At 39.1% G+C, this 288358-nt stretch overlaps 3 protein-coding genes and 1 non-coding gene across 9 annotated transcripts; 2 read left to right on the top strand and 2 right to left on the bottom strand.

Annotated features, from left to right (window-relative positions):
• Positions 1 to 316: 316 nt before the first annotated feature.
• On the top strand, positions 317 to 146930 carry TBC1D9 (TBC1 domain family member 9). Of its 4 annotated transcripts, XM_077139967.1 has the most exons (21): positions 317 to 540; positions 58349 to 58459; positions 81553 to 81671; positions 91113 to 91341; positions 91745 to 92006; positions 93832 to 94039; positions 99688 to 99894; positions 100815 to 100985; positions 101813 to 101963; positions 105948 to 106162; positions 110760 to 110877; positions 112045 to 112330; positions 112669 to 112798; positions 130381 to 130479; positions 130646 to 130714; positions 134915 to 135155; positions 139440 to 139505; positions 140586 to 140672; positions 143234 to 143308; positions 143401 to 143504; positions 144844 to 146930. In XM_077139967.1, exons 1-21 carry the CDS (start codon positions 411 to 413, stop codon positions 145558 to 145560), a joined length of 3795 nt encoding a protein of 1264 aa, XP_076996082.1. In that variant the 5' UTR covers positions 317 to 410; the 3' UTR covers positions 145561 to 146930. The 4 variants fall into 4 exon arrangements, with proteins under 4 accessions (XP_076996082.1, XP_076996084.1, XP_076996085.1 ...); XM_077139969.1 differs by lacking the exons at positions 317 to 540; positions 58349 to 58459; positions 81553 to 81671 and adding an exon at positions 88112 to 88665; XM_077139970.1 differs by lacking the exons at positions 317 to 540; positions 58349 to 58459; positions 81553 to 81671 and adding an exon at positions 88113 to 88498.
• Positions 146931 to 200774: 53844 nt separating this feature from the next.
• On the top strand, positions 200775 to 203779 carry UCP1 (uncoupling protein 1). The gene is given in 7 exon segments (XM_077139599.1): positions 200775 to 200979; positions 201076 to 201174; positions 201875 to 201925; positions 201928 to 201951; positions 201954 to 201989; positions 203621 to 203672; positions 203674 to 203779. Coding segments are annotated over 7 exon segments (573 nt in total).
• A 1677-nt stretch (positions 203780 to 205456) lies between these two features.
• On the bottom strand, positions 205457 to 279814 carry ELMOD2 (ELMO domain containing 2). 3 transcript variants are annotated; one of them, XM_077139973.1, is made up of 9 exons: positions 279678 to 279814; positions 278383 to 278530; positions 276734 to 276762; positions 232852 to 232949; positions 230452 to 230581; positions 227759 to 227892; positions 224471 to 224539; positions 223569 to 223702; positions 205457 to 208897 (listed from the first exon to the last, which is right to left on the bottom strand). In XM_077139973.1, exons 2-9 carry the CDS (start codon positions 278522 to 278524, stop codon positions 208752 to 208754), a joined length of 882 nt encoding a protein of 293 aa, XP_076996088.1. In that variant the 5' UTR covers positions 278525 to 278530; positions 279678 to 279814; the 3' UTR covers positions 205457 to 208751. The 3 variants fall into 3 exon arrangements, with proteins under 3 accessions (XP_076996088.1, XP_076996087.1, XP_076996089.1); XM_077139972.1 differs by having other exon boundaries at positions 279296 to 279814; XM_077139974.1 differs by lacking the exon at positions 205457 to 208897 and adding an exon at positions 212462 to 217066 and having other exon boundaries at positions 279296 to 279814.
• Positions 279815 to 282267: 2453 nt separating this feature from the next.
• On the bottom strand, positions 282268 to 282374 carry LOC143666398 (U6 spliceosomal RNA). Its single transcript, XR_013167599.1, has one exon. It is a non-coding gene; the product is annotated as a U6 spliceosomal RNA (small nuclear RNA).
• Between the last annotated feature and the right edge of the window lie 5984 nt (positions 282375 to 288358).

The following is a 288358-nucleotide window of genomic DNA, read 5'->3' on the forward strand; positions in this document are numbered from 1 at the left end:
GCCCAGCCGGCCTCCGACTCGGATCCCGGGGCTAAGCCGTGCCACTTCCTCCTCCTCCCGCTTCCCTTCTTCTTCCTCCTGCTCCTCCCGCCGGCGCGGGGCCGGCTGAAGGGCGGCGGGCGGCGGGCGGCGGCCTGGGCAGCGGCTGCCGCGGACTCGCGGGGGGCGGCGGCGCCCGGGGGAGGATGCTGCTCGCCGGGCCGGCGTCCTCGCCGTCCTCCCCGGCTGCCCGCGGGGGCTTTGTCGCGGCCCGGGCGTCGCGGGCCTCGGGCTGGTAGAGTCGCTTGCCGCGGCCGCACCTAGCGGGCGGGCGGGCGCGCGTGTGCCCGGGAGTGCGCGCCTGTGCGTGCCTGGGTGTGCAGGAGCCGACCCGCGGCCCCATTGTGCGTGCGCCCGCGGCGGCCGGGAACATGTGGGTGAACCCCGAGGAGGTGCTGCTGGCCAACGCGCTCTGGATCACCGAGAGGGCCAACCCGTACTTCATCCTGCAGCGGAGGAAGGGCCATGCGGGCGACGGCGGCGGCGGCGGCGGACTGGCGGGTAAGGGCCGTGGGCCGGACCCTGCGGGAGGGCGACCCCGGAGCTCCGGGGCGCCGCCCGGGGACCCCCGGCTACCGCCTGGCACGGGAGACGCCGCCCGTTTCCCCGGGGCGGGACCAGCCGCCCCGCCTCGGCGCGTGTGGGGTCATCGCGGGCCGTGATTTTCAGATCCGGAGATGGTTCTTTTCTGCCCCTGTCAAGGGATGATGGGGCCTTTCACCTCCTGGCCGCTGCACGAGTGGGCGATGTGGGTGAGAACGGAGATGCGTGGGGGGAGGGGGAAGTAGTTGCGCTGAGGAATTGAATGAGATACTTCCCTCACCCCCACCCCAAATATCGCTTTATGTGGGAGGTAAAGGGGGGACGGTTAATTTTTAACTTCACTCTCTTTACTGGCAATAGCAGGATCAAGTATAAAATGTCCTTTTGTTTCCAAGGAAGCAATCTATTAAGGAGCTGGTGCGGTCATTTCCTATATTAGTTATGACCGAAGGGAAATGAGTAAGGAAAAAGGAAGTCTTTTGTTGCACCTAAGCATAAAAGAAAGCAAGGTATCTGGTTCTGGTTATTAAAAGAATTGGAGGTATAAGTGGATTTTAACTTCATTACTTCCCCTCCCACCCCCTACAAGATATTACTAATGGTGAAACTGTTACTGAAGCCATATTATGATATTCAGAATTATAAACTCAGACGGACCCAGATCCTAAGGGGTGCCATATCAGAAAAGTCTACCTTTATTACCTAACTAGTTCGCAGGTGGGAAGTTGCAGATAATCTTGAACTCATATAGTAGTAGAGAAATTGGACTTTCTCCCCTACCTGTCAGTTAGAATGTACAGAACTGGAATACTTTTTACAGTGAAAAAGTTAGCAAAAGTAGTAGTTGTTTAATCAGGAAAGGGATTGCAGAAAGCAGGTGAACTTTGACCTCTGCAGAGTGCAGAATGTAGCAACCTTCAAGAGTTTATATGCTAGGGAAATTGTTGTTTTCAAATGCTTTCTTATCAAAGAAAAATTCTTTGTAGAGTATATATTCTGTTGTGTGATTGTAACTTCAATTTCTTAAGATTGAAATTCGAGTCACCTGGCATAGCATACATGAATTTGGAGATCTTGCTAATGTATCGATGGTTTGGCAGGTTATCTCGTCATTCTGCATCTTTTCTACCAAAAAAGAGAACGGAATCTCCAGAGCACTAGATCCCATTCTGGAATTTCTGATTTGTGGCCTGGAATTAGAACTTTCTAGCTCATTTTGTAGATGCTGTCTAATTGTTGACATTAATAAGTAACTTGCGTATCTAAATTTGGAATCAGCACAAATTTTCCTTTAAGCCTAGGATGATAATGTAGAGTCTATTGTAGTAACAAAGAAAGAACATTACCTGCCCAGAGTTACCCCCCCCACACACATCATGAAACTACTAAGTATTTATTTTTCTAGGTCATTTGCAATAGGCTGTGAGAAATTCAGGGATGCAGAGCCTTCGTTTCTACTTAAGATTTTTATTGTGTTCCTACTGATTGAGCTGTAAAGGACTACAGTCCACTTGGAATTTCATCATTGATGACTTATTTCACATAGATACATTTATATATTTTTAATCGGGAAATCGTAGCTTTTGCACTTATTGCTGGAATAACTGAAATTATTGCCATGAGTAAAACTATTTCTGCAAACAGGTCTATTTTCTATCAAAGAGCAAGAATGTTCCCTCTAACAGATTGGTGCCCAGACAAATGTAGCAGGAACATTTTAGAAATCCATGCTCTAAGCATATTATATTCTCTTCTAATGTTCATTCATTTATTCATTCATTAACTTGTTCAATCATGTAACAAATCTTTGTTGATATCCTTCTGAGATCCAGTATCTTGAGGCTCTTAGCATAGTGGAAGAAGACAGATGTTGGTAAAATAATCACATAAATTAATGAAAAATTGCCACTCTGTGGGATTGCAGCAGAAACAGAATCCAGTCTAGTTCAAATGAAAAGTTTAATGAGATGACTACTTAGACTGAGTAGCACAACCATCTTTCTGGTAATCATCGGAAGGCCATGACTAGAGCCCATGAGAGCTGGAGCCAAGGAGGAGGGGCTCTGGCCTGGGGAGAAGCAGCTGCTCCTAGAAATGCAGACCACTGCAAAGACAGATTGGGCAATACACGTAGGGATTGCTGCATTGAATATTAGTATTAGGTGTTTAATCAGGAAATCTTGCATTGAAGTCTTCTATCATAGATGCATTTGATTTATTTATTTAACATATTTTAGCTGATACTTCATATGCATACAGGAAAGGCACAAAACAAAGATGCAAAGTGCAGGGATCTAGCACAGAGTAAATGTCCAGCAACCAAGAAGCAGGTTAAAAAAACGAAAGAAAGAAAGAAATTGCAAGTATCCTCTTGTGACTCCCTCCCAATCATTTTTCTCACCTTCTCCAAAAGGTAAACATTATCCTGATTTCTTTTCTTTTGGCAAACCGTATCTTGCTTTTCTTTGTAGCTTTCCAACAAAGAAAGTATCCATAAACCTAATATTTTGGTTTTGCCTCTGTTTTGTGCATAGAATGAAATGGAATAATAAAATATGTATTCTTTTGCATCTGGGTTCTTCTGCTTAGCATTGTGATATTTGTGAATGTTGTTGCTTGTGGCTGTAGTTTTTCCCTTTTTTGCATGCTATATAGAAAACTGTGGTATGAGTGTATCACAATTTATTTATCCTGTATATTGGTGATGGGCTATGAATATCTTGTACGTGTTTCTTTATGCCTGTGGGCATACATTTCTATTGTTTCTATACACAGGAAAGAAATTGCTGGCCCACAGGCAATGTGTATTATCTTTACACATTAACTTTAATATATAATCCCAAACTGTTTTCCAAAGTAGTTGTACCAGATGCCCCTACTGACAACATATGGGAGCGTCCCTGGCTCAATATCCATGCCCATATTGTTAGTCTTTGTAATTTTAGCCATTATGGTGGTTTTGTAGTAATGCAACATTGTGGGGTTAATTTCCTTTTATCCTGACTTTGGACGTTGAGCATCTTTTCATATGTTTGACTATTTAAGATATTCTGTGACCTGGTTGTTCAAGTCTCTTGCCCATTTTTTTAACTGGGTTGTTTGCCTTTTTCTCACTTAACTGCAGGAACTCATTACATTCCAGATTTGAGTCCTTTGTTGGTTATATGTTCGACAAAATCTTCATTCTGTAGTTTGCCTTCTCTCTTAAGGATGACTTTATGTAAAGTTCAAGACTTTAATGTAGTTCAGAGCCTTTATAGATTCCATTCCCTTTATGGTTAATGTTTTATTGTATGCAGTTCAGTAAGTCTTTTCTGACTCAGAAGTCATAAAGATATTTTCCTATACTATCTTCTATAAACTTTGCAGTCTCTCCCTCCTCCCCCCCCATATTTGTATGTATGATTCATTGGGAATTAATTTTTACATGTGATGTGAGGTAGGATCAAGATTTTTTTTTTAATTTGTGGATATCCAGTTGCCCCAGCATGATTTTTAGAAAGACTATTTTGTCTCCACTGCTCTGCAATGTTCCCTTTATCATAAATCAAGTGTCCAAACATGTGAGTCTGTTTTGGGCTCTCTAGTCTGTTTTCTCCATTCGTATATACTTGCACTGATAGCATTGTAGTTTTATAGTAAGTGTTTATTTGCAGTAGATCAGGCCCCCTTATCTTGTTCTTTTTCTGTAGGAGTTCCTTGGTTATTCTTTGACTTGTTCATTTACACCAACATTTTTAAATCAGCTTTTTACGTTTCATCAAAACAAACTGCAGCAACAAAAGTGCAAAACTTGGGATTTTGATTGAGATTGCATTTAAGCCTATAAATGAATTTAGGGGAAATGGATGACTTTATAATACTGAGTCTTCCGGTTCATGAACATGGTATATTCTTCTATTTATTTAGCTCTCTGAACATTTTTCTCTATAATGTGGCATAGTTTTGCGTGTGGAGGTCTTGCACATCTTTTATGAGATTTTTTTTTCTGGGTATTTCATTTTATTTTATATCTTTTTTAAAATTTCATTTTCTGATTCTTTTCTGCAAGTACAGTAGATTTTTTTTATTCATGGTGGTTAAGTTTTATGAAATCACTGTGAATAGTGAAGTAGCAAATTCAGGACCATTGCTCCTCGGGCAAGTATAGGGTTGGGTGCCTGTGAGCCTCTGATCACATTTTCATCAGCTATTCAATACATAAGTGTGTTTTATCTGTATTTCTGTTTAAAGACATTTTAATAGATATTGTCAACTCATTAATCTTTTATTTTTTTTATTTTTTGACTCATTAATATTTACCTGAGGGCCCACAGCACTGTAACTCATTCCTAGACGAAGTTTATCTAAACACATATTTTTTTCTCTAAGGCACATTTCTTCTTCCTCTTCCAAACACTGATTAGTCATTTTAAGCAGTGAAATCACCAACAGAAAATATAAAAATTTAAAAAGCATGGTACTAGGTATACTGTAAAAAAGACCCTTGTTTATAGTAGGAAAGTTGAAACAAGCAGGCAGAGCATTACCTTCTTCGCTCTCACCTGGAACTGTGCGTGTCGGCAGCGCAAAGGGTTAGCTGCTCTGCGCATGTCCGTGAATGACTGCAGAAAGTGCCGTGAATTGCACTTGTGGGGTTACAAATAAATTTTGGTGAATAGGCACATTTGCAAATATGGAACCTGTGAATAATGAGGATCAACATTATATAGAAGCGCAGGGTTTGGCTTTATTTAAATATTGAACTTGTATCTGGAACCTAGCTAATTTACAAATTCTAGTAACTTACCTGTAGATTTTTAAATTTTCTATATGTACAATAATATTATCTGAAAATATAGAAAATTTTGTTCTTTTCTAATCTTTATGCTGTTTTTCTTTTCCTTTTTGTACGGACTAGGACTGCATGTATAATGTTGAATAGATGTGGTAATGGTGCATATCCTATCCCTTTCCAGATCTCAAAAGAAAAACTTCCAACATTCATCATGTATGATGAGTTTTGTTGATAATTTTTTTAGAGGAACTTCTTATTTCTAGTTTGCCAAGAAGCTTTAATTATGTATAGATGCTGATCTTTTTCAAGTGCTTTTCTATGTCTGTTGGGTGACTGTATAATTTTTCTCTTTTATTCTGATAGTGTGGTGATTTATAGTAACTGATTTTCAATCATACTTGCATATCCCACTTGCCTTTTCTATGTCATTCTTTTTTAATTTTTTATTAATTTAACAAAAATAACAAGAAAGAAACACAAACATTCTGAATATATGCTCATTCCGTTCTACATATATCATCAGTAATTCACAATATTATCACATTGTTGCATATTCATTATCATGATCATTTCTTAGAACATTTGCACCAATTCAGAAAAAGAAATAAAAAGACAACAGAAAAATAAAACGAAAACAGAAAAAAAAATTTTTTTTACATACCATACCCCTTACCCCTCCCTTTCGTTATCACTAGCATTTCAAACTAAATTTATTTTAACATTTGTTCCCTCTATTATTTATTTTTATTCCATATGTTCTACTCATCTGTTGACAAGGTAGGTAAAAGGAGCATCAAACACAAGGTTTTCACAATCACACAGTCACATTGTGAAAGCTGTATCATTACACAATCATCATCAAGAAACATGGCTACTGGAACACAGCTCTACATTTTCAGGCAGTTCCCTCCAGCCTCTCCATTACCTCTTGGATAACAAGGCGATATCTACTTAATGCATAAGGATAACCTCCAGGATAACTTCTCGACCTGCCCCCACCACACACATACACCATGTCCAGGCAACTGTATCCCATCGACACTTTATTTCTTCTCATTTCACTCTTCCCCGTTATGGTCGAGAAGGTTTTCTCAGTCCCTTCATGCTGGGTCTCAGCTCATTCTAGAGTTTTTCTCAATCCCTTGATGCCGAGTCTCAGCTCATTCTGGGATTTCTGTCCCACGTTGCCAGGAAGGTTCACACCCTGGGAGTCATGCCCCATGTAGTATGCCATTCTTTTTATATGTTTATTAATGTCACATCCTGATCTTTTATTTAGGAGTTTTGCAACTTTATTCATTGGTAGGACAAGCCTAAATTGTTCTTTAACCAAGAGATTTTGATTTTGCCAAATTTTGGTATTAAGGCCTTAAAAAAATTAAGGTGGGGAATATCCGCTCTTTGTTCTATTTTCTGGAAGAGTTGGTGGTGACCTTAGTATTATTTCATCTTTACCTGTTTGATAGAATTCGTTGGTGAGGCTGCCTGGCCCTGAAGTTTTCTTTGTGAAAATATTTAAAACTATGGATTCAGTTTCTTGAACAGTATAGCATTAATGAGTTTTCTTTTTTTTTAATTTTCTTTTCCTGTCAGTTATAGTAAGCTGCATGTTTCTAGGATTTATCCTTTTCATCTAGATTTTCAAATATATTGGCATAAATATGTTAGTGATATCCTCATGTTTTTAATGTCTGTGGGATGTACAGTGATGTTCCCTCTTTTTTTCCTGGCATTGATTACTTGTACCTTCTGTTTCTTAACTGGCCTTTCCAGGAGTTTATTACTTTAATTAGTCTTTTTTAAAAGAATTAACTTCTGGACCTGTTGACCTTTCCTGTTGTGTATTTGTTTTCTGCCTCATTAATTTCTGTTCTTATCTTTGTTGTGCCTTTCTTTTTTTTTTTCTGGTATAAAATTGCTTTTATTTTTCTAGTTTCTTGAAACTGATGCTTAGTTTATTGATTTTCATCCTTATTTTCAAATATATGCATTCAGGACTATAAATTTCCCTATAAACAAGGCTTTAGTTGCATTCTACCACTAAGTCTTGGCATATAATAACTTGATGATTATTTCATTTGAAATATTTGCTATTTTCCATTATGATCCTTGTCTTTAACCTAGCAGTATTTAAGTGTATAGTTCTTAATTTTCAGACATTTTGCTATTTTTTTTTTTTATCCCTTCTCTTTTTTTTTTTTTTTTTAATTAACGGAAAAAAAGAAATTAACCCAACATTTAGAGATCATACCATTCTACACATGCAATCATTAATTCTTAACATCATCACATAGATGCATGATCATCATTTCTTAGTACATTTGCATTGGTTTAGAAGAACTAGCAACATAACCGAAAAAGATATAGAATGTTAATATAGAGAAAAAAATAAAAGTAATAATAGTAAAATCAAAACAAAACAAAACAAAACAAAACAAAAACCTATAGCTCAGATGCAGCTTCATTCAGTGTTTTAACATGATTACTTTACAATTAGGTATTATTGTGCTGTCCATTTTTGAGTTTTTGTATCTAGTCCTGTTGCACAGTCTGTATCCCTTCAGCTTCAATTACCCATTGTCTTACCCTGTTTCTAACTCCTGCTGAACTCTGTTACCAATGACATATTTCAAGTTTATTCTCGAATGTCCGTTCACATCAGTGGGACCATACAGTATTTGTCCTTTAGTTTTTGGCTGGATTCACTCAGCATAATATTCTCTAGGTCCATCCATGTTATTACATGGTTCATAAGTTTATCTTGTCTTAAAGCTGCATAATATTCCATCGTATGTATATACCACAGTTTGTTTAGCCACTCTTCTGTTGATGGAGATTTTGGCTGTTTCCATCTCTTTGCAATTGTAAATAATGCTGCTATAAACATTGGTGTGCAAATGTCCGTTTGTGTCTTTGCCCTTAAGTCCTTTGAGTAGATACCTAGCAATGGTATTGCTGGGTCGTATGGCAATTCTATATTCAGCTTTTTGAGGAACCGCCAAACTGCCTTCCACAGTGGTTGCACCCTTTGACATTCCCACCAACAGTGGATAAGTGTGCCTCTTTCTCCGCATCCTCTCCAGCACTTGTCATTTTCTGTTTTGTTGATAATGACCATTCTGGTGGGTGTGAGATGATATCTCATTGTGGTTTTGATTTGCATTTCTCTAATGGCCAGGGACATTGAGCATCTCTTCATGTGCCTCTTGGCCATCCGTATTTCCTCTTCTGAGAGGTGTCTGTTCAAGTCTTTTTCCCATTTTGTAATTGGGTTGGCTGTCTTTTTGTTGTTGAGATGAACAATCTCTTTATAAATTCTGGATACTAGACCTTTATCTGATATATCATTTCCAAATATTCTCTCCCATTGTGTAGGCTGTCTTTCTACTTTCTTGATGAAGTTCTTTGATGCACAAAAGTGTTTAATTTTGAGGAATTCCCATTTATTTATTTCCTTCTTCAGTGCTCTTGCTTTAGGTTTAAGGTCCATAAAACCGCCTCCAGTTGTAAGATCCATAAGATATCTCCCAACATTTTCCTCTAACTGTTTTATGGTCTTAGACCTAATGTTTAGATCTTTGATCCATTTTGAGTTAACTTTTGTATAGGGTGTGAGAGATGGGTCTTCTTTCATTCTTTTGCATATGGATATCCAGTTCTCTAGGCACCATTTATTGAAGAGACTGCTCTGTCCCAGGTGAGTTGGCTTGACTGCCTTATCAAAGATCAAATGTCCATAGATGAGAGGGTCTATATCTGAGCACTCTATTCGATTCCATTGGTCGATATATCTATCTTTATGCCAATACCATGCTGTTTTGACCACTGTGGCTTCATAATATGCCTTAAAGTCAGGCAGCGCGAGACCTCCAGCTTCGTTTTTTTTCCTCAAGATGTTTTTAGCAATTCGGGGCACCCTGCCCTTCCAGATAAATTTGCTTATTGGTTTTTCTATTTCTGAAAAATAAGTTGTTGGGATTTTGATTGGTATTGCATTGAATCTGTAAATCAATTTAGGTAGGATTGACATCTTAACTATATTTAGTCTTCCAATCCATGAACACGGTATGCCCTTCCATCTATTTAGGTCTTCTGTGATTTCTTTTAGCAGTTTTTTGTAGTTTTCTTTATATAGGTTTTTTGTCTCTTTAGTTAAATTTATTCCTAGGTATTTTATTCTTTTACTTGCAATTGTAAATGGGATTTGTTTCTTGATTTCCCCCTCAGCTTGTTCATTACTAGTGTATAGAAATGCTACAGATTTTTGAATGTTGATCTTGTAACCTGCTACTTTGCTGTACTCATTTATTAGCTCTAGTAGTTTTGTTGTGGATTTTTCCGGGTTTTCGACGTATAGTATCATATCGTCTGCAAACAGTGATAGTTTTACTTCTTCCTTTCCAATTTTGATGCCTTGTATTTCTTTTTCTTGTCTAATTGCTCTGGCTAGAACCTCCAACACAATGTTGAATAATAGTGGTGATAGTGGACATCCTTGTCTTGTTCCTGATCTTAGGGGGAAAGTTTTCAATTTTTCCCCATTGAGGATGATATTAGCTGTGGGTTTTTCATATATTCCCTCTATCATTTTAAGGAAGTTCCCTTGTATTCCTATCTTTTGAAGTGTTTTCAACAGGAAAGGATGTTGAATCTTGTCGAATGCCTTCTCTGCATCAATTGAGATGATCATGTGGTTTTTCTGCTTTGATTTGTTGATATGGTGTATTACATTAATTGATTTTCTTATGTTGAACCATCCTTGCATACCTGGGATGAATCCTACTTGGTCATGATGTATAATTCTTTTAATGTGTTGTTGGATACGATTTGCTAGAATTTTATTGAGGATTTTTGCATCTGTATTCATTAGAGAGATTGGTCTGTAGTTTTCTTTTTTTGTAATATCTTTGCCTGGTTTTGGTATGAGGGTGATGTTGGCTTCATAGAATGAATTAGGTAGTTTTCCCTCCACTTCGATTTTTTTGAAGAGTTTGAGGAGAGTTGGTACTAATTCTTTCTGGAACGTTTGGTAGAATTCACATGTGAAGCCATCTGGTCCTGGACTTTTCTTTTTAGGAAGCTTTTGAATGACTAATTCAATTTCTTTACTTGTGATTGGTTTGTTGAGGTCATCTATGTCTTCTTGAGTCAAAGTTGGTTGTTCATGTCTTTCCAGGAACCCGTCCATTTCCTCTAAATTGTTGTATTTATTAGCGTAAAGTTGTTCATAGTATCCTGTTATTACCTCCTTTATTTCTGTGAGGTCAGTAGTTATGTCTCCTCTTCCATTTCTGATCTTATTTATTTGCATCCTCTCTCTTCTTCTTTTTGTCAATCTTGCTAAGGGCCCATCAATCTTATTGATTTTCTCATAGAACCAACTTCTGGCCTTATTGATTTCCTCTATTGTTTTCATGTTTTCAATTTCATTTATTTCTGCTCTAATCTTTGTTATTTCTTTCCTTTTGCTTGCTTTGGGGTTAGCTTGCTGTTCTTTCTCCAGTTCTTCCAAATGGATAGTTAATTCCTGAATTTTTGCCTTTTCTTCTTTTCTGATATAGGCATTTAGAGCAATAAATTTCCCTCTTAGCACTGCCTTTGCTGCGTCCCATAAGTTTTGATATGTTGTGTTTTCATTTTCATTCGCCTCGAGGTATTTGCTAATTTCTCTTGCAATTTCTTCTTTGACCCAGTCGTTGTTTAGGAGTGTGTTGTTGAGCCTCCACGTATTTGTGAATTTTCTGGCACTCTGCCTATTATTGATTTCCAACAACATTCCTTTATGGTCCGAGAAAGTGTTGTGTAAGATTTCAATCTTTTTAAATTTGTTGAGACTTGCTTTGTGACCCAGCATATGGTCTATCTTTGAGAATGATCCATGAGCACTTGAGAAAAAGGTGTATCCTGCTGTTGTGGGATGTAATGTCCTATAAATGTCTATTAAGTCTAGTTCATTTATAGTAATATTCAGATTCTCTATTTCTTTGTTGATCCTCTGTCTAGATGTTCTGTCCCTTGATGAGAGTGGTGAGTTGAAGTCTCCAACTATTATGGTATATGAGTCTATTTCCCTTTTCAGTGTTTGCAGTATATTCCTCACGTATTTTGGGGCATTCTGATTCGGTGCGTAAATATTTATGATTGTTATGTCTTCTTGTTTAATTGTTCCTTTTATTAGTATATAGTGTCCTTCTTTGTCTCTTTTAACTGTTTTACATTTGAAGTCTAATTTGTTGGATATTAGTATAGCCACTCCTGCTCTTTTCTGGTTGTTATTTGCATGAAATATCTTTTCCCAACCTTTCACTTTCAACCTATGTTTATCTTTGGGTCTAAGATGTGTTTCCTGTAGACAGCATATAGAAGGATCCTGTTTTTTAATCCATTCTGCCAATCTATGTCTTTTGATTGGGGAATTCAGTCCATTGACATTTAGTGTTATTACTGTTTGGATAATATTTTCCTCTAACATTTTGCCTTTTGTATTATATATATCATATCTGATTTTCCTTCTTTCTACACTCTTTTCCATATCTCTCTCTTCTGTCTTTTTGTATCTGACTCTAGTGCTCCCTTTAGTATTTCTTGCAGAGCTGGTCTCTTGGTCACAAATTCTTTCAGTGACTTTTTGTCTGAGAATGTTTTAATTTCTCCCTCATTTTTGAAGGATAATTTTGCTGGATATAGGAGTCTTGGTTGGCAGTTTTTCTCTTTTAGTATTTTAAATATATCATCCCACTGTCTTCTAGCTTCCATGGTTTCTGCTGAGAAATCTACACAAAGTCTTATTGGGTTTCCCTTGTATGTAATGGATTGTTTTTCTCTTGCTGCTTTCAAGATCTTCTCTTTCTCTTTGACCTCTGACATTCTAACTAGTAAGTGTCTTGGAGAACGCCTATTTGGGTCTAATCTCTTTGGGGTGCGCTGCACTTCTTGGATCTGTAATTTTAGGTCTTTCATAAGAGTTGGGAAATTTTCAGTGATAATTTCTTCCATTAGTTTTTCTCCTCCTTTTTCCTGTTGTGGGATGTAATGTCCTATAAATGTCTATTAAGTCTAGTTCATTTATAGTAATATTCAGATTCTCTATTTCTTTGTTGATCCTCTGTCTAGATGTTCTGTCCCTTGATGAGAGTGGTGAGTTGAAGTCTCCAACTATTCTCTTCTCCTTCTGGGACACCCACAACACGTATATTTGTGCGGTTCATATTGTCCTTGAGTTCCCTGATACCCTGTTCAAATTTTTCCATTCTTTTCCCTATAGTTTCTGTTTCTTTTTGGAATTCAGATGTTCCATCCTCCAAATCACTAATTCTATCTTCTGTCTCTTTAAATCTATCATTGTAGCTATCCATTATTTTTTCTATGTTTGCTACTTTATCCTTCACTTCCATAAGTTCTGCGATTTGTTTTTTCAGTTTTTCTATTTCTTCTTTATGTTCAGCCCATGTCCTCTTCATGTCCTCCCTCAATTTATCGATTTCATTTTTGAAGAGGTTTTCCATTTCTGTTCGTATATTCAGCATTAGTTGTCTCAGCTCTTGTGTCTCATTTGAGCTATTGGTTTGTTCCTTTGACTGAGCCATATTCTCAATCTTTTGAGCATGGACAGTTATCTTCTGCTGCTGGCGTCTGGGCATTTATTCAGATTTCTCTTGGTGTTGGACCCAGCAAGGTTGTAATATTTTTCTGTGAAATCTCTGGGTTCTGTTTTTCTTATCCTGCCCAGTAGGTGGCGCTCGTGGCACACGTTTGTCTGCGGGTCCCACCAGTAAAAGGTGCTGTGGGACCTTAAACTTTGGAAAACTCTCGCCGTCCTGGGGGTTCGCTAGCCGAAGCGGCTTGAGCCGGCCCGGGGTCCGAACGCAGGGAGGGTTGCTGGTCGCCGCAGCCAGGGAAAGAGCCCGTCCGAATTTCCTAGTCGGCCCTGGGCAACACGCGTGGCGGGAGGGCGCCAGCGGTAGCGGCCCGCCCGAGAGAGTGCACGTTCCCCGGGAGTCACGGGGTCACCGTTCTCCGCGGCCTGGGGGTTTCCGATCCAATTCTCTCAGATGGTCCGGGGGCTGCGCGTGGTGTGGGCGCCAGTCGCCTTGGTTTCAGGGGACCACCTCTCCAATTCTCCCAGCCGGCCCGGGAAGGGGGAAGGGAGTAACTCCGGCAGCTTGCCACCCCGCCCGGTAAGGCCCGCGCGCCTCGGCGATCTCACCCGAGCTGCTTCTCTCAGCCAGCCAGCCGTTCCAGGATGGGGTACGCTGTCTTTTTTATCTCTGTTGTGGCTTTGGGCGCTTTCTGTATCGTTTCTACTCCCCTAGTAGGTGTCCTGGAGAAGAAACTAAGATCCGCGCGTCTTACTAAGCCGCCATCTTCCAGGAAGTTGCTATTTTTTTTTTTTTTTTTTACTACAGCCAGAAGCCATATGTTGTATGATTTCAGTGCTTTGAAATTTAAGGCTTGCTTTATTTTGTGCTGATGGTTAGTTTTTTAAAATGTTACATGTTGTGCCCAAGAAAAATACGTATTTTGCAGTCGCTTGATAAATGATTTATTTATATTCACGTGGTCAGGTTTGCTACTTGCGCTGTTCAAATCTTCCATATTTTAAGTGGGTTTAAAAAAATCTTCTAATTCTGTCAATTACTAAGAGAAGTGTGTTCAGTTCTTCCCCTATAATTGTTTTGACTGTTTCTCCTAGCATTTCTTTCAATTTTTGTTTAATATGCTTTGAGGCTATATTATTAGGTGCATATACATTTATTATTATAATATATTCCTGGTGAATTGAATACTTTTTCTTTATGAAATATTCCTCTATATCTTCAGAATTGCTTTTTGCCTTAGAGCCTATTTTACCTCATAGTAATGTAGTTACGACAAATTTATTTTATTAGTATTTGTATGGTATGTCATTTATAAATGGCTGATAATTAGCTGATTTTTTTTCTTAAAGTAGCCTGAAAATCTTTACTATTTGGATTATTTAATCAATATATATGTGATTTAACTTTGAATCTGCTCTATTATTAAGTTGTATTTTTTTAAACCTGTTCAGTGTTCTTTTATTTGCCTTTTCTTTTGGTGGATGTGTTTTGTTGTTGGTAGTGATGTTGTCGTTTAAATGATTACATTTTTCATTCTCTGTTTGCTAGACATTTTACACTCATTTTACTGTTCTTTTAGTGGTTACCCTGGAGATTACAAAAGCGTTCTTGAATTAAAATTTATTGTTAATTGGTAACTTTTACTTTACTTTTTATTTTATTTTTTTTTTGGTACTTTAAAATTTTTCCCAGATAATGCAAGGACCTTGGAAAACTTTTAACTCCAGTTGCCTCCGCTCCCAACTTGTATACCATTGTTGTAAAATACTTTAATCCTGTATATATTTTAAAGCAAAGAACATATAATTAATACTGTATTAGTAGTAGTAGTAGTAGCAGTAGTATTTTGCATGGGCAGGCTCTGGGAATCAAACAATATTGTCTTTTAAGGACCATATTCTGTTAAATTTCCATACATCTTTACCATTGTTGTCACTTTCCTTCCTTCTTCCATCTCTGCATTTTAGCTGAAATAATTTTTCTACCACCTGAAAAAATCCTTTTCTCTTTCCTCTAGCCTGAGCCTGCTGGGAACACATTTTCTCAGTCTTTTTACGTTTCAAAAGCATCTTCATTTTGCTTTCATTCTTGAAAGATATTTTTGTTTTCAATGGTTGTAAGTTAATTTTTTCAAGTATGATTAAAATATCTTTCGATTGTCTTCTGATGTATATTTTCTTCTTTTTTGAATTCAACTGTCACTCTTAATTATTGCTCCTTTGTAGGTAATATGGCTCTTTTTCCAGCTGTTTATAAGGTTTTCTGTTTGACTTTGGTGTTGTGCAATTTTATTAGGATTCACCTATTGTAGTAGGCCTACTTTAGTCTATCTTTCATTGGTTTTATAAACTTCCCAGCCAGTGTCACTTCTTACATTGCTTTCCCTCTATTCTCTCCATCTTTCTAATCATATGCAAGACCTTCTCATTGTGTCTCTAGTTCTGTTACCCTCTTTTGATATTTACTTGTTTTCATTCTGGTTTTTGTTTTGTTTTGTTTTCTGATCTATGCTGCAGTTTACTGATAATCTCTTCAGCTGTAGTCAACATGTTTATAAACCCATTCATTCTTAAATATTTTTAAGTTCTAAAATTCATCTCAAATTTATAGTTCACATCCAGTTATCTATCATTTCACTTCCAGTTATCTATCAGTTTTCAGTCTTTTTTAAAACTGTTTTTTGAGCTTAGCAGTCATAGCTCCTTCAAAGTCTCTGTTAATTTCAATACCTTGGCTCATATGAGACTCTTTCTGTTATTTTTTATTTCCGTTGGTTTTTGTTCATGTTGGTCTGTCATCCTTTGTATCTGGTTACTTTCGATTATGTACTTGACAATTGTATTTCTACTTTATAGAAATAATCTGAAATGGAAATGATGTTATTTTCTATCAGTGATATTTACTTTTCTGCCAATTACAAACTCAAGTCACTATGATTTCAGGTATTGATATATATTTGAAAACTGAGCTCTAACCTGGGTAGTTTTGTCTCCATGAGTGTCACACTTACATAAGATTCCAACCCAAACAGAAGAGGGAGCATCATCAACTCCCCTATCTGTTTGGTGGCATTGACCCCCTATCCTTGTCAGTATAGCCCATGATTCTGTTAAAAGCACATCCAGAATCAGCTGCTGAGAAAACCTCTCTGAAAGAGACAGAAACCCTCCAAATAAAAATTGACCCAAATGTAGGCTAGCCTCTACAAGCCACTGTCTTCCCAGATGAAATCATTTGTGTCTCTAATTCTCTAATGTCTTAGACTGTATTTTGTTCAGGGCGTGTAGTTGACTGGTTGGGGGTGTTGGTGAGAATTACCTTGTTTGCCAATATAAGATAGATGCTATTAGGCGGCCATGGTGGCTCAGCATGCAGAGTTCTCGCCTGCCATGCTGGAGACCCAGGTTCCATTCCTGGTGCCTACACATGCAAAAAAAAAAAAAAAAAATAGATGCTATTGCTATTCTCATTTTGTAAAAATGGAAACTAAGGTTTTAGAGAATTTGAGTGACTTGCCCTGGTGGGGGCCTTTTTGATTTTTTATTTATTTATTATTTTTTTCAGGGATCATTCTAATGAAGTGCCTTCACTTTATTTTCCTCTTACAACTCTCTTTGAGAATTTAATAGAAGGTATGGACTCTACCTCCAGAAAAATGAAAGCACACAGAAATTTTACATTCAATTTTAGGAGTTTCATGTTTCCCCAGTGAATGAAAACAAAGGGGCTTCTAGCTAAAGGATGTTACCAAGAGATCAAGACAGTTTCTCATTGCACAAAATCAAGTGTGATTTCCTCAGTAAGCATTTCTGCCAGAAATGTGTTTGATTACCGTTTGTGTTTACAGTGCTGACATTTACAAAGATGTAAAAGAAAGAAAAGACAAGTTTCTGTTGTTGAGCCATTACTAACTTAGTGATCAAACCTGGATAAATAAATCTGGGAGAGTTAAGAACATAAACACAAGGATGATATGAATACAGACTAATTAAGATTGTATCAAATTATCCCATTGGAGAGGTCACTAGACTGTCCAGGAGTTTGACTGTTGTACCACATGGAGCTCTCCATCTGATAACCAAATAATCAGAGTTCCCAATAATGAGAGGGAAATGACAAAGCAACACTCTTGAAACCTTGCCTGGTTAGTAAGTGCCTGTTTTTAGGGTAAAGTGAGCAAATAGTTTCATCTTGCTAATTTGTAAGTTTTTGCAAAGTTTCTGCTAGTTGCACTTGGCAGTTAATGTTTTTCCTTATGGATTTATTTATATATAAGAGCAATAAAAATTTGTGTTGCTTTGTAGTTGAGCTTAGTGTTATAACTGGTGACTTCTGTAAGTGCTGGGTTGGGCAGTAGTCTGCGGCTGTGTATGGGGTTGACTTGGAACATTTACATGTAAACAAATGCTGCTAGTAAGAAGAGCACCTGTATACAAAAGCAGATTTTGCTTGCTTGCTCCATGAATTCCTCCTGGTCTGCTTGTTATTACTAACCTCAGCAGGATTTTGTCCAAAGAATTATTTACTTAGCCATGCCAATTTGTCTTGAGACTTTACTTATATACTTTCTGAGCTTCATTTCCTTACTCATCCTTTCTGAGCTTCACTTCCTTATCCAAAATGGCTTGATAGCACTTAAGTTAGTGCCCACTGTGAGGATTCTCTTAGTAAGTGATGTAAAATGCAGGAAAGTAACATAAAGAACCATTCATAGATGATGGCCCCATCATTGTTCTCTTCTTGCAAGATGATCTTGCTTATGTGTTAAGAGACAACTGGCTCTAACTAATTCACACCAACGTGTCAGTAATTAAATGATTGTAGTTTACAAGGGCGTTGCATTTTCAAAAGCAAGCCACTAAAGCAAATGGACATCTGACTGATATTTAGCCATTTATCCAAGTTAAGTCAAATACTCAAGCTTTTTGAAGAAGGTAAGTTTTGTTCACCCACCTTGAATAGTTCATCCATGGCCTTCTCCCCTTCCTTTCTTCCTGGGTATGCATGTTTTGAAAACTGCCTGAACACAGACACACACACATCCCTCTCTTCTCGCTCCCTGGCTCTCTGACTCTCCTCTCTCCCTGCACAATGGCTCTCTGGAAGTGTGGCAAACTAGGAGAAGGACTGGGGAAAGAGGCAGGGGAGAGGCTCCCTCCTCTCTTTGAATTCAAGGTTAATTTTTCAATCAAGAATTTGTAATTTGGAAACATCCACTAGTTGTTGAGCCTGGAAACTATGTAGAATTAGCCCACTTTCTCCTTTTCTTTGTTTCCCTTTCCTGGATGTGTGTTCTACGGAGCTCAGAGAATAGGCCAGTCACTTTTTAAAGTGCTCTGTAATTGCCACTGGCTTCTAGTTTGCCTCAAATGGAATTTTACAGTTTTGCTGTTAGGTGATTTATATTTGTTTTGGGGAGCATCTGGTTGCTCAATTTCCTAGCTGTGGGATGCATTCAATAAAGTTCTAACTCTCCTGGATATCTGGATTGGAAACTTCTATTTGGATAAATGAACTCTTCTACTTCATCTTTGAGTCCATGGAATACAAAGCTAGGTGAAGAGCTGTCTGGTCATGAGATGACGTCTGTGCGATTCACACCGATAACTGCGCATCCACTCCTACCTTTCAAGTTCCATTATTCTAAGGTTTGTCTGTTAGAGGGAAGGTCAAGTAGACCATTAAGGCTTCCATCTCTGTTTACACTTTAAACAAAAAGGGAAACTATTTATCTACTTCAGCATTTTTTTTTTTTTTTTTTTTGCATGGTCAAGGACTGGGAACCAAATCCAGGTCTCCAGCATAGCAGGCAAGAACTCTGCCTGCTGAGCCACCGTGGCCCTCTACTTCAGCTTTTACCTAAAACATTGATTGCCTTTAATGCTCCTTTATCAGGAAAACTCTTTATATTTTAGTAGTTCAGTGAATTTTTAAAATCTTTGTGTTAATTTATAACCAAGGTAGCTTCTAGTAAAAATAAGCTGGGCTAGACAGATCACGATTGCTCTTTTGCTCCATTGGCATTTTATAACATCTACATTTCTGTTACTAAAAGTCATACATATATACTTATCTATTACAGGTGTTTTCACATCTGTGTGTTCCACAGCTAAATTTCAAAATGTCATTGTGGTTATATACTGTTAATAATATTAATGCATGATCATATACTTTTATTAATTTTACAGTTAGCATAAAGAGAGTATAAAGGCAGGTGAACTATCATTTGTTGAAATCTTTTGTGGCCCAGGCATTCTGCGGAAAACTTCTCATACCTTTGTTTATTTAATTTCCATAACAACCTGGTAGGTTAAATATACCAACCGTTATAGATGAGGAAACTGAGTGCTTGGAAAACTTTAATTGTCTTACTTCAGGGGGCCCTGCTAGTAACAGGCAGAGCTGGAATTTGTCCTCAGGGCTGACTGATTAAAAAAGAAGAAGGAAAGAAGATGAGCTTGTAATGTGTTCTTTGGAAAGTTAAAACAAAGTAAGGCAAAGGGAGTCCCAGTTGTAGAACTGCATTTTTGCATTCAGTTTTTTTTTCTAGATTACTTGCCCGAAATGCTCCTTTGTCTGGAAAACTCTTTTACATTTTAGTAGTAGAAAATGAATTTTAAAAATTTTGACATAGGAACCAAGATCAGCCTCTAATAAAAATATACTAAACTGATTTACATTTGGCGTCTTTAAGAAAAGCATTACTTAATTAAAAGGAAAAATTAAAGCATTAATTTTCAGAAATATATTGTTACACTTGCAGCAGGATTATTATAAATTCTGATTTCTTACACCATTTCCAGGTAAATCTGTTAGGGTCCCAATCAGCTAAATGAGTTCAGTTTATGTACATCTTTCAAATATTATCAGCTGTCTGAATGCAGCGATGAGAATATTACTGGTCCCTTCTCACTTTTAACCTGTTATACAGATAAGGTCCCTTCAGTTGCCATTCCCAGTTTGTTATTTTGGAGAATTCCCTAGGGGTGTGTGTGTGTGTGTGTGTGTGTGTGTGTGTGTTTCTGTGTGTGTATGAGAGAGAGAGAGAGTGAGAGCAAGAGCGAGAGAGAGACAGAGAGGGAGGGAGGAAAAAGAAGGAGGAGGAGGAAAAAGAGGAGGAGAAAGGGAGAGAGGGGAGGTGGGTGGGGGGCAAGGCATGAAGTGCTTACCCGAGGATCCTGCCCATCCTAAGGACCCATGTGGCCTGGTTGGTCCTTCCCCTGCTGATGGCCTCCCAGGAGCTCCTCGCCAGGATGCCCTGTAATATAGCGCAGGGAGCACCGACAGGTCACGCCCCTCTTAATTTTTTCTCTCAGGTGAATGGGAATTTTTTTTAAAATATGCAAAATTTTATTTTTAAAAATGCTTACATTAAAAAGTTAAAATCTGTGGAAACTCATTTCCCCCCCCACACAAAGCATTCATAAACAGGAGCACCGGAGCTATTTCTTCATTTACAAAGAACATTTTCCAGGTACGGAGGAGTGAGTTGGCCCTCCTTTTTGGCACATTGAGATCCCATTATCAGCCTAATCACGGTGCAGTTCTGACTGGAGGAGACCTGTCAGGATGTAATCCTCAGGGTGAGAACTGTAAACTCACGTTCTTCCTATTTCTGATTTTGTAACCAAACCACCTCTGGTTTCTCAAACATGGTGCTGCCTGAATGTAACCTCTGCTTCTTAAGAAGAGAATGGCATATACTAGTTTTTAACCCTAGTTTTCTGCTCTCGTCTGTTTAGCTGATCCCACTGTCCCCTTCCCCTTTTTCTCCCTGTTAAAACCCATTTTTTTCCATCTTCTGACAATCCCCCCTACATCATGGTAAATCCATGGAAACATCACAAAAATTCCATGTGGTTTTTGCTTTTATAATGATTCATAAATTTTGTAGTCTTGATCCCACTGTCCCCTTCCCCTTTTTCTCCCTGGTAAAACCCATTATTTTCCATCTTCAGGACAATCCCCCCTACATCATGGTAAATCCATGGAAACGTCACAAAAATTACATGTAGTTTTTGTTTTTGTAAATGATTCATATATTTTGCAGTCATTCTTTTCAGAAACCATGCAGATCTTGTCAATATCATTCCAATTTCAGAGTCCGGCTTTGCCCCAGCCAAGCACCCGTGAGTTTTTCACCTCTTTAAAACTAAAGTTGTATCCTTGATAGAAATAGCCACAATGAGTTGTGATCCCTCTCACTGTCTTAGAGCAGTGACCATCCTTCTTTCTTCTTCTTTCTTTCCGCTGATGAAGACTTCAGTTGGGTAGCAGTGGACACCCCTTGCTCTCTCACGTTTGTGGTCATTTCAGTTTGTCACCAAGACTCTGCACAATTAGCTGTGTAGCTGTACAAGAACTTTAGCACATGTGCTTCTAATGGCAACTTGCAGATTTCTTTTCCCATTGTGCATTTGGCCTGTTTTAAGTTTAGAGGGACACAGGATTTTAGAATATTCTTCTGTGAAACCTTTTATTTTTCCTGACTCTTACCCACCATCTAGAGCCTTGTCCTATAATACTTATGCAGAATGGGAGAGAGCGTTTTCAGAAAGCTTAGTGAATTTAGGCAGTCTTTTCGGGGATAATCGTTTTTCAAAGGATCTGGGAACATCCTTCCAACATAATATGAATGTCAAAAAGGGTGTCTATTCCAATTTGAGGTCAGTTATGTCAGATAAAGTTTGATTTAAAGAAATTCTGTATCCTTCACTGTAAATATGATTTATAGTGAAAGAGCGTAAACTTTTTTGGTGGTTGCTGTCTTAAGGGACTCTCTGGAATGGAAGGAGGCTCGGTAATGCTGTGGTTAACTCCTGAGTGAGTAACCAGGACTAACTTCTTAGAGGCTGTCCCTCATCTGAAACCGGGGATGGCCCCTCCCCCCCACTCCACATGTCAGCTGAGACGGTCAAATTAGATTCCAGAAGTGCTTTGAAGGCTAAAAGTTTGTCAGATTGAATATGGGGCTGTGAATCTGTGCTCCCAAATGTACTCTTCTCTTATCAAAGTACCCTTCACCTACGCAACGAAATTATGAACAATGGCAGAAGCAATATCAAAAATATAGTTCCATATAGTACCCTGGCAGTACTTCACCATATAGTACCATGGCAGACTATACCGTATAGTACCGTATACTACCATGACAGTACTTCACCATATAGTACCATAGAGTACCATGGCAGTATTACACCATATAGTTCCACAACAGTACTACATCAAGTAAGAATAAGATGTACCATGGCAGCACTACACCATATAGTACCATGGCAATACTTCACCATATAGTACCATATAGTACCATGGCAGTACCATATAGTACCATATAGTACCATGGCAGTACCATATAGTACCATGGCAGTGCTTCACCAAATAGTACCATAGCAGACTATACCATATAGTACCATAGAGTACCATGACAATACTTCACCATATAGTACCACATAGTACCATGGCAGTATTACACCATGTAGTTCCACGGCAGTACTACATCAAGTAAGAGTAGGTTGTACTATGGCAGCACTACACCATATAGTACCATGGCAGTACTTCACCATATAGTACCATGGCAGTACCATATAGTACTATGGCAGTACTACACCATACAGTGGTATATACAAAAGGCACGGGGGAAAGGAGGGAGGGAAGGAGGAGGAAAACAAAAAGAAAGAAAAGCATTTGGCTTTAGGAACTGTCTGTGGTGGTAAATTTTTAGGCCATTTGTGGTAAATTTTTAGGCCATTTGTCTTTTCATACAAACTGACTGTTCCTTACTTCTTTGGAACCAGAGCGTAAGGTATTATTTTTACATCACATGAATTTAAACAGAAAATGTAGGCAGTCCCACAGACCTTTAGAGCGTACTGTGTTAAGATTCTATTCCAGGATAATAGGAAACGGAGAGAAGGCCTGCGTCACGGTTCCTGGGAAGCCATGTGCCCATACGGCCCAGGCCCAGGCTGGAAAACTCTGGCTGAATGAGTTTGTAAACACAGAATAAGAATTTAACGTTGCTTTGCTTATGATAATGGGATTGTTTGCTGGAATTAGCAGGGAAAATGCAGGTACAAGCATCAAGCAGTATTAAACTTATAGTCCCAAAAGACCTTTGGAGGATCTAGAAAACATATCTCAAAAACATATTTGTAGGGGGTGCGCGGGCAGTTCGGTGGTAGAATTCTCGCCTGCCATGCTGGAGGCCTGGCTTCCATTCCCAGCCCATGCACTTCCTCCACACACACTCACAAAAAGAAAAATCAACAAATGTTGCTGCAATAAGGGGATAGTCGCATGGAAAAAAAATGAAATGTGACCCAGAACATAAAAAAAAAAAAAGATATTTTCTGTAAAGGGTCCCCCCCTCCCCCAGGCGAGTCTGGTCCTGACATCAGCTAAATAAAGTAGGGCTTTAGTACCTGGATTTTTAATAACTCTTGGCATTTATAAATCAAATAACTACTTTGGAAGTGAGATGAGGAGGGAGGGAATGGAGGAAAGAGAGGGTATTGCCTTGATTGTAAAGGTCAATTTTTTTAAATGTTGAAACCTTAAGAATATTCTTTATTGCACAAAGAAATATCTTTTTCCAATATTTTGAAACATATTGGAGTGTCTTCCCAGTCTGTCTTTTGTTTTTCCTCTTTTGATAGAGATTTAGTTTATGGTAATAGAGATATATTTAGCTGCTATGAGCAATGTTTGCAGTTTTTTTCTTTAAGAGTTCAAGGTGATAAATGGAAAGTGACACTCATCTCCACCGTCAGGGAGACAATAGGGAGTGAGGAATGGGGGAGGTTGGGGAGCACGTTCCCTACCGAAATAGTCTCAGGCTGTTATTTAGCCTGGTAATTGTCTTGTCTGATGTCGCCTTGGTTCATATTATTATGAAATACAAACGTATGCTGTCAGTTAGAGTGTATCGATAGAGTATCCATTCATTGATATTTATTTAGCAGCTTTGCAAATAGCTGCAGGGTGTTACTGATTCACATAATCACACTTTCCACAGAAAACCTGGTCTCCTGAAACTGGTGAAGGAATTCTGGGGTTTGATGGAGTGTTTAGCACTTTGCTATAAATCAGCTTGGGAGAACCTGAGTTCTATTTTGAGACTGGTTTTAACCTAGAAAGGTGTAGCTGATGTTACCTAACCAAGTCCGGATTTCACTTCAGTTCATTAAATAAGCACTTAATGAGATGAGATGAGAAATGAGTTAGTGTTTTATTCAGGACTTGGAGACCGTGGATGAATAAACAGTAACAATATCTTAATTGGGAAAGGTGTTCTGATTTCCCAGAAGTCTTCCCATAGTTGTTTTTGAGACATCTTCCACTAGTATCTAGCCATTAAGGCAAAATGTATTTACAACTTAAGTACATTTGCAGCCAGGCAAAAATACCTGGTAGCGTTTGGTTGTATTTCCAAACAAGACCTATGACCAATCTCTGACAAGGATGAGAAGTTGTCCATGGAGACTTGCTGTCCTGGAGTTGGCTGGGCCCTTAAATCCCATTCTCCTTTAATAGTCTGGAACTCATTACGTATTATACATTATTCATAAATGTGTCAATACTCTTTTGAGTTTATATTTTCAACCAGTGCCACCTGTAGGACAGCAGTCCAGTATTTAAGAGCATAGGCTTCTGGTTAAGAGCATGGTTTGGAACCAGCTACCTGAACAGGTCCCACCCAGGGCATTGTGCATTTAGAGAAAAGTTTCCCTCTGAGCTGTATCACTGGGGAGGCTCAGCACCCCCACCCCCACCCCGAGGAAGAGAGCCAGGACTAGATTTCAGTACCACCCATCCCTCTCATCCAGGTACCTTTAGCACTTGCTGCTCAGATATAGAATAAATCTTTACCAGAGTTGAAGCCCATCTCTTACTTCGAGTTGGGTGACGTGGTGCAAGTTGAGTCTCCATGCCTTAATCTCTGCATCGGTAACGAAGAAGATAAAAGTAGTGTTTGGATATTGAGGTTGTTTACATTTATACATGTAAAGTGTTTAGAACTTGGAACCTACTAAAAACTGGACAACTCATGGCTGTTATTATAAGGAATTATAGAATAAGAAGGGAGAAAGGGGAGGCTCAAGTGGGGAATTCAGCCGATGGTGCTCGGCTCCGTTTGTATTTGATGATCATTTCCTTTCTTTGAAGGAAGTAAGGAGCTTGAAGTAGCAATGCTTCTTATTGATTCACCCTTAAGGTCCGAGGCAGCAGTCAAGGAACTTTTCTACTTCATGGTGTAGGGGAAAGAAGCAGATTTGGAGAAAGAAGGCTGCCTTTAAACTCCAACTCGCCCAGCTTCACATAGGCATAAGGTGAGATCTCCATGAAGATCAAACAAGTAATGACTCAATACACTGAAGTTGTCTGGAGATGTTTGCTTACTGTTTGTACTGTGGGGGCACGTAGGCTTTTAAAGCCAAATGTTCATTCCACAAAACAGGCACCAGCTTGCAAAATATTTTCTCCTTTTGTGAATTAGTCATTTCAGTGGTTTTGCCTTAATTTTTTTTATTTTGGGTAGTTGAGGAAAATATCTGCATTTTGGCGGTGAGACTCCCAAGAGAAATCAGTGACTTCTAATAACACCATTTGAATGCTAACTGAGAGTCCAGTTACTGTGCTGGATGCCTACACATTTCTTCTCTTTCTACCCATCACTACAACCCCAGTAAGTTGCACCTACCGTTAGTCCTGTTTTGCCAGGAAGGAACTGAGCCTCAGGCCCCTGGGCTGGTAAGTGCCCAAGCTGGTGGTTTGTGAACTCCAGCAGCCTCTCATGTCCACGTGCTTACACACACGGCAGCCTACCGCCCTTTTCCCCTTTCTGCTTCTGGAACTTTGAAAGCAAATTCAGAAGGCCCCGTGGTCTGAGTAAGAATGAGGCTGACAATCTTTGGGTAAAGGACAAGTATTGTTTAACTTGTTTCATTTAACTTGAGTCCTTTGAGGACAAACAAGTATTGTCTGATCGTTTGCTTCGAACAACAGAACAGAGCATTTTCCGGGTGTGTGGTGGCTGTTCCAGAAGTAAGGTTTGGTTGCAGTGTTTCCAGTCGAATGGAGCGGACCTGTTATTCATGTTCTCTGCCTGTGGTGCTCAGTTCCATGTTGCATATTCATGACTGTGGTGTGTAACAGACGCATGCCCTGTTTTTTGTTGATGTCTCAAATAGACAGTGGCGTCAACCCCATTATTTGTCAGGGCGTCTTTGAAAGCTTTTAAAGAGCATCTGATTTCCCCTGGCTCCAGCAGTCTAAAGTGGAGGGCCTTTTCCTGACCAGGGGCCCCTGGCCTCAGGGTGTCCAACTTACACACCCCAGGGTATAGGAGGGGTATTAATTGTCAGATGAGGAAGAGGTACTTAGGATGGACCCATGCAGTCTTCCTAATCACGTTAAGTACTGAACTCTCAGAAAAAAGCTTTTTAGTACCTTGAGTCAAACTGAGACTCAGGGGTCGAAGCTTTTTGAGGTTATGAAAAGAGATGAAGTGGGTAAAGAGTTTGACTTCTGCCTACTGTGGGGGAAGATGATAATCGCTGCCTATTACTAGCACTTAAAGAAGATTTTTGGTCTCCTGGGCAAACTACCCATAGACAAGTCCCAGGGCAGCTGAGTAGGTGCTCAGATCCAAATGAAATAATTGCTCAAGAAGGGATTTTTACAAAGGATCTTGGTAAAGGGGTGGGGGTGGGGGAATCCTGTTGCATTGTTATTTAATATTTATTTTTTAAGTTTGCTTGGAAACCAGAGGAAGAAGAGTCCAGTCTAAGCTACCTGGAACTGAGGTTTTCATCTCACCAGTGACTCCACTGAGCTCTTTGCTGTTGAGATGGACAAGTTGAACTTTGGAAATGCGGTTGAATGCAGTCTCTTCCATATGATCAGAATCTTTTAACCTTAGTTAAATCTCATTAAAACTGCAGGGATTTCCAGAGTGATTTGATCAGTGATTTACTTTTTTGTAAAAGTATTTGCAAAATCCCCTTCCGGGAATGGTGAGAATGGGGGAAAATTCAACTTCCCCAAGTTGAATTCTTGAGATTCTAACAAGCAGTGTGGATAGCCAAAACTATAGGCTGAGCCCCCCCCCCCCCCCATCTTGGGGCTTATTCATATGAAACTTAACCCCACAAAGAATAGGTCAAGCCTACTTAAGATTGGGCCTAAGAGTTACCCCCAAGAGAGCCTCTTTTGTTGCTCAGATGTTGCTTCTCTCTCTCCAGCCAACACAACAAGCAAACTCACCACCCTCCCCCTGTCTACATGGGACATGACTCCCAGGGGTGTGGACCTTCCTGGCAGTGTGGGACAGAAATCCTGGAATGAGCTGAGACTCAGCATCAAGGGATTGAGAAATCCTTCTCAACCAAAAGGGGGAAGAGTGAAATGAGACAAAGTGTCAGTGGCTGAGAGATTCCAAACAGAGTCAAGAGGTTATCCTGGAGGTTATTCTTACGCATTAAGTAGATATCACCTTGTTATTCAAGATGTGGTGGAGAGGCTGGAGGGAACTGCCTGAAAGAACAGAGCTGTGTTCCAGTTTCTTGACGATGATTGAATGATGATGTGGCTTTTGCAATGTGACTGTGTGATTGTGGAAACCTTGTATTTGATGTTTCTTTTATCTACCTTGTCAACAGACGAGTAGAACATATGGAATAAAAATGGATAATAGGGGGAACAAATGTTAAAATAAATTTAGTTTGAAATGCTAGTGATCAATGAAGGGGAGGGGTAAGGGGTATGGTATGTATAAATTTTTTTTTCTGTTTTCATTTTCTTTTTCTGAATAGATGCAAATGTTCCAAGAAATGATCATGATGATGAATATGCAACTATGTGATGATATTGTGAATTACTGATTATATATGTAGACCGGAATGAGCAAAATAGGAATGGTTGCGTTTGTTATGTGTTTTTTGGTATTTAAAAAAATGAAATAAATGAAAAAAAAAAAAAACTGCAGGGATTTGTTCAAACCACACATATCTCTAACATTTTATCAAAAAAAAAAAGCTAGCTAACATATACCATCACCAACATTACATTTATTGGAACTTCACCTTCAGAAATAACAGTGAGGTGGCTTCCCTGTGTTGTTACTTGAAGCCTGAAATCTCATCCAAGAGAGGGAGGAGAACCAGTTAACACAACTTTGTAGGTATAATGACATAGAGAAAATCCAGAAAGGGTAAAGAATAAGGGTGAGGAGAGAAAGGGGAACAAAGCAATGCACGGAAGGTCTAGCCTAGACCTCAGAAGGGCACTCATGCTCCTGTTTACTGACATTTCATGTACCGAACTTTCATCAAGGGAGCTCGATTGTCGTATTTCCTGAAGTGGCTGCCTTCATCTATGTGAAGCTTTGGCAGAACTGAAACTTTTTCTATCATTGAAGGTAAAAAAATAAATAAAATTCCTCTTGTAACTCAGGAACTGATTTAATTTTTTTTAAATTTTTTATTAATTAAAAAAAATTACAAGAAAGAAACACAAACATTCCCAACACATACACTCAGCAATTCACAATATCATCACATAGTTGCATATTCATCATCGTGATCATTTCCCAGAACATTTGCATTGATTCAGAAAAAGAAATAAAAAGACAACAGAAAAATAAAACAAAAACAGAAAAAAAAATTTTTCATACCATACCCCTTACCTCTCCCTTTCATTGATCACTAGAATTTCAAACTAAATTTATTTTAACATTTGTTCCACCTATTATTTATTTTTATTCCATATGTTCTACTCATCTGTTGACAAGGTAGGTAAAAGCAGCATCAGACACAAGGTTTTCACAATCACACAGTCATGTTGTGAAAGCTATATCATTATAATCATCATCAAGAAACATGGCTACTGGAACACAGCTCTACATTTTCAGACAAGGAACTGCTTGAATTTGAGAAAGAATTCTGTTTCTTTTCACCTTATATTGGATTGTGGCCAACATTCCTGACTGATGTTGAACATGGTATTAAAATAATGTGCCTGATGTAGCCAGTTGCCTTTATAATCACTGTACACACTGCTTTTGGAAGAAAAGTGTTTACTATGATACATTCTTGGTTAACTGTAGAAGCCAGTGGAATCCACTTGTTTTAGCTCTAGTAACAAGCCAAATATCAGAATGACTGCAATATGCTTTAATTTTTATTATTTAATTTTTATTTTTTTGCATGGGCGGGCACTGGGAATCGAACCCAGGTCTCTGGCATGGCAGGTGAGAATTCTGCCACTGAGCCACTGACTCAATCCCTGAAGTATGCTTAAAAAAAAAAAAGCACAAGGAAACTCTACCACAGTTTTCTAGTAGTTTATGGTTTTTAAAGACTATTATATGTGAAGTTTTTTTTGTTTTTTGTTTTTTTGGGTTTTTTTTTTTTTTTGCATGAGTAGGCACTGGAAATCGAACCTGGGTGTCTAGCATGGTAGGCGCGAACTCTGCCTGCTGAGCCACCGCGGCCCACCCTGTATGTGGAGATTTTAATTATAAAAGGGCAATATTGTTTCTGAGCAATCAAAGAGAGATAATAGAGATATGAAAGAGAGGCCACCTGTCTTTCAGATGGACTCTGTGTGCTCCCTTGTTTACTCTTGGGCCAATACATCACTCATTCATGCATTTATTCATTTGCTCACTCATTCACCCATCAAACAGATATTAGGTGTCTACCATGTTAGGCACTGAGGATGCAAAGATGAATGACATCATCCCTACGCTTTAGAAATTCGATCCAGCAAGAGTTTGCACAGATGTGCATAATGCTCAGATTAGTTTCCTGGTTTTGTTAAGATTAGTTTAATGCTCAGATGAGAGAAGCTTTGCCGTGCACGTTGAAATGTATGTGCCCTTGGGAGAATTGTTATTGGTGTTAACTGGGGATAATATTATCGCAGATTATCCACTCTCCCTTCCTAGATCATAGATGGTTTGGGATTCTGCCCCAGCCTGGGGTTTGAGAGGCTGGAAGTGAGCCCAGGAATGGGCAGGGGTCTCTCCAGAGCTGTAGGTGAAGGTAGGCGCAAGGACCAAAGAGGACGATAGGTTGGTCAGAGGCTTGAAAATTAGATCCAAGGCACAGTCTTCAACTGGGGCAGCGAATAAGAGGCACTGTCTCTCAAAAGTAGATTAATTACAGCTGTGCTTTTCATAATATGGCCTGTGAACTGCTGGGGGTCTGGGTACACTGTTCAAAGACTGTGAGTTCTCTATGTAATTTTAAGATTTGATCCTTTCATTTTTATCATGATATTATTAACTAATAATACTAATATAGGGTCTTACTACAAGCTTAATTTGGGTTATGGGAATGATCATCCTATGACTGACAAATGACACCTGATTTTCGCGCTTAGGGCGGTACTTAGATTTATGATTTTATGGCTTCATATCAGTTGATAAGAGTCACTGAGAAAATAACAGAGGCAGCTTGGCCAAAAGAAGGTCAGACGACTTCAGGATACTGAACAAAGGTTTCCTGAATCTGAACAGAGAAAAATAAAATGGTGATGGTCACTGCATTGCATGAGGAAAGATAATGTAGCCTGCTGAATTTGAGAGGAGCTAGGCCCTAGAACCCAGTTCAGTATTCCTGACCCCAGTGATAATTTGGATTCAACAAAACGAGCTTGTCTTTCCCAATAAGTTAATGTAGCTATTTCTCACTTTTATTGATTTTGTAAATTTGCTGTATTTAATTTGTACTTGGTTTTGTAATTGTAAATGAGCCTTGAGCTTAAGAAGTTTAAACTTGGTTTTATGTTTGCATGTAATGTAAAATGTAACACCATTTTTTTAAAAAGTTCGTATTGGGGGATTTTGTGAGAATTTTTTTTTCACCTTCAAATTCCATAATTCACATTTGGGGAGCTACACAGGAGAGCAAAAGACAGCAAAATGATGGCCCTGTAACTGCTTTACTGCAACCACTCCCCACCCCATGATTCTCGAGGTTAATTTTTAAAGCAAAATCCCTTTAACACAGTCATGAAGGAGTTTTTTAAAACGTGTTTTGAGTAAGTAGTACATTTTATAGAGTTCAAAAATCTAAAAGTATTAAAAAGTGTGTAGTGGAAAATCTCTCAACCTGTTACCTATCTGCCTAGTTATCACTCAGTTAGGTGGCCCCTGTATTCATTTTTTGTATATATCCTCCCCAACTCTTTTTGCATATATAAACAAGCACCGATATATAGTTTTATCCCACTCCTCCCCCAACCTTTTTTTACAGAAAGGTTCGTTTGCACCTTTTGTTCAGCAGATAGTGTATCTTCCTATATCAGGACTCAGGATGTCCTAATTCTTTTTATTTTCTTTATGTCTGCCTATGATTCCATTATAAGGCAACATCATCATTTATTTATCCACTCCCTTGTTGATGGGCATTTAAGTTGTTTTCAGTCTTTCACTCTAACAACTAATGCTGCAATAAATAACTTTTCTATACATGTCATTTAGCCAGATGAAATGTATCTGTAGAAAAAATTTCAAGAAGTGAAATTGCAGGCCCATAGATATTGCGAAATTGCATAAGTAATGAACATTTTTCATCTGTTTAAGAGCCACTTTTATGTCCTTTCCTGTAAACTGTTCGTGTTCTCTTCCCATACCCATTTTTTATTGGGTGGTTGATCTTTTTCTTATCATTGTTTGGGAACGTTTTATGTATTAAGGCAATAAGTCTGGGATGTGAATTAGTTGCACATCTTTTTTTGGTCCTGGTTTGTCATGTGTATTTTGACTTATTTGGAATTTACTTGCAGAAGAACACAGCTGTTTTCAAATGGCTTCTGTATTGTGATTCATAGAAAACTTTTCCCCACTTCAAAATTCAAATGGAATTTTAGCAAAACCTTTAAAAAACTTTCACTCACCAATGCAGATAGGTTGCTTATCTGGGCTGGATTATGGCCTCGTGGCATACGAGTTTACTGTGGTTCATTCTACATCTTTCTTGCCTATAGTGTAATTTCTGGGAACTGAGCCAGCTGGAGGAGGATATTTCCAACTGCCTATTGAACTAGTAGCCGGCCATTTCTGTCCTTAGCTTGTACCTGCTTATTTGTTTGTTCTTTCTTTTTTAGGGGGGGTGCACTTTTTGAGGAGGAGGTAGAATGAAGGGCCAGAGCAGAAATGGCCAGTTCATCCAGGAAATTGCTCAGTGACTTTCCATTAACCAAGCCTGTTTGGTGTCATTTTGCAAATGTACCATCACTAGTTATTTTTGTGATTCTTATTACCTTAAATTTATTCAGAAATTAATGCTAACTCAAAAGTTTATAAGTAACACTTTGATCTTATACTTGACATTTTCTGTGGCGCCTATACATTGAAAAATGTCTCATTTCAGTAATTCTGAGAGCCTGTCCAGATCGGAAGGAGGCTATCTATGCCAAAGACAGGGAAGTAATGATGCAAATCAGTTTGGTTGAGGTCAAGTCTGTTGGTGATGCCTTCTCATATTAAACCCTTCAAGGACTCTGGCAGGTTGGTAATCCAGTTTGAAGCCATGGTGATTATAAATTGTGGCATATGTTCACCCTTACTGTTTATGTAACCAAATACGGGCCTGAGAAAACAGGCCGGGAATGCACAGCACGTAAAGCATAATTACCAAGAGTTATTAGAGTTAGTATTTCAGGGTGCCAATATCCCTCAGGCAGAGTAAGGCCTTTCTCATTTGAAAGGATTCTAATGAGTAAGTATTCTGATTTCCATCACACAGTGTAATTTGATAGCCTAACAAAAAATGAAAAGTTTACTCCTTCCCAAAGGAGGTTGAAAGAAATACAGAAGAGGGAGGAGGGAGAAATAAAAAAAGGAGAGGCAATGAGAGGTAGTGAGAGAGGACCACAGAGTGGTGAGCTGCACAATTCAATGAATAGGAGGGGAATCATGGGCCAATTCCAGTGTCCTGTGAAGGAGACACGGGAGACTCACAGGCACTCCCAGGAGGACATGCGAGGGAAATTTCAGATAAAGTAGCCATGGGAGCAGTTTCGAACTAAAGTGAAAAAAACTGAGAAGAAAGTAAGTAAATAAAATCAGCATGGGGCAGAAAACAATGTTTTAATAGTTTTAATAGTAATTGAAGAGTGGAAAGAAAATCTAAAATGCTGTCATTTTTGAGAATTATTTGGCCAGCATCATAGCCTAACATATAACGTATCTGCCATATGTTGTCTATCAGACTACTTACTCCCCACTAAACCCAAGGTTTCTTGAGATCCATGTGACATTGCTGTAACCCAGCTCGATACCAGACACGTGGTTACTCCCTTGGTAAATGTTTACTGAAGGAACAGATGGTTGAATGATAAGTGAATTACCTGTTTGGGCATATTTAGACCTCTATTCAAGGTCGCACTCAACAAAAATAGTTTGGTCTTGGCTGTGCCGTGGGAATGATTTGCCTCTGATGGCGGAAGCAGGATGTCAGCCGCCACCCTGGGTGCACTTTACACGGCTGCTGCTCCTTCTGTGTGCTTAGGCTTTCATTCTTTTTCCATTGATGAGGAATGAATGAGTGGAGTTGAAAAGTGATCAGTGATCTCTGGGATTTCTAGATTAACCAAACACCGTTCCTGAGTTATGGTACCTGCTTGATCATTTTGATAGAACACTAATTGGCTTTTTTGTCTGTGAGACATAAGTGCCTTCCTTTCCTTGCTTCCATGCTACTTGGAGCTATGCTTATTGTTGAAGCTTGGCGTGAGTAAACCTTTTTCCATCCCCCAAAGTCTCCTGCTTTCATGGAGTGGCCATCAGTTATTACTTCCATCGAGTGAAAAAAACCAGACTCCAAGCCTCGTGGGAATCCCAGGGACAGGCCAGATCTGAGAGAATGTAAGGCAGCCAGGCTCTGAGACCCACGCAGGTGAGGCGTGCTGTTTGATAAGGTCTCAGCAGAAGGTAGTCGATTAACATCTCGGCACAAGTGGGCAGGCTAAGTTCCCAAGTAGGAGGGCTGGACACTCAAGGGAACTGGGGTGTTGGGCAAGATACCAAGACAGAGATTCAGCCGCTGGAGAATAATTCCAAATGCCAGGTTAAAGTGATCTTGTTATTAATAGGACCCACAGGAAAATGGGGTTCCTCAAATGCTCTCTGACTTGAAACTGGGCCCGTAGACAGAGGCCAGTATGTCATGTCCCCTCCACTCTGGGGTTGAGGAAGATGAAGAAGAGGAGATGGAAGAGCTCAGATGTTGGATCATTGCAGGCTCATGGGCTGAGAGTCTCCTTCAGGGTCAGAGAAAGGCTAACCAGAACAGGCTCTCCCAGCTGTCCAACAGTTTTCAGGATAATACCGATTGTGTGTGTTTTGTCTTAACTGTGAAGCACCTTTATTTGTTAAATTTTCTAACAGTTACACAAGTGAGGGTGAGGAGAATAGCGCAGGTTTCGCAGATTGTCAATAACAAATGGAATGGGAAGGATGCTTTGGGATCTAAAGTCGATAAGGACTGAAATAAAGTTGAATTTTCTGCAAGCTGGAGAAACTCTTGCTATAAATCCATTTTATTCGGGCTTCCATCCTCACCACATCCTCAGCTCCATTAACAAAATTATTCTAGAAGCTTCCGCAGTGAAATTTCCATAGGTTTGGATCTACCGTCCTCCGCCCAAAGCCTTCTGCCACTTAAGCAGCAGCAATTTCCCACTGGGTAACTTCTCACCTCCTAGCTGCAGTGTCTTTCCTTCTCTATAAAAGAGGGCAGTTATGCTGTGGGGATTAGATTAGAACATGCATATAAAGTGATTGGGACGGCACCTAGGATGTGTCACTACTCTTAGGCATTATTGATGATTTTTGTTTGTGGTTTTATTGATTCATTGAAATAATATATGTATGCTTGGGGCATATATTGCATTTATTTTTCACTTCTCCCCCTTTGTAACTAAGCCAAGTGAATAAATCAGGCTTCAAGTAGCAATGCAGGCTGTGTTCCCCAGCCCACCCCCAAACTGTCAGAAAGGGACTCTCAAGAATGCTTTCGCCTCTTGAGTGTCCCTCACCCTTTGGGTCTTGTTTTCTGTGCCAGCTTAATGCCTGGGCAAGTCTGGAAACTTCCTTCGGAGGCTGGCTGGGCTGTAGCAAGGGTACCTCGGTAAGAGCAGCGCTTTCTAGGAACCAGGAAAGGAGCTGTGTTTGCCGGTAATGGGTTCCCTTCTTGGTGGACACACAAGGAGTCAGCCTCCGGTCCCAGACACGGGAGCCACATCATTCCCTTCAGGCAGACAAACAAAACACGCTCAACCTGCTGAGGCAGGAATTTGTCACTTAGATTAGAAACCTGTGGGTCACCTTGGAAACTAGCTTCTCAAAGGCTAGTCCTAAAAGGGATGGATTAAGAAGCCTTTCCCCTAGCAGGAATACTAATAGCTGAGAATTTACCACCTTCCCTGAGGTGGATAGTATTACAGCCCAAATAATGCAGCGGGGTTCGGGTTCCCTTGCTCCATCTGACACGCCTCGTCCTGGTCAGTGTCTGTGTATGAAGCTGCACAGTCGACAGCTAAAAAGATGCAGGCTGATCTGAGTAATCTGTATAGATGACAAAGAGTCTGTGTTTTATCAGACCAACATACTTATTGATATGCATGTTGACCGTCTCCTTCTTTATTGTTTTAGACAATGCCTCCTCACTTGAAAAAATGTGTCTTTTTTAAGATCATGTTAACCCCTGTTTACTTTCAAACTTTTATGTCACCTTGATTAAATTAAGAACCAAAAAAAAAAATCACTGACTTCCAGATTTTCAAATTTTATGGTGCAAGCTTGACATAATATTCTCTTAAAATAAAATAAACCTGTTCTTTATATGTAATTATATTCTTTCACATCTCTAATGGCATCATTTTGTTTTCTCCTGTCTTCTTAAGGTTTGCTATGAGACCATGCAATTTACTGGTCTCTTGAATAATCAAGTTTTCTTCGAAGTGTATATTAAGATCTCCTGTTAAAATTGTATTTTTACCAAAAAAAAAAAAAAAAAAAGATGCAGGCTGGAGTCGCAGCTCTACATCTCCTTTTCCTCACCTATGAAATGGGGATAAACTGGCTGGATGTTTGTGAGGACTAAAGAGAAAATTTTGTATAAGGAAAGTTCCTAGCATAAAGCAAGGAGCTCAATTAATATTCCTCTGCCTCATAAAAAGCTGACCAATTGGTTTTCCTGCTTCTGTCTCCCTTTCCTACCAGCTACCAAACACCGCAACTAGAATGATTTTTTATGCAACAATGCACATGATGCTCTAGCCCAGAAACTTTCATTGGTATCATAAATTCCAAGCAGTCTAGCACTGCCACCACCATCTGACCTCACACCACACCTTGCAAACCTCCCCTGCTTGGATCCTCCATAGCATTTCACTGATGTACTTAGCATACTCTTCCCCTCTTATGCCATGGGCCTTCCCGCCTTGGTGGGCTACTTCAGCAATTGTAGTAGGTACTTTTTATTGAGCACTTGCCAAGCACCAAGATATGCATTATCTCTAATCCTTACCAGTGCACTGTCAAGAAAATGCTATTATCTTCAATGCGTGGGTGAAGAAATTGTCACTTATACAAATCATGTGGTTTGCCCTAAGGTCATGTTACTAGGAAGCATTGGAACTGGGATCCCCCCTGGTTTCTCCTTGCAGAGCCCATGCTTTTTTTTTTTTTTTTTTTTAAGATGGACATGCACTGGGAATTGAACCCAGGTCCTCTGGCATCACAGGCAAGCATTCCTGCCTACTGAGCCACCGTGGCCCGCCCAGAGCCCATGCTTTTTAACCCTGTCTTCAAGCAAGTCCAGCTGCAGAGCCTGGTTCCAAAGCTGCCTCCTGGGAGGTCACCCATCCCTTGGCAATCAACACCGAAGCAGCAGTCTGTGTATACTGTGTGTCCTTGAACTGACGTGCGCAAATGATGCATTTTAACGGTTGCTATTTGTAGAAGTTTATTCTGTCTTCTCAACCAGATCTTCTTAAAAGACAGGACAGACTTAATGTATTTCCATTGTCAACAAAGCATCCCATCTACAGGGGCTTAACATCAGTGTTCCATGATGATAAGGATGAAAATATGCACCTCCAGGACTGACACTTTACTTAAACCTTTGCCTTTCCTAGATAGTAATAACCACGGCGACCATTTACTAAGTTTCAGAACATAACCTTGGCAAACACTTTTTCATATAGCGCTCAGACTCCCTTTTCTGTAAGACAAAGAGATGGAAGTGTGTGGTGGAAAGCTCATCTTGCTCTAAAATTCTTTTTAAAAAAAAAATCCTAAATACCCTCTTACATGTGTAAGATACCTTATAGTTTACAAAGTGCTCCCTGAAGCAGTCTGTCATCTGATTTTCCCGAAACTCTGGGAGACAGGCAGGGAAGCTAACTTTATCGCTGACTCAGTGACAGGAAGCTATGGCTCAGAGAGGCTAAGTGTATTGTCTGAGGTCACACAGCTAGCAAGTGCTGGAGTGGGAACATGAATCTGCATCACCTGGTTTCGTTGCACAACAAAGTGGATCCTGTCTTGTTAGAAATGTTTCTATTTCCAACATAGATAGAGGGCAGTACAATAATCTAAATGTTTTACTTGGATTCCTGGGTACTCTCCAGATTCACCTGAAAAGAGCTTATTTTTCTGGGGATTTCCTTCTTGATCATTTTGGAAAATATTTGAAAATAGTCCTGTTGGGAATTTCCTAATCATTTGGCTTGCTCATTGTGAAAGTGTTTAAATTTTGTTGTGCTGTTTTTTCACTGAACTTCTTAGGGGAGGGCCAGGGTGTCTGAAGCATGTAGCATAGATCATATAGGGCGGCCCTGACTCACTTTCCCTTGGGGCCCACTCACAGCAGTGAGAAGTGAGGATCAGAGATCCTAAACTTTTACAAAGAGAGGTTTGTTCAGTCCTAATCCAGATTTCCCAGTAACTAGCACAATGAGAACCAAAAGTGAGAACAATGTCATACAAACTCACCTCTCTATGTGCACACCTGGATGTGTTTTTTTCTTTAAAAAATGTGTATTGCATTTAAATAAATTATAGCATATAACTTTATAGGAGACCTTTGGGAAAACATTCCACACATCAATTCAGTTGAATAATGTCAGAATGGATCAAAAGCAAATGTAGGGCGGACCACAGTGGCTCAGCAGGCAGACTTCTCGCCTGCCATGCCAGAGACCCAAGTTCATTTCCCGGTGCCTGCCCATGCAAAAAAAAAAAAAAAAGCAAATGTGTGGAAATATTGTCGTGCAATGTGCTATTATCTGAAAGGGTTTTTAAATACTTTATTTAGTTTTATACAGAGTTTTCCACCTATTTTCATATCATAGCACACAGAACATGGCACCTTTGCACTGGCCCCACCCAGTTGCCACACTCCCCACCCATCTCCTGGTGCAAACTGGAAGGTCTAATGGACATAGGGAAATAAAGTGGTGGGCACCAGGGAACCCATAAGTGCAGGAAGCACCCCTTTCTCCTACTTGCATAATCTTCTCGCTGTGATGAAGCAGTGGGAGGATCTGTTTTCCTGATCTGTGTCCCAGATTTGACAGAGACCCTGGCACTGGGCCAGCAAAGGTAGAGACCAGAAGCCAGGAGATGCCAAGAAGCCGAAGGCTGCCCTTGCCCATTTTCAGATGAAGGTGTTTGCCTTAGTTTATTGCACCCAATATTTTCCTTGCTATTCATAGTTATCACTCACATGCTGTAGAGAAATTAATTTAATAGCCTTAAAGAAAATATTGTCACAATGGGAGAAAGGAGGAGTCATAGCTAAAAGAATAAGAGGCAGTGAATTACCATCAAAATTGAGTCTTTGGGAAGGTAAAATGGTGCAGCCAGTGTGAAAAGCAATCTGAGGGGTCCTCAAAATGTTAAGTATAGAATTACCATTTGACTTGGCAATCCCACACCTAGGTATGTACCCAGAGAGAGTCATGAAAACAATCCCAAACCATTACTTGTACACTAATGTTTATAGCAACGTTCTTTATAATAGCCGAAAGCTGGAAACAGCCCATGTGTCCACAACAAACGAATGGCTGAACAAAACGTGGTACATACACACGACAAAATTTATTTGGCCATAAGGAAAAATGAAGTTGTGAGACACGCTGCAACATGAAAGAACTTTGAAAGCATTCTGCACAGTGAAAAAAGCAAGCTACGTTAAGGACGAAAAATGAAATGATGTCACTTACAAGAGATGACTAGAAATAGCAAATTAGCACAGATAGAAAGCAGATTCTAGGTTACAGAGAGAGGAGGTGTGTCGGGGGATGGGAAAGGGAGAGTGTGTGCGTGGAAGGAGAAAAAAGAAGGCTGTTTGTGAGAAAGAAAGGGAATCATTAAGAATCTTGAAATCATTTGTCTAGCAGCTGTCAAACCGGAAGGCCTGTGCAATTTAGAGAACATACTAAATGTTGTTATTTTATAATGGGAAAAATTTTTTTAAATACTCTTGGGCCTTTTTTCTCTCCCTCCCTCTTTTTCTCTCTATTTTTCTCTATCCTTCTATTTTCTTTCTCTTTCTCTCTAAGTGTAAATAACAGAAAGAAGAACTGGGCAAAATCTTGTGTCTACATCTTCTAGATTTCGTGAAGCTTCATCAATTCTCTGTACAACCATGACCTTTAGGGTGGCATAACAGAATCTGAGGGAAAGCGTAAGATTTTTAGGTTTATTCAAAGAGCATATTGGTTAAGAGACATTAGCATAAAAGGAACTTTTGCATGTGATTGGTCTTTTTAAAAAATTTAAACATTTTTATGCAGTTCTATTTTTTCCTTGCCTTGTTGCATTTTTTAACTCCATACATAGATAGAGATAAAAAATCAAGGTACTTTTTATAGTCCCTCTATTCTAAACCCCAGTTTAAATGAACATGTTTCAATGAGTATAGTGTTAAATAGTATATATGTCTATGTATACATTTATAGTCTTCCTAAATTTGTATATAGATGTATGTGTATATATATATATATATATGTCTATATGCCATTTTTGCCTAGAAATTAAGAAACTACACAAAGAAGATATAACTTGGGATGAAACAAGAGTCCTTCATCACTCTAATTTCCCCACTCATTAATAATAATATAACAAGATAATTTTCCCCACATTTCATTTTTGTGTCACAAATCTATAAGTGAAAATATATATGGAGTCAGTGACATTTTTGGTGATTCAGCCCTAGTGCTGTGTGTATTATGACAAGTTTATGGCATGAAAAAAGAACATTTCCTTGGAAATGACTTTGAAACCACTTTGCTGTGAAATGCCCCCTCCTCCTCTCCAGCATAAGACTTTTGTTAATACCAGTGATCCTTTTTTCCATCCATCACAGGTTTTTTGAAATAGTTTACAGGCCATTTCTAAGCCTTACCTAATTTCTTGGGAAATCTGAATTGATTCTAATATATTCCATAAGGGCATCGTCTACATTTACAGATCATTTACATTTGTTAAAAAAAATACATAGTGTTACATTTGACCAAACAAGAGAGTTACTGGTTTACCACACAGCTAGCTTTCCAAGGTGAAACAATTTCTGGCAGGTGTCCTGATTTCATCTCCTGTTTCTTGGTCCATAATATCCTCTTTATTTTCACATCCTCCTGGCTAGACTTTCTCTTGGAGCCATTAACTGAATCTCAGGTGAGGCGTGTCTTGACTTGATTCATTACAGACGGAAATTTCTGTGTGAAATATCTGTCACTCTTACCCAGGTGACTTAAAATTAGCTAGAGCTGCAGTCCTTCCGAAGAAGGAGTGAAAGTGGAGTTGCCTGCCCTTGAAGTGATAAGGTTGGACAAAACTCTCAGTAATCAAACCAAATTGCTACTGTATCTCTCCCGTGTAAATAGCATGGTTGTTTTAATTCTGGTTCTATAGCCACCATTTTTATCTGTTATGGGATAGCTAAGATTTAAGGCTGGAAACGTATTATTAAATTGCTGTTAATTCCTGGGTGCCATTTTATATAGCTTGTCGTGCTATAGAATATTTACTCAAAGAGCCCATCCTAGGTGGAGCCAAGGGTCTTAGTGACAGTTTTGTTGGGCACTTGTGGGTGCAAGGAACCTACAGACTCATTTACCTAAATTACCTGGGTTTCGTTGCCAGGATACAGGGGAACTGGACCAGGCCTGGCAAGCAGGAAGCAGGATGGCAGCAGGGAAGTGGCTGCCCTCCTCCCCCTGTCTGTCTCTCTGGGATCACGTGGTCGGCTTGTTGACAGCTTTGTTTCTGCCCTCTTCTGTTTTGCTGATGACTGACTTTCTCAACTCTACTATGTTATGTCTTTTTTTTTTTGCATGGGCAGGCACCGGGAATCGAACCCAGGTCTGCGGCATGGCAGGTGAGAACTCTGCCTCCTGAGCCACCGTGGCCCGCCCTGTATCTTTTCTTTACCTCAGTCTTTCTGCTTCCTTACAATCTGATTTGCTTGCCCCTTTTCCTTTCTTCTGCAATCTTTTCAGCTTCAGCTTTTATAGCTACTTGGATTTTCTCTTAGTATTTTTGAGTTCAAGTTCTCTTGAGAGGAAATATGACCTGCCCCGTCTTGTCACTCTGGCCACATTTTAGCCCTGTGTCTTTGCCTCAGCCACAGTCCCTAATGAGAAGGAAGCTTTACCTAAGGCAGCCATCTCTTGTACAGTGTTGCGCTCCACCTCTCCGAAGATCCCCCAACCCCCGCCCACTTTGTGCTAAAGATTGCAGATTCTAGGATAGCCAGTGACATTTACAGAGAGTAGCAAGAGCTGATTGCGTTGTAGTTTCACCTTTCATAAAATTCTGTAGGAGGATAATCATTAATTATAACGTTTTGTTATTCCTTTGCTAGTCTTTTGATTGTTGTTTTATCATAATATATACGCATTTCAGATAGTTCTAAATGCAAGGTTTATAAAGGATACCTCAACAGTATAAAAATTACTTTTAAAAAAATGCAGTTCTAGCTGTCATAAAAGTCCCTGATTTCTTCCATGTGGGGCATCTCCTCCATGTTGTTGTCAAGTCCACGACGTAACCATTCTTAGCAGTTCAAGGTGCATCCTTCCTGACATTTCCAGTGTAGAGAGCAGCAAGCATAAAACCTTTCTTTGCCTTGCTTTTCTGTGGGCAAGGACAATAATATCATGGATACTTCCAGATTTAAGGAATACTCAGCGAAGAAGATAGTGAAATTGATTCCATTGATTTAATTTTTGTAGTTTTTATTTTGAGACTATAAATTCCCTGCTTAAGATAACTTAATTAAGATCATTTTAACTGGGTTAAGTTAACCCAGTTAAGATAACCCAGTGCCTGCAACTGGGTTAAGCTATATGGTGCTATGTATATGAATATATACCAGATTTTGTCCTGTTGGTGATTTTTCATATGCCAGAGGGAAAAAAATGAACTTAAAAAAAAAATGTTTCTATAATGCAAAGACCAGGGCCCTCTCCACTGGGACACTCATTTAAATATTGACCCCTGGCTGGCATGTTGTATCTTAGCAACAAGATTATTAACCATGGTTATCTGCAACAACCACAGTTCCCATCTATTTCACAGAAGGGTAAAAAAAGGAAAGTAAAATTACCTTACCAGTATGTTATCTGCATTTATTTTCGAATCTTTAAGAAAGAGTGCAAACATTGTAATTTGTGACGTAGATGGCATACTTTTTTGTTTGGTAAAGTGATTTCATATTAAACAAAAATTACAATTTTGTGCTGTCTTTTTCCCGCATAACATCCTAGGAGCATTTCATGCTATCATTAAATAATTATTTGAGAACATGATTTCACATGACATTATAAAGATGTATTCTAATTTATTTAGACATTCTGGGTCATTTTGTAAATGTAATTTAAATTTGGAATTGTTTCTATTTCACCATAGAGTTGAAATGAGGAAGAGGTTACATGAATTAGAAGAGGGGTTAGCTGTCATCTTGGAACAAGAGATGCTCCTGCAAATGCAGCCCACTTGAGAGAAGAGGTTCTGAGGGGCATCACGCCCGGGGTTCCCTGAGGTGGAGGATGGGGTTTGTATCTTAGAGACGGGGCTGGGCTTCGTGGGATGGACGCCCCCCCCCCCCCCCGCAATGTATTAGTCAGGGTTCCCTAGAGAAACAGAGCCAACTAGAGAGATCTATAAATATGAGATTTATAAAGGTGTCTCATGCAACCATGGGGACGCAGGAGTCCAAAATCCTTAGGGCAGACTGCAAGCTGGCAACTCCCATGAATTTCCTTGACAAACTGTACAGAAAGAAGAGGTGAAAATTCTCTCTTCTCCCTTAAAAGTCTTCAAGTGATTGGATCAAATCCGGCTAATTTGATTTTCTGGTTTGTGGAAGACACACCGTTAGTTGATGGCAGATGTCATCAGCCACAGCTGCAATCAGCTGACTCATAATTATAATACACCAGCCTTCTGATTTATCAACCAGCCATGAAATATCCTTGCACTAATGGTTAGGCCAGTTCTTTCCTGACCAGACAGCTGGACACCATCCCCTTGGCCAAGTTGATACCGGAACCCAACCATCACACACACCAAAGGAGTCCATCCGTCCTTTCTCTCCAGGCTGACCTTGGCTGGCCCTGATCCATCAGTTTTTCAGCCCCGCCTCTACAGACAAGATGAGAATCAATGCACCTTCCTGTTGGATAAATGAAAGCAGCTGTAAATGCATAAAAAAAAAAAAGAGTCTACTTTCCTCTTAATGGGTTGAGGGTTTGTTTGAGGAATTGGATTACACGGGTGCCTGGAGCGCATTTTGAATAAATCCACTCCCATTGTCCTTGCTATAGATCAGAGCAGATTTGATCCCTGAGAACAAGCCTGTCTGTGGGGATGGCCTCACCATTAAGCTGCCAGAGCACGGGCCGGTTTCAGGGGATGCCTGCCACCTAGGCAGGGACCCATGCTTAAAAGGGCTGCGCTTGGTTCAATTGTCCCTGCCTTGAAATGAGTAAGAATTTCTGAACAAAGGAAACTGTATTTTCATTTTGCACCGAATCCTGCATGTTATGTAGCTGGTCCTAAATGAGGTGTAAAGTAAGGTATCAACAAGAAAATCATTTAATGATTCTTTCTCAGATAGAGCCGGTTACCTTCAAAGAGCAGGGGGAAAAATATCGATTCCACAGCCTCCCCTCTGTGCAGGAGGCGGCTGTGTGCCTTTAAGAGACTGGCCTGCGGGGTGAAATGGAGCAGCTACTAAAAGCCTTCAAGAATGCTTGGGAGACTTGGGCAGCCCACACTCATTGGCTGCACGACAAACCTCTGCAGACAAAATGCTTCTCAGATTTCAATATTCTACTCTGCTGAGTGTAAACCAGGCTATGCTTTATCTTTTGAGGTGGAAAATATGAAAGTCATGGCTTCTTTCTTCCTAAGCTCTAACTTTTAGGTTACTTATATGAGCATCAGTTTCAAAGATCCTGTGAGCCAGAATTCCCATTTGAAATATCCCAGAGCAGGGTGCTTCTTGCTTCTTAGCTTCCCCATTCCACCCCCTCTAGCCTGCCCCCCTTTCTGTAAGAAATGGGTTAAGGATCTCTCAGGGATCCCTTATAACACTAGTTCAGATTCTCAACGCTTCAAAACCAGTGCCCCTTCGAATGAATATCCTGTAAAAATCTCATGCCTTCCTCTATTTACATTTTTGCCTTCAATTGAGTAATGATGTTGTTGAGTTTTTCTCTGGTTTGCATTGTGAACACAAGTTTTTGCTTTTTTCCAAATAAGTTATTTTAGAGAACTGAGTTGCTCTTTAAAAGTATACATATGACTTTGGTGAACACATTTGGGGGAAAATTGCTGCCCCGGATAATTTAGTGCTATTTCAAGTGCCAGCTGCAGGATCTGTTAGCACTGTGCTGCAAGCTAAGAACAGAAATTGAGATTAAGTATTTAGAGACTGATAACAATTTGCCTGTGGAATTTAATAATTTAAAAATTGGAGGCTTATATTTTATGTCTTTTTTCGTATTATATTCCTTTCTTTTTCTTTTTAGTATTTCATTCATGCTGCATTTTACAAAAGTATCAGTCTGCAACAGAATGGAAATTGAAAACCAAACAGAAACGGGTTAAAGTCCAAGAAACTGGACTTTAACCACAAATAGTGTGCAAAGCACCATCGTGCTTGATTTAGTCAGCAGCTGTTCCCTATCCTGCTGGAGTTATCATTGATTCACCTTTCCACCAGCGGTGATGGACCTTGTGGGGGGGGGTGCTGGGGCCCCTCCACTCATGAAGGCGGCCATAATGTGGAGCTGGAATGGCGTCATGAGGGGCAGCTGTTGAAGTTGAGAGGAAAGACCTATGGACGGCATATTCCACGACAGCACTGGTTTTTTTTTCTTTCTTTTTTTGCATGGCCAGGCACCAGAAATCAAACCCGGGTCTCTGGCATGGCAGACGAGAGAACTCTGCTGAGCCACCATGGCCCGCCCTACCAACAGCACTTCTTAGTATCCATTTTCAGGGAGAGTTTTTACCTAAAGATGCTGGAGGCGGGGGCAGGAGGTGGGAGAATATGTGATGATTAGGACAATAAAAATGCCCCCTGGCTGTTCTGCAGTGAAGGTGGAGTCCCAGTAATGGGATTGGTTACGTTCCCAAAGCTCCCCTTTTATCCTCTTTTTCCCTCTGGCAGTAGCACTCATGCTTTAGAATGGCTGGTGTACTCTTCCATGTTGTGAGACAGAAAAACACATTGGCTGCAATTCCCGTCTCACCCGCGCCCCCCCACAAACCTCCATGTCCCCCCTCCTTTCCCAGGGAACTGCCATTGCCCCTTCTCTTCTCTCACACAGGTCGCAGCTGCCCGATGTCAGCCCATGGGTGCCTTCGCGGTGCTCACCTCGCGACACTGTGTGTGTTGCACGTTGTCCATCTCATGTGTCCCTGCACATTGTTCACCTCGTGTGTCCCTGCATGTTGTTCACCTCACTCGTACCTTCACATTGTTTCCCTCTTGCTCCTGCGCATTGCCCATGGTGTCACCACAAACTCAGGTTCACTTAAGCATGGAGGTGACCATCGCCTGGTGATCCCAGCGTCGTCTTTCACAGCTACACACAGACGTTTTTATCTAATCACTCACCGGGTCCCTTGGCCAGTAGGGCATGCAAACACAGTCTTTACCAAGCTATGTGGGGAGCACAAGGGTTCAAATTGGTTAAACTTTGGGCTTTCTTGTTTTTGGGCAACAACTGCTCATCTCTGGACCAGTTTCCAAAAGTAGGAGTCTTGAAAGACTTGTTCTTTCCCTAATATCTCTGCTTTTGCTCCATCTAATTCTAGATAAATTTCAATATTGATTGAAGAGTGGAAAATTACTTCTGAAATTAGAGAAATAGGTTTCTCTATTTAAAACGTTTCCAACATGGGCTTGTTTTGCTTTACACTGTTTGAGAAGGGATTTTCTCACCTTCTTCTCAAGACTTGGTCTTCTTTGATTGTAATATACTCAGACAATTTTATCATTTAAGATTTGCTTTTTGTTAGACCTTATATTGGGTTCTGTGGTACAAATATGAAGAATCTCTGAAAATAATTTTGGTTTCTCCTGGTGCCCATGAAATTGAGCACGGTGACACATATTGCAAATATTCAGCATAATATGCTAGGCATTAGTCTAGGCTTTGGGAAATTCCAAGAGAAATAAGATAGTATGCCTGCTCTCAAGGATCTCACCAACCTGGTAGAGGAAACTTATTTATTTATTTTTTTAAATAGAAAACAACGTGATGGTTGCCTTAGTAACATCAAGTTCAAGGCGGTTGGCGGAGCGCAGGAGAGGGAATAATTGATGGCTACGACATTTGCGGGATTGGGTGTTGAGGGGTGGATAGGGACAATGCTGAGACAAAACAGAACAAATGAATTAGGTGACCTGGATATTAAGGGAAAGAGAAATTTGCTAGGAAGAGAAAAAGAAAGGTCTTTCCAAATCATGTAAATCAACTTGTGCAAAGCTTCGAAGGATTGAAAGCAAAACAAAATAGGAAAATAAACCTGCTCTTGAATGCTATTGTTTAATTACTGTCTGCCCAATGCCAGGGAGCCCACATCAGTTAAGATTTTCAGGGAATGTACCAGTAGCATCTAGGCAACAAGGCAGAAGAATAGGTAGAAGCAGGTGACCTGCAGAAACCAACCACTTGCAGATAGGGAGCCAGGCATGGGGCGGTGCACAGTGACTGACAAATACTGAACCCAAATTCTTACATTTATATGAAATATATAAAGAAGTAAATCCAAGTTACTGCCTCTCTGGCTTTAGGGATATCCGCTAATATTTGCTGAAATAAGTCGAAATCATTTTTTTACCCAGTGTTTGTGTGATTTACCCAGATTTTATTAGTGGAGGCCTCTAAGTGATTAACCTGGAAAGTCTGACCTGGACCTTCCAGAAATGTCAATAGTGGAAAAGGCAAATAACTCACAGAAGAGGAAACTGGAGTGTCCAGTAAACATGAAAAGATACTCAAGTACATTAATAACCAGGGAAATACAAATTTAGACAATAAGTCAATACCATTTTTCACTCTTGAGATTGGCTAAAAAATACAATTATACTAAGTAATGGATAAATTATGGACAGATAAGTATTCTCACGCTTTCCTGGTAAGAGTATAAGTTGGCACAACTACTTTGGGTAGCAATTTTGTAGTTTTTAGTAAGGTTTTAAAATGCACTTACCCTGTGACCTGAAAATTCCATTCTAAGGAAATGTGCTCACATGCTTAAGATGTCATGTGTAGGGGTGCACCGATAATTCAGTGATGGAATTGTCACCCACCATGTGGAAGACCAGGGTTCAATTCCTGGTCCGTATACTCCAAAAAAAAAAAAAAATTAACAAATGGTGTGTGATATCAGGATATTCACATGGAAAAGAATGAAATATGACCCCCACTGTGCAACATACAAAAAAAGAAAGAGAAGTCATATACATTGAATCGAATTAAAGTCTATTATAGTAAAACGTTGGAAATAAATCCAAATGTCTTTCATTAGGAAAGTAGATTTGTTATAGTGTATTTATACAGTGGGATATTACCCAGCTTTTAAAATGAATGAATGAGATTTACAAGTATAATCTGGGTAAATCCCACAAACATTGGGTGAAAAAAATAAGTTGCAGAACATTGCCTACTGTTCATTATTAACATAAATTTAAAATGCACATCAATGTTAAATCTATTTACATGTACATACATATAAGGAAATAAAAGTAAAGGACCTGGATGAGAAAAATACAAAAACTTGAGAATGGTGAAAGGAAAGAGTGAAAAGATTAAGGTGATACAGGGGACATTTACTGTGTCTGCTGTTTTCTTTCTTTGGAAAAACAGATCTGAGGCAGATAAGGCAAAATGTTAACATCAGAATGGTAGTACCTGTGGTTTGAAATATCTCATTAAAAAATAGTGCTTAGCTATATACAATAACAGTGAAAATAACAGAAAAAGAGATCAGGCCTCAATTAGAGATCAAAACAAAACCAGTCTGGCTGGGACTAATATAAATCAGAATACAGGGTAAAAGATGAGAGTTTATGTACTCCAGAGCTTCCCTTACTGTATGAGATCAAAGGCAGAAAGGTTTTCTTATATCTAGAACCCAAATTTTCTGTAACACAGAGTCTAAGTCAACCTGTCTGGATAGCTCATTTAAGCAACCCATACTCCTGGACTCCAAATGGAGAATGAGGCTTGTCATTCTGTAGAGCTTAATGTAATACCCAGATACATCCTAGATTATTGTGGGATGATAATTTAAAAGTACTGGTAGAGTCCCTTGAGGGTCTCTTCCCAAAGGAAGAAAAAAATAAATATATGAAACTATTATACTTTCCCATCTGGGAAACACCAGTTACCCTCTCAACCATTGGGGACTCCCAAGAAAATGGGCCAAACCCTTGATTTTGAGGCTTGCTGTTATGAAACTTATTTCTTTGGTGGAGAAGCTAAGGCTACCTATAATGAGGTCTAAGAGTTACTTCCAGGAAACCTCTTTTATTGCTCAGATGTAGCCTCTCTCTCTCTCTCTCTCTCTCTCTCTGTAAGCCCATCTCTGCAAGGAAATCATTACCCTCTCCCCTCCGTGGGACATGACATTCATAGCAACCTCGACCGTGACTCTTAGGATGCGCCTGGCTTTGGCACCGTGGCATCAACAGCACCTTCCTGACTAAAAGGGAGAAAAGAAATGTAATAAAATAAGGCAGCAGTGGCTAAGAGAGATCAAATAATGTCAAGAGGGCTATTCTCAAGGCTACTTTTATACAAGCTTCAGTTAGATAGTGCTAATTGCCATGGTTTGGCTAAACCCCAACCGATATCACTCCTGTTAACTATCAAGAACACTTAGGGCTCAAACGGAGACTCTATAAAGGTTTCATGCACTAAGTTTACTTTCCTGGAACCTATAATTTCCAGAAGATTCTTAGGCCAGATAACCCTTGGAAGCCAGAAGGACCAGTGTCTCCAAGATTATCGACTAATTACATCCTTTATTGTCGACACCCTTCTCAACATGAAAAAGTCAGAATGGGCATTGTCTAATGGTCCCTGTAGACTGGAAGAAGGATCAAAGGAGAAGGAGGAGTTATAATAGAGAGAATAGGATTTAACAAATGAGTATGACTGCTGAATCATCAGATTGACATTTCTTCTAGCGTCCAGTGTCTTGGAGCAGCTAGAAGGAAAAATCTGAAATAATGGACTAGTAATCCATATGGAACCCTGAAATCTGTTCTATAGCTACTTGTTGAAGTGTACTTTGAAAATTACTGCTTTTTATTTTCTTCATATATATGTGTATTTCACAATTAAAAAATGTTTAAAAAATAGTGCTTAGAACATATCAACCATTCTCTGAGATAGGTAGTATTATTGCTTTTATATCAGGAAATGGTTAAGGCCCTGACAGTGTGTGAGTTGAGGCCGAGCCCACTGTCCTGACCACCTCTCTGCTGCAGACGTCATAGATCTCTGCTTCATCTCACTGGCTTCCTGGGTGCCTGCTGGAAAAAAAAAGGAAGCCAAATGACCTTTAGGATGCTGCCCAGTTTTTTCATTTTGTTTTATTACTTTAAAAAAATTTTTAATACCAAAAAACACCAAACAAATGCAAACATTCATAATTTTTGATCACTCTGTTCTACATATATAATCAGTAATTCACAGTATCATCACATGGTTGCATATTCATCATCAGGATCATTTCTTGTAAAATTTGCATCTATTCAGAGAAAGAAATAAAAAGAAAACAGAAAAAAATTCATACATACCATACCCCCACCCCTCCCCCTCATCGATCACCAGCATTTCACTCTAAATTTATTTTAACCTTTGTTCCCCCTATTATTCATCTTTATTCCATATGTTTTACTTGTCTGTTGATAAGGTAGATAAAAAGAGCATCAGACACAAGGTTTTCACAATCACACAGTCACATTGCAAAAGCTATATCATTATACAATCATCTTTAAGAAACTTGGCTACTGGAACACAGCTCCACATTTTCAGGCAGTTCCTTCCAGCCTCTCTGCTACATCTTGACTAACAAAGTGATATCTATTTAATGCGTAAGAATAACCTCCAGGATAACTTCTCGACTTTGGTTGGAATCTCTCAGCCATTGACATTTTATTTTGTCTCATTTCTCTCTCCCCCCTTTTGGTCGAGAAGGTTTTCTCAATCCCCTGAGGCTGAGTCTCAGCTCAATCTAGGGGTTTTCTCAGTCCCTTGATGCTGAGTCTCAGCTCATTCCAGGATTTCTGTCCCATGTTGCCAGGAAGGTCCACACCCCTGGGAGTCATGTGCTGCCCAGTTTTAATGTTAAGTTATTCCAAGGTCATCAGCAGATGGATTGATCGATCACTCTCATGAGCACATCCCTATGTGCCCAGAACTCTCCCGACACATCGTTGCCTCCAGAGAGGCTTCTCTGCACTGCTGCACACCTGCCGGCTACACCTGCTCCCAGCCAAGGTGCCAGGTGTGCAGTGGGGACTCCATGTGCTTCATATGCTCTCTGGTGTGTACAACTGAGTGGGAAGCTAAAATGCACTAATTTTGCGTAGTATTTTCTGAATATCCTTGAAAACCACACTTTTATGTTGCGAGATGCTCCCGAACTATAATGTAATGGGAAGATGCAGAGAAGAGTTATTTTGAGGGACGTAATTTGATTTCGTTTTCTCAGGCAATCAAAGATTGTTTAACACCAGAAATAGCTGACTAGAACAGCTGCTAAAACAGGGCTTTGTGTGGGTAACGATGAAAAGGTTCAGTATTTTGACAACCGTTTCAGAGGTAGGAGTAATAATACTTCTAAGAAAATCCTACTTGCTTTTTTTTTAATTTTGATTCTCTAGACCAGATTCCCATACCATAGTATTCTATAGAGAGAGACTATAAGAGGAGTACATTTCATTCCAGGAGTCTTGACTCCTTCTATCAATAACAATTTAGAAAGCACTATGAAAGCACACTCTTTAGATTTTTCAAAAAATATCAAATTTCTCCATGCATCAAATACGTGTTCAGCATTTACTATGCTCAAAGCTAAGGTCAGGGCCTAAAGATCCAAAGGAATAAATTATTCTCTGCCTTTAAGGAGTTCGCAGTCTGTAGAAAGCAGAAGGGATAGAACAAATAAAAATGCATAATAGATGTTGTAGAAGCAGAACTGGGAGGGAAAGCAGAGTTAGAAAGATTTGTTAAGGAGATAGCATTAAATAATTAGAATTTTGTCACTCATTGTGTGGTTGGAGGCAAGAGTAGATGGTGAAGCAGAGCATTCCAGACAGGGAAATGTCCTCTAGCACTTTTAGATTGTTATGAAAATTAATTTAGTGATTTGCCTCACAAACTGCATACCTGAATTCACAATATTACTTACGTTTGTATATCCAACACCTGAAGCTTTCAGAGATCTCTCACATTTTTTTCTGTTATATGCACCCAATATGAATATATAAATACTGTGCCATCTGTATTTAAAATATTTTAGCATGTGCCCTTGGATAGATATGCATATGTCTATAAGTTTTCATGCGTAAGTTGGTGGTGCCAGTTGTGAATGCACAATCAGGATTGGTGAGCTGGCATTTAACCAGAAGCCCCACTCCTAAAGAAAAGAGGGGCCTACTTTAAATAATTCAGTTTCCTTTATCTCAGTGACTCCAAAGATTTTATTAATTGGAATAATGGATGTTGGCAATGGATTTTAACTGGGAACATTTGTGGTGTTCAGGATAATGGGGATTTGCCTGGGCTTTTTTCAGAGGTCTTGCCTCCTTTGCATGAGCTGAGTCTAGTAAGCCATTAAGGATGGAGAAGCTGAGGCTCAGCGAGGTTAGATCATGGAGTTGAAATGGTAGATACTGAAGAATTCAGTAACTGGGACTGCTTCTGTCTGCTTCTCTGCCCAGTGAGCTGTGCTTCCCTTTAGAAGAATCTCTATGTAAGATGATGATATTTTAGTGGTTTATTAAACCACATAATGAATCCCTGATTGTTAGCAACTCCCTTACTCCAGAATGAAGTTTCTGTGCCTGAGAATTAATATATATGACATTTTTTGGCATTTTTTTCTTTTGATTCAAGAAAAGAGGAGTGTATTACAAGCTTTCAGTTCTCATAAGTGATGCATTTGTATTTCTAGTTAACATGTGTATAATAGAAAGCATATCTAGTTTTTCTCAAATAGCACTGCTTTTGCTCTTGCTATTAATATACTCTTCCATCAGTGTGTATAATTGGAAAGTAATTAGAGGTCTTTGCAGTAAATCTGTCACAGTAAGGAACAAAAAAATGCACATTTGTGGAGCATGATGTGGAAATATACCTCCTGAAAAACTCTGCAGGCTCCAAGAATTTTTTTATTCTGATGTATTTCATACAGGCCAGAGCAAAGAAATGAATATGTTTCTACTTTAGCAAAAGTGTGGGGTTTTTTTTCCTCTGGTTTGTTTAAGTCAGCTAATGGCCACTGTGGTTTGCAGTGAATCCAAATGGATCTCTTGTCCTTAGATAGAGACCAAGGGCAACTGAAGTACTTCCTCATGGTCTACTGTACTTAGGCTTTTTGATTAATAACCCTAGTTCAGGGAGGCAGGTGCTATCATCACAACTTTACAACTGACAAAATTAAAGCTCTGAGAAGTTTCATGGCCTATCCCAGGTCATAGAACTGATTATGACATGCTCAGAACAAGGCTAAGCTCTTTTGACCACTAGTTGACTAGTCCACAGATCTTCCCATGACACCAGGTGGCCAAACCCTCAACATGTAGAGTGGAGGGGAAGTGAATTTCAATGATATTGTGTATAACAAGGTGTTATTCAGTATGGTCAAGACATTACAGAAGACCACATCAAGGGATACTGCTGGTCTTAACTGAACACCATAAGTACATGGACCCTTGAGTAGGGCATGAGATTTTGTAGGTTTGTCCAGAGTGATGCCTCAGTAAATCCCAGAAGAATTTGAACAGTGAATAAAAAAGTATTTGCAAAGTCCCTTTAGGGGATTGGTGAGAAAAGAGGAAAATTCAACTTCCCGAAGTGAGACTTCTTGATATTCTCACAAGCAGTGGGGACAACCAAAGCAATAGGCTGAGCCCCCAATCTTGGGGTTTGTTGATATGAACTTAACCCTGCAAAGGATAGAGTAAGACTACTTAAAATTGGGCCTAAGAGTCACCCCCAAGAGAATCTCTTTTGTTGCTCAGATGTGACCTCTCTCTCTCAGCCAACACAACAAGCAAACTTACTGCCCTCCCCCTCTCTGTGTGGTGCATGACTCCCAGGGGTGTGGACCTTCCTGGCAACAGAAAATGGGACAGAAATCCTAGAATGAGCTGGGACTCAGCACCAAGGGATTGAGAAAACCTTCTCGACCGAAAGAAGGAAGAGAGAAATGAGAGAAAATAAAGTGTCAATGGCTGAGAGATTCCAGAGTCGAGAAGTTATCCTGAAGGTTATTCTCATGCATTAAATAGATGTCTTTTTAGTTAAGGCATAACAGAGGCTGGAGGGAATTGCCTGAAAATGTAGAGCTGTGTTCCAGTAGCTATGTCTCTTGAAAATGATTGTATAATGATACAGCTTTCGCAATGTGACTGTGTGATTATGAAAACCTTGTGTCTGATACTTCCTTTATCTACCTTATGGACAGATGAGTAAAATATATGGATTAAAAATAAATAATAGTTCAGCAAATGTTAAAATAAATTTAGTAGATTGAAATGCTAGTGATCAGTGAATGGGAGGGGTAAGGGTTATGGTATGTATGAATTTTTTTCTGTTTTCTTTTTATTTCTTTTCCTGAATTGATGCAGATGTTCTAAGAAGTGATCATGATGATGAATATACAACTGTGATAAAAGAAAAAAATGTTCAAATTATATGTTGATTGGTTTTATTAATAAAAATTTTTTACAAATACACAACCCCCGCCCCCCCCCCCCAAAAAAAGAAATACCTGCTGGTGACATAAGAAGACTTTGTGGTTCAGAGTCCATAGAAGTTCATGAAAGGGCTTCTGTGAACCAGACACTGAGCTTTTGGTGCTTTCTGGTGCGCTATTTCATTTCCACAGGGGCAGCAGAGCAAGGGAGGGTGGGGGGCCTGGAGCCTCCCCCTCCCAACATCATTCACCATTAGTTCCTTCTCAAAGTCATCCTTTATAAATATGCAATCCAAGGGGAAAAAAAATTAAATGGTGTCTCTGCAGGTCCTAGAAAAGGCTAACCTCTGGATCCAACCAGCTTGTTGCACCTAAGTCCTATTATATTCATTATTCAAAAACAGCCTTGTGATATTGATAATATCTCCATTTTGCACTGGAGAAAACCAAGTTTTGGGAAAATAAAGGGTCTTGCCCTAAGATTATTCAACTAGCCAAGGCTCCTCATTGGGCCTTTGATTCTAAAGGAATACTGGGTTCCTTCTGGCTCTAGAGTAATTGTGAGCATTTAATTTGCATGCATCTTTTGCATTCATGCTGCCAAGTAAAGGATCTAGTCTTTTTTGACCTTGTAGAATTTGTGTCTGTGTCTGTGTGTGTGTGTGTGTGCATGCATGCACACACACGCCCAGGTTACTATAGATTAGTGTAGAATGTTTGGTATCTAATCCCGGCTATGTGTGGTTAGAGGAGGCACACTTTCTGGATGGGAGAACATTGGATGAGAGGTGTTAAAAGACATATTTGTACTACTAGAGGCTCTCAGTTTGAAACTGTCAGAGTCCTTTTGCTGTCGCCACAAGACCTGAAAGCTCAGCTGAGAATGTTGAAAACTGATTGCTCGGTGAGAAACCAGGTCATGCCTCCCCTCAACAGCAGGGGTGACATTCCATGCATCTGACAAGCTCACCTGGTCAGCCTGTGCACGGTTCTCCTTGGAGGCACCTTCCGGCTTTGATCATTAAGCTGCCTTCTGCTCTTAATTTCCTCTTTCTTCTCAACTTCCTTCTTGGAAAGAAAAGACATGAACTCTTCTTCAGTGAGCTGTGGTCTTGTGGGCATTTGTATTTCTCAGCATAAATTGCTAAATTCATTTGCTAAACAAAGTTAAGCTAGTCTGGACTTTAGACAGTGTGACTGAGTTCCTCACATGCTTGCTCAGCCCTGGATAAGCAGATCACTGAGGTTCCCAACCCAAAGAACTCAATTTTGTGCTACCTAAATGCCTTTCCTGATCTTTCTTCTTATTACTGCATCATTTCAAAGTATAGACCAGATTCCAGTTATTCCTGATTGGAAAAACTCCTCTGTTTCGCAGCCCCTAGTTCAAACACAGCCTTAAAACTGTTTTGTCTTTCTCTGTAATGATTGTAAATGCCTTGGGGGCCCTCTCTTACTCAGTGTTGTGCCCACAGGGTGTGCCGTGCATATAATAGGTCTTCAATTAATATCTGCTGAGCTGAACTGTATAACATTTTCACTACAAAAGCAAAATGAAGCAAATTTAAAAATCATAGGTGGGGCAGCAGGGCAGGCAGTGAATCAGATACACATGACTGGTTCCATTGTTCGGGATTTGCAACAGGGAGAGGTGGCCGAGGATTGGAAGGGACAATTGTGGCGTATACATGCAACGGACTACTGAGCTGCTGAAAGAAGGCATGAAGTTGTGAGGCATGCAACTAGGGGAATGAACCTTGAAGACAGTATGCTGAGTGAAATGTCAGAAATGGAAAGACAAATATTACCATGTCTCACCCATATGGACTAACTATATCACAAACGAACTCAGAGAATTGAAGTTGAGAGCATGGTTACCAGGTTAAGGTTTATTGTAAAGGGTCCTAGATTGTAAGCTCTTACAGCAGTCACATCTATTCCGGAGTTGTAACTGTATTTTCTAAATTCTGAGATGCTGAGCTATTTGTGTATAACCTGGTCATTCCCTGGAGTTTGGGGTATCTGTGTGACACCTGAGACTCAGCATTAGAACCCTGAAGCTATGAAAGTCAGCAGTACCCCATACAGAAACTGTTTAAAAAGTTGAAGAAGTGATCAGACTTCAACTAGAGATATGAATGAAGCTGATCTGGTTAGGATTAAGGTAAATCAGAATGCAGGGTAAAGGATGATATGGCTTATATTTTAAAACTTCAACTTCTGTGTGAAACCAAAGGAAGAGATGTTTAGTTGGTGAAAATTTTATATTTTTGGTAGCATGCTATCTAATTTAACTTGTATGTCAGTTTATTTGAACACCATAATTACATGGAATCTGGAATACGCAGTGAAATCTTGTTAGTTTGTTCAGATCAGTGTGATGCCCCAAAACATCCCAGAATAATCTGACCAGAAGATAAAAAAATATTTGCAAACCCCCTGGAGGGACTGGGGAGAAAGGAGCAAATACTAAATTTCTGCCCCTGAGGAATTCCTGATATTCTCGCAAGCACTGGGGACAACCAATGTAATAGGACAAACCCTCAATCTCGGGGATTGCACCTATGAAACTTATTCCTGCAAAGGAGAAGCTAAGCCTACTTATAATTACCCTAGAGAACCTCTTTTATGGCTCTGATGTGGCCTCTCTCTAAGCCAACTTAGTAGGTAAACTCACTGTCCTCCCTGCTATGTGGGACATGACTCCCAGAGGTGTAAAGCTCCCTGGCAATGTGGGGCATGACTTCTGGGGATGAGCCCGGACCCAACATCATGGAATTGAGAAAGCTTTCTTGACCAAAAAGGGGGAAGAGAGAGATGAGACAAAATAAAGTTTCAGTAGCTGAGAGATTTCAAACAGAAGCAAGAGATTATCCTGGAAGCTATTCTCATGCATTACATAGATATCCTTTTTTAGTTTATGATGTATTGGCATGGCTGGAGGGAAGTACCTGAAAGTATTAAAATGTATTCCAGTGGCCTTGATTCTTGAAGACAATTGTGTAACTATATAGCTTTTATGGTGTGACCATGTGATTGTGAAAACCTTGTGGCTAATGGTTCTTTTATCCAGAGTATGGAAAAGTGAGTAAAAAAAAGGACAAAAAATTAAATAAATAATGGGGGTGGGAGGGTAAGGGGTAAAAAAAAATTGGGTAGATTGCAATACTAGTGGTCAGTGAGGGAGAGGGGTAAAGGGTATGAGATGTAGGAATTTTCCTTTTACTTTTTTATTTCTTTTTCTGGAGTGATGCAAAGGTTCTAAACATGATCGTGGTGATGAATACACACCTATGTGATGATATGGCGAGCCAATGATTGTATACTGTGGATGGACTGTATGTGTGTGAATATATCCCAATTAAAATATTTAAAAAAAATAATAGTATGTGAGGCAGCAGATCGCAGTGAATCACATCTATGTAACTGGTCCCTGTAGCCTTGTCAAGTTACTCAGTTTAAGGATTACTTACTGCACCAACTAAAATTGTCAAAGGGAAAAATGATACCCATCAGGCATAATGTATGGTTAAGTCCAGACCTGAGCATATGAAGGCTTAAGAAATAACTTGTTTTTATTTTAAACAGCCATTTAGAAACAGCACCAAGTATCAGAGACTGTGCTAGGAGCTTTGCTAGCCTTCCATTGTTTTTGAAACCAGCACCAAGATGGACTGGTTTTCAACTTGCACAGTTAATTTCTCTTGGAGGTTGTTCAAACAAGTAACACAGAGCCAGCCAGCTCTATATCATCCTGTCTGTCCTGTTAACGATGAAAGTTTTGTTGAGGAGAGTGCAGTGGGAGATGGAATTCTCAATTCTTGGGGTGTCTAACAGATGGGGCACGTTCAACTGACTCTAGGAATTTCGGCAAGCACTGAGGAGACCCTTACCCATTTCCCCCTTTCTCCGCAGGCCTCCTGGTGGGCACCCTAGATGTTGTCTTGGACTCCAGTGCCAGGGTTGCTCCTTACCGAATCCTGTACCAGACTCCAGACTCTCTGGTGTATTGGACCATCGCCTGTGGTAAGTAGCGGTATTCTAAAAGTGCAGGTTTACAGAGAATGGTTGTGATGAACAACTTTCCGACAGATGGGAAGGTTACATTTACCTGCAGAATGCAGTCTTTGGGGTATGTTAGGGTAATTCACTTGATCGGTATCAACAGATGAACCTGAAATTGCAATGGCTTAACACAGTAGAGCTTGCTTTCTCATTTGTAAAGTCTCATTCGGACCATGCAGCCTCCTCCGTCAGTGGTATACCACCTGGAACACTGAACCTTCAAGGTCAACTTACAAGGCAGAGTGGGAGGGTGGAGACGCATCTCAGTCAACTTCCTTGGCCCAGAGGTGTCACATAACACTTCCACTCACAGGCCTTCGGCTAGAGCTTGTCACTCGGCCCCAACCTAACTTCAAGGGAAGCTGAATTAAGAAGAGGACCCCACAGAATAGTTGATGCACTAACACTTGGTGTTTCCTAGCACAGTGCTTCATACCGAGTACGGATGGTTTATTTCTTCTGATAATAATCTGCACACTGTGCTGCACTTAAAATGGTGGTGAGCAATTCTACTATCATTATATTTCTCGTAAGAGTCCCCAGTCCAAAGGTTTTTTAACTTATTTGTTTGCATTTGGCTTTTAAAATAACCATTGGGGAAGCAAGGGCATTGCACACTTCCTTTTTTTTTTTTTTGGAGGGGGAAGGTGGAAACTCCACTTGATTGTAATTTTATTAAGGACTATTTTTTAGAACAGCTTTAGATTTATAGGAAAATTGAGCAGATAGTACAGTGAGTTCCTATGTACTGTCACTTTCTGCATATGGTTTCCCCATTATTAACAAATCTTGCATCAATATGATACATTTGATATTGAATCAATATTAATAATGTTATTATTAAATAAAACCTGTAGTGTACTCAGATTTCCATAGTTTTTACTTTTTTTTTAGGTCCTTTTGCTGTTGCAGAATCCCATCTAGGAAACCACATCATGTTCAGTTGTCTTGTCTCCTTAGGCTCCTCTTGCCTACGACAGTTGCTCAGACCTTCCTTGTTTTTGGTGATCTTGATGGTTTTGAGAAGCACTGGTCAGGTGTATTGTAGAATGCTCCTCTTTCAGAATTTGTGTGAAGTTTTTCTCATGATTAGACTGAGGTATTGGATTTCAGGGAGATCACAGAGATAAAGGATTGTTTTCATCTCATTTTATCAGATGATTTACAACTGTTGTGGTTCCCTTGATCACTTGACTGAAGCTGTGCATGTCGGGTTTCATAGTATGAAGTTTCTTCCCCATGCCGCCCCCCCCTTTCCATACTGTATCTTTGGAAGGAATTCACTAGGCAGCCCACACTTAAGGCATAGAGAGTTAACGCTCCCTTCCTTTAGGGTGGAGTACCTACATAATTTATTTGGAATTCTGCACAGGAGATTTATCTCTTCTCCATTCTTTAATTTATTCACCTATTTATTTATTTCAGTCTGGTTTCATGGACATTTATTTTATACTTTGAGTTATAATCCAATACTACTTTTTTTTTTTGCATAGGCGGGCACCAGGAAACTACTTTATTTTGTTGCTCACATTGTTTCAGCTTTGCCATTAGGACCCCTTTTAATTGACTTTATTAATTTTTAAAATTGATCTCCTTGGTAGAAAGTGCTGTGCTAGGATCTGAAGATAACAAGACAATTAGATTCAGGCTTTGCTCTATAGAAAGTCATAGTCTAATGAGGACACAAGTAAATAGCTATAATCCAGTGTGAATAATGCAGTTCCATTTGGTTGCTGGAAACCCAGTCGGTCTAGTTTGCTATGCCAGAATGCAATATACCAGAAATGGAATGGCTTTTTAAAAAGTGGAATTTAGTAAGTTATAAGTTTACAGTTCTAAGTCCATGAAAATATCTCAATTAAAGCAAGTCTCTAGAAATATACAATCTAAGGCATCCAAGAAAAGATACCCTGATTCAAGAAGGCCAGTGAAATTCAGGGTTTCTCTCTCAAGTGGAAAAGGCATATGGCGGACATGGTCAGGGTTTCTCTCTCATCTGGAAAGGCTCATGGTGAACATGGCATCGTTGTCTCCTAGCTTCCTCTCTAGGCCTCTTGAACCTCCCTCAGGGGCATTCTCCTTCATCTCCAAAGGTCTTTGGCTGGTGGACTTTGGTTCTGTCAGCCTCGTGGCTCTGCTGTGGCTTTCTCATCATTCTCAAAAGGCATTCTCTCCAAAAAATGTCTCCTCTTTACTAGGATCCCAGTAAACTAATCAAGACTCACATAGACTGGGTGGAGATACGTCTCCATATAATCAAGTTTAATACCCACAATTGGTCGAGTCATATCTCTATGGAGATAACCTAATCAAATTTCCAACCTATAGTAGTGAATAATAAGGATTAGAAGAAACCATTGCTCCCACAGATTGATTAGGATTAAAGCATGGCTTTTCTAAGGAGCATAAATCCTTTCAAACTGGCTCACCAACTAAATGCAGGAACCTGGGATGGCCTTCTACATGGGTACGAAGATTATTGTAGGATACTTTGAGGCTGCTGGAAGGCCCCAGTAGTGCTCACTCAAAAAATTACTGGAACCTCAAATTCTAATATAGTACCTGTGTCCCTTTAAATTTATTCTGGTTAAGATGTGAAGAACCCCATGAGAGACACCTGAATATATTCAGTCATTTGTAATAAATAAATGGCATCAGGGATTATGGTATGGAGTAAAAACTGGGGATGGGGAGGAGAAGAGGGGAGAAAAAATAAAGGAAGAAGAAAGTCAGAACCCTGAAGAAGAGAGCCTTACCAGTGTAACCCAGGTTACTGGTGTGCGAGAGCATTCTAGCCATCCGTGGGTCCTTCAGTTGAGAGGGAATCACCCAATACTGTACCAGGTGAAGTGCTGGGTGGGTTGTGATAGTTGGTTGAGAGGAAAGTACCTAATTTAGTTGACAGACAATCTAGAATAAAATAGACATTGTTGCCAGCAAGTGAAGAAATGAAAAGAAAGAAAATTAAAAATCAGGCAGATGCTCCTCAAAAAGTTAACAGTAGAAGTAACATATAACCCAGTAATTCTCCTCCTAGGCATTTACATAAAATAATTGAAAGCAAGGACTCAAACATTTATTTGCTCATTGATATTCAAAGCTGCATTATTCCTAGTAGTCAAAAGGTAGAAGCAACAACAGATGACTGGATAAGCAAAATGTGGTATATTCATACAGTGGAATATTGTTCAGCTGTAGAAAGGAATAAAGTTCCATTACAGGTTGCAAGGTGGATGAACCTTGAAGACATGTTGAGTGAAATAAGCCAGATGCAAAAGGGTAAATATCGTGTCATAATGACAGATAGTATATTAGAGGTTATTGGGGGCATGGAGTGGTAGTGGAAATAGAAAGTTGTTGCTTAATGAGTACAGAGTTTCTGCTTTGGATGATGAAAAACTTTTGGTAATGTATAGTGTTGACCAAGGGATAACATTGTAAAAATAATTAACACCACTAAATTATATACTTAAAAAGGGTTCAAATGCCAAATTTTATATTATAATCCTTTACCACAAGAAAAAAATCAAGCAGAGCCACTGAACGAATCAACTTAATGTGGATGTGGAAAGGACCTTTTCAATTGATTCGCACTCGCCTTCCTTGGAAGCAGTTGCACAATTGTGCCCCAGAGGCCTCTGAGGTCCTTTGCAGGCAGGAGCTCCTCAGACCCCTCAGATCTCTCCTGACGTCACTCTGTGCTCCTGCCGTCAGCTAAAGGAGGAGTTGGGAGCTGATTTGTGCGTTCATGACTTTTCTTTTTCTGGTCCCATCGCCCTAACCGTTGTTGTTTTTTACTTCCCTGACATCCCTACCCCCCAGTCTGTTTCTGGGGTTTTGCCATTCCATGAAGCAGATGATCTTATGCATAACTCATGTGGGATAGAGACCAGGAGTTACAAAGATGAAGCATTTCTAAATTATTTGTTGAGTAAAAGCTAAGGAAAACTAGGCCATAAATGTGGATGGCATCATTTATACCACAAAGAGATGTACTTTCATTTTCCCAGGAAGCAATGCCTGTCACAACTGTATGATCTCATTATAATAAACCCAGAATGGTTTTAGCTTTTGTGTGCATTGATTACCCATAGAGACAGCACCAGAATTTCTTTATGGAAGACTCCATGGAAGTGACAACTGTTGAGAAGTTCCTTTTCACCAATTAGTTGTTCTTTTTAATGAATTTCCATTTGAAATCCAAATTGCTTGCTCCTTTTTATGAGAAGATGATAGGAGTCGAAGCTACTGCCTTAAAATGGTTTCTCCAGGATGCTTACTTCCTATTTGTAATTTTAATGTGTTTTTTTTTCATAAAATTCGAAGTTGGTATTTGGTGGAACAATATGTTGAATCTTTTTAATTTGCTTGAATTTCATGATTCATTGCTGTAGGAGAACTCTTAGTGGAATATTGCATGAGTCTGATTCACTGTCCTGTAGAATCCAAAAGAATATTAAGTCTTGTTCTCTGTCATGTGCCTTATGAGTCTTCAGTAATATTCATTGAATTAAAGGAAACATCTACCATTGATGTCTTGCCGTATGCTACTAGATAAAATAGCAGTAGTTTTAGTGGTAAATCCTAGTCGAATAGTTTGCCTTAGAGTCAACCACATGAAACCAGGCTGAAGGGAATCTTTCTGGCCCAGTTTAACTTACTGCCAATATAATAACCACCTGGCTGCTGGCAGCTTGAATCATGAAGAGGGAGAGAGAAAAAACAAGGTTTGGTGAGACATTATTTTCATACGCTTCATTTTATTATCTCTTAGTCTGTGTCCAGAATGGTTTACAGAAATTGATTTTTTTTAACATTTCTTTCACATTGAGAACTTTGATGTTCAGATTCAAGGAATCAAAACCTTCCTAAGTGATGACTCTTTTCACTCATACCCAGAATGCTGTCACAGTTCTCTTTGGTTGCTGCAACAACATGCCAGCAATTCTAGCCTACAGAAGAGCATTTTGCTTGATGGTTTGTATAGAAAATTGTACTACTTGTTATCTCCAAGAACATTAAGAAATTTGTCCAGCCAGTTTGCTGGGCTGGTTGTACCATCTGTCGTATTTCTGCCTCTCTTCCCTACCCATCAACTGGCTATTTTGCAGGTAGGGACCCAGACTAGTTCAGATCTGCTCCCCACTGCTGGTCTTTTGGGGTTGGTGCCTCAGAAGCAAGAGTGAGCTCAGTCCTCTGTCCTCCATGGCCTTGGGTGGCAGAGGTAGAAAACAACGCATTTGGGTCTTTCCCCATTGTAGAGGGTTCTGACAGCAAGAAGGATATACAGCCTCAGAGGGAATAAAAATACATAGAAATGCAGGTAATTTCAAAGTCTTGTCTAAAGAGAGGAACTCTTGGGGACAGCTCAGGAGAAGAATTAGAAACCGAAAGAAAGAGCTATTAGCATTTCCCTCTGGTTACAGCTGACCTCCTGACAGGACTTATAAAGGAAATGAAGTAAAGGGCAGTGTGTTTGATGGACACCTCATGGGTAACAGCCCTGAAGAGGGCACTTAATTTTGGCTGCCTGTTGATTTAGTTTCTCTTTCTTACCATTCCAGAATCTCAGCCAGGTCTCTGTAGTCATTTGGTTTCAGAACTAGAAGATACATCAGCTGTCATCTTAACCAGCCCTCTTACTTGCCTCTGGGCATAGAGGCAAAGTCAATAACACAAGTTCACATCACCGGTTACAGCTGGTTGTTAGTGAAGGAGCTGGGACAGAATCCATAGGTCTTTCTGTCCCAGCCCAATACTTTTTTTTTTTTGCATGGACAGGCACCGGGACTTGAAACCGGATCACTGGCATGGCAGGCGAGAACTCTGCCTGGTGAGCCACCGTGGCCCGCCCCTAATACTTTTTAAACAGCTCTATGCTGGCTTTTTTTTTTTTTTTGATGACTAAACATTCTTTTAGGCAGCAGCTGGTAAGACCAGAGTTTAATTAAACATTTCTAACTGGTGATGTTCCTACTATTTCCCTACCATAGATGGAGAAAATGTTGGATAATTTAGTTGCCTTTTGCATGAGATATAATGTGGAAGTTGGGAGGTATTTTTGTAATCCTTTCTTGGCCTGTGTATCTCAAGAACTATTCTTGTATCCTTGGAAACACAGCACATACAAAAATAAACTGGCCTTTTTTATTTAAACAATACATGTTCATTGCAGAAAATTAAAAAATATAGATAAGCAAAAAGAATAAAAAAGAAAAAAGTCATAATTCCACATCACAAATCCTCATTATTTCTTTCTCTCTGGATATATTGACTTCCAGGATTTTCTCAAGTTATATATGTACATGTGTATACATATGTGTGTTTGTGTGTGGTGTGTATGTATGTATATATACTTTATGTATAAATATATATATGTGCATATGTGCATATATATATACTTTGTATACATGTATACATCCGTGTGTACATGTAGACACACACATGTGTATTTAAAAGCAAATAAAATGAAGATTTCGATTAATCTATTGAAGATACTTTCCAATGTCAAAAAAATTTTTATAATGTTGATTTTAATAAGTTGATAGTATTTTACTGTGTGTATAACATAATTTATGTCATATATAACTAATATGCTGTTGTTGGGAATCTGGAGTTTTCTCCCCTAATGTTACTAAATTTTGAATAACCATCAGATGAATATCTTCCTAAGAAAATCTTTCCATATTCCATTACTGATCACGTAATGTTTCTAGCATTAGATATATGCTGAGTCAAAGAATGTGCACATATTCAAGGATTTTAGTATCTCTAACCCATTTGTCCTCCAGAGAGAGAGCCATTTACACTTTCACCAGCAGTGTAGGAGAGTGGCGTGGCACTTTAAAAATAAAGTAAGGTCATCAACCTTTGACTGTTACTGCCATGGCTAGAAGATTTACCTGAGCCTCTCTTTTCTGAACGTGATCATAACGCTATGAGCATATTGTTATGTTCCATAAGAGATTATAAGCAAGTTATGTAAGAAGCTTATAATGGTTATGTAGGAGTTGTTGTAAGCATATCTTACTTCAATAATACATGCACTATGTAATCCGAACATAATGGCGCCAGGGCCAGGGAGACATCTGCTGAATGTGTGTTCATCAGGCAGTGGTTCGCAGCTCTTTTCTTAGTATCCAGAACTTCAGAAATTAGAAATATCTTCTGCACCACATTTCAAGATGAGGCCTTTGTGTTCTGTTGCTTATGATGGTGATAGTAAGAACAACTGTTTATTTAGTGCTTTCCGTGTTCTAGGCCTGTGTTAAGGACTTAGATATGTTATCTTAATTACCAGCACAAACCAATGTAGTAGGTGGTATAACTTACATAATATTACAGATATGTAATATTAAAGAATGAAGCACGAAGGTTAGGTTATTTGTCCAGGGTCACACAGCTAGTACAAGGCATTGTGGAGATTTGAAATCAGGTGTGTGGTTTTTTTGTTTTTTGTTTTAAACATCAAAGACTAGTCTGAACCATATAATACTATCTCCCTTTGTTTATTCTCACCTCTCTTTTTACTAACTCCCATTTATAAAATATGATAGGACGTGGTAAAGTGTAGCAATTAAGAGTGTAGACTTTAGAGCCAGACAAATCTGGATTTGATAAGAAATGTGGCCTCCCTAAGCCTCAGTTTTCTTCTCTATAAACAGGTTTATAACCAGGCTTTATCAGGATTCCTGTGAAGTCACACGGGACAATGTGTCTAGAGTTAAAGCATGGTGCCAGGGCACTTGGTAAGCACAAACAAATAATAGATAACATTATCATCATGCTATTTAACCCATTTATGATTATAGCTTTAATTAGATGTGGATTTTTTTTTTCTATACTGTATGGCGGGGATCACATTTCATTCTTTTTCCATGTGAGTATCCCGTTACAGCAGCACCATTTGTTGAATTTTTGTTTGTTTGGTTTTTCGTTTGTTTGTTTGGGAAGTGCATGGACCAGGAATCGAACCCGTGTCTCCCACATGGCAGGCAAGAATTCTACCACTGAACCACCCTCGCATCCCGTAGGTGTGGATTTTTTTAAAGTGTGTTTCCTTTTTGGTTTCTCAGAATCTTTCAGACTCCCACATTACTTCCAAGTTTTGTCTTTTGCCATCTCCAGATACCTCTTCTGGGTATGGAGATTACGAAGGTGACCTCGTAAACCAGGGGCAGCTAGGTGCTCTTCCAGCGTATCGACTATTCCTCCTGTCTTCGTTGGTATTGCAACTTCAAAATGTCCATCTTTGTGGGCCACATCGTGTTTGGATAAGGCTGCAAAATAGACAGTGCCTTCATATGGTTTCCTTTATTGGAGGAGCTTCAAGTGTTACTCATTTGAGGACTGGAACAGCTGGGGGATTCAGACAGCCTGTACTGGCCTGAAAGTACAAGGTTGAGACTTTTGAAACCGTAGGAGGTATAGGGAGTTCATTTTGTGTGTGCTGTGCCCGGTGATTTTATTTTTGTATGCACATCCAAATGTTTACCTACACATGTGCATATACACTCCTCACCCATCCCCACCCCCCGCCCCACCCCGTGATCAGTGACAACTGGCCCCCTTGGTTACTCTGGAATTTGGATTTTTAAGTCTGTGTTGTAGTCTCAGAACCAAAATATAATGATAATCAGTTATCACAAAAGAAATATCCAGTGAATTTCTCCCAGTGGGTTCTGAAGCCTATTTTTGAATCCTCAGAAGCTAGATATGATAGAATCATTTTGTGGTTCATCTTAATGCTGCTTCTTTTTTTTTCAAAGAGACTTTAAGTTGCATTTCAAAAACTGGATGAGAAATTGGACTAGGACAATTTCGTATTTCCTTCATCATTAGATGGCATTTAAAAGTTGCCCGAATGTATGCACAGGGGCCTGTGGCTAATATTCTAACAAATTGCTCTGAGTGATAAAAAATTTTCTTTTTTCCAAAATTAATTTCTAAGTAATCTTAAGCCCATCAAATATTAATCTAGTTTGCACCATTGCAGAATGTTTTAGTTTGCATTTCCTGGAGGATTTTCATATCTGACACTACCGGCTTTCTTTATTGTTCCATCTGATTCCAAAGTCAGGTCAGATTGTTTTTCCTGCCGTATTTCACTATATTGGGCCCTTTTTAGAAAATTGACCACAAGCCCTTCCTTTCTTGTCTTCTGAGCATCTAACACCCTTTGCTCAAACTTCTGAGTAAATAGAGCAGTCCCGCTTCAGAGTCCTGGCAAAGGTGCTTCATGCTCTCTCACTTTAAACAACATTATCAAAATAATTCCAAGCACTTTTACTTATTTACTTGAGAAAAAAAGAGCCATTTGTAAGAAACATTTAGGATTCAAATATCCCTCTTTTAGAATATCACTGGTTCTTAAACTGTGGCCCAGAAAAAGTGGCAGTTGCTCTGTAACTGTAAACAGAGCATTTACTCTGTAACCTCTGAGAGTTAACTTGGGCCATTAATGGACAGAAGCAGCTACCTGCTTCCAGAAATACTTTTTAAGGGATTGGTATCTTCAGAATTCATATTGTCTGTTGGGGAGAGAATCAGTCCTGCCTTATGGGTATCCTCAGACTTCTAGTCTACAGAACCTGAAGCCTGTTCAGAAAATCTGGTACATTTGTGCGGTAAAGGTTTTATTTGGGAGTACTTTTACATTATTCTCCCTGGAATATATATATATATATATATATATATGTATATATATATATATATACATGTTTTTTTTTTTTTTTTTTGCATGGGTGGGTACCAGGAATCAAATCTGGGTCTCTCGCATGGCAGGTGAGAACTCTGCCACTGAGCCACCATGGTCTGACCCATTGTTCAATTCTTGAGCTACTATTGGTTGAAGGCATTTGTATCTTTTTCTTTCCCCAAATAGTATATTGTGATAAGGGTTCCATATAATGGTAAACAAAGTCCTTACTTATTTGGAATCCAGTGTTCTGGAAATCTTGAAATGATAGGTCTGGTTGTAGAGAGAAAAACCTACAAAATTTCCTGGTAGTACAGAAGCAGATGTGAAGCACCAGGTAAGCTGAAGGAGTTGAGGAGCTCAAGATGACAAGGATTTACAGTCCGAGCACCTCTCCTAAGGATAGCAGCAAAGAGCCTCATGGTAACTTAAAAGACCAGCCTTGTCGTATGACGTTGAGAAGTGTGGGAGAAACAACGAGTCGTGGAGGACAGAAGAGAAACAGCACAAGCATTAGCAATCTGAATGGGGCCAGTGGTGGTAACAGGAGAAAGAGGTGTGGGTATTTGGGTCCCTGGGAGAAAAGAAGAGAGAAAAGAGCCGGTGGTGAAAATAGTATTGGGTGATAGAAAGTAGATATTATAGAAATGATGGACAGTGAGGCAGGATGGAGAGCAGGAGGTACTAGGGCAGCAGAGAAGGTAATAGGTGGGGAAACAGTGGTCACAGTAAACTTGTACTTTTCAATCCTATAGCCTGAGAATACACAGCTGGCTATTTGAAATCAGAGGGAGAGGGAGCACATCAGCAAATTGACCTTCATATAATGCCAGTGAATATAATTGACAGGAATAGATGTTTGATGAATGAGCATGTGCGTGCATACACTGTTTCTGCTGTGGGGAAGTGTATGTGGGTGGGAGGATACACCTGCATGAATATGTGAATAAATATAGCTTTGAAAACAGTGTGTGCCATACTGAAGGCAACCTTTTCTGCCTTCAGCCTTATAGTTAATGGAGTTTTCTATCACTGACAACCCAGCAATAGCAAGGCTGAACTGATTACAATGACAGGGTGAAACAACTCCAAAGTCGAGTAACTGGTGTGATGACCTAATAAAGAGCAGACATGGTGAGATACTGGTTAACAACTAGAATGCTCTGGCTGAGCCAAGGGCATGTGAAAACCAGCATCTGGAGTGCACATCTGAGATCAATATAGGCAGGGGCAGATGAGAGGCAAATGCATAGACTGGAAATTGTGCCAAATGGACCTGCAGAAGCTCGGTAGTCCCATGGGTCCCCAGGAGTGTCTCTGTCTTAAGATGCAGTACCTCTGACAGTGCCCAGATGGGGCGGCTGGGTGGAAGTTGCATGCATGGCTGTCATTTACTCTGTGCAGGACTCCATCTGTATCTACAGTACATCACAGCTAATGATGGCAGTGATGTATTTATAGGTAGGGGAAGGTTTAGTTTGTCCAGAAATTATTCCATTCAATACTCAAAATTATTACTTTTTTATTAAAGCAGTTGTAGGTTTAGAGAAAATTTATGTGAAAAGTAAGGAGTTCCTGTATACTCTCACCCCAACACACACACACACACAGTTTTCCCTGTTATTAATATTTCACATTAACATGATACCTTTAGAATAGTTGATGAGAAAGCATCATTATAATTATATTATTAACTGTAAAGTATTGACTCTAGCCCACAGTTCACATTAGGGTTCAGTCTGTGTTGTAGAGTCTGTGGGTTTTTAAAAATGTTTATTCAGGTTATACAGCCTAAAATGTCCCATTTTAACCATTTTCAAAATAGAATTCAGTGGTGTTAACTACATTCCCAATATTTTGCTACCATCAACACCATCAGTTTCCAAAACATTTCCATCACCTCAAACAGAAACTTGATACGAATTGAGCATTAAGTTCTGATTCCCCATCCCTACCCCTGCCCCTGATAACCTGTATTCTAATTGCCGCTCTGTGATTTTGATATTCTGATTATTTTATATGTGATCGTATAATATTTGACCTGTGTCTGGCTTATTCCACTATGTTTTCCTTTAGTTCTTTGAATATATTTAAGATGACTTTTTTAAAAGTCTTCCCTTGGCATGTCCAAAGCCTTCTTTGTTGATGGTTTCTGATGTTTTATCTTGTTCCTTTGGATGGGCCGTTTTTTTTCCTCTTTGCTTGTCTTGTTATCTTTTGTTGCACACTGCACCTTTAATATTTTAATGTGTTAACTCAGGAATTTAGTCCCCAGAATGTCTCTTCCTTAAGCTTGTATACAGCTAGTAATAGGACAGAGATTTCCTTGAGCACCAGAAGCTAATGAAAACCAACCAACCTAAAACATACCTTTCAGAGTCTTTGCAAATGGGCTCTGTGTTGGTTGGTGTTCTCCTTCAGAGTTTAGCCCTCTTACCAAAAAGATCAGGCTGAGGCAAAAGTCAAGGTCCTCTTTGTCTTTCCTGAACTGCATCTTGTCTTGGGCATGTGCCTCTGGCCTTAGGAATTCCCAGTTAACAGGTATCTGCATGACCCCTCTTCTCCCTATGAAATACACTTTTCCTCTTTCCTGGTGCTTTATTGTAGATCTTAAAGCTTAAAGGTAATCCTTTGCCACAGGCCAATGGAATTTGATTGTTTCTTACATGGATTTATCTATCTGCAACTGCTTCTGTCTGCAGGGCAAGTTCTGGGAGGGCAAACCAAAGACTCAGGCTGATACCAGACAGTAACTGATATGCAGGCACCAAGTATGTTCATAGGGGTTACTCTGCTCCCTCTAGAATGGGGCCAGGGACCCACACTGATAGCACAGGCTAGTGCCGCACCTTGCTGGGTAGCGGGTGGAGGAAGGGCCAGCATGGGGGAAGGGCCAGCATGGGTGCCTGAAGTATTTCCTATTTTTTTTTAACTTTTTTTTATTTTGAAATATAACATATAAACAAAGAAAAGGAAAAGCAATAATTTTACAAGTACACTCCAACAAGCAGCAACAGAACAGCTTTCATAGTCTGGTATACGTTACCATTCCACAATTTCAGTGTATTCACAGTTTCAGTGTTTGGTTGCTCCAAAACACTGGAAGCTCAAAGAAATACCAGTATAGTGATTCAGCAGTCATACTCATTTGTTATATCCTATCTTCTCTGTTATAATTCCTCCTTCTCCTTTGATCCTTCTCCCACTCTTTAAGGATCTTTGGGCTATGTCCTTTCTAACTTTTTCATATTGAAAAGGGGTGTCAATAATTTAGGATGGGAGATAGAATTCATTGATATTCTTGGAGAGACTGGTCCCTCTGGGTTTCAGGGTTTATCTAATCTAAGAACCTTCTGGAGGTAATGGGTTTTAGGAAAGTAAACTTAGTGCATGAAACTTTTATAGAGTATCAGTTAGAGCCTTAGGTGTTTTTTAGAGTTAGTAGGCATGATTTTGGTTGGGGTTTGGCAAAGCATGGCAATCAGCAATATCAAGCAATAGCTTGCATAAGAGCAATACCCTCTCAACTCTATTTGATCTCTCTTAGCCACTGATACCTTATTTTATTATACTTCTTTCTCATTCTTGGTCAGAAAGGCATTGTTGATCCCACAATGCCAGGGCCAGCCCATCCCAGGGAGTCCTGTCCCAGGTTCTCAGGGAGACGTTCACCCATGAATATCATGTCCCCTGTAGGGAGGAGGGTAATGATTTTCCTTGCAGAGGTGGGCTGAGGAGGAGGGGGAGGGGAGAGAGAGAGAGAGAGAGGCCACACTTGGTCAACTAAAGTGTTTCCTGGAAGCAACTCTTAGGCATGATTATAGGTAGTCTTAGCTTACCACTATAGAAATAAGTTTCATAAGGGCAAGTCTCAAAATCAAGAGCTTGAGGGTAGTGTGACGGTGGCTCAGTGGCAGAATTGTCTCCTACCTTGCCTGAGACCCAGGTTCGATTCCTGGTGCCTGCCCATGCAAAAAAAAAAAAAAAAAAAAAAAAAAATCAAGGTCTTGACCTATTTTCTTGGGAGTCCCTAAAGTTTAAGAATGCTCAAACTCAGTGGTTTTCCAGACAGGAAAATTTAATAGTTCCATATTATTTCTTCACTTCCAAAGGGACTGTACTGATACTTTTTAATTATCAGCCCACCATAATCTAGGATTTCTCTGGGTATTACATTAAAATATACAGGATTACAAGGCCTTGTTCCTGTTCTGGTCTCTACATGTTTGGGTTGTTTAGTAAGCTATCCAGACAGGCTGATTTAGATTGTGTGTTGCAGAAAATTCAGGGTCTAGACATCATAAACCTCTCTGCCTTTAGCTTCATACAGTAGGTGAACATACACAATTATCTTTCGTCCTGTATTCTGATTTTTCTTAGTCCCAGTCAGATCAGGTTCATGTTTATCTCTAATTGAAGTCCGATATCTTTTTTGTTTACTTTAACTATTGTACGTAACAGTGTTGACTTTCAGAGCTGGAGAACCCCAGCTCTGAATCTTAGGTGTCACAGAGGTACTCAAAGTTCCAGCAAAATACCAGTTTATACACATGTAGTTCTGTGTCTCAGAATTTAGAAATACACTTTTGGACCAAGTATGGCTGCTGAAATAGCTTGCAATCTAGGCTCCAATTTTCTTATAAGTATTTTCTGGCTTATTTTGCACAACACATTGTCCCCAGGGTTCATTCAGTTCATTTTATGCCTCATGACAACATTCCTTTTTGTAGCCACACACTATTCCATCTATATGTAGATACCTTTATATATTTCATCTAGTCTTTCAGCTTCTCAGTCATTGTATAGCTAATGAAGATAAACATCTCTTTATGTGCCATTTAGCCATTTGTATTTGCTTTCCCCCATCTCTAGCGTGTGTATCTCTAGGTCCCCATATTTTACAGTGTAAACCTTTGAGATTACCTTTACCAAAAACACAATTGCAAAATCATACAGTATCTATACTTTTGTGTCTGACTTACTTCACTCAACATTATGTCCTCTAGGTTCATCCGTGTTGTCATATGTTTTAGGACTTCATTTCATCTTATTGTTTCATAATATTCCAGCATATGTATATACCCCATTTTATTTATCTACTTGCCTGTTGATGGGCACTTGAATTGTTTCCATCTTTCGGCAATTGTGAAAAGTGTCACTGTGAACATCGGTGTACAAATGTCCACTGGTGTCACTGTTTTCAGCTCTTCTGTGTATATACTGAATATTGGTATTCCTGAGTCATAGGGCAACTCGATATTTAGTTTTCCACAGTGGCTGCACCATTGTACATTCCTGCCAGCAGTGAATAAGTGTCCCAATTTCTCCACACCCTCTCCAACATTTGTAGTTTCCTGTTTTTTAATTGCAGCCATTCTTTTAGGGGTGAGGTGATATCTCATTGTTGTCTTGATTTGCATTTGCCTTATAGCTAATGAAGGTAAACATCTCTTTTTATGCCTTTTAGCCATTTGTATTTGCTCTTTGAAAACAAGTCTTTTCATATGCTTTGCCCATTTTATAATTCAGTTGCTTGTTCTTTTATTGTTGAATTGTATGATTTCTTTATGTACACAGGTTATCAAACCTTTATCCATCATGTGGTTTCCAAATATTTTTTCTCTTTAAGTTGGCTGCCTCTTAACCTTTTTGACAAAGTCCTCTGAGGCACAGAAGCTTTTGATTTTAAGGAGTTCCCATTTATCAATTTTTTCTTTTGTTGCTTGTGCTTTGGGTGTAAAGTTTAAGAAGCTACTTCGTATTTCCAGGACTCGAAGATGTTTCCCTGTATTTTCTTCCAGGAGTTTTATGGTACTGCCTTTGCATTTTTGTCTTTAATCCATTTTGAATTAATTTTTGTATGAGGCATAAGGTAAGGGTCCTCTTTCATTCTTTTGGCTATTGATATCCAGTTCTCCCATGTCCATTTATTGAAGAGACTATTCTGTCCCAGTTCAGACCTGGGTACCTTTCTGAAAATCAGTTGACCATAGATTTGGTGGTCTATCTCAATACTCTCAGTTTGATTCCATTGATCAATCTTTCAGTCTTTATGCCAGTACCATGCTCTTTTGACCACTGTGCCTTTACAATAAGCTTTAAAGTGAAGAACTGTTAGTCTACCACTTTGCTCTTCTTTTTTAGTAGATCTTTAACTATTCAGGGTCTCTTTCCTTTCCAAACAAATTTGATAACTAGTTTTTCCAAGTATTCAAAGTAGGTTGTTGGAATTTTGATTGGTATTGCTTTGAATCTGTAGGTCAATTTGGGTAGAATTGGCATCTTAACATTACTCAAACTTCCTATTCATGAGCATGGGATGTCTTCTCAGTCATTTAGGTCTTCTTTGATTTCTTTATCAATGTTTTGTAATTTGTATTCTGTGTACAATTCCTTGGATATCCCTGGTCAAGTTTATTCCTAGATACTTGATTTTTTGGTTGCTATTTTGAAGGAATTTTTCCTTAATTGTCTCCTCAGTTAGGTCATACACAGGTATAGAAATTATTTCTGTACATTAATCTTGTAACCTGCCACTTTGCTCAATTTGTTTATTAGTTCAAGTAGCTTTGTCATAGATTTCTCAGGGTTTTCCAAGTATAGGATCATGTCATCTGCAAATAATGAAAGTTTTACTTCTTCATTTACAAGTTGGATGCTTTTTGTCCTGCCTGATTGCTCTAGCTGGAACTTCTAGTACAATGTTGAATAATATTGGTGACAATGGGCATCCTTGTCTTATTCCTGATCTTAGGGGAAATGCTTTTAATCTCTCATCATTAAGTATGATGCTGGCTATGGGCTTTTCATATATGCCCTTTATATGATATTGAGGAAGTTTTGTTCTGTTCCTACCATTTGAACTATTTTTATCAGAAAAGGATGCTGAATTTTGTTGAATGCTTTTCAACATCAGTTGATATACTGGTGATTTTTCTCTTTCAGTTTCTTAATGTGCTGTATTACATTGATTTATTTTCTTATGTTGAACCACTCTTGCATTCTTGATGTAAACTCCACTTGGTCATGATATATAATTCTTTTCATTTGTCATTGGATTCGATTTGCTAGTATTTTGTTGATAATTTTTGCATCTGTGTTCATTAAGGAGATTGGTCTGTAGTTTTCCTTTCTTGTAGAATCTTTATCCAGTTTTGGTATTAGAGTGATGCTAGCTTCATAAAATGAGTTAGGTAGGATTCCTTTTTCCTCAGTTTTTTGGAAGAGTTTGTGCAGGATTTTGTGTTAGTTCTTTTAGAACATTTGGTAATATTTCCCTGTGAAGCTGTCTGGTTCTGAGCATTTCTTTGCAGGAAGATTTTTGATGAATGATTGAATCTCTTTATTGTAATTGTTTTGTTGAGATCTTCTATTTCTACTTGAGTCAGTATTGATAGTTTGTGTGTTTCTAGGAATTGTCCATCTTATATAAGTTGTCTAGTTTGTTGGCGTATAGATGTTTATAGTATTCTCTTATGATTTTTTAAAATATCTTCAGAATTCATCATAATGACCCCCCATATCTGATTTTGTTTTTTGCATCCTCTCTCTTTTTTAATTTTTCATCAATTTTATTGATTTTTCTCAAAGAACCAAATTTCAGTTCTGTTGCTTCTTTCTATTTTTTTTTTTTTTTGTTGTTCTCCAATTTGCTTATTTCTGCTTTAATCTTTGTTATTTCTCTCTGTCTATTTGCTTTGGGGGTAGTTTGCTGTTCTTTCTCTACTTTCTCCAGGTGAGCAGTTAAGCCCTTAATTTTTGCTCATTCTTGTTTTTCACTATAAGCATTTAAGACAATAGATCTCCCTCTCAGCACTGCCTTTGTCACATTCCATAAGTTTTGATATTTTGTATTTTCATTTGTCTCCAGATTAACCTATTTCTCTAGCAATTTTTTTTGATCCGCTGATTATTTAAGAATGTTTTGTTTAATCTCCATATACATGTGAAAGTTATGTTTTTTTAGTGATTATTAATTTCCAGCTTTATTCCACTGTGGTCAGAGAAAATGCTTTAGATAATTTCAGTCTTAAATTTATAAAGCCCTGTGTTCTAGTTTGTTAGCTGCCAGAATGCAATATACCAGAAACAGAACAGCTTTTAAGAAGGGGAGTTTAATAAATTGCAAGTTAACAGTTTTTAGCCATGGAAATTTCCCAATTAAAGCAAGTCTATAGAAATGTCCAATCTAAGGCATCCAGGAAAAGATACCTTGATTCAAGAAGGCTAATGAAATTCAGGATTTCTCTCTCAAGTGCAAAAGCACCCAGCAAACACAGTCAGGGTTTCTCTCTCATCTGAAAGGGCACATGGCGAACACAGCATCACCTGCTAGCTTTCTCTCCTGGCTTCCCATTTCATGAAGCTCCCTGAAAGGCATTTTCCTTCTTCATCTCCAAAGGTTGCTGACTGGTGAACTCTCTGCTTCTCATGACTATGTCATTCTCTGTTCTCTCTGAATCTCCTGGCTTTCTCTCTTGTTGTTCTTTTTTATAGGATTCCAGTAAACTAATCAAGACCCACCTAGAGTGGGTGGAGATACATTTCCATCTAATCCATCATAACAGCCACTCTTGATTGAGTCGTATCTCCAGGGAGATGATCTAATTACAGTTTCAAACATACATTACTGAATAAGGATTAGGAGAAACAGCTGCCTTTACAAAATGGAATTAGGATTAAAACATGGCTTTGCTTGGGTACATACATCCTTTCAAACTGGCACACCCTGTTTTTTGTGCCAGTATATGATCCACACCAGAGAACATTCCATAAGCACTAGAGAAGAATGTATATCCTGATGTTTTGGGGTGTAATGATCTATGTATGTCTACTAGGTCTAATTCATTTATTGCATTGCTTAAGTTCTCTATTTCCTTACTTATCCTCTGTCTGGTTTTATCTATAGTAGAGAGTGGTTATTGAGACCTCCACTATTCTTGTTGAAATGCCTATAGCTCCCCTCAGTTTTGCCAATGTTTGGACCTCCTTCATTGGGATCATAAGCATTAATGATTGTTATTTCCTCTTGGTGCATTGACCTTTTTATTAATATGTAGTTTTCTTCTTTGTCTCTTATGACATCTTTACATTTATACTCTATTTTGTCTGATATTAGTATAGCCATTCCTGCTTTCTTTTGGTTACAGCTTGCATAGAACATCTTTTTCCATCCTTTCATTTTAAACTGATTTGTATCTTTGGGTCTAAAATGTTATCTCTTGTAAAAGATATTTAGATGGACTCTATTTTTTAATCCATTCTGCCAATCTGTGTCTTTTAATTAGTCTATTTAGTCCATTAACATTCAAAGTCATTCTTGTAAAAGTATTTCTTGAATCTAGCAATTTAACCTTTAGTTTTTATTTGTCAGAACTATATATTCTCTCTCTCTCTCTCTCTATCCTTTGAATTATTCTTACTGGTACTCTTCAATTCTGTGCCGTCCTCCAGACCTCCTTCTCCTGTCTTTTTTCTTCAGCTAACCGAACAGTATAGCTTATAGGGCAGGTCTCTTATTGACTAATTCTCTCAGTCTTTGTTTGTCTTTGAAGATTTTAATCTCTCCCCCAATTTTGAAAGACAACTTAGCTGAACACTGAATTCTTGGCTGGAAGCCTTTCTCATTCAGGATCTTAAACATATCATACCCACTGCCTTCTTACTTCTGTGGTGCCTGTGGAGCAGTCTGAACTCAGTTTTATGTGGTTTCCCTTATATGCAGTAGATCATTTTTCTCATGCTGCTTTCAGAACTCTTTGTTTCTCTTCAACATTTGACAATCTGATTAGTATGTGTCTTGGTGTAGGCTATTTGGATTTATTCTATTTGGAGTTCATTGGGCCTCTTTGATTTGCATATTTACATCTTGTATAAGGACTGGGAAGTTTTCTCCAATTATGTCTTCAACTAGCCTTCCAAGCCCTTTTTTCTTCTCTTCTCCCTCTGGGACTTCAATGACTATTATATTTGTGCACCTTTTGTTGTCTATAATTTCCCTGAGATCCAGTTCCATTTTTTTCCATCTTTCTTGCCATTTGTTCTCTTATGCTATCTAGTTCATTGTTCTGTCTTCTTGCTCACTTATTCTTCCTTCCATTTCTTTGAATCTGCTATTATGTCTCTAGTATATTTCCAATTTGTTCTACTGTATCTTTCATCTCTGTGAGATCTGCTGTTTTTCTATGTAACCTTTCAAATTCTTCTTTATGCTCTTCTAGTGTCTTTTTGATATCCTTTATTACTTTAAAAATATCTTTGAGTAAATTGTTCCATATTCTGTGTGCCCTCTGGTGTTTTGATTTCTTCCTGGATTTCCACATGCTTTGTGACTTTCTGTTGTGTTTGGGGCATTTGATTATCTTAATAAGGTTATTTTGCGAATTGGTTTCCTTCACTCATCTAAAGTTTTGCCTTGAAGTTCCTTTTGCACTTGGTTTGTCAGTAATTTCCCACTAAACCAAGGCCTGGATCTCAGGTAGGGGTGCAGTTCTACTTGATGGTCCATTAAAAGCCTGGCAGAGATGCACAGGTAGTTCAGTGACAGAACACTGCCTGCCTTATGGGAGATCCAGACTCAACTCCTATTCCATGCACAAAAAAGCAAAACCAACCAACAAACAAAACTCAGCAATAATAGGTCCTGACGCCAGAAGGAGATACTCCAAGATATACTGGGAAAAAATTCAGACTGGTGGCCACAGATAAGAAAGAGAAAAAATAAAATAAAATAAAATAATAAAACTGCAGACAAGGAATTTGCCAGACTGCGCTTTCCACTTCTTCCCAGCATATGGTGCTCCTGAGACACCTCCTCCCCTCAGGGCTGCCTCTCTTAGACCATAACAACTAGCTGGGCAAGATGATGTGCACAGCAGAGGGCTGCTCCTGGTGCACAGAAGTGGGATGTCTGTCCCAGGGTACAAGATAGGATAACTGATCACAACACCTGGTGGGGCAGCTGATCACAGTGTCCAGCAGGTCAGCTGGTCACAGTGCCTGGTGGATCCACTGCCTACAGTCCCAATGGAACAGCTATTCATGGTGCCCAGTGGAGTGACCTATCCCAGCACCCATGGGCTCAGCTTTTTGTTGTGGGTGGTAGGCACCCCTCTGGGCTCCCCACAGGTGCTGCCAGATGCAGGGCTGCATGAAGCGGCCCCCCAGCCAGCAGCTGGGGCAGGCTGGAGTGGAGGGGTGGTCCAGTCCTTTGGATCTGCCCTTCTTCACACGCTGCCACCCTGCTCTCCCCATCCTGATCCTCCCATCGCTCTCTACCAGGATCTCCCTATGGAACACCAAAGACCCTCTTCGATCACTCATGCCCTGGTACTGCAATCCCAGTCATTTTTTCTGCCCCGTCTCTTGTTGACCCATGGAGCAAGGGTGAAATCAGCCTTTTCCATCATCTTCCCAGAATGTCCTACTGTTTTTCAGTTGCATTTTCTTGAATTGGTACTCACCCAGTTACTGCAACCTTTAACCATTTTCCAGAGCTCTGGGAAAGATGGCTCTGACTGTTTTTGCTAGTTGTTCAGAAATTCCACTGGGGAACAGAACACTGGGGTATCTCATGCTACCATCTTTGTTGACCAGAAACCAAAACTCAAAATTTAAAAGTTTAAAAATGTTTTAAAGTTCTCTGGTAAACTCCAAGATGACTCATTCCCTAAATATCCCAAATAAGCATTGTCTTTTGCATTTGTGAAGGGTTTATTTTCAAAGTGTTTCTGCAGTCATTATCTCTGATGATTTTCACAGAATTGCTCTGAGATGGATAAGGGCTTTTTTTTTTTTCATTAATCTTCATTTTACATGTAAAGAATTTGAGACAGAGAGAGATTAAGCAAACTGTCTAAAGTTACCCATCTGGCTGGTGACAAAATGTGATGGGGATGCCAATTTCTGAATTCCATCTCTTGCCATGACATCATTAATATAGAGTCATTCTGTTGTTTCTATATGCAGTAGTCCTAAATGAGTGAGCTGTGAAAAATGCCCATGAAGAGATGAAAACAATCTTTTTTTGTGTGTTTCCACCAGACTGCCTCTCCAGTAAGAAATATGTCATCCTCTGCATAAGCATTTCAGTGTAGGCAAAACTTTGGTGTTTAGTTTTAAACTTAAATTTTGTTTTGTTTGTTTTATTTTGCCTCTCTTCAAAGAGTGGATCTGAACCCCCACCAAACACAGCCTCTCATTTTCTGAGTTCTTAGTTCTGCTTCTGCAGTTCTCAGAATCTTTGTAGATACATTTGAAACCTTCTTCCTTTCTTTGTCAGGCATCAGTGTGAGATTCCGAAATGTCTTGAATGGGAGATTCTGAAATGTCTTGAATTCCTGGTGACCATAGAAAGAAGACAGAAATCTGTGCTCTGATTTTAAGAAATCAGTTAAAAGATAATTTGGAAATCCAAGGAGATGCTTACAGTTTTTATTAGTGGAATTGCAAAATCGTTCTTTAATAGTGGAGTGAGTAGTGCATACGATTTATATATGTAATATGTGGGTGATTTGTAACAAACTGTTTTTCTGTAGGAACATTAACAACCTCAGAGCAAGATAAAAGGTGGAGGGAAATTACTCCAGTATCTCTGCAGCCACATCCTGCTGTTATCTTAGTTATGCCCTGCAGTTGTAAGCAGAAACAGGGTGAGGGTTATGTTTGCTACAAGGCTAGGATTGTTTAAATTTGGAGGTTGCCCAGTGAGGTGATTTATGCTCCTTATTTTACTGACCAAAATGTAGTGATTTAGTCAGAGGCTGCAAGGATGACTTCATCCCATTACATTTTCGAGGCAGCTGTGCTAGTGAGAGCCAGGCTTCTATTCCCTAGAGATAGTCCATTTTCACAACTCATTCATAATTGAAGTGAGTGAGGATAATTTTTTGCCCATTATAGGAAGCGGTTACATCAGCTCTCCAGTGGCATACCAAAGCTCTCATATTCTTGCAACTTAACAACTGTAACCTAGCATCGTACCAAGAGCTCTGCTAGCCTGTAAAATGCAGGTTCTAGGAGGGAGAAAAGAAAAGGGTAATGCTAAACTCTCAACCCAGAAAAGTGAATCTGAGAAAATGTTGCTGCCTTCTCATCTCAAATACTGTCCCAAGCACTTCTGGATCACCTGATCAGACATGAACGTAACATAGTATTTCCTCTTGGGATGACACATCTTTAAGTGTCTTCTGTGTGCAACAGTAACCTCCCCTCTGCAGGGAAACAGCATTTAGAGGTAGAGCTGTTGCAATGATCATCTCCAGCTGTTAGCATTGAACATTGATGAAGTGACCCTGGAATTTTAATTTCTTTGTTATGACCTCTGACACTTTTTATTATCATTTTTATATGTGTACAGGTGGTTCCAAGAAAGAAATCACCGAGCACTGGGAGTGGCTTGAGCAGAATCTACTGCAGACTCTCTCCATCTTTGAAAATGAGAATGATATCACCACATTCGTGAGAGGGAAAATACAGGTAGTGGAGTTTACAAAAAAAGAAAACAAACAAACTTTTAACTGGAAATAATTTCACACTTACAGAAAAGTTGTAAAAAGAAGAATATATAACACAAACCTGTGTCCCCTTTACCCAGATTCACCTGTTGTTAGCATGTGACCCCATTTACCTTTTCATTTGTGTGCTCACCACTCTCTATTTGAGAGAAATTTCCCCCTAAATCCTTCATTGTGTACTAATAAGGATAGTCCCTAAAATAATAGTACAGTTATCAAGTTCAGTATCTTTGACACTGATTATTGCTGTATTACTTTAATATTTGGTATATATTTCAATTTTGTTAATTGGCCTATAACATCCTTTATAGCGTTTTTTCCCACTCCAGTGTAGAATCCAGTCTAAGATGGTATTGCATTTAGTCTTTATGTCTCTTTATAGGCTCCTTCAATCTGAAACTTTTCTGCAGCCTTTCTTTGTCTCTTATGACATTGATGTTTTTTAAGTAGACAGTTTTGCTTTTTCAATAGAACATTCTTCCTTTTGTTTGTCAAATGATTCCTCATGATTAGATTCAGTTTATGCATTCCTGGATTGAGAATTCCGTGAGTGATTTTGTGTCCTCCTCAGAGTATCATTTCTACAAGTACATGATACACCTAAGTCCCTCATTGCTACTACACAATTTGGTCACTCAGTCACAATGTTATATAATTTCTCCACTGCATGATTACTAATTCTGCCTTTGCAAATAATAAACAATTTGTAATTTTCCATAGGAAAACACTTGAAGGCTATGCAAGTACCCTACTCCTTAATAAACATCTATTGACTTTTTTTTTTTTTTTTTTTTTTTTTTGCCTGTGATGGCTTGCAATCTTTGCTGTGATGGTTGCAAAATGATGACTTTCCTATTCTAGCAGTCTCTCCACATTTACCATTTGGCACCCAGTGTTCTGTAAGCAATACCACCCCCCTCCCCATTTATTTTCCTCTTTATTATTGATGTTGGCTCATAGATTCCTGTGTGTTTCAATGGCTTTTATTTCATTACTGGACTTGATTATTTTGGGTACTTACATTGTCCCAGACTTAGCTATGAAGGAGCCCCTACAAATTGTCTCCTGTGACACTATTATTATTTAAAAAAATTTTATTGCTCTAATATGATTTTCCATTTAACCACTTTCAAGTATACAATTCAGTGGTGTAATTATATTCACAATGTGCTGCCATCATCACCAACCTCCCATTATTTTTTTGAGCACTTCCTTTCTTCTTATATAACAAGATGTTCCAGGCTCATCTTATACCTTCCTTGCCCCAGCCCTAAGCATGTGAGCTGAATAAACATTTTAATTTGTTTTCAGCTTTAGGTTCCTTGCCTTCCCATCATTGTTAATTTGATTTTTTTGAAAATGTGAAATACTGGCATACTTTCAAAAGTCAAAAACTCCTTAAAAACTTCCACTCCCTTCTGCTTCCCCTCCACCTTTTCCAATATTTTATAACTATAAATAATGTTACATACATATTTTCATACATTTGTATTTTCTTATTGTTGGGAACGTATCATTAAGGTGAACTCCTAGAAGTGAGATTGCCAGGTCAAACGGTAAATGCACGTGTAGTTTGGCTATATAATACTGTATCTCCCCCCACCCCAAATACCTGGGACTCTATCATTTTGCATTCTTGATGCCCATTTTTCCACGGCCCCAAAGACAAAGTGTATTTTCAACGTTTTGAATTTTTGCCAATGTGATGGGTGAAAGATGATATTTTGGTATTGTCTTTTCTTTATATTATTATGAAAGAAACCGAACATATGTTTAAGGGCCTTTAAAAAAATGTTTTATTTTGAAATATTTTCAAATTTGCAAGGTAGTCGCAAAATAATATAAAACCCAAACACAGAGCACCAACATATCCCCATCCAGATACCCAGATCTACCAACATTTAACATTTTGCCATGTTTGCCATATTGTTCTATCTGTCTATCCATTTTGCCTATGATCCATCTGTCTATCTTTCTATCTATTTTGTAAACATTTGAGAGTAGGTTGTATACATTATTCTCCTTAGACACTTAATGCAACTAAGAACAAAGCTATTCATTTACGTAAGTGCCTTAAGTACAGTTATCAAGTTCAAGAAATGTAACACTGTTATAAAGCATATGGTCTACATTCCAGTTTTCTCATATGTCCCCAAAAGTCTTTTTGGTCATTTTTATCTCCCATTATTAGATCCAGTCCAGACTAGATCTGATAATGTGTTGCATTTAATTCTCACTGTCTCTTTTAATCTCCCTTTTTTTAAATTATGGAAATGTATATACCACCTAAAATTTCCCATCTCAACCACGGCCAAGCATGCAATTCACTGGGATTAGTCACATTCATAATGTTGAACTACACTCACCACTGCCCACTACCAGAGCTTTCCCATCACTGCTGATAGAAATCATATATCCATTATGCAATAATTCCCCCCTCCCTCACCCAAAGCCCCCACCCTTAGTAACCTCTACTCCACTTTCTGTCCCCATGAATTTGCATATCCTAGCTATCTCATATAAGTAGAATCATACAATTTCTGTCTGTCCTTTTTTGTGACTTATTTCACTCAACTTGGTGTCTTCCTGGTTCATCCGTGTTGTCACATGTATCAGAACTTCATTCTCTTTGTGTGTGTGTGTGTGTGTGTGTGGGTGGGTGGGTGCTGTAAGGTGGGGGCACATTTCATTATTTTTCCATGGGAGTATCTAGTTATTGCAGCACCATTTGTTGAATTTTTTGTTTCTTTGTTTTTGGTTTCTTTGTTTGTTTGGGAAGTTTATGGGCTGGGAATCGAACCCAGGTCTTCTGCATGGCAGGCAAGAATTCTACTACTGAACTACCCTCATACTCCCCTTCATTCTCTTTTAAGCTCAATATTTTTATATTGTGTTATATATCACATTCTGTTTATCCATTTATCTACTGACAGACATTTGTGTTGCTTCCACTTTTGGCTATTGTAAATAATGCTACTATAAACATTGGCACCCAATGTCTGCCCGAGTTCCTCCTTTCAGTTCTTTCAGGTATATACATAGAAGTGGGGTTGCTGGGTCATATGGTAACTCTGTGTTTAACTTACTGAGAAAGCGCCACCTTTTCCACAGTGGCTCCACCATTTTACATACCCACAAACAATATATTGGGGTTCCTATCTCTCTGCAGCATTGCTAGAACTTTTTATTTTCTATTTTCATCCATTTGTTTGTTTATTTTTATTTTTACAAATACACATTCCCCCTTCCCCTCTCTGCTCACACCTTTCTCCCCATACCTCCTTGCCTAGTAACCTCTAAACTGCTTTACATCTCTATGAATTTGCTATTTCTAGTCATCGCTTGTAAGTAATATCATACATTTTTGGTTCATTTGTGCCTTTCATAGTTCATAGCATATTATTTTCAAGGTTCTTCAATGTTGTCACACGTCTCATAACATCATTTTTTGTTATGGCAGAATAATATTCCATTGTACGTATGTACCACATATTGTTTATCATTTCATTTGTTGATGGATGCTTGAGTTGTTTTGGTTATTGTGAATAATGCTGCCATAAACATTAATGCATAAGTATCTGTTTGTGACCCTGCTTTCACTCTCTTAGGCTATATAGCTCGAAGTAGGATTGCCAGGTCAAATGGTAATTCTGTATTTAATTTTTTAAGGAACCACCATATTGTTTTCCACAGTAACTGCATCTCAACAACAATGTGTTAGAGTATTGATGTCTCTACCTCCTCTCCAATCGTTGTTATTTTCTCTTTTTAAAATAATAGCCAGTGGGCCACAGTGGCTCAGCAGACAGAGTTCTCTCCTGCCATGCTGGAGACCTGGGTTCGATTCCCCGTGCCTGCTCGTGCGAAATAAAAAAAAAAAGAGCTGTTCTAGTCAGTGTGAAGTGATATCTCATTGTAGTTTTCATTTGCATTTCTCTAATGCACTTATATATCTTCTAGATAGAAGAAATAGAAATCACTATTTTACCCTTTGCCCATTTTTTATTGAGTTGTCTTTATTGTTGCATCGTAGGAGTTCTTTATATATTCCAAGAGCATTATAGTTTTAGCTCTTATGTTTGTATTGATCCTTTTTGACTTAATTTTTACTTATGGCGTGAGGTAGGGGTTAGGATAATTTGTTATATCAATTTTTGTGAACTTTTTGTGCCCTTTGCCTACTTTTATAAAAGATTTTTTATCATATTTTTCCTTAACTACAAAAGTATTTGTTTATAAAGTATATTAGCTCTTTATCTGTGAAATATATTGTAGATATTTTCTCTAAGATTATCATTTGTTTTTTTACTTTACTTATGGTAGTTTTTTACTATGCAAAATTCTTAATTTTAATTTACTCATTAGTTAGAGAGCCTTTTTCTATAATCAGGTTAAGAAGGAATTCTAGGTAATAATCTGACAGTGTGCTTCTCATTAAAATTCCACAGCACAGCCAGTTTTTATTTTCTTCTACTTTACTAGAGTTTTTACATGAACATGTAGTCTTTTTATAATGGGAAAAATAATTTTTAAAATATGAATGGAATCACATTACTCTTTACAGTCTGATGTTTTAAAAGAAGAGTGATGAATTTTAACTGGACCGTATAAAATTAATAAGAACTGAGCAGTACAAAGCACATATAATACTATCGACACTTTCTTTCATTCCCTCCTCTAAATAAACATTTTATCACTGCTTCAAGATTGGTAATTTCAGCTTCTTCTCCATTTTTATTAAAGAGATTAATGAAATGGATAAAAATCGGGTGATGGGGGGACAGTGGAAAGGCTCAGTTAGAGCAAGGAGACAGCAGGTTCCAAATAACAAAAAAAAATTCTTGAATATCTCAGAGTCATTTTGTTGATAATATCAATCACTTTTTATAACATCTTCATTTTATTTCTAAATCACATATCTGTATTTCTGGGAAGTAATGTAAATGGGGGAAGGTCTATGGATTCCTAATTTGATTATGTTAGAGAGGCTGGCTGAAATGGGGCTGAGCTTAGGGAGGACACAAATTCTTGGAGCATCATCTCCACCCAGGAGCTATTTGTGAGGTTTTTAGTTACTTCTCATAGTGCGCCCTCAAATGTTAGCATCTTTTGAAATGTAGCACAAATAAAGAGCTGCACAAAGAAACCAAAGCTTAGAAGGGACAGTAGCAAGAAGGAAAAATCAGAAAACACCACAAGGACAAATAATGTCAAATAGTCACTTTTACACTGTTTTCATTACACCAAAAATGTCAGATTTAATTCCCCTGAAACTAATTATAAGGAAGGAATTCCTGTTAATGCAGTTATGTGTGAAAAGATGTTATTCATGTGCAAAGGAATGGTTTAAGCGTTCAAAGACTTCCAATAATTAAGGGAACCAACAACTTTATTTGTTGTGAAAATTTAATTAAATTTTATGAAATATAAATATAATATTATAACTTCAGAAACATCCCTCATCCAACCATTATAGATATTTTTGTGTATTACCTTCTAGACTTTTAATATTCTATTTAATATAATAGTACTCTTTTTTATAAAAGAAGTTGTGGGTTAACAGAACGGTCATGCATAGCAGTCTCATTGTACATATAGTTTCTAGCCTGATCTTTTTCCCTTGATGGGTAACTATGCCATTTCTATATAGATATTTTGTTGTGATTTTAATACTTGAATCTTATTCCATAATTGATTTTTCCATTACTCTTTTTATGGAAGTCATCATAGCTTGAAGATGTGTGTGGGGTGAGCAGACAAAAACTTTAATACAGTCAACACTTTTGTTCATTTAGCATTTTCCACAGATTTCTCTTTTTTTTCCCCCTTTGGGATAGATTCCAAAATGTGGATTATTGGATTAAGGCAATTTAAGAATTTTTAATGAACTTTTAAAATATCGTCAGTTTATTAGAATACGTGTACTGTGGCACCGATGCTTGTGTTTGGCATTGTAGTTTTCAAAATGGTTTTTCAAAGTGGATAAGTAAAGTCAGTATCTTATGGTTTTCATTTTCTATATTTGATTCATTTTGAGATTGAACAATTTTTTCAGATTTGCCAAACTCATTTTTCCCTTTTTGTGATTAGTCTGTTAATATCCTTTTGTATGTTTAAAATTTTCTTGGACATCCAACATATTGGATTGTATTAATTTTCCAAAGTTTTCAAGTGCTACTGTCTACAACCAGGGGGACCTATTTATATTGTGTAGAAAGGTAACACCTACGGAAAGAACATATTGCATCCCTTTATTCCATCATTTAGCTTATCTTGGCTACAATATTAGGGCAAACTAAGGAAAAGTTGTGCATCCTAGACCCTCTCTTTTCTTAAAAGCCTGCTGTCCCCTAAAATAGCTTATTGCTCAATATTGATCTCCTCTGCCCTCCACCCACATCAGCACCTCTGTTCTCTTGGTGCTGTAATATCAGAAGCAATTTGAGGAAACCAATCTTATACCAGCCATACTGCCCTCCTGTATGATAAAAGAACAGGAGTCAGCAACTGGTATTCAGCTCCCCAAGGGTTGATAACGCTTAACCAACCTTAGATTCAGAATTCTGCAACTCTGATGACACAATAAAGACTAAGATATAGTACTTACATTCTAGTAAGGATAGACAACATATAGTCACCTAATAGTCCTTTCTTGAACATCTTTTAAGTGCCAGATACTGATGATCAAAGAAGGTTCAGGACACCATCCCTATCTTTGGAACTCATCTTCAGTGGTGGAGAGACAAACAAAATATTTTCAGCCAATATGTAAATTAAGAGAAGATAGGGGTGAGAGTGCCTAGTCCTCACATAGGGCTGGGTTGGTTTCACAAATGAACATGATATTTAAGTTGAACCTGGAAAGGTTGCTTTTGGCAGACCAAGAAAGGATTTTACAGCTTGAGATGCAGTTGGGACTCTTTCTTTTTCACTGAGAGCCTATGGAAGTTTTTAAGGTGGGAATGCTTTGGTGAGCTCTCTGCTTCAGAAAGTGGTTTTGTATGAAATGTATCAGAGGATAGAAAGACTCTTGCTGGGATGCCAGTTGGTAATATTGCAGTAATTTGTGGACTATGAAGAGGGAGCATAGGAGAAGAATAGGTTGGAGACTTATTTTTGGGTTATGTATGCATAATAAGCCTACTGTTTGTCTTAACGGTTATTGTTGTTTGCTTGTTTTAAACTGTAATTGAATAGTAATAGAAACTAAGGAAGTCTAAAGCCCTCCCTCCCACTTTCACTAGTCGTTAGCACCACTTTTGGCAATAAGGGTGAAAGATCTGGCAGTGAGAGTAAAATTAGCCAGAAATAAAAGAACAAATACTGTACGGTCTCACTAATATGAACTAATATTAATGAGTGAACTTTGAGAGTTAAAGTTGAGAGCACAGGTTATCAAGAAATAAAAAATGTTCAAGATTGAGCCTTTGATGTTGAAGGAATACGGATTGTGCAACAGGACTGATTGTAAAAATTTAGAAATGGATAGCACAATACTACCTGATGGTAGCACAATAATATAAGTACACTGAGTGAAGCTGAATGTGAGTATGGTTGAGGCAGAAGGGCTGGGGGTACGTATGAAACCAGAAGGAAAGATAGACGATAAAGACTGAGATGGTAAAACTTAGGAATGCCTAGAGTGGATAATGATGATGATTAAATGTACAAATATAAAAACGTTTTTGCATAAGGGAGAACAAATTGCAAAGGGTTGAAAATGGGTGGTATATGGGAAAAAGAAGAATCAATGAAAGCTAGGGTCTATAGTCAACAGTAACATTATAATATGCTTCCACTGAATGTAACAAAGCCATTATGCTAAAACTAAATGTCAACAAGCGAGGGGTATAGGGGAGAAGTGTGGAGTCTATAAGGAAGAAAAAGAAATGTCTGTATAGATTATGGTGATGAAGGCATGTTTATTTACTTCAGTTGGATTGTATGATGTGCAAATAAAATTGTTTAAAAATGAAAAAAAAAAAGGTCTGGCAGTGAAGGTATAACTCAAGAAAGATTCTCAATGCATGGTGCAGAGTCAACTGTATTTAATGTGGTGAAGGAGAATCATGGATAGGCGAAGGTTCACAAGGAAGTGGAAATTGAACCAAATTTGGGGAATTTGTAGAATTAATGAAATCAAGAATAGTCTGATTTTAGACAAGCAGAATGGCCAGACCACAGGTGAGAAGGTGGGAAAGCAGCAAATGACATGATCGGGGCCTCAGGGTACTTGAGGCAGGCTAGAGCAAAATTACTAGTGAGAAACTTTGGTTGGATGTAGGTACAAGAGAAGAAAAGGTTGCAGGGTTGGTTGGATCCAAAATGTGCATGGTCAGGAATTTTGGGCTTTATACTCATTGAAGTGGGAACCACTGAGGATTTTGACGGTAAGAGTTTCAGGTAGATAAATTTGTAGGGACTATCCAAGGTGTAGTAGAGTCAGAAGAACCCAAAACTAAGAATTCTAGATATGAGGCAGGTGCAGTTTCTGTGCTTGGGATATGGAAGGCTCATTCATTTCGAAAAGAGTCAAAGAGATTGCCCAAGTTCACATAGGCATGTAGTGGTATTTTGAGGATCTGAACACAAGACTTTCATGCTTAGAAGTTCTTTCAGATGTTTGCAGTACTACCTTGATTTCAGAGAAAATTCAGATAGAATGAGAGGAATCTGATAATTAGAGAGTCAAAGGTAGAAAAGGGAGCATCTTTATCAAGAAATGTAGGTAGAAGCCAATTTTCAGTGAATTACAGAGGAGCTATTATAATGATTTAATAGTTGATTAAGCTGTCACTTGATATGCAACTATTTCATTACCTGTCCAACTGCCCCCAAATTGTGCATGTAATATAATTTTTGTTCTCATAGTCACCCTTTTCCTGTTCAGATGGCTGGTTGTTCCTCTTCCCTAGATTCCCTGACAGTTATTCATGGCCCTAAGACAGAAGGTCAGACGTGCATTCTGGTCTTTCTTTCCTGTCTCGTCTCTGGTCAAGTTTGCTACGCTTGATGGAATTGTGTTGATTTCGAGAAAGTCAGAAATTGACCTTTGGGTGGACCCTGTCCTGATAAGATAGCAAAAGTAATAGAAGTAGCAAAATCTTCACATCTCATTTATAAAACAAAACCCTCGGGCTTTGCTCCAAGCAAATCTAATAGAATGGTGAACACCGATAAGCAGATAATAACATCTATATGGTCATTTGAAAATCTTTTAGGACACAAATGCTATGAGTAATTGGTTTAGAATTTAGGGGTAGCCTGAGAATAGAATTCGTCAAATTTTTTTTAAAAATTCCACCTTAGGAAATTTTATCTTTTCAAATATATAAGCATAAAGAAAAACTAACTGCATTTATATTAATGCCAGTTGTGTGCTTTGTGTTTTATCCTTCCCTAGGGCATCATTGCTGAGTATAACAAAATCAATGATGTAAAGGAAGATGATGACACAGAGAAGTTTAAAGAAGCCATTGTGAAATTTCACAGGCTGTTTGGGATGCCCGAGGAAGAGAAGCTCGTCAACTATTACTCTTGCAGCTACTGGAAGGGGAAGGTCCCCCGTCAGGGTTGGATGTACCTCAGTATTAACCACCTTTGCTTTTATTCTTTTCTCATGGGAAGGGAAGGTAAGTTGTTTTCAGAAGGAACCTTTGGAAAGACCACCGATATTTGCTCTGGCTCTGTAAACCACTTCAGAAGATCATAAATAAATCTATAGTTAAAAATGGGTCAACATTATTTTTAACTATTTAACAAATGAATTGAACTCCTTCAGTTCAAAAATTGTAAGGAAATTAGCCATTAAATAATAAAAATTCCCCAAGGTACACTTGGTTTAGTAGATAGGTATTCAAATCCCTAATCATTATGAACTCACACCTTATGGCATCCACATTTGCCTCTTAACCCTGACCTAAAAACAGACTCAAAGGAGTTTGGCAGAACTGGTGGGTAGGGGAGCGAGGATGCGAAATCTGGAAAAAATGATAAGGAGCCAGGTGTTGACCCAACTTTGTTCCCTTTGCTCAGCCAAGCTGGTAATCCGATGGGTGGACATCACTCAGCTTGAAAAGAATGCCACACTGCTCCTACCTGATGTGATCAAAGTGAGCACGAGGTCCAGCGAGCATTTCTTCTCAGTATTCCTCAATATCAACGAGACGTTCAAGTTAATGGAGCAACTCGCCAACATAGCCATGAGACAACTCTTAGACAATGAAGGGTTTGAACAAGATAGATCCTTGCCCAAGTTGAAAAAGAAATCCCCCAAAAAAGTATCCGCTCTAAAACGGTAGGTGATGAAGATTCAGTACTTCAGACTTTAGAAACAAGAAACCTATCAGTTCATTGATTCAGTTTAACCTCTTCTGAACAACAAGTGTTTTGAACACTCTTCTGGGTGTAGATACAAAACTGACAAAACTCCCTGAAGTTCACAGTTCAGTAAATGAGACAGGCAAGGGTAGCTCAAGCACAGTATTGTGGTAACTCTTCTGGTCTTATGAACAGAGTGCGGTGGGCACACAAAGAGGGTGTGGTTAGCTCCGCCCAGGTGGGCAGAGGGGTTGGAAAGGTCTCTCAGTGGAGGCTACTTTGAGCTGGGCTTTGAAGGGGTAGTAGAAGTTACCCATGCAGGTCTAGTAAGATGGATATTTTAGGCAGAAGGTGGAATATGTGGGGACACACAAGGGAAAAACCCTGAGGGAAGCAAGACCACGACCTGGCTGGAAGATGGCAGAGCATGGCATGAGGAGAGGCTGCAGAGAAGCCTGGAGGTCTGGATGTGTTAGTCAAGCTGCTGAGAGGATGAGGGAAAAGTTGATGATCTCTAAGGTTTCTACCCAAAGTGATTGTAGGTATGAAATTGCCATTAACTGAAATGGGGAATGAGAGAAGGAAGAACATGTCTAAAGGACATGGTAGCTCAGTTTTGTTCATGATGAGTTACGTGTCTTACAGGACATATAATTGGAGATGTAGGTTAGAAGATGGGAGATTAGTCGAGAAAGATGCACAGAATTGAAAGGTATTGTTGTACAAGCGGGAGTTGAAGTCTGAAAAGAGGTCACTGCAATTAAGATGTCTGTGGTAACTTAGACATGTTTTAGTAGCGTGGTGGAAGGATAGAAGCAGTGACTGCAATGGGCTAAATAGCAAGTGAAAGATGAGCAAAGGGAATTTGGCAAGTTTAGACTGCTTATCCAAGAAATCCAATGGTGAAGGAGGGTGGGTTGCTTTTTTTTTTTAGAATGGAAAAGATTTGAACCAAGGATAAAATGAGGTAGGCAGATGGGAAGTTTGTTGGCGAGGCTAGAAATGTAGAGGCCGAAGGAGAATAGAGAATGAAGTGATAATTAACATTGTTTAAAGTAATGTCTTATAGGGCATGGAAACAGATGCTTGTATTGCAGATATCTCTCCCTTTGAAATGGGAAAACAAGAACAGGCAAAGACAGAGGAAGTTCCTGTACCAAGACCTCTATTTGCTCTATCTAGCCAGAAATCAGACTGTCAAGGGGCTGAGGTCGTGAGCTTGAGGGGAGGGGTTTGAAACAATAAGATGAAAAGGAAAAAGAACTCTTCAGGGAAAAGATTGTCATCAACGGAAGACCCAGCTGAGATTGGAAACCCTAACAGTGCAAGATGTAGGTTGTTTTTGTGTCCCTGCATACAAAGTTTGTCTGTTTAGGGAATACAATAACTTCCAGCAGGTTCATGTGGCTTGTTTGCATTCTTGTTAGGTCTTTCTTAAAAGATAAGGCCCCAAAAGTGGCTCTTCATAAGTATACATTATTAATCTCTTTTGAAATTATTGCATTCCTTTAGAAAGGCAATGAGCTTCCTGTTCAAGATTAGCTTTCCTAACCGCCTATAACATTTGATGGATATTGACTGTAAAATGACCATAAAAGAGACCTAAATATATTTGAAGGATTTTATTAGGCTTTTGGATCACTAAGTTGGAGTTAACTCTGATACAAAGCTCAGAAGGTAGGATGAATCTGGCAGGATTTAGGGAGGGGAAAGATGGGTTGAAGGAAACTGCATTGCTGAATCATATAGAAGGAATTAAACATTTTTCTTGCATGAGGTGAGTTATTACTATTGCTTTCCAGAGATCTTGATGCCAGAGCAAAGAGCGAGCGATACCGAGCTCTTTTCCGGCTGCCCAAAGATGAAAAGTTAGATGGCCACACGGACTGCACCCTCTGGACTCCATTTAACAAAATGCACATTTTGGGGCAAATGTTTGTGTCCACAAATTACATCTGTTTTACCAGCAAGGAGGAGAACTTGTGTAGCCTCATTATCCCACTCCGTGAGGTAAGTGTTGGCTAAAAGTGGATAATTTAAGAGTTTTATCTGTAATATTTTCCTGTGTGAACCAGGACTATTATTTTTACAAGCAATTGGTTAGTTTTTTTTTTGTAAAGTTTTTGAAAAACCTATTTTTAATTTTAAAATAATTTTAAAATCTAATAATTTTAAATTTACAGGAAAATGGTGAAGATGGGACAAAGAGTTCCCGTATATCCTCCATTCACTTTCCCTTGTTATTAGCAGCTTACATTAGTATGATATATTTGTCTCAATTAATGAACCAATATTGTTTAATCATGATTAATTAAACTCCATACTTTATTCCGATCGCCTTAGTTTTTAAGTAATGTCCTCTTTCAGTCCAGCCAGGATACTGCAGTCCACATTCCATTCAATTCTCATGTCTTCTTAGGCTCCTCTTGGCTTTGATAACTTTTCAGATTTTCTTTGCTTGTTTTTCATATTAGAGAAGTTGTGGGTTACGTGCAATCATGCCCCCAAAACAGAATTCTCATGCACTCCTCTATTATTAACCCATTGTATTGCTGCAGGACATTAGTTACAATTGACGAAAGCACATTTTTATAATTGTATGATTAACTAAAGTCCATAGTTTAACCTAGTGTTCATTGTTTCTATTTGCATTTATATGGATTTTTAAAAAAATTTTATCCTAGTAATATACACAACCTAAAATAGCCCCCTTTGACCACTTTCAAAAATGTAATGCGGTCCTGTTAATTACATTCACAGTGTTGTGCCGCCATCACCATCTGCCATTATCAACACTTTTCCATTGTCCCAAATAGAAATTGTTCCTCTGAAACCTGATTGGCTTTTAACCACAGATGAATGTCCAGGGTTCCATGGTGGCACCTGTTCCCCTTTCTAGTGTGGTCCCTGCTGTCTGTGACTGTGGGTTCTGTGAGGTCTCTTCCCCCAGGGCTGTGGAGTTCACAGCACCAGAGCCGCTGGGTCAAAAGGGGACAGTTTAGACTGTGAGCTGGAAGCCAAGTGTTGTTCAGATCTGGTCTGAGACCCACCTCAGATCTTCTAAATCTGAATCTCTGCAAGATTTGGAGTCGGTATTTTAATAAATTCCCTAGCTGAGTCTCATGTACACTATCATCTAAGAAACATTATTGTTGGACCTGGAGTGGAGATGGGTTCCATCACATCTTCATGGCCTTCAGTTACTTTGGTACTTACTTGAAAGCTTTGCTCCAAGATTCGGAGATGACAAGGATTCCCAGAATAGGCTGTCAGGGGAGCAGCAGTGCAGGGGACAGCAGCCCTGCAATTTCTACTTTTCTGGAGGTAAAGGAGATCAAATGCTTTGGTCATTTAATAAAAATTGATCCTTTGTTAAGATTCCCTATAGCAAAGGATTCAAGTTTCCTTCTGCCTTCTTTTTGTACTCTTTTTAAAAATTATTTTTGTAAGTGTTTCAGTTTGGTAAAGCTGCTGGAATGCAATATACTAGAAATGGGTTGGCTTTTACAATGGGGATTTATTACCTTATAAATGTACAATTCTAAGGCCATGGAAATGTCCACATTAAGGCATCAACAAGACGATACCATCTCTGAAGACAGACTGCCAGCATCTGGGACACCTCTGTCACACGGGAAGACATATGGCCGGTGCTGCTGGTCCTTCTCTTCCAGGTTTCATTGTTTCAGCTTCTGGCTTCAGTGGTTTCCTCTCTTAGCTGCTGTGGGTGTGTTCTTTTCTCTCAGCCTTTCAGGGGCTTCCTTCTAAGCTCTGGGCTTTCTCTGCATGTCCCCCATCCTCTCACAAAGGACAAGGGATCAAGACCCTCCTCCCCCAGATGGGGTGGTTCAAATCCCAACCAAAACAACCCAATCAAAAGGTTTCACCCACAGTAGGTCCACACCCACGGGAATGGATCAAAAGGACAGGGCAAATTTCATTCTCTGTTTATTTCTTGTTTAAGCGTAATGTATCATCATTGCAGAAAGGAAAAAGGTTTTAAAAGTACAGACAATAAGAAAACAAAATTCACCTCCAGTCCCACCACCCAGAGAGAACCACTGTTAGCATTTTATTATACAGCTTTCCATTTTTATCTCTTCACTGCTGTGTATATGACATTTAAAAATTTAGAAAAATGATGTCATAGGATAGAGACTTTTTGTTTTCTGCTTATTTCCCTTAGTAATAAGTATATCTTAAACTTTTCTTCAAATCATTAAATATTCTTCTACAATGTAATTTTTAATGACAGCATTCTATTCCATTAAATGGCTATCCATCATTCAAATGTTGTATCATTGGGCCTTTTAATTGTTTTTATTTTTTTCCTCCCAATCATTACACATAATTGTCCTTAAATGAGAAATTCCTAGTAGATTGAAGAAAATGCAAAATGTTAGGCAACTGACGAATCTAGTTTTCCTTTATATAGGGTGAGCTAACTGGTGTTAAGCAGTTGTTGGGGGTGGGTCATCGAATGTGGATCATCCAAGAGTACTTATAAGTGGCTCTGAAATGAATTTTGTAACTTTTCCAAGCAAGTTTACCTTCTTAGTAGTCTTTGCCATATGCTGTTATTAAACTTAATTTTCTTCTTCAAGTACTATCTGAATGTAGTAAAGCAAAGTTGCCTTGAGTGTGCATGAAGTCCAGAAAGGAAGCCCATTCTGGAATTAAAGCTGTACTGTGGATATGCTATGAATGAATCTGAGCAAGTCCCCCTTCTGTGTATTCAGAGAGAAAAGAGGAGCAAAGGGGGATCTGGAAGCAGCTTTCTAAATATCTCCTCTCCCTCTGTTTACCAAGCCTGGATCTTGGGTCAAATTAGCTCTTTTCACATCTTAATGTGATTTAGGATGCTGTGGTGAAAGCATAGGGGAATTGAGAGAAAGATACTTGATATTCTCAACCCATCTCACACACAAGCCTTTTGCTCTCTAGTTTACCCTGATAAATAGTAAGGTAGAGATAATTCAGTCATATTTCAGGGTAAATCAGCAGAGGGACATTTACAAATAAAGCACGTTAGGTTTGGACACAGCTTTAAAGAAATGTTAAATGAGACCATTGTACCCTTCCTTTTAACCTAATGAGTCATTGAGGTACACTAATGGTAGATTCCTAACCTGACTAATGGAAGAAACCAAGGGCTTAATGTAATTTTTATTACTGTAAGGTAACAATAATGTCAGAAAAGCAATTCATCTGGGGTCTGTTTGAGTAGAGAATGGTCTCTATTTGAACTGGGCACCTCCTAAACCAATCTTAAGCTGATTGGTCAGCAGGAGCCTCCACGGGAATATTGCATCCCACACTGAGTGAATACTTTTAGGATTGCATAGGCCCGCCATCATTATTTTTATTGAAATTTAAAAATGAACGGAAATATTGACTGCAGATTGTTAATATGCATTCCACAAACGGATTTAAAGTGGCCCAAACCTATAGATGTTAAATGTTTCGACTTCTGAAAGTTGCCTTAAAATTTGCATGGCCCCCAGTGTTATAAAATGGGTTTGGTGGGCCCATAATGGAAAAAAAATGGCAGGACCTGGTTTCTACAATCAGATTTTATAAATGCATAAGTGCATACATTTATATATATTTTAAAAGAATCTCCTAGAAATACCTGGGGTTGCACATAGGCTTTTCTTTTAATTAAAAAACAACAACAAAAAAACCACCCTGCTGGAGGTTTTAACGAAATTACTGAAACAGCCAGGCAAGAGGATAGAGTGATCTGATTAGGGATCCTCATTAGATACAAATTTCAGATGATGTTTTTCTTTTCATTCATAAATTTACCATGTGAGTGTTCCTTATTAAACATCAGAATTTGATTAAATTCTACTCTATTTTATAGCCCAAGTTGGTAATGAAATTTACATCTCATTATGTTGTAGGAAATTCTAATGTAGCTGTTATTTTCTCCTAGTGGCACAAAGTTTATGGAATAGAATTCTGCCAGAAGTCATCTGGCAGTGAAAACATATCTTGTAACCTGCCTGGGTATTCACATGTTTTCTGAGGGAGCAATCTGTTGTTTCCATATTCATAGCCTAGCCAGATAAAGGACTTTTCACTCTTCCTTTTTCAAGATCTGCAGCATCCACATATGTGCTTTAGACACAGAACCTAAACCTTTAATTCCCTCAGCATTTGCCATTTAGTCCCTGACACCTGGTGGCCAAAAGAATCAGCATAAATTTGATGTGAGAAAAGGAGCTTTTATAGATCCTTTAAAAATAAACATTGTTTACTACATGCCCTCAATGTGGTGGGAAAATCCTTTTCATGATAGGAGTTTATTTTTCTTATTTCTCTAGGTTTTTTTGTTGTTGTTTTTTAATTAAAAGAAAAGCCTATGTGCAACCCCAGGTATTTCTAGGGGATTCTTTTAAAATATATATAAATGTATGCACTTATGCATTTATAAAATCTGATTGTAGAAACCAGGTCCTGCCATTTTTTTTCCATTATGGGCCCACCAAACCCATTTTATAACACTGGGGGCCATGCAAATTTTAAGGCAACTTTCAGAAGTCGAGTGCATGAAAAGTTTTTAAGTCCTGCTTTGGAGGAAATATATTTCATGTGAAAATGATAACATATAGGTTAAAGTTGATCCTTCAATATTGCCTGCAGGTTGGAAATGAGGAGGGGAAGAGATACTTAGGTTTAAGGATATAGTCAGAGCTGCTGCAAATACATCATTTGTCTGGGACTTGCCTTGAGAATTTTTTTTTTATAATGTGCTGAAGAAAATAGTCTTAATGCATCTGTTCTAGCTCCCAGTTGATGAAAATTCCATTATAAACCGCCAGATATATGTCCTCAGTAGAGAGCTGATGCAGACATCTCCCCTTCCTACTTTTCTGCCGACATGGTAGACGTATTTAGACACACGTGCACACGTGCATGCACACATGCACACGCAGGGTCTGGCAGTGCAGATAGAGTCGCAATCGAGTTGTTTATATCATGTCTGTTCATAAATCGAGCCTTTAAAACTTTGAAGTGGCAGAAGATGAAGGATGCAAAGCCCTGGAGTCAAATGAGGTGTGTAAAGGATTGTTGGTGTTTGAAAACCATCCCGACATCATGTGTGGTAACAGAAACCAGTATCGTGGGTTGGTTCCTGTCTCTCAGGGATGATGAAGCAGCTTTAAGACCTGTTATATAGTTCCATGAAATTTTAATGAAAATCAAACCTTTATAACAAAGTTTCTCAACCGCACAGTTAACATTTTGGGCTGGAAGTTGTGGGAGCTGCTTGGTGCACCATAGCAGATTTAGCAGCATCCCTGCCCTCTTCCTTCTAGATGCCAGGAGCACCCCATCCATTTGTGACAACTGGCACTGGCTCCGGATGATGTCATCTGTCTCCAGGGGGTGCAGAATCACTCCCAGTTTAGAGACACGGATTTAGAAAGACCATCAACCTGATTCTACTTCTGGCATCAGCTCCGTTTTGACTTGTTATGAACTGTTAATTTATTGGAACAGAGGCAAAGAATTCCAATTTGCCTCAATAAATTACGGGGGTTCCGACATGACATAATAGTGCAGGGTTTTTTCTTTAGAGCAACTATTAAATAGGCTGCCGTTGGGAAATTCCTGGAAAGTAATGTTCTGTGTTTCATGTTTCCTTTCAGGTGACAATTGTGGAAAAGGCAGATAGCTCCAGTGTTCTCCCCAGTCCCTTATCCATCAGCACGAGGAACAGGATGACTTTCCTATTTGCCAATTTGAGAGATAGAGACTTTCTAGTGCAGAGGATCTCCGATTTCCTACAACAGACGACTTCGAAAATATACTCGGATAAAGAGTTTGCGGGAAGCTACAATAGCTCAGATGATGAGGTCTGTGTAGAATTCAGTGGCCAGGAACTACAACCCCAGGGGTGTTTCTGCTTTGTCCTTTTGTTCTGTCCGAGTATGCTCATGTCCTTGTGCATTTTGTTAGGCTCCCACTGTCTTTGCAGCTGTGCTAAGTTAAACCACATACCTTGATGCCCAGAGTCATATCTCAGCAGTTATTTGAATCCCATAGAGTTTGCATTTGGGGTCACAGAGCAGTGGCGTACATTATATAGAGACCATCTGGTCTAATTCTCTTATTTTAATTTGTCTTGGTCACATAGCAAGTGAATCTGGTCCATATAATAAAATTGTTGAGAATGGGACATAGGTCAGTAAGTACATAGTCTCAAATCCTTACTATCATTCTCCTAATAAAACATGTTGGGCTCCTGTTGTATTAGGCCCAGACCAACATCCTCATTGGACAGATGAGGAAAGTGGAGCTCCAAGAAGAGACCTGATTAGCTGAAGTAATAGAGCCAATTACTGGTGGTGGAAACTTGTGTCCAATGACGGAGGCTTGCCAGTACCCTCCTTGTTGCAGTCTACCTGCTTCAGACTTATGTAGCATGTTCAAGGCACCAGAAACTAGAGTGTTGCTGAGGAGGTCCCATTACTTCCCACATCATGCAGGGCATGCTTTGCAAAAATGCATGCCAGAGAGCTAATGGTCAACCACCTTGTTGCAAAAAATGCTTTGGAAATACTGAGGAAACCTATTTTGAGCCCTACAGCACTGCAGTCTGTGACCCATGCACCAGTTTAATCCCTGCCAAAATGTTGGCTTGCTGCATTTCTCTTGTTCCTTCACATAAGAAACATCTTGGAACACATACCGTAGTTACTGGTATCTGGGCACTGACGATGTGGATTCTAATTCCCGAACCCTTCCCGCGTCCTCTTCCTCTCTCCACCTACAGGTATATTCTCGGCCCAGCAGCCTTGTTTCCTCCAGTCCCCAGAGAAGCACGAGCTCTGACGTGGACGGGGACCGCCAGTTCAACCTCAATGGGAACAGCGTCCCCACAGCCACCCAGACCTTGATGACCATGTACCGGCGGCGCTCCCCCGAGGAATTCAACCCTAAGCTGGTGGGTGTCCCTTCTGCGTCCCTGAACCCTTCTATATTAGAAAAATGACATTAAAAATTTTAAATATAGAGCAGTGCGACGGTGGCTCAGTGGCAGAGTTCTCGTCTGCCATGCCGGAGACCCAGATTCAATTTTTAAAAATTTTTTTTAAATATCAGCAAAATCATAAATATCTATGGACATGGAGGTTTTCCTCTAAGTAAAGCAGATTTTGTCAAACTATGTCATCAGTTTCAAAGTGGCTTCACGGAAGGAGACAGTTATAGAGGGTAGAGGTGAAGATATATTTGTCTTGTTCTCTTTTTAATTATTGTTTAAGCCCACCAACAAATAAGTACGCAGTTTTTCATCCCACATTTTAAAAGCATCAGCTCACTTTCACTCTGGAGGTGGGGAGCCGTAGAGCCGTAAATATAATCGGGATTCCACTGACCTGTCTCGGGTAAGCAGGCTTCTGATTCTGAGCCAAAGGGCCTCCGTGGCAGAATCCTGGCTATGAGAGATGCATAAATTTGGGGAAGAATTCCAGGAAATCTGCTTCTCTTTTTTCTCCTTACATTTTTAGCTTCTCGTTTCCTTTTTGAATCAGAATACATTTGCCCCCGAGATCTCAACAGCAAATTTTACTCTTAAGACCATCCCTTTAGAAAAACAACCAACCACCTCTCTTCTTGAGTAGAATGAGTTCAGTCAAGAACTTGACTGCCCCATTCAATAGGGAAAATGTTCCAGCCTTCCATAAAATAGCCCCACACTTGTCCTCTAACATTCCCCTCCCCATCCCTGAAGCACTTTAGAATGAAGTAGTGTCTCCTTATTCTTTTCAGGCCAAAGAGGTTTTGAAGGAACAAGCCTGGAAGATTCACTTTGCTGAATATGGACAAGGGATCTGCATGTACCGCACGGAAACAACTCGGGAGCTGGTGTTGAAGGGTATCCCCGAGAGCATGCGGGGCGAGCTGTGGCTCCTGCTCTCAGGTACGGCCTGGGGTGGGGCGCGGGCCCAGATTCGATGGGATCCGGGTCTCCCCTCTGACATCTATTATGCATCAGGGGCGTCTTTCAACCACGCTATGCGAACCCCTGATTCAGAGCCAAATCTCCTTTCCTCAGTCAGAGTGTTGACGTCCCTGCATTATTCTTCCCTTAATAAAAATACAAGACATAGATTAAACAGTTCAAATGCTGAAGGTGCCTTCCCCTAAGTCCTTATAACCTCTTCTTCTCTTTACTAAGGCTATTTGGGGGAAAAAAGGAGAACCTGAAGTAAAAGAATATAATTTTTCATAGTTTTTGGAGTGCTTTTCTAGTTTCCCAGCTATGTAAACTTCATAGCAAACTTTTAAAAATGGGGCACGTTGTCAAAGCAACCTGACAGGGGTGGGGAAGCTGGAGGAAACGGGAAGAATAAGAAATGCCTGTCCTTGATTTTTCTGGCCTCCTGAATTCTCTGGTTGTTCCTGAAGGTGTGGAGGTGAGAACAGAATCCACCCAGGAATCACAGCCTATCCAGGTTACACCTTTACTTCAAGCTGGCAATGCCAGGGAAGCAGAAGGGGACATGTTGATGGACCAGTGGGAAAGACGTGTCCTTCGCTCATCTGCAGACCAGGCTGCTATACCCCAACACAACCCTGTGAGATCAAGGCTTTGAATCCTTGTAGAGGAAGCAGGCGTCCTTCAACCAAGCCCACCACCACTTCCTCCTGCCCTGACGTAGCCTGTGTATCCCAGGGGATCTGTTCTATCAGAAGCATCAGAGCATTCCTTTGGGTTCCACCAGTCTTTAATATATAAATCAATTGCTCTGCCTGTATAGACACCTTGAATATAATTATTCCAAAGAGACTTATGTGAATATTTTTATTTGAGCCTAGGAAACTTGGCCACAACTTATTATTACAACCTTGTACTTACAAAATGACATTCAAATTAAAATAATAGAGTTACTAAGCTTATAAGATAGCCTTAAAAAACAAGCAAACAAACTCTCAGCTCTTTCTAAAAATAAGAAGAAAAAAAAAAAGAGGATAAACAGCAGCCATGTAGCTTATTCAGAAGTTTTGGTTGCGTCTTTGTGAAGTGGCTAACGAGACTGCATTGGACCCTCCTACTTGCTGAGAACTTGGCAGCATGAGCCAAAGATAAAGAAAAGCATGAAGGCGCCAAGTGGAATGAAGTGACTTGCTTTGTAGCCAGCCTTGTGGTGCCACAGGGCTTGGGGTAGATTCAGGAATTTAGACAGGCCAGCAACGATGTCCAAGGAAAGTCAATTTAGTGGTTTACACAAGGCACAGAATTCTCTCACATCAAGAGATGTCCAAGTAAGTCATCAAAGTGAAGTATTCTCATACTAAATTTATTTAAATTAGTCACGTGAGCAGAGGCTTCCAGTGAGGACATAATCCGGGGGAGAACGGACGTGCTAAATTTGAAAATGTAGTATCAGACCTAGAGAACAGAGATTGAAGTGGACTCTGACTCACATGTTTGAGTTTCCAGGGCTCAATAAGTCATCTTGCCTGTCAAGTTTAAGTTTATAGCAGTAAAACTCACTTTACTGGTGGAGAATCTTGGTCCATCTGTACTGATTCAGGAGAGATGGCAGAGATTTCACACTGGAACATACATAGACCGAGCTCTTCATTATCATTTGCACTTATAATATCTCATTTAATCTCCACCTGAGAGTCTCTCCTCAAAATAAGTATTATTCCCATTTTATAGAAATAGTATAGTAGCAGAGCCAGACATGATCTATATGGATCCAGAGTTTATTCTCTTTTATTGCACTGAGGGAAGATAATTTTTTCTCCTAAATGGCCCTACTGGCTCTTGTCTCCTGAGCTTTTTTTTTTTTAAAGGAAAGACAGAGAGAAGGAAGGAAGGATAGAAGAAAGAGAAACATTTTTAAACATTTTCTTGTTTTTATTGTATTCTGTTTCTCCGTTTTTGTTACATGGGCTGGGGCCGGGAATCGAACCGAGGTCCTCCGGCATAGCAGGCAAGCACTTTGCCCGCTGAGCCACCGCGGCCCGCCCTTGTCTCCTGAGCTTTTGATAACCTACCAGGGAGCTGGTAGCAGGACTGAGTTGGTTCAATGAAAGCAGCCAAGATCTCTGGGACACAAGGCAGTTCTAGTATTCAGACTCACCTGGATTTGTGTGTTTATTTCTACCAAGCTGTTTCCCTGGCTAGGAAACTTCTGCTGTTGGATAATCCATGGGGTGTTACTTGCATCTGTAACTTCTTTATAAATATATAGAGCATTACAGTCAGAGATAGCTTTATCAGAAAAAAAAAAAAAAAAAACTAAGAGAAAGAGAAAGAAATGGTACAGCTGCCCATAAGATGTGAAAGTGTCTCAGAGGTAGGGGAGTAGGGGATAGAACCTTGAAAACTAATTGGTTTTATCCATTTCAGGCAAAACTACCTGTGCTAGGCTCACTTACATGCCTAGTTTTCCATTTTCCTTGAGCTGACCAGCCATAGCTTCTCATTGAGGAACCACAGTTTGAGTCATTGCATCTCTAATTAATTACAAATCAAGATCAAGAAAATCATTACCACCTGTTCTTCCTTGCATTTGGCAAACAAGCTGCCTTGATAACCTGATTCAGGTCACTGGCCAAGTAAATAAAAACTTCCATTCTAATCCTCCCTACTCAAATTAGAAGGTTATTTACAGCGAGTACCTGGAAACCAGTGTTTAACAGCCTGTGGCAGAGATAACGTTTAAAGTTACACCCGTGTTTCCTTTAACAGCGTGGTCTGTGTGAGGCTGCAGTGGGCAGTGGGCCACATAGCGCCCCCTGTTGGTACATAAGAGAGCCCCCGCCTTCCCACACAGTTCACGCAGGGTGGGTTTCTGTGCAGGTGAGCTTGGTCTCGGGAAAGCCTGGCTCCTAGCAGGGCACCCCACCGGGGTCTGACCCTGCTTCCCAGATCCTCCAGGCCCCTGCAGCAGGACCTGGACTCAGTTTACCCACCAAAGATGACATGTCAGATGGCAAGAACATTTGCAAATTTCCCACAAAAACAGAGCAAAAATTTAGTTAGTTCTGCAACTAAACTGCCATATTTAGTTTCCTGCAACTAGACTGCCTTTCCTGGGCCAGTGTCAGTGGTGAGGCTGGTTTACCTGGTGACCGTCAGGGACAAGAAATGGACCAGCCCAGTGGTCTCACGCTCTACTTCTCAGATTGGGAAGACAGATGCTTACCCTAGCTTTAAATATACAGATATGTGCATATATATATTTCTATGTGTTTGCACATAAACATATATATTTATAGAATATATAAAATGCAAGAATGTTACAATGCAAATATCTCAGACCAGTGTTTTGCAACTGACCCTCACCCCCATCCTTACCACCTAAGAAACTCCGAATAACTGTGTCTTGCCACTGCCAGGGACACCCTAACACCCTCTGCAACTTTAGAAATCCCTTTAAATATTCCAATTCAGTCTCCTACTCTTGAATGTAGCCGATTAAAGACCTTAAGAGCTAACACTTGAGCATACAGTTTTCAAGTTTGTTTTAAAAGCCACAACCTCCTTTTGCAAGTGAAATCTTAAGGAAAACCCCAATAAAAGAAAAGCATAGCTGCCCTGGCTGAAGGGAGAATTGAGATAGGTGAGCACTTAGCTTGGCTTCCCTCTGGTCACCTTTTCTCCTCAACCCCTGAGCAGCCCCTTAGGAGTAACCACGGAAGCATCTTGGGAAACATTTCTATAGCCTGGAAACCACCATGTAAGGGAGATTTTAAATAGCCTCCTTACCCTGGAGCTAAAAAGAGAAAGAAGCCATGGGTACATATCTGTGTGATTTCATTATTGTTTTGTAGTTTTCCTTTGAAAGGTAAGGAGAGAGAAGATATTCAGTAAGTTTGGTTGCAGGTTAAAGAGAAGAGGAATTTTTTGCTTTATTGATGGTGTATTCCATTGGGTATTTCCCAGGCGCCATCAACGAGAAGGCCACACATCCTGGCTACTATGAAGATCTAGTGGAGAAGTCCATGGGAAAGTATAATCTTGCCACGGAAGAGATCGAGAGGGATTTACACCGCTCCCTTCCAGAACACCCAGCTTTCCAGAATGAAATGGGCATTGCAGCGCTGAGGAGAGTCTTAACAGCTTATGCGTTTCGAAACCCTAACATAGGGTATTGCCAGGTAAACTGTCATTGATGGATTATACTATATATCAATTTCATTTTTAGCTAGTAAATAATGAGAAGAAAGAAGAAAGGCTTTATGGTTAATGCAACTGTTTCCGAAGTGAGGCAGTTGAGGTTTCTCAACCTCAGCACTATTGCTATTTTGGATTGGACAGTTCTTTGTGGGTGGGGCTGTCCTGTGCACTGTAGGATATTTAGCAGCACCTTGGCCTCTGTCCACTACATGCTAGTAGCACCTCTCAATTGTAATAACCAAAAATGTCTCAAGACATTGCCACATGTCCCCTGGGAAGCAAAATCGCCCTGGGTTGAGAACCACAGCACTGAACAGAGGAGCCAAGAGAGAAGACTGCAATTTCTCTGTCTGCCACTGTCTAGCTGTGTGACCTTGGAAACTCACTTCACTCTCTGATCCATCCTCTATTACTCATCTTGGCGTAAGAGAAAACAAGTCTGAACACCAGGCTTTTGATTCTGGATTGCCACAATGCTCTTACTTTACATGCTCCTGAGCAATGATGTCCTTGAAAATACAGCTTTGGTATGCTATGGTTACATTTTTATACACATTAAATTAAACGCTTAACTTGATATTAAAGAAAATGATGCCCACACACAGCCTGAAATCATCACTTTTGTGCTGGTATGCATACCGCAATTTGGGAATCCCCAGGATAATGGGACTGCTGAAGTTTCAGTTCCAAGGCCACATGTTCAGAGAGGACTTCCCTGACCATCCACCTAAAGTGGGTTTAGCTCCTCTGTGTTCACATACACACACACACACACACACACACACACACACACATCAGTGTCCCTCTACCACATTGTTTTGTCTTCTTGATAGCACTTATTGATTAATTAGTCACCCTTTACATCTCATTCTGTCTCTGACACAGAATTTAACCCTGTAAGACTTGCCATCACTGTGTCCAACCTCCCCCACTCCCCCCCCACTCAATCCAGTGCCTGTTATACTGTAGACCCTCAAAAATACACACTTGACAACTGACTATCAACTGATCGTTGGCCATGATCAAGCACCTAATAGACAAGTTAATGCTCAGGTGGAATTTTAATAACGTTTTCACTTAGAAAAGTGTGGAATAAGACTTAGAAGAAAGAGCCTAATAGACCAAAATCCCTTTTTGAAATTTATATTGTGGTAGTTTGATGAACAATTACTAGTTTCTAGAAAATCAAAAGAATAGTAAGAGGTAGTTTTGGTATCTAATAGAGTTGGGTTCATATATATCTTTTGATCTTCCTCTTTTTTAATTAAGAGGACTATTAAAGTAGTTTAGGTCCCAATTATGAGTGACCTGCTAATGTCTTTTAATAAAGAAGGGTTACTTTAGAATTTAAGTCACTGTTGCCCATCTTTGTCTAAATGGAAATAATGGACAAGGATTCCAACTTTGAAAGGTTTCATTGTTCTCTGGGCAGAGACTCAGACCACGTGTACTTGGTTATAGGAACCACCACGAAAGGTTAAAAAGGAAAATTCACCTCACTGAACTAAGGATTGAAATTGCTGAGAGATTTTAGTGTGTTACAAACTTTGGCAAATAGCCTTTGGGCCCAGTTTTTGTTTGTTTTGGGCACAGTTTTGAAGGAAGGTTCGCCTGGGTGCATTGAGGGCCCAGCCCTTGGTGAATATTGGTGTCAATGGAGATCCTTCATTACTGGCTTGAGGACTAACCTTTTAAGATTTAGAGTATTTTTATTGAAAAAAAAATTCATTTTGGAGGAAAAAATCCCACAAACTTAGTATTATTTTGGCCATTGGAGAAATACATATATGCAAATTAAAGAACAATATAAAAATAAAAACAAAATAATGAACAATCTGAAAAAGAATCAAGAAAACAATTCTATTTATAATAGCATCTAAAAGAATAAAATACCTAGGAACAAATTTAACCAGGGAGGTGAAAGACTTCTACACTGCCAAAAGAAAATAAAGAAGATCTAAATAAACGAAAAGACAGCCCACGTTCATGAATTAGAAAACTCAATATTGTCAAGCTATCGATACTGCCTAAAGCAATCTACAAATTTAACGCAATTCCTACGAAAATTCCAGCATCCTTTTTTGCATAAATAGAAAAGCTGATCCTCAAAATTCATAGTTTTTTTATTAATTAAAAAAAATTAACAACAAACAAAACATTAAGATAGCATTCCATTCTGCATATACAATCAGTAATTCTTAATATCATCACATAGTTGCATATTCATCATTTCTTAGAACATTTGCATCGATTTAGAAAAAGAAATAAAAAGACAACAGAAAAAGAAATAAAACGATAACAGAGAAAAAAAAAAGATTATACATACCATACCCCTTACCCCTCGCTTTCATTTACCACTAGCATTTCAAACTAAATTTATTTTAACATTTGTTCCCCCTATTATTTATTTTTATTCCATATGTTCTACTCTTCTGTTGATATAGTAGCTAAAAGGAGCATCAGACACAAGGTTTTCATATTCACAGAGTCTCATTGTGAAAGCTATATCATTGTTCAGTCATCATCAAGAAACATGGCTACTGGAACACAGCTCTACATTTTCGGGCAATTCCCTCCAGCCTCTCCGCTACATCTTGAACAACAAGGTGATATCTACTTAATGCGTAAGAATAACCTCCAGGATGACCTTTCGACTGTTTGGAATCTCTCAGCCATTGACACTTTGCCTCATTTTACTCTTTCCCCTTTTGGTCGAGAAGGTTCTCTCAATCCCTTGATGTTAATTCTCAGCTCATTCTAGGGTTTTTCTCAGTCCCTTGATGCTGAGTCTCAGCTCATTCCAGGATCTCTGTCCCACGTTGCCAGGAAGGTCCACACCCCTAGGAGTCATGTTGAGGACTAACTTTTAAAGGTTCATAAGCAAAGCTAACCTAAACTAAATGAAACAGAAGAACATGTGACACAGACAGTATGGGGTCTACAAAGTCTACAGATCTTTTACCATCTGGCCTGTTACAGAAAAAGACCCCTGTGAGTATAACTCAGTAATTTTTTTTTTTGACTGAGACATGAGCCTTTATTATAGAGACTTACTTACAGCAATGACAAAAGACATAAATGTAGGAGTCCAGTTCCTCTGATGGTGGTTGATACAGAACTTGGTGTGAAAGTGTTTCGCATTGATCAGGCGGGAGGTAGGATTTTTTTTAAAATTTATTTATTAATTAAAAGAAATTTAACAAACCAAATAAAACATTAAAGCATATAATCAGTAATTCACAATATCATCACTTAGTTGCATATCCATCCTTTCTTAGAACATTTGCATCAATTCAGCAATAGAAATAAAAAGACAATAGAAAAAGAAATAAAACAAAAACAGAAAAGAAAAAAAAAGATTATACCTACCATACCCCTTACCCCTTGCTTTCATTGATCACTAGCATTTCAAACTAAATTTATTTTAGCATTTGTTCCCCTTATTATTCACTTTTATTCCACATGTTCTACTCGTTTGTTGACAAGGTAGATAAAAGGAGCACCAGACACAAGGTTCCCACAATCACACAGTCACACTTTGAAAGCCACATCACTATTCAATCATCATCAAGAAACATGGCTACTGGAACACAGCCCTACACTTTCAGGCAGTTCCCTCCAGCCTCTCCATTACATCCTGAATAACAAGGTAATATCTACTCAATGTACAAAAATAACCTCCAGGACAACCCCTCAACTCTGCCTGGAATCCCTCAGCCATCGACAGTTTGTCTCATTTCTTTCCTCTCCCCTTTGGTCAAGAAGGTTTTCTCAATCCCCTGACGCTAAGTCCCAGCCCATTCCAGGGTTTTTCTCAATCCCCTGATGCTGAGTCCCAGCTCACTCCAGGATCCCCGTCCCAAGCTGCCAGGAAGGTCCACACCCCCGGGAGCCATGCCCCACGCAGACAGGGGGAGGGTGGTGAGACCGCCTGCCATGCTGGCTGGAGAGAGAAGCCACACCCTAGCAACAAAAGAGGCCCTCCTGGGGGCGACCCCCAAGCTCAAATTTTAAGTAGACTTGACCTATCCTTTGTGGGGTTAAGTTTCATATGAGCAAACCCCAAGACTGGGGGCTCAGCCTATAGCTTTGGTTGTCCACACTGCTTGTGAGAATATCAAGAATTCAACTTGGGGAAGTTGAATTTCTCCCCATTCTCACCATTCCCCGAAGGGGGCTTTGCAAATACTTTTCCACTCACTGATCAAATCACTCCAGGATTCATCGGGGCATCACCTGGACAAACCAACAAAATGTCATGTCCTACCTGAGATTCCAAGTACTTATGGTGTTCAATCAAACTATCTACATAAGTTATATTAGGAAATGCACTACTCAAAATATGAATTTTGTACCAAATAAACATTTTTTGCTTTAGTCTCACACATAAGGTGACATTTTAAAATATTAATTACCATCTATTTTCAGCACCCTGCAATAATGACATTCCTTTGTTCTTCCTCATGCAAAAACATTTTTAAACTTTGTACATTTTAACTCGGTAATTTTTAGGTTCACAGATTTGCTTATATTTTAAAATCTTAAAATTGATAGAGTGACAGTGTCTCATTCCTTTAGGCCATGAATATTGTCACGTCGGTGCTGCTTCTCTATGCCAAAGAAGAGGAAGCCTTCTGGCTGCTGGTGGCCCTGTGCGAACGCATGCTGCCCGATTACTACAACACCCGAGTAGTGGGTATGTGTGGGAGCATGTGACACTGTAACCAATATCTCAACAGAAAGATGTTTCTAGAGCGGTGATACCGGCTGGAACTACATTTCCAGTTACCCTTAGCCAAAAGCGTTTCGAGACAGTTTTGCTAAGTGGAAAGGAGAAGCCTTGACTCACTCACTATAGGTTGTACCCAAAGGGGCCACTTGGAGCTTAAGAGGATACACAAGCATCACTGTTAAATAAATTATTCTAGAAAACATTTGACGTGGTTGTCACTCCAGGTGACCTGGAAAAGCAACACCAGGTACATCAACCATCAACCCAAAGAGTTGAGTCAAAAACATGTTAGTGAAGAGAATGAATGCATAGAGAGCAGAAGTATTGGAAATGTAGCTATAGGAGTGGAGAAAATAGTATATAAATGTTCCCCAAAGCTAAGCTCCTAAGGTATTTTTCGGAACTGGTTTCATTACAGGCAATCATTGTGAACATTTAAATGAGTTATGGTCTTTCCTCCTTGTAATGGCTTTAAGTGTTAAACATTTATTTTGCAGGACAAGCTTTTCACTGTGTTTAGCAAAATGCATGCTTTATGCTTCCTTTTGCATTCTGTTGTTTTTTGGAAACCTTTGCACACTATTTTGGCTCATTGAAAATATCCTTCCAAATAAACATCAGTAAGTTGACCATGAATATGCTGGAATGCACCTAAGATTTTAGAAAAACAAGATATCATTCACCTGTGGGGACCATGCATCCAGAACAGCAATATTATTTATAGAAAGAGATGGTTAGAGCTGCATACTGCATGCCTGTGCAAATATCACGTTGCCCACAATATACGTCATTGTATGTCATGAAACTTTTGTAAACTGACTTTTTGAATCACCTTTATAGTTGCCACATTAGTGTCATTTTATGGTACAGAAAGCAAGGCGGGAAGACCCCAGAAAGAAAATGCTGTCAGAAGCAGGGCAGTGACGGGGCTGAATGTCAGTGCTGGTACCGTGGTGCAGAGATGGAGGCCTGTGCCTGGCCCTGCCGTCAGCAGGAAGGAGCAGGGCTTCGCTCTTAGTGGAAGAAGACAGTTGTGAACTGCATTATCACAATGCAGCCGTTTGGGTGTGCTCATTAGTGAGAAGGCCTAGTCCGTCATCCCCTGCCCTTTCGTGTCCACCCGCGATGCAGGTGCGCTGGTGGACCAGGGCGTCTTCGAGGAGCTGGCCCGGGACCACGTCCCGCAGCTGTACGACTGCATGCAGGACCTGGGGGTCATCTCCACCATCTCCCTCTCGTGGTTCCTCACGCTCTTCCTCAGTGTGATGCCCTTCGAGAGCGCCGTTGTGGTGGTCGACTGTTTCTTCTATGAAGGAATCAAAGTGATTTTCCAGCTGGCCCTGGCAGTGTTGGATGCAAACGTGGACAAGCTGTTGAACTGCAGGGACGATGGGGAGGCCATGACTGTTTTGGGAAGGTATTTGCTAAACCTAACTGGACACCCCCTCCGGCGTCCTTCCCTCTGCTTTCCATGTATATTTCTCCTTGGTTTCCCGGGGCCTAATTGGTCAGTGATAATCATAATGCCCGCTTCTCTCTGTGCTGGAGAAACTTACTTGCATTTGCTTTGTTTTTAGAAGTGAAATAAATTCCATTCTGCTCTTAAAGGAGAAGCTAGTCTTTGCTTGAAAAGTATGGAAAACATCAGAATTTCAGAAATGTCAGCAATAGACATTTTTCAAATGATGGATAGAGAACTGTAATAGAGAATTCCAGGTTAGCCTCCCCATGACTTCTGATTCATTCTCCTTCCAGGTACTTGGACAGTGTGACAAATAAGGACAGCACGCTGCCCCCCATTCCTCACCTGCACTCCCTGCTCAGTGATGATGTGGAGCCTTACCCAGAGGTCGACATCTTCAGGCTCATCAGAACCTCCTACGAGGTGGGACTTGTTTCCTAGCTGAGTGTTAGAGCACCCTGACGCAGGACGTGTGTCGCATACTTCTATTGCTAACCCAGGAAAATAGCTCTCCCCTGAGTTTACCTGCTCCCTCTTATATTGCAAGAACCAATTGCTTTTTTGCCAGCTGACAGCTTTAGACTCCTGGTTTGGGGATCAGGGAAGCACAGTAACTGGAACCTAGAATATCTGGTGGGGTTAAGACCTTGGCAGCAAATGCCATGACAAGTTTCAGCTCTCTGACTATAGCGTGATCTGGGTGGACCGAAGAGGTGCTATGGTAGGCAGGCTTAGGGAAGTTGACCTGCACAAATCAACCCACTTCCGCATCTTCTCTAAAGTAGATAAGCCAGTCATCTTAAGCTCAGGACACTCAGAACACCTAGTACCATCATGGGCAGAACCAGAGTCCTAGCATCCCTCTAGAGTTGCTTGGCCTGGAGGGATGTGCCTAATGATGATGCCAGACTCAGCCTGCTCTGGTGCTTTTATGGATGAAAGAACCACAGGGCCAGTTGCCCCATCGCGTTTGGTGACTTATGCGGCCCTGAGGACTCAGAATCTGTGATACCTGATAGTTTCTTTGATTCCTGATCCCTGGTTCAGCACATCTTATAGAGTAATCATTAAAAAGGAGATAAGATGACTGCGCGGCTGAGCACACCATCCCTCTACAGAAGTTTTTCAGCAGTAGGACTGGTGGTTATCAGCATTCCAACTAGCACAGCCTGGATAAGGAAGAAATGCTGGGGATGGGTTGAGTTCAGAAGAAAACTCTCTCTTGGTATAAACAAATTCAGTGCTTTAAAAAAAAATGTTACGGCGCCAGGATCCCTGTCAGAAGTAGGTGTCCTTAATTCACAGTGGGAGAAAGATTGATGATTTATTGTGTTTTTGAATCTCCATTTAGATTCCATGTGTATTGAAAACAAGACATTTTTAGTTATGTTTTAGAATGATAAAAGTGATACATGGTCATTGTAGGAAATGTAGAAACTAGAAAAAATGAAAAAGAAATCTGTATGATCCTATGAGCATTTCACCATATTTCCCTCAAGTACTTTTTTCTGTATGTGATATACACTTGAAAAATAAGGTCCTATAATTGCTGCTTTGTAATATGCCATTTTTCATGAGCATTCTCTAATATAGTAAGTACTGTTTGAAAGTATGATTTTAGTGGATTCTTAGTATTCTGCTTTAATGTAGTACAAAATGTATTGAACTGGTCCCCTTTCTCTAGAAATTTACTTCACTTGCTTCCAAATTTTCAGTCCTATATGGAATTCTGCAATAAACTTGTACACAGATATGAAATTTCTGATTACTTTCTTAGAGTCCTAAAACGGACTGACAGCAGTGGATCAAAAAGTATGAATTATATCCAAGCCCCTGACAGACTAGCCAATTTCTGTAAAGATTATCCAGCTTTTATTTTCAGCTGGTTTGGAAATCAGGCATGTACACTAAATGAGACCTGGTATATCTGGTGGGACTAGTGATGCTCTTTCACTTCACTTCTTCAGAAGCACTTATTATTGTACTGCATTCTTTTTAAATCTTTGCCCCAAGTCTTTTGAATAGTACATTATCAGAGATTTTGGATAGTTATTCTATTAGAAAAAGAGCCCATGCAATTAGAGACAATAATTATCGTTATACCAGTGGTGTTGTTTTTCTAAAGGCATGCCCTGACACCTTTATTTTTAAGAGTATTCTGGATCAAAATAATAAAGCTTATATGTAGATTCAGGCTTTAATCTCAACAGTTAATAATCTAGCATTATGGTGTGGTTAGCCCTTAGTCCATTTTTCATGGGAAGGCAAAGAGATTGGAGACTAGATCAAGAGCTGGTTTCCATTTATATCCTCTCTAGCCAATCCTTAACCGTGGCCCTAAGCTGTCAGGCTTCCTATGGCAGGACCCCACAATAGTTGCTGCCTTCTGCTCAGGGAGACAACTCTTTTGATTTATATCAGTGGCTACATCACCTCATCTTTCGATGCATGACGACTGCGTATAAGTGTCACCACCCTGCTCATGAGTTCCCAATGGCTCCCCACTGCCTCACAGATCAACTTAAGGGACACCACAAATTCTTACCTACCACTTTTTTTCTCCTCCTAACCATTCAATTGGGAGTCCTCAATCCTGTCTGTGCACTGGAATCACCAGCAACACTTTTAAAAACACAGATTACCAGTGACCATTCCAGACCAATTAAATCTCAATCTCTGAATATGAGACCCAAGAATAACTATATTTTTAAAGATTCCCCCGGGTGGTTCTAGTGCCCAGTGAGAACCATTGCCCTCCATGCAGAATGGGGCCTCCAGCTGCTAAAGTAGATTATAACCTGGTTTGGAATAGGTGGGACACCTGAATGTTCAAAGGCCTACAACACATTTCTACTTTCTGCACTCTGGAGTAATTAGCTGTGAAAATGAAAAAGCAGGAAAGAGTACTGAAAGCACATTCAGTTTTTGAGAGCTGGTCAAGGGCTTCTCGAATTGGTGGAGCTTGGTCTGCTATTGATCATATTTCACCTGCTGAGTGGAGATGACAACTTTATATCATAAATGATTTGAGGCAAAAACTTCTCTCATTTTGAGTTCTCTCAAAGCCTTGCTGAAAGGAGTTGTACAGACATTTCTAGGGGCCCTGTGTATAAGGCTCTGCAGTTTTGGCATAATTATACACAAATTGGACAACAAAGTACCAGCCTTAAAGACAGACTTACAGACAGAGATGACCTTCCAGGAAGGCACAGTGGCACATTGATAAGTGACCTTACAGCAGGCACACAACTGTAAAAGAGTTTCTTCATGAGCAAGCTCACCCCAGCCAGGTGGGTTTAGTCTAAGAGGTGTTAAACAGGTAAAGGATGTGGCTAATAAGACAAAAGGAGTGGTTGGAGCATGTAATCCAGTTATTAAAGTTTTAAGAATGTGGTGGGCTTGTTAATGATGACTATAAGAAGTTCCAATCATGAGAGCCTGCCGTGTGTGGAGCAGGGTGCTGGGTGCTGCATAGACAGCCTTGCCAGATAAATGTCAGCTCATTTTAAGTTATAAAGTATTTCAAGAGAGGCTGAGTGAATTGTTCAAACCCACATAGCTAGAACGTGGCAAAATCAGGATCCAAATAAGAGATCCTCAGCAATAAAGCCAGAGCAGGGTAGTTTGTCTGGATAAAATGGTGGTGAAATTATAGATGTACATATGGACCTGAGGTCAACTGGTTAAACAGAAGCTGGTTCATAGGGAACGTTGATTTGCAAGGCACCCAACAGTTACTAGAAACTGAGAGGAGGGTTTCTTCAACAGCATTGCTTCTGCTCCCTGTGTATTGAATGCATTGGAGTGGGGGGAAACTGAAGGGATAGAAACTAACAGAGAAGATACTACAGTTATGCCAGAAGTAAAGACTGAAGAGACGCAAGAAACAACATTTGTCTATTTATTTATTCAACAAATCTTTATTTAAGATGTTACAAGTGTACTAGAGACAAAGATGGTCATTATATACTGATAAAGGGGACAATCATCGGGAGGTTGTAACTATTATAAATATATAGGTACCAAATAGCAGAGCCCCAAAATATTTGAAGCAAATATGAGAGATTTGAAGTGAAAAATGGATGGAACTATATTAACAGTAGGAGTATTTAAGACCACTCTCGATAATGTATAGAACGTCTAGTCAGAAGATCAATAAAGAAATGCAGGACTCCAGTGATACACTAAACTAATTAGACCTAACAGACATACATAGAACAGTGCACCCAATGAAACAGAATACAGACCATTGTCAAGTGTATGTGGCTCCTTCTCCAGGATAGACCATATGTTGGGTCATAAAACAAGTCTCAATAAATTCAAAAATATTGAACTCATACAATATATATTCTCCAGCCACAATGGAATGAAGCTAGAAATCAATAACAGAAGGAAAAATGGAAAATTCACAAATATGTGGAAATTAAACAACATACTCTTAAACAACCAATGGCTTAAAGAGGAAATCAGAAGCAAAATTGGGAAATATCTTGAGGTGATAGAAAATGAAAATACAACAGATGCTGTGAAAGCAATGTTGAGAGGGAAATTTATAGCCTAAATGCCTATATTTAAAAAAGAAGAAGGACTTCCAGTCAGAGATGTAACCTCAAAACTAGAAGAACTAGAAAAAGAAGAGCAAACTAAACTCAAATTAAACAGAAGGAAGGAAATAAAGATTAGAGCAGAGATAAATGAAATAGAAAACAAAACAAAAAACAATAAGAAGGATCAACAAAACCAACAGTTAAGATGAATAAAATTGACAAACCGTTATCTAGACTGACAAAAAAAGGGAGGATACAAATAATAAAAATCAGAAGTGAAAAGGCAGACATTGCTACAGATCCCCATGGAAATAAAAAGGAATATAAAAACATACTATGAACAACTGTATGCTAATAAATTAGATAACCTAGATGAAATAGGCAAACTTTTAGACAGAAACTACCTACATTGACTGAAGAAGAAATAGAAGATCCAACAAACCAATTACTAGTAAAGAGATTGACTCAGTAATCAAAAACCTTCCAACAAAGCCAAACCCAGGACCAGATGTCTTCACAAGAAAATTTTACCAGACATTCCAAGAAGACTTGATTCTAGATCTGCTCAAATTCTTCCAAAAAAAATTGAAGAGCAGGGAACACTTCCTGTCTCATTCCGCAAGGCTAACATCAACCTCATACCAAAGCCAAATAAAGATACTACAAGAAAAGAAAACTATAGACCAACGTCTCTTATGAATGTAGATGAAAAAATACTCAACAAAATACTAACAAACCAAATCCAGGAGCACATTAAAGGAATTTTACACTATGATCAAGTGGGATTTATCCCTGGTAAACAAGGTTTGCTCAACATAAGAAAATCAATTAATATAATATATCACATTAATAGAATGAAGGGAAAAAAACACATGGTCATCTCAACTGGAAAAAAAGTATTTGACAAAATATAGCACCTTTTTTATAATTTCTTAATTTTTTAATTTTTTTAAAACTATAACAACCAACAAACATTCTTAATGTATGATCATTCCGTTCTACAGATCAATAATTCACAATATCATCACATAGCTGTATATTCATCATCATGATCCTTTCTTAGAACATTTGCATCAATTCAGAAAAAGAAATAAAAAGAAGACAGAAAAAAAATCACACATACCATACCCCTTACCCCTCCCTTTCATTGATCACTAGCATTTCAATCTACTAAATTTATTTTACCATTTGTTCCCCCATTATATATTTTTATTCCATATGTTCTACTCCTTTGTTGATAAGGTAGATAAAAGGATCATCAGACACAAGGTTTTCACAATCACACAGTCACACTGCAAAAGCTATATCATTATACAAATGTCTTCAAGAAACATGGCTACTGGAACACAATCTACATTTTCAGGCAGTTCCCTCCAGCCTCTCCATTACATCTCAACTAACAAGGTGATATCTATTTAATGCGTAAGAATAACCTCCAGGATAACCTTGCAACTCTGTTTGCAATCTCTCAGCCATTGACATTTTATTTTGTCTCATTTCACTCTTCCCACTTTTGGTCAAGAAGGTTCACTCAATCCCTTGAAGCTGAGCCCCAACTCATTCTAGGATTTCTGTTCCATGTTGCCAGGAAGGTCCACAGCCTTGGGAGCCATGTCCCATGTAGAGAGGGGGAGGGCAGTGAGTTTGCTTGTTGTGTTGGCTCAGGGAGAGAGGCTACATCTAAGCAGCAAAAGAGGTTCTCTTGGGGGTAACTCTTAGGCCTAATTTTAAGTAGGCTTACCCTATCCTTTGAGGGTTAAGTTTCATATGAACAAACCCAGGATTGGGGGTTCAGCCTATTGCTTTGGTTGTCCCCACTGCTTGTAAGAATATCAAGAATTCTCCATTTGGGGAAGTTGAATTTTCTCCCTTTCTCACCATTCCCCCAAGCAGACTTTACAGCACACTTTTTTTGATGAAAACATTCAGAACACTAAGAATAGAAGGAAACTTTCTCAACATGATGAAGGGCATATGTGAAAAGCTCACAGCTAACATTCTACTTAATAGTCAAAAACTGAAAGCTTTCCCTCTAAGACTGGAAATAAGACAAGGATACCCACCGTCAGCACTGTTATTCAGCATTGTATTGGAAGTTCTTGCCACAGCAATTAGGCAAGAAAAATAACTAAAAGGTGTCCAAATTGGAAAGGAAGGAGCAAACTTTACATATTTGCAAATGATCTGATTGTCTATACTGAAAAACCCTCAGTAAAACTCTGAGAGCTAATAAATGAATTCAGCATAGTGGTGGGGTACAAGATCAACACCCAAAAATCAGTACACAAGCAGTGTGTATTCTATACACAAGCTTCTATATGCTAGCAATGAACAACTGGAAGAAGAAATCAAGGGGAAAAAATCTGTTCACAATAGCAACTAAAAACAATCAGTTATCTAAGAATAAACTTAACCTTTCCATGTAAAGGACTTGTACATGGAAAACTAAAAAGCATTTGTGGTAGTTAGATTCAGTTGTCAAGGCCAGGTGAACATGCCTAGTTCTGTTGCTGTGAACATGAGCCAATGGTATGTGAACCACATCTGTTGCTCAGTACATCTGCAGTCGGCTAAGAGGCGTGCCTGCTGTAATGAATGATGTTTGGTTTAATTGGCTGATGCTTAACTGAGAGAGTTAAATGTAGCACAGCACAAGCAGCTCAGCATACCTCATCTCAGCACTCAGAGCTCAGCATAGGCCTTTGGAGATGCAGAAAGAAATCACCCCAGGGAAAGTTGTTGGAACCCAGAGACCTGGAGAGAAGGCCAGCAGAGATTATCCTGTGCCTTCTCACGTATGAAAGAACCTCAGTGGAAAGTTAGCTGCCTTTCCTCTGAAGAACTAACAAAATAAATCCCTTTTTATTAAAAGCCAATCCATCTCTGGTGTGTTGCATTCTGGCAACTAGCAAACTAGAACAGCATTGCTAAAATAAAGAAGGCCACCCATGCTCATTGTATTAAGATGTCAGTCCTACCCAGAGAAATTTATGATTCAATGCAGTCCCGATCAAAATTCTGACAAGTGTCTTTGCAGAAGTGGAAAAGCCAGTCATCAAATTTATTTGGTGAATGAATTTGGTAGAGGCATACTTCCCAATCTTAAAATTTATTACAAAGCCGCAGTAATCAAAACACACAGTTATTGACATAAAAACAGACATATAAACCAATGGAATAGAATTGAGAGCTCAGAATCAACCTTCATATTTATGGCAGCTGATTTTTTACTAGGTGGGAAAGACCACTCAATTGGGAAAGAATAGTCTCTTCAACAAATGGTGCTGGGAAAACTCGATCTCCATTTGCAAAAAAAAAATGAGGACCCCCTATCTCACACTATATACAAAAATTGACTCAAAATGGATAAAAGACCTTACTAAAAGAGCTAGAACTATAAAACTCATAGGAAATGCAGGGAAATTTCTAGACCTTGTGTTAGGCAATGGTTTCTTAGTCTTTACATATAAAGCACAAAGGAAAAAAATATATAAATTGGACCTCATCAAAATCAAAACTTTTGTGCATCAAAGGACTTTATCATGAAAATAAAATGACAGCCTACACAAATGGGAGAAAGTATTTGGAAAACCACATATCCAATAAAGGATTAATATCCAGAATGTATAAAGAAATCTTTCCAAAAAGACAACTCAATTTAAAACTGGGCAAAACACTTAGAAATCTCTCCAAAGAAAAATGAAACAATGGTCAACATCATTAGCCATCAGGATTATGCAAATCAAAACCACAATGAAATACCGTCTTATACCCATTTGAATGACCACTGTTTAAAAAACGGAAAAAAGCAAATTTGGATACAGTGCCAAGAAATAGGAGCATTCATTATTGCTGGTGGCAGTGTAAAACGGTGAAGCCACCATGGAAGAAAGTTTAGCAGTTTCCCAGAAATTTAGGTATAGAACTACCATATGACCCAACAATCCCACTCCGAGGTATTTATCCAAAAGAATTGAAAGTAGGGACTCAGATATTTGCACACCAGTGTTCATAGAGGCATTATTCACAAGTACCAGAACCTAAGCATCACGCCAGGGGATGGGGTGGGAATAGAGAATAGAAGGTTAAGGCTTAACAGGGTTACTATTTGGAATGATGGAAATGCTTTGATAATGAATGGTGGTGATGGTAGCACAACATTGTGAGCATAACTAACCTATGGAATAAATATCTGAATTAAAAGCAGAAAGTGTTAGATTTTATATGTGGTAACAGAATAAACTTTTTAAATAAAGCCATGGAACTACACTACAGAGTGAAGCCTAAGTTAAACCACAGACTGTAGTTAATAGTACAATTATAAAAATGTGCTTTTGTCAGTTTTAACAAATTTTCCATACAAATGCAAGGTGTTGGTGGTGGGGTTGTATTTGGGAAACCTGTATTTTATTCCTGGGTGTTCTGTAAACCCATAACTTCTCTAACAAAGGAGGGAAAAAAGATTTTACAAGTGTCTATCTTATGCCAATCATCATACTTAGCCTTGGGAATGTATTATCAATATCTGGTATTATCTTTTACTTTCTTTATTCTTTTTAGCTAACAGAAATTGTCAAGCACAGTAACAACAGTACATGTCAAGAGGATAAAATAAGGCATTTCCATGAACCCATCACCCAGTTCCAACAATAATCAACATTTTCCCAAGCTTTGTTTCATCAATCCCTTTACCTCCACCCCCAGAGTATTTTAAAGCAAATCCCAGATAGCAAATTATTTTGTAAATCTTTCAATTTGTATCTCTAATAGATATGGCCATTTCGGGTATAAAATTTCTTCTAATTCCTAGCTTTGATTTTCAAGTTTAATTTATTTTTCATTTGTTGAATCCTATTTTCTCTGTTATACTCTTCCTTCTCTTTAGCAAATATACATAAAAGCAATAAATTTCGAAGTACATCACAGCAATTAATTGTAGAACAGATTTCAGAGTTTGGTATGGGTTATAATTCCATAATTTTAAGTTTTTATCTCTAGCTGCTTTAAGGTACTGGATGCTTCTCATTATTTCTTATCTCTTAACCAGCATGTGCAAGTGACAGCTAATGTTCTGTCCATTCACAAGGGGTACTTAACTTCGAAGCTGACTAGAGTGTTATTGTAGCTTCTTGTTCACCTCATGTGGCAACTCAGTCCTTCAGCTCCTTCGTCTAGACAAAGGCCTTAAGAGACAGGAGTACCTTGAGGAGCCTAAATTTAGGTGATGAAATCTGAGCCTGCTTTCTGAGAGTTATAAGGGTGTCTCGTGGTTAGGGTGATGGCCTTGAGTCGAGGCTTTTGTGGAGGTCAGAGAACCCTAGAGAAGACAACTCATCCAGGCTTCCGGGTCAAGATGGCGGCTTAACAATGTGCGCATTTTAGTTCGTCCTCCAGAACAACTACTAAATAACCAGAAACAGAACAGAACAGCTCCCAGAGCCACAATAGTGACCGGACACACAGCATACCCAAGTCTGGACCAGCTGCACAGGCTGCGAGCACCCCCCAGAACCGTGAGTTCCCAAAGCTGTGGCGGCCAGCGCCCCTCCCCCACAGGCCACTTCCCAGAGGGGAAAGGAAAGGACTTTACCAGCAGCAGGGACTGGCCACAATCAAACGCCAATTGTGGAACTAATTAACAAATTCTGACTACTAAAAATAGGCCCCCAGCTTAGGTGAACCTGATCAAAGCGGAGGTTGCTCATTTTTGCCCTGGTACCAAGGGGGCAGGACTGACAGAAAAAGGGGGAAAAAAAAAAAGAAGGAAACAGAGGTTTTTGTGGCTGTGTATCTACAAAGGCTTGACTGCCTCTGGATACAGCGGCAGGGCTTTTCAGGCTGCAACTGCCTCAGGCATAGGCAGAAGCGAGCTCTTTGGGGGGCTTATCTGGAGCTTGTGCCTTCCCCAGGGGAGGGGTGAAGCCCCACCCAGGTGGAATCCCTCCATCAAGCAATTCAGTCCCCAGGGCTTGGTTATTTGAAGCCATTAAAACCAGCCTACAGCCTCCTCTGTCACCACCACGCCAAAGTTAAAGAGTCTGCCAAAGTTTAAGGTACCACATCACCTTATACTGGAGGGACCTGCAGTCAGACAAGCACCACATACTGGGCAGGATAAGAAAAACAGAGTCCAAAGACTTCACAGGAAAGTCTTTCAACCTGCTGGGTCTCACCCTCAGGGAAAACCAACACAGGTGACTCTTTCCTCCTGATAGGAGGCCAGTTTGGTCTGGGAAAATCTGGCTGGGGTCTATAATATCTAAGTAGACCCTTCTAAGTGTGTATGGGGGAAAGGCACCACACAAGCAGGGCAAGAAACAAGAAAACCAGAACTGAAAAATTATCCTCTGTTAAACAAAACTTAAGCTAAAGCTCCAGATAAAGCTGAACAGAATGTCAAAGAACAGATAGACAACAAATTCATCCAGCAAGACAACCCTAGATAAAAGAAGTGAAAGCAATCTCCAGAATAAACTAATTAAGGTAATCAAATGCCTAGATGTCAGCAAAAAATAACAAATTACACTAGGAAAATTGAATATATGGCCCAGTCAAAGGAATAAACCAACAATTCAAATGACATACAGGAGCTGAAACAATTAATTCACAACGTACGAACAGACATGGAAAACCTCATCAAAAACCAAATCAATGAATTGAGGGAGGATATAAAGAAGACAAAAAAGAACAAAAAGAAGAAACTGAAAGTCTGAAACAACAAATCACAGAACTTATGGGAATGAAAGACACAGTAGAAGAGATGAAAAAACAATGGAAACTTACAATGGTAGATTTCGAGAGACAGAACATAGGATTTCAAAACTGGAGGATGGAATATCTGAAATCCGGCAAGAAACAGAAACTATAGGGAAGAAAATGGAAAAATATGAGCAGGGACTCAGGGAATTGAAGGACAATATGAAGCGCACGAATATACATGTTGTGGGTGTCCCAGAAGGAGAAGAGAAGGGAAAAGGAGGAGAAAAACTAATGGAGGAAATTATCACTGACAATTTCCCAACTCTTATGAAAGACTTAAAATTATAGATCCAAGAAGTGCAGCGTACCCCAAAGAGAATAGATCCAAATAGACATACTCCAAGACATTTAATAATCAGAATGTCAGAGGTCAAAGAGAAAGAGAGGATCTTGAAAGCAGCAAGAGAAAAGCAATCCATCACATACAAGGGAAGCCCAATAAAACTATGCGCAGATCTCTCAGCAGAAGCCATGGAGGCGAGAAGACAGTGGGATAATATATTTAAATTATTAAAAGAGAAAAACTGCCAACCAAGAATTCTATATCCAGTAAAATTGTCCTTCAAAAATGAGGGAGAAATTAAAACATTTTCAGACAAAAAATCACTGAGAGAATTTGTGACCCAGAGACCAGCTCTGCAAGAAATACTAAAGGGAATGAGACAGATACAAAGACAGAAGAGAGAGGTGTGGAGAAGAGTGTAGAAAGGAAGACTATGAGTAAAGGTAAAAAGAAGGAAAATTAGATATGACATATAAAATCCAGAAGGCAAAATAGTAGAAGAAAGTACTACCCATGCAGTAATAACACTGAATGTTAATGGATTAAACTCTCCAATCAAAAGACATAGTCTGGCAGAATGGATTAAAAAACAGGACCCATCTATATGCTGTCTCTACTCAAAGGACATGAGGCCAAGGACACAAATGGACATTTACACACCAATGTTTATAGCAGCATTATTAACAATTACCAAGAGATGGAAACAGCCAAAATGTCCATCAACAGACAGTTGGCTAAACAAACTGTGACATTTACATAAGATGGAATATTATGCAGCTGTAAAACAGAATAAAGTTATGAAGTATGTAACAACATGAATGGACCTTAAGGACATTATGCTGAGTGTGATTAGCCAGAAACAAAAGGACAAATACTGTATGGTCTCACTGATATGAACTGATATTAGTGAATAAACTTGGAATATTTCCTTGGTAACAGAGACCATCAGGAGATAGAAATAGGGTAAGATACTGGGTAATTGGAGCTGAAGGGATACAGATTGTGCAACAATATACAGTGCAACAGGACTGAATATAAAAACTCAGAAATGGACAGCACAATATTACCTAACTGTAATACAATTATGTTAAAACACTGAATGAAGCTGCATATGAGAATGATAGAGGGAGGAGGGCTGGGGCATAAATGAAATCACAAAGAAAGATAGACGATAAAGATTGAGATGGTGTAATCTAGGAATGCCTAGAGTGTATAGTGATAGTGACTAAATGTACAAATTAAAAAAATGTTTTTGCATGAGGAAGAACAAAAGAATGTCATTACTGCAGTGTGCCGAAAATAGATGGTACTTAATAGTTTAAAATTTCAACTGTGTGAGACTAAAGCAAAAAATGTTTATTTGGTACAAATCTATACTTTGACTAGCGCGTCTCCTAATATAACTTATGTAGATAGTTGATTGAACACCTTAAGTACATGGAACTTTGTATAGGACATGAGATTTTGTTGGTTTGTCCAGGTGATGCCCTGATGAATTCCAGAGTGATTTGATCAGTGAGTGGAAAAGTATTTGCAAAGTCCCCTTCAGGGAATGGTGAGAATGGGGGAAAACTCAATTTCCCCAAGTTGAATTCTTGATATTCTCACAAGCAGTGTGGACAACCAAAGCTATAGGCTGGGCCCCCAGAGTGGGGTTTGTTCATATGAAACTTAACCCCACAGGGGATAGGTCAAGTCTACTTAAAATTAAGCCTAAGAGTCACCCCCAAGAGAACCTCTTCTGTTGCTCAGATGTGGCCTCTCTCTCCAGCCAACAAAGCAAGCAGACTCACCACCCTCCCCCTGTCTACATGGGACATGACTTCCAGGGGTATGGACCTTCCTAGCAGCGTGGGACAGAAATCCCAGAATGAGCTGAGATTCAGCATCAAGGGATTGAGAAAAACTCTAGAATGAGCTGAGACCCAGCATCAAGGGATTGAGAAAACCTTCTCAACCAAAAGGGGGAAGACTGAAATGAGACAAAGTGTCAATGGCTGAGAGATTCCAAACAGAGTCAAGAGGTTATCCTGGAGGTTATTCTTATGCATTAAGTAGATATCACCTTGTTATCCAAGATGTAATGGAGAGGCTGGAGGGAACTGCCTGAAAATGTAGAGCTGTGTTCCAGTAGCCATGTTTCTTGATGATGATTGTATAATGATATAGCTTTCACAATGTGACTGTGTGATTGTGAAAACCTTGTGTCTGATGCTCCTTTTATCTACCTTGTCAACAGATGAGAGGAACATATGGAATAAAAATAAATAATAGGGGGAACAAATGTTAAAATAGATTTAGTTTGAAATGCTAGTGATCAATGAAAGGGATCAGTAAGGGGTATGGCCTGTAAAATTTTTTTTTTCTGTTTGTTATATTTTTCTGTTGTCTTTTTATTTCTTTTTCTGAATTGATGCTAATGTTCTGGGAAATGATTATGATGATGAATATGCAACTATGTGATGATATTATGAATTGCTGAGTGTATGTGTTGGGAATGTTTGTTTCTTGTAATTTTTTTTAATTAATAAAATTTTAAAAAAAAGACAACCTATCCAGCAAACATGGCACTGGGATGAGAAAAACCTTCACACTGACTTCACATCCTTGGCCTTTCGTGTCTTCTTCCTCTCCCTCCTTGACCTCTTCTTTCCTCCCCCTGGATAACCCCGCCCCACCCAACACACCCGTTGGCTCATGCAGAGAGATAACCAATGAAAAAGGTGGGTGGAATGTGGGGAAATGCTCTTTCAGCTGCATTTGAGTCACTCTCAACCTTTTGGTCTCTGCCTCCCATAACGTTATATCCACAGACCCACCTTCCGTCCGACGTCTCTCTCCCGACCCACTCTTCGAAGGTAGAGCCTCAGTACTTTAGGTATTTTGGAGATTTTTTTCTGCTTAATGAGAGGACTTTCAGGTGTGAATGGTGCTCATTCCTCTGGCCACCAGCAGAGAACCCTGTACTGTATACCCAGAGAATAAGTACCCCACAATTAGGAAACTTTTAAAAGACCTTTTGAACATATTTTAGATGACTTTGACTTACAAAAATAAATAAATAATAAACCATGGACCTTGGATCTCAGAAATGATGCCTCTTTTCATTTCAATAAATTTCCTTGTAATGAGTGGACTTGTTCAGATGATTCCATGGATATTATTAGGGCCCACATTGAGATTTTTTTTTTAAATAAAGAATTGTAGTATTGACATATTTAAATTCCTCTTTGAAGAGTTTGGAAAGGAAGAACCTGTTCATCTTCACTGAGTTCAATCCTTGTGGTCCATTTCTTTCTTTCTTTCTTTTTAACTTTTTTTTTAATTGTATAATATAACATATATACAAAGCAAAGAAAGAAAAAAGCAACAGTTTTCAAAGCCATCTTCTACAAGTAGTTACAGGACAGATCCAAGAATTTGTCATGGAGTACCATACCATCATCTCAGATTTTTCTTTCTAGCTGTTCTAGAACATTGGAGGCTAGAAGGAATAAATGTTCTTTTATCATCATAATCATGGTCCTTTTCCTTTTGTAACCAATATCTCCAGGTTCTCGACCCACCCCTGTCTTCCCAGCATCATAAAGGAAAGGTTTGAAGGGCAAAGTAAATGACAAAGAGGCAGGCTGTCCAGCTAGGCTGGGGACACCCACCTTTCTTACATAGTAGGGGGTGGAGAAACCATAGATTGTGGATTTGGAACTTGGGACAGTGCATCTCTACTTCATACCTTTATCTGATCCACGTGCTTATTGTCCCAATCCACTGGGGGGACAAAAAGAACATCTACAGACAGAGTGGGTGATGGTGGTAAGAAATGAAGGGCTGAATACATGCTGTTAGTTGGTATCAGTAACTGGAGGGATGAAGCAGTGAAGAAGAAATACTGTCTACATTGAAAATTGCCTCATAGCTCATAAAGAGAAGATTAGAAATTAGATTGGAAAATTAGAACTAGCCCACAGAAACATTCAGATAAAAATTGAGTTGGAAAGGAGAAGTAAATGAGGATGGATGATATTGTTTGTTGTTTAAGAAGGGGTTATTTTAAAAAATCAAAACAACTTTATGCTCCCCCTCCACCTTCACTACCAAATTCCATTTACTGGATTAAGCATGTTATTACATTAGCAAATTAGTTCTTTGCATGGAATTGAAATGTGCAATGTCTGGGAGAAGGTATTATATATGAACTTTTGCCCTTATTTTACATGGTAGGAAACATTGGCTCCAGAATATACTGAGTCACCTTTGCTTGCTTTATTTATTTTTTTTCTTTGCATGGGCAGGCTCTGTGCTTGCTTTATTTTTAACATTTCATTCTGTCAAAACCCCTCTGAAAGGAGAAAAACAGAGAGAGAGAAAGAGACCCACTCTTTGCCCACTTTCATTTAGGAATCTTCCAGAAATAGCTGGCAGGAACTTGGAGTCCTTAGTTTCCCTTTAATCTCCAGATGGAAAGGCTATTTATCCTGTCTATAGCTAGTCCCAGAGGTCTGGCTGAGGGAGGGGCCCTGCCTTCCAAATAACAGGATCCATTTCTGGTTAAGGAGAAGATGTAAATAAAATATAAAATACACAAGGCTCTCATTTTAAACCTCTCATTTAACCCACCCATATAACCTAGTGCCAGATCAAAAGACAGAGCATTACCTACTCCCCAGAAGCATCCTTCTGTCCATTCCTGCCACTATCCATCCTACCAAGATTAACAACTCTCCTAACTTTTAACACCATAGATTATTTTTGCCTGTTTTTTATCTTAATATAAATGGATTTATGCGGGATTTACTCTTTTGGTTCTGCTTTAATTTGCTCAGCTTTACAATTTGAGATTTATCCATATTGTTCATTTTTTATTGTTGCATAGTATTCCATTGTGTGTCCATACCATGATATCTTCATCCTCTTTGTTTATACTGTTAATGAGCATTTGTGTAGTTACTCACTTTGGGATGATAGTTCTGCTATGAATATTCTAGTACACAACTGTAGGTGGGAGACATATATGCACTTTTCTCTTGGATATATACTTAGGAGTAGAATTTGTGGGTCCCGGTTATTAATCTGTTCAGATTTGTTAGGTACTGCCGGGCAGATTTTCAAAGTGGCTATAACAGCAGTTATTCCCACCAGCAGAATACAAGCGTTCTAGTTGCTCCATACCTTTGTCAACACTTGATATTGTCTGTTGACTTTTCCTTTATCTTTTAAATATATTTAGCAATTGTAGTTTTTGCCTCTATGGGTTTTCATACTTTAAACAGAGTTTCTTTTTTTTTTCTTTTGTATCACTGAGAAATCAAAATTTACATATTCTTTCTCTACGTTCAGCTAGGAAGACTAGTTTGGTTTTTGAAATGCAGTTCAACAAATGTTTGCACTCAAATTAAACATTTTGGAATTTGAAGAGAGAGCTAGTCCACAGTGTCTGTTATACACAGATGTGCACCATTGATTTCTGACAAGAAGAACAAATGCTATTAAAGTAGAAATCAGGTGAAGGGAGCTTCACACAAACATTTATTCCAACCTCCCAGCCTAATACTTGGCCTCAGGTACTTCTTTTCTTCTTGCTCAGGAAATTCTTCCCTTAAAACAGTCCTCCCTCCCCCTCACCCAAACACATGCCAAATTGTCTTTGTAGGCTTAGTTAATCCCCCTTCTTCTTGATGAATCACTGATTTGAGGGAGCCTCATTTGGCTTTCAAAATTTAATTCAACTACTAAGATGCATGAGAATTTCCATGGTTATTTATGATCAATAAGTGTCTTCGAAACCTTAAATAAAATAAAGGTATAATCTCAATTTCTGTCATTTGGCAGGTCATTTCTCATATGCATAAGAATTGTGTCTCCATCAGTTCTGCAGACATGACATTGTGTGTTTTAGCAGATTTTTCAGCAACACCCGTGTTTTCATTTCCTGGGATACTCAAGCAAATACCATGCAATAGTTCAGCTTAAGCAATGGGAATTTATTAGCTTATAGTTTTGAGCCCAAAAAATTATATATCAAAGTGTCATCAAGGCAATGCTTTCTTCCCAAAGAATGCCATTCTGGGGCTGGCTGCCAGCAATCCTGGGCTCCTCTGTCACATGGCAGGGCACATAGTAGCATTTCCTGGTCTCCTCCTTCTCTTCTGGGATCCATCATATTTCAGCTTCTTGCTCGTCCAGTAGCATTTCTCTCTCTTTTTGAAATTGACTCCACTTACGAAGGACTCCAGTAATAGAATTAAGATGCATCCTAATTGAGGTAGGCCATGCCTTCTTAACTAGAGTAGCCTCATCAGAAGGCCAATGGGTTCACACCCACAGGAATGGATTAAGTTTAAGAACATGTTTTTCTGGGATACATACAGCTTCCAATCATACTTACAGTGATGACAATCAATATTGCTTCCTTCCAGAAATTTGGAACTATTCGAGCAGATTTGATTGAACAGATGAGATTCAAACAGAGACTGAAGGTGATCCAGACACTTGAGGATACAACAAAAAGGAATGTGGTGAGTCCCTTGAGAAACAGCCTGGGGTCTTCTTTCTCCCACTCTGACTGGCTCATAAGTTCCTTCTTGACAGAACTGAAAATGATTCAAATGGAGAAAGCCAAGCATGTCCCTGATAGGACAGTTTTTGTTTTTATGAAATTCTTCGTGTGTATCATCCTTATAGGTGCGAACCATTGTGACAGAAACGTCCTTTACCATTGATGAGTTAGAAGAACTTTACGCTCTTTTCAAGGTGAGTTTCAAAGTTCATACATGTGTACTCAAGGGGAAAAGCTAGTCACTTCAGTACTTCAGTTAGTTCTTGATTTTCCTGTTAAATTGCTAAACAGCAGCCTGTCTCAATATGCATAATGAGGAAAATGTAGCTGAGAGTTCAAAACCGGAGTAGTTAATATGAAAACTAAATGTATACTTATAACTAATTTAAGTTGATATTTTATTCTCTGCCTCACTCCACATAAATTCTAGTTGTGTCCCTTGGACCTAAGAAAATGTAGTATTGCTTTATAATACTCACTGGGACAATATCTTTACCAGCCTTGATTGCTTTTTTTTGTATTATGATATATAACATACATACAGAAAAGTGATAAATTTTAAAATACAGTTGAGCAAGTAGTTTTAGAGCAAATTTCAAAGTGTAGCAGGGGTTACAGTTTGACAATTTCAGGTATGTCCTCTGGCTGTTCTAATTCACTAGAAATTAAAAAGAAGTTTCTATATAATGATTTAGTAATGATAATCATTTGTTAAATCCTAACTTCTCTGTTATGACTCTCCCCTCTCATTTGGTCATTTTCTCAATCTTCAGGGATATTTGGGCACTGACCATTCTAACTTCCTCATGTTGAAAAGGGGTTTCAGCATTATGGGGTAGGCCAACCTTGATTGTTAATAAGAGAATAACGTACAATTTTTAATTAATAAGAGAGTAACGTACAATAAAGCAACGTACAATTTTTCTTCTAGAAAAAAAATATTGTCATAACTGTCATTATTAACATCAAAGGTAAAATATGACAATTGACAGAAAAAGAGACTAAAAGATCCTATGTTGCCAGGTACTAGTTTTATCACAGTCTCTAGTTGGCTGGCTTCCTGTACATGGTACCTTTTACTGCCAAAATGAAGCTTACCTGTTTTGAGCACTGAAAAGATAGCATATTGGATAAAGGTATAACATAAAAACCTGATTTAAGCACTAATTATCCTTAGAATCAGAGAGCATGTGTGCTACGGAGTGAAACTGCCAACAGTCCCGCTCACCTGTGAGCTCTTGTAGGGAACTCCATTTTATTTATTTTTGTCTCATTAGTTTCTGGTCTCGTACCTGTCCCCTGGAAGGTGCTGCAAACATGTTTGTTGAATACATAGATATGTTAATGATCTACAGCCCTCGCATATGTCTGATGGGGAACTGAGATAACGGCAGAGAGATTACGGCATTGGAGCCTTCACAGCTGGCTGGTGACAGCCATGGCGTCACCACCAGCGGACAGCAGCACCCCCACCGCCTCTGCCTGGCACTGGAGGGGAGTCTTTATGGTGGATCCTGCCGTTAATGTTTTGCTCATACATGTTAAGCCCCTGCCGCTAACTGCTCAATGCAATTGATTACCCATAAGGAAGGGGTCCCTCTTTGGTTCCTAAAGGAAAAATGCAAAGATCCAACTGAGATCAAAACAACCTCAGGTTTTGTGGTTGTTATTTGTTTTTGTTTTGGGTATATATCTAAGAGTGGAATTGCCGTGTGGCTGGGTCATATGGTAATTTTATGTTTAACTTTTTGAGAAACCAGCAAACTTTTCCACAGTGGCCACACCACTTTACACTCCCACCAACAACATAGAGGAGTTCCTGCTTTTCCACATCCTCACCGACGCTTTTTATTTTCAATTTTTTAAAAAACTAATAGCCATCCTACTGGGTGTGAAGTGGTATCACATTGTGGTTTTTTTGTTGTTGTTGCTCAAAAAAAAACCTTCAGATTTTTAAGGAGGACCAGAAATCTTTTTTCACAAGGTGGTGGGAGAGGAAAGGCCAGGATTCTGGGGTAATTAAACAGAAGAAGGAGTAGTGGTGAAAGGCAGCAAGACCACGGAAAGGGCTGTGACAGTCAAAAGAGGGGGCAGACTTTGGGGGACACCAGAAGAAGGGAGGGCAGGGCTGGTTGTGCAGTAGTACCTGCTCCAGAGATGGCTGAAACCATGTCTTTCCTGGACCCAGCTACACTGTCTGGTCTGTGCATCTTCAGGCAGTTGGTGTAACATTTACACCAGAAAATATCTTAAAGCAAGCTTGTCCTGCACTCAGAAAACCTGCCCTAAAGAAGTATCGTCAAGTCTACCAAGAAAGGACCTGAGACCATTGGTTGGTGTCAGGAATGGGAAGGAGTCTCCTGGTACTGTGGAACCCAAGAAAAAAATTTCAGTTAGTCAACTTCCTTAAGTCCCTTGAATGCTTTAATTTAACAAGCATTTATTGAGCCATTACGTTGTCTCAGCTATCCTTCCAGACTCTCTAGTCCTGTAAAAACATCCAATTTCTGGGTGTCTAACTGCAGATACAAAGGAAGGATGCAGTCCCTTTTGCAAGAAGCTTCTGCTCATGCTGTGGAGCTAAACTTGGGGAAGAAAGATGAAAGGCTGCCACCCCGAGGCAGATTTGGGAGGAAATCTGCACAGGGTGGAAGGAAGGAAAGGCTCCTTTGCCATCCTCCCTTAGAAAATAGAATGGATTTCACCATTCTCCCCTAGAAAATAAAGTAGTCAGCTTACCTAAGTTCCAGATCCTTTCCAGGTTAACATACTATTCATCTCTTAAACCATTTCCACACTGGTCTTTCTGTTTCAAGCTCAGGGCTGAACGTGATGAGATCTGGGGTCTCTTGGAGAACAAGGGAGCCGGTCTGTGTGGTTTATATTCCCTTGGGAGTTGTGATAAAGCTTTCCCTCATGCTCAGGCCTGGCTCCAGAGTAACCTGGTGCTTGGCTAGGAGGAGATGATTGGGGTAACCTTTATCTACTGACATAGCTTAGGCAAAGGAGACCCATCCTGGGGTTGTGTCGCCGACACCTTCCTGCCCACCAAGGGTCCATGGTCTCCACCCGCTGTACTTCCATTTCAGAGTACAACCCAACCCAGCAGGCCACTCTGCCTCCAGCATCCACCTCTCCGCCTTACCTGATGTCGCCCACTCCACTCTGCAGTCAGGAGGCTTCCCAAGGCTTGGTGAACCTTGACACAGCTTCCTTTCTTCTCACAAGGCTGCAATGCGAAAAGCCTGACTTTGGCTCTGTACTCCACCTCACCATCCTCCTCTCTTCACTGCTCCCACTCCTCTCACTGTTAGGGTCTTAGCTCCGATTCCAAGGAAACACATGTGATAGAGACATCGGTCATCTTTGCTCCTTTTCTAAGTGAGGGCAGGTTGGAGGACTACACACTTATAACTGGCTTCCCCTTTGATAGAACCTCTAGGCAAGAGACAAAGATCTGTTCTGAAAGTGCTTTTTTTTTTTCCTATTGCGATACTTATACACATTTGTATTGAAATACTCAAACAGCACAGTTGGAAATAAAGTAAAATAAAGTCCTCCTTTTTGGGTGTCCTTCCAGATCTTTCTGTTATTGCACGCCTTATTCTAAGTTGACCATATATTTCTGTCAGAGACAATATGAGTTCATGAATAAAGAGACTGCTTTGCTTCCAAAGGGGGAACCAGGAAACTCTTTGCTGGCTCCAGTCTCTATTCTCCTCTCCCTCCTGGTTCCTACTGATAACATCTCTAGAGCTATATGCAGATGTGTGAAACAGGAAGACCACGTTTATGCATTGAATTACTATATGACTCTGATAAAATCTATGTGATTTTGGTGACGAGACAGGACAAAGAATGGGGAATTCAAATCTCATCGTGATTCTACTTGGGCTAACTGGGAGATCTTGTGTCAGCTACTTAACCTCTGGATTTCCCCATTATCCCTAGAAAATAATGGGCAGCTTACCTAAATTCCAGATCCTTATCAGGCTAACGTACTATGTATCTCTTTTAAGTTAGAAAGAATTTTTTTTGTTTCTCTTGATGGAAAAATTTTCTGTAGATAGGTTTTGAGCCTGTGTGTAAGAGGGAAGAAAGCTGGGGGCTGGGGGAGGTTTTTCTTTCTTCACCTGTCCCCAGTAATTGAACGGGATTCTCTGCGTCGGCTGGGAACTGCGGAAGTGCTCGGCCTGCAGTGGGCAGAGGGCTGCAGTGGAGGTCGTGAGGGCAGGTGGAAGACACAGGTGGCCAGGAGACCAGAGCTCTGCCTCCGGGGAGGCACGTGGGCTGAACTTAAAGCCTTTCCCCCAAACCCGAGGGTGGGCCTTTTCTCCCTGGTATTTGCTGCGAGGCGGAACCCGCAGTCACCAATCTATTCTTGGGTTTCTCAGGCAGAACACCTCACCAGCTGCTACTGGGGCGGGAGCAGCAACGCGCTGGACCGGCACGACCCCAGCCTGCCTTACCTGGAGCAGTACCGCATCGACTTCGAGCAGTTCAAGGGCATGTTTGTCCTTCTCTTTCCCTGGGCGTGTGGAACTCACTCCGACGTGCTGGCCTCCCGCTTATTCCAGTTATTAGATGAAAATGGAGACGCTCTAATTAACTTCCGAGAGTTTGTCTCGGGGCTAAGTAAGGACGTAGTATTCTATTAGTAATTTTGCATGAGCTGGGAGGGTGAGAGTGGAGGGCTGGTAAATTCGGTGGTCCTTGGCGTGCCCCTAGGGCCTCAGCCGTGCACTGCTTCGCAAGATTGAGTTTAGAGGCCAAGAAACACATGGTAGGTTTGCAAGCTGATTGTAAACTTTGTTTGGTTAATGGCTATATTATATGGCTAAATCATTGGCTTCTACACTAGATCGCTCTCAACACTAGTTAACAATATATTATCAGGAGGTGCAGGGGTAGTTCAGTGGTAGAATTCTTGCCTGCCATGTGGGAGACCCGGGTTCGATTCCCAGTCCATGTACTTCCCCCCAAAAACACAAACAAGCAAAACAAACAACAAACAAAATTTCAACAAATGGTGCTGCAATAACAGGATAGTCATACGGAAAAAGAATGAAATGTGCTCCCACCATATGGCTTACAAAAAAAAAATACATTATCAGAGAATTTGCAAGACAGCAAAATACCAACTTAATATAAATACTGAAATCATAGACCGTGATAACTTGACAAGAGAAAAAAAGAAATGTTTGGTAGATTACCTTTCCTTTAAAAATGTGTCAACTCACTGTCTGACTGCTTGCTTGTCTTATTTTCTCACTGGACTCTTGTTTCAATTATACTATAACAAAAAAGTCACATGGTAGTAGAGTTTGGCTCAGCTGATGTCAAGTTATTATGTCATTATGTCAAGCTGCCCAAGTGAGGTAAGAAGGAGAGTTTTTTAATTCTAATTGCACCATTCTGCAGCCTGGGACCATGTCCAAGGAAAGATGAAGAGCGGTACATAGAGCCCACAATGAATAAAGAGACTATCTTACCATAAACCTGTACGAATAATGTCTGCATGGCTGAAAACTCAGAAGACGCAAATGGTTTTAAAAAGTGTGTGTGTGTGTGTGTGTGTGTGTGTGTGTGTGTGTGTGTAGGTGACCTCCTCCTAGGTAAAAAAAAATACTTATGTCTCTAAAGCACTGATATATATGCTTTAAAGGCAGAGTGGGTGAAGGACTAGCATTTATTGAACGCAGGCAAGGTTCTAGATGTTCTGGAACTTGTATCGCTTAACCCAGACACCAGCCCTTTGAGGTAACAATCACAGCCAACACATACGGCATTTTCTCTGCGCTGGACGTTTCACTAGCGCTTTATATGAATTTAACTTTTACAAAGATACACAACTACAAAGAGGTAGAGCCAGACCTAGGATTCGAATCCAGGCACCCTGGAGGTTATTATTATTATTCCTATTTAAAGCGAAAGAAATGAAAGCTCAGAAAGGTTAAATAACTGGCTGGATGATTAATTTTTAGCTAGTCAATAAATATCTGTCATTGAGCTGAAGTGAAAGACACAATTAGTATACACTAGGCTCCCGATTCAAGCAGAGGGCTTGTCTATCTCAAAAGCTCATCTTTTTCTTACTATTCCATGCTGGGGACAGCCGAATGTGATTTTTACGGAGGAGTTATAAAGTTTTACTTACACAGTTGTAAACGAATAGATTCTCCTTATTAAAAAAATTTAAATAATACAGATAAGGTTAAAGATATCTTTGACCCTACCCTAATCTCTTCTCTCCCCAAGGTAACCACTGATAACAAAAAGATTTGTAAAAATTGTCTTTGGACAAGACTAAGGAAAAAGAGACAGGTCCTGCATGTAGAAAGTGACAGAAGTAAAAAATAAATGCTTAATTTACTTAAATCCATTCAACCCCATCAAGGAGATTATTCGTCAAAATATTCAAGAAGTGAAAAAGGACTTCAAATCCAAGCTGGTGCAGACACTGAGAATAGAGTGCTTAGGTCTTAAAAGTGCAGTTGACTTTGAACATAGAAGACAACCCCAAGGGTAGTTCAGTGGTAGAATTCTCGCCTGCCATGTGGGGGACCTGGGTTCGATTCCTGGCCCATGCACTTCCCCAAAACAAAAACCAAACAAATAAAAATTCAACAAATGATGCTGCAAGAACGGGATACTCATGGGATACTCACATGGAAAAAGAATGAAATGTGACCCCACCATACAGCATACCAAAAAAAAAAGAAAAGAAAAGAAAACAGCACCCCAGGCTACTGGGAGAGCCATCAGGTGTGGCTACAGCAGTGCTGTCAGTCCTTTGGCCTATTATAGCTATGGAAAAAATACGAGTAGACCAGAAATGAGAAACACTGTCTTTGTTTTTTAAATGAATTCTGAAAGGATGTATTTTTGATTTTGGTATCAATCCCCAGATAGGTCATTTTATAAAGTACTAAATAAATTGTCTATATGAACTTAGAAATGAGAGGTTACTATCAAAAGCCATTCTGATAGCTTTCTTTCCTTTTCCAATAATATTGCTAAAAGGTGTAGCCGCTCAGCTTCTTGGAGCGTGCCATGATTGCAAACAGTTGCTTGACCGATCATTCGTAGTTGGAAAAGGTGGATGTGCAGGAAGTTGGTGATTGCCTAACTGGCTGCACAACTCTCATGAATCAAGTTCAGCTAAGAGAGAGGTCACTACTGACTTGGACCTGGTATTTAACCTCATCTGTAAAATAGGGCTCTTGTCAGGAGTAATGGCATCACTGAAGTTTCTAGAATAGTGCCTGGTTCAAAAAGCATTACGATTTTCACTACAATTACTGTTCGAGCTCCTCTACCAGACTCTTGTGAGTAACTGAAACCATGAAGTTAGAGAAGACTGCACAAAGTTGGGAGAGACTGCTGATATGTTGCATGACAAAAAACAAGGTTAACAATTTTTTTGATAAGAGAAAATGATTGGCAAAAAAAAAATGTGTAGGGATAAATCAGAATTCTTACATTTTAAGAATAACTCTCTGTGAAAGAACTAGATAGGATATTGCATATAGTGTAGTGTTTTCAAGCATGGACTCCAGGGTCAGAAAAATCTGGGCCTGCTACTGACTAGCTTATGACTTTGCACAAATTACTTAACATCAATAAGCGTGGCTTTTCTCATCTGTAAAATGGGGGTAATAACTGTGCCCACCTTAGAGTTATTGTGAGACGTAAAAGAGATAGCACATGTGAGGTGGTTAGCATAAGGCTTAACAAGAGTGAATGGTTAGTATAAATTAAATTATTTTCAAGATTAGTAATAGTCAATTGCAAAAATCTTAGGGTTTAGTTAATCCTGTGGTCAATATGAATCTACAGAATAAAAGAGTATAAAGGTTGAATGCAAAGTTAAACCTTTGTGGAATCATGGACCTCTCTGAGAATCTGATAAAGACTGTGAACATTTTCTTCCCCCCCCAAAAAAATCACATAGGCACATACACACAAAATTTTACTTTTAATGGAATTCATAGATTTGGGGAAGTTATAACTTCAGGTTGAGACCCTGGGCTAGAGTAAAAGTTACAGAAGAACTTTTGATATTTAGAGAGTGCCTCTGTGAGCTGAAATGCCCCTGGTTTTAATGAGCTTCTTGTCTTGAAAATGTTCGAGAGCAGTTGCTGGATTCCTGTCTGACAAGGGTGTGTTGGAAGAGGTTTCTCCTCAAGTAGAAGGTTGATCTAGACAACCCCTTTTGTTCCTTCCAGCCCAGATTCTATGCTGCCTCTTCTTCTTTTTGCATATCTCATCATTTTAAGTAGACGCTCTGAGAATGAATCATCAGAAAGAGTTTTCTGATTTCTAAAATAAATATCGTCTTTAATGGAAAAAGTAAGAGTATTTGGAGGGCTTGAAGCTCTGATGATAAAATGACAGATGTATTACAATAAATTAAAATGAGGAAACATTTAGCAGGACGTAAAAGAACTAGTAAGCCTTCTAAAATGAGTAATAATGTTTTTGCAAACATACGTTGAAATGACTTCTGAATTCTCTCTAATAGTTATTCAGGATGTGGGGGCCCAAACGCATAACCTCTTTTATTGATGACAGTAGTCTGCTATGTGCCAGCCACTATTTGAAATATTTTATACTTATTAACCAATCTAATCGCTAATTGGCATTTCATGGCATCTTAATGTCAAGACCGCTGGTAGAACGTTCTATTATCATTGCGCCTTGTAGAGAGGAAGCTGAGGTGCAGGGAGGTGAACTGGCCTGAGAGCACATAGTAAGCACAGAGGATTTAAAACCAGACATCTTGGCTCCAGATGCTGAGCTCTAGCCCAAACTTTTCCTGGCCACACCTTCTGTCACAGTGTCTTCGTTTCAGTTTGTAAAAAGTTGACTTTTCAGGGCACACTAAGCATTTACTGTTGGTTCTTATGTGATTTCTAGGTGCTGCATGCCATGGGGATCTCACAGAGAAACTCAAACTCCTGTACAAAATGCATGTCTTGCCTGGTAAGTGAGCTACACACAGTAGCACCTGTACTGGTAGCCATGAGCTGACTCAAAATATCTTTTTTGGAGTAACCTGTTCAGCCCCTTTTAAATTCACATAATCAAAAATGGGTCACTGAAACTGAAAGATGACCACCTATATAAGTTCTCTGAATCAGCATATGCTGGATTTATGGTCATGTACCTGTCTGAGGTCTGAGTTGTAGTAATAGAAAAGCACGGACATCTGTCCATGATAGCATATGGACACAAGGATTGTGAAAGAGAAAACTGGAGGACATGCTGAGAGTCTGCACCTAGAGGAAGCAGCTTTACCATTGACAGGAATAAGTGGGAGGCTTTGAAAAACAGAATTTTATCCTCGTGCAGTTCTGGAGGCTAGAGGTCTGAAATTAAGGTGTCGGCAAGGTTGGTTCCTTCTGTAGGCTCTGAGAGAAAGTCTCTTCCCTATCTCTCTCTTTGTTTGCTTAGCTTATAGCTGCATCATTGCAGTCTCTGCCTCCATCTTTGCATACCATTCTCCTTTCTATGTCTCTGTATCCCCAAATCCCTCTCCTTTCTCTTAAAAGGGCACCAGCCTTTAGATTTAGGGCTCACCCTCATCCAGTATGACCTTATATTACCTACATTTGTAAAGGTCCTACTTCTAAATAGGGTGACATTCACAGATGCAAGGGAATAGGAGCCGCATTTATCATTTTAGGGATGCAATTCAACCCACTACAGGGATTATTATCTTTCTAGCATATCATTTCCGAAAATTTGGTTTGTAAAACATTATTCCACAGGATTTGGAAAATTCTCCATATGCAGAGGAAATTTTCTTTGTGGGGTTGTTAAAAAGGAAGGTGTGGTTGGAAATGGAGTAAACCCCACACACGCTTAAGGTTTTAGAGGCAGTCGGCGTTCAGAACCCTCAATTGTGTGACCCTGCCCCACATTTGTAACTTGAGCTTTTTTACCCTGTCATATCCTCTAATAATATCCTCTCCTATATTATGCTTTAATGATTGCGGCACACTATCATTGAGTCATGACCTTGCCAATATGAAAGAGAATTCTCTTCCCTCCCTTCTCTAGAGCCATCCACTGATCAAGATGAGCCAGATTCTGCTTTTGAAGCTACTCAATACTTCTTTGAAGATATCACCCCAGAATGCACACATGGTAAGTGACTTTTCTTACCCCAGAATGCACACATGGTAAGTGACTTTTCTCACCCAAGGCACTCGTATTTCCTTTCTACAAAGCCCTCTGTTATTAGAAAAAGACATGCTTCCAAAGGTGACTACCTTTCAAGTCAGTCAAAGAAGTATGTGATTACCGCTGCCTGATAGGTTATTTCCCTTCCGTGCATTTGAGACTGGGTGACCGCTGGGGAGAAGGTCTCCACCGTAGGCTCCATGAACTTTGTGTCCTGCTGGCTTAGAAAAACCATGGCTAGATCCTTTGCCCCCTCTCCCTGCAAGGGTCTGCTCATTAAGGACATCATCCTGTTGCTATGCTGCTCCCTAAAATCAGGGCTGGAATTTTTTGAGAGCATTCTCTCCTGTCCACCTTTGCTCTTACATCAGGGATCGGCCAACTAGGACCCACGAGTCAAATTCTACCTACTACTGTTTTGTACAGCTTGTGAACTAAGAATAGTTTTTACATTTTTAAATGGTTTAAAAAAAAATAGAATGATATGTTGTTGCATGCAAAATTATAAAATCTAAATGTTAGTGTCCTAAAGTTTTATTGGAGCACAGTCCAGCTCACCTGTTTGTTCGTTGTCCGTGGCTGCTTTTGTGCAACAGCAATAGACTTGAGTAAATGGAGCAGAGAGCATATGACCCACAAAGCCTCAATCAGTTACTATCTGGCCCTGTATGAGGTACTATTTTGTCTAAGCAACCATCTCTCAGCTTCTGCGGTGAATTATTGACATTCAAATTCATCATTAAGGCAGCTGTATGCCCTCACCTGAGTCCGAAAGTAAATGTGGATTTCTTGTGGTCCTTTTCCTCTTCAACCTTTCAGTCCCCACATGAGCACATCTTAGATCCGCCTTTAAGCTGTAAGCACATAAATGTTTGAGTAGAGAGGAGTACGGAGAACTCAGTCCTGTTGTTGTTGGCAAGCTGAGGTTGAGGTTACATGCTTTGGACAGAAGGCCTGCTCTCTGCCTTCAGGCAGTCTCCTTGCCTCTCTGAGCTTCAGTTTCCTTGTTTGGAAAATGGAGAGGATGGCTATCATATTGGGTGTTTATAAAGTTTCAAATGAAATCACGTATTAAAGCTTTTAACACAGTGCCTTAGTTTGTCCTACAATATTCTTAACAGTAGCAGTTCTGTGGCTGCAATAATAGCCTTATCTTCCTTAGTGGACATTCATCTCAGAAAATAATTCATTTGCTTCAAAAATGCCACGGAATGGTCACGTAACAATAATATTTAATATCACAGAAAGATGCTTTTTTATTCTGAAAGATGCTTTTTTTAAACATGTTTTTAATCCTAATAGTAATATTGTTTTGTGTTTAATTTTTTTAATTATAGGTAAATTATACAAAATAAGCTAAAGATGTTTTAAAATCTTACCAAACAGAGAAAACCGTTATTAATAGCTTGAAATATTTCTTTTTCCATCTTTAAAAATCATGATATATGTAGTTAGAATAATAATACATGTAATTGGGAACAAATTGTTTACACATTATTGTATGCTATCTCTTTCACTTAAAATCCAGTAAGCATGTTTCCATGTCATTAAAACTTTTTTGAAAACATTGTTTTTAAATGGTTGTATAGGATCCATTTTTTAAATATTCACTTGTTTCCAAAATCATTTTCATCATTAAGAGGAAAGGGGGAAAGGGGGGAAAAGAAGACGAGGGGAATTTCTAGATGACATGTAGTGCATTGCCCTCGCTCTGTCTTAAAACCTACTGAGATTAGTTTAACACCAATATAGTAAAAGTCACATATCTGGCAAAGCTAGCTTTTTGAATCGTTAAAGAAGTGCTGGAAGAGGGATCTGAAACTTACATATCACTCCCTTCTGAAGTCCTTCGTGCCCTGTAAATGTCCTGTTTTAAAAAGAGAAAAAAAAAAGCAATTATAAGTGGGTTCCTTGAAAATCATATTTTTGAAATGCCAAATTATGAATCTGAAGGAATTTCATAGTGATAGCATATTAGCAAAAGATTTTTTTGTTTTACTTTTATCTGCCTGCGTAGATTTTAATTTCCTTAAAAGAGTGAGTTTTTTATGTTTTACAGGGTCTGGTAGAAAATCCAGTCTCACATATGCAAAGTAAAGTTAGTAATATAGCAGAGAGGAGAGGGAAATCAGCATTTATTGGGGCAGGCACTATATATTTTTTAAGTACCGAAAACTCCATAACATCATCCTTTTAATTCTTCATTCCACTCTGATCCCCCAGTTGAGAAAAAGAATTCTGTGAGAGTCCTCCACCTAGAGGTAGGGTTGCCAAATAAAATATAGGACACCTAGTTAAATTGCAATTTAGAATAAATGACAAATTTTTTTTAGCATGTCCCATTAAAAAAAAATTTGTATGGGATATACTTACACTAAAAATTATTCATTGTTTATATGAAATTCAAATTAAACTGCAAAATCTGTCAACCCTCACTAGAGGTTTTTCTATTTTCTTCTATAAATGCTAAGTATATGGTTATATTTTACACCATTCTGATTTCTCTTCTGAATATTTCTTGGTAGTTGTTGGATTGGATACCAGAGGCAAACAGAGTGCAGATGATGGCTTTGTTACAGTGAGTCTAAAAACAGACAAAGGTACAGATTTTCTCATCTATATATTTACCTTTCTGCTGGCCAAACACCATTCTCTTGACCTTTGAACATGTTCCTTGACGTTTGGGTTTTAGGGAAGAGGACACATTCTCAAGAAAACCGTAACTACCTGAGACTCTGGACTCCAGAAAATAAATCTAAGTCAAAGAATGCAAAGGATTTACCCAAATTAAATCAGGTACATGCTTTACTGTTTATTTCATCTATTTCAAACCTTGAAGCTCTGTTTTCCAGCCATAGAAAAATGTAGACTAAGTACCCCTCAAATATAATGGTAACTGGGGGCGCTTAATTAGCATCTGTTTGATATTATTTTGTGCACTTTTTTTTTTTGCATCAAAACTATACTGGGTTGTTAGAAAATGACCTACTCAGAGAAAATGTGAACCAAGCACTGTTCCATTTTCCAAGTACACACCTGTCATCCCAAGATGTTAAAAGCACACAAATACTCAAAGACAAGCCCATGCTGTTTTCAGATTGAAACGTAATGAGTGAAAAAAACAATATAGAAAATTACAACACAGGATAGAATGTGCTTAGTTTCATAACAGAGGAACAGATACATAATCAGAAATGAAGGTGGGAAGACGTCAGGGGCAATCAGGGGATGTCATGGAAAAAGGGATCTGAGCTAACCTTTGAAATATGGAGATCTATACTGAAGTGTGTCAAAGTGAAATGAGAGGCTGTCTGGGGTTTTCTTAAACTCCTTCAACAAAGAACAACAGAATAAGAAGAACAGCTAATGAAGGAAATGTTTAAAATACTAATCACTGTTGAATCTAGGTGATGGATATGTGAAGGTTGATGATTTCATTCTTTCTACTTTTATATATGTTTGGAAATTTTCATAATTCACCAAATATCAGAAATATCACTAAAGAGACTTTGAGCAGCACATGAATCCATCCTAGGAATTTGGGAAGACCTTCTGGGAGTCCTGATTTTTTTTTTTTTTTTTTAAGCCTGGCCATTGAGCATTTAATATGTGCCAGGGATAGGGTATAAGTGGTGTCCAGACAGTTTACAGTCACTGTGATTTAAAGCTGACAAAACAGGAATTTAATCTGTTTTGGTTCCTGTGCGGGTTTGAAAGTGTTGTGTACCCCAGAAAAGCCTTTAATTCTGATTCAATACGGTAGGGTGGAAACTCTTTGATGAGATTATCTGTATGGAGGTGTTGGCACGCCCGATTGTGGGTGTGACTTTTTGGTTAGGTAGAGAGATGACTCTGCCTCTTGAAGGTGGCCCTTGCTTAGTTTACTGGAGTCCTTTGAAAGGGGAAACCTTTTGGGGAAACCTCAGAGGCAGACGCTTAGAGAACAGTTGCTTCAGAGTTGACAGAGACTCGAATGTTGGGAGATGCTTGGGGTGGCGAGAGTGAGAGCAGATGCCTAGAGGCGGGCAGGGGGGAGTCCTGATTTTAAATGGTTTCACAGCCCACTTCAGTCCCGCCTCTGCGCTCCCCAGGAAAATGACCACGTTCTTTGTGTTTTCCCGAATCCCTTTCTCAGGGGCAGTTCATCGAGCTGTGTAAGACCATGTACAACATGTTCAGTGAGGACCCCAACGAGCAGGAACTCTACCATGCCACAGCCGCCGTGACCAGCCTGCTGCTGGAGATCGGGGAAGTGGGCAAGCTCTTCACCGGCCCGCCTGCCCGGGAGGCGGGGGGCGGCGGGCCCTCCTGCCACCAGGCCATCCCCGGCATCCTCCTCTCCAAGAAGGCGCCCGGCCACGCCTACGGGGCCGAGGCCGGCGAGCCCCTGCCCGCCAGCCTGGGGGCCGACAGCGAGGACCCCTCTCTGGGAGGGCAGATGGAGGACATCAAGCTGGAGGACTCCTCCCCCCGGGACAACGGGGCGTGCTCGTCCATGCTGATCTCCGACGACGACACCAAGGACGACAGCTCCATGTCCTCGTACTCGGTGCTGAGCGCCGGCTCCCACGAGGAGGACAAGCTGCACTGCGAGGACATCGGGGAGGACACGGTCCTGGTGCGCAGTGGCCAGGGCACGGCGGCGCTGCCCCGGAGCTCCAGCCTGGACCGGGACTGGGCCATCACCTTCGAGCAGTTCCTGGCCTCCCTGCTGACGGAGCCCGCCCTGGTGAAGTACTTTGACAAGCCCGTGTGCATGATGGCCAGGGTGACCAGCGCGAAAAACACCCGGATGATGGGCAAGCCGCTCACCTCCGTCAGTGACTACGAGCTCTCCGCGGTGTCGGGCTGACACGCCAGCCCCCGTTGGGGAGGGGGACGCCTGGACGGGGGAAGGGGCTTTTTTATGTTCTTCTGTGTCGGGGTTCCTTTCCTTTAAATTAAATATTTATTAGTACCCAGCTCGAAGCCTGGTGTTTTCACAGAAGAATGAAAACTGCTGGAGAGGTTTGCAAACGCCTCGATGTAGGGAGAGCCCAGGCTCTTGTTCTCTTGGGGGAGGGGGGGTTGGCCAGAATACAGTTTATTCAGTGGATTCCAAAACAGCAATCTGTCAGTGGTATGTGTGTATTAGAGCTTATTAATATTGCTGTTGAGCTGTATACATGGTTTAAAAACTTGTACTGTTTCACACCAAACAGGGTGGCAGTCATTTGTGTATTGGGGCTTTTCAAATTGGAATGGTAAGGAAAATGAAAGGCCACAAATACGAGAATATTCTTAAGTGGAAAAGGCATTGTCAGCTGGGGTAAGTCCTATACCACGCCATTTTAGGAGGCATTACAAATATTTTTTAAAGATTTCATACAAGTCCTCAATTCAAAAGTCGCATTCAACAGATGCTCCCTTTCAAGGGCAAAACATTTAAGGATCTAAACAATTGCGAATGTATAAGTGATTTAAACATGACGCCAGAATAACAGTTTATTTTACCCATTTGGACGAATGGCCAGATCAATTCTGCATTTAAAATAAAATGATTCTGATCATGTCTGATGGCCAGAATTCATTGAAAACGAACCATCCTTTGTTACAGAGAATCTGGAAGAGGCAGCAAAGATAATAGAGGCTTCAGGATTTCCTTTTTTTTTTTTTTTGAAAGAGTAAAAGTACTGATACTTCTGACACTGGATTTTCAGCTTCTTGTTATTCATTGCAAATAAAGCAAAAATAATAGGCTTTACCATTTTCATAATCTCCATAGATTCAAGAAATTGTACAATGTATTGCGTATGACCATCTGTAAAGTAGAGATAATATAAACTGAAAAAAAAACCCTGCAAGATAATGTAACTGAATGTTTTAAAACAAAACTTGTCACTTTATATAAAAGAATAGTATGCTCTATCTATTTCCTGAATGGATGTGGAAATGATAACTAGCACACCTGCACTTTGAATTCTTGCTTCGTTTTTTTTAATTACTATTATGGTTTTGTTTTTTTACAGACATTGGAGATTTCGTCTTCTTACTGTTGAATTCATAATCATGGTCATATTTTCTTTGCTTATTCAGAATACTCCTTTCATTTCTTATATATTGTGTCTTTATTTTAGCTGTTGCTGCTGTTTCCTATTTTGTTTACAGAATGATTTTTTAAACTGTCGAATGAAGTAGTGTTAATCTCAAATAGGAGAAATGTGAACAAATAAAATACATCAGATACTCAGATATGGCTTTTATCTCAGTGCTTGAGTTTCTGCCTAAGATTGCATTATTATTCCTTTGACAACTTGGCAGGGGAAATTTTATTAGGCAGTCATTTTGCTTAAGTAAACAAATTTTTATAGGCAAGTATTTTGGGATAAGAAATGTAATATGTAGTGACATGTAGCATATGAATAAGTATATTTAAAATAAGGAAGAGGATTTTTAAAATCAGTAATCTAATTTAAAATTCTTATCCTATGTAAGTGATAACAGGATGTAAATTCCTCTGTTTAATACTTATTAGTCCGCTGAACTACCACTTGGTATGTATTGAATCAAGTGACTGACTAGTCATTTATGTGACTGATCTCTAAAACTGTTACACTTACTCCATGTGTTTCCATTTTTAAAGACACTTAAAGATGCTTCAAGACATAATATTATAAAAATCTGATACTCTCACACATATCTACTCCCCAAAATCAAAGATAGAAGGGGAATAAACTTGAATTTGAATGTATAGCTCAAGATAAAGGAAAGGAGCCAGAATTTTCCATCCCCATTGAGAAAGAGATGGTAACTGAAGAATGTTTCACTCTGAAGGCATAGATCTCTATTGATGCTCAAAGCCTTCTGTCATAATTTTGTTCTTATTCTTCTAAGGTGCTTTTCATCTCAGCAGTGATATACTAAATAACTGTAATTTTTAGTCTGTGTTTGCTTCTAAAGTCTACCTTGGAAGAGTTCTGAGCCCTTGAGTTGATTATTTCCAGTTTAGTCTATGAGACAAATAGGTTTGTCAGATCATTTTTCAGAAGAAAAACACAGGAGAATCATTTTCCCTCAGTCTCCATGAGACAGCCAGAACATTTCAAAGACCATTTTCTAGAAAATATTAGTGTCTGTCTAGTTTTTAATGATGTGTTATGCACAAATATTATGTTAGGTCTATAATCTCCATAGATTATTCTCATTGATATCAATGTATTGTGATTTAATATCTTCTCCTCTGAATGGTCACTGTAGACTCAGCTCAGGAACTCCTCTCATGCTAATAATTATTATACGATTATAGATGCCGAGCCCAGTATCTCTATCCTAATGACTTGAGTAGTATTCCAATGAGCTTCCAGCTCCTCAGTGGAGTTTTCACATATGAAAACTCAAAAGAGAAAACAATTGCTAGGGAAAAGAAACAGATCATTTGGAGTCTTGATACCAGGGAAGTAGGTGTGCCAAAGAAATGGGCCTATGCCAGAGAAACCACAGGTCAAAGGAAGCCATTCCATCAAGCATCAGTTCAAGTCTAATTCTGGGCTGAAGGGAGGTTAAGCCATGTGGAGGTCTGCAAGGTGGGCCAGGCACCGAGGAACTCACGTGCCAGCAGCATCCTCACCCCCAGGTAACAGGCCGAGAACTCTTCTGCAGAGTGCTCTCCTCATGGCTGGCTTCTGTGGACAATGTGGACAGCTTCCCTTCCTTCCCCTTTTCCCCAGTCTGCACAGGAGCCTTCTAATCTTGAAGTTGCTTTGGCCCCATCTCCAAATGTTGCTTTGTCTCGGGGGGCCTAAACTTAGAGCCACTTTAGATCTTGAATCTCACAGAGAAACTCTTAGGGAGGCCTTGGCAGCTGCCTTAGTACTGTGACCTCTGGTTACAGGGCCCCTGAGATTGTGTGTTCTTCATTTACCCATTTGGTAAGGACGGTCTTTTGTGACAGCGTCAACTACTAACTGTACAACGAAAATAATAGCAACAGATGTGGTGAGTACAAAGCATTTCACATTGCTTTCTTCTGTAAAATTATTCCATTACATAATGTTTAGTGCCCTATGTCTTTTGTTTAACATATTCCTGACAATTTAATTCTTTAAAAGGAAATAATAGGAGCCAGATAAAGGAATTTCTAATTAGGTAAAGAATGCACATGGAATGCTAGAATTAAAACTGTCTCTGTGAGCCTTGTCACTACTATTAGCTGCCAGGGAGATGGGTGAGTTGCGACAGCTGAGAGCCAAGCTTTAGATCACTGGGACTTCCTGTATTCACTGCTATTTCCTCTTCTCACTCTTCACAGAGAGGACAGAAGAATGCTGCAAACCTTAATCCTATAGCTCCTCTTAGAATTCTTTCGGGGGAAAGCATCACCTATACAGATGCATACCCCTTGGACTAGGCTGGAGATGATGACCTTTGGTGTCCTAGAATAGGTCTAATGAATTAATTTATTTCATGAATATGGACCACCTACCATGTAGCAGACACACAGGGAAAAAAAATCCTTGCCTTCAAAGGAAATTTACATTCTGATAGAGGAGACAGACTGTGAGCACAAGACTGTTAAGACGGAGATACATGCAATTAAAAATAATAATAAAGTGGGGAAGCAGGATTTAAAATGTTGGGGTCAGAACGGTAATGAAATGCTAGGCAGGTGGTCTGGGAAGGACTCACAGAGAAAAGTGGCTTTTGAGTCAAAGTCGAGGCAGTGAGCCATGCAGATGTCTGGGGGAAGAGCTTTTCAAACAGAAAGAACTGCAAGTACAAAGGCCGTGAGATGGCTGTGTGTTTGAAGCCCAGCAAAGAAGCCAGGATAGATGGAGCAGAGTGAGGGAAGACGTTTGGCAGTGAAGACAGAGAGGTGACAAGGAACCAGACCTCACACAGTCTAGGAGGTCAGTGAAAAGGCTTTTTCTTTCCACTGAGCATGAGCTGGGGAGCCACTGAAGGGTTCTGAGTAGAGGAGATACATGATCTGACTTGGGTTTTAACTATAGTCTGGCCACTGTGATGCAAATAGACACACAAGGATAGAAGCAGATCAACCAGCACGGAGGCCACTGCAGCAAGCCAAGTAAGATAAGGTGGTGACTTACCCCTCCATCCTCACTCCTTCAGCCTGGGACCAGGGTTGGGTTACATTTGCCATTGTTCAAAGCAGTCACAGGCCAACCCTGATTCAAATAGAGGGTAACTAAACCTTATGCCTCAAGGTGAGGCATGTCAAAGAATTTGTCACATCATTATTCTGTCACATCTCAACCTTCTGGATTTTCCAGAGCCTTCTCTCACATTTACTAAATACTCAAACATCTGAATCACAGGTTTCCTCCATGCCTCAATTTTGTTGCCACCATTCAGAGAATGTCAATGTCTGTATAGAGAACCCAGAAAACACTCCAAACTTGATTCCCTTGATTCTCAAGGCTTTCCATCCTCTGCTGAACCTCAGAAGCTCTGTCACTTCTACTACACCTGCTTTTTTGGACTTCTAGTCTTCTAACCCCTCTATTAATCCATGAGGTCCCTTACTGATTCTCCTATTCAGATCTGATCCTCTGGTCATCTCTTCAATCACTGTTATCTCAGCTTTCTCATCTCCACTTTTCCTTAATCTCTTGAGGTGGTCACTCTTTAAACCCCCAATCTTGAATCATTACGAACAACTGCCTTCTTCACCCTCATAGCTGGACTGCTGAGTAGTCCATGGTGCTAGAGGGGGTGAATATTACATCAAATAGACTTGTGCTACTCCAGTTTTATGTTTTTCATCCTCACATGAGTCCTGAAGTTCCTTCCATGTCCCTGATCCAACCCTTTTCCTAATCCCCAAAATAGCTATCTTAATTCTTAACTTGTCTCTTCAAGCCCTCAGATCCCAGTGCCTTCTTAGATGATAAATTTGACTCTGAATTCACAGAAATAAGTGGAGCTATCAGGTCACAACTCTCAACTTCCTGCTCCTCAACTACAAATGTATTTACACCTGCAATCTACTTTTCTCCTTCCCCCATCTTGAAGGAAAAAAAAATTGTCATATTTTCACTTCTCTTTTCTCTTCTATCTTCAGCATCTTCCTCACAATGGAGTTCTCGGCCTCAGATTGTAAGAATATTTATTCACTCCCTTAACTCTATTACAAGTCTAGCTATTTATTGACTTATCACATTGCATCACAGACAAACATTATGAAGGAGCAGTTGGATGTTACCACCTCCACTTCTTTACTTCCAATCTAATTTCAGTTCACCCCAGTATGACTCCTGAACTCACCATTTGACTGAAACTGCTTCTGTGGAGGACATGAATGATATCTTAATTGCTGAATCCAATAGCTACTTTCTGGTCCTTAACTCACTTCACCTTTCTGCAACACTTAGATTTGTTAACGCTTCTTCATTCAAGTTTTCTCCTCTTTCCTATGGTCTCTGTGACACCAATATCTTCAAAATTGCTTTTCATCTCTCTGAAGAATTCTCCATCAACTTTCCTGGACTGTTTTCTTTGTCCTCCTTGAATGATGTGTTCCACAGAACCCAACTGTCCAATGCTTATCTCCAAAAATGTGACCCAAAAGGGAAACTCAAGTGGAAGTTTACACATGGATTTATAGTCCTAGACTGTGGCAGCTCCCAACAATTTCCTTAATTGGGTCCATTATTTAAAATGGCCCCTTGACCATTGCTTAGTCTGAGTAAGATATAACTACCCTTCAGTGGTCGGCAAGCAAGAATGAAATGGTCATATTTGGAAGTTCATGATCCCATACTTTTGAATGTGTCTATGGATGGCTGAGGTAAGAGCTTGAAATAAGCTTTTTAAATTACAAAAAAGGATCGGGATTGTAGCCACTTAATTATTTTTCTATCCCTACACCCTCTCTTCATACCCTCAAGTTACTCCTTCAGATTGCTACTTATATGATTTCTCTAAAACTTAATTGCCATCATATTTTCCTCTGCTTAAAACCTTGCAACAGTCTCACTTTCTACCTGATAATAAATAAGCATACAGACTGCTTATGGTCAATCATTGCCAATATCTCAGCACTCTTTAGTCTTCTCAAAAGCTAAGGAACAGAGCCGGCCACAGTGGCTCAGCAGGCAGAGTTCTCCCCTGCCATGCCAGAGACCAGGGTTTGCTTCCTGGTGCCTGCTCACGTGAAAAAAAAAAAAGTTAAGGAACAACAAACATCCATTATTAGTTTTAGTACATAATTCTTGGCAACCTTTGTAATGCTGTCAAAATATATGAGTCAGGAATGATATTTTAATCTCTCCCTCAATGTCCATTCCAAATTTAGACCTTAGAATGAGACATAAAAGAGTGTTGGTTTGATGACTTGCCAGATCCCAACCAAAACCATTCCTGCCAATCCTAAAGGACATCGAGGGCATTATATAAGATTCTACAAAGGTTCCATGCACTAGGGTAACGTTTCAGAAACCTACAACCTCCAGACCACATAAGTGCTGAAACCTAGAGGGGCTAGCTTCTCCAGAACATCAACCAGCTCCATCCTCCCATCGATCCCATATTATCGACAGCCCCTTCCAACAAGAAGAAGTTAGAATGGGCATAGCCCAAGTACCCCTAGAGAGCGGGAGAAAGATCAAAGGTGACGGTGGAGTTATACAGAGAAAGTAGAGTTTAACAAATGAATATGATTGCTGAATCATTAAACTGGGATTTCTTTTAGTCTCCAGTGTCTTAGAGGAGCTAGAAGTGAAAAACTTAAAATTGTGGAATTGTAACCTATACCAAACTCTGAAATCTGTTCTACAACTAATTATTGTGATGTGCATTGAATTGGTTTTTTTTGTATATGTGCTATTTTTCACAAAAAAGAAAAAAAAAGTCAATTTTGATGAAAAAAGTATTGGTTTATAAGTTGTAGAAGCAAAAGGAAGTATGGTAGCAAACAATATGTGATCAATATGACATTTCATCAAAATCCAAAGAAGGAAACCTTAGCATCAATTCTCCTCTGTAATTGGTATTGAAGTGTTGGGTATTTCCAGTGTAATACAGCACAATATCTCTTCTCACATGAGAAATAAAGAACTGTACTTCAGAGAAAGGAAAGACAATAAGGGGGAAGTAACATAAAAACTCTCTGGGTCCTTCTTGAAGAACTAAATAAAGGGAATGACCATTTAAGCTGAGAAAACACTTGAAAGAGTTCATGAAGGATAAAAGCACAAAATCCTTTGGGATGGGACACTGGGCTCTTTTCACAACAGTTGGTCTTATAAGGAAGAAGGCGCAGCATGCATAAGGGAATTTGTAAATGCTGCTATGGAGTTAACCTGGGCATATTTATGCCTTAACAGATTTAAGCAAAAAATAAAAAATTATAAACTCCTTTGAAAATGAATACATTGTTTTAAGAATGCATACAGGTTGACATGAAAATCTCCTTTGGAATTCCATCTTCTTTCTAAATGGGAATGACCAAAGTGACTGCCTTAGAGCTAATTGTCCCCTTGCTGGTCAGGCCATGTTTGAGAGCGTTTGTTGTGGAGAGGCATAAGGACTGGAGCACCTCAGGCTGCACTCATCACCCCCAGGAACTCCGCCACCACCTCATCCACCACGGCTCCTTCTCGGTGCACTGAGTAAACAGTGTTGACTCTGGCAGTGATGAGGCCAGGGGAAGGTTTAGACTATCTTGGAGATCACAGATCCATGTATTTCTCCAGCAAAGTGTTTATTCATGGACTGAGAGTTTTTGAAAAATGACAGTTGATCAAAGACTTGTCACTGGACTTAGTCTTGCTGCTGTGCTAAATTAAAACTTTCTGTATTCTATAGTACAGAAGTCACCATATGAACATTAGTGCATCTATATGAACAGGAAGTAATAATATCTAATTATTTTTGTTTACCTTTTACAAACAAATAATACTCAGATGGAACAACAGAAAATGAATACTGATATCCAATGATAGAAAAGTATACAGATAAAGAAGGTTGAAAGACTTTCCTTACTAACACCTATTCCTCTCCTATAATTTCCATTCTAGGAAACTGTATACACATTATGTACATTTACACATATTTTTTAAACAAAAAATGTGATCAAATTTGTTCTGTGATTTGAGTTTTTCACCTAAGGGTCATGAAGATTTTCCACATCAGTATATATAGATCTACCTCATTATTTGAATGGCAGTAGAGCATTCCATAAGGGGAATGTTCCATAATTAATTTAACCACATCTCCATTCTCCACTCTCCACTGATGGACTTTTAATTTGTATAGAATTTTCTTATAAACATTGTGGCAATGAAATATCACTCTTAAGAGATTTTGGGTCTATATAAGAATATTTCTTTGGTATAGATTTGAAAAAGTAAAATGGCTGGGTCAAAGCATATGCCCATTTGAAATCTGAACAGATTGAGGGATTGTGGGAAGTTGGCAGAACAGGAAGCCCTAGGGCTCAGTCCCTGCACCAGAACAACTATGAACCTGGCAGGAACTATCTGAATTGACTATTTTGAAACTCCAGAGTCCAGTGCAGCATCCAAGAAAAAGTGGGAGGAAAAAGCTGGTAAATTGTGGTAAATACCAGTGATCTGCTCTTTCTAGCCGTGACAAACATCCCCCATCCTCCAACCTCACAGCAGGCAGAAGTTAGGGACTGGTGCAGCTTACTCATGTCAGAGTGGGACATAAAGGCCCAGTTTTCCAAGGTTTGGGGGTTTGCAGTCTAAACACTTCTCACTGCTTTTGATTAGCTACTTCAGGTCACTAGGGAATGTCAGAAGGAAAAGAAAGGGCAGAAGGAATATTCAAAGAAATAATGACAGAATGCTTCCCAAAGTTAGCAAAAGATATAACTATGCCCAGAGAACAGCAAATAGCATAAACCTGAAGAATACTGTGTCCCATCACTTACTGATCAAACTGTCAAATGCAAAGGACAAGGAGAGCACTTTGAATGCAATGTGTTATGTACAAAGGAGTCCTAATTAGATTAAGTTCTCAATTCTCATCAGGAGCCATGGAGCCAGGAAGGCAGTTGGTTGAAATACTTGAGGTGCTGAAAGAAAAACAACTGTCAACCAAGAATTTTATATCTGTTGAGACTTTCTTTCAAAAATGAAGGAAGAACTCTGCAAGTGAATTCATTATGCTCCACCTCCTAGGTGAGACATGACATCCAGGGGTGAAAGTCCACCTGGCAATGTGGAACATGGCTCCCAAGGATGAGTCTGGCCCTGACACCATGGGATTGGCAATGCCGTCCTGACTGGTCTAAAGGCGGAAAAGAAGTGTAACAAATAAGGTATCAGGGAATGAGAGAGTTCAAATAGAGTTGAGAGGCTACTCCAGAAGCTACTCTTAACACAGACTTCAGCTAGATATTGCTACCTATTGTTGCGCGAAACAGGGACAAGGCTTCAAGCCTCCTGGAATGTTACACAGAAACAGAACAAACCAGGACCGAGGCTCCGATGTTTCAGTAAGTAGGTTTTTATTCATCCATGGCCATAGGGCTCAGCAGAGTAGCCTCTGAAAGTCTGAGCCCTGAACAAAAGGTTAACATCCGTTTTTATAAACAGGATGACATTAAAGACAAGGTAAACGATTGGCTGGTATAAATTGGGAAGGGTACGAATCTGGATTTTCAGAAGCGGATGAGCGGTTAGCAGGGAGAGGGCTTCACAGGGACTTCTCTTATCCTGCCTATTGACCATCTCAGGGCCTGGGAGATTTTTCAAACAGGGAATGACCTGAGTAAACAGGGGCCTGCCTGCTGCAATAGGAAGTGGCTTTAAAACAAACAGGGGCTGCCTACAACACTATGATGGTTTGCCAAAGCCCAACCAAAACCATTCCTGCCAACCCTAAAGAACACTTAGGGCTTTATCTGAGATGCTACAAAGATTCCATGCACTATGATTACTTTCCAGAAACCTACAACCTCCAGATGGTTCCTAGGCCAGATAAGTCCTGAAACCCAGAGGGGCCAGGCTCGCCAGATCATTAGCTATTCTATTCCCCTATTCCATATTATCAATCACAACTTCCAACATGAAAAAGTTAGAATGGGCATAGCCCAAACACTCCAAAAGAGTGGGAGTAAGGTCAAAGGTGATGGTGGAGTTATACAGCGAAGGTAGGGTTTAACAAATGAGTATAATTGCCGAATCATTATATTCATAGTTCTTTTAGTCCCCAGTGTCTTGGAGCAGCTAGAAGTAAAAACCTAAAATTGTAGAATTGTAACCCATACCAAACTCTGAAATCTGTTCTATAACTGATTGCTGTGGTATGCTTTGAAATTTATTGCTTTTTTGGTATTTATGTTATTTTTCACAATTTGGAAAAATAAATTAAAAAAGGAAAGATCAATCAGAAAGTAAAAAATAACAACGAAGGAGAGATGAAAGCATTCCCACATAAACAAAAGCTGAGGAAGTTCATTATCATAGACCTGGCAGGCAAGCAATGCTAAAGAGTGTTCTTCGGTCTGAAGGGAAATGTTAGACAGTGGTTGAAAGTGGCGTAAAGAAATAAAGACCTCTAGTAAAGGTAATCCTACAGGTAATTATCAATGCTAGTACTTTGATAATCTGATGGTGAAAATGATATTTCATTTGAATTTGAATTTTTCTCCTACTAAGGAGTTTGAACTTTTTTCTTACTGCTTGCTGGCCATTTCTATTTCCTCTGTGAATTGCCTGTCCTTTGCCCATTTATATGATGTTCTTACACTATCTCCCAGTCTGCAGTTTGTCTTTTCACATTTCCTTTTAGCATCGTGTGTTATTCAGTAGTTACATTTTTTTTGCATGGTCAGGCTCAGGGAATCGAACGCAGGTTTCCAGCTCGGCAGGCGGAAATTCTTGCCACTGAGCCACCGTTGCACTGCCCTGGTGTCTGTTTTTTATTTCTGTAGTTGTTAAAGGCCAACCATGGTAACTATGAGAGAAAGAAAAAGAGATTATTGAGCATAATGAATTGCTCCACCCTCTCTGAGATCTAATGGTTTTCCAAAGGGAAGATGCACTTTTAGGTAATATTCTTAGTAGACATTCAGTATTTGCCACAGAGTAGACCAGATTCAAGCAAGCCTCTGGTTGCATCCCACATAACCTAATTAATATGTATTCTATTTTATCCCACTAGGGGGAAATGTTGAGCTGAAGACTAAATTCCCTATGGCTAAATTTGAGACTCAAAGTCATTATATTCGGCTTAAAGTTTACTCCTCCAGTCAGAACTAAAATGATACATTTCCCCTTATTGCTGGAGACAATTAGGGCAGAAAAGGAGGGCAGTGCTTTGAATTCAAAGGTAAATGCAATAATATCATCAAAAAGAGCCTGTCAAAAGCATCTGCTTGAAAATGCATTCAGTAGAGACAATGCACTATTCTATTAAGAACACAGGGACCAAAGGATCAAAAGAAGAAAAGAGTAAATGTAAGAGAGATGATTTCCTTCATGATGCAAACATTACCTAATATGTAATATTTTCATAGAATTTCATTTCTGCTTGAAATGTAGTTTCCTGTTGGATTCATGGCCTTAAGTTGGCAAAGTGTCCTTTCTACGGCCCTGCCAAAGCCATGTTGTTTCCAGTGCCAGGTTGTCTCATGGGTCATAGAGCTTTCCTGCTATGGTCAGTCTCCGGGACCCTCCCAGGAGGACGTTGGCCTGGGATACGGGTGAGTCCCTGGGGTCCTGCCAAGCATAAGCTCATGGAGAAACACAGCGCGTGGAGGCCAGTTTTACTCCATTCCCTCTGCAATCACATACAGAGGCACCATCTCGATTAGAACACCCCTCACCTTCCTAAAGATGGTCTACTTCTCTAAGGCACTCAATTTTACTACAGATACTTTATTTTCTCCTCAAGTGAGGCAACCTGAGTTGCTCCATTAAAAGGTCCTTTAAAATCATGGGCAGGGGTGTACCACGGTGGCTCAGCAGGCAGAGTTCTCGCCTGCCATGCCGGAGACCCGGGTTTGATTCCCAGAGCTTGCCCATGCCAAAAAAGAAAGAAAAATAAATCATTAAAAGTCTGAATGGGAGAACTTGAACAAAACTCAAAATGATTCAAATTAAACGAGGAAACCATGTAAGGATTCAAGGGTACCATTTATAAAATAATAAAGCCTCAATCTTTTTTTTTTTTTTTTTTTTAAAGAGAGAGGGAGGAAGGGAAGGAAAGAAAGAAAGACAGAGAAGGAAGGAAGGATGGGAAACATCTTTAAACATTTTCTTATTTTATTATATTTTGTTTGTTTGTTTGTTTTTTACATGGGCTGGGGCCGGGAATCGAACCGGGGTCCTCCGGCATGGCAGGCAAGCACTCTTGCCCGCTGAGCCACCGCGGCCCGCCCCTTCAATCTTTATTGATGGATCAATGTGGGGCAGGCCCTCCTCCAGGAGAGCTGACAGAAAACACCATCAGAGCAAGCTGAGTAATTTTCTTTCCCAAATTTGAAAAGAGAGAGAGGACAAATGTTAGAAAAACACGTGATGAGTTCACTAAGTAAAATAGCTAGGCCAGGTTTCAAAAACACCAAGAGATAAGCAATCAAAGAAAAAAAATAGATAATTGGCATTCTAGTTTGCTAGCTGCTGGAATGCAATATACCAGAAATAGAATGGCTTTTTAAAAGGGGAGTTTAATAGTAATAAATTTATTCAGTTCTAAGGCCGAGAAAATATCCCAATTAAAACAAGTCTATATAAATGTCCAATCAAAGGCATCCAGGGAAAGATACCTTGGTTCAAGAAGGCCAGTGAAGTTCAGGCTTTCTCTCTCAAGTGAGAAGGCACATGGTGAACACGGTCAGGGCTTCTCTCTCAGCTGGAAGGGCACATGGTGAACACGGCATCATCTGCTAGCTTTCTCTCCTGGCTTCCGGTTTCATGAAGCTTCCCGGGAGGCATTTTCCTTCTTCATCTCCAAAGGTCGCTGGCTGGTTCTCTCTGCTTCTCATGGCTATGTCGTTCTTCTCTGTTCTTTCTGAATCTCCTTTATTCTCCAAAATGTTTCCTTTTTTTATAGGACTACAGAAACTTAGCAAGACCCACCCAAATGGGTGGAGACATGTCATCACCTAATCCAATTTAATACCCACTCTTGATTAAATCACATCTCCAGGGAAATGATCTGATTACAGTTTCAAACATACAGTATTGAATAGGGAATATTCTACCTTTACGAAATGGGATTTTGATTAAAACATGGCTATTCTAGGGGACATACATCCTTTCAAACTAGAACAATTGGATTTCATCAAATTTTTTTTTTAATTTGTACATTAAAGGACATTATCAAGAAAGTGAAAAGACAACACACAGAATGCGGAAAATATTTGCCTTTCCTATATCTGATAAGGTATAGTGTCCAGAATACATAAAGAGCTCTTAAAACTTAACAACAAAAAGAGAAATAACCCAAATTTAAAATGTGTGAAGGATTTAAACAGACAACATTTCTCCAAAAAAAAAGATATACAATGGGCCAGAAAGCACATGAAAAGATGCTCAACATAAGTTATTTAAGGAGATGCAAAGCAAAACTGCAAGGAAATACCACTTCATACCCACTAGGATGCCTATGACCAAAACAAAACAAAACACCAAAAATATGGAATAACAAGTGTTGGCAAGGATGTAGCATAATTGAAGCCCTTATACAGTGTTGGTGGGAATGTAAAATGGTGCAGCCACTGTGGAAGACAGCTTGGCAGTTTCTCAAAAAAGTTAAACATAAGAGTTGCCATGTGACTCAGCAATTCAACTCCTATGTGTATCAGCCAAAGAACTGAAAACATGTTTACACAAAAGCTGTACATGAATGTTCACGGCAGCATTATTCATAACAGCCAAAAGGTGGAAACAACTGATGATGTCAGAATCCATCAACTGACAAATGGATAGACAGCGAAGTGAGATATAGCCATGCAATGGAATATTTTTCAACCATGAAGAACAATTGAAGGACTGATATAGGTAAACTTGGAGACCTTGAAAACATTATGCTAAGTGAATGCACTAGACACCAAAGACCACATATTGTATAATCCATTTATATGAACTGTCCAGAATAGGCAAATCCAAAGAGACAGTAAGATTAGTGGTGCTGGGGGATGAAGGGAGGTGGGAATTGAAAGGCATGAGGTTTTCTTTTGGGGGTGATAGAAATGTTCTGAAATTAGAATTAGATGGTTTGTGCAACATTTTGGATGTATGTAAAAACTGCCTTTTACTCTGAAATGGTGAGTTATATGGTCTGTGAATTCTCTAGCAATAATAACATAATTTCTCAAAGACAGAGGAAAGAAGAGTAGTTTCCCTTAGACATTTGTATACTCCATTTCCGGCTGGCACCTTTGGCTGTGCCTTAGCCCTGGGCTCTGAGGAGCAGGGATGGGGCGGGGCTAACCAAGCCTGGTGTCCACATGTGAAACAGCCGCTGCTTTACACCTCCACATTGTGTTCTGTGGCTTTCCCGCCCCCATCTACAGGTCAAACCTTGGCAATTGGGAAGTCATGCTAGGGCCCAGCTTAATCTGAGAGTTTAAAAAGAAAAAAGAAAAGAAGGAATACAAGTATGGCAAGAATGTCAGCAATGAAATATCCTGAAATATCCAGTTCATTGGAGCCACCTCTTATGGGAATAAACATCTACACTTAAACCACTGCCTTTTCCAAATTGACTGCTTTTTTTTTACTTTCTTTCCATCCTCCCCACTAGTTGCAGCTGCCATTGAAAAAATTACAACCCTGAAGATTTTAGTGAACCCTCAGGTTCCTAAGAGGAGGAAAGGAAGAAATTCATGCAAACCATGTAGGGAAGCTATGCTGGTAGGTGGGCTCTATAACCCCAAATTATCTGTCATTCACTCTGCCTGCATTTTAATTTTTTATTTTGTAATGTACATTGAAATGCCATCAGTTAGTCATTAGGGTTCAGCTGTGTCCTCATACTTGGGTAATTCTTGCCCTGCCTTGGGCCCCAAGCTTCAGTGGTCCCTGTTTTGGCCTTCTCTGGCAATACCGCACGCTACAGGGGCTGAGGACCCAGGAGATTGAGCACGTGGAGCTGGGCCACCCTTCTCCATCTCAATCGCAGTCCAGCACCTACGAGCCCAGCGTTCCTTTCCCAAACAGCTCCGAACCGCCCTCCAGTTCTGCCCGGGCTTCATTCCACTCTCTTGAGAGTAAGTCAATGGATCCTTAGTATGGGCACCTCAGGGAAAAAGGGTGCTGGTGAGTTGCCTGCTGGGAGGGTTGTTTTGGGAACCTCTACATATATAATCTGGGCTGTCACACACATGTACACAAGATCCCTCATGGTGAGAGATGGAAACGGGTGAAAAGAGGAGGGGCTTGGGGTGGATGCCTGGGTTAACAATCTTTCTTCAGAAAAGGACCACAATAATTTACTCTTTAGTGTGAAGTAGTTGCATGGACCCAGTGACAATCAGCTGTACTGAGGGACTGGGAATTTTAATTCAGAAGAGACTGGAGACAAACCAGGAGTTTGTTGGAGAGGGAAAGAGCAAGGAAGGTTGAAGACTTTCAGCAACATAAGGAGATTAGGCTCATGGGGAGGGAGCAGGAAGACGCAGAATTCACCTAACACATAGCTGATGCTTAAGAAATGGTACAGAATGCATTCCTTCTAGGTATGAACACACCAGGGCAAAGGGTGACAGGGAATGGCCTGTCATGACAACTGTTCAGGGAACTTCAGTATATAAGCTGGGTGTCATATGCATGTCCACTAGAGGTGCAGAAAGCAATGAGAAAGGGAGACAAAGTAATCTTTACTTTCCTCAGCAATGTTTTGTAGGGGTTGCCTTTAACGAGGATTTTCTCCTTCTCCCACCTACACAATGCTTGACTCCACTCTGGTAAGACTGGGGCTCGTGCTCTCAGCACCAAAGCTCAACCACTAATAACCATGGAAAGGCTGACAGCAGGATCACCGTTTCAGCATCGTCTCAATAGGAATGTGAGGTTCAAGTTTTTTGTAATATTGATTTCTGAATGAACGATCAGAACAGGATATACAGGCAGGGCTGGGGGAGGATCTCCATATGACTGGGTCCTGTACTCATACTATGTCCCATCGAATATCTAATAAGTGATTCTAACCTCTGGGCTGATGCCCTTACAAGCATTACTATTCATCTAGTGACAAGTGACCCAATTGTAAAGGTAATGACTAAGGCAGGCATGGCTGGTAGACTTCATTTTATAAACCAGACCCTTATTTGTGTGATCTGTTGGTAAGTTTTCTGAAACACTCTCTGGACTCAGGAGAAAAGGGTGCCGTGATCAGCTAGCCAGACCCACCACAGGTGCGGGTAGCAGACATCTGCTACCAGTGGTCAAAGAGAAATACTTAAAATTTTCCTAAGGGTATGATCTTGAGACTTAATCCTATATTAGGCCCAAAAACTCCTAAGGAGACTAGAATAATTAAAGACTAGATTCCTATCTAGAGCATTTTCTGGAAACCAGAGCTACCCTCTCTTTTGCAAACCTCAGGTTGAGCAGAATAGCTTTTGTTTGTGCACTCATTGTCATGTTCTGTCCCCCTCCTCTTTCCGCTACTGGAAGCCTGCCTCAGTCCCCTCGTGGGCCTGTTACATGCTGCCTCGTGTTGCCGCAATGCTGCCTTTTTGCCTCTATGCATGACCCCATGCACTGAAAAATATTAGTAGACCAGGTAGTGCCCAAATTTTAGACTGTCCTACTTTATTCCAAAAGGCTGGCAACAAAATTGACCCAGAGCCACGAGCAGAATTAGAGTAACAGAGAACCATGACCAGGGAACTAAGCTTTGAATGACTATTGGGTGGCAAAGATGGCAAAAATGTTCTTCTACCCTCATGAGGGCAAAATCCATATTAACTGAATAACAATTTAGTATTTAAAAGGACCTCAAAGATTGCCTGGTTTAATTCCTAATTTTACAGGTTATGACATTGAGACTCAGAATATTTAAGCTTCATGAAAAAAATTTCATGGAATAAATGAGTATCTGAATATCTTTAGTTTCAACTGTCAGATTCTCAGGCATTTCAGGAAGTTTTGAGTATTTTTGACACTTTCTCTTGAGAACACCTCCTGAATTGCTGGCACTCATTCAAAACTTCATGAACAGACATTTGACACAAAGTCCTTTGAAACATTTTTTGCACTTAGCAACAGAAACACCGGTCTCTCTTCCTTTACCTGCCACCTTGCTGGTAACTCCTGCCCAGTTTTCACCACTGGCTCTTCTTCAATTCCTTGATCTCCAAATGTCAGCTACCCAGAGCTTGGTCTTTTGTCCTCTTCTCCTCCATCGCACTCACTCTAGTCAACTTCATTCAATCCCATAGCTTTAAATATCATCTGTATGCTGGTTACTCACAAATTCCTATCTCTAGCCTGCAGCTCTTTCCCCAGAGTCATGCTTGATTAAAATAACCAGTTGGATATCTACTGTGCTCCTTCCACATTGTTCTAGTTTGCTAGCTGCCAGGATGTGATACACCAGAAACAAAATGGCTTTTAAAAGGGAGAATTTATTAGGTTGCAAGTCCACAGTTCTAAGGCTGTGAAAATGTCCCAACTAAAGTATGGCTATAGAAATGTTCAATCTAAGGCATCCAGGGAAAGATATCTTGGTTCAAGATGGCTGATGAAGTTCAGGGTTTCTCTCTCAACTGGAAAGGCACATGGTGAACCTGGCTACATCTGCTAACTTCCCCCGCTCACCCCGGCTTATTGTTTCATGAAGCTCCCCCAGGGATGTTTTCCTTCTTCATTTCCAAAGGTCTCTGGCTGCATGGACTCTGTAGCTCTTTCCAAAATAATTCCCTCTTAAAGGGCTCTCATAAGCAAGCCCACCTTGAATGGGTGGAGACACACTTCCATGGAAATCATCTAATCAAAAGTTACCAACCACAATTGGGTGGGTCACATCCCCATGGATAATTAAAAACTCCCACCCTGCAATACTGAATGAGGATTAAAGGACATGGCTTTTCTGGGGTCTACAAATTCAAAGCAGCACACACATGTCATCTCCATTCTTCCATTTGCTTGGGCCAAAAATATGTTGGAATCATTCTAACTTCTTTCTTTCTTTCTTTCCCACACCATATCAAACATCACGGAAACTTATCAGATATGATCGTATACAACTCCATCCATAGTCCAAACACCATCACATCTTACTTGGATTTTGCAAAGCCTTCCTAACTGGTCTTTCTGCTACAATCACGGTCCCTCTGCAGTTTTTTTTTTCGAAACATTAGTCAGATCATGCACTTCTCTGCTCAGATGATCAGTAGCTTCCCATGACACTGAGAATAAACCCAAAGCTTTCACTGTGGCCCAAATGACCTAGCCCTGACAGCTAGTCTAACCCACAAATTATTGCTCAAGCACATCTCCTTTGTTCACTCTTCTCCAGCACTTTGGTCACCTTGCTGTGGCTTGAACATGCGAAGCATATTCCTGCCACAGGGCTTTTACACTTGTGATTCCTTCTGCCTGGAATATAATTCTCTCAGATATCAGCATGCCTCATTTCCTCACTTCACTCTGGTCAATGCCACCTTATTAGTGAGAACTTCCTTAAGTAATTCATTGAAAACAACAGTCCTCAATCTATGTCCCCTTAGTCCGTTTTATTTTTCTTCATAGCACTTACTACCACCTGAAATATTATCCACGTATTTATCTGTTTAGTGTCTTTTCTCCCCCTTTCTCCCTGAATATAATTCCCTGAAATAAACCTATACTCCTTTATCCTCAGGGCCTAGAACAGTTCTCTAAACACAATGAGTTTTGAAAACTTTTTGTTGAATAAATGAACATATTGGGCCCATGCATTATAAAGCACTATGCTGAAGGATGAAGGAGACGTGAAGGAAGCAGAGATGACAAAAATCCTGTTCTAAATGAGTTTATACTCTAATCAGAGAGGTCTGAAAAGAGAGTTGGCAAAGATACATTCTCAAATAATACAAAGGAGTGAAGATAGCAAGTGACTACAAGTAATCGCATTAGTTTATTTTATTTAAAATTTTACAATCCAGTCCCAGTGCAGTCTTAGCCAAGTCTGAGGATGGGAGGGCAAACTGGGTGAGGGGCTATTCTAATCCCCATCCCAGGATTATGGTGGAAGGCAGAGGTTACTCTCAGACCCAGAAAATATATGAAACATTACAAGTATCTTTTCCACCCTTTTTTTCAGCTTTCCTGGAACACTCATTGTTAGTGACAATGCTATGGATGGAAAATGCAGTTTGATTTTTTTTTAATGAGCTGAATTTGTACTGGACAAAGCATGTTTAAATTCTCAAAGTGCAGCTATGTAACTCTTGTGCAATCCAGAATATATAATTTATAAGGGATTCCTTTGGATAAATTTGGAGCTTGAACATCTGGAGTTTAAGAAAATAAACTAGAATAGAAATGTTTCCTCCTACATTGCTGAGCTTTGATAGGTGTTCTGTTTCTTTTCATTATTTCCACATAATAGATAACTTAGTTAATAAATTTCTATCTGGTACCTATTTCCAAGACAGCACCCCCAAAATTATGGAAAAGTGTGGTTTACTTTAGTAAATGTTCTGGTTGGAACTTAAAGGATTGGTAGAAACCTAAAGGACTAATTATTTTAGTTGATTATAATTAAGACCATGCATGACAAAGTATATAAGTCACAGATCTGGAGTCCAAAATAACTTATGAAGCCAAGTGAGTCAAATCCTTTCACAGAAGACAACTGGAGCCAAGAATCTCTGAAATAGTCACTGCCAGTAACTAAGGGCTTATTTCAAACAACCAGCTGCCCTAAAAGAGAGAGGGCACTTAGATGAATTGCCAACTGGCCCCAGTAAAGTTTCTTATCCACAGAAGTTAGTTCATTTGACACCATACATTGGATTTGCTTTTGCGGCAACTAGGAAGCACAGGGGCTATGACATTGACAAAAAAGCATTCTGGTCCTCGAAGACCTTGCAATCTGCTGCAGGATGCAAATTCATGAAGACAATTACAAAACAACAGGGATGTACTACAGCAAGGATGCACAGGAACTCATGAACTCACTAAAAAGTTACCAAACCACTCTGGAGGAAGGGTGGGACAAGGTGGGGTGGGGAGGAATGGATGGGAAGGACAAAATGGGGAGGCGATATCTCCCCTGAGCCCCGAGGGTGATAGAAAACAGTCAGACAGAGAGGAAAGAAGGGACTTCCAGGCAGAGGGTCAGCATCAGCAGTGACAGAGGCATGAGAGAACATTTAGGGGAAACATAAATCAATTTGGCATTGCCAGGATGTAGAAAATGTTGCAAGTTTTGCTTCCTGTCTCTTTGATTTTAACTTTGTTTATGGTGACTATCGTTCAGAAGTTTAAAATTTTGATCAAATAAAATTTATCAAATGTTTATGCTATTACTTCACCTACTCTTTGAGACCAAAGGAAGAAAGGTTTATTTTGTCTGGAATCTAAATTTTCTGTGTCACATAATCTAAGTGAACCTGTCTGGATAGATCATTTAAACAATCCAAACACAGGGAGCCCCAAATAAGAATGAGGGCCTTTAATCCTGCATAGCTTAATGTAATGCCTGGATACATCAAAGAGTATATCAAGCAGATAATCCAAAAGTATTGACAAAGTACCTTGAGGGATGGCAGGAAAAAAAAAATGGAATTAATAAACTTCACTCCTCGGGAAATCCCAGAGACTGTGTCAAACATTATGGACACCCAAATCAATAGGCCAAATGCTTACTCTTGAGGCTTGCTCTAGTGGAAAAGCTTAGGTTATCTATAGGTATGCCTGCGTCATGTCCGGCGAACCTCTTTCGTTTCTCAGATGTGGCCTCTATCTCCCTAAGTCCAACTCTAAGTGAAACCATTGCCTTCCCCTCTGTTTGGGACATGACATCTAAGGATGAAAGTCTCCCTGGTGGCATAGGAAATGACTTCCAGGCATAAGTCTGGTCCTGACACTGTGGAATCAACAATGCCATCCTGGAGTTCACTCTTATGCAAGCTTCAGTTAGACCTTGTTACCATCATAACTTGCCAAACCCCAACCAAAACCACTTCTGCCAATCCTAAAGACTACCTAGAGAATTATATAAGATTCTACAAATGTTCCATGCACTAGGGTAACTTTCCAGAAATCTACAACCTCTAGATGGATCCCTAGACCAGCTAAGTCCTGAAATGCAGAGGGGCCAGCATTTTCAGCACTTCCAGAACATCAACTAGTTCCATCTCCTATCCCATATTACTGTAAGCCCCTTCCAACATGAAAAACTTAGCATGGACATAGCCCAAATATGCCTAAAGAATAGGAGAATAATCAAAGGTGATGGTGGAGTTATATGGAGAAGGTTGGGTTTAACAAATGAGTATGATTGCTGAATCATTATATTGATATTTCTTTTAACCTCCAGTACCTTAGAGCAGCTAGAAATAAAATCTAAAATTGTGGAATTGTAACCCATACCGAACTCCAAAATCTGTTCTACAACTAATTGTTGCTATGTACTTTGAAATTTATTGCCTTTTTGTATATATGTTATTTTTCACAAAAAAGAAAAAAAGAAGAGAAGGAGGCATATAATAGAGAAGATAGGATTTAACAAATGAGTATGACTGCTGGATCACTATACTGTTATTTTTTTTGGCCTGCAGTGTCTTGGAGCAGCTAGAAGAAAAAACATCAAATCGTGAAACTGTAACCCATACCAAACTTTAAAATATATTCTATAACTACTTATTAAAATGTACTTGGAAATGTATTGCTTTTTTGTACATATATTTCACAATGAAAAAAGTTTATGCCATTGTTTTTGCTAATTTTGTCTGGTTTTCCTATTCCAAGTTGATAAATGTTTTATATAGTTTTAGTGCTTTTATTATAGGCTTTTTCTTTAGTGGTTACATCTTTAATTCATGTATGTTTGTACCTGTAAAATGGTACAACCACTGTGGAAGGTGGTTTGGCGTTTCCTCAGGAAGCTAAATACAGAATTACCATATGATCCAGCCACACCCCATCACAAGGTATCTATTTGGAGGACATGAGGGCAAGGGCACAAATAGGCATTTGCACAACAATGTTTACAGCAGCATTATTTACGACTGCCAAGAGATGGAAACAGCCCAAATGTCCATCAACATAAGAGTGGCTAAACAAGCTGTGGTATATACATATGATGGACTATTACGCAGCTATAAAACAGAATAAGTTATGAAGCACGTAACAGCGTGGATGGACCTTGATGACATTATGCTGAGTGAGATTAACCAGAAACAAAGGACAAATACTGTATTTGTCTCACTGATACGAACTAACATTTATGAATGAACTTGGAGAGTTTCAGTTAAGAACAGAGGTCATCAGGAGATAAAAATAGGGTAGAGATTGGGTAATTAGTGCTGAAGGGATACAGACTATGCAACAGGACAGACTGTAAAAATTCAGAAATGGATAGCAAAATACTGCCTGATTGTAGCACAATAATGTAAGTATACTGAATGAAGCTGAATATGAGAATGATAGAGGGAGGAGGGCTGGGGGCACATATGAAACCAGAAGGAAAGATAGATGATAAAGACTGAGATGGTATAATCTAGGAATGTCCAGCGTATGCAATGATAGTGACTAAATGTACAAATTAAAAAATCCTTTTGCATGAGGAAGAACAAAGGAATATCAATATTTCAGGGTGTTGGAAATAGATGGTCATTCATATTTTAAAACTTCAACTTCTGTGTGAGACTAAAGCAAAAAATGTTTATTTGGTACAAAATTTATATTTTGACTAGTGCATTTCCTAATATAACTTATATGGACAGGTTAATTGAACACCATAAGTACATGGAATCTGGGATAGAGCATGAGACTTTATAGGTTTTTCCAGTGTGATGCCCTGATAAATCCCAGAGTGATTTGAATAGTGAATAAAGAAATATCTACAAAGTGCCCTTGGGGGAATGGCAAGAAAGGGGGAAAATCCAACTTCCGCATTTGGATAATTCCTGATATTCTCACAAGCAGTGGGGACAACCAAATCAATAGTCTGAGCCTTCAATCTTGGGGGTTGTTCATATGAAACTCATCCCTTCAAAGGATAGGCTAAGCCTACTTAAAATTAGGCCTAAGAGTCACCCCCAGAGAACCTCTCTTGTTGCTCAGATGTGGCCTCTCTCTCTCAGCCAATACGGCAAGCAAAACTCACCACGCTCCCCCTCTCTAAGTGGGACATGACTCCCAGAGGTGTAAACTTCCCTGGCAACGTGGGACAGAAATCCTAGAATGAGCTGGGATTCAGCATCAAGGGATTGAGAAAACCTTCTCAACTGAAAGGGAGAAGAGAGAAATGAGACAAAATAAAGGGTCAGCGGCTGAGAGATTTCAAACAGAGTTGAGAGGTTATCCTAGAGGTTATTATGAATTGTGCAGATATTACCTTTTTAGTTTAAGGTGTATTAGAGAGGTTAGAGGGAAGTGCCTGAAACTATAGAGCTGTGTTCCAGTAGCCATGTTTCTTGAAGATGATTGTTGAATGATATAGCTTTAGCAACGTGTCTGCGTGATTGTGAAAACTTTGTGTCTGATTCTGCTTTTTTCTATGTTATGGATAAGTAAAAAATATGAATTAAACATAAATAAATAATAGGGGGAACAAATGTTAAAATAAATTGGGTAGATGGAAGTACTAGTGGTCAAAGAGAGGGAGGTGAAGGGATACGGTACGTATGAGTTTTTTCTTTTTATTTCTTTTTCTGGAGTGAAGCAAATGTTCTAAGAAATGATCATGGTGATGAATATACAACTATATGATGATATTGTGAACCATTGATTGCACACTAGGTATGGAATGTTCATACGCCAAAAATGTCCATGTTTGTGTGTTCTTTTGTTGTGTCAATAAAAATAGAGAGTTTCCCCCATGTTTGAAGTGTCATCTTTTTCATACACCAAATTATAAGAAGTAGACAGTTGCCAAATTATATAAAGTCCTAGAAGATACTGTAAGGACTTTTAATTCGTTCTGATGAACGTCCACTAGAGGGGTGGTATTTTATCACTTAAATTAATTTTTAAATTTACAGACAGTAAAATGCAGTCTTTTTGGTTCATAGTTCTATGAGTTTTGACAAATGCAGGGTCATATAACCACCACCATTCATGATTATGATACAGCATAATTCTATCACCCTACCCCCAAAATCTCTCATTCAACTCTCTTGTAGTAAAATACTTCCTCCACCCATGGAAACCATTGAGTTGTTCTCCTTGTCTATACTTTTGACTTTTCCAGAATTTTACATAAGTGGAATCATATAGTATGAAACCTTTTGAGTCTGGTGTCTTTTACTTAGCACAATTTATATGAGATTCATCTATGTTGTTGCATGTGTCAGTATATCACTCCTTTTTATTGCTGAGCACTATTCTATCACATGGATGTACTAAAGTTCCTTTATTCATTCACCAACTATCTCTCCCAGGCCCTGCCACTTTCTAGTCTCTGATAAACTAATATGGGATTAGGGAGTCTTGTAGTTTCCTAACTGCTAAAACAAATACCATGCATATTTGTGTAAACAACGGGAATTTATTGGCTCATGGTTTTGAGGTTAGGAGAAATCCAAAATCAAAGGTCATCAAGGCAATACTTTCTCCCAGAAGACTTTGGTGTTCTGGGGCTGGAAATCCTTGTTCACTGGGTTTTATGACACTTGGCAATGCACATGGGTGGCCTCACCCAGTTTCTCCTTTCTCTTTTGGGTTCCATTGACTTCTGGCTTCTGGCTGCTCTTTGCGTCTTTTCTTCTCTGTAGCCATCTCTATAGGACCTCCAGTGGTGAGTCCCATTCAGATTCATTTGGGCCACACATTAACTGAAATACCTTCATCAAAAGGTCTTATTTACAAGGGTTCATGCCTACAGGAATGGGTTAAGTTTAAGAACACTTTTTCTTGGTTTCATATCTCCAAACCATCACAGAAGCTATGGGTGTTGTTCAAGTATTATCACCTTTACATTCATATGTCTCTTCTCTTTGAAGAATCATTTTTGTATTAATTTTTGTAACTATGTTTACAACAACATGTAAATTTATTTAACTAGCCTCAATGCTTCCTCTCAGTCCTTTTGTATTTCAACTTCTCCATTTTTTCATAATTGATAAAAATGTTTTTCTTATAATTTTGAAGTCATTAGCAAATCTCAGATGAATGTAACAATAGATATTCAGTAAATTATTGATTAATGTAATTGTTGATATGGCCAAATACACGCTACCTCATTCTGTTTGTCTTAAAAACAAATTTTGGTGGTTAACTTTTCTGGACAAGCATAAAACTTTTCTTGAAATTATTTTGATTTGATCTGTATTATTTTGAAAACAACATCACAGTCCCACATGATACTTCTTGAATAGATGGAAGTTACAAGAGGAACTTAAGGTCTAATTTAGTTTACAAACCTTGAATAGAAAACTCTACCACTCTACCATGAATATCAATTCATTTATCTAGGTAAGCATCTTTATACAGTTCAAACCATCCTTCTCGGGAAATTCTAGAATTTTTTTCTCTTTTGAATGCAAAATACTTAAACTTACCCTCCAATACTTTAGATATAATAAACTTTTTGATTCATTTTAATATAGCAACCTATTAACATTTTTAGGTAGGTTTTTCCATTTATTCAAGAATATGATCTCTATATGAGATTGAGCTGTATTTAGAGCTATTAAATGGATCACAGGTAATGCTATGCTTGTTAAATGGAGCTTGTGATATCTAAGTAGTAAACTGTAATAAGAACACTATTGATAATTTACATAGAAGGGATGTTCATTTCAATATAGGTTGGAATCCATACTTCTAGTAATGGTTTCATATTTGAAAGAGTAAATGTAGTGCTCAGTTTTCAAGAAAACAGATAATTCACTAGAGCAAGATCACAGTATATGGTTATACCCAAAATGAAAATATTGGACAGACTCATTCATATCAGAAACTATCCTAATCAACTGTATCAGGGATACAAAGGCCAAGCTTATAGAATTCATCAATTCAAAAATGATAGTCAGTACTTTTGAATTTTGGCATGTAAAAGATACGAACACAAATAAAACTGTGAATTCAAGCTTTGATTGAAAAAGAGCTGAATCACCCAAAACAAATGCTAGGAGTACAACAGAGATTAAGGCTACTGTAATGAAATATTTGTAATACATAAATGGAGGCTTGGTGGCTTTTAAATAAATTTAGGCAATAAAACAAACTACTAGTATAAAAGCCACAGATGAAATTATTTGAGCAGACAGCTCTTTAATAACTCATCGCATAAGGATCCAAAATCTTGAAACAATGCAAAGGATACACTTCCTAATAGGTAAGTCAATGAGTGCAACTGAAATGCAAAAAAAAAAATCCATAACACTCTGACATCTTGTTTTTTCCACATTCCTATCACGAAGATTTCGTTATGTGTTCCCAAGTATAATCTCTAGAACATCAGTCAGCTATCATCTATGGGCTGGTTCGTTTGATATATTTGGTAATGAAAAGAACAGTTCTCTTAAGAAACAGCAGCTTCACCCTCTCCGGTTACATTTCAGAAGTCCGGTACAAACAAGTGAAGTTATGACTTTGCTTTATTTTCTATCGTCTGACTTCTCCAGGAGGCGTTTCTAAAAACAGACGGCATTTCTAAGTTAATTATTGCTTTATTTCTGTTCTGCGGCCACTTACTCCTTTGTTTCCATACATTTCCACGGTGCTATGCGAGCAAGCTGTAGATCGTTATGGCGCCAGACTGGTTGTGTTCTCTCCTCGCAGACGGTGGGGCCCCCGCGGCGGGGGACACGGGGCAGTCTCCAGGGGCTGAGATTGCCTGGCAGTCCACGACACCGTCGTCGGGGTGACCCGCGGCGGGGGCGCAAGGGGCTCGCTGCTCGGCTTTAACTTCCTGCAGGTGGTGGAATCACTAAAAAGGTCCCTAACCACGCTCCGGGTGGGGGTCGGGAGGAAGTGCCTGCTCCACCCAGCGCCTGCGGGCCTTGGACGGCCTGGAACCCGCCACCCCCATCCTGCAACCAGGTCCCGGGGGCTTCCCTCTGCGTCCGAGGCAGAGCGCCTCCTCCAGCTCCTTTGGGAGCTCTTACTTTTGATCGATCTCCTTGAGCTGGCTTACAAGTTCAAGTAATTCTTACCAAAGAACGCGGGTATTTCCCAGGATCTTCTAATTGAATCGTTGTTCTGTTTTCCGCATCCGTCACCTCTCAGATTGAAAGCCCCGGGCTGGGCGGAGGAGATGCAAAGGAGAGACGGAGACAGGACGCCGGCAGCTGGGGAAGGAAGATTTATTAGCAGAGGGACAGCATGGGGAGTTGACGCAAGAAAACTCCCGCCTGCCTGGATTGCAGTAGGGTCCTTGGGAGTTGGGCGGCCTTCGATTGGTGAAAACACTGTCTTATTTCTGCAAGATTGTAACTGCGGGAGGTGGAACTCTGGGGTCAGGGAGTCTCATCCAAAAATGCTGCAAGGTCGTAACTGCTGGAGGGCGGATGTTTATGCACAAGGGTTTATCCAGGCCCGGAGAGCCTGGAGAAGTTGATTCTCCGTGGCAGTGTCCTCATCCTCGCTTGTTTCTGCAGCTCAGCTCTCACACGAATCAGTTTCCTCTTCTCCTCCAATGTCCTCTACATACATCGGGGAGGTTTCCTAGTTTGTTCTCCCAACCCGATTTAAATTCCATTAGTGTGTCTAATGCTTCTCAGTTGGCAAACTCAGGGTTGCAATTTCATTTCTGAGTCAGAGCCCCCTCTCTGCAGATCTGGTAGACAATTTATTCTTAATTATTCTTCAGGCTTCTGCAATCTGTGGATCTTACACGTGTCGGGGGTGGGGGCGGGGGGAGTGTTGTGTGTCCAGCGGGCACAGTCTCCGCTGCTGCTTCTTTGCCGCTGGGGCTGCTCTTCCTTCCTGGGCCTGGGGTGGGACTGGGGGATGGAAGGACGTTTTGTTCTGGGTTAAACTGTTCTTTTCCCTCCTTTTCTTCATATTCTCTCTCCCTCTCCCTGTCTCCCTCTCTCTCTCTTTCTTTTCTGGCCTCGACCAAAAATCTGTCTTTTGGGATGGGTTTTTGGAAACAAAAGCTGGGAAGGAAGAATTTCCAGGACAACTTGTCCTTTCCACCCTGCCTTATGTCTCCTAAAGCAAGGAACATAAAACCAGTTATGTTCTTGAAAAAGATGCAGGGAAAGGGGAAAATACAGGGAGGTAAAACCCATAAAATAATATTTCAAGATTCTGTTTGTTTCTTCTGCCAAACCATATTTCTGTTTGGCTGTTGAAAATTTTATTTCCCTGCATTCCTTTCTTAATTTCCCCAGGTCCCTTTTCTTCTCAGCTTCATGCTGCATTTCATCTTCCTTTTTATTTCCATCTAAGCATGATTTCTCTTTGTATTTTCTCCTTTTTTTTTTCCTGAAAATTCATATCTTCTTTACAAAAATTTTAGTAGGCCACACAATTTTGCTGAAATTTTCTTATGGCTCCTGAAGTAAGTCATTTTCAGAAGTTTACTCTTTCTGTGACTTTTGGTGTTGGTATTAGTTTTCCTTTTAGAGGATTTTTTTCCTAATGCCTCCCTCTTTGGGGTTTGTTTGCTTGCTTTTGGTTTACTCATGCTTAGCATAAGAGTGGCCTATGCAGACTCCAGACTAGTCCAAAAAGGGCACTGTGACTTGTCGTCGCTCCCCAATCACCATCTACATATGTGTTACTTCTCAGGACACATACAAGAGAACAGCCCCCAGCCTAATTCTGAGGGAAGCTCATGAGGGTCTGGTTCAAACAAAACACATAATTTGGTGGACCCTGACTAATATTGGAGATAGCTTTCCAAATTAAAAGAGAACTATAGGCAGCAATAGCACGAGCACAGTAAAAAATGAACTTAGCCTTCAAGTTCAAAATTTGTGATTATTAACATTTTGGAGGGCTTCACATTATTTCAAATGTTGAAGTAGGAGATAATTTATTATTTTTGTGTCTTTTACTATGTCACATTTACACATTTCAAATTCACATTAAATTATTGGTAAGTTAAAGAAAGATAATTAACTGTGATTTTTATCTTAAAATATATTTACACACTTTTTAAACAAGAAAAACCTTATTTACATATCTAAGCCTCTCTCATTCTTCAAATTCCCAATCCTTTTCTCCTCTGCTCATCAAATTTCTTATAGTGTCCACTGGGTTTCACCTTCCACTCCTCAATCCATTGTAATCTGTCTGCTTTCCTCAACATGGAACTCTGTTTAAACTTCTCATGCTAAAAGTTACCAGAAATACTCATATATCCTATCAAAAAGACAATTTTAAGGACTTACCTTCTGGTCTCTTTCTGGTACATTTGACACCGTTGATCAAATGTACCCGAGAGTACAAATGTAAAACACTTGTTTTGTCAAATGTAAAACAAAACGAATTGAAAATTATAGAAAAGTGTCAAGAAAGAGATACAAATTACCACTAACCCCATCAACCACTTTTTCCATACACAAATCCTGTTGCCTCAACCTTCAAAACATGTACTGATTCTGACCTCGTCCCGTCCTTCCATTGCCACCACCCTGCTCCAGGCCGCCGTGTTCTCTCAGCCCGAGGACTCACCTCCCTCACACCCTACGAGGAAACAGGGAAAGCATTTTGGGATCCTAAGAGTGCTGTCATAGGCCTTAATTTGCAGAGCTGGTTTGACAAATACCACACGATGGGTTGACCTACCAACAGGCTCACAACTTAGAAGGCAAGAAGCCCGAAGTCAAGGTGTTGGCAAGTCCGTGCTTCTTCCTCTAGTATTCTGGCACTGGTTTGCTCTAATCCTTGGGGCTCCTTGCATCTCTGCCTCCCTTGACATAGCTGCCTCTCTCTTTGTGTCTGCTTTTCCAGGTGCTGGGGACTGTCAGCTTCCAGCTCCTCCCTGCGGTCTTCTCTGAATTCTGGCTTCCAGTTTGTTCTTCTTATAAGGCCTCCAGTAAGGTGGATGAAGGCACTTCCTGATTCAGCTGGTCACCCCTTAACTAAAAATAGCATCTTAAAAAGATCCTACTTACAAATAAATTCAAACCCATGGGAACATGGATTAAAGATTAAGCACACACTTTCTGAGCGGGTCTATAATGCAATCCTTTCCCTGACATTCTTTGAGAGAGGGAGAGATGCCAGACAGGCCTCCCATGGTTTAGAAGTGTCTGGGAGCAAAGGTCATCATTCTGTTCCTTGGCTCAGCTGTGCTGAGCAGCAGCATCTGTTTACCCATTCCATTACTGTTGCATGAGAAAAGGCCTGGGAACCTATTTCCCATGGAGCAGAGAGTAGCTTGGCAGAAATTTCCCCCTTTCCTCTGAGCCTATGGAAGCGAACAAGGGCACAAGCCATCCCCTCGCAAGAGGTTGCCAAATTAGATTAAGAGACCTATCAGAATGTGTGGGAGGGAATACCGGATGGGTGAAGGGGAAAGCCTTGATTCCCACGGGTTCTCGACTCCATGAGCCTGCAGAGAGTTGGCCAGTTGTGTGCCTGAAGGCCATTAGGTTATGCTTCGGCCAGCACCAGACCCCAGACTAAGTGAGGGGAGGGACAGCAGGAAGAGCTGGGCAATTTTCTGTTTCCAACCATCCTATTTCCGCCTGCTGTTCTCCAACCGGGTAGGCAGGAGCTTTCCGGGGTTTAGAATCAGACATGAGGGTGAGGAACAGAGAGTTCTGAGAAAAAGAGGGGCAGGGAGCGAGAAAGTGGGAGAGAGAGAGAGCTTGAAATAAACAGCCAGCAGAGAGAATAGCACTTGGATTTGAATGAATTTACCTGAGAACAACTCACTTAAACCTGAAATGATGAAAATGCGTTACTGGACCGAATTGTGTTTATCAGCATGAGATAAAATAATTCATCTGATTTAGGCAGATGAGGAGTTCAGATTCCATGTTTGCTGCTGCAAAACACACATACCTTTCTGCAAGTGGGTTCCTGGCCAGGCAGCCTTATAACTTACCAGCTACACACCTTTGAGCAAATTACCTAGCTTCTCTCAGCCTCAGTTTCTTCATGTGCATAATGACAATGAATAATAGTACCTACCTCGTAGATAGGTTGTTCAAATAGTCCATATAGAGAGTTTAGAAAGTGTCTAATACATAACTAATCATAAACATTACCTATAATTATATATATATATATAAATATATATATAGGATGGAGGTAAATTTTATTTATCAATACAGAGATTTGTAGATAAAGTATGACTTCTTTCTTTTGCTGGTCAATCTAATCTCCTCTTCCTCAAAAGACTCCATGCCAACTAACAGGAATAACAGCCAAATAACTAAGCCTGTTTTACTTTATCATCCAATACTTTTAGCAGTGCCTTCAGGTAATAATCAACATTTTGAGGAAGAATGCAGAGATTCCCTGATTTCTTCTCCCCTTCCCTGGCCCCTCTCCAGGGTAGCTGAGTATGTGAGCGCAGGAACGTGGCTCGCAAGCCCACGTGGTAGGGGGACGGTCGGGTGCCTGGACGCCCCTGTTCCCCTGTTCTCCAGGACATGTTGGCCTCATCGCATTGCATGGACACCAAGACATGGGAAGTGAGGACTGGGGAGCCCCCCCCAAAGTCACCACTCTGCACCTCCAGGCGGCGCGGGAGGGGACGGGGGCGCAGGTGGAGTGGCCACCCCTGCAGCAGCTCCTCCCCGAGTCCAGATGGGGGCCCGGGCTCAGGCGCGTGGCCCGGGCGCTCCCCTCCCTTCCCTAACCACACTGCCCCACTGCAGCGCAGGGCAGGGGCGTCCGACACGCTCTCTCTCTCCTTCACACTTCCTCCGCCTCACAATCTTCCAAGTCCAACAGGAAAGGTTTCCGGCCCTGCTTTTCCCTGTCTGAGCCTTTCCTTCGTTACACCCTGTAGTCTAGCCTGTCAAGCGAGCTCTTGATGAGTTAAAGGACTTGAATGGGAACTAAAGAAATGGAGGAAATGCCCTGTCTGTAATGCCTGGCTCCCAAGAAGCCGGGGTCTTATGCAGTACCAGCGCCCCCCAGTGCGGGCAGGTAAACCCCGTGTCTGTGGACTCAAACGGAGGCTTGAAGGAGACAATGAATTAAGGGAAAATATGTATTGTATGTTTCATATTTGCAAAAAAAAAAAAAAATGTTCCCTATTACACTAGCCAAACATATAACCAGTAGCAAGGGATGGAATAGTATGTGGTTAAGAACTTGAACTCTGGAGCAGGCTATTTAAGCTGTGGCTTTTAGACAAGTGATCTAGTTTTTCTATACCTCCATTTTTTTTTCATCTAAGAAATGGGCATATAATAGTACTACCCCAGCAGTTGTTGCCAGACCTAAATACATAAATAAATGCCAGATTCTTAAAGCAGTACCTAGCACCATAGGTCTTTGTTAGCTAGTAAGTACTTTTTTAATTGGAATAATACAATAAGAAGTTAATAAATAGTCTCATATTCTTAGTGATCGTTAATAAATAGTAATGGTTAATAAATTATCTAAATAAATAAAACTTAAATAGTAATAAATACTATAGTTAACAAATAGCTTCATATTCTTTCTAAAAATTAGCATTGTATTGTGAGCATTTTTCCATGTCTTGAAATTGTCCTTTACCTTCTAAGACGATCTCCAGTCTTGTATACCTCAAGACTTCCACCCAAAGCTACAGATTTGTCTCAAAAACAAAATTAGCCTTGTTACTTTCTTATTTAAAACCTTCTCATTACTTACAGGATAACAGGATTGAAGTTTCTGGGTTTGCCCTGTCTCGTTAGGCTCAAATCCTACCTCTTGCTTCCCCTGACTTGCCTTGTATGGTCCTGAAACACCAATGAGCTTTTATTTATTCACACTTACTATGCTGTTCTTTGGCTCCATGGCTTGGCTGTGCCTCTCATCTGCCTGGTGTGACCTCGCCCTGTGTTTCCCATGCCCCTGTCCTTTACCTGGCTTATTCCTACCTGCCATTCAAGACTTGACTGTGTCTGCAGCTTCTTCAGGAAACCCCCCTAACCCCCAGAGTCTGGGTCAGGCACTCATCTCTGCTTCCCCAGCTCTTGGCACATCTCTCACCTGTCCTTACCGTATTATGTCATCTTACCTATTCGTGTGCCTGTCTCCTCACACCACAGCAAAGTGCTCAGTAAATGTGCATGCAATCAGACACTTGTTGAGTAAATTATTATCTCCAAGAATGTTAGAAGAGCTCAGCTTAGTAGATAAATACCCAAATGCTGACCTTCTTCTTATGCTACCAAGACATTCTGAACAAGGGAGTTTAGCAAAGAAACTTAAAAGGGCAAAGCTGAGAAACATGAAGCAGAGCACAATGCCAAAAGTCACCTGCTCAGGTAAATTCCAAGTCCATACTTCATTATAAAATTTAGCTGGGCAAGGACACCTACTCTCAGATGTTTAGAAGATAGATAAATGATAGATAGCTGATGGATGATAGAAAGAAAGAGAAATAGATTGATAGGTGAGAGAATGATATAACAAATCTCAAAATGTTAGAAATGGTAAATTTGGATATCTGGGTACAGGGTGGAGTTCTCCATATTGGTTTTGTATTATTTTTTCAGCTTTCCTGTAAATTTGAAATTATTTCAAAATTTATTTCAAAATTAAATTTCAACTTTTCTGTACATTTTAAATTATTATTTATTTAGATTTTTTAAAAAGGAAAGCCTCCTGGAGAGTGATTAAACGGTCATTAATGAAAAGGAAACATTATTCTGTTCTCTGTAAGATTTGGATATTTAAAAATCAATCACATATATTTCCAAATAATTGCTTTAACCACACACTCAAGTAAAATCTCAAAGTGCTTTCATGGAATGTTTTTTTAAAAAATATTTTTACTGTGATATCTTTACACATATACAATCCATTCATGTATACAGTCAGTGGCTCAAATTATCATCACATGGTTGTGTATTCATCACCAATGGTTGTGTATTCATCACCATGATCATGTTTTAAAACATTTGCATCACTCCAGAAAAAGAAATAAAAAGAAAAAACTCACACATCCCATATCCCTTACCCTTCCTTCTCATTGACCACTAGTATTTCAATCTACCCAATTTTTTACCCTTTATCCTCACCCCATTATTTATTTTTTATCCTTATTTTCTTAACTCACTTGTCCATACCTTGGATAAAAGGAGTATCAGGCACAAGGTTTTCACAATCACACAGTCACTTTGCAAAAGCTGTATTGTTATACAATCGTCTTCAAGAATTAAGGCTACTGGAACACAGCTCTATGGTTTCAGGTACTTCCTTCCAGCCACTCCAATACACCATACACTAAGCAGGTATATCTATATAATGCATAAGAATAACCTCCAGGATAACCTCTTGACTCGGTTTGAAATCTCTCAGCCACTGAACCTTTGTCTCATTTCTCTCTTCCCCATTTTGGTCAGGAAGGCTTTCTCAATCCCATGATGCTGGGTCCCAGCTCATCCCAGTTCTGTCTCACGTTGCCAAGGAGATTTACACCCATGAGAGTCATGTCCCACATACGGGGGGGGGGGGGGCAATGAATTCATCTGCTGACTTGGCTTAGAGAGAGAGGCCATTCCACGTCTGAGCAACAAAAGAGGTTCTCTGTGGAGGACTCTAAGGCATAATTATAAGTAGGCTTAGCCTATCCTTTGCAGGAATGTTTCACAGGGGCAAACCCTGAGATCAAGGGCTCAGCCTATTGAACTGGTTGTCTCCACTGCTTGCAAGAATATCAAGAATTCCCCAAATTGGGAAGCTGAATATTTCCTTTTTCCTCCCCAGCCCCCCAAGGGGACTTTGCAAATACTCTTTTATTCACTGCCCTGATTACTCTGGGATATATTGGGGCATCACACTAACCTGGACAAACCAACAGGATCTCACACCCTATTCAAGAGTCCATGCAATTATGGTGTTCAACTAAACTGCCCATACTAGTTAAATTAGATAATGTGCTACCCAAAATATAAATTTTGCACCAAATAACCATCTCTCCTTTTGGTCTCACACAGAAGTTGAAGTTTTAAAATACGGACCATATCATTCATGGAATGTTTTAAAGAGTGCATATATCCAAGATATTTTTTCCTTGTCTTTCATCCTTCAGATGCAGCAAACGGAGCACTTCAGAGATGGGAGACACTAAATTCCCTTCTGGAGATTCCCCATTACCTGCTCCCTTAGTTTTTTATTCACCATTTGTTTTAGTTTCCTAGATTGCTCAAGCAAATACCATGAAGTGGTTCAGCTTAAACAATGAGAATTTAGTCACTCACAAGTTTGAGACCAGAAAAATGTTCAAATAAAGGCAATGCTTTCTCCCCAGACTGTGGCATTCTGGAGCTGGGTGATCCTTGGCTCCTCTGTCACATGGCGAGGCACATGGCAGCGTCTCCTGGTCTCTTTCTTCTCTTCTAGTTTCCGGTTCAGCTTCTTGCTTGCCATGATTTTCTCTCTCTCTGTCTGATTTTCCTTCTGCTTATAAAGGGCTCCCATAAGAGGATTAGGACCCATCTGGAATGAGGTGGGTCACACCTTAACTGAAGCAGCCTCAACAAAAGGTCTTACTTACACAGCAAGGATTAAATTTAAGAACATGTTTTTGTGAGATACTTACAGCTTCTAACCACTGCACCATACAGTGGCTCAAACAACAAAGTGAAAACAGTTCAAGGTAATGATTTCTTTATTTTGTCCTGCTCCCTACCAGCCGGTGGATGGAATAAAGTCTTTTTCTTACTGTTAAAGTTTCATCTTTCTTAGTCTCTCAGGACCAATATTTCCTCACATTCGGCATCAGTGTGCTTTTTGTGAGTCAGTCCATGGCTGGCATGGCCTCCTGGCTTGTCTTCTGAACTTCCACTTGGTGTTGGAAATGGGAAAATAGAATATTTGCACCAACAACCACAGACGTCACAAAGAAAGCTTACAACGAAACCTGAGTCAGTCTTTCCACCTTTCTCCTGTCTGCCTCACATTCACATTTGGGCTGCAATCTTGACCTTCAACCATATCCTTGCTGCTGAGCAGGATGAATCATTCTGCATGTTCCATTGGTCTGGGGGATTAGAAAGAGGAGGAACCACAGGGGAGAGAGGCTCCTGGAGCTAGGCTGTGGCTCTAACCCTGCAGCCCTGTGCTCATCTGAATGGAGTTCAGCATCCGCTGTACACCAGGCAGGTCTCAAGGCTGAGTCTCACCTGGAGTGTCCTCATTTCACCCTGTGCCGCCTCTGAGGACTGGGAACCAGTCCTGCTTCTCCTACGTAGTAACTGTGTCCCAGGGTGGGTCACAGAATCACAGATTCGTTCTCTAAGGTGTGAAGGGAACTTTAACATCTTTTAGTAGACCCTTCAGTTTGATGCTTTCGTTGCCTACTATGTCCTAAAAAGTGGTCAGTCAAAACTATATGGATCAACTATATAAGGATCTAGTTGTTGTGATTAGGTCTTTGCTGGTATTATCCTTAGATATCACTGTAGTTATCATTACTGTGCCCACTTTGCAGAAGGGCAAACAGAAGGTTAAATACATTGCAGAGGTCATATGGATAGCAAATGGCAAACTCAAATCTAGATCCTATAACATTCAATTGTACGTTCTTTCTATTACCCCAAACTGCCTGTAATTTAATTCCTGCGGCGATGGAGAACGCACCACCCAAAGTGGCTTCCCATTCCATCTCTGGGTCACTCTGACTATTGGACCACTTTCTAGATTTATCTAAAACCTGCCCACCTGTAGTTTCTACTCCTCAGCATTAATTCTCTTACTTAATCATGCACAGAGCTAACCTAACTCTTTCCACCAGGCATGCCTTCAAGTAGCTGAGGACAGTAATGTCCCTTCTCTAAGCCAGCTCTTGCTTTTCATTTCCTGGTCCTGCCACTTGGCTCAATGCCTATAAATTATATGTTTCCAAGTCTCATCTATCACCTTCCTTACTGCTTTCACGGGTTCCACCAAAAATGAAATGAAACTAAGTGCTATGCAAACTAAAAATGTTGTAATTTTTATTTTTTATCTTTGTAAATCCTTCAGTAATGCATATAAACCAAGGAAAGCATATGTATATTTCATGTGAATTTTTCTCATCTTTTGATATAACTTACAGAGATATATAAGGGTATCTAGCCATTATTTATCTTTAAATCATAGAAAAGTGTTATGTCATCTATATATGGCAAAGGCAGTTTGGGTGTCACATAGTAATTGAGTGTTTGGGGATCAGAGAGACCCTAAATGTGCCAATTTCTAGTCATGTGACCAAGGACAAGTTACTTAACTCCTCTGAGTTCCAGTTTTCTCATCTGTGAAGTGGGAATTACAGTAGTGCATACCTCATTGGGTTGTAATGACAATTAAGTGGACCTAAATTGCTTAGAACTGTAACTGGCATGTATTAAATGTTTGTCAAATGAATGAAATAGAGCAATCCTTTATAAGATTAGGAGGATTATGCGAGATCATGTATATTAGGTACTCAGCACAGAAGAGTGGTCTATTAACAAGAAAAATTTAATGGCACAGGAATATTCACTGTACAAATAAAGAATTCAAGGTTTAGAGAACTCAAGTGATATGTCAAAGCTCACTAAGCTCACTAAGCTAGAAAGTATCTAAGAATTTGATTTGGGGCCTCTGATTAAAAACACACCCTTTCTTTTAATCAGAATGGAAATAAAATATTTTCTCATTAATGAGGAACTTGAAAATCCCTCTTTCCTTGGAATGAGGGTGACCAATAGAACTCCATCCTGCAACCTGTATCTCCCTGCTCCTTTCCTACTCCTAAGCGCTGCCTCCTTTCCGCGTACATATGAGTTCAAACTGGTGGTTACCTATGGGTCACTGATAGGACAAGCTCCTCAGACAGACCCGGAAACATGCACATCTAGTCCCCAGTCAACAGTGGAACCTCACTAACTTTGCTCTTTTAAATATTAAGCTGTAATAAGCACCTCCCTACATATGACTTTTTCATATTTGGGCTAATTATTTTGAGGTACATATTCAGAAACAGAATTACTGGGTCAAATAGTATGGATATATTCTTGGTACAATACAGCCTGCCAAATGGCTTTCCAAAAGAATCGTACAATTTTATAATGTACAATTCTGTACATTAATATAGCATTGGCATTATTACATTTATAATATTTATAAATTTATAATGATGACATTAGTTATGCATACATGTTAATAATATAAGTATTTATATTAAATTTAAAATGTGTGATATATTCTATAACAATTTTAATTTTATGTTGGGGCAGTGTGTTACTGTATTAGGTAAAGATGTACTTTTCTTTATTTTTGACATTAAATGTATCTCCTCCATTTTTAAAGTCTGTGTTTATAAATTTTCTCTTCATGTCATTTGCACATTTATCTGCAGTGATATGATATCTCCTACTTTTAGCTGAAGAGAGAAGTATGGGAAAGCGTAAAACACTACTGTGACAGTTAGATTCTGGTGTCAACATGACCAGGTGATGATGCTTAGTTGTCTGGTCAGGCAAGCATTAGTTTCAAAATTCCTACAAGGATATTTTGTAGCTGGTTGATAAACAGGAAGGCTGGTGTCTTAAGTCATCAGTCAGTTGATTGCAACTGTGGCTGATTACATCTGCGATTGACTAAGGCTTGTCTTCCACAAATAAAATAATCCAATCAGCTGAAGACTTTTAAGGAAGAAGAGAGACTTTCTCACTGCTTATTCAGCCCGTGAATCTCTCCTACAGAGTTCAACCAGACCCTTCATCAGAGCTGCCAGCTTCACAGCCTGTCCTAGGGATTTTGGACTCTTCCATTCCCATGGTTGTGTGAGTCACCTTTATAAATCTCATATTTACAGATATCTCCTATTAGTTCTGTTCCTCTTAGATAACCCTGACTAATACAGCTTGGTTCCAGGAGTGGTTCTTGGAAACAGGGTCTTTAAAAATGAGCTTTTACAATTGGTTTTCTACTCTGATTAGACTCAATGGCACTAATGACTCTGTTTCTAATAATCAAGATGACACTGGCAGTCATGCCCATGAGATTCTGCTAATTGTATGCTTATATGAGGCAAGGCTCTGGATGAGAGTGTTTTTGACACCTTTACAAAGTTTTGTAGAATTAAGAGGTATTGATATTGGCTATTTGTTGTTAGTTATGCTACATACAGTGATGAGGAAAAGGGATAAGCTGAAGCCTTCAAATATGTAACTTAAGTGCCACATGAATGATGTAAATGTTTCCATGTGTGCCCTGAGAGAGAATCTTTTTCCCTGTGGTTGTAGACTTGAGATATCTGAAAAACAGACACAGAGCCTCATTGTACAAGTAGCAGATTTACAAAATAAACTAAAATCTCAGCTTTGCAGGGTGTCTGCTGTTAAAGTTAAGGGCTTTGATTGCAAAAGAATGGAATCCTGAAATGTGTGATGGGGATATATGGCTTGATAATGAAGGGGAGATGGAATACCTGGAATCAGCTGAGCCTTTGCTAGATAAACTTGTAATGGATTGCCCTGAGGAAAGAGCTCCTGGACCTCCAGCCTGTCTTGAGGAAACAGCTTCCCAGCCTCCAGTCTGCCCAAAGACATAGGTCATTCAATCTCCACCTAATGAGATTAACCCTTTAGTGTCTACTAAACCTATAACCACCTCCCTTAGGGAAATAGTGCTCAGTACTCTGTCTGGAGCAACTACTACTGTTTCACCAAGTGAAACTGCAATGGAATGCCCTGAACCAATTGGCTTCAAAGACACTTCTATTTATTTTCAAGACTCAACAGGCCCTGAAAGGTGAGGTACAAACTGTGACTCAGGAGGAGGTACTTTTAGACTCCAAAAGAACTGCATGAGTTTTTCAATCTATGTAGACAGAAATCAGGGGAATGTGTGTGGGAATGGATATTAAGGGTGTGGGATAATGGTGGAAGGAATATAAAGTTGGATCAAGCTGAATTTACTAACATGGGCCCATTAAGCAGAGATTCTGCATTCAATGTTGTAGCTTGAGGGGTTAGAAAGGGCATTAACAGTTTGGATGGTTGGATCAAAAAGTGGCTGACATTACCTGAAATCAAAATGCCAGAACTGCCCTGGTATAATGTAGGTGAGGGGATCCAGAGGCTTAAAGAGATTGGAATGAGTGGATTTAACATGGAAGACCTGTTCACATGCCCCAGGAATGTCCAGAGGACACATCTTTCTCAAGAACCTTAAGAAATAAATTCAAGAGACTAGCTCCATCATCCCTGAAAAGCTCGGTAGTTGCCCTTCTCTGGAGGTCAGATATTACTGTGAGAACTGCTGTCACTGAGCTGGAATCCTTAAACAGAATGGGGACGATCGGACCCCGAGATGGCAGAAGCCATGTGGTGACAGTTAATCACCATAGACAAGGCTGACGTGGCTATCATAATGGTCAGCAGACTCAAAGCAGCAGTCAAAATAATCTGACGCGCAGAGATTTGTGGCATTGGCTAATAGATCATGGGGGACCTAGAAGTAAAATACATGGGCAGTCTACTAAATTCTTGTTTGAGCTATATAAGCAGAAGAATTAGAGGTCAAGTGAACAGAAGTCTAACTTGGTTTACAAAAACAGAGGGTCACAGCCCCTTATTCAATTTCCAGACTTGAGACAGTTTACAGATCCAGAACCCACTGAATGAGGGGAGGATTAGGTACCCTTGGGGAAGGACCTTTTACACTGACACAAGTTTGTACTGTTAACTTTCCTCCCAGCCTTAACCCAAGGAGACCTATGGCCTTTACCAGGGAGACTGTGCATTATGGAAAAGGAAATGGTATTTTGAGAATTATTAGACACTGGCTCAGAAGTGACATTAATTTAAGGAGACCCAAAACATCACTTCTACATCAGAGTAGAAGTTTATGGAGGTTAGGTTTTAGCTCAGGTCCATCTCACAATGGGTCCAGTGGGTCCCCAGACCCATTCTGAGGTCATTATTTCCCCAGTTCCAGAATGGATAATTGGAATCAACATACTCGGCAACTGGCAGAATCCCCACACTGGTTCTCTGATTCATGGAGTGAGGGCTATTATGGTAGGAAAGGCCAAGCGGAAGCCATTAGAACTCTCCCTACCTAGCAAAATAGTGAATCAGAAGCAATACCATATTCCTGGAAGGACTGCAGAAATTAGTCCTTTTTAAGGACTTGAAGGATGCAGGGGTGGTGATTCCCACCCTGATGGGTGATTCAACTCTGCTATTTGACCTGTGCAGAAAACAGATGGGTCTTGGAGGATGACAGTCAATTATCATAAACTTAACCAGGTGTTGACTCCAACTGCAGCTGCTTTTCGAGATGTGGTATCATTATTTGAGCAAATCAGCAAATTTGCCTGGTACCTAGTATACAGCTATTGATCTGGCAAATGATTTTTCCTCCATAGCTGTCAGTAAGGACCACCAAAACCAGTTTGCATTCAACTGGAAAGTCAGCAGTATACCTTCACTGTCCTGCCTCAGAGGTATATCAACCTTCCAGCCCTATCTCACGATCTTGTCTGCAGGGACCTTGATCATTTCTCCTCCCACAAGACATCACACTGGTCCATTACATTGATGATATCATGTTGATTGGACCTAGAGAGCAAGAAGTAGCAACTATCCTAGACTTACTGGTGAGGCATTTGCAAATCAGAGGATGGGAGATAAATCCAACAAAAATGCAGGGCCTTCCACCTCAGTGAAATTCGTAAGTGTGGGGCATATCAAGATAACTCTTCTAAGGTGAAAGATAATCCTAGTTGACCTTTTTGGATTTTGAAGACAACATATTTCTCATTTCAGTATTTTACACCACTCCATTTACCAAGTGCCAAGAAAAGGTGCTAGTTTTGAGTGGGGACCTGAACAAGAGGAGGCTCTGAGACAGGTCCAGGCTGCTCTACAAGCTTCTCTGCCACTTGGGCCACATGATCCAGCAGATCCAATGGTTGTGGAAGTGTCAGTGGCAAATAGAGATGCTGTCTGGAGACTTTGGTCAGCCTCTCTCTATAGGAGAATCACAACACAGTCCCTTAGGATTTTGGAGCAAAGCCTTAACCATCCACTGCAGATAACTATTCTCTTTTTGAGAAATAGCTTTTAGCCTACTACTAGGCCTTAGTAGAGACTGAACATTTAGCCATCGGCCACCAAGTTATCATGAGACCTGAGTTGCCTATCATAAACTGGGTGTTGTTTGGCTCACCAAGCCATAAAGCTTGGCATGTGCAGCAGCACTCCATCATAAAATGGAAATGGTATATAAGATATAGGGCCAGAGCAGGTCCTGAAAACATAAGTAAGTCAAATGAGGAAGGGGGCCAAATGCCCATGGCCCTCACTTATGCCACATTACATTCTCTTCCCCAGACCAGAGCTATGACCTCTTGGGGAGTTCCTTTCAGTTAATTTACTGAGGAAAAGAAAAATTCAGGCCTGGTTAATGATGGTTCTGCACGATATGCAAGTACCACCCAGAAGTGGACAGCTGCAGCAATACAACCCCTTTCAGGAATGTCCTTAAAGGATAGTGGTAAGGGGAAAGCCTCCCAGTGGGTGGAACTTCAAGCAGTGCACCTGGTTGTTCATTTTGCTTGGAAGGTTTGCTGGCCAGAGGTATGTTTATATACTGACTCATGGGCTGTGCTAATGGTTCTGGATGGTCAGGGATTTAGAAGGGACATGATTGGAAAATTACTGACAAAGAGGCCTGGGGAAGAGTTATGTGGATAGACCTTTCTGAATGGGCAAAGAACATGAAGATATTTGTGTCCCATGTGAATGCTCACCAGAGGGTGACTTCAGCAGAGGAAGGTTGTAATAATCAAGTGGATAAGATGACCCGTTCTGTAGTGTCACAGTCAGGTTCATGTATCAACTTGGCCAGGTGGTGGTGCCCGGTCATCTGGTCAGGAAAGCACTGGCCTGTATGTTGCTATGAGGATATTTCATGGACTTAAATCATGATTACATTGGCTGCATCCACAGCTGATTGCATTTGTAATAACCAAGCAGAGTGTCTTCTGCAATGAGTGATGCTCAGTCTAATCACTGAAAGGCTTTTAAGGAGGATTCAGAAGAGACAGTCACTCTTCCTGCTTCAGCCAGTGAGCCTCTCCTGTGGAGTTTGTCCAGAACTTTCATCAGAGTCACCAGTTTCAGAGCCTGCCCAATGGATTTTGGACTCTTCCATTCTCACAGTTGTCCAGCCAGCCTCTCCTGAGAGTTCGTTGAGGAATATCATCGGAGTTACCAGCTTGTGGCCTGCCCTAGAGACCTTGGACTCTACATTCCCATAGTTACATGAAACATTTTTATAAATATTATATCTATGGATATCTCCTGCTGATTCTGTTTCTCTAGAGAACCCTAGCTAATACATGTGAATACCAACTAGACACTTTCCACAGCAACTCCTGTTATTGCCCAATGGGCTCATAAACAAAGTGATCATGGTAATAGGTATGGAAGTTATGCATGGGCTTAGCAACATGGATTTCCACTCACCAAGGCTGACCTGGCTATGGCCACTGCTGAGTGCCCAATCTGCCAGCAACAGAGAACCACACTCAGTCCCTGATATGGCACCATTACACAAGGTGATCAGCCTGCTACCTGGTGGCAGGTTGATTAAATTGAACCACTTCCATCATGGAAGGGGCAGCAATTTGTTCTAAATGGAATAGAAACATAGTCTGGATACGGGTTTGCCTTCCCTGCACATAATGCTTCTGCAAAAACTATCATCCATGGACTTATAGAATGCCTTATCCACTGTCATGGTATTCCACACAGCATTGCTTCTGATCCAGGAACCCACTTCACAGAAGATGAAGTGTGGGAATAGGCATATGCTCATGGAGTTCTCTGATCTTAGCATGTTCCCCATCATGCAGAGGCAGCTGGTTGATAGAACAGTGGAATGTCCTTTTGAAAACCCAATTACGGTGCCAACTAGGTGGCAATATCTTGCAGGACTAGGGCATTGTTTTCTAGGAGACTGTGCATGCTCTGAGTCCACTATATGGCCACTATATGGATTCATGGGTCCAGAAATCATGGGGTGGAAATGGGAGTGACACCCCTAGTGATCCACTAGAAAATTTTTTGCTTCCTGTCCCTGAAACCTTAAGCTCTGCTGATCTACAGGTCTTTGTTCCAAATGGAAGAGGGCTTCTACCAGGAGACACAACGATTCCATTGAACTGGAAGTTAAGATTGCTACCTGGCCACTTTGGGCTTCTCATGCCACTGAATTAACAGGCATGAAAGGGGATTACTGTTCTGTCTGGGGTGACTGATCCTGACTATCAAAGAGAAATAGGACTGCAACTACACAGTGGAGGTAAAGAAGAGTTTCCCTGGAATACAGGAGATCCACTAGGGCGTCTCTTAGTACTACCATACCCTGTGATTAAAGTCAATGGAAAGCTGCAACAACCCAATCCAGACAGGACTACCAAAGTCCCAGAAACTTCAGAAAGTTTCTGGGTCACCCCACCTGGCAAAGAACCATGGCTAGCTGAAGTGCTTGCTAGGGTAAAGGGAACATGGTATGGGTAGAGAAGATGGTGGTGATAAATGTGAACTATGACCACATTACTAGTTACAGAAATGAGGACTGTGAGTGTATGAATATTTACTTTTTTTGTTATGTTTTTTGCATTTGTACATAAGCAGATATCCTGTTTTCCTCTTATCATATGACATAAGTTGGATTGTTCATATTATAGTACTGAAGCCATAGGATATGAAGTTTAAAAGTGAATGTTATTTAAGGACTTGTACCCTACTCTGGTGTTCTAGTTTGCTAGCTGCCAGAATGCAACACACCGGAAATGGATTGGCTTTCTGTAAAAGGGGATTTATTTCATTAGTTCTTCAGAGGAAAGTCAGCTAACTTTCAACTGAGGTTCTTTCTTATGTGTGAAGGCACAGGGTGATCTCTACTGGCCTTCTCCCCAGGCCTCTGGGTTCCAACAACTTTCCCTGCGGTGATTCCTTTCTGCATCTCCAAAGGCCTGGGCTGAGCTGCGAGTGCTGAGATGAGGTATGCTGAACTGCTTGGGCTGTGCGATGTTAAGCTCTCTCATTTAAGCACCAGCCAATTAAATCAAACATCATTCAGTGCAGCAGGTACACCTTCTAGCCGACTGCAGATGTAATCAGCAAGAGATGAGGTTCATACACCATTTGCTCATATCCACAGCAATAGATCTAGGCACTTTCACCTGGCCAAGTTAACAACTGAACCTAACTACCACATCTGGAGATATGTAGTGTGTTCCAACTGTACACATGACAGTTGAGTATTGTTAAGTGAAACATATGTCTGCTATTGTGCTCTATTTGGAAATTAAGTGCACTGCAAGGGGATGTATATACCTGCCAAGTTGACAAGGGGTGGACTGTGATGGTTAGGTTCTGGTGTCAACGTGGCCAAGCGATTATGCCCAGTTGTCTGGTCAGACAAGCACTGGCCTCACCATTGCTGCGCAGATATTTTGTGGCTGGTTGATAAGCTGCGAGGCTGGTGTATCAAATCATCAGTCAGTTGATTGCATCTCTGGCTGATTACATCTGTGATCAGCTAAGGCCTGTCTTCCACAAATGAGATAATCCAATCAGTTGGAGACTTCTAAGAAAGAAGAGAGACTTTTTCACTGCTTCTTCAGTCAGTGAGCCTCTCCTGTGGAGTTTGTCCAGTCTCTTCATTGGAGTTGCCAGCTTAACAGCCTTCCCTGCAGATTTTGGGCTCTTCCATTCCCCTGGTTGGGGGAGACACTTTTATAAATCTCATATTTACAGATCTCTCTTGTTGGTTCCGTTTCTCTTAGAGAACCCTGATTAATACAACTATTGTTAGGTTTTCACATTTTAATATGAAGCCATTTTATTCAGTGGTTCCTGATTGGCCACCATTTGAGCAAGTATAGTTGATAATATTGCTCCAGGTTTCAAAAGAGGAAAATAAGAATCTTGTACATTAAGCACTTATTGCAACTCCTTTTCTGTGTCGTGAAAGTCAGTTTCTCTTGCTCACACTGACCAATTTTTATCTTTTTACTTCTTTCTGCCAGAAGAGCAGAAATCAGACCCTTTGGGGGATGTCACCCTCTCCCCTACTGTTCTCTCCAACCAGAGGCAAACTTTCTCCTACTTCCCAGAGCCTCTCAGAGGTGGTGAGGTCAGCCTGCTCCTTGGAATCCAGAACCATTTCCAGAATCTTGAACCTCTGTGACCTCTCAGGGTCTTCTCATGTGAGGTTTTTTCACCTCTGCTGCTTCCTAGAGCCCCAGCAGCTGGCACTGTGTCTAGTACACAATAGCTGGTCAGTCACAATTGAACTAAACTGATATTAACTCCTGGAAAAGTCTTAAGTGACCACATCCAGCCCAATATTAATATCCCAGAGATCCATGCTCTTATTCTTCCTATCAGTGTCAAATAAATCACCACCCTTATCCTGTCACATGCCCCCTCTACCCACCTCTTACCTGTTCTGGACTACAGATGGATTTTCTGTCATATTTCCTTCCCTTCTAATCACTTTTATTTGCCTTCTCCTCTGGTCTACACTCTTCTCTTAAAACATGCAGACATGTGCCTTATGGATACAAAAACAACTTTTATTTTACCTTTCTGCTCTTTCCAAAATGTACTATGATGCCTTCTTTTAGCCTAAATCCAAGAACTCTATAATCACTCACTTCAGCCAACTCTTCATCTTGAAGGCAGTGTCGGAGGAAAAGGCAAAGAGGAAGTACATGCTACCCCCAACTTCTCAGAAGAGTAAAGCTACTGTTCCACTTATCTATTGTGGCTTAAACAACAACCATTTCCTTATATCTCACAATTTTATGGGTCAGGAGTGTGGGCAGGGCTCAATTGAATGATATCTCTGTATTATTTATAATGATGGAGATGTTCAGCTGGAGGATGGGGTTTATCAGGAGGGAAGTCCAACATGGCTTCATCCTCATGTCTGGTGCCTTGGTGAGAAGGGCTGGAAGTGCCTTTTTGGGGGGCCTCTCCAGCATCCAACCTCAGAGAAGTTGGACTTCTTTCATGATGGCCCAGGGCTCCAAGAATCTGTGTTCCAATGAACAAGGCAGAAGCTGGAAGAGCTTTTATAATTCAGTCTTGGAAGTCACATAACATCAGTTCTGTCATATTCTTTTGGTGAAAACATTCACAAGCTTGTCCAGATGCAAGGGGAGGGGACATGGACCCCCTCTTTCTTCATGGGAGGGTTGTCAAATAATTTGCAGTCATGCTTTAAATCCCCTACAGTGCATAAAGAATCACCTACAGTGGGTGAAGAATCCACGGGTAGGGTTGGGGTGAAGGTTGCAGTTAACCCATTGATAGCAGAGGTTCACAAGAGTTGGCAAGGAATAATGCCTCTTGTACATTTTAGTTCTGTTATACCTAATGTTCTTCACCAGTCTCTAACCTAATAACTGTACCCCCTAATAACTCCAGTTTCACACCTCAATAACTCAACCATAGTTGCACTTCCTATGATGACAATAATGTTAGACCCGAATCCAATAGTTGCTTTTTATTTTTTGGTCTGCTTGACATGTCTTCTGAACTTGACACTAGTCAAGACCCAACCCTCCTTCAGTGTATTTTCAAGTACCATAGTCTTTAGCTGGATATGCTACCTTTTCTTCTCCTATTTCTACTTCTGACAAGCTCATTCCTCCCAGCCATCACCCTGGGTCACTCCATAATTTGGTCCTTGACCCCTTTGCCCCAGTTTCATTGTACTTGGTACCATATAAAGGACATTCACTCTCATCCATATTGCTAGCTCCAGAATACCTCCCAGCTCTTGAGTTCTCACTATCTTGGGATATATAGCTTCTATGTAAACATCAACACTATCTCCAGCCTCCAATAATTCCAGAAATTATTGCCTCTAAAATCACTCCCCTCTCCAACTGCATCATGACAATCACTTAGCACCATCATGGAGACTGCTACCCAAGTGCTTAATCATAGGGTCATCTTTGGAAAATCTTTGACTCCATCTCTAATCATTCATAAAACTATATAGTCTGTCAGAATAAATGTGGCATTTGTACAAGAGCACTCTAGATGGTGGTGACATGAATTCACACTTGAACTATATATTCAGGGCCTGTTCTCAACTGACCTCATTTGGCTTCTGTAGTTGCATCTCTTGCCAGCTTCTTATTTGCCTCTCCCATTCTTCCAAGTCAGGCAGACCAATAGAATGCATTCTAATATATTCACTCTGCTTTCCCCAAAATCTTTCCCCTCACACATGCCACTTACTTGCCTCAATTGATCTTTATTTCAACAGGTGTTTGCCAAGCAGAAAACCCAGTCTCCTCCTCCCTGTTTACTTATAGCCTACCCAAACTTTAATATTTGGAAGTTCCTCAAAACTGGCTTCATAGCTTAATGAGGATTTGTACATTATTCTCTAGGAGTTTCATGTCTTATTCACCCTGAACATGAAAAGATGACTCTATGACTTGAGTGAACTCTTTCTTGGGCTTAGTTCTGTGTTGGGTAGCAGCAGAATATGGATTCCAGTAACATCTAAAGGCTTTTGGCTTATCTGAGAGTTCCTGGAAGCTGGAACTTGATCCTTTCCCCTTCCCTTTTCCTTCCTCCTATTTCCCTTATTTTCCTACTATGGTTTTTTAAAAAGACATTTTAATTTTTTTTTTCAAAAGAATAAAGAAATGCTCAAAATAAATTGTTACAACAAGGATAAAAGTGGGGAAAGCTTTCCATCCCCAGACTAAGCCCACCTCCTCACCCCATGATATACACATATTACAAAGCTTAATTTATTCTGATAAGTAAGTTAGCAACAGGAGTTCAGACTCAGGATAGTTCTGGAACTACGTTTGACACAGGTGGAAACAAAAGCCTGAGTAAAAACAATTTGCTCATTGTCACTGAGCTGGTAAGTGGCAGAGTATAATGTGGAGCAAAGCACCAACTGTCAGTGTCTTTTCCACTGCACCCTTAAGAAAGGCAATTGAAAGGAGCAAGTGATAGCGCAGGCTTTAGCAATTTACTATTCGATATTATCCCATTTGGCATCTTCCTGCAAAAACACATGATCAAATGAAATGATTTTGTTTCTTGTAAAATTTCAGATTGTTCTCGGTTTTTCCTGGGGACTTTCCCAAGTCTGAATTTGGTAGTTGGAAAGGAACAGGAAACAAAATGAATGAGGAATTGAAAGGAAAGGAGGGAAGCAGGAAAAGCTGTATGGTGCCACCATGCTAATCAGGTTTCTGGGAAACCTCTTCCTGAAGCACTCCTGCTCTGCAGAATTTTTTATCAGAATCTCTGAGCTCATACTTGATGGGAATTTCCCACCTGCTCCCCTACCAGATAAGGGTGCGAGCCAAGGGTGACAGAGACTCAGGAGGTACCTCAAGTGTCAGTGGCGTGCCCTCCCTCTGATGGACCCCAAACCGAGTGCAGGTGGCAGCAAGGTGTGGGGTGAGGACTTACGGGGGTGAAGGGCAACTCCAGTGGTATCAAGAGAGGATGCGGGAAGGATAGACTAGGCCTACTTAAAATGAGGCCTAAGAGTTACCCCTGGAGAACCTCTCTTGTTGCTCAAATGTGGCCTCTCTCTCTCTCTAAGCCCACCTGGCAAGTGAACTCACTGCCCTCCCCTCCTACGTGGGACATGACTCCCAGGGTGTAAATCCCCTGGCAACCTGGGACAGAACTCCCATTATGAGCCGGAAGCTGGCATCAAGGGATTGAGATAGGCTTCTTGACCAAAAGAGGGGAGAGAGAAATGAGACAAAATAAAGTATCAGTGGCTGAGAGATTTCAAAGAGTAGAGGTTATTCTTATGCATTATATAGATATCCTTTTTTAGTTTATGGTATATTGCAGTGGCTAGAGGGAAGTACCTGAAACTGTTGGGCTGTGTTCCAGTAGCCTTGATTCTTGAAGACGATTGTATAAAGATACAACTTTTACAATGTGACTGTATGATTGTGAAAACCCTGTGTCTGGTGCTCCCTTTATCCAGGGTTATGTACAGATGAGTAAAAAAATATGGATTAAAAAAATAAATAATGGGGGGGCAAAGGGTAAAATTAATTGGGTAGATGAAATTACTAGTGGTCAATGAGGGGGAGGGGTAAGAGGTATATGATGTTGGAGTTTTTTCTTTTTATTTCTTTTTCTGGAGTAATATAAATGTTGTAAAAATGATCATGGTGATGAATACACAACTGTGGGATGATATTGTGGACCAGTGATTGTACACCATGTATGGAATGAATGTGTATGAAGATTTTTCAGTAAAAATATTAAGGAAAAAAAAGAGAAAGGATGCAGGGCAGAGAGGCTAGAGGGCTTAAATACTTTTTTATCATCACAATCGACTTTTTCCTTCTTTATTTGTAAACAATAAAACATATACAAAAAAGCTATAAATTTCAAAGCACAGCACCACAATTAGTTGTAGAACCTGTTTCAGACTTTGACATGGGTTACAATTTCACAATTTTAGGTTTTTACATCTAGCTGCTCTAAAATACTGGAGACTTAAAAGAGATATCAATTTAATGATTCAACATTCATATTCATTTTTTAGTCCTATCTTCTATATATAATTCCACCATCACCTTTGATCTTTCCATCTCTCTTTAGGGGTGTTTGGGCTATGGCATATCTAAATTTTTGATACTGGAAGGCTCTGTCACTAATGTGGGTAGGGAGATGGAACTATCTGATGTTCCAGAGAGGCTGGGCTAGGTGTCAGGACTTATCTGGACCAGAGGCCCACAGATGGGACCTATTGATAAGATTATTTCATTGGTCTCATTCAAGGTAGGTCTTAATCCTCTTACTGTAGTTCTTTATAAGATGATTAAAAGAGATGAAATTTAGAGAAGCACATAGGGAAAAGCCTGCAAGAAGCTAGAGGGCCCACTGGAACCAAAGGCTGAAAGCAAGGAAACCCAGGAGAGAAGAACCAGCAGAGGCTGGCCATATGCCTTCCCATGTGACAAAGGTGTCCCAGCTGCCAGCAGCCAGTCTTCACAGTCCAGGTATCATCCTGTTTATGCCTTGAATTGGACATTTTCACAGCCTAAGAACTGTAAATTTTAAGTTAATAAATCTCCATTGTAAGAGCCAACCTATTCCTGGTATACTGCATTCTGGCAGCTTTAGCAAACCAAAACAGGCATAGTCCTTCTCATCCTACTGCCTTAAAGGTTCTGGAGAGTTAATGGAGGGGGATGGGAGGTATGCTTAAAGTTGCTTTGAAGCCAAAGAATGAATGTATATGGGGGAGGCACTGCTGAGAAGAGAAAGGAACTGCAAATAGGAACACAGTGGAAAAACTCTTGGCTTAATGTTTCTCCACAAAGGACAGCCTGATGCCAGTCTTTGTTTTCCTCACCAGGTAGGACCTTTTTATTCAATTTTCACTTCACTCTGACCTGTAGGTAACTTTCTCATTTCCAGATCCAAGGCAAATGCCAGAAATTCAGTGCTATTAGGTATTAAAAGTTTCCTGGGAGCAATTGCCTCTCTGGCAAAAACAAAGACCAGTGAAACTCTGCTATCTTTCAGAAACAAGAAAGTTTTGCCTCTCTTTGAATAGGACGCTATGATATTGCCCAGAGTTTTTCACCACAGGGAAAATAATTAAGCAACTAGCACCCCAGGGGCAGACAGCCAGGGAGATAAGGCCTCAGCATAGCTCTGTTTAAAAGAAAAAGAAAAAAGAAAAAGAAACACACAGGGTGGTGGTCTTCATAAAAAATTGGCAAGTAAACATCCTTTGAATTCTGCTCTCCCCCATTTCAGCTTGGTACTCACTGTTCATAGGAAGTAACGTGTAAGATCACTCTGCTAGTAAATACCAGAGGCTCTTTCCTGTATATCAGAAAAACCAGACAAGAGATATGCTGATGGTAAAATGAATATTAGAAATGACTACCTAGGTAGATTTAATCATTTTTCTTTGAGTAATCTCTGTATACCATAACTTTATAGGATAACTCATAGATATTATTTATACAAATATGTGAATGTACACATGGACTTCCAAAATGAAGATAAAGGCTGGATGTTACTAGGTCAGTACTGCATTGCCATGTTTATAGATGAAGTGAGAAGAAACACAAGGATATAAAAGCTGTCCATTCAGATGGTCTTCCTCACAGTTTGGCTGTTCTAACCAAACTGGGTACTTTAGGCACAAGATTAGTGTGACGTATTTAGCAGTATTCCATTTTATGCCTACTCAATTCGTTTAATAAGCTTTATTGAGCTGCAGTGTGCCAGATACTGTTAAGATGTACAGAGTACAGAGATGGATGTCTCTCCAAGTGGGTGTTTCAGAGTATGGGATTGTGGAGAGAAGTCAATAGATTACTATACACCATGTTAAGTGCTGTGTTAGAAGCAATTACAGGATATTGACAACACTGAAGAGGAATATTTAACCCAGTCTTGGGGACATGGTCATAGAAGATGTTCCTGTAGAGTTGATGTTGGAATTGAGTCTTGAAGAACCAATAGGGTAAATGCAGTTGAAGTGGAGAGAAAATACATTCCAACAAGAGTAAAAGCTATGTACAAAGATTCAGATAGGAGTGGAGAAAACACATAGAGCATAGAGGGAGGACATGTTGGTGAAGAGGAAGAGATGAAATCAGAAAGAAAGGAGAAAGGAGCCAGATCCCAAAAGGTCATGTAGGCCATGCTGAGGAGTCTGAATTTTATCCTTAAAGTGATGGAAAATCATTGATAAATTTTAAGTAGAGGAGTTGCATTTTGAAATTTGTATTCTCTGCTGTAGAGAAGTATATAGAAAAGGGGTAAGAGAGGTAAGTTAGAAGGTAAGAAATGATCCAAGTATAACCTAAAACAATGGCAATAGGGAAAGATCCAGGAAGTAAAACTGACTGAACATGGAACACAAAAGTAAGGAATAAGGGAAAGGTAGGAGTATATGATGATTTACAAGTTTCTGGCCCAAGATACCATTCATGAGGAAGGGAATGTAGAAACTATCTGTTCTAGTTTGCTAACTGCCAGAATGCAATATACCAGAAACAGAATGGCTTTTTAAAAAGGGGGACTTATTAAATTGCTAGTTTACAGTTCTAAGGCCATGAAAATGTCCCAATTAAAGCAAGTCTAAGAAATGTCCAAATTAAGGCACCAACAAGAGGTTACCTTCACTCAAGAAAGGCCAATGAAGTTCAGGGTCTTTCTCTCAACTGAAAAGACACATGATGAATATGGCAACCTCTGATAGCTTTCTCTCCAGGGTTCTTGTTTTAATGAAGCTCCCCCAGGGGCATTCTCCTTCTTAATCTCCAAAGGTTGCTGGCTGGTGGACTCTGCCTTGTGGCTCTCTCGTCTTTCTAAAAAAAGGACTCTCTTCAAAATGTTTCGTCTTTTAAAGGATTCCAGTCAACTAATCAAGACCCACCTGCAATGGTGGAGTCACATCTCCCTCTCATCCAAGGTTAATAGCCACAATTGGGTGAGTCACAACTCCGTGGAGATAACCTAATCAAGTTTCCAACATATAGTATTGAACAGGGATTAAAAGAAAAGGCTGCTTCCACAAGATTGGATCAGGATTAAAACACAGCTTTTCTAGGATACATAAATTCTTTCAAATCGGCACACCATCTTAGTGGGAAAATGAGAAATTATCTTTAAGACATGTAGACAGGCAATGTCCAGTAGGTGCATGCTCTTAGAAGTAAGATCTGGGCCAAATTCCAGGGAGTAGCAGGAGGGAAGGCTCCAACAGAGAAAAGTGATGAAACATGATAAGGACTGAAGAGTGATCATTAGACCTAGCAAACAGAAGTTCATAGATCTCCTCAGCAAAAATAGCTTCAGTGGATTAGTGTGAGTGGAAGCTGAATTACAGAGAGGGTGGAGGAAGGAGTGGGCCATGAGAAGTGAAGATATAGAATAGGTCTCTCTCCTTAGGAATTCAACATGGGAAAAGAATCAGGGACTGGAAGGCCAAGGAAGGGTTGGAGATTGGAGGAAAGGATAAGTGCATCAAGATAAGATTATAAATGTTGGCCAAAAGTGGAGGGAATGGTAATCATATTACCTTGCCAATGCAAAGATGGTCATCTGTTATATACTCAGCTCATGCCAAACATGATGAGAAAAGATTACAATTATAATAGTAGTGAATTACTGTCATTTTTTTTGTACTTATGTGCCAGACAGTGTATTAAGTGTCTCATTGATATTTTCTTTAGCTCATGAACAATTCTATGAGGTGGATATCATTATTCCTACTTTACAGATGTGAGGAAACAGAGGATTGGAGAAGTTGAGTAAGGCCTTGATGAGTAAATGTTATTAAAGCATAGCTGTATTATTTGGACTCCAAGAATATTTGTAGTTAATTAAATCACATCTGTCTTGAGCTAATTTTTCAAAATTTCAAGTAAAAAATAAGATTGTTAGCATCTTTTTCTTCTTGTCCCCTTCATATGTTGTTGCCTGACACCACGTGATGTCCTATATTGGGACAGTTTGTTGACCTGGGCTTTTCTTAAAAAGATCCAAGAACTGATGTTATCATCGATGAGAGGCAGACCAAGCATGGTTGGTGATTTGATGCTTCCTCGCAGGTAGGAAATATCTAAAAACGGGGCTAAAACAAGAAAGAACTAAGCCACTGACTACATAGGTCTTGTGTTTTCTTTTTTCCTTGAAAGGTTTTCATTTCAGGCAACTTTGAAGTTTTCTCTTCTACTATGATTTAGAATATGGTTAACACTGGGACAAGCATTAGGAAAGCCGAAAGAAGGAAGGGTCTAAGATATTAACCACTGAAGACTGAAAAAGCCTAAACATGCATTCTGGATCTTGATTTTTGGCAGGGGGGAGGGGCAGGTTTAATAACATTTTTTCCTCTGTGGATGGCAACAACTAGTTTAGAAATCAAGATCTCAGCTGGATTAACAACTGAAGGAGTGGCCATGCTCACTGGACAATCCACATAGGTTGTGAAGGTCAGACAGCAAGCATAGTGCCATCTCCATGGTCCCAAACCTCGTTAAACTGGGACTTACGGTGCTTAAAGAATTATAACCACAACAGAAGGCTTGACAGGTTTTTGTAAAGGTAGCTGACTTCAAAGTAAGTTTTTAATCATTAAAGCATACATTCCCAATCATCACATTTTCATATATTGGAGTTTTTAAACATCTTTTTTTCCAGAGACAACTCCTAACCTGACAAGAAATGTCATCAATTGTACAAAGCTAGTGACATATGATCTAATGAACAACACCCTTGTGAAAAACAAGTCACTAGCAGGTAATTCCTATTTTATGTAGCAAACAGGGCTGCACATTTATAATTTTATCTTGAAACTCCTCCAGTTGCATTAGACTAAATCCTTTAATTCTAATAGTTTTCTTTAAAAAAATATTAAATCATTTTGAACATTAGATAAAACTTTTTTGAGAAGTAGAAAAAGAACAAAACCCTCAGCTTCTCGAAGTTTTGTTGCAACAAAACTACCACTGCATTCTTATTTCAGTATTATAATTTAATTTTTAATATATGGGTCTTTTGTCAGGATCTTATTCTTGATACAACAGAATTCAATGAGTGAGTCATCCTGAACTGTATCCAAAAGCAATGTAAGGAACTCATTCATCCCTGGTTTCATCTAAAAAGTAGCACCAAAGCATGAATTCCTAAGAACACTATTCTAACAAGTTCTAGGGACACTGAAGTCCTACTAATACAATGACTTTGATTCAGTAAAAAAGTATTATGTACTTAATATATACTGGGCATCAAGTCAAGTCCTGAGTGACAGAAAGCTGACAGGTTATTTTCCTGAAGCACTTACAGTTCGCTATGTCATGCATTATTCTCCATCTTTGTATTTATTCATCTCATGCTCTCAGGGACCTCCTCTTATCAACAAACATGTTTATACAATATTTCAAATAACTAAAAAATTTCAGCCTCCCCAGAAGTATAATGTTTCATTGATCCAGTTTAGGTGACTTCTCCTGCCTCTTTGTGTTGACTGATATTGCTGGATTTTGCACAACCTTCTGAACTCTCCAGTGGATGTGGTGAATCCAGGTTTATTAATTCTCCAGGACAGTACACAAGTATGTCCAAATATATAATGACAACGCTCACTAAGGAAGGACTGCCAGCTTTTCTCAAAGGCTAGGCTAGAATCTGTATCTGTAAGGTTGCATTCAGGATATCTGCATGCTTTATGACACTATCTTGTCTAAACAACTGACATTTAGCTTACCAGTCTCAGAATATGCAGTATATTTGCATGTACTTTTCCTTGCCACAAATTCCACTGTGCCATTAAATAAAAAGCTGTGATATTACAATTTTCTCAACCTTGAACAGAGGCTTGTTTGAAATAGTGACCTCTCTCCCATCCCTACTGGTTGAAAATGTAGGCAGTGTTTTATTTTCTCAGGGCAGGAGAGCTATAAAGTGAAAAGTAAGCATAATAGAGGACCATGAAAAACACAAGATTTGAGTTTCACTATTTTGATTTGGTGGGCTGTTTTTAAAATTATATTTAAAGCAAAACTAGAAGAAACTCATTGCCACTGATAGAGAAAAGTGATGCAGAAAATGATGTCTGGGTAATTTTTATGGCCTCCTAGAAACAGGTATTGGGCATTTTCCTATAAAAATGTTTCCTAAGAAAGGGTAGCATGAACTAATTTATCAATGTAATCAATAAGGATTACACTAGAAGTAGAACAATAATATTCTAAAATCCTTTAAAATTATAAAACAATGCCTCAAACCTTATAAAATCGGCATGTTTCATACGCATTATACAAAATGTTCCAATTCACCATATCTATACTTGCAATACATTGATTCAAAAAAGTATATAGTAAAATTCACCTAAAATTGATGTACTAGTTATTAGCTACTAACCATTTAACAAAAATTTTATTTTTTTTTCAAATTTAAAAATCATCTGGAGGGTGCATGGGTGGTTCAGTGATAGAATGCTCGCCTTTCATGTGGGAGACCCAGGTTTGATCCCCAGACTATGCACCCAAAAAACAAAAGCAAATACAAAACAAAACAAAAAATTATATGGAGTGATTTTTATAGGCTAGATCTCTTTAAAAATCTATGCAACAAAATGTTAACCAATGATACTTTTTCTCCTGGGACATTTCCTTGTTGCATTCAGCCATTTGAAATCAATAATTTATTCTGTACTTTGACAAAATTCATAAAAATAACCAAACTAATATGTCAGCACTTGACAGTCTCTCAAGGACAATAATTGCCAGGATCAGAACAGCACTAATTCTTAACTATGAAATGTGATCCACTCATTCATTTCTTCTTTGCTTTTCTCCTCTTACTTCCTCTCCTAATATTTACAACCTCTTGTTCAGAAAGGAAAACAAATCAGAGTTCTCCCTCCCCATAAGAAAAGCCTTGAAAACAGAGTTAGTGAAAAGGGTTTTGCCAGAAGGGAGGAGGCATGTTTTGTTTGTTGGGGCTGAAAGGATGTTTATGATTTTGAATAGATGTGATAATCAGGGTTCTGTTATTTTTAAATAGGTTATCTAGCGAAAATGAAATTTTAGATAGAAGAGGGGAAAATGAAGACTAGGTCCTCCTAAGCATGTTCATTTGAGAAGAGTGACAAAATGATAAGCATAAACAGCCTCTACTATTGTAGTTTTAAGAATTTCAAACAAACTAATTGAATGGTGACATACTTTTTTTTACTTCAAAGGAAGGTTTGTGCCTTCCTTTCTGCAATTCGGATCCTGGAATGTCATCATGTTTGTGTTTTGAACAGCTGAAAAAAGAATTGACAACATCGAGGCAGACTTCAGACTGCACCACAACTTCAAGAAAAGGATGTGATAATACCAGTGGAAATTTTTGCTGACTGGATAATCAAAAACCTATTCATTTTGTGACTGGCTTTTTAAAAACAAATTTATGACTGAATATGAAGAACTTTAAAATTCAAACTGCTAGAAAAGTAAAACTGAGTGAATGCATTTTATATTTATAAATACTTAAAATGAAAAGCAGTCAAGGAACAATTACTGCTTTAACCACCACAATATCTTTACTGAATAAGATATTCAAAAAAATATTGCTATTACAACTTTAAAAGTTTCTTTTGGATCTATACTTGGTTTTAAGACTGGAAGTTCACTAGAATACAAAATTGCCTAATAGCAGGTGAAGGTCTTTAGAATTAGTAGGCATAAACTTAATGTTATTTGTAGTTTTGATTTTTAGAGTACATTGTATGGCACGGATAACAACTTCTGATTTTAAGATACTATATTCATTTGGACAATATGAATATTAGAGTCATGGTATCTATCCTAGAATCACAGAATTTTAGGCCTAGCAGATACCTTTGGGAAGACAAGGGAACAGTCTGAGGTTCCTACTGAGATGAAAATGCTTGCGTGGGTGTGTGTATATGAATATTACAATGCAGTGTGTGTGTGTGTGTGTGTATGAATATATACTCGGCAGCTTTCTGGCAAAACTACATTCTTCATTAGCACATGTAGTAACCTTTTTCATAGCCTACAATTTGAGAGCAGAATAGATAAGGAAAGAATAAGTCAGAGATGAAAAGAAAATTAAGACAATACCCAACCTTGTCTCAAGCCAATAAGGAATGACAGCAGAAGGTCCAAACAGTCTACAGGCTGTCAGGCACCGTTCTTACTATGTTTTGATCAGTACTACTTTACACTTATGTTTTCTCCCCCCTTGATGTCATGAGGGTTTTCTCATGCTTATTTTCATCTATCTGTTACCTGTAAAAGCAGCTTGTAGCAGACAGCATCACTGTCCTGCACCTATCGCCTTGCTCACACCACTTTGGGTTGGCTGGGCTGTGTTGCTCTGCAGGCTTCAGGTGAGACTCCGCTCCTCATCTCTACCAGCTTCTGGAGGCTGCTGGCATTCCTTGGCTCATGTTCATATCAAATCACTGTCGCCAATAATCAAATCTCCCTGTTTTCCCCTTACAGGGACACTTGTGATTACTGGGCCCACCCAGATAATTCAGAATAGTCTTCTTTCTCATCTCAAGATTTTTAATTTAATGACATCTACAAAGTTTCTTTCACCATATAAAATTATATATATATATATACACACACACACACACACAGAGCATTATAATATACACACACATACACATATACTGGAACATTTCGAAGCTACACAAAAAGGACTGAGGAAGCTATGTATTAATATGAAAATAGCTTTAAGATATATTTTAAATAAAATAGATCCATAAGTACAAATTATTCTTATCCTCTGTAAGAAATGGGGTGGGGTAGATATAATTTTTGGTGGCTTCTTTTAAAATGAAGCAAGTTTTCAGTTTCGTAATCAAGTATTCTCATTTAATAACAACTTAAGCAGGCAATCAGTAGATGAGTTAAAAAGTCATAAAATTAAAACTTTCTTTTCATCAGGTTGATTAAATAAGAAAAACAATTTTTCATGAATATAAACAACTTAAATGATGGAGAGGATGAGTTGAAAGAAGAAATATCAATAGGAAGTCTTATGATAATTTCAACATATTCTTTATTTGCTTGCTTAACATTCCAAAGTGACATCACATTTTACACTATTGCTTTTACATAAGAAATTAATGGTTTTACCCAAATTAGATAAAAATCAATTTAAGTTGCCGACTGGCAATTTTTTCCCCAGGGAAAGTTACTGCTTAAATATTTTTTGAATACTTTAACAGAAATACAGAATCACCCTATATTAAAAATGAAGTAGTTGTGTCTTACCTGCACTACATTTTAAATTTTCTTCACCAAAAGCTGAAACCAGAAAACAAACGTTAAAGTCATGATTTCTCTCAGATTAACAATTCCATTTATCGTCATTAAAAAATTGTTCATATGGAGAAGTTCATTATATGTAAATGAAAATTAAGCCTCCCCAGGCTTGTTCGTAGAGAAATAGGGTGGAGCTTTATCTTGAGAAAATAGTTGCTGGTCCCTATTCATCATTTCAAGAAGGATAATGAACATTATTGCCCTCTAAGCCAAATCTTTTCTTTACTGTGCCATGATAAGAATTTAATCTTTTCTGTTCTAGTTTGAGCAGTTCACTTTTCACACTCATGTAATGCTTCTCCTTTCAGCATATCTTTCACCAAGTCCCATTTCACTGAATATTCTCAATGGGGAGAAACAGTACATGAATAATTATGACGACTGGAATAAAAATCAAGAGTACATATATTTTCACGTAGAAAAATACACACAAATCCAAGTAGCTCTTAAAATAGAACAAAATCAGGATGGGCATTTTCAAGAAAATGATTCTGTTTTCTAACTGTAAATAGTGCCAATAAGTCACTGATTTGTACATCTACATATATCATATTTAAATGCAGAGAGGTTGGTTCACTGGTAACTCCTGATTTTTCCCACTTGTTTAAAGATTGTCTTAGGGAATATATTTGAGCTATAACCCTTTTAACTACATTTTTAGACCATTCTTGTCACTGGCAAACTCCTTTCAACCTTCCATACACAAAGGTTCATTTCAACATGGATTCACTTCTTGATGCTAAAACACACAAAACTTTCCTATTACTACAATGTCAAAAACATTCTATACTACTTTGGCATTATATTAATTATTAGAGAAACAGGTAAGATGCTAAATACAGACTTGACAGCTATGCAATCCTAACATACATGTGTTAAAAACAAGAGAAAGCGGGAAGATAGACATAATTATCATATTTTCCTTTTCATGTATGTCGCTACCACATATAAATAAGAAGGCTCATGTCACATTCTAATTTACAACTGGTGACATTTAGTTTGGCTTCAGTTTTTTCTGAAATTGTTACTGATTATTTTAAGCAAAAACAGAATAATATCTATACTGTACAAAAGAGGCAAATTTAAATACACTATTGTGCAATGATTTTTTACACATCATTACAATTTTTTTCACTCTAAAAGAGAAAAATTTAACCACCTAAATTTCCTTTTTCATACACCAATAACTCTTTTATTAAGTAAACAAAGGTTTAACTTGTTCAAGATCTCAGTTGTTGAAATTTTAAAATGTAAATATTTTCAGCATGAAAATTAAAAGACTAACAGAATTGCTTTCCATATATAAGTTAAATTACAGTCCTTGATACAATGAACTTCAGTAGTTAACACCTGATCCCTATCAGGATTTTACTACACATCCTATAATTCTAGTAGAAGATATAGCATGAAAACATTTAAAAAAAAAATTAAGATACTCCCAAGGCTGAGAAGGCCACTAAAAAAAAGAAAATTTTAAATTCCTGTCAGACTGGAAAGCTAGATCCCGCTATTATAATAAAATGAGCAAACTTTAAAAAAAATTTTTTATCTTTTTTGAGAAAATAATATTAATGCATGCACTTTTAATGTATGCACTTTGCAATGCTACATCTGTTATTTTCCAATGAGATATTTCCTACCACTCTTTTCTTGGGCAAATTTTAAGAGAGGTTTGTCAATAAATATGAATACATACTTTAAAGTCTCAGGGCTTACAATGTTATATGAAAGTCAGTCCTTAAACACTTGATGTACATCACTTTAAAAGATGTGGTCAATATCAACATGTTTTAGATTAAATCACATCTTTAACAGTTTGGTTTCTATAGAATTTAGTAATCAGATGAACCTTCCTATCTTAAACTCTTGTAGTTTTGCTGTGAGTAAAGAAGAAATTCTACACCATTAGAATCTCATCCCTATATAATCCTTGATAAACACTTTGCTGCCCTCCTGAGAATTTAGGAGAATAAAGCTATACGAAATGAATGACCATCCTCCTCAGGCTAATTCAGAATCCCACAGACTTAACAAATACCTATGAAAGCCATACATCATCTAGAAATACCATGTAGTCAGAGAAGAGTTAACAGGAAGTCAAATAAACCAACAACGTTTAACTGAGATCTTTAAAAATCTTGAAGTTTTCCTCTTATTTAAGTTTCAAGGACAGCTTTATTGAAATAGACCCTGTCCTGTGATTACAAGGAAGATGTTCTTAGCAACAACATCTCTTTTCATATATGTAGATAGAGAACCCTCATAAAAGGTCCTCATACTGAGCACCAACTAAGGTTCTTTTATGCAACTGATAAAAGTCAACTACTAAAGATGAGAAAATGCCTCTACGCTTCAAAATAACACTGTGATATATTGTCGTGTGCTATTGTAAAACAAATAAACAAAAAAACCAGTCACTAATACTATCATTTTCTTGTTATCTTTTATGCTCAATAATCAGGGAAAAACAAAGAGGAAGACATGCTTCTTGATCCTCTCTGACATATCTATGCTCTTGCTGCTACTAAGGAAGCTATATTAGGACATGTGATTGACAAAAAAAATCATGAAAACTAACTCTTAAATGACCAAGAAATAAAAATAAAATAAAAATAGCTACTTTCAAACTATTAAAACAAAATATCTTAAAAGCTTTTTAAAGATACCAACCTGATAGCTATAACACACAAAAAAATTGACTTTTACACATTTTAATCAACTGATTTAATACAAATACCTGATTTATACTTTTACACTAAACAGGTTAAGTCCCAAGTTCCAAACTGCAGCTTACATGACTCTACAGAGGGAATCTTTGGAAGAGTAAAGTACCTTTGGAGAACAGTGTATAAATAACTGTAAACATACACTGATTGTCTACTAGCTTTCTTAAATAGAATTTCTGAAACATTTTTGTAAGAAATTATATATAACAAGTGTAATTGATCAGATAATCCCTATTACAACATATAAATTCTATTGTGTGTGCAAAATATGGTAGAAATAGAAGGTACTGTAGATGGTTTATACTTTTAAAGTAAGTGTCACATTATAATTAAGTAGAAGTCCTTTAATCTTTTCATGAAACTTCTCTCTATACAGGTTGAAATACATAATACTTTCTGGCTTTTCTTCAAACCAAAACTTGTCAAATTCATAGAAAAGATAACCTGTAGTTAAAGAAAAACAAAACAAAACATAAATACAGTACTCAATAGTTAAACTACATTTTTAAAGTATATAACTATTCTTTAAATTCTGTATTAGAATACAATAATGAAAAACAATCTTAAACAATTAGAAACCTGAGGAATTTCATAACAAATATTTTTGTATGTTCAGAGTAATTAGCATTTTTAATAAAATATTTAATGCACATTGACTATTTGTCTCCAAAAACAAAAAGGTCCCTCAAACTTGAGAGTTAGTACTTTCAAAAGCTATCTTGAAAACAGGAAAAGAATGACCCCTAAAGCAAAAGAGACCCCTAAAGCACAAAAGTAAAAATAAAAGAAAATGTTGGGCAAGGATAAAGTACAAGAAAGCTTTTTCTAGTTGATTTCTAAACCCAAAACTTATTTCAACTTTTTCAAGTAACTATTAACTATTAGTATCTTCTGTTTTGACAAGGCTTGACGTCTTTTCAATCTTTAGTACAGTAGCCAAATTAATTCTCATAAGGTTAAAAGCATTTTATGAGTTAAACATGTTAACAGCTATATTTTATCAGAAAATTTGTCTTTAAAACCACTCCAAGACTTCCAGGAAGATGGTGGAATAGGATAGGCAGAGCTCACTCTTTCACTGTGGAAGAACTAGAGAATGGGACAGTTGTTTCAGGGTATGAACTACCAGAGAGGGACTTCAACATTATTTAGGGAGGATGTGGATAAAAAAGTGGAAAAATTACGACTGAAAGGTCTGGGTGAGAGTATTCAACTGTGACCACACCTGCGGATGGCTACTATGCATGGCTGGAGCAGGAGCCAGAGGAGTGGCACATGTCCACCTCTGCTGCCAGTTGGGAAGATCATCCTTTTCAGTCCCAAACCCTTCATGGGAACCTGGGAGCCAGCAAACTCGTTTTACCACACACAGAGACCTTGCTGTGGTGCCCAGTGCCTATCCCCCATTCCTGATGCAGGCCGCTGTGGGCACCTGTTTTGGGGGAGACTTAGGTTTTGGGGGAGACTTAGGGGCCTTGCCTCAGAGGAGGGGGGGACACAGAGCAAAGCCAGTCTGACAACTGGCTGACAAGAGACACTCTAGGTCGTGCTGCCTCCATCCTTTCTCTCACCGTGTGGTGTGCATGGGCCAAGAGGAGGAAAAAGGGAAGGAGCTGCCATGCAGCATCAGGAGCTCTTTCCCCACCCCAGAGGCCCACGGTGCACACCAGCCTTGGTCTTCCAGGCCAGTGAAAAGCAGAGCATTTCTAGGCTGGCTGTGGGTTGGGGAAGTTGAACCCCACAGTCCCACAGCCTGAGGTCATTCCACAAGGGAGCCTGGGAATCACCACAAGCCAAATCTCTGTGGAGGTACACAGTGCCCAGCTCCCACCTCTAGGGCTGCCGGATTCTTGCATGCACAGAGACCCCTGGCATTGAGTGGAGTGTTGCCTGGTTGGGTCCCTACTCAGGAGGTCTACCGCAGATGGGAAAGGTGGGCTCATGGGGAAGAGGAAGTCTAAGAGTGCCATCTGATGGGAAGATGGAAAGCACACTCTGGCAAACTGCTTTTCTGCCCAGCCTTTAACAGACAACCAACTAAAGTTAGATTTCCTGCATGAGACCCTGGTCCTGGTTTGGCTAGGAAGTACTGACAAATGAAGTGCCACAGGAGATCTTCAACACAAACCCAAGCAACTACAAAATCTTAACGTGACCAAGGGAAATCAACTTTCAAAATAACTTTATCAAGATAATCAAATGCCTAGAATTGAACAAAAAAAAATTACAAAGCACATGAAGATGAAAGAAGATACAGCCAAGCCAAATGATCAAATTAAAAAATTGGAGGAAATCAGAATTTGGCACAACTAATCAAAGATGTTCATATAAATCTCCTAAATAACTTCAACTGGTAGGCCAAAGACATAAAGGATATAGAGAAGAAATCAGAAGAGCATAAAGAAGAATTTAAAACAACAGAAAAATAGCAGATTTTAGTATCAAAGATATTATAGATCAAATTAAGAATATATTAGAGACAAACAATTGCAGATTTGAAGAGGCAGAAAAAATAAGGAACTAGAGGACAGGACAGAACAACTGAATTCTAATGTACAGAAGAGCAAAATGTAAAAAGGATGGAAAAATCTGATTTGGATCTCAGAGAAATGATGGACAACATGAAGCACAAGTGTATGAATCACTGCTGTCCCAGAAGGAGAAGAGAAGAGTAAAGGGCTAGGAAGATTAGTTGAGGAGATAAGTGGGGGAAACTGTCAAACCCTTTATAAAAGACATAACTATCAACTCAAAGAAGCCCAATGACCTTCAAATGGAATAAATCCAAACAGACCCACTCCAAGACACATACTAATCAGACTGTCAAATCCTGAAGTGAAGGATAGTGTTCTAAACGTAGCACAAGAAAACTGATTCACCACATACAAGGGAAGCCACATAAGACTAAGCTCAAACTACTCAACAAGTGCCATGGAAGCAAGGAGGCAGTGGTATGATATATTTAAGATTCTGAAAGAGAAAAAATTCCAGCTAAGAATTCCTTTTTCCAGCAAAGTTGTCCTTCAAAAGTGAGGAAGAGATTAAAATTTTCACAGGTTAATTTGTTAACAAGAGACCTGCCCTGCAAGAAATACAAAAAGGAGTTCAGGCGGGCCGCGGTGGCTCAGCGGGCAAGAGTGCTTGCCTGCCGTGCCGGAGGACCCCGGTTCGATTCCCGGCCCCAGCCCATGTAAAAAAACAAACAAACAAACAAAATATAATAAAACAAGAAAATGTTTAAAAATGTTTCCCTTTCTTCCTCCCTTCCTTCCTTCCATCCTTCCTTCCTTCTCTGTCTTTCCTTCCCTTCCTCCCTCTCTCTTTAAAAAATTAAAAAAAAATTAAAAAAAAAAAAAAAAAAGGAGTTCAGTTGGTTGAAAAAAAAAAGGAGAGAAAGGTCTGGAGGAGGGCACAGAATTGAAGAGTATTAGTAAGGGCTACTTAAAGGATAAAAAGAGAGAAAGAAAAAATAGACCAGACAAATAAAAACCAAAGGATAAGATGGTCGAATCAAAAACTGCCATTATAGTAATAACTTTGAATGTTAACAGATTAAACACCCCAACTAAAAGATATAGATTGGTAGAACAGGTTAGAAAATATGATTCATCAACACGCAGTTTACAAGAGACTATTTGTACCCAAGTAGTCAAAATTCTAACAATTTAATTTGAAGACTTGGAAAAGCTAGTTATCAAATTTATTTAGAAGAGAAAGGGGCCTTGAATACCCAAAAATATCCTAAAAAAGAAGAATGAATTTGGAAAATTTACACTTCCTGATTTTAATGCTTATTATAAAGTCACAGTGGTCAAAACATCATGGTGCTGGCACAAAGACAGATCTATTGATCAATGGAAATCAAACTGAGAGCTCAGGAATCAACCCTAAGATCTAATGTCAACTGATTTTTGGCAAGCCTCCTGTATTGGTTTGCTAAAGCTGCCACAACAGTAGCTGCATATCAGAAATGGAATGGCTTTTATAAAAGGAATTTATTAAGCTACAAGTTTACAGTTCTAATTAAGGCACCAACAAGAGGTTACCTTCAATCAAGAGATGCTGATGCTGTCTGACAGTTGGGAAGGCACGTGGCTGGCTTCTGCTGGTCTCATGCTCCTGGGCTCCATTGTTTTCAACCTCTGTTTCCTGTAGGGGTTCCTCTCTTGACTTCTCCTAGGTTATATTTTATCTCCTGGCTTCCCTTGGCTCTTTCCCAGTTTCTGGCTTGCTTAGCATCTCATGGAAAGGCACATGGCAGCATCTGCTGGGCTCTGCCTGTGTCTAGGCATCCGATCTCTCTGTCAGTACTCCAAGCATCTCTAAACATCTGGGTCTCTGTCATCTCTGAAGCAACTGTTCTCTAAGTGTCTGCATCCGAGGTTTCTCAAAAATGTTTCCCCTTTCAAAGAACTCTAGTAAACCAATCAAGACCAATTCAGAATGGGTACAGTCACATCTCCAAGAAGTAATTTAACCAAAAAGTCACACCACAACTGGGGGTGTCACATCTTCATGGAAAGAATCCAATCAAAGTTTTTCACCCTAAACAATAGGTCCAGCTCCATAAAATTGGATTAGGATTAAAACATGGCTTTTCTTGGGTACACAATAGTTTCAAACCAGCATAAAATCCACTGAATTGGGAAAAGAATGGATAAACGGGAACTCCTCAAAAGTGAACATTTCTGTGCTTCAAAGGATTCTGTCAAAAAGTTGAAGAGAGAGCCAACTCAATGGGCTCAACAACAAAAGCACAAGTAACCCAATTATAAAATGGGCAAAAGATATGAATAGATATTTTTTCCAAAGAAGAATACAAATGGCTAAAAAAGCACTTGAAAAGATGTACATCTTCATTAGCTACATGGGAAATGCAAGTCAAAACTACAATGAGGTATCATTTCACATTTAAAAGAATGACTACTATTAAACAAACAGGAAACTACAAATGTTGGGGAGGATGTGGAAAAATAGGAATACTTATTCACTACTGGTGGGAATGTACAATGGTATAGTCACTATGGAAGAGAGTTTGGCAGTTCCTCAGAAAATTAAACAATGAGTTGCCCTACAACTTGACTATTCCACTACTCGGTATATACCCAGAAGATCTGAAAGCAGTGACATGAACAGACATTTGCATACCAATGTTCACAGTGGCATTATTCATAATTGGCAAAAAATGGAAACAATTCAAGTGTCCATCAACAGGTGAATGAACAAAATGTGAAAATATGATGGAATATTATGTAGCAGCAAGAAGGAACGAGGTCCTGAGCATACAATTCAGATAAACCCTGAAGACATAATAGAGTGAAATAAGCCAGACACAACAGAATAGATATTCTATGATTTCACTAATACAAAAAGCCTGGAAAATTTAAACTCAGAGTTATAAAATGATGACCTAGAGAAAAAAGCTAGGAGAAAGGGGAGTGTCTACCTACTATGTGCAGAATTGTTAATGAGGTTGAACTTAAATGTTTGGGAATGGATAGAGGTGGTAATAGTTCATTATTGGGATTATAAATAATAGTGCTATACTGTAGGCGAATTTAACTGAAAGGGGTTGTTTAAAGCCATGTATCTCACTGATTAACACTACAGATACAAATAAATTCTTGCATGAACTACTACAAATATATGACACTTGCAGAAAGAGTTAATAGAGTAGTATATGGGGAAAATTACTTATTGCATGCTGTGGACTATATTTAACAGTAATACCTTAATATTCTTTCATCAATAATAATGTGTACCACACCAATACTAGGGGTAAATAATTGGGAAAGATAAGGGATATGGGGTGTTTTGGGTTTTCTTCATGTATGTGTGTGTATTTATCTATTATTTTTCCCTTTGGAGCCATGAAAATTGTCTAAAAGTTGAATGTGATGTTTACATAACTGGGTGAGGATGCTGTGAGACATTGATTGTATACTTTGGATAGGGTATATGGTATGTGAATATATCTCATTAAAATCTGAAGATTTAAAAATAAACAAAAATACATAATGTTAGAGAAGATGTGGGGAGAGAGGTATACCTATTCAATGTTGGTAGGGAAGTAGAGTCGTACAGCCCCTCTGGAGGGCAGTGTGGCATATCCAAGGAGAATAAATAATGAGTCCTCATATGATCATGCAATCCCATTAGTAGAAATATACTTGGATGAACTAACAGCAGGGACATGAATAGACATTTGCACACTGATGTTTATGTGGGATTATTCACAATTGCCAATGGATGGAGGTGGCCTGAGGGTACATCAACTGATGAGTGGAAAAGTGAACTGTGGTGTTTGTATATATATATGATGAAATATTATGCGGGTACAGAAAGGAATGAATTCGTGAGGCACATTCATGAAATGAATGAAACTTCAGGACATTATATTACGTGAAATAAGCCCAAAACAAAAGGAAGAATATCATATGGTCTCATTTAGAAAAAGACTTGAGAGAAAATTAGAGCCTAGACTGTAAACTCTGACAGTAGTCACATTTATTCCTGAATTTTAATTTTGATTTCTAAATTCGGAGACGCTGTGCTCTTTGTATATAACCTGATAGTTCCTTGGAACTTTGAGTATTTGTGTGATAAAAGATTTGTGTGATGTGAGACTCAGAGATAGAGTTCTGCAGCTTTGAAATTCAGCATCACTCAATACAGCAACTGATTGATAAAGAAGCTGAAAAGGAGATCAAACTTCAATCAGAGGTATGAATGAAGCTGATCTGGTCAGGACTAAAGTAAACCGGAATATAGGGTAAATGTTGATACTGTCTATTTCAAAACCTCAATGTCTGTGTGAGACCAAAAGAACAGATGTTTATTTTGTCCAAAATTTAAATTTTCTGTAGCATACTATCCAACTTAATCTGTCTGGGTCATTTATTTAAACAACCATTTTATTACACGGAACCTAGAATAAGGAATGAGATCTTGTTATTCTGTATAGCTTAATATAATACCCTGGTATATTCCAGAGTATTTGGGAGAGAGAATTAAAAAGTATTTGCAAATTAAAAATTTAAAAGTGTTTCCCTTGAGAGAATGGAGAAAAAAATACTGAACTATTTAACTTCTCGCCTGGAAATTCCTGATATTCCCGCAAGCATTAGGGACTCCCAGTTTAGTAAGACAAGCCCTCGATCTTTTATTTTCCCCCAACATTTTTTATTGTGAAATATAACACATATACAAAAAACAAAAAATTTCAAAGTACATTGTAACAAATAGTTATAGAACAGATTTCAGGATTTGGTATGGGTTACAGTTCCAACAAGTTTAGAGTTTTCCTTCTAGCTGCTCCAAGACATGTAAGACTAAAGAAATATCAATATAATGATTCAACAATCATACTCATTTGTTAAATCCTATCTTCTCTGTCATAACTCCTCCTCCTCCTGTGATCTTTTTCCCAATATTTAGGGGTATTGGGCTGCTCTGCTCATTCTAACTTTTTCATGTTGGAAAGGGGTGTTGATAAAACTGGACAGGGGGATGGAAATAGTTGATGTTCTCGGAAAGGATGGCTCCTTTGGATTTCAGGACTTATCTGGCCTAGGAACCCATCTGGAGGTTGTAGGTTTCTGGAAAGTAATCTTAGCATGTGAAACTTTTGTAGAATCTCAGATAAAGCCCTAGGTGTTCTTTAGGATTGACAAAACGGTTTTGGTTGGGGTTTGGTAAACCCTGATAATTAGCAATATCTAGCTGAAGCTAGTGTTAAAGAGTAGCCTCCTGAATAGCCTCTTGACTCTTTTTGAACTCTCTCAGCTACTGAGAACTTATTTTGTTACAATTCTTTCCCCTCTTTTGGTCAAGAAAGCATTGTCAATCCCATGGTGTAAGGACCAGGCTCATCCCTGGGGGTCCCTCATTCCCATTCTGACATCCAAGTGTTTGGGTTATTTAAATGAGCTATCTGGACAGGCTGAGTTAGATTATGTGCACAGAACATTTAGGTTTTGGACAATCCAAACCTCTTTTCCTTTGGTCTCATAGTGTAAGTGAAATTCGAACATCTGAAGATGTCATCCTGACCCCTATATTATGATTTACCTTAGTCTCAACTTGATCGGCTTCACATCTCTAATTGAATCCTGAAAATTTTCAGTTTCATTAACAGTTGTGGCATAATAACAATGTTGACTCTCAGAGCTACAGAACTCCAATTCTGAGTGTTAGATGTCACACAGTTAGTCAAAGTTCCAGGGAGATACATATATAGCACAGCATCTCAGAATCTAGAAATAACATTCACAGCTCCGAACTAAATGTGACTGCTATAAGAGCTTACAATCTAGGCCCCAATTTTCTTATAAATGTTTTTCAAAAGACCGTACAATATTTGTTTACCACATGTCCCCAAGAATCATTCACCTTGTTGCATGCCTTATGACTTCATTCCTTTCTGTAGCCGCACAATATTCCATCATATGTATACACTGCAGTTCACCATTCTGCTTCTCAGTCAATGTATACTTCAGCCACCTCCTTCCATTGGGCATCAAGTATAATGCCCACCGTCAACAATGTATGTCTTGTATTATCCTCACTTAGTTGTATAATTATCAACACTCTTGATTATGACAATTTTCATTGCTTGAAAGAGAAAAATAACCATAAACACACCCTTACCAAACAGAAAATCTAAACCTCTTCCTTAACTCTTGTTTTCACCACCACCAACCCAATTATTTACCCCCGGTATTGCTGTGGTAGTGTTGATATCTTCCTATGAAATACAGACTGTAGCCTACAAAAGCAGTATTCCCCTATAACCCTCTATTATTTACTCTTCGTCCAAGATTTCTACCTTTGAGGTAGTTCATGCGATAACTTATTTATATTTTTAGTGTTAACTGGTAGGATACATGGTTTCATACAACCCCTTTCAATCATATTTACTTTCAATATGGCAATGTTACTTATAGACTCATGAATGAACTGGCTTCACTTCTGTCCATTCCTTTACATTTAAGTTTAATCTCATTAGCTAACCGTTCACCAATCTATAGCTTCTATGTATCTTTAGGTCCTCTATATTCTATATAATAAGACTTTGAATTTATCTTTACCAAGGTCATAACAGCAAAACAATGCAGTATCTATTTTTTTGTGGCTGACTTACTTCACACAGCATTATGTCCTCAAGGCTGATCCACATTGCCATATGCTTCAGGACTTCATTTCACCTTACTGCTGCGTAATATTCCATCGTATGTATATACCACATTCTGTTCATTCACTGGTCTGTTGATGGGCATTTAGATTGTTTCTCTATTGTGGCAATTGTGACTAATGCTGCTATGAACATCAGTGTGCAAATGTCTGTTTGCGTCACTGCTTTCAGCTCTTCAGAGCATATACTGAGTAGTGGTATTGCCAGGTCATGTAGTAACTAGAAATTTAGTTTTCTAAAGAACCGCCAGACTGTCTTACACAGCGGCTATATAATTTTACATTCCCACCAGCAGTGCGTAAGTGTTCTGATTTCTCCACATCCCCTCCAACATTTGTAATTTCCTGTTAATCTTTACTGCAGTCCTTCTTATAGGAGTTAGGTGATATCTTGTATCTTGATTTTCATTTCACTTATTAACTAATAAAAATAAGCATGTCTTCATGTGCTTTTTAGCCATCTGTATTTAACTCTTTGGAAAAATGTCTATTCATATCTTTAGCCCATATTATAATTGGGTTGTTTGCTTTTTGTTGAATTGCATGATTTCTTTATGTATACAGGATATCAAAGCTTTATTGGATATGTAATTTCCAAATATTTTCTTACATTGTGTTGGCTACTTAATTACCTTTTCATCAAAGACTTTTGAGGCGCACAAGCATTTGATTTTGAGGAGTTCACATTTATGCATTTTTTCTTTCATGTGCTTTGGGCTTTGGGTTTTGTTACTGGTGCTTATATTTAGGCCTTTGACCCACTTTGTGTTAATTTTTGTATAGGGTGTAAAAGGTAAGGGTCCTCTTTCTTTCTTTTGGCTATTGATATCCACTTCTCCCATTCCCATGTATTGAAAACACCATTCTATCCCAGTTGAGTGGATTTGGGGACCTTGTCAAAGATCAACTGACCATATATTTGGTGGTCTATCTCTGCACTCTTGATTCAATTCCACAGGCCAATAGTTTGATCTTTGTGCCAGTACATGCTATTTTGACCACTGTGGTTTTATAGCGAGCTTTAAAGTCAGGAAGTGTTCATCCTCCCACTTCATTTTTCTTTTTATGGATATTTTCAGCTATTCAAGGTCTCTTTCTCTTCTAAATGAATTTGATAACTACCTCTTCTAATTCTTCAAAGTAGGTCATTGGAATTTTGTTTGGTATTGCATAGAATTGTAGATCAATTTGGGTAAAACTGACATCTTAACTACATTTAACCTCCTTATCGATGAGCAGGGAATGTCTTTCCACTTATTTAAATCTCTGATTTCTTTTAGCAATGTTATGTAGCTGTCTGTGTACAGATCCTTTACACCCCTCATTAAATTTATTTCTACATACTTATGGTAGTTAGATTCAGGTGTCAACTTGGCCAGGTGAAGGTGCCTAGTTCTAGTGCTGTGGATATGAGCAAATGGCATGTGAAACTCATCTGTTGCTGATAATATCTGCAGTCAGCTAGGAGGCGTGCCTGCTGCAATGAATGATCTTTGATTTAACTGGCTGGTGCTTAAACGCGAGAGCTCAATGTAGCACAGCCCAAGCAGCTCAGCATACCTCATCTTAGCACTCGCAGCTCAGCCCAGGCCTTTGGAGATGAAGAAAGGAATCACCCCAGAGAGTCGTTGGAACCCAGAGGCTTGGAGAGAAGGCCAGCAGAGATCACCCTGTGCCTTCCCACGTAAGAAAGAACCTCAGTTGAAAGTTAGCTGCCTTTCCACTGAAGAACTGTATGTTAACTAAATAAATCCCCTTTCATTGAAAGCCAATCCATCTCTGGTGTGTTGCATTCTGGCAGCTAGCAAACTAGAACAATACTTGATTCAGCTGCTATTTTAAATTTTGGAATTTTTTCCTTAAGTGTCTTCTCAGTTAATCACCACTTGTATACAGAAAACATTACGATTTTTGCACATTAATCTTATATCTCACCACTTTGCTGAATTTGTTTATTAGCTCAAGAAGCTTTGTCATAGATTTCTCAGGATTTTTCAAGTATAGTATCATGTCATCTGCAAATAAAATTTTTAATCCTTCCTTTCCAATTTGGTGCATTTTATTTCTTTTTCCAGCCTGACTGCTCTAGCTTGAACTTTTAGTACAATGCTGAATAATAGTGGGGACACTCTCTATTGAGTCAGAGATGCTGGCTATGGATTTTTTTGTATATGCACTTGATCATATTTAGGAAGTTTTCTTCTACCTTTTGAAGTGTTTTTAACAGATTTTCTTGTTGAACCACTTCCATTCCTGGTATAAACCCCTCATGGTCATGATGTATAATTCTTTTAATGTGTCACTGAATTAAATTTGATAGTGTTTTGTTGAGAATTTCTGCATTTATGTTCATTAGGGAGATCAGCCTGTAGTTTTTGTTTTTTCTTGTAGCATCTTCATCTGGTTTTGGTTTTAGAGTGATGTTAGTTTCACAAAAAGAGAAGGTATTCTCTTTTCCTCAATTTTCTGGAAGAGTCTGAGCTCTAATTGGTGTAAGTTGTTTTTGGAATGTTTGATAAAATTCTCCTGTGAAGTCTTCTGGTCCTGCACTTTTCTTTGTAGGAAGATTTTTGATGACTGATTGAATCTCTTTACTTGTGAATGGTTTGTTGAGATCTTCTTTTCTTCTTGAGTCAGTGTAACTTGTGTGTTTCCAGGAATTTGTCCATTTCATCTAAGTTGTCAAGTTTGCTGGTACGTATAGCTGTTCATAGTATCCCTTCATGATTATCTTTATTTCTTCAGGGTCTGTAGTAATGACCCTCCTCTCATTTGTGCTTTTATCTGCATCTTCTTTTTTTTGACAGCCTTGCTAGGGGTCCATCAATTTTATTAATTTTCTCAATTAACTTTTTTCTTTTATTCTTCTTATTGTTTTTTTGTTCTCCAATTCATTTATTTCTTCTTTAATCTTTATTATTTCTCTTCTACTTGCTTTGTTGTTAGTATGCTGTTCTTTCTGTATTTTCTCCAGGTGAGCTGTAAGGTCCTCAATTTTTGCTCATTCTTCTTTTTTAAAAAAGGCATTTAGGGCAATAAATTTCCCTCAGCACTTCCTTTGCCATATCCCATAAGTTCTAATATTTTGTATTCTCATTTCCTTTAGTCTCCAGCTATTAACTATTCCTCTAGTAATTTCTTCTTAGACCCACAGATTGTTTAAAAGCATGTTGTTTAATCTCTATATGTTTGTGAAAGTTATAGTCCTTTGGTGGTTATTAAATTCCAGCTTCATTCCATTGTGTTCAGAGGAAGTGCTCTGAATAATTTCAATCCTTTAAAATTTATAAAGACCTGTTTTGCACCCCAGCATGTGCTCTATCTTGGAGAACAATTCATGAGTGCTAGTGAAGAATGTAAATACTGGTGTTTGGCTCCTTGATTGAGAGCATAAACATTTATGATTATTATTTCTTCTTGGTGAATTGTCCCTTTTACTATTACGCAGTGTCCCTACTATCTTATCCTTTGGTTTTTACTCATCAGATCTATATATTCTTTTCCCTGTTTCACTTTTTATACTTCAAGTTACCCTTCCTAGAACTCTTCAATTCTTGCCCTCCTTCAAGCCTCCTCCTCCAGGCCTCCTCCTCCTGTCTTTTTTCATCATCCAACAAAATTCCCTTTAGCAGCCAGTCTCCTGTTGACAAATTCTTTAAGCCTTTGTCTGTGAAAGATGTTTTAGAATATTTTTATTGATAAAACTTAACATACAAACATTCTTAACATACAAATTTCCCATACATAGTGAATGATCTCATCACATAGTTGTGTATTCATCACCATGAACATTTTTTTGAACATTTGCATCACTTCAGAAAAATAAAAAGACAAAAGAAAAAACTACCTACCATACCCCTTACCCATCCCCCTCATTGACCAACAGTTCTTCCATCTACCCAATTTATTTTAACTTTTGTCCCATCATTTATTTTTTATACATATTTTTTACTCATTTATCCATACCCTAGATAAAAGGAGCATCAGACACAAGTTTTTCGCAATCATGCAGTCACATCACAAAAGCTGTATCATTATACAATCATCTTCAAGCAACAAGGCTACTGGAACACAGCTCAACAGTTTTAGATACTTCCCTCCAGCCACTCCAATACACCATAAACTAAAAAGGGATACCTATATAAAATGTAAGAACAACCTCCAGGATAACCTCTTGAATCTGTCTGAAATCTCTCGGCCACTGACACTTTATTTTTTCTCTTCTCTCTCTTCCCCCTTTTGGTCAAGAAGGTTTTTCAATCCCTTGATGCCAGGCTCTGGCTTGCAAAAATCCTGGGATTCCTGTCCCAGGTTGCCAGGAAGGTTTATGCCCCCGGGAGTCATGTCCCACATAAGGAGGGAAGGCAGTGAATTTACTTGCTGTGTTGGCTTAAAGAGAGAGGCCACATCTGAGCAACAAAAGAAGTTTTCTAGGGTGACTCTTAGGCCAAATTTTAAATAGGCTTTAGCCTATCCTTTGCAGGAATAAGCTTCACAAGGGCAAACCCCAAGATCAAGGTCTCAGCCTATTGATTCTGTTGTCTCCACTGCTTGTGAGAATATCAGAAATTCTTATGGGGAAGTTGAATTTTTCTCCTTTTCTTTCCATTCCCCCAAGGGGACTTTGCAGATACTTCTTTATTCACTGTTCAAATCACTCTGGAATTTATTGGGGCATCACACTAACCTGGACAAACCAACAAAATCTCATGCCCTATTCAAGATTGTCTATGAAAATTTTAATCTCTTCCTCATATTTGAAGGACAATTTGGCTGGATAAAGAATTCTTGGCTGGAAGTCTTTCTCTTTCAGATATTAAATAGTCTCCATGGTAACCTGTTGAGTAGTCTGAACTTAGTCTTAAGTGGTTTTCCTTATATGTGGTGAGTCACTTTTCTCTTGCTGCTTTCACAACTTTGTGCTTCTCTTCAACATCTGACAGACTGATTAACATGTGTCTTGGAGTAGGCCTATCTAGATTTGTTTATTTATTTTGGGCTTCTCTGATTTGCATATTTATGTCTTTTATAAAGGTTGGGAAGTTTTCCCCCATTATCTCAACTAATTTTCCTAGCTCTTTCCTCTTCTTTTCTCCTTCTGGGACACTGATGATTCTCGCATGCTTCGTGTTGTCCATTATTTCCCTCAGATTCAATTCAAGTTTTTCCATCTTTTTTTGCCATTTGTTCTTTTGTGTGTTCGAACTGTCCTGTCCTCTATTTTTCCTTCTGGCTCTTCAAATCTGCTGTGTGTGTCTCTAGTGTTTACATATATACATATATATATATATATTTTTTTTTTTTGCATGGGCAGGCACCAGGAAATGAACCCGGGTCCTCTGGCATGGCAGGCAAGCGTTCTTGCCTGCTGAGCCACCGTGGCCCTAAATTAAATATATTTATAATAGCACCAATATAATCTGCAAATGGTCTGTCCTTGACTCAGTATTATTTATTAACCTGTGTTCAAGACAGAAAATTCATTTTGTAATTAACTGGGAAAAGGATGCATAGAAAAAAACTGCATGAATCCTAAATTTTCAAGAAATTGCCTAATTAAAATTTTTTAATCAGCAAATATATAAACCGAATTATAAAATCCTCCTGGGAACCCATTCTCCGTTATTATCCTATGTTTTCAAAGATCCTAAATAATAAAACAAGTGTAAATTATATACATACCTAACGGTTTTAAAATTTTCTTAGAAATATCTGTTTTACAGTGTAAACCTTGCATTAAATGATTAACTGTCCAATTACAAAAATGATCATCCATTACCTGTAACAAATGTACCACACTGATGCAAGGCATTAATAACAGGGCAATATATGGAAACACTATTATATCTCTGATTTTTCTGTAAACCTACAACTTCGCTAACAAAAATTTTTTTGAAAACTGGTTTTAAGTTATAATACTCACAATAAAACTGATGAAAGTGTTCCATTGTTGGTATACCCGGAACAAAGTTGTAGAGATGAAATTTCAAAGCTTCACTCTTCAGCAAGCTGTAAGCCATCTCTGTAAGATTGATCCCAACTATTGCATAAGAATACCTATGTCAGAAACATTACCAGTTATACCAGCTAGCCAAGTAATTCATAAAATAAATTTTAATTTACGCAAGGAACAACTAAAAAAATTACTTTGTCCCATTAGCAACGGAGTATTGCTTTTATGATAATCTCTACATATTAAGAAAAATATAGTAGGATGAATCCCAAAAGTTTGTTCTTTAAAGGCTACTGATTTTCTGGATATAATCTAATTAAGTTCTATTCACATAGATATCTGAAACTAAAGTCCTTAAAAAAAAAACTAATATATATAACAAATCTCATTGATTTCCAAAAGACACTGAATAATATTTTCACCTTCATTAAGGGGAATTTATTTTTATGATCTAATATCTGTTATAATGTCTTTTTCAAAGATTACATCTCATTGGAATATAAAAATAAAATAATTTTAATAATATGATCTCAATTTGCATTTCACTTCTTAGTTATTAAAGCTATTTTCCATTTTCCCATTCTTATTTCAGGGCTATCATCTATTCCTATTTTCAAATCCATTTCTTACAAAAATTTTTATAAAGGCTCTTACCTTCAATTTATAGAAAAAAAAATCTTGTGATAAAAATATATTGAAATACATAAAAATTGGTTCATAACATTTAGCCTAAAAAATAATGTATCACAATATCCTTTATAAAGTTGTAATTAAAATAATGTGAATTTCATTTGAAGAAATACTTTGAAATTCAGATTATCTAACCATCCTAATATCAAGATACTACAGTTTCTTTAATATATCTGGCTTACCCTAGTTTTGGATGATTTGAACGGGAAAGAATCTGATGAGCTTCACGGGCATAATTTTCACTAAAATACCTAAAAAGTTTTAAAAAAATGAAACGAAATACATCATTCAACAATTAGTATAGTCAGAAGAAATTTAAAACAATACTGTCAAAATGAGTCAGCCCACTGCCACAATTATCTCAATCTTCATCCTAAATCACTTCAGGGGCTACAAATGCTTCCAAATCAAAATTTAATTCAGAGCTATCAGGTCTCTTTAGTACAAGATATGGCATCTTGGCAAGACTATAAATTCTTTCCAAAAATAAATTATCTAGCTCGCCTTCCATGTGGGAGACCTGGATTCGATTCCCAAACCATGCACCACCACCCCCAACAAATAAATAAAATTAATAACCTAAAAAGTGACTTCCTACATAACTTAAACTCTAGAGTTCTTTTTGTTTACGTGTTTTAAATTTTCTATAAAATAATATATATCTATTGGGATACTCTTCCTTTCACCTAGGCTTTTGTCTTCTAATGCAAATTAAATCTGTATTGTTTAACATAACTTTAAGTGCAATCAGAAGAAGGTCAATAACTCTCCTTGACCAGTGGTAAAACTAAACTACTGGCCATAAATTTTAAGTATTACCAGGTACAATGAGAAAAATATATAAAGCTATCTATCTCTTTGCAGGCCATATATATCCTTTTGGCCTGTACTAATGCAACCTCCTTGAGTTCTTAAAAAAAGGAACCAAATATTTTATTCAAACCTTTGGTCACCTAATAATGGCACACATACACATAATATAATGACTGTATACATTAGCATAAGGGGTAGAATAAAAAACAGATTTCCATGGTTTAAGTTTTAGAGGGTACAATCATTGAAATTATAAAGTGCAGGAATTCCTAATTAAATCCTCCCACCCCTATTTTTTGTTATAAAAGATAATATGACAGACTCCCATTTCTTCTTCACTGGCTCTAATTTTCAACCTATTAAAACAGGGGTTATAAACTTAGAAATCCAGGAAGGAGGAGCCATGAACCATCTTAAGTCATGCACAATTTTTTTGAGTGTGTACATTTTCTGGAGAGAGAATATAAAAAACTTACATCAGATACTCAAAAGGTTCTGTAAGTACCAAAACATCCAAAGTCCTGCTTTACTAGTAATGCTTTTCTTAAATACTCTAATATTTCTAACTATCCCTAAGGTTGGCTCTAAAAAGCCATTAGTAAAATATTTGTATTTATATTTCATTTTCATACATGATACTTCTAATACAATTCAGTATTACATTAGCATTTCAATAATCAAGTTACCCTTAAAATAGTCCATCAATAATACAAAGTAACTTTTAACTTTCTTGCTGAAACTATTTAGTCAAACCCTATCTTATCAGTATTTAATGATGAAAAATCAATATGATATAATAAGGAAAACTAATTTATCCACATTGAACTTCTTTCTCTATTTCATTCTTTTTTTTTTTCTTCTCTTTTTTTTTCCTTTCTACATTTTTGGTCTTAACTTGTTTATTCTACTACTTTGCTGCTTCTATTTCCTCATCTGCATCAATTCTGATTTCTATAGTTTTTTCTCAGTTCATTTTTTATATCTTTTCTTCTTCTATATCTGCCTCAGCAGTCATTTATCTGAAGTCTGGTATCTATCAAGCTATCAGCTAGATAGCTCTGAAGCAATAGGATATCTCAAAAGATTAACTTGCAAAAGCCAAAAGACTTTTTAAAATTACATAGCAATATTTTAACAACTTGCCCAGTTTCTTTACTTTATCTTGATTTTGATCCTGATGTGTCATACCTCTACATACAGGACAATATATATTATTATAGAGAAACAAATGCTAATTCTGTATTTTCTACCATTTCCAAAACATCATTGGCAATCAAATAATAACTTATTTGAATCTTGAACATTTACTCAAATCAGTAGATTTTAACTTTAAATAGAATAAAAAATATCTGTAAGTCATTTAAAAAATATTATCCGAGTCCTTTGCTAGAGTCTGAAATCTAATTCTATTAAATTATTTAAGCTCTAGGCTAAATTAAATTCTGATAGGTGCTCAGAAATCTTCATTTCTGAGGAAAAGAGCTAGAAGCAAAGACACTAAGGAAAAGTTAAGAAAAAAAATGCCAGAATTAGCAAGCATTTAATTGATGGTAAATCAGTTGAAATATCTTCATTGATATAAAATTAACAGTTTAGAACAAGAAGAAAGATGGCCCTTAAAGGTCAAAACAAAAGATCTATGTGTCCTAAAAAATAACAAATCTTAAAATATTTCATAATTTGTCCAAATTGAACCAAAGTGCATTTATTCTGCTTAAACTCCAAGTGGAAGTTTTTATCAAAGTGGAAAACAGGCAATCTCAACCTTTGGAATTATTATTAAGTCTGCTACATTTTGTTTATCTTTGGGAGCTAGCATTATGGAGAACTTTCATACTCATAAAATTAAGATATTACAGAAAATTAGATACTTTTGTCAGTGAAAAAAATTGTAGATACTAAAATTCTATATTACCTTCTATTTTCTAAAAAATAGCCCTATGTATACTGACCTAAATATTATCTCTTAGTATTAACCTAATTTAACTCAATTTCAGGACTAATTTTTTTTCTCAGCAAGTATTATCCATTCTAGGCATTCTGTTTTCTGTAAACGACAATACAGGAACAGATGAAAATACCAGTTTCTGCATATCCTTATAGGAAGAAGTTAATCTTCTTATTTATATTCTAAGCTACTTTTCACTATCAATTCTGATTTGAATTACAGATTTTGGCATTTCACATATACACCTAAGCATAAGTATTAGAGAAGAAACAGGAGAGTTCAAAGAGATGGTGAAAAGTTACAGATTTATATCAGTTGTCACAGCTGACAAAAAGCAAGTGCGAAAAGATTTTATAATCATTTTATCTGGTTATAGTTGCCAAAATGGCATAAGAGAGCTAGTAGGAAGAGGTAAGTGAGTAAAAGTAGGAAGAAAAGAGTGTACATATTTTTTGGAGATGCATCAGAAGGGATGTCAGGAAAAGAATGGAAGAGGAAAAGTATTGGTAAATAAAGAAATCACAGATACATATACAAGTATATATCCAACGTCTTTATATTTTTGCAGCACAGTAAACACTTTTAGCACTGCAGCTATTAGAATTCAGAGACAGTGAAACAACTATATTAGCTCTTGTTAGAATTTAATCTGATTGAAGATTGCATGTCATTTCATTTAGAGAAGAAAAGAAAATTTATTTTCACTTACACAAGATTGATTAATCCAAGTAAGCCCATGCCTCTGAAATCTGTTTTGGGATCATCACCCTGGAAACCAATGTCAGCCCACTGCTTGGAGATTCTAGCCTTCAACTTGTTCTTGGGCATTAGAAGATTCCAAAGCTGTACAAACATGCTTCCATATTACAAATAATAGTAATGTTCTTAATTTACCAAGACATTTTCCTTCCCATACTTTATAGAGTCAGTGGAATACTGTCTATTAAACAAGTTTTGTGGACAAATCACAGTTTCAACACAGACTAAGTTTATTCTAAAAAATTTGGTACACTTATTCTAAGTAAAAAGATCAATATAAAGAACAGTAGGTTTGTAAAGGGAACAAAACAATGAGATGTCTTTAATTACTAATTAATACATATATATCAGAAGTACTAAGCTGCTTATTACAGAAGAACATGGTGTTATGTATTTGAATTTTGCCTCAGACATTACATACTTTAGTCTCTGTTATAATAGAAGGTGATTAGTCCCTAATTAGGAAGAACATAAGTCTGAGATAGGGAGGGGATCATGAAGAAAATGATACTGCTACTGTTGTTTTACAAATTTTTCTAGTTAAAGAAAAGTAATATAAGTTGATTTTAAGGAAACAGATTCATCAAGATTGAGGATTTAGGAACAGCTATCAAATATTAGCCAACAACTGAATCAAATACAAAATAAAGTAAAAAGAAATTAGACATTTTCTAAATTCAATTCCACAAGTCATCAAACAAAACAGACTTTCAAAAGTTGATGTTTGTGAAAATTTGCAAAAAAGAAGGATCTGCATTTTTTCTACTTTCACTACCATTTCAGAATTGTTAGGTAAAGGATGAAGGGAGTATCTTGTTACTAAAAATGAAATGTGAAGACTTTAAAACAGGATCAGGACTTTGTCTCTGAAGCTAAATCTAATCATTTCATCTGGTCCTTATTTTTATTACCAACACATCTGCTCACATTAGCACTGCCCCACGAGTGGTTTGATTATGCCAGTGATAAGGTCTCAATGATGTTGTAAGAGACTAGGAAGAGGGCCACGGTGGCTCAGCAGGCAAGAATGCTCGCCTGCCATGCCAGAGGACCCAGGTTCGCTTCCCGGTGCCTGCCCATGTTAAAAAAAAAAAAGAGAGAGAGAGAGACTAGGAAGACCTGTAGCTATCAAATTTTAATATGTGCAAATATAAATTTTCTGGTTCTATCCCTGGAGATTCTAATTTAGTAGGGTAAAGGTGAACCTTAGCATCCAAATATTAAAGACGGGTTAACTCTAGTGAAGGTGGCTCTTAAATACACTGAAAGCAACACAGATCTACACAGCTTTCTATCCAGTAAGATTGCTGAGTAATGCATAATGGGGCTGGGTGAGATACCGCCAGCAATTCACTCTCCACTCCTACACATGAGTTTCATAATGAATTACTAAGGCAAAAATTCCCTTAAGTAGAATACTAGAACTTGTATTATACTGTTTCAGAAGGGAAGATATTGCATAGAAAGGATTTGAAATTAGAGGAGTGATGATAAAATGATAAATATATCATTTATTTGATAAATGATAAAAATAGATAATTTTAAATGAGTGTGAAGCAAAATTTTAAAACTTTAAATATAAAAACTCAACCTACACAACTCTTTTAAGGTAGATACTTTTATCCTCATTTTATAAAATCAAGTTTCATTCTAATTTTAAAGTTGGGTGAAATACAATATTTTACACTTTTCCTGAAATAAAAAGGGTTTGTTGTTTTTAAACTTGTATCACTTACTGTACTCAACACCCTTCAAAAAGGAAGTTCCAGACTTTCCTAACTTAGATACGGTCAATGTTTCTTTCCAAAATAACTTTAGTTATGACAAACTCCTAACTCTAAGTGCCACGTGCTATTTCTCTAATTTTAACAATTTAAAAATAAAATTAGAATAGGTGTATTGGAAGGGCAGAGACTCAGGTTCTATGTAAGGGCCCACCATTCTAAGACCTAAATCTCCTCTGGGCCTTAGAATTGTCATCCCTAAACTAAAGGAACTGGTCTAGGTGGCCTCTACAGCTTACTTCCAGGCTAATATTGTTTAATATCAGTACCACATCGGCCTTATATATTGATACGTCAGAAGTATGAAATATTTCTTAATTTCTTTACTTTCTTAATTGTAAAATCTATTTTGTCATTATTTGACAATTAACATTCCATAAATCCAAAAAAATTTGGTATAATAATCTGAAAGGGCATATCTATGTTCACATATTCAGAGTAAGCTGAAAAATAATGCTTAACTTACATGAGCAATTTATATAAAAAGTATAGGGGAAATCTGAAGTTTGTGGATCCATACTTTTTTGTTGAAAATATTTCCCTTTATAAGTTTACAGTTTATTTAAAAATGAAAGAAACCTTATTTGAATATATTTATGAAATGTATAAAGTTTATTTGAACATAGTTAAAATTTATCTGAATAAATAAAATTAATTTGAATATAGTCAACAATACTTATTAGAAATTATAATTAACTGAGAATCTTTCCATATAGATGAAATTGAACATAATAAAATTCTCTAAAGGGACAAAGAAACTGAATGGCTGTATAAATTTGCATATATGATATTATTCAGCTCAAGTCTGATTTATTTTTATAGTGTTCAATAACTCAAAATATGGAAAATGAAAATTTACCTTGAGGAGTAGCTTTTCATGTTGTAGGTTATCCGAATCATATGGCCTTTTTCTCACACTTTCTACATCCAAATAGAGTTGTTTGTAACCAGATATCTGCAGTAAGCATGCCTTCATGCAGATTTGAAAACTGAAAATGATAACATTATGTTTTAAATAATATCTTCTTATCACAATGAAGCAATGTTTTCTATACCTTGTACTTCATACACCTATTTAGAAAGCATTTCCTGACCTTCAGTTTAATATAGTAAGCAACAATAACTTCATTAAACACAAAGCATTATACAAAGTATTATGCAGGATACAGTAAAACAGGGTCTAGAAAGAGGGCACAACATGTAAGAACTGCAAACTTTGCAACTGCAAGGTTTTGTCCTCTTCTGCTTTTCATGTGTACTCTGGGCATTCTCAAATCTTTATTGTCACATATCACCAACAGACCTAACTTTCCACGTATATTGTGAACAGTTCCATGGCAGGTCATCCCAGTTTTCCCTAAATTTAACAGCTTATCTTCCCTGAATAAACATGATTTTTCTTAATACTCTAAAACTATTAAATGACATCGCTAACCACCTGTTTCCTAAGCAAGAACTCTCAGAGTTCTGATCCTCCTGTCTGCCAGAAAACCATTCAAAGGTTCCCAAATCCTTATCCATTTTATCTCTGAAATGTCCCTCAAAAACCAATCTCCATTTCTTCTGATATACATGTCTCTGTCATCTCTTGCATGAATGACTCCAGAATTCCTAACTATTTTCTTTGTCCTCATTCTCTCTATCCATCTCCCACATCCTCAAATCTTTCCTCTATCTTCCTAAAATGGATTTTAGACCAGAGGACAAAATCTAAGTCTCTCAGTATGGCAAGCAAGACTCTGAAGTTTATCTCTAGCCTAGCACTCCATTACTTCTCCAGCCACTACTATGCACACATTCAATGTTACACACACAAAGAAACTTCATATAGTTCCCTAATAGTCAAGTACTACTTCTACTTGACTTAAACATAAAACTTCTATGTTTCTACCTTGCTGGCAGTATTCTTCTGCATGGAATGTCCTCTCCTACCCAATCCTCAAGGTCCAGCTCAAAGGTCACCTATTCTGTGGGACTACCTCAACAGCTATCTTCTATATCCTTGCCTGTTCTAGCCAAAATAAATTTCCCCTTCACAGAGAAAATGTTGAATGAATAAGAATTGCTAAATACTTATTGTCAGTGTACTGGTGCTAGGAACATAAAACTTGAGTGAGTCAAGATTCCTCCTCTCAAAGAATTTAGAATTTATTGGGGAAGAATAAGGGTAAATCAATGACTAGAGTTTAATGGATTAAGTGCTATGACAGAGAGCTCTATGTGAGGACAGGTCAAAGCCACCTAACTCAGACTAGAAGAGCTGAATTTTGAAGGACAGAGTAGCTGAGACAGAACTTTTGGAAAAGCAATGGTAAGTTATGTTAAAGAAGGCAGATGGTATACCAGCCATAGTACTCAATTATAGAACAAGAGATACAGCCTCTAGTCTTGCTTTTCATCACTAGCTGTGGGATATTGTATACATTACCTCACCTCTCTGAATCTCAAATTCCTCATTTGGCAAAATGGCAGATGATCTCCACAACATCTTCAGCTCTAATGTTTTATAACTCTATGTGATCTCAATAGCTCACAGAACACAAATGCCTAATGTGCTGGTTTGAAAGGAAGTATGCCCCCTAAGAAAAGCCATGTTTTAATATAAATCTCATTTCTTAAAGGTAGAATACTCCCTATTCAATACTGTATATTTGAAACTGTAATGAGATCATCTCCCTAGGTGATGTGGTTTAGTTAAGAATGGTTGTTAAACTGGATTAGGGGATGACATGTCTCCACCCATTTGAGTGGGTCTTGATTAGTTTCTGAAGTCCTATAAAAGAGGAAACATTTTGGAGAATGAGAGACTCAGAGAGGGCAGAGAATGCTGCCGCACCACGAAGCAGAGAGTCCACCAGCCAGTGACCTTTGGAGATGAAGAAGGAAGATGCCTCCTGGGGAGCTTCATGAAATAGGAAGCCAGGAGAGAAAGCTAGCAGATGATGCCGTATTTGCCATGTGCCCTTCCAGCTGAGAGAGAAGCCCTGACTGTGTTTGCCATGTGCCATCTCACTTGAGAGAGAGACCCTGAACTTCATCGGCCTTCTTGAACCAAGGTATCTTTTCACTGGATGCCTTTGATTGGACATTTCTATAGACTTGTTTTAATTGGGACATTTTCTCGGCCTTAGAACTGTAAATTTGCAACTCATTAAATCCCCTTTTTAAAAGCCATTCCGTTTCTGGTATATTGCATTCCAGCAGCTAGCAAACTAGAACACCTAATATAAAAAGAAGAATACTGTTAAAAACAGCATACCTGGTATCCTTCTCAGGGTTAATATTCTTTTCCTTCATTATATCTTCTACACATTTGTCCACTTCACTCTGAATGACATGTGCAGCGTTCCGTAAAACCTATTTATGTGAAGGAGAAGCTAAGTGAAAAAAAAATCCCTTAGAGCTGTAAAAGAGCAGTAAGTTTTGAGGCACTTGATAAACTTTATAATTCAGATACTAAAATGCAAAATGAAATAAAGTATAGCTCAAATTTTTTCTAGGCCAAAATCACTTAAGCGTATATTTTTTTATTTAAAAAAAAAGCAGCACTATGTATCAGATGGAGGTTTTCTAATATGAAAATCAACAGCCTTTTAACAATGAATACTAAGCTAACAAACTGCCACCATAGTGTGTTATGAAGCAGATATATATATATTTTTTTAAACATGGGCAGGCACCAGGAAACGAACCCGGGTCCTCTGGCATGGCAGGCGAGCATTCTTGCCTGCTGAGCCATCGTGGCCCTGAAGCAGATATTTTTTTAAATTTATTTATTTATTTATTTTTTTATTAATTAAAAAAATTAACTAACACAACATTTAGAAATCATTCCATTCTACATATGCAATCTGAAGCAGATATTTTTATAAAATTAAAGTTATATAATTAAAACACTTTCCACACAAAACAGAAAACTAAAATGACCTTGCAATCCTATCACCAGAGACAGACCCAGGTAATAGCTTAGATATATCCTTCTGATCTTTTTCTAAGTATAAAAAACAAATATCTTAAATAATATATTCTTATAAATGTTCACCCTATCCTTCCCTTCGACAATCGAGCAAGTTAAGGCTTTCCTTCCCTATAGCTATGCCTCTGCTTATTCCGTGCTTTTCCCCAATCTCTAAACATATAAATCCTTCTCATTTTTAAAGCTAGCTCAAATGCCAGGTCCAAGAAGCTTTCTCTGATTTCATTCAAGTGTAAGTAAACTTTCCTCTCTTGGAAGACCAATAAAAATATATTTGCAACCTTTCTACGACCATTATCATTTTTTTTTTTTAATGAGATGAAGGGGCTTTAATTTCTCTAAAGGGAAATAGAGACAGTGGCATAGAGACTAATCAGTTCCTGTGGAACAACCCAGATTTTAATTTTTTAATTATTTATAAATATATAAATATATTTTAAAAGATCACATTATAAACATTTTGGAAAAGAGAAAAGAAACAGCAAACTCCCCCACAAAGCTACCACCTGAATACAAATGCTATGAACATGATGGTGTATTTTCTCCCAAGGCTTTTTCCCACATTCATTTTAAATAATGGTTATAATTATAGGATATACACCATTTTTAATTCTTTTTCTTTTACTAACAGCTTTACACAGACATTTTCCTATGTTGCTATGTTACGCTTAATTGCAATTTTATATGGCTGTTGCATGCCATTCTTTTTTAACTTTTTTTACTGCATAGTATAACATATACACAAAGCAAACAAATAAAAAAGCAACAGTTTTCAAAGCACTCTTCAAAAGTGTTTACAGGATATATTCCAAAGTTTATTATGTGCTAGTATACAATCCTCTCATAATTTTCCTTCTAGATGCTCCAGAATATAGGAGGCTAGAGTGCTTAAATACTTCATCATCACAATCGACTTTTTTCCTTCTTTATTTGTAAACAATAACATACATACACAAAAAAAGCTATAAGTTTCAAAGCACAGCACCACAATTAGTTGTAGAACACATTTCAGACTTTGACATGGGTTACAATTTCACGATTTTAGGTTTTTACTTTTAGCTGTTTTAAAATACTGGAGACTAAAAGAGATATCAATTTAATGATTCAGCATTCCTTTGTTAAATCTTATCTTCTATGTATAATTCCACCATTACGTTTGATCTCTCCATACCTCTCTCACTGGGGTTGTTTGGGCTATGGCAATTATAAATTTTTTTTTTTTTTAATAACCTAAGTCCTCATAGAAGAGATGACACTTGTAAGACCATTAAATAAGAAAATAACATTTAAATAAATAGAACTCTGAAGTAGTTTTTAGGAACAATAACTTAATTCATAAATTAACATTCCTGCTATTATTTAGCATTTGGAAATAATGTTGAGAAAAAATCTGAGTTTTTTTCTGGATATAAACTCCTTAAATATAAAAAAGTTGATTATATTTCAAACTTGGGGCTTTTCTAACCTCTGAATTAGTCTGAGACTTTAGGCATATTGTAAATAAACGTCCGTGTGTTTTGAGTATAAATATATAGACACCTGGCTGTGTTCTAAACCTAAGCATACATTTTTTTTCCTTCTTTCTTTATTTTGTAGTACCCTTATCTCATTCCCCCTTCATGAATACATTATTAGAAGGAAATATGCAGGTTCAAAAGCTATGTGTATCATATACTTTTTTTTTAAAAAGCTTTTGTGTTAAGCTGGGTATACATATGCAACTAAAGTTTAATTTTCCCCCTTTTAAAATAGTGTGGATTGTTAATCTGCTCTTAAAGTAAAGCTTTTTTTTAATTAAAAAAATTAACAAACAAAAATATTAACATATCATTCCATTCTACATATATAATCAGTAATTCTTAATATCATCTCAGACAGTTGCATATCCATCATTTCTTAGAACATTTGCATCGATTTAGAAAAAGAAATAAAGACAACAGAAAAAGAAAACGATAACAGAAAAAAAAGATTATACATACCATACCCCTTACCCCTCCTTTCATTTACCACTAGCATTTCAAACTAAATTTATTTTAACATTTGTTCCCCCTATCATTTATTTTTATTCCATATGTTCTACTCGTCTGTTGATATGGTAGATAAAAGGAGCATCAGACACAAGGTTTTCACAACCACAGAGTCACACTGTGAAAGCTATACCATTGTTCAATCATCATTAAGAAACATGGCTACTGGAACACAGCTCTAACATTTTCAGGCAGTTCCCTCCAGCCTCTCCACTACATCTTGAACAACAAGGTGATATCTACTTAATGCGTAAGAATAACCTCCAGGATAACCTCTTGACTCTGTTTGGAATCTCTCAGCCATTGACACTTGGTCTCATTTCACTCTTTTCTCTTTTGGTCAAGGAGGTTCTCTCAATCCCTTGATGTTAATTCTCAGCTCATTCTAGGGTTTTTCTCAATCCCTTGATGCTGAGTCTCAGCTCATTCCAGGATCTCTGTCCCACGTTGCCAGGAAGGTCCACACCCCTGGGATTCATGTCCCATGCAGAGAGGAGGAGGGTGGTGAGACTGCCCGTCGTGTTGGCTGGAGAGAGAGGCCACATCTGAGCAACAAAAGAGGCTCTCTTGATCTGATCACTCGGACTTCCTGGAAGATGGCGGCTTAGTAAGACGCGCGGATCTTAGTTTCTTCTCCAGGACACCTACTAGGGGAGTAGAAACGATACAGGAAGCGCCCAAAGCCACAACAGAGATAAAAAAGACAGCGTACCCCATCCTGGAACGGCTGGCTGGCTGAGAGAAGCAGCTCGGGTGAGATCGCCGAGGCGCGCGGGCCTTACCGGGCGGGGTGGCAAGCGGCCGGAGTTACTCCCTTCCCCCTTCCCAGGCCGGCTGGGAGAATTGGAGAGGTGGTCCCCTAAAACCAAGGCGACTGGCGCCCACACCACGCGCAGCCCCCGGACCAACTGAGAGAATTGGATCGGAAACCCCCAGGCCGCGGAGAACGGTGACGGGTGGGGGAGGCCCCTTCCAAACCCGTGACTCCCGGGGAACGTGCACTCTCTCGGGCGGGCCGCTGCCGCTGGCGCCCTCCCGCCACGCGTGTTGCCCAGGGCCGACTAGGAAATTCGGACGGGCTCTTTCCCTGGCTGCGGTGACCAGCAACCCTCCCTGCGTTCGGACCCCGGGCCGGCTCAAGCCGCTTCGGCTAGCGAACCCCCAGGACGGCGAGAGTTTTCCAAAGTTTAAGGTCCCACAGCACCTTTTACTGGTGGGACCCGCAGACAAACATGTGCCACGAGCGCCACCTACTGGGCAGGATAAGAAAAACAGAACCCAGAGATTTCACAGAAAAATCTTACAACCTTGCTGGGTCCAACACCAAGAGAAATCTGAATAAATGCCCAGACGCCAGCAGCAGAAGATAACTGTCCACGCTCAAAAGATTGAGAATATGGCTCAGTCAAAGGAACAAACCAATAGCTCAAATGAGACACAAGAGCTGAGACAACTAATGCTGAATATACGAACAGAAATGGAAAACCTCTTCAAAAATGAAATCGATAAATTGAGGGAGGACATGAAGAGGACATGGGCTGAACATAAAGAAGAAATAGAAAAACTGAAAAAACAAATCGCAGAACTTATGGAAATGAAGGATAAAGTAGCAAACATAGAAAAAATAATGGATAGCTACAATGATAGATTTAAAGAGACAGAAGATAGAATTAGTGATTTGGAGGATGGAACATCTGAATTCCAAAAAGAAACAGAAACTATAGGGAAAAGAATGGAAAAATTTGAACAGGGTATCAGGGAACTCAAGGACAATATGAACCGCACAAATATACGTGTTGTGGGTGTCCCAGAAGAAGAGAAGGGAAAAGGAGGAGAAAAACTAATGGAAGAAATTATCACTGAAAATTTCCCAACTCTTATGAAAGACCTAAAATTACAGATCCAAGAAGTGCAGTGCACCCCAAAGAGATTAGACCCAAATAGGCGTTCTCCAAGACACTTACTAGTTAGAATGTCAGAGGTCAAAGAGAAAGAGAAGATCTTGAAAGCAGCAAGAGAAAAACAATCCATTACATACAAGGGAAACCCAATAAGACTTTGTGTAGATTTCTCAGCAGAAACCATGGAAGCTAGAAGACAGTGGGATGATATATTTAAAATACTAAAAGAGAAAAACTGCCAACCAAGACTCCTATATCCAGCAAAATTATCCTTCAAAAATGAGGGAGAAATTAAAACATTCTCAGACAAAAAGTCACTGAAAGAATTTGTGACCAAGAGACCAGCTCTGCAAGAAATACTAAAGGGAGCACTAGAGTCAGATACAAAAAGACAGAAGAGAGAGATATGGAAAAGAGTGTAGAAAGAAGGAAAATCAGATATGATATATATAATACAAAAGGCAAAATGTTAGAGGAAAATATTATCCAAACAGTAATAACACTAAATGTCAATGGACTGAATTCCCCAATCAAAAGACATAGATTGGCAGAATGGATTAAAAAACAGGATCCTTCTATATGCTGTCTACAGGAAACACATCTTAGACCCAAAGATAAACATAGGTTGAAAGTGAAAGGTTGGGAAAAGATATTTCATGCAAATAACAACCAGAAAAGAGCAGGAGTGGCTATACTAATATCCAACAAATTAGACTTCAAATGTAAAACAGTTAAAAGAGACAAAGAAGGACACTATATACTAATAAAAGGAACAATTAAACAAGAAGACATAACAATCATAAATATTTACGCACCGAATCAGAATGCCCCAAAATACGTGAGGAATATACTGCAAACACTGAAAAGGGAAATAGACTCATATACCATAATAGTTGGAGACTTCAACTCACCACTCTCATCAAGGGACAGAACATCTAGACAGAGGATCAACAAAGAAATAGAGAATCTGAATATTACTATAAATGAACTAGACTTAATAGACATTTATAGGACATTACATCCCACAACAGCAGGATACACCTTTTTCTCAAGTGCTCATGGATCATTCTCAAAGATAGACCATATGCTGGGTCACAAAGCAAGTCTTAACAAATTAAAAAGATTGAAATCTTACACAACACTTTCTCAGACCATAAAGGAATGATGTTGGAAATCAATAATAGGCAGAGTGCCAGAAAATTCACAAATACGTGGAGGCTCAACAACACACTCCTAAACAACGACTGGGTCAAAGAAGAAATTGCAAGAGAAATTAGCAAATACCTCGAGGCGAATGAAAATGAAAACACAACATATCAAAACTTATGGGACGCAGCAAAGGCAGTGCTAAGAGGGAAATTTATTGCTCTAAATGCCTATATCAGAAAAGAAAAAAAGGCAAAAATTCAGGAATTAACTATCCATTTGGAAGAACTGGAGAAAGAACAGCAAGCTAACCCCAAAGCAAGCATAAGGAAAGAAATAACAAAGATTAGAGCACAAATAAATGAAATTGAAAACATGAAAACAATAGAGAAAATCAATAAGGCCAGAAGTTGGTTCTATGAGAAAATCAATAAGATTGATGGGCCCTTAGCAAGATTGACAAAAAGAAGAAGAGAGAGGATGCAAATAAATAAGATCAGAAATGGAAGAGGAGACATAACTACTGACCTCACAGAAATAAAGGAGGTAATAACAGGATACTAGGAACAACTTTACGCTAATAAATACAACAATTTAGAGGAAATGGACGGGTTCCTGGAAAGACATGAACAACCAACTTTGACTCAAGAAGACATAGATGACCTCAACAAACCAATCACAAGTAAAGAAATTGAATTAGTCATTCAAAAGCTTCCTAAAAAGAAAAGTCCAGGACCAGATGGCTTCACATGTGAATTCTACCAAACGTTCCAGAAAGAATTAGTACCAATTCTCTTCAAACTCTTCAAAAAAATCGAAGTGGAGGGAAAACTACCTAATTCATTCTATGAAGCCAACATCACCCTCATACCAAAACCAGGCAAAGATATTACAAAAAAAGAAAACTACAGACCAATCTCTCTAATGAATACAGATGCAAAAATCCTCAATAAAATTCTAGCAAATCGTATCCAACAACACATTAAAAGAATTATACATCATGACCAAGTAGGATTCATCCCAGGTATGCAAGGATGGTTCAACATAAGAAAATCAATTAATGTAATACACCATATCAACAAATCAAAGCAGAAAAATCACATGATCATCTCAATTGATGCAGAGAAGGCATTCGACAAGATTCAACATCCTTTCCTGTTGAAAACACTTCAAAAGATAGGAATACAAGGGAACTTCCTTAAAATGATAGAGGGAATATATGAAAAACCCACAGCTAATATCATCCTCAATGGGGAAAAATTGAAAACTTTCCCCCTAAGATCAGGAACAAGACAAGGATGTCCACTATCACCACTATTATTCAACATTGTGTTGGAGGTTCTAGCCAGAGCAATTAGACAAGAAAAAGAAATACAAGGCATCAAAATTGGAAAGGAAGAAGTAAAACTATCACTGTTTGCAGACGATATGATACTATACGTCGAAAACCCGGAAAAATCCACAACAAAACTACTAGAGCTAATAAATGAGTACAGCAAAGTAGCAGGCTACAAGATCAACATTCAAAAATCTGTAGCTTTTCTATACACTAGTAATGAACAAGCTGAGGGGGAAATCAAGAAACGAATCCCATTTACAATTGCAACTAAAAGAATAAAATACCTAGGAATAAATTTAACTAAAGAGACAAAAAACCTATATAAAGAAAACTACAAAAAACTGCTAAAAGAAATCAAAGAAGACCTAAATAGATGGAAGGGCATACCGTGTTCATGGATTGGAAGACTAAATATAGTTAAGATGTCAATCCTACCTAAATTGATTTACAGATTCAATGCAATACCAATCAAAATCCCAACAACTTATTTTTCAGAAATAGAAAAACCAATAAGCAAATTTATCTGGAAGGGCAGGGTGCCCCGAATTGCTAAAAACATCTTGAGGAAAAAAAACGAAGCTGGAGGTCTCGCGCTGCCTGACTTTAAGGCATATTATGAAGCCACAGTGGTCAAAACAGCATGGTATTGGCATAAAGATAGATATATCGACCAATGGAATCGAATAGAGTGCTCAGATATAGACCCTCTCATCTATGGACATTTGATCTTTGATAAGGCAGTCAAGCCAACTCACCTGGGACAGAGCAGTCTCTTCAATAAATGGTGCCTAGAGAACTGGATATCCATATGCAAAAGAATGAAAGAAGACCCATCTCTCACACCCTATACAAAAGTTAACACAAAATGGATCAAAGATCTAAACATTAGGTCTAAGACCATAAAACAGTTAGAGGAAAATGTTGGGAGATATCTTATGGATCTTACAACTGGAGGCGGTTTTATGGACCTTAAACCTAAAGCAAGAGCACTGAAGAAGGAAATAAATAAATGGGAACTCCTCAAAATTAAACACTTTTGTGCATCAAAGAACTTCATCAAGAAAGTAGAAAGACAGCCTTCACAATGGGAGACAATATTTGGAAATGATATATCAGATAAAGGTCTAGTATCCAGAATTTATAAAGAGATTGTTCATCTCAACAACAAAAAGACAGCCAACCCAATTACAAAATGGGAAAAAGACTTGAACAGACACCTCTCAGAAGAGGAAATACGGATGGCCAAGAGGCACATGAAGAGATGCTCAATGTCCCTGGCCATTAGAGAAATGCAAATCAAAACCACAATGAGATATCATCTCACACCCACCAGAATGGCCATTATCAACAAAACAGAAAATGACAAGTGCTGGAGAGGATGCGGAGAAAGAGGCACACTTATCCACTGTTGGTGGGAATGTCAAAGGGTGCAACCACTGTGGAAGGCAGTTTGGCGGTTCCTCAAAAAGCTGAATATAGAATTGCCATACGACCCAGCAATACCATTGCTAGGTATCTACTCAAAGGACTTAAGGGCAAAGACACAAACGGACATTTGCACACCAATGTTTATAGCAGCATTATTTACAATTGCAAAGAGATGGAAACAGCCAAAATGTCCATCAACAGAAGAGTGGCTAAACAAACTGTGGTATATACATACGATGGAATATTATGCAGCTTTAAGACAAGATAAACTTATGAACCATGTAATAACATGGATGGACCTAGAGAATATTATGCTGAGTGAATCCAGCCAAAAACTAAAGGACAAATACTGTATGGTCCCACTGATGTGAACGGACATTCGAGAATAAACTTGAAATATGTCATTGGTAACAGAGTTCAGCAGGAGTTAGAAACAGGGTAAGACAATGGGTAATTGAAGCTGAAGGGATACAGACTGTGCAACAGGACTAGATACAAAAACTCAAAAATGGACAGCACAATAATACCTAATTGTAAAGTAATCATGTTAAAACACTGAATGAAGCTGCATCTGAGCTATAGGTTTTTGTTTTGTTTTGTTTTGATTTTACTATTATTACTTTTATTTTTTTCTCTATATTAACATTCTATATCTTTTTCGGTTATGTTGCTAGTTCTTCTAAACCAATGCAAATGTACTAAGAAATGATGATCATGCATCTATGTGATGATGTTAAGAATTAATGATTGCATGTGTAGAATGGTATGATCTCTAAATGTTGGGTTAATTTCTTTTTTTCCGTTAATTAAAAAAAAAAAAAAAAAGAGAAGGGATAATTGGAGATGAAGGGATACAGACTGTACAACGGGACTGGATATAAAAACTCAGAAATGGACAGCACAATACTACCCAATTGTAATGCAATTATGTTAAAACACTGAATGAAGCTGCATGTGAGGTATAGGTTTTTTGTTTTTGTTTTTTTTGTTTTTTTTCTTTCTATTATTGTTTTAATTCTTATTCTGTTGTCTTTTTGTTTCTTTTTCTAAATTGATGCAAATGTACTAAGAAATGATGAATATGCAACTATGTGATGTTATTAAGAATTACTGATTGTACATGTAGATTGGAATGATTTCTAATTGTTTTGTTAATTCTTTTTTTAATTAATAAAAAAAAAAAAAAAAAAGAGGCTCTCTTGGGGGTGACTCTTAGGCCTAGATTTTAAATAGACTTGACCTATCTTTTGTGGGGTTAAGTTTCGTAGGAACAAACCCCAAGACTGGGGGCTCAGCCTATAGCTTTGGTTGTCCACACTGCTTGTGAGAATATCAAGAATTCAACTTGGGGAAGTTGAATTTCTCCCCGTTCTCACCATTCCCCGAAGGGGGCTTTGCAAGTACTTTTCCACTCACTGATCGAATCACTCTGGGATTCATTGGGGCATCACTCTGGATGTTGTTAGTTTGTCTAGAATTCTAAATTTTTGATACTGGAAGGGTCTGTCACTAATATGGGGTACAGAGATGGAACTATCTGATGTTCTGGAAAGGCTGGGCTAGGTTTCAGGACTTATCTGGACCAGGGACCCATCTGGAGGTTGTAGGTTTCTAGAAAGTTACTCCAGTGCATGGAACCCTGGTGGAATCTTATCTATTGCCCAAGGTGTTCTTTAGGATTGGCTGAAATGGTCCTGGTTGGGGGTTGGCAAGTTATGATAGGTAGCAAGGTCCACCTGAAGCATGAGTAAGAATAACCTCCAGAGTAGCCTCTGGACTCTATTTGAACTCTCTGCCACTGATACTTTATTAATTACACTTCTTTTCCCCCTCTGGTCAGGATGGAACTGTTGATCCCACAGTGCCAGGTCTGGATTCATCCCTGGGAATCATTTCCCACATCGCCAGGGAGACTTTCACCCCTGGATGTCATGTCCCATGTAGGGGGGAGGGCAATGATTTCACTTGCAGAGTTGGGCTTAGAGAAACTGAGGCCACTTTTGAGTAACAACAGAGGTCCTCCAGAAATAACTCTTAGGCATGCCTATAGGTAGTCTAAACTTCTCCACTATCTACATAAGCTTCACAAGAGAAAGCCTTATGATTGAGGGCGTGGCCTATTGATTTGGGTGTTCCTAAAGTTTAGTTCCATAGTCTTTCTCCCCTCCCTCAGGGGATTTTGCCAATACTTTTTGATTATCTGCTTAATATACTCTTGGATGTTTCCAGGCATTACAATAATCTCTACAGGATTAAAGGACCTCTTTCTACAGACACTGTCTTCCTTACTCCTATGTTCTGAATTACTTTAACCCCAACTTGTTTGGCTTCATTATCTCTAAATATATCAGGTTATATATATAAAACATTCTGTCAAAATCCAGAAATCATCATCATGACTCTGGACTTAATGTATCTGCTCTAAAAGCATACAATCAAGGCCCCTGTTTTCTTATAAGCATTTTCTAAAGGTGACCACACCATTCTTGTTTTGTTGTTTCTGGCTTATTTTTTCTCACCAAATGTCCCACATGTTCATTCACATCATTGCATGCCTCACGACATTGTTGCTTTTGTAGAGCACAATCTTCATTCCTAAGTATACACCACCGCTCGCCAATCTACTTCTGTGTCAGCACATCCTTCAGCCAAATGCATTCATTAGGCATCATGCTGAGGGTTCAAAGTGCACAATCCATCAACATTCTCAATTTCAGATAATTTCATTGTTCCCAAGAGACAGAAAACCAATAAACACACCCTCAACAAATAGGAAATCTAAACCTCCTCTTAACTCTTGTCCCTCACCCCATTATTTACCTCTCCTGTTGCTGTGGTAGTGCTGATGGTTTCCTTCTGAACATAGCTCACAGCATGCAACAGCAGTTTTTCCCCTGTACCCTGGACTTAAACACTCTTTATACAAGAATCGTATCTTTGAAGTAATTCTTAAGAGAACTCTTTCATATTTCTAGTGTGAGTCAGTGGGACACATAGGCCTACACAACTCTTTTCAATCTTGTTCATCTTCAATATGGTAAGATTACTTCTAGACCCACTAGAGAATCACCTTCGCTATCTATTCCCTTACACTGGAGTTCAACCCCACTAGCTAACAGTTCACCCATCTCTAGCTTCTATGTGTTTCTAACTCCCCTATTTTCTACATTATAAGCCTCTCATTATACCTTTATGCTGGTCATAAAAGTGGAATCAGATAGCATCTATTCTTTTGTGTCTGGCTAATTTCACTCAGCATTTACTCCTCAAGGCTCATCCATCTTGTCATGTGCTTCAGGACCTCATTTTGTCTTACTGCTGCATAATATTCCATTGTGTGTGTATATACCACATTCTGTTGATCCACTCGTCTGCTGATGGGCATTGGTTTGTTTCTATCTTTTGGCAATTGTGAATAATGCTGCTATGAACACTGGTGTGCAAGTTGTTTGTGTCATTGCTTTCAGCTTTTCTGGATATATACCGAGTAGTGCTATTGCTGGGTCATAGGGTAACTTGATATTTAGTTTACTAAGGAACCACCAAACAGTCTTCCATAGTGGATGCACCATCATACATTCCCACCAGCAGCGTGTAAGTGTCCCAGTTTCTCCACAGCCTCTCCAACATTTACAGTTTCCTGTTTGTTTAATAGCAGCCATTCTTATGGGTGTGAAGTGGTATCTCATTGTAGTCTTAATCTGCATTTCCCTTATAGCCAGTGAAAATGAGCATCTCTTCATGTGCTTTTAGCCATATGTATTTGCTCTTCAGAAAAATGCCTGTTTATATCTTTAGCCCATTTTATAACTGCATTGTTTGTTCTATTGTTGTTGAGTTGTATAATTCCTTTGTCTATACAGGAAATCAAACCCTTTCTGATATGTGATTCCAAATATTTTCTCCCATTGAGCTGGCTGCCTCTTCACCTTTTTGACAAAGTCTTTTGAGGTGCAGAAATATTTGATTTTGAGGAGTTTACATTTATTTTTTCTTTTGTTGCTTGTGCCTTAGGTGTAAAGTTTAGGAAGCTATCTCCAATTACTACGTCTCGATGAGGTTTCCCTACATTTTATTCCAGAAGCTTTATGGTGCTAGTTCTTATATTTAGGTGTTTGATCCACTTTGAGTTAATTTTTGTGTAGGGTCTAAGAAAGGAGTCCTCTTTCATTCTCTTGGCTATTGATATCCAGTTCTTCCATGCTCAATTATTGAAAAGACTATCTTGTCCCAGTTCAGAGGATTTGGGGGCCTTGTCAAAAATCAGTAGACGATAGATGTGGAGTTCCATTTCTACACTCTCAATTTGATTCCATTGGTCAATGCTTCTCTCTTTGTGCCACTACTGTACTGTTTTGACCACTGTGGTTTTATAATAGGTTTTAAAGTCAGGGAGTATTAATCCTCCCACTTTGCTCCTCTTTTCTAAGATGCTTTTAGCTATGGGGTCTCTTTCCCTTCCAGATGAATTTAGTAATTAGCTTTCCCAAATCTTCAAAGTAGGTTCTTAGAATTTTGATTGGTATTGTGTTGAATCTGTAGATCAATTTGGGGAGAACTGACATCTTAACTATATTTAGTCTTCCCATCCATGAACAAGGAATGTCTTTCCACCTATTTAGATCTTCTTTGATTTCTGTTAGTAATGTTATGTAGTTTTCTATGCACAAATCCTTTACGTCCCTAGTTGTTCATTCCTAAGTATTTGATTCTTTTAGTTGCTATTTTGAATGGAATTTTTTCCTTAACAGACTCCTCAGCTAGGTCATTGCTTGTATATAGAAATGTTACTGATTTTTGCCCATTCATTTTATATCCTGCCACCTTGCTGAATTTGTTTACTAGCTCAAGTAACTTCACTGTAGATTTCTCAGGATCTTCCTAGTATCATATCATCTGCAAATAATGAGAGTTTTACTTCTTCCTTTCCAATTTGGATGTCTTTTATTTCTTTGTCCTGCCTGATGGTTCTAGCTAGAGCTTCTAGCACAATGTTGAATAACAGTGGTGATAGAGGGCATCCTTGTCTTGTACCTGATCTTGGGGGAAGGCTTTCAGTCTCTCTACATTGAATATGATGCTGGCTATCAGTTTTTTGTATATTCCCTTTATCATATTGAGGTAGTTACCTTTGATTTCTATCTCTTGGAGTGTTTTCATCAGAAAAGGAAGCTGAATTTTGTCAAATGCTTTTTCAGCATCAATCAAGATAATCATGTGATTTTTCCCTTTTGATTTGTTAATGTGCTGTATTACATTAATTGATTTTCTTGAGTTGAATCATCCTTGCTCTCCTCGTATAAACCCCACTTGGCCATGGTGTATAATTCTTTAATGTGCTGTTGGATTTGATTCACTAATATTTTATTGAGAATTTCTGCATGAGTTCATAGGGAGACTGGCCTGTAGTTTTCCTTTCTTATAGCATCTTTATCTGGTTTTGGTATTAAAATTATATCAGTTTCATAAAAAGAGTTAGATAGAGTTCCTTTTTCCTCAATTTTTTTAGAAAAGTTTGAGCAGGATTGGTGTTAATTCTTTCTGGAATGTTTGATAAAATTCCCTTGTGAAGCCATCTGGCCCTGGGCTTTTCTTTGTAGGAAGATTTTTAATGATTGATTCAATCTCTTTACTTGTGATTGGTTTGTTGAGCTCTTCTATTTCTTCCTGGGTCAGTGTAGCTTGTTTGTGTGTCTCCAGGAATTTGTCCATTTCATCTAAGTTGTCTAGTTTGCTGGAGTATAGTTGTTAATAGTATCCTCTTATGATTTCTTTTATTTCCTCAGGGTCTGTGGTAATGTACCCCTTCTAATTTCTGATTTTGTTTATTTGCATCCTCTCTCTTTTTTTCTGTGTCAGTCTTGCTAGTGGCCCATCAACTTGATTGATTTTCTCAAAGAACCAACTTTTGGTTTTATTGATTCTTTCTACTGTTCTTTTGTTCTTTCATTCATCTCTGCTTTAATCTTTGTTATTTCTCTTCTCCTATTTGCTTTGGGGTTAGTTTGCTGTTTTTTCTCAAGTTCCTCCAGGTTTGCTGTTAAGTCCTTGATTTTTGCTCTTTCTTGTTTTTTAATATGGGCATTTTAGGCAATAAATTTCCCTCTCAGCACAGCCTTGGCTGCATCCCGTAAGTTCTGAGAAGTTGTATTCTCATTTTCATTCATCTCCAGATAGCTACTGATTTCTCTAGCAATATCTTCTTTGACCCACTGGTTGTTTAAGAGTGTGTTGTTTAATCTTCACATACTTGTGAATGTTCTTGTTCTTTGGAGGTTATTGAGATCCAGCTTCATTCCATTGTGATCAAAGAAAGTGCTTTGAACAATTTCAATGTCTTTAAATGTAAAAAGACCTGTTTTGTGCCCCAGCATAAGATCTATCCTGGAGAATGTTCAAGTTATTTAACTTCTCTATTTCCTTGTTGATGTCTTGTCTGGTTGTTCTATCTATAGAGGACAATAGTGCATTGAAGTCTCCTACTATTATTGCTGAAATATCTATTGTTTCCTTCAGTTTTGCCAATGTCTATCTCATATACTTTGGAGCTCCTTGATTGGGAGCATAAACATTTACGATTGTTATATCTTCTTGGTGAACTGACCCTGTAATTAGTATACAGCATTCTTCTTTGTCTCTTACGATGTCTTTACATTTAAAGCCTATTTTGTTCAATATTAGTATAGATACTCCTGCTTTCTTCTGCTTACAATTTGTGTGGAAAATCTTTTTCAATCCTTTCACTTTCAATCTATTTGTATCCTTGTGTCTAAAATGAGTCTCTTGTAAGCAGCATATAACTGGATTATGTTTCTTAATCCATTCTGCCAATCTGTATCTTTTAATTAATAAGTTTAGTCCATTAACATTCAAAGTTATAACTGGAAAGCGTTTCTTGATTCCACCATCTTATTATTATTTTTTTAATTTTATTTGTCAGATCTATATATTCTTTTCCTTCTTTCTCTTTGTATTCTTTAAATTACCCTTTTAACGGTACTCTTCAATTCTGTGCCCTCCTTCAGACTTCCTTCTCCTGTCTTTGTTTTTCAGCTGGCAGAACTCCTTTTAGTATTTCTTGTAGGGCCATCTCTCATTGACAAATTTTTTCAGGACTTCTTTGTGTGAAAACTTTAAATCTCTCCCTCAATTTTAAAGGACAATTTGGCTGGGTACAATTCTTGGCTGGAAGTCTTTCTCTTTCAGGATCTTGAATATATTATACCACTTTCTTCTCGCCTTCAGAATGCTACCTGAGTAGTCTGAACTCAGTCTTATTTGGTTTTCCTTGTACGTAGTAGATTGTTTTTCTCTTACTACTTTCAGGATTTTCTGCTTCTCTTCAACATTTGACAGACTGATTAGTACATGTCTTGGGGAAGGCCTATTTGGATTTATTCTGTTTGGAGTTCTTTGAGCTTCTTTGACCTGTATATTTATGTCCTTTATGAGGGTTGTGAAGTTTTCCCCTATTATAGCCTTAACTACTTTTCCTAGACCTTTACTCCTCTTCTCTTTCTGGGATACCAATGATTGTTACATTTGTGTGCTTTGTTTTGTCTATCATTTCCCTGAGTTCCCATTCAATTTTTTCCATCTTTTTTGCCATTTGCCGTTTTTGAGTCTTCAAAGTCAATTATCCTGTTCTCTGTATCACTTATTCTTTCTTCTGTCTCTCCAAATCTGGTATTCTGTGCATCTAGTACATTTTTTATTTGGTCAACAGTCTTTAATCTCTGTGATTTCCGCTATTTTTCTATTTATTCTTTCAAATTCCTCTTTGTGTTCTTCTAATGTCTTCTTGATCTCCTTTATGTCATTTGCTGTCCAACTTATTTTATTAAGTAGAGTTGTATGAACATCTTTGATTAGTTGTTCTAATATCTGTGTCTCCTCTGGTGTTTTAATTTGGTCATAAGGCAGGGCTATATCTGTCTGCAATGTGATATGCTTAGTGATCTTACATTCTTCATTGCATGTAAATATCTTGATTGATTTACTTTAAGAGTTGATTTCTTTTAGTAGTCTAAGGCTTTGTGTTTGCAGGATGGTTGTACAGCAGGGAGTAGGGCACGAGGTGGAGCACTCACTATGGTGATTTGTTTCAGGGCAGGTATGGGCGCAGGTTGGGGATGTTACACTGATGCTTGTGAATGATGTAGCTGTGTGCACTGATGCTTGTGAACGATGTAGCTGTGTGGGTACACCAGTGTGCACTAGTCTAAGGTACAGGGCCCTTTGTGTGTATGCGTAGAGCTATGGCAGTAGGTCAGCATTATGCCTTCGTGGACTGGGGGCAGATATGACCTGGCTGTACAAGTCGGCACTTTCTCAGAGTTGGGAATTGAGGCTGAGGGTTGTGCACATGCATGGTTCTAGGACTGCTGTAAAGTGCAGTTCCCAGAGCTGAATGATGTGATTGGGGGCCCATGTGCATGCATGAGCCTGGGAGTGCCGTAAACGTATGCACTACGATCAGGGAGGGCAGAGTGAGGCTCTGCGACACTATGGGCAGGGGGTGGGGGTAGCCTACGTATAGAGGTTAGTGCCCACAACCTTTATGTGCTGGCAACAGCCTGCAGGGAACAGGGAGGGGGAGGTAGTGCTCGGGAAGGGTGCAGAAGAGGTGGGTTGGCCTGCACTTGGGGTGGGGGTGTGGGGCAGGTACATACACTGGGGGCTGGTGGGGTGAGGGTGCCTGGAGCACAGGGAATGGGAGTAGGTAACGGGGTTCAGGTGCATGGGGAGTGGGGTGAGTCGTTGGTCAGGGGGCTGCGCTGGTGAGGATAGCGCACCCAAGGATTACTTCCTAGTCTCATGTTCCCATCCATGCACTCCTGTGGGTTCCATGCCTCTGTGCCAGGCTCTAGCTTTCTGCCTCTCAGTTCCTCAGCCTCTGCAACCATGGCTGTCGCACGTGGTACAGAAGGCTCTTCCAGGTCAGCTGCACTCCCGAATTGCCACCTCAGTTGCTCTCCTGTCCCTTCTCTACCTTTTTTCATGGAGCAGGGCTAATCTCGAGCTACTCTAGTTACCCATCTTCCAGAAGTCCTCAACCATCATTATCTTTTACACTATAATTATTTTTATGTATTAACTGGAAAACTCCTGGAAGAAATAGATTATGTCTGGTTCACCAAGCATATCCTGCATATAATAAATAATTGACAAATAATTATTAGAATCAATGGAGATATTCAAAAGATGAAACATTAAGAAATGGAACTGTTACAGTAAGACATGTAAAGCAATGCATAAGATTATTCAGAGAGAGAGAGAGAAAATGCCTCTCCAGAGAAAATGAAAAGCTGAGAAGAAAAACAATCAAAGAATCTACAATTGGAAAGGACACAGGTGGGCTAACAACATCTAGGTCATTACATGCTGGGATAATATGACTACCAGCTACAGGAAAGGTCTTGAAACATAAAATCAGAACAAGTAAAAGGGCTACCTTCACCATGAGTGCAAGCCTTTTAAAAACATCATAAACTCTAAAACATTAAAAGCCCAGTCAGATGTCACCATCTTTGTAAGCCCTCCCCAGTCCTCTAGAGTTAGCTATTTCTTTTTAAGTTCCTATGCTATTTATGTACATATACCTCAGTTAGACCACTTAGCACGGTGTGTGTTTACTTATCTACATTCTTCACCAGACTCTTGCATCCTGAGCTGAATGGTCAGTGCAGCATACCAGGCACTGGTTAGATGCTCAAAACGCTACTGAATTTATGAATGGATGGCTAAATAATTAAATGAATCTGCCCAACACACATCATATGATTTGTATACATCATGTCACCATGTCTCCTGGGTCTCTCAGCAAATATTCTTTCCAGTATATACTATTCCATTACAATTTTTTAACGAGGTATAATTTAAATAATCATATGCACAGACCTTTCATGTTTAGTTTCATCAGTTTTGACAAATGCATATACTCAAGATTTTCATACCCCATTAAGATATTTTCCCCATACCAGAAAATTCTTTTATGCCCTTTTCAAATTAATCCCTCCTCCAAGAGGCAGCTGTGCTGGTTTGAAACTATTATGTACCCTAAAAAAACCATGTTATTTTAACCCAATCTTGAGGGGACAGACCTATCGTTGGTGGGGCCTTTTGATTAGGTTGCTTCCATCGAGATGTAACCCCATCCATTTAGTATGGGTCTTAATCAGCTTACTGGAGTCCTTTAAGAGGGAAACACTTTGGAGAAAGCCCACACAGACGTTTGGGCATGCCAAAGGAAAATGTCCCAGTAGACCCCAGAAGCTGAGAGCCACCTGAAACCAAAAGCCAGGAAAGAGGACAGCAGACATTGCCATGTGCCTTTCCATTGGCAGGAACCTGGATGCCAGATTACCTTTCCTCCAAGAAGGTACCTTCCCTTCATGTTGGTGCCTTAATTTGGATATTTTCACTTCAATTCAATTTCACTGAGAATTGTAGATTTATAATTCAATAAACTCACTGTGTGAAAACAAATCCATTTCTGATTTACTGTATTATAGCAGCATTAGCAAACCAAAATAATAGCCTTTATTTATTGTTACTTAGAAGTATGTGTATAAGTGACCCATGAAACACATATACTTTTTTTGTGACTAGCTTCTTTTACTCAATGTAATGTTTTTAAGAATCTTCCACACTCTTGTTTCTACCCATAATTACTTCTTTTGTTATGATGAAGTATTCCATTTAGAACTTATCTCAATTTGTTTATTCTCCTCATGTCAGATATTTGTGTTGTTTCCAGTTTGGGGCTGCTATGAATAAAACTGCTATGAACACCTTTTAGACATTTCTGTAAATACATATTTTCAATTCTCATATACAGGCACATAGCAGTGGAACTGCCAAGTCATAGGGTAGAAAGGGCATGCTTAACCTGTAAAGAAAGTACCAAAACCTTTTCCAAAGTGATCATACCATTTTCATTCCCACTTGCACTTAAGAACATTTGATGCTGTCAATCTTCATTCAAGATATCCTAGAAGATATTAGTCATTAGGAAAATGCACTATAGAAGATATACAGTATATTTCCCTAATGACTAATGATATCTTTTTTTTCAAATTGAGCACTTTTTTCAAGTGATTATTGGCTATTTGTATACACAGTCCTTTTCTGAAGAAACTGTTCAAGTCTTTTGCTCATTTTTAAATTGTGCTTTTTACTGAGTTCCAGAAGTTCTTTACATATGTTTTAGACACAAGTGCTTCATCAGATATGTGTGTTTCAAATGTCTTTTCTTACTCTGTAGCTTGCCTATTCATTTTCTTAAAGGTGTCTCAAGATAAGCAGTTTATATTTTGATGAGATCCATTTTTTCTATATTTTTTGTTAAGTGGTAGGACTACAACTTCTCTAAAAGAAATCTTTGTTTAGTCTATGGTAGAAGATATTATATCCTATCCTTTCTTCTAGAAGCTTTAAAGATTTTGTGTCCGCTAAGTCTAAAATCTATATCAAATTAATTTTCATGTATGGTGTAAGACAAGAGTTGAGGTTTGGTTTTTCTCCCCATATGGATATCCAGTTGTTCCAGCACCATACATTGAAAAGAGTTTCCTTTCCCCATTGAAATTGCCTTGATATACTTGTTAAAAAGCATTTGACCCTTATGTGTGAGTCTATTTCTGGCCTCTCAGAGGACAGAATCTGTTACATTAATCTATTTGCCTAGAATATACTGAAGTCAAGCAGCACATGGATTCTAACCTTATTTTCTTTTAGATCATTAATTGGGCTATTTTAGGTGCCTTGCATTTCTATATAAACTTTAGGGTCAACAGTGTCAATTTTTTTGTTTTAATGTAGCCTTCTGGAACTTTAAAATGAGTTAAGTGAAGTAGAAGAAATATGCCTTTATATTTTATTTCTTATTACACAATTACCTTTACTGCAGCTCTTTTGTTTTACTGAAGGAGTCAAATTACTGTCTGGGGTCACTTGAAGTGTAGAACTTCCTATAGAATTTCTTATAGGATGGATCAGCTAGCAACAAATTATCTCAGTTTATCTGGGAATGTCCTTATTTTCCCTTTTTTGTTGTTGCTGAAAGACCGTTTTATTGGCTGTATGATTCTTTGCTAAATTATCGTCTTTGAGCATTTTGAATATGCTATTCCACTGGTCTTGAAACTCCACCATCTCAGATGAAGACATCAGCTTTTAACCTTACAGGAATTCCCCTGTACATAATGAGCTATTTTTCTTTTGCTGTTTCAAAATTGTTCAATTAGTCTGCCAGCCTTTTTACTATCATATGTTGTGATAGTTAGGTTCTGGTGTCAACTTGGCCAAATAAATATGCCCAGTTGCCTGGTCAGGCAAACACTCGCCTGACCTTTGCTGCAAGGATGTTTTGTGGCTGGCTGATAAACTGGAAGGCTGGTGTATTAAATCATCAGTCACTTGATTGCATCTGTGGCTGATTATATCTGTGATCAACTAAGGCATGACTCCTACAATGAGATAATCCAATCAGTTGAAGGCTTTTTAAGGAGGAAGAAAGACTCACTCTTTCTTCAGCCAACGGGCCTCTCCTGTGGAGTTCATACAGACCCTTCACTGGAGCTACCAGCTTCACACCCTGCCCTATGGAGTTAAAATTCTTCCATTCCCATGGTAGTGTGAGACACCTTTATAAATTTCATATTTACAGATCTCTCCTGTTGGTTGTTTCTCTAGAGAACGCTGATTAATCCATGTGTCTTCATTTGGATTTCTTTCAATTTATTTTACATCGAGTTGTTGAATATCTTGAATATGAAGACTAATGTCTTGTTTTTACCAAATTTGGGAAGTTTTTGTCATAATTTCTTTGGATATTTTTTTCTGTTCCTTTTACTCTCTCTTCTCCTAGCACTCCCATTACACATATGTTGGTGAGCTTAATCATGCCCCACATTTCTCTGAGGCTCTATTCATTAATCTTCATTCTTTTTGCCTCTGTCTTTATGGTTAACTTCTACTGATTTATTTTCAAGTTTGTTGATTCTTTCTTTTGCCAGTTCTTTATTAATCTATGAGTTTCTCTACTGAATTTTTCATGTCAATTGTACTTTTTAACTCCACAATTTCCACTGGGTTCTTTCCCTTTTTTAATTTTTATCTCTGCATTGATATTCTCTAAGTGATGAGACATTTTAACCTTACCTTCATTTATTTATTTAAGCACGTTTTCCTATAATTATTGAACATAATTATAATTCTTTGCCTTTAAATTCACGGTCTGGGTCTTCCAGTAGTTTCTTTTGCTTGTCTTCCCCCCGCCCCCATATATGGCTTACACTATCCTGTTTCTCTACATATCTCATAATTTTTTGTTGAAAACTGGGCATTTTAGGAAATATGTTAGTAAATCTGGATGCTGATCCTCCCCATTTGGGGGCTTGTTTTAATTATTGTTGCCTTATTTGTTTAGTAACTTGCCTGTATCCCCTCGGTGAAGTCTATTTTACCCTCAACATGAAACCTCTGATGTAAGGCTCAAAGGGTCCAGCCTTAGACATGTATACAGTCACCCTGGGATTACAGTGGTTTTAACAGAACCCTGTCTCTTTATCTTTATTAATCTATGGACCACTGCTGTTATCACAGGCAACTTTCAAGTTCCACTAAATACCAGCTGATTGCTCTATTGTTTCAACAAAGGCCTAGGACCTAAATTGCTAAGGGATCTGATTCAATTAAATTTAGGTTCCTTTGCAGAAGTAGCTTTTGAACAAAGTATTTGGGGTTTGTTCGGATCCTGGGAGGTTCTTCTTGGCTGACTTTTTCACTTGTTTCCATGGTAAACTAGCTGGCTTACTGTTTAGTTCATTGCTCTAATGGAGCTACCAATCTCCTCTTTTTTAAAAACGTATTTTTATTGAGATATCTTCACAAATATACAGCTCATCCAAAGTATACAATCAATGGCTCCCAATATCAAAACATAGTTGTGTATACACTAGCATAATCATTTTTAGAACATTTGCGTCACTCCAGAAAAAGAAAAAAGAAAAAAACTCATATATCCCATACCCCTTACCTATTTCTTTCATTAACCAGTAGCATTTCAATCAACTCAATTTTTTTTTACCCCTTACCCCCCCATTACTTATTCATTTTATCTGCATTTTTTCACTCATTTGTCCATACCCGAGATAAAAGGAGTATCAAACACAAGGTTTTCACAATCACACAGTCACACTGTAAAAGCTATAGTTATACAAATGCCCAAATTCCTCTTAATTGTTTACCACAAAAACCTCAATCGCTGTCAAGATTGAAGTAGGAAGCTCCAAAGTCCCATCCCACCACTGCAGAAACATTGAAAAACAAGCAGTAACTACCAGAACCAACTTTCTCAGGAATCTGGAAAATAGTCAAATGTTCACAGCAATCCAACAAACGCTGAATCAATAAAAAGGCAATTTAAAAATAGAAGCAAAGCCTATTGGTGCTTTTGCAAGGCCTTTCCCTGTACTCTCCCTGGTTTAGCACTGCAGTTGGTAAAAGAAATCAGCTCCTGATTTCTATCTGCAAATTAGGGTAAATGTATATATGTCTGTTGAAATCTGTAAAGTGGACATCTGAAGAACTGACTCAAGGAAGTCTCTGTCATGCTTCTTAGACTGGAACTTACTTGAGGCAGAAGAAGTAGCAGCCATAGTTGTGAAAACATTACAAAGGAACAATCACACTGTAGCTGCCCAGGGTAAAAGCTTATGGTTGAGACATATAATAGTGTGCCTGGGGGCCAGGAAAAGATGCTATGGAAAATTTTCTTGGGCCAGAGGGCAGTGCCCATGTACACAGGGGAATTTAGAAATCCATATACATGCCCAGGGCAAGGAATACTCAGCAAAGACAAGACCCTAAGATTTCACCTCAAGATGCTCTCTAGGCTCAGTGTAAAGCTGGCCAAGCACTGAACAAGAGCCCCAAAACACAGTCGATCGGTCAAACTGTAAAGACTGGAAAAGGTGGGGTTTTTCTGCTTGTTTTTTAATTAGCTATTAGAACTCATGGAAATCTCTGTGAAAATACTAGACGAATACAATCTAAAAGAACAGAGACTCCAATGACCACAAATATTAAGAAATTCAGTGTTTACAAAAAGAATTTGAAAAAAATCAGTAAAAAAATGGAAAGAATATAAACAGCCTTAAACAACTAAACACACACACACACACACAGAACCAACAAACCCTGGGGGGAAAGGGAAGAATGTGATTACCAGAGTTTACACATTTAAATATTCAAATGACTATACTGTAATAACAACAAAAAATCATACACCATAAGAAGGAACAGAAAAGAATTCCCATTCAAAGAAATAAATAACGCAGGTTTCCCTCAGGAAACTAAGACATAATCACCAGTCAAAAGTATCAAGTCTACTGTCCCAAATACCTTTGGTGAGCTAAAAGAAAACAAAGGACTAAAGGAAATCAGAAAAATGATAAATGACAAAAATGAGAATTTCAAGAAAGAGATAAAAATCACAAAAAGAAAACAAACAGGAAGTCTGACCTTGAAAAAAGTAATAAGTGAAATACAAGCTTCACTAAAGGAGTGCAACAGCTGAGTGGAGCAGGCAAAAAAAAGAATCAGCAAACTTAAACATAGGAAAATTATAACTATCCAGTCTGTGGTGGAGAAAGAAAAGAGAATAAAGAGAAGGGAAAAGACCTAAGGCTCCCAGGGGATACTATAAAGCATAACAACATACACGTTTTGGGAGTCACAGAAGGAAAAGAGAAGTAAGGAACAGAAAAAATATTTAAAGACATACTGGCTGAAAATATCCCATATTTGATGAAAAACATAAACATACACATCAAAAAAGCTAAACAAACTACCAGCAATATAAACTGAAAGAGATCCATTTAAGAAAAAATTATAATCACACTGTTGAGTATGAGAAAAAGAGAATCCTGAAAACAGCCAGAAAGAAGCAAACTGTCACATACAAGGAGTCCTCAATAAGACTAACAGCTGATTTTCCATAAGAAATTACTGAGGCCAGAAGGCAATAAAATGACATATTTAAAGTGTTAAACTTCCATGCAAAAATTCTATATCTGGCAAAACAATTCCCCAAAAATGAAGGAGAAATTAAGACATTCCCAGATAAACAAAAATGAGGGAGTTCATTACAACTAGATCTGTCCTATAAGAAATGCTAAAGGGAGTTCTTCAGATTGAAAGGAAATCACAATATACAATAACTCAAAGCTGTTTGGAAAAAAAAAAAAATTTCCAGCAGAGGTAATTATATTTTCATGGGCAAATATAAATGCCAATATTACCATATTTTTGGCTGTAATTCTATTTTCTATTTCTTTCATGACTTAAATATCATAAAATAATTCTGTGTCTTAAAGCACACATTGCATGAAGATGTAATTTGTGACAATAACAACCATTGGGGGGGGACAGAGGAATATAGAGACAGTTTAAAAATGCTATGGAAGCTGGTTTCAATTCAAACTAGGCTGTAACAGATATAGGATGCTAATTGTAAGCCCCATGGTATTGATGAAGAAAAATATCTAAAAAAAAAAAAAAATGCACAAAATGAAATCAGAAGAGATTCAAAATGGCTCACTACAAAAGATCAACAAAGGGTAGTACAATGGTGGCTCAGTGGTAGAATTCTCAGCTGCCATACCAGAGACCCGGGTCCAGAGTCTGCCCATGCCAAAAAATAAATAAATAAATAAATAAACTAAAAACAAAAGCAGGCAGTAAGGACAAAATGAAGAATAAAAAAGTTTAAAACATACTGTTAGGGACTGACTCATGTTCTCCAGAAAAGGCATGCTTAGGTCTCAAATCCTGGTCCTGTGAGGGTGAACCCATTTGTATATAGGACCTTTGAAGATGTGATTTGTAAATGTGTGCCCAAACTGAATGAGGGTGGACCTTAATCCAATACGGCTGAAATCCTTTTAGCAAAGGAAATTGAACACATGAGAGAAGCCACAGGGAAGAGCCAGAAGGTAGAAGTCAATAGTGTCAGAAGAGAAAATTAAAGATGATGGAAAAGCCAAGGAACCCCTAAGATTGCTGGCCCCAGGAAGATACTGCCCCTGGAAGAAGTAAGCCCTCTAGCTTCTGAAACCGTGAGCCAATAAATATCTTTATTAAGCCACCTCATTGCATGGGATTTGCTTCAGCAACTGAAAAATTAAAACAAAATAAAATGGTAGCAGATGGTACAAATTAATCCTGTCTATCAGTAATTGCTTTAAATGTAAACATATTAAACTCTCCAATCAAAAGGCAGAGGTTGCAGAATAGATAAAAAGCAGGACCCAATTATATGCTGTTTACAAGAGATGAACCTTAAGTCTAATGATTCAAATAGTTAGCAAGTAAAAGGATGGGAAAAAATACTCTATACAAACAGTAACCTAAAGAGAGCTGGGGGTGGCTACACTAATATAAGACAAAACAGACTTTGTAAAAAACTGTTATAAGAAACAAAGGAGGACATTTTATATTGATGAAAAAGTCAATTCATCAAGAAGATATAACAATTAAAACTTAAGTGCTCCCGAAAAATAAAGCTCCAAAGTATACAGAGTAAAACATTGTAGAATTGTAGAAAAAGACAATTCTACAATACTACTAGGAGACTTCAATACGCCACTTTTCAATAAAGCATCTGGATGGAATATTAATAAGGAAACACAAGACTTGAACATACTATAAACAAACTAGGCCTAACAGACATATACTGAATACTTGACCCAACAATAGAAGAAAAAAACATTATTCCCAAGTGCACAATGATCATTCTCCAGGAAAAGACCACATTAGATCAGAAAATAAAATTTGATAAATATTAAAAGATTGAAATCAAATAATCTTCTCTGACTACAATGGAATGGAGCTAGAACTCAGTAACAGAAGGAGAATGGGAAATCACATATACATGGAAATTAACATGCTCTTAAACAACCAATGGATTAAAGAAGAAATCAGAGTTGAAGGAGAAAATACATAGAGATGAATAAAACTGAATACATGACACAGCAAAACTGTAAGATGCAGCAAAGACAGTGCACAGAGGGAAATTTATAGTTCTAAATGCACACGTTGAAAAAGATGGAGGGACAAGGAGCTTAGAGCTTTTATCTTCACACTTAAAATATGGAGTGGGGAAGAAGTGTGGGAGTTGTGGTTCAAATGTCACAGATGCTTACTGTTATTACCAAGATTTACATTTTTTTTTAATAAATGTATTTCCTATATGCTCTTTGTGAGGCAGGACAAAATAGAGCATCAAGGCTGTGGTGCCTAGTCTGTTCAGTTCAAAAGAGTTAATGCAGAGGTGTAAACTTCAGGGGTCACTGTGAGAACCTGCACAAAGCAGACACAGTGCTCAAAGGTTACTATGGAAACCTGCCACCAACAAAACTTCCTACAAAACAAGCTAAATCCAACCCACTCAGTGTGTGTTCCTCCCTTAGGCACATCAGCATTAACCTCTTTCATGCATACTCTCTTTCTCTCTAATAAACTTTACTGCGTATCCCTACTGGTTCTGTCCTTTCTCTAAACTCTTTTAGCAGCAAGACTCCTGAACAAAGAACAGAGTCCAGCTGGCACCATTGCCAGCTGGGTACTGGTTACATATTCTGGTGAGCCAGCCAGAAGATTACAGGAGCTTCCAGAAGCAGCCTCTTCCAGGCAAGACACCCACCCTCGAGATCTGCATTTAGTAAGACATGCCCCCTTGTATTAGTTTGTCAAATGCTGCCAAATACAATATACTAGAAATGGAACAGCATTTTTTTTTTTAATTTGCATGGGCAGGCACTGGGAATCGAACCCGGGTTTCTGGCATGGCAGACGAGAATTCTACCACTGAGCCACCATCATACCACCTGGGAATGCATTTTTAAAAGGGAATTTAAAAAGTTATAAGTTTACAATTCTAAGGCCATGAGCGTCTAAATTAAGGCATCAACAAAAGGCTTCACTCAAGAAAGTCTACTGCCATTTGGAACACCTCTGTCAGGCGGCATCTGCTGGTTCTGCACTTCTGGGCTTCATTCATTTCAGGCTATGTTTTCTGTGAGGGTTCCTCACTTAGCATCTGTGGGCCTTCCCATAGCTCCTCCAGGACACAACTCTGGGTTCTGGCTTGCTTAGCATCTCAAGGGAAGGCAAATGGCAACATCTGCTGAGCCTGCATCACCAAATATCTGGGTCTCATGTTGGCTCTGTAGCAGCTGTTCTTCAAGCATCTTCATCTGTTCTTCGAAACATCTGTGTCTGTGTCTGCAACTGAGGTTTCTCCAAAATGATTCCCCTTGTAAAGATCTGCAGCAAACTAACAGGACTCACCTTGAATGGGTGGAGTCACATTCCCATCTAATCAAAAGGTCACACCCACAACTGGGTGTGCCACATCTCCACATAAATAATCTAATCACACCAGCCCAACAATACTGAATCAGGATGAAAAGAAACAGCTGCCCCCACAAGATTGAGTCAGGATTCAAACATAACTTCTCTGGGGTACATAACAGTTTCAAACCAGCACACACCTCAGCACTGATTCTTGTTGTTCCGCCTGGCGCCTTCTCCTCAACTACATTTTCCTAGCCATTGTGCTCCTTATTCTTGTCACTCATTAGCTTCAACCTTCCGCCTGTCTGGGCGGGCTGATCACCATGAATTCCACACCTAGGTCCCTTCCCCGTCTCAAGCACATTCTCTCCTCTTTCTGCCCCTCTCTCCTTCCTTTCCTGCCAACTGCTAAGTTCAGGTATTTGTTCCTTCGCCTCTTCCACTGTTCTTCAAACTTCATGCAAAACTGATGTTTGGTTTGTGGTAAGGTTTTTCTCGGGAAGATTTCCTATGGTGCAAAGGCTGTGGATTTCCAGGGCAACGTCCTTATAGTCCTGTAGATATTCATCCCCGGCCATGCCCTCTCCTTTTCCCTTCCCATTCCCCAGAGGAAATTCTTCAGAATATTCTTGGCCACCTCCTCCTTTGCAAATGGTTTATGTATCATCCCCGTAAACAAACCTAGGCACTCTATAACATCAACCTCCTCTCAAAGGAGAACACAGGCCTCAGCCAAATGGGACCTCCATCCCTTCAAGTTCTCTGGGTGGTTTTTAGATATGGTTGTGCACAAAGCTTACAAAAAGACTTTCTGCCCCCAAGTTGGAAAAGGAGCAGAAGTTCAGCTCAGAGCCACCAGGGTGAGGAATCTAGCTTGCCAGCCCTCTGAGACCGGCTCAGAGCCACAGGGTTGAGAAACTCACCAGCCCTCTGAGTCTAGCGCAGGGCCACCAGGGTGAGAAGTCTTGCTCCCCAGCCTTCTGGGTACAGCTTGGGAATCAAGGGGTGAAACCAGACCGCCAATTTTCTAAGTCTAAGGTTTTCTCCCCACGGGAATGTCCTGGGATGAGAAAACATTGCAAGAGTACTATTCAGCTGCAGGACAAGATGCCAAACTTCAGTGAGTATCCCTCTCTCTCTCCCTTTTTAGAATATGGGCAGTGTGTCCAGCATCCCAATTGATGCAACCCCTGAGCTGCATCCTGAAAAACTGGAACAATCTGCTAACCAGTTGTATTAGCTAGGGTTCTCTAGAGAAACAGAATCAGCAGGAAATATCTGTGAATATAAAATTTATAAAAGCGTCTCACATAACCTTGGGAATGTAGAGTGCAAAATCTGCAGGGCAGGCTGTGAAGCTGATGACTCTGACAGAGGGTATGGACGAACTCCACAGGAGAGGCTCACCGGCTGAAGCAGGAAGACAGCCTGTCTTCTCTGAATCCTCCTAATAAGCATCACTCATTAAAGAAGACACTCCCCTTGGCTGACTACAAATGGAATCAGCTGTGGATATATCGGCATGATCATGATTTAATTCTATGAAATGTCCTCATAGCAAAAGACAGGCCAGCACTTGCCCAACCAGACAAACAGGTGACAGTCCACCCCTTGTTAACTTGGCAGCTATGCTCATCACCTTAAACCATAACTGATTTCTAAATAGAAAACAATAAAAGACTTTTTTTTTCCACCTAATAATACTCAACTGTCCTGCATATAACTGGAAACACATTAAATCTCTCCAGAATAGGGTGCAATTCCTTGGGTAACATCCATCCTTAAACTTGGTATCTTATAACTTAAATAGTATAAGTTGAGTCAGGATTAAAACATAATGTTTCTGGGGTATATAACAGTTTCAAATCAGCACACACCTCAACACTGATTCCTGCTGTTCTGCCTCGTTACATTACAGTCCTCATTTCTGTAACTGATCACATGGCCATAGTTCATATTTATCACTACCATTCAACGTTCCCTCAGCAAGCACTTCAGTTGGTCATGGTTCTTTGCCTGGCGGGATGACCCAAACCTTCATTCCTGAAGTTTCAGAGCCATTGGTAGTCCTGCCTGGATTGGGTTGTTGCAGTTTTCCATTGATTTTAATCACAGGGCACAGTAGTACTAAAACACGCCCTAAGGAATCTCCTATATTCCCAGAAAACTCTTCTTTACCTCCACTGTGTAGTTGCAGTCCTATTTACCCCTGATAGTCAGGGTCAATCACCCCAGATAATAATGTAATCCCCTTCTTGGCTTGTTGATCCAGGGGCACGAGTAGCCCAAAGTGACCAAGTGGCAGTCTTAGATTCTAGTTCAATGGAATCACTGTTGTTTCTCCTGGTGGAAGCACTCCCCTGTTTGGAACTAAAACCTGTAGACCAGCAGAGCTCAGGTTCACAGGGACAGGAAGCAAAAATTTTCCTAGTGGATCACCAGGGGTAATAGTGAGTGGTGCCACTCCCATTTCCACCCCTTGGTTCCTGGACCCATGGATTCGCTATGGAAGAAATAGCACCATACAGCAGATGCTGAGTCAGCATACACAGCTTCCTGGAAAACATTTTATCCCAGCCCTTCAAGGTACTGCCACCTAGTTGGCACCGTAATTGAGTTTTCAAAAGGCCATTCTACCATTCTATCAATCCAGCTGCTTCTGATGATGGGGAACATGTAAGACCAGAGAATTCCATAAGCATGTGCCCATTCCCGCATTTCATTTTCTGTGAAGTGTATTCTCTGATCAGAAGCAATGCTGTGCAGTAGGATAAGGCATTCTGTAAGCCCATGGATGGCAGTTTTGGCAGAAGCATTGCGTGCAGGGAAAGCAAACCCATATGCAGAGTATGTGTCTATTCCAGCTCAGTGACAGCAATTTCCACAGTAATATCTGACCTCCAGAGAAGTGCAACGACAGAGCTCTTCAAGGATGATGGCACTAGTCTCACAAATTTCTCACTGTTCTGGTAAAAGGTACATCCTCTGGACATTCCTGGGGTGTAACAGCAGGCTTTGCATGACAAATCCACTCCAACATTTCAATCTCTCTAAGCCTCTGGATCCCCTCATCTACATTATACCAGGGCAGTTCTGGCATTTCAACCTCAGGTAATGTCAGCCACCTTTTGATTCATGTTTCAGTCAACCATCCAAACAAACTGTTAATGCCTTTTCTAACCCCTTGAGCTATACCATTGAATGCAGGATCTCTGCTTAGTGGACCCATATTAATAAATTCAGCTTGATCCAGCCTTATATTCCTCCCACCATTATCTCCCACACCCTTAAAATCCATTGCCACACATATTCCTCTGATTTCTATCTACACAAATGGGAAAATTTACACAGTTCTTTTGGAAGTTAATGTACCTCCTCATGTATGATACTTTGCACCTTACCTTTAGGGGCCTGTTGGGATGTTAGTCTAGTTATAGTGGAAGAAATGAGGGGTGGTGGGGGTGGGTCATGAAAAGAATTAGAAGTATCTTCCAAGCCATTTGCTTCAGGGAATTTATTTGCAGTTTCATCTGATGAAACAGGGTTAATCATTCTAGGGCTAATCCCTTCAGGTGGAGGTTGGGTGGCCATCTCCTCAAGGCAGACTGGAGGTGGGGCAGCTATGTCCTTAGGGTACACTATTACAGGGTTATCTAGAGAAGACTCAGCATGACTTAGGGTTTCAACCTCTCCACCAACATCATTATCAATCCATATGTCACCATTCCATTTTTCAGGGTCCCACTCCTTTCCAACCAATGCCCTCACTTTAACAGCAGACACCATGTAAAACTGAGATTTCAGTTTATGTTGTAAAGTTACTACTCTAACAGTAAGATTCTGAGTCTGATTTTCAGAGATCTCAAGTCTACGGCTACAGGAAATAAGATTTTCCTTCAAGACACTCACAGAAATGTCTACATCTGTCAGACAGTGCTTAAGCTTCTCCTTTGAAGCCTTAAGCCCATCCCTTTCACTCATTAAAGAAGATACTCCCCTTGGCTGATAACAAATGGAATCAGCTGTGGATGTAGCTGACGTGATCATGATTTAATTCTATGAAATGTCCTCATATAGCAAAAGACAGGCCAGCACTTGCCCAACCAGACAAATAGGTACCACCACCTGGCCAAGCTGACACATGAATCTGACTATGACACCACTGAACTGAAAAAGAAAACGTGATTTCTTATTGTAATGTTGCTTGGCCTCAATATAAATTGGGAGGTGGAGAAGAATGGCCACAAGATGGCACTCTTGACTTTAATACCATTCTCCAATTAGATCTTTTTTTAAAAAAGAGAAGGGAAATGGTCTGAAATTCCTTACATCAGGACAAAGCCATGAGGGGAGCCGGTAACGTGTGTAATCTTAAGTGGGAATTAAGAGACGAATCCTTTCTGTCTTAAGAAGAGGAGGGGGCAGATATTTTCAATGACCCATTTTTAGCTAAACTCTCAAAATTTGAAACCTCAAAGACTCAGGAATGATCCTCCCCCAAACTCAGATCTTGAACCCACCAGACCTGAGGCTCCCATAAACCCTCCTTCTTTAAACGAAGAGCCTTCCAAGTCCACCGTACCCACTCCTTATTCATGTTCAGCCAGACATACTCACAGTGGAACTCCTTACCACCCTTTGGAAAAAGAAAACAAGAGCTCAGAAGGGAATGGAAAGTATCCTTTCCAGGAAGCCAATGGGGATATGGGAATCATAAGGGTCCACATCCCTTTTTCTATGAGTCACTTAGCACAGTATAAAAAGCAACTGGAACATTTTCTGAGGATACCTCCAAGTTTCTGGAGGGATTTAAAAATCTGGTCCTCACCTATGACTTCACCTGGGGAGACATTCAAGTTATCCTCTCCTCCTGCAGCATTCCTGAGGAGAAATGAAAAATCTGGGTAGAAGGCCAAGGGCATACAGAAAAGGTGCACGGGGAACAGCCGAGATGATAAAGCACAGGGACTGTAGCTCCCTCAAACACAAACCCAGACTGGAACTATCAAAGCAGACAGTGAAGTATTGATGTAAGGGACCATATGATTACTTATTTAACAGAAAGTATGAAAAAATGTATTACTAAGCCTATAAATTACAACATGTTACTCAAGAAGACAAGGGAAATACTGCTTTGTTTCAGGCTCGACTAGTGGAAGCTATGAGAAAAGTATATCCAGACTATGAGGACGGACAAATCATGTTAAATATCTACTTTATAGGCCAGTCAACTTCCGACATATGGAAAAAAACTGCAAAAGATGTCCTCAGGACCCCAAAACTCTTATGAATGACCTTATGAATACTGCCTTCGTTCTTTAATAACTGAGACCAGGCAGCAGAGGAGGTGAAAACAAGGAGAGACCGGAATAAGGGAAGACTCATAGCTTAAGCTGTGAATGGTAAGGAGCCACTCAGGGCAGAAGCCACCAGAACCTATCACTGATGTGGAGAATCAGGGCACTGGACACAGGAATGTCCCCAAGGACCAAAGAGCCCCAAGGACAGAGTGAGCCTCCAGGGAAGGCAAGACAGTGGGCCCAAGAGTAAACCAAGCCCCCAAGGGAGAGCGAAAACTCTCCAAAAGCCCTGTTGACCATGCTGGAACAGGACTGCAGAGACCCGAGGCCAGTGGCTCCCTGGATCTCGCCAAAGATATCAAAATCGTGGAGCCCTGGGTATCTCTAGATGTGGTGGGTAAGACAACTTTTTAATTGATATGGGTTATCAATTCTGTCTTAACCTCTCACTCTAGCCCTTTCTCCTCTAAAATCCGTCCCATAGTGGGAGTAGATGGGAAGTCTCAGGCTCAAGCCTTCACCCTACCTCTCCCCTGTGAAATTGGTAGTATTCTTTTTTTTCTTTTAAGTTATCAATTTTTAATAATATCAGAGTGCCCCACCCTACTTCTGGGAAGGATGTGTTAAAGGCATTGGGTGCCTAAATTCGAATGACAGGCTGTCTGCCAAAAGCACCCTTGAATATATTGGAGCCTTAAGTATGGTGTTAACTGGGACTGAAAGCACTCTAGAGTCCCTCCCCTCAGAGTTAAAAAGTCATCTGGATCCTAAGTCTGGGACACAGACTTGTCTGGAAAAGCAATTCAGGTTCCCTCTATTGTAATCCAGTACAGAAGATCTGCCTTTCTCCAGAAATAGATAGTATCCCCTTAATCAGGAGGACATTAAAGGACATTCAACCACTCATCCAAAAAATTCCTAAAAGCAGGACTTCTCGTCCCCTGCAGGTCCTCCTTTAACCTCATTAAAAAGCCAAAGGGGTCGTACCACTTAGTGCAAGATCTTAGGGCCATAAACCAACTTGTCATTCCTTTCCACCCTATCGTACTTAACCCTTACACCCTCCTCATTAAAACCTGAGCTCCACCATGTGGTACTCAGTTCTTGATTTAAAAGACGCCTTCTTCTACAAACTTTTACACCCAGATTCCATTATTAATTACCATTCTTAATTCCTAGCTGAAAGAGGGTACTGAGTTTCACCTTCTAAGGCTCAAATTGCCTTACAAAAAGTTCTTTACCTTGGGTTTGTCCTCACCCCACGGGGGCACTCTTTGTCATCCAGGAGAGTCCAAGCTATACTGTTGGTGCCACTCCCGAGACAAAGAGAATTAAGAGCCTTCCTGGGGATGGCAGGATACTGTAAGATTTTGATACCCCGATTTGGAGAAATTGCACAGCCTCTGAATGAAGCCATTCAGAGACTAGATAATGCCTCCTTAGAATAAGCAGCAGAGCAGGCTACTACCTTCACCACCCTCAAAGGCGCTCTTATCAGCCTGTCTACCCTGGGCCTGCCCAACTTAGATAAGCCCTTTTACTTAAATGTAATTGAAAAAGAAAGGAGAAGCATTATGAATCTTGGTTCAAAAGCTTGGAAACATTTCCTGACCTGTTTGAAAGGCTACTTTTCAAACCCTTTAGACGCCACAGTTCAGGGCTGGCCACCCTGCTTCAGAGCCGTAGAGGCTACTGCCTAACTTATAGAATAGGTCACCAAGCTAATGTGGGGACAAACTCTAACAGTGTATACCCCACTACCATTACCACCATCACCACCACCAAGTCAGAGACATCCTAGAGGCAAGAGGACATCCTTGGTTTTCAAACAATAGGCTCCTGAAATATCAAGCCCAGCTACTAGACGCACCAGAGGTTCAGATCCAAGTCTGTGCTACCCTGAACCCAGCCATTCTGTTGCCTATAAGCTCAGACCAAGAGAGTATATTCCTTGAGCACTCATGCAGAGACACTAGCTCAAAATTATTCTACCAGACTGAAAGACCAGCCCCTAGATAACCCAGAGTTAGATGGTTTCAAATGGAAGCAGTTTTGTAAAAGAAGAGCTGTTGCATCCCTTGAGTTATGTGGTTAATGAAGGCTGGCCCATTGTTGCTTTGGATGGAAATAGGCAACCTAAATCAAGGGATAATTTCTTTAAGAAGAAACTTGTTAAGGTATCTACAAAGACTAGTAGGTATTTGAATCCTTGGCAGGGTGACATATGGGTAAAGTCAAGCTGCCAGTCTTCTGTTGGGTATATGCTCCTTGCCGTTGAACTGGAGGCATTAGGCCTGGCGGTTAGGCAAAGTTGCTAGAATTTGGGTTCTTAATGGCACACAAAGCACAACTCTGAGTAGCTTTCTTAGTCGTTTTGGCTAAATTTTTCCCTTTAAGTGTTTTTTGTGCTAAGGTCATGAAATCTTGGAGAACTTTCCACGAATTGCATTAAGCAGGAAATTTTTTCCTTCTTTAGTAAACCATCCATTTGCTTCATATGTATACCATGATCCCTTTGCTAATTTTTCTTCCTCCATGTAAACAGGAGTAATAGAGGGAAGTGAGAGATCAGGGACTAACACTAGTGTAGAGATTGAACTTAGTAAGACGCGCGGGTCTTAGTTCCTCCTCCAGAAAAGCAACTGAAGAAACAGAAACAATACGGAACAGCTCCCAGAGCCACGACAGAGACCAAAAAGACAGCGTACCCCATTCTGGGGCAGCTGAACGGGCAGGGAGAATCCGCTGCGGTGAGATACCCGAGGGGCGCGCGTTTTCCCAGCCGGGGCGGCTGGCGACTGGGGTCCCCTCCACGCACGTGGCTCCCCGGTCTGACTGGGAACGTTGGATAGTGGGGCCCTCCCGCCACTCTTGGCGTCTTGGGCCAGCTGGGCAATTTGGACCGGCATTCCCCCAAGCCATGGCGGCCGGCGACCCCCCCCCCCCATGCGCAGTTTCCCGGGCCGACTGCGAGATTCGGATTGGCAAGTTAAAGGAGCCACGGCATCTTGTACTGGTGGGCCCCGCAGACAGACGAGCGCCACAAGTGCCACCTACTGGGCAGGAAAAGAAAAACAGCCCAGAGATTTCACAGAAAAACCTTTCAACCAGCCGGGTCCCACACCCAGGGAAATCTGATCAAATGCCCAGACACCAGCAAAAAATAATGGATGACGCTCGGAAAATTAAAGATATGGCCCAGTCAAAGGAACAAACCAATAGTTCAAATGAGATACAGGAGCTGAGACAACTAATGCTGAATATACGAACAGAAATGGAAAAACTCTTCAAAAACCAAATCAATAAATTGAGGGAGGACATGAAGAAGACATGGGCTGAATAAAAAGAAGAAATAGAAAGTCTGAAAAAACAAATCACAGAACTTATGGGAGTGAAGGACAAAGAAGAAAAAATGGAAAAAACAATGGATACCTACAATGGTAGATCTAAAGAGACAGAAGCTACAATTAGTGAACTGGAGGATGGAACATCTGAATCCCAAAAAGAAACAGAAACTATAGGGAAAAGAATGGAAAAACTTGAGCAGGGGATCAGGGAACTGAATGACAATATGAAGCGCACAAATATACGTGTTGTGGGTATCCCAGAAGGAGAAGAGAAGGGAAAAGGAGGAGAAAAACTAATGGAAGAAATTATCACTGAAAATTTCCCAACTCTTATGAAAGACCTAAATTTACAGATCCAAGAAGTGCAGCGCACCCCAAAGAGAATAGACCCTAATAGGCGTTCTCCAAGACACTTACTAGTTAGAATGTCAGAGGTCAAAGAGAAAGAGAGGATCTTGAAAGCAGCAAGAGAAAAACAATCCGTCACATACAAGGGAAACCCAATAAGACTATGTGTAGATTTCTCAGCAGAAACCATGGAAGACAGTGGGATGATATATTTAAATTACTAAAAGAGAAAAACTGCCAACCAAGACTTCTATATCCAGCAAAACTGTCCTTCAAAAATGAAGGAGAAATTAAAACATTTATAGACAAAAAGTCACTGAGAGAATTTGTGACCAAGAGACCAGCTCTGCAAGAAATACTAAAGGGAGCACTAGAGTCAGATACGAAAAGACGGAAGAGAGATGTATGGAGTAAAGTGTAGAAAGAAGGAAAATCAGATATGATATATATAATACAAAAGCCAAAATGGTAGAGGAAAATATTATCCATACAGTAATAACACTAAAAGGTAATGGACTGAATTTCCCAATCAAAAGACATAGAATGGCAGAATGGATTACGACCCAGCAATACCACTGCTAGGTATTTACTCAAAGGACTTAAGGGCAAAGACACAGATGGACATTTGCACACCAGTGTTTATAGCAGCATTATCTACAATTGCAAAGAGATGGAAACAGCCAAAGTGTCCATCAACAGACGAGTGGCTAAACAAACTGTGGCGTATACCTACGATGGAATATTATGCAACTTTAAGACAGACTAAACTTATGAAGCATGTAATAACATGGATGGACCTAGAGAACATTATGCTGAGTGAGTCTAGCCTAAAACTAAAGGACAAATACTGTATGGTCCCACTGATGTGAACCGACATTCGAGAATCAGCTTGGAATATATCATTGGTAAGAGTTAGAAACAGGGTAAGGTAATGGGTAATTGGAGCAGAAGGGATACAGACTGTGCAACAGGACTAGATACAAAAACTCAAAAATGGACAGCACAATAATACCTAAGTGTAATGTAACTATGTTGGAACACTGAATGAAGCTGCACCTGAAATATGGTTTTTTGTTTGTTTGTTTGTTTGTATCTTCTGTTTTTGTTTTTTCTTTTTCCTTTTTATATATATATATATTATTAGTATTATTATTTTAATTCTCTTCTCTATATTAACATTCTATATCTTTTTCTGCTGTTTTGCTAGTTCTTTTCCTAAATCGATGCAAATGTACTAAGAAATGATGATCATACATCTATGTGATGATACTAAGAATTACTGAGTGCATGTGTAGAATGGAATGATTTCTAAATGCTGTGTTAATTTCTTTTCTTTTTTTTGATTAAATAAAAAAAATTAAAAAAAATTGGATAAAAAAATAAAAGCACATAGTAGATTCAGGAAAAATAAATAAATACATAAATAATAGAGGAAAAAATGTTAAAATAAAGTCAGTTTGAAATACTAGTGATCAATGAAAGGGAGGGATAAGGAATATGGTATGTAAAAATTTTTTTTCTTTTTCTGTTTTTGTTTTATTTTTCTGTTGTCTTTTTATTTCTTTTTCTGAATTGATGCAAATGTTCTCAGAAATGATCATGATGATGAATATGCGACTATGTGATGATATTGTGAATTACTGATTATATATGTAGAACGGAATGAGCATATATTATGGATGTTTGTGTTTCTTTCTTGTAATTTCTTTTTAATTAATAAAAAATTATTTAAAAAAATATATATATCACCTCCATTGTGCCTAGAGACCACAACACTCCAGGAAGGTAGAAGGAGCCAACCAAACTTTGAAAGAAACACTAGCAAAGTTATGTCAAAAGACCCATGCACCACGGATAACAAATCTTCCCTTAGCACTACTCTGGATGCATTTAGTACCTAAGGATCCCCCCCACCCCAGCGAAGACCCTTTGAAATGATGTATGAGAGACCATTTTTAACCTAGTATTTGGTACTGAACTCAGAAATCCATAATCTAACCAAGTACTTCACTTCCCTAGGAACCACAAAAAAGCTTATACAGGACAAAAGAGCCCAATTTCTTCCAGTCCCAGAGCCTGATTTAAACCCTCCTAAAGTAATATCTGGAGACTTGGTCTTAATCAAAACCTGGCAAGAAAGCAGGCCTGGCTCTCAGCTAGAGCCCAAGTGGAAGGATCTTACTCTGTAATTCTTGTTACTCCCACAGCAGTTAAATTCAGTGAAATCTCCAGTTGGATTCACCTTGTCCAGGGTTGAGCTCTGCAGTGAGGACCCTAAAGACCCTCCTGATGAGAAAGAATCCTACAGCTGTCAACCACTACTCAGATTAAAACTCCTACTCAAGAATCAGAACTAAAGTACAAGGGGCTCTCTCTCTCTTTTGTGCTCTACTATCCCATGCACCTCACATTCTATCTGAACATACCTTAAAAAGCCTCTTAAGTTACACTGCCCATCATCTCAATCTGTCCCATTGTTGGCAGTGTCCTTAAAATTCTAGATCCACTATAGTTTGGCCAGCCAACAGTACATATTTGGGAGTCTTTCCATTTCTCCAACTCTACAACACACAGAACCATGGTCTCATTATACATGGGACCCCTTAGATTCTTTACCAAGAGCAGTCTCCCACCTTTTAGAACAATCTAAAGCTCACCAACCTACCACATCTCCTGTTACAGGTGCTATACACTACACAGTAACAATAGCTCCTAACATCACTTTCCTTTTTAACATCAATTCAAACTCCACCAAGGGTCTATACTTAAGAGAAATACCACCTAAGTTGTGCAAATCCATAATTTATATTCACTCAAATGGACAAACTTGGGACCTGGAGGTAATAGCCACGGTCCTTAAAAGCCAAGCTCAAGGGAACCCCCAAGCAAGGAGCCCTGATTTCTGCAACAACCCCAACTATTTCTCTCTGCTAAGTTAGATGAAGCAGCAGATATTTTCCTAAACCAATCCTTAATTAACTACCAGGATGAAATCCAATTCTGCCAAAACAGGCCAAACTGCAAATTTTTCCTAAAAACCATGACTCAACAGATAGAGTGCTATAAAGTAGATGCCAGTGACAGGATCCTTCTTTAGTATGACCTGGCAAAATAAAAAGCTACCTGACATTCTTTTTTATGAACACCCAGAGGCACCATCATCTCTTCTTTCACCTATAACTGCCATTCACATGTGTCTTTCCAAAATATGCCTTCATGCCTCTGAGGCAGCTAAGGCAAAAACACCTGTGGAATAACCCGAATCAGTTGTGGGCAATCAGCCAGCTGTATTACTTCAACCTGCAGGCGTCTAGCTACTCTATACTTAATGATACCGTCAAAGCTGAAGAAGGATTATTCTTTCTCTGCAGAAATAATAACTACCTAACTTTAGCCAGGAATTGGACTGACTCTTGCTCTTTAGCTATGCTATCACAGAACTACCCTATTTACCAGATTCTAACCCAGTTCCTCTACCCTCCTTTATAATATTCTCCTGATCAAAACATTCATTTCCTCTCCTAATCCCTCTTTCACTAGGTATCACAATCACAACCACTGGACTTGGTATAGGAGGACTTGTTACCAGTCACCAATTCCACCACAACCTCTTCTCAGAGCTCACACATAGTATAGAATCCACTGCAAGAACTCCAGGCCTTTTCTGGACCCAACAGAATCACTAGCAGTGGTGGAGCTCCAAAAAGATGAGCCCTGGATGCACTCACTGCAGCACAAGGGGGAACTTGCCTCTTACAAGAAGAGTGCTACTTTTATGTCAACCACTCAATTGAAATTCAAGAAAACATATGGGACCTTTGGGAACAATCCCAACAAATTAAAAACAATAATTAAAGTAACTGGAATCCTTTTCCACATTTTCCTAATCTAACTACTTGAATCCTCCTTTTTCCAGGTCCTTCAATTGCTTTTCTTCTTATTCTTATGTTTGTCCCAATGTGTACTTAACCTACCTGTCAAATTTGTTTCCAATAGACTACAAGCATTCCACACTAAGCTCATTCTTATCTGCAAATATCAAGTAGTTCTGGACCAGGGCCAGCTTGCTCCCACCCTTACTAGAATAGAGAAAGCATTTTACACCCTGGTAAGTAGGGTCTAGCAGCCTTAAAACAGTAGGAAGAAATTTCAGAAGGTGGACCTTTGCCCCTCAGCACCCCTTAAGTAAAGGTGTTCAACAATTTCAGGGGGAAATTGAGGCAGGATAGAATAGGGCAACAAGGCATTAGTCCCTGATCTTCTACTCAGCTTCAAACGTGTTAAGGCCAGAGCTGCAAACTTCAGCTGCAAACCTCATGGGACAAAAGTTTCCCCTAAAGCCCCCAACCCTCTCAAAACCGTAAAAGTTTGTAAAATCCAGGGCCTTAAGCAAATTTTTAAGTTAATTACAGGAAGCTCAGGGTCAAAAAGATTGTTAAACACCTGCCCCCCCCCCAAAAAAAACTTTTGAGTATGCTTCAGCAAACCACAAATTCCAACAGCTGTCTCCTCCTAGAACAAAGTGTCCAAAGATCACTGTGAGAACCTATACAAAGAAGACACCTGGTACTCAAACACTACTATGGAAACCCACACCAACAAAACTTCCTATAAAAGGAGCTACTCAGTGTGTGTCTCTCCCTTGCGCCTATGCACGTTCCTCCTTGGGCACATTCACATTAATCTCTTTAATGTGTACTCTCTCCCTTTCTCTTTAATACACTTTACTGCGTACCCCTACTGGTCCTCTCCTTCGTCTAAATTCTTTTAGCAGCAAGACTCCTGAACCTGGAACAGAGCTCAGCTAGCATATTAGGACAACTTCCAGAGACTTTAAATGTATTTATACATAATTTTCACCAAAGTTGTGACATGCCTTACCATGTGTTAGATAAATCTCATTCAGGCATGATTGTAGTGCTGTTGGACTGGAGTTCAATGTTAAGGAATCAACTCCAAATTTTAAAAGCTCCAGTTACTTACCCTCCAATTTAAACCTGCTTAAATTTATGTTCAGAATATGTTTACATATTCCTTTAAAATGTTCTGAAGGCAATGATACTGCTTTTAGATGGGGCTGATGAAACAGAGAACATCCTGAGGAATCACTGTATGTAAATTTAAGGTAGAAACAAAAGACATAATGTGCCTTTAAAAAGAAACAGAGATAAAACGTTATGCATTAACTGGTCGAGGAAATGTTGTGAACAGTGGCTGGTACAAACCTAAGTGTATCCCTCCAAGGGCGAACACTTTGCTAATTCAGTGTTCCCAGAGACTTTATAGATCATAATTATCTCAAATAAGGAGAAACAACACAAATTTTTACAATTAACAGCGTGTTAACTTTCTGGGCCTCTACAATTAAATTATTTTAAAATAGAATATCGATCACTCTAAGTACTCTGAACAAGCAGGTAGAACTCTGGGCTCCTTCCTCCATTATTCATTCATACGTAAGAATTATTCTTACATAGTCCATTCATAAATAAAAGATTGTAACTAAATCAGTAAGGCATTATTTCTACAGGGTGCCTTTCAGAACATAACTGGTATGCTTCCAACATTCAACAATGTTCATTCTGTTTCTGGAATGAATCAGTAACTCACACAGACATCATTAGACAGTAGCAAGTCAACATTTTTGTACTCCGATCCATATTTTATATCATGAACAAGTATATTCATACATGCATATGCATATCTCAAATATATATGCATGGAGGCACACATGCAAAAATATCTGAAATAAGGGTGGGCCACAGTGGCTCAGTGGGTAAGAATGCTTGCCTGCCATGCCCGAGGACCCGGGTTCGATTCCCGGTGCCTGCCCATGTAAAAAAAAAAAAGGGCCACGGTGGCTCAGCGGCAAGAACACTTGCCTGCCATGCCAAAGGACCCGGGTTCGATTCCTGGTGCCTGCCCATGTAAAAAAATAAATAAATAAAAAATATATATATATCTGAAATAACTTCTAAAATTATATTTTAGCCTTATTATAAACAATGTTTCCTAATTATTTTCTATTCAATTTCTTTTGTTGCTTAATGTTGGCTGTGAACCATACTATGCATTTCAAACACTGGTCTAAATGACTTACACTCTGCCTTTGTTACACCAAATAATCTATAAAGAGAAAAATTATTAACTACAATTAGGATCTAACAGCATGTGGTAGACCAACTTATTGATCCTAATTTTTCACTCACCTGTAACTCAATTATATAGCCATATGTCTACCAAAGGCACCCCTTAACTAAAGCTTGGCCATATAACTTACTTTAGCCAATGGGATGTTAATGGACTTGAAGCAAGGAGACTTAAAATATGCCCATGTGTTCGGCCTGCCCTCAGGCTTCAGTGATGCAGTATGAGAACTTTTCTCAGGGACCCACTATTCTTCCATCCTAGGTCCCAGAATGAGACAAATGAAACAAACTTGAACTTGATTCTAGCTTGAAGCAGAGCCTCTCCAGCTAACTCACAGACACATAAGCAAGAAATAGCTCATTGTTATATGACCCTGAGATTTCATAGTAGTTTTTACACATCAAAAACTGACTAGTACCTAGCATGAGGTGTGACTTACTGTATCAAAAGGTACAAGATCCAGAGTCTTCTGTAACTATCCCAAGTTATCTTTCTCTCATTTGAGAACCTATCCTGAGAACACAGTCTAAGACAAGGCTTTCCCCCAAGACTCTGCCTTCCCAAATGCTATCAATTCTTGAGGTAAAATAAACACATAAAAACTCAAAACAGGCCAATTATACAATCTTTGTGCCATGAGCAGCACACAAACATCCATACCCAGTATATTAAAAACAAACACACATAATATTACTCATACAGCAAATACTCTTCTATTTAGCCTTAAAAATAATTAATTCTAAAATAGAGGCATTCTTTTAAAGACAAACTATCTGCAAATTAAGTTTTTTGGATTTTCACCTTCATAAACTCCTACCTCATTCTTGGAGTATGCCAGGGAATTTTCTGAAATGTAAAAAAGAAAAATTGTTATCATTTAAATGCTGTTTATAAATTACTCTATAAACAAACAGTAAAAACATCAAACCAGTAATAAATTACTTTAGTGGTTCTCAAAGATACAGTTTCCACATAAATAACATAGAAAACATTTAAAATTTTATTCAGTATATGTGATTAGATTTGAGACACTAGCAACTGAATTATACAACAACAAAGGGGTAAAATGAAATGACTTTATATTATCTGCCCGACTGTTCTCTAGCCAGACAAATAGCAGAAGACATTCACGATTTTTGGTTTCTAGTTCAAGAATGACAAGAAATTTTTACTATACTATTTTTAAGTTTGGGGCACATTTATTAATAGCCTCCTTTTTCTCAGCAATTTGAGAAATTCAAGAAAAATGCTTTTGTCACAGAGTAAAGCTTTAATACAAGCTCCTCCCCCCATCCCCCAACACTGTATAACACCAAGCAACTCTGCCTACAAAGGTTTCATATCAAGAGGTACTTTGTTCTCAGAGCAGTCAAAAGGGCAAATCAAAAGAGCAGGCAGCCACAAAGTTATGAGAAAACTAGCGAAGTAATTAACCATTCATTTAACTGCCCTGAGGCTTACTCCCTCAAGTCTGTCATTCTTCCAATGTTGGAAATACATGTTTCAAGTGTCAACACTCTGCAAAATTTACAGGGCTCAATTTCTTAATCGAAGCACACTTGTTCAACAAAAAGCGGGATCTGGTTAATTCATGATTTCACATTTAACACAACGAGCATGAGCTACAGCAGATGACCAGTCTTCCTTGCTGGCCCATGAGAAGTGACCTCAAACCACACTTCTGACTCATCTGTGTTCTCATTTAAAGCGCTATTTTCATTTTACCACTGTGGAAATCATGAATTTTGGAAGGTAAGAGGGGAGCACTGTCCAACAAAAATATAATGCAAACCAAAATGCCAATCCAATAGCATAAAAAGAAACAGATAAAATTAATTTTAGTAAATATTTAAGCCGATATATACAAAATATTATAATTTCAACACGAGTACAAACAAGATATTTTTACTCTTATTGTCATATAAAATTTTTGAAATCCAGTGTATATTTTACACTTCCACATCTCTCAATTCATACTAGCCACATTGAAGTACTCAATAGCTACATGTGGCTAGAGACTATCATACAGGACAGTGCAGAGTATATTAATCATTCCTAGAGATTAATAATTTTTTTAATCATAAATAACAGTAAAATATTAAGATTATTGAAGGTGTCATGTATAAAAATAGATCATTTGAGTGAAAATTTCAGAGATTATATAAACACAGAGATTTTTTTTCTAGAAAACAGGTTACAGCTGTGATCTGAGTCACACCTGATAAACTTAAAAAGCCAAAGAAGATAAAACTGCACACATGGGGAATTAAATAACAATCAGTTTACTTTTCTAGAAAATCATACAATTCAAAGCTAAAAGGATTCACAGCTGGTTTTTAAGATTTTGAAACAGTTGAGGTAACTTGATCAGGACTCACAGTACATACATCTGTCACTATTGAATATTGAGAAAAAAAATATTCAGTTAGATTTTTATTAGCTTTTTTGCTTTTCAAAAAACATTACCTATCCTGTGTGTCCTTTGTGCCCCAACATAGGTATCGAAAATTCGCTGCAATTCACACTTTCCAGTCATCTGTCTTAAGAGCCATTTCATCCAAAATCGAAAAAAGTGTCCATAGAAGAACTCCCACAAAGAAATAAACATATTTTCCTGGAGAAGGAAATACATGACAGGCTTAACAACTTAAATAGGATTTTGAAATTGCAATATCTCTCTCTATATTTGTTAGTTTATTCAACTCATCAAATCGCAAATTATTTTATTATCTATTATATTATCCCATTGTGTTTACTTAGAGGCAGTGCTTAGTTAAGCAGCTAAGAAAACAATGACAGGTGTAGCATATACCACCTGGATTAATTGACAAGTGGGCAAATGGTCAACACTAAAAATTTTAACTGTAAAAATCAAGACTTAACTTAGAGTCGAGCTATTCAATGGCTTGAAAGAATGATAGCAGAATCATACTTTCATACTTCAGGTTCCTACTTAACTTCTCATTCTTGTAGAATTGAGGTTCAACAGTTTAAAGACACCAACTAAGTAACCATTAAATATATCAAGCATCCTAACTGTTTCATAAGGAATAAGCTCTTATTAATCCTTATGGATAGTTTCAGTTACATTTTCTGTTCCACAGGCAGGTGATGCCAGCAAAAAGAAACACTGCATATAGTATTCAAACTGCAGTGTGTAAATTGAACACGTAATCACACGTTGGCCAAGTCTTAATTTTACATTCAAAGATGAAGGACAGAAACAATAAGAGACAAAAACTACACCCTCGATTGAACTGATTTTTATGTCATGGAAATTCTTCAGCTCCGAAAAGGAGGCGGCGATGGGGGAGAGAGAGGATGGGGCTACAAACAAAACCACTCATCTCATTCCTGCCTTAAATTTTTCCACACACACCATCTCTGGGCTAGAGCCTAAGGCACTGTCAAATTCAAAATCCAAGGTCTGTCCAGAAACAGTGCACACCAGAGATGGGCTGAACTCTCTCTTTAAAACGAATCCATCTCATCCGTGGTCATAATGACGAGACAAGCAGAACTGCCAAGCAGAGGAAACGCAAACCTCGCGGCGCCTGAGCTCCCCAGACCTCGGGGATTGGCTGCGCCCCCATTCCGGCGCCAGGCCGAGCCCAGCTTGGCAGCAGCTCGCGAGGAGAACCGGGCGGCTCGCACAAAGCCGCGCCGGCCCCGACACCCGCGGACCTTCCGCAGGGCATCGCGGAGCTCGCACAGCCCGCACCGAAACAGCGCAGGGTGAGGGGAGAAGAAACAGCAGCCACCTCACAGCAGCGGAAGAACTAAGGGTAGCGGGCGCTGCCTCGGTTTCCCGAACTGCAAACCTTGCCCTTAACAGCCGGCAACGGAAGCGACGCTACACGCAGAGCGCCTCCCGCGAACACCGTGACCCGGAAGTCCGGGGGCGTCGCCGGGGCCCGCCTTCCCGGGTTTTGCCCGCCCCCTCGCCACTCCCGCCTCCTCCGATTGGCCCGCGCTCCACCTTTTACCGACGCCGGGGAAGGCGCAACCGAATTGCCAAAGCGTGCGTGCTCGGGTTTTAGCGACGCCCTGGCGGTTACCCTGACAACAGCATCCTGGAGGCGACGGGTCTTAACCTGGGCTGCTCTTGAAACTTTTCTAGCCTTGAAATGAACCTCAGGGCTTTTGCACAAGTTGAGAATCAGTATTGCTCCAAACGCGAGAGAGGCAGTATGCTTTTGCCAAGTTTTATAGCGCCAAGATTACAAAAGCGCTTTCACCAACGTTTAGTTTCACACTTCTATGAAGTAATTATTCTAATTAGCCCCACTTTTTTGGATGAGGAAATTGAACTTCAATTGTATGACTTGCCCATGTCCACTACGTGGGAGATAACGTGAACTGTATATGTTGAGTGTGGACTTTATCTCATAACAATAAACACCTAACAGTTCATTCGTGAAACATTTATGCCCTAACAATTTGTTTTTCTGAAAAAGTAATTTAGTACCTGATAAACAAAACAAACCAAAAGCAACCAAACCTCAAACTATACATTCATTAATTCAAGAAGTATTTGTTGATGGTCTTTTATGCACCAAGCAGTGTTCCGCAAGGAAGCCATACCCTAAAAAATAAGGAAATGGTATGTCAGCCTGTGCTGGCAAGTTGTTGCATGCAGAGTAGTTGGGGGAGCCTCGGTGATAAGGGAGCATTTGAGCAGTGTCCTGAACGAAATAAGGGCGTGATCCACGAGGCTATCTGCAGGAAGATTGTTCCAAGCGGTAGGAAAGGCAAGGGCAAAAGCCATGAAATAGGAGCATACTTGATAGGTTGGAGAAACAGCAAAAAGACCAGTGTGGCTGGAGGAAAAGGAGTAAAGGGAAGAATAGAAGATGAGTACAAAAGACAATTTACATTGAAAAATACGTTCACCCCCCTCACCCAAGACTCCAGGCCTCCTCGGTCTCCTTATTCAGAAGCAATCGGTATTACTGAAATATCTTATGGGTGTGTGTGTGTGCATTTCCTCCACTTCCTTGGTAACACAAATTGAAGCAAGCTATTTTTCACACTTCAGCCAATATTTTTTAGGAGAATACTAACACTAGGCATGTGAAGGTTTATAAGTTATCATTAACCCCAAAGAAGCAACCAACGATCAACTTGGTAATGAAGTCCAGATATATACAATAATAATAATATCATAGTATCTTAGATCTTGAAGAGACCTTAGACATGATCTAATCGAATATTTTCTCTTGTAGACAAAAAGATCCAGAAAGGCAAAGTGATTTGCATAGCCAATTTGGCAAATGAAGAAACAGAAACTAACTTCTGTTTTAGGTGTCCCTCTGTCATTACATGAGACTTTCATGTAATATAAAATGAGATAATCTTATAATTATATATAATCCTTTTACCTTTTCAAAGTGTTATATTGGAAGTTGTTAGGAAATGCAAAGAGACACTTTCCTCTCTTATGTCCATGCTCTCTCTCTTGGCCTATTTCTATCCATTTGTTTCCCCAAGACAGGATAATGCAAATCTGTTTGGTCAGAACCCAACTGAGTTGGTTTGAAGCTGTTATGCAACCCAGAAAAGCCATGTTCTTCCTCTTTTTTGTGCATGGGCCAGAAAGCGAGCCATGTTCTTTTAATCCAATCTTATGGGTGCAGACTTATTATGGGAGGGAACTGTAATTAGTTTATTTCCATGGAGATGTGACCCCACTCATTAGACCCCTGATGAGAAATACAAGATCGTCTGGTATAGTTAATATTGAGTGGCAGAGAGTAGTGAGAAACTTTTTTGGGATTATTGAATGATGGTGCAAAATGTATCATAGCATCAGCAAGGGAATGGAAAGGAAATACTAAGGTATGAAAGCTGACACTTGGGACACGTGGAAATGCTATGATAGCACCAGAATCACTATGAAGCTGCAGATGGAGAAATGAGAGAAACATGTCCAATTATGAAGTTTCTTGTCATTACAATCTTAAAGCTAAATGTCATAAAATTCTGCCCTTCGTGTAAATTTTAACTACACTTGCAAAATAGAAGCCCAGAGACATCTCAAAATCTCCTTAGTAGTAAACATCAAGCAGTTTCAGATTCTAGAAGGACATAGGAAAACTCATCTTTCATTAAGAAATAATAGGAGCAGAGGGCTAATCTCCGCTAATGCTTTTTATTAATCCAATCTGGCCCATGAGAAAAATAGAGGCTCTTGGTGATTAATTAACTATTATGATTTAAACAGGATAGTTTCCTTGATCATACCTATTTTGCTGGGCATTGGAAAAGCTGTATGAGAGGTCTGACAAGCTAAATGTGGCTGTTATTTTGTGATAGATTAGGCTAATGCCATCTTTTTTTTTTCTTTTTTTAAAAAATATGGAACGCTTCACGAATTTGTGTATCATCCTTGCTCAGGGGCCATGCTAATCTTCTCTGTATCGTTCCAATTTTAGTATATGTGCTGCAGAAGCGAGCACTAATGCCATCTTCTTGATCTTAATATCAGAGAGAAGTCAAGTGCAGTTTTCTTTTATGTGAAAAAGAATGTAATATGTGTTTATGGTCGGTCCCCAGAGATTTCTGAAACTCCAGTTCACTGCCACAATTTGGTGAAATTGGATTTAGACATGATCACTATCAAATAAAGTTAATTTGTAATGTTTATGACATTATGAATCATTTCCTCCTTGGGGAAAAAGAAAAAAATTGAGAGCTGTAGAAACAGTTATGATGAATTGATAATGGCTAATCAATCCAGTTAAGCTTCAGAGCCTTGCCCAAATTGTTAATTACTTAATAGATACTTGAACTGGGCTACCAGAAGTATTCTACAAATGATAAAGAATAAATTCTCTCCCTACAGGATTCTCACAATAAAAAGGAGGCACAACATCTTGTGTAGCTATTTGGATAAAACATATAAACCGCATTTTGGGACCTTGTTAATCCAAATACACAAAGTAACTGGGAAGAACTTAATTTGAATAGAATCTGGAGCAGTGATAACCTCTACATTGAGCCACTGCATGCTATGAAAAAACTTCAATGGGCAATGGCCCAAGTATGTTACTGGGATCTTATGATTCCAACACATACGCACATGGTGTTAGAAGTTTCTGACACTAAAGTACTTGAAAAGCTGAGGCTTTGACTGAAAAAAAATAATAATACTGCCACCTAGTGGTAACTGCTGAGATTTGGGGACTCAAAAGCTTCCTCATCATGGGTCTAGAGAGCTGATTTGTTGACATGCTATTGGGCTCTACTGAAAACAGTCCCCATAACTAAAGAACATCAAATTATATTAAAATCGGAATGTCTATTATGAGTGACATCAGGAAAAGCTTATAATAAAGAGGAAACTGCACAATAAAAGTTCTCAAATAAAACAGATTTATGTCACCAGACATATAACTCTGGGGAGTTATAACACATATATAAGCAGGTAGCATCTTTGCTTTGGACTAATTTTAGAGCTCTCAGGGCACAGTCCACTTCTGTTGCTGAATAATCTGAAACTCATGACTCGCTTTCCTCCAACATCAAACAAGGTTCTTGGTTTACCCATGAGAATTCCTGTATGGTGGATTGAAACCCAATATAAAAGTCTGCTGCAATTTGTCCTGTGTGACTAAGTAAAAGCTTTATCAAATAGTGCAAAGGTTTAAGTGTTCCAATATAAAAGTCTGCTGCAATTTGCCCTGTGTGACTAAGTAAAAGCTTTACAAAATAGTGCAAAGGTTTAAGTGTTCCAACCCAGTTTTTGAAGGACTTGGCTTGGCGCAGCCCTAAGACCAAAGAATACATCTAGCACAGACTTAGACATGAATTTTATTAGGACGTATGAGCAGGAGAAGATCTTTCCCACTGGTGACCATCTGGAAAATGGAAGTCAGTGCCCCGCAAGGGGCAGTTAATGCATGGGACAGCTTATAAGGGTTTAGAACAAGGACATTCTGTGGGGTTTGAGAACAGAGTTTCAGCAGGGTCTCATGACACAAGGGTTTAGAGATTATTATCAACTCAGGGAAGAGTAGTTTCAGTACTTTACAAGATTAGTGGTATATGATACCATCCGTATATGCTTTCCTCCTTGAAGAGGTCTGTTGTCCTTTAACTTCTGTCCAAGTCATGTGGGCAGCTACGTGCAACAACTTATTCTCATCATGGAGGGGGAGCCTGGACCCTAGATCTCCACAATAAGTTCATGCAATGGGCCAAGTTGAAAACAGTATGCATGGCACTGGAAAAAAAACTTAGCTCTTTCCCTCCGAGCAATGACAGGGTATTTATAGAGTCACAGATAGTAACCAATGGCTTAAGTGTATGTTCGGAAAAATATGAACCTCAATGAATGAACTTTGAGAATACTCTGTCGTGGGAGATGCTATTTTAGAAGGCCCTATGGGACATCCAAAGGAAGATTATAGTGGGCCAAAGAGTTGTATTAAGGCCAGGCAACTGTGGTTGGGATAGCAATATATTTCACTTGTCTCCTACCTAAGCCACTGATGTGGTAACAGATTGGGTTGAATGATAACTAAAAAAAGTAACCATTTAGAGATGGCATTAAGAAAAATCTCCTGGGAACAGGGCCAGAGCATATGGGCCAGTGCACATAGTATCTATATGTAAATCTATAGATTTACTATTTATAGCCCCCCAAGGATTCAAATGAGTTTGGATACTTACTCCATCTTGCACTTGACATATCCTGTAACTGCAGTTAAAGCCACAAATACTATCAAAGTCTTGAAACAATGAATTATAAAATAATTTGATTCCCCATCATATATCTCAGAGAACCAAAGGATGCAGGACCAATGTGCATAAATTGGCCAAAAGAAAGCCCTAACATGATATGCATGTATCATATTCCTTACCACCTATGGAGTAGATGTTAAATTGATAGATTAGAACAGGTAACTGAAACGTTTATTATTGAATAATATTTTGTAAGGATATGAAGGGTTATCTAAACATATTAGGTTTATATTTACTTTGCCCAAATATGAAGGGTTTAAACAGGGAATACTTTTAAATGGATTTTGGGGTGCTCAAAGTAGGAATGAAGAGGTGGAGTATGGTGCAAACTCTCTCTCTCTTTCTCACTGTACAAACTTATTTTATCGCGTCCTTTTCTTAAGAAGCCAAGACTGCATTTGGTAACTAGAAAGGAAATTGCCCAAGACACAATTTCCTGGTAAGAAAACTTGAGAAAGCTGATCTATATTCTGACAGGTAATAAATAGGAAAGAGTTGAAATAGTAAAAGAAGGGAAATAGGAGAACAAATGAATGATGACACTTGGAGAGATACTGCCATTCTTATGTTAGAAGAGTGTCTTATAGTAAGAGAAGACTTATAGCTATTTCTTTCAGACTTAAAAGTCACCTCAAGGTTGGTGATAGAAAAAAACCATTGGAACTGTTCTTTCCCAAATAGGATTGAAGCTGAGTTACATGTTTGGCCTGAAATTTCTGCCTGGGAAACCTGTAGAAAAACCAGGAGCCAGGACTCCCTGAATATGTGCCTGAATTGTGGCAGGTTGGGCATGTCGTTTGGGCTGCAATTTATGGCCTTTGCTTATTTTTCTGTTTTTTTTTTTTTCTTGGCACTCTGAGGGCAATATTACTTTTGGACCATACTGAATTCACCTTATCCAGCAATCAAAGATTGTGCTTTGTCTTGCTGTGAACCAAAATGACCCTTTGCTAAGGCAATTGCTTGGGAATGAGGGGAAAGCGGGTACCCACACTTTTCCAGGACATTAGAGCCGGCTCTGCTGTTTTATACCAGATGTGAATATGGGTGGAAAACTTTAAAGGAAAGTGGAACATAACCTCAAAGAGGGTGGGCTTTGGAGAGATACAGTGGATATTATCACTCTCTTTTGATATGTAGATATCATCAATCACTTTTGTTTTGGGAAACCTAAATGGCATTATCAGACTAACCTGCATTTAAGAACAGAATGTGCCCAAGGGAAATTAGCGGGGACACATAATGCTTTAGGTTGCAGGCCACATACCTGAACAATACACATTCCCATTAGCATGCAATGGCACAAATATATGTGGCGGCACTTGGTTGGCACTGCGCCCACTGATCAAACAAAATTCTGGATGCCCCAGAATTGAATTTCATGTTCTCAGCTGAGTAGGGATTGCATTCTTGAAAATAGGCCACCGCATTGAAAAGGACATATGATCCTGTCCAGGATATACAAACCTGAGAATTATTGTCTCCCTAAATCTTGCACACTAGGCACCTAAGTTGCCTTACCCTTATCAGGTTCTGGCAACCAGTTGAAAGACCAAGGTATGAAATAACCAGCGTGAAGAGAACATTAATAGTTACTGTTTTAGTTCTCAATTAGGGAGAGGAAATAAACGTGTAATGGTTCCAACATATACCTCTCCCTTGTCCTTCCCTTACCCTTTTGATAACTAGCACTGAATGAATAAAGAGCTTTCATGCAAAAATGCACGAAGATAAAAGCCAGCTGTATGACAGAAGACAGAAGACATAATTAGTAGTAATGAAAATTAAGCCTTATTTGAGCTATGTTATCGCACAACTCCAGGACCATTCATGCTATAGACTGAGCAAATGGTGCCCTCTGGAATAGGACAGTGGATCAAGTACATAGCCATATGCAGCAGCTCCAGTCTTGCCTCATGCTGCTTCCTAACCCTTAACCCTCTCCTCTCTTCACATGCTTCATTATCTATTGCTGCATAAAAAATCATTTGAAAATTCAGTGGCTTACAACAACAGCAAATCATTTGGCTCTTAAATTTGTGAGTCAGGACAATCAGTAGGTATGGTTCTTCTCTGCTCCTTTTCTGTCAAAAACCTTTGTTTGGTAAACTACATGACTTCCTAGTTTTCAGTAAGACCAGGACGATATATCCTCCTTGTCCCATGGCTCCCAAGCACAGGTGAGGCAACAGCTAGCCTACATGATGCCTTTGTGTGAATCAATAAAAGATGCACTGTTACTCTGAACAGACACAGCTCTGCACCATGTGTACTTCAGTCAAGTGCAGGATTTCAGCCCTAACCTTAGCCCTTATCGGGGCATCCTTGGTAGTATCCGTTCCACATACTCATACTCAGCAGTCTTGGAGCCTGGAGTCTTATTCCAGAAGACCAAGATTTTGTTTTGTTTTGTTTTTCTGGTATTGGCTGCATCTTGGACTTCCAAGTTGTCTCTTTTTTCTAGATTCCCTATTGCTGTCTTCTATTCATCTGCCCATGTCCTTGAATTAGTCAAAGTACTAACTCTTTGTTCAAGTACAAGTGATAGAAACTCAGCTCAGACTGAATTAACAAAATAAATGAGCCTATAGGCTCATGTAACTAAAAAGACCAAATATTAATAAAGATTTAGGCCTGTCTAGGTTAGGTGATCAAACAGGATCTTCTCAGCTCTGTTTTCATTTGAACTGGCTTTATTCTCCGCCAAGCTCTCTGCAACTAGTGGCAAGATAGCTCTAGATGCTCCAGGTCTAGATTTAGAAGTTTCCTAATTAAGTCTTATTTGACCAACTTGAGCCATGTGTAATTTCTGTTCCAACTTCTGGGTCCAGATTCCTAGAGGATGTTGATTTGCCAGGGTTGGATCATGTGTAAACCAATACCACATAGACTGAGAGAGGGAATTGGCCCCCCTAACAGTTATCTCACTGCAAAATAAGCCATTCCACATTCTGTGGCTTAAAACAACAACAATTTGTTATTTCTCATGCTTCTTTGGGTTGGTTGGGACTCAACTGTGTAGTTCTGCTGATTGCACCTGGGGTCGCTCACATGGTTTCTGGGAACTTTGCTCAGACTGGAATGTCCAAAATGCCCTCTCACTTTAGTGCCTCTCTCTACAGAGTCTCTAATAAGTAGTCTGGCCTGGACTTACTTCCAACACAGTGACTGGGCTCCAAGAAGGATTAGGCAAAAGCGGCCAGTCCTCATAAAGCATGGGCCAGGAATCCCAAAACATCCTTCTACCACATTCTGTTGATCAAAATAAGTTTTAAGACCAGCTCAGAAACTCGACTTCTTGCAGAAGGTGCGTATGGAAATGAGAATTGTTGGCTAACGACCATCTTTCCTCTAAGGAAAATTTAAGTGCTGTTACCATTGGAAAGACAATCAAAACCAACGAACCAATAAAAACATGATCACTCAATTCTTTTGCCGTGTGTTGAGCCTTCTGATATCTGCTACTTTTCTGTGTCATGTTCCTGTTTCTGTTCACCTAGTTGTTGGAAGACAAGTTCTGCTTGCTGGAAGGGACTTGATGCATGGAAGTCATTCCATGGAATTCTCATGAATTGTGCTGAACAGATGGCGCTCATCCCCAGGAACAAATGACTTATTTCTAAGTAACTTGAAGCAGAAAATAGGACCAGGACAACTGGTGTTTTATCATTTTCTTTCAGACTTTTATCACCTTCAT

This window comes from Tamandua tetradactyla, chromosome 22 (assembly GCF_023851605.1).
Source record: "Tamandua tetradactyla isolate mTamTet1 chromosome 22, mTamTet1.pri, whole genome shotgun sequence".
Taxonomy (NCBI): Eukaryota; Metazoa; Chordata; class Mammalia; order Pilosa; family Myrmecophagidae; genus Tamandua; species Tamandua tetradactyla.

Excerpts from the sequence above, each read along its gene's own strand:
- TBC1D9 (XM_077139967.1), top strand. The coding sequence starts at position 411 with ATGTGGGTGAACCCCGAGGAGGTGCTGCTGGCCAACGCGCTCTGGATC. Across the intron at positions 130,480-130,645 it reads ATACAACAAAAAGGAATGTG|GTGCGAACCATTGTGACAGA; the intron begins GTGAGTCCCTTG and ends TCATCCTTATAG. Across the intron at positions 140,673-143,233 it reads CACCCCAGAATGCACACATG|TTGTTGGATTGGATACCAGA; the intron begins GTAAGTGACTTT and ends ATTTCTTGGTAG.
- ELMOD2 (XM_077139972.1), bottom strand. Across the intron at positions 227,893-230,451 it reads ATGAAAAGCTACTCCTCAAG|CTTTGGAATCTTCTAATGCC; the intron begins GTAAATTTTCAT and ends ATGTTTGTACAG. Across the intron at positions 224,540-227,758 it reads CTTGGATTAATCAATCTTGT|GTATTTTAGTGAAAATTATG; the intron begins GTAAGTGAAAAT and ends AAAACTTTTTAG.